This window comes from Somniosus microcephalus, chromosome 2 (genome assembly GCF_052327205.1).
Source record: "Somniosus microcephalus isolate GS21.2 chromosome 2, FLI_Smic_1.0, whole genome shotgun sequence".
Taxonomy (NCBI): Eukaryota; Metazoa; Chordata; class Chondrichthyes; order Squaliformes; family Somniosidae; genus Somniosus; species Somniosus microcephalus.
Genome location: NC_140988.1, coordinates 104,645,181 through 104,888,404, shown reverse-complemented (window position 1 = coordinate 104,888,404; position 243,224 = coordinate 104,645,181). Strand labels below are relative to the sequence as shown.

Genomic DNA, 243,224 nt, shown 5'->3' with positions numbered 1-243,224 from the left:
GTCCCAGTCCTGAGCTAAGGCTGGAGCTCTGGCTGCAGGAGGTGGCAGAGCTAAATCTTCTGAAATACTGCTCCTCAAACAAATGAATGTATGAGAATTGCTCCCGGAATACCTTGGGAGGGTAAGGTCTCCTGTGCAGAGGCCTGTTGGCCCTCCTCTCTCTGGCCACGTTTGCCACTCTCTCTCTGCGCCTCTGCTGCCTCCGAAGGTGAAGCTGGAGGACAACGCCCCGAGTTAGTGCAGCCCCCATTTAATCTTCTAAATGTGGTAAATATGAAGCTCAGGGAAATAGGAACCTGAAAAGTGTTGCTCAGGGCCAAAACTCCTTGTAGGACAACATTAAATCTCTCCAGATGTCTCTCTCCCTCTGAACCTGCGTATGCCAAAAATTTTACCGACTAGAAAAAGCAGGAAGCACATGCCTTTAAATAGCTGTCCCCCAGCTCCTTCCCGACTGCAAAACATCACCCTCTACCTGTCGTTGCTAGCAGCAGGCGCTAAGGCAGGGGGCAAGAATCAATTTCCGGTCCGGCACGCTTGGATGATGCCACGATCTTTTTTCCCCTTACTCTCTCCGCCCGTAGTTGTTCCCCTTTGTATGACCCCCGTCTTTGCTCCTTCAAGTCCAAGGGTGCAGACTTGAGCATATCCGGTGCACAACTTGTATAGCCATCCATCACCTGTAAAGACACTCACTACTCCAGGCTCATCCAGAAGAGTAAAGATGAGCCCAGCTTCTTTTCTCCACTACCAACCGTCTCCTTAAAGCCCTCTCCCTTGTTCTCCTACCCTCACCTCCAACAAGCTCATGGACTTCTTTGTCATTTAGATTGAGGCCTTCCATTCAGTTGCTTCTTCTCCCCTTTCCTTTGCTCAGCAAGCTAACCGTGCCCCAATCTCCCCACTGCGCTAGCTCTGATCCCGTGCCCTTCTCGAGTTTATTTCCTATCTCCCTTCAAGCTCTCTCCAAATTCATCTTGTCCATGAGACCCACCTCCTGCTCCCTTAACCCCATTCCCACTAAACTGTTTACCACTTCCAGTCTTGGCATCCATGCTAGCTAATATTGTAAATGATTCCCTCACCTCAGGTATTGTCCCCGCCTCTTTAAAAAAACAGCCATCATTAACTCTTCTTGATAAGTGGCACAGTGGTTATGTTACTGCACTAGCGATCCATGTAAGCATTGGACTAATGATCCATGAGACAAGAGTTCAAATCCCACCAAAGGGGAATTTAAATTCAGTTAAATTAAAAAATCTGGAATAAAAAGCTAGTATCAGTAAAGGTGACCATGAAACTGCCGGACTGTCGTAAAAACCCATCTGGTTCACTTAATGCCCTTTAGGGAAGGAAATCCGCCGTCCTTACCTGGCTCTGGCCTATATGTGACTCCAGACCCACAGCAATGTGGTTGACTCTTAACTGCCCCTTTGAAATGGCCTAGCAAGCTACTCAGTTGTCAAGAAGGTAGCGCACCACAACCTTCTCGATGGGCAATAAATGCCGGCTTTGCCAGAGATGCCTACATTCCGTTCTTTGATCCCTCTGTCATTGTAAATTACTGCCTCATCTCTGACCTCCCTTTCCTTTCCAAAGCTCTTTAATGTGTTGTTGCCTTTTCAATCCATGCCCATCCTTCTCTCTCCTCTCAGGTTTTTGCCCCTACCACAACACTGAAATCGCCCTAATCAAAGTCACTGATTGTGACCATGTGCATTTTCCCTCCTCATCCACCTCGATCTCTCTGCAGCTTTTGACAACGTTAACCGCACCATCCTTCTCTAACATCATTGTCCAGATCAATGGGACTGCCCTCGCTTGATTCCACCCTTGGATATCAAATTGTTGCCAGAATATCTTTAGCAATGACTTCTCTTCCTGTGATTATTACCTCTATAGAGTCCCTCGAGAATTTATCCTTGGTCCCTCCTCTTCCATATCTACATGCCCTTTGGTGGCATCATCCAAAGACTTGGGGGGATAATCTTAACATAGGGCGGATCGGTGCATGGTGGCGGGGGGCCAAAGCGGGCGGTGCACCCAGAAGTTATGATGGTAGCGTGGGCTGGCTGATTTTAACTGCTGGGCCTCATTTAAATTATTTTCATCTGTCTTCCACCCAAAGCCACTGGGAATGATGTCAGGGCTGGTGGGTGGGAGCGGAAATTGGAGTGGAAGCCAGATGCCACTGAGGACCCAAGAGAATGATCTGCAGCATAAGTTAAGCTGGGGAGGGGTGGGGGGGTTACAGAGCCAATGCCAGGCAGGGGAGAGGCAAGGCCGGGGCTGTGGGGCCCAAGCACTCCTTGTGAGGTTGGGGGAGCAGTCCTGCCCCTTCTGGCCCACAAGGATTCCACATGAAAGTATATTTTTTAACATACTATGGCCACTCTATGGACTCCCGCCATGGTAGCACTGTAGAGGCTGACTCCGTGGGGGCCTCCCGAATCTATGAGCTAGAATGGGGTTATGGTGCTAATGACATCCTCAGGCTGTGACTTTTAGATTTAAATTAGACCTCCACCTGCCTGCAGTGAGAGCCCTGGCCGACTTGAAAGTCAGTGAAGCTAAAATGTTGTGCAGGAATGGTGCAGTGCAGCCTCAGGCCCGTAAGTGGACTCGCTTTATTTTAACCCCTCCCACACACCATTCCTGTTGGGCAGGGAGTGGGGGTTAAAATCAACCAGACAGAGTCAGCTTCCACATGTATACTGATGACATCCAGCTCTACCTTTCTACCACCTCTCTCATCCACTGCCTCTGCTATCAGACTACTTGTCCAACATCCAGTCTTGGATTCTTTTTTATTTTTTTATTCATTGATGGGATGTGGGCGTCGCTGGCTAGGCCTGCATTTAGTGCCCATCCCTAATTGCCCTTGAGAAGATGGTGGTGAGCTGCCTTCTTGAGCTGCTGCAGTCCATATGGTGTAGGTACACCCACAATGCTGTTAGGGAGTTCCAGGATTTTGGCCCAGCGAGAGTGAAGGAATGGCGCTACAGGTCCAAGTCAAGATGGTGTGTGGCTTGGAGGGGAACTTGTAGGTGGTGATGTTCCCATGCGTCTGCTGCCCTTGTCCTTCTAAGTGGTAGAGGTCACGGGTTTGGAAGATGCTGTTGAAGGAGCTTTGGCGAGTTGCTGCAGTGCATCTTGTAGATGGTACACTCTGCAGCCACAGTGCGCCAGTGGTGGAGGGAGTGAATGTTGAAGGTGGTGGATGGAGTGCCAATCAAGCGGGCTGCTTTATCCTGAATGGTGTCGAGCTTCTTGAGTGTTGCTGGAGCTGCACTCATCCAGGAAAGTGGAGAGTATTCCATCACACTCCTGACTTGTGCCTTGTAGATGGTGGAAAGGCTTTGGGGAGTCAGGAGGTGAGACACTCGCCGCAGAATTCCCAGCCTCTGGCCTGCTCTTGTAGCCACAGTATTTATATGGCTGGTCCAGTTCAGTTTCTGATCAATGGTAACCCCCAGGATGTTGATAGTGGGGGATTCAGCGATGGTAATGCCATTGAATGTCAAGGGGAGATGGTTAGTCTCGCTTGTTGGAGATGGTCATTGCCTGGCACTTGTGTGGTGCGAATGTTACTTGCCACTTGTCAGCCCAAGTCTAAATGTTGTCCAGGTCTTGCTGCATATGGACACGGACTGCGTCAGTATCTGACGAGTCTCGAATGGTGCTGAACAGTGTGCAATCATCAGCGAACATCCCCACTTCTGACCTTATGATGGAGGGAAGGTCATTGATGAAACAGCTGAAGATGGTTGGGCCTAGGACACTGCCCTGAGGAACTCCTGCAGTGATGTCATGTGATTGAGATGAATGACCTCCAACAACCACAGCCAACTTCCTTTGTGCTAGGTATGATTCCAACCAATGGAGAGTTTTCCCTTGATTCCCATTGACTTCAGTTTTGCTAGGGCTCCTTGATGCCACACTCGATCAAATGCTGCCTTGATGTCAAGGGCAGTCACTCTCACCTCACCTCTTGAGTTCAGCTCTTTTGTCCATGTTTGGACCAAGGCTGTAATGAGGTCAGGAGCTGAGTGGCCCTGGCAGAACCCAAACTGGGCATCAGTTAGCAGGTTATTGCTGAGTAAGTGCCACTTGATAGCACTGTCGATGACACCTTCTATCACTTTGCTGGTGATTGAGAGTAGACTGATGGGACGGTAATTGGCCGGGTCGGATTTGTCCTGCTTTTTGTAGACAGGACATACTTGGGCAATTTTCCACATTGCCGGGTAGATGCTAGTGTTGTAGCTATACAGGAACAGCTTGGCTAGGGGCGCAGCTAGTTTTGGAGCACAAGTCTTCAGTACTATTGCCGGAATGTTGTCAGGGCCCATAGCCTTTGCAGTATCCAGTGTTTTCAGCCGTTTCTTGACATCACGTGGAGTGAATTGAATGGGCTGAAGACTGACATCTGTGATGCTGGGGACCTCAGGAGGAGGCCGAGATGGATGAGCCACAATTTCCTCCAGTTAAACATCGGGAAGACGAAAGTCATCTTCGACCCAAGCCATAAGCTCCATACCCATGTTTACAGATTCCATCCCACTCCCTGGCCACTGTCTGAGGATGAACCAGACTGTTTTGCAACCTTGGCGTCCTATTCAGTGTCAGCCATGGCTCAGTGATAGCAATCTCGCCCCTACATCAGACGGTTGTGGGTTCAAGCCCCACCTCAGAGACTCGAGCACAAAATCTAGGCTGACACTCCAATGCAGTACTGAAGGAGTGCTGCACTTTCAGAGGTTCTGTCGTTTGGAGGCGATATTAAACCAAGGTCACCATCTGCCCTCAGGTGGACATAAAATATCCCATGGCACTATTTGATAATGAGTAGGGGAGTTCTCCCCAGCATCCTGGCCAATATTTATCCCTCAACCAATGTCACTAAAACAGATTATCTGGTCATAATCACATTACTTTTTGTGGGATCTTGTGTGCTAATTAACTATCACGTTTTCTATATTGCAGCAGTGACTACACTTCAAAAGTACTTCATTGGCTGTAAAGCACTTTGGGATGTCCTGAGCAAGTCCTTTTTTCTTCTTTATTGGACCTCAAGCTGAGCTTCCGACTGTACCCTCTCCATCACAAAGATCCGTATACTTCCATCTGTAACACTCCTGCCTCAGCCTATCTGCTCGACTAATACAATGCTCTCCTGGCCAGCCTCCCATCCTCCACACTCTGTAAACTTCAGGTCACCCAAAACACTGCTGTTCATATCCTATCCTGCACCAAGTCCTGAATACCCTAAATAAAATTGTGCTCATCCAAAACACTGCTGTCCGTATCTTAACTCGTTCACCCATCACCGCTGTGCTTGCTGACCTACATTGGCTCCTGGTCTGACCGCCTTAATTTTAAAATCCTCATCCTTGTTTTCAAATCCCTCCATAACCTCGCCCCTCCCTATCTCTGTAACCTCCTCCAGCCCTACAACCCTTAGATATCTGCGCTCCTCCAATTCTGGTTTACTGCACATCCCCGATTTTAATCGCTCCACCATTGGTGGCCGTGCTTTCAGCTGCCTTAGCCCTAAGCTCTGGATTTCCCTCCCTAAACCTCTCCCTCCGCCTTTAAGATGCTCCTTAACACCTACCTCCATCTGTCCTGATATCACTTTATGTGGCTTGGTGTCAAAATTGTTTTTATTGATACTTCTGTTAAGCACCTTGGGACATTTTGCTACATTAAATGCGCTATCTAAATGTAAGTTGTTGTTGTTACCCATCATTTCTGTCCTTGATGACTTACATTGACATTCGATCCTCCAATTTAAAATGTTCATCCTCATGTTTAAAGCCCTTTATGGCCTCACTCCCTTGATCCTCTAGCCCAATTTTCCTAATATTTCCTTTGGCTTGGTGTTCATTTTTGTGTGATTATGCCGCTGTGAAGCACCTCAAGATATTTTTGGACATTGCATGCAAGCTGCTGTTATTCATGGAAGCTATATTCAAACAGGAAAGGATGTATTTATTTGATGCTGACTTATTCATTCAGATGATCATTGCCACATTCATGTAGGATCAAAGATGGTTGATAGCTTGGCCTGTTGGAGGATGTGTAGTGAATATGTCCATTTATTTGAAAGTGGGAGAGAAGGCAGTGCTGTCAGATAGGCTGTATTACAGATTTCAGTGAGGCGGCGTGCTAATACCCTTTGTAGCAATCACTGAGGAGTCCTCAGCGTACAGGCCATCATAATGCCCTCTCCATTTCCCTCCCCAAGAAAGAACCCCATAGTTTTGGCTCCAACAGAACCAGGCTCTCTTCACCAGCAATGGCAAAGTCCAGTCTTTCTTGAAGGGAACTGCAGGCTATAATTAATAGTGACATGCAATCTAGAGCATACTGCAGAGCTCCTCCTGACCTGTCCAGGTGTCAAGTATGCCTTTATAACCCTGATGGTCCGTGCTAATAGAGACATACGTCTTCTTCTCGTGCTCCTCTGCTACTGTACAGGGCACTCTTAGTGGAGTATTGATCCATAGGAGCAGGGGGTAGCCTGCTCCACCATTCAATTATATCATGGCTGATCTGTATCTCAATTCCATTTACCTACCTTTGTTTCACATCCCTAATACCCTTATCCAACAAAAATGTATCAATATCAGAAAGCGCCAGTTGTCCCAGCAGGCACAGCCCTTCGAGAGAGAATATCCCAGATTTCTACCACCCTTTGTGTGAAAATGTACTTGCTGATTTCACTCCTGAATGGCCAAGCTCTAATTTTATGATTATGGCCCCTTGTTCTGGATTCCCCACCAGAGGAAATAGTTTCTCTGGTATCTACCCTATCGAATCCTTTTAACATTTTAAACACCTCAATCAGATCACCACTCAATCTGCTATACTCAAGGGAATACAAGCCAAATTTATGTAACCTGCCCTCAACTTAACCCTTTAAGCCCCAGTATCATTCTAGTGAATCTGCACTGCACCCCCTTCAAGGCCAATATTCCTTCCTGAGGTGAGGTACCCAAAACTGAATGCAGTATTTCAGCTGGGGTCTGACTAAGGCTCTATACAACCACAGCATACTTTCCTCCCCCTTTGTATTCCAGTCCTTGAGATAAAGGCCAACATTCCATTAGCCTTGATTGCTTTTCGCACTGGTCCACTAGCTTTAAATAAATTGTGCACTTGGACTCGTAAATCTCTTTGCTCCACTAGTTTCTAGTATCTCACCATTTAGAAAAGTCAACAATTTATCTTTCTTGGGTCCAAAGTGGATGACTTCCTACATTGAACTTCATCTGCCATAGTTAATCTATCCATGTGCTTTTGTGACTTCCTGCTCCCATCTGCACTACTTGCTGTCCCCTCCTAACTTAGTGTCAACTAAGTCGTTAATAAATATGGTAAAAAGTTGAGGCCCCAGGACAGATGCCTGGGGACCACCATCTGCCATATTCCTCCACAGCAAACATCTCAACTGTGGCCAATATAGCAACAAACCTTGCTTCAGACTCCAGACTATCTTAAGTAACACCAATTAAGCAATGTAACTAGTGGGAATTTAGTACTAAAAAGTTGAATCATCAGGGAATTTTAATTAAACATTTAAATTAACAGTGCTTTAACAAATCTCTGACAATACCCTTTTAAGATGTGCAGTAGAAGCTGTCAGAGCAGTGTTGTCCAATAGAAATTGCTGACTAACCACAGGCTAAGGTGATACCGTTTTAGCAACATGCATTAATTTTAGTAGAAAACATCTTGCATATACAGGTAACTGTAATTCACATGTATATTGACTAAACATCTACCACCATTCAGTGCAAACTTTGCAGTCATCAAAGTTTGGAATCTTGGCATGAATTTATCAGACACAACACATCTTAGTGCTGCTTCTAAGTTCTTCTCTGGGAGTTACGAATGGCACTTCATCGGAGAGATTGCTGACTCGCATAAGGAGACGTGCCAGATCTGCCTCAGCTCTCCATCCAGAATGTGACTGGGTGCAGCTTTCCCCTTTGCCATGACGTGCTCTGTTGGAGCAGCTCGTTACTGGTTGGACTTGCTTTCTTCTGTTGGCCTGAAGCAGTTATTCCAATTGGTCGAGCTAATCATGAAGACAGCTCCCCTCTCCTGGTGTTTCCATGGTGCTGAAGTCCGGCTTTTTAGAATCATAGAATGGTTACAGCACGGAATGCGGTCATTCAGCCTGTCGAGCCCATGTCAGCTCTCTGCAAAAGCACTTCAGCTAATCCCATTCCGCCGTAGCCCTGCAAATTTTTTTCCTTCAGGTACTCACCCAACTCCCTTTTGAAAGCAGTAATTGAGTCTGCCTCCACCACCCTCAGGTATTGCATTCCAGATCCTAACCACTCGCTGAGTAAAAAAGTTTTTCCTCATGTCGCCTTTGGTTCTTTTGCCAATCACCTTAAATCTGTGACCTCTAGTTCTCAATCCTTCTGCCAATGGGAACAGTTTCTCTCTGTCCAGACCCCTCATGATTTTTCACCCGTGTTACACACCATTTTAGCAGATAACCAAGCAGTAACCAAGGAAGTAAAGCGCACACAGCGATCAAAAAACATTCGCATGCACTGCTTTGCATCTTACCATCAAACATACAAAGTGGCTAAAGAACGGTGGCATAGTGGTTAGCACTGTTGCCTCACAGCGCCAGGGACCCGGGTTCGAATCCGGCCTCGGGTGACTGTCTGTGTGGAGTTTGCACATTCTCCCCGTGTTTGCGTGGGTTTCCTCCGGGTGCTCCGGTTTCCTCCCACAGTCCAAAGATGTGCGGGTTAGGTTGATTGGCTATGATAAATTGACCCTTAGTGTTAGGGGGATTAAATACGTGGGGTTACGGGGATAGGGTGGGATATGTGTTGGTGTAGGGGTTACGGGGATCGGGTGGGATATGTGTCGGTGCAGGCTCGATGGGCCAAAATGGCCTCTATCTGCACTGTGGGGTTTCTGTGATTTCTGTGAACACATGCATACCCCATGCGAATACAAGTATTAAGATCACATGTCCATGGATGGTGTCTATTATTCACTTTTTATTTATGAAAACAAGCCATTCCAGACACTAATATGAAATAGTGTGTACAGTAATTTCTGAGAGACTGTAATGCAGAAAAAATACACTTACCACAAGCTGGTTTATTTTTTGTGATCCTTTATTTGGAAAAGTTTTATTAAAAAATCTTGTGGTATAAAATTTTTTCCATATTAAGTGCAATTTCCTCAGTATAAAACATTTAGTCGATCAGAAAAATAAAAAAATAAGATTTAAGTCACCTAAATACTCTTAAAAGGATCTTAACCATTTCTATGCACACCTTTATTAAAAAAAAACACTAAAAACCTAATTCAAATATCCCCATAATAACCAGAGTCACTCGAGAGCTGAGAATTACAAATGCGGTTAGAGGAAGAATTCCAAATGTGCAGGTTCATGTAAGTGCCAAAAGGATCAAAACTGGATGTCTGCTCTTGGGTGCATGTCGATTCCAGATCTTCATTAACTAATGCATGCGAGACCGAGTTATCAATTGTGAAGTAGCTTTGATAAGGGTCACATTGTGGAGTCCAAATGGATCCAAACAGTCCAGACATAGGGGACAGACTTCTGGTGCCCGAGAGGTAGGACTGGAAAAAAAAAGGAAAATGCATTAATGTTCTCAACTATTCACAATTTAACTCTAAGGACTAGAGTTGCTTTTCTTTAACAAAACAAAAATCAAAATCAACAATTCTTCAGATTTTGTCTGGAATAAATTACATTTTTCCAGGTTTGTAAAAATGTACTCATTTTGAAAGCTATTAGATGCTCAATATTTAAACACAATGGCCCGGAATTTGCGGTCCGGATGACAGCGAACTGGTAGCATTTGCCGTCTTTCCGCCTTTGAAACTGACCACAACTTCGGAATTTGGCGTATGCGCAGGCGGAAATCCTGAAGTTGCGGTCTGTCATTGACAGCTCCAAAACTGGCTGCACTGTGTGTGTCTCCCCCACCAACCACGGAGCCGGCAATCTGTGTAATCAGCCAATATAGGAAAAGTAACGAAAACTTCGGCTCTTCCGCAGTAAGCACGCAGTTTAATTCCCCACTAAAAGTTAGACACAAAGGGATTAGGTGTAACTGGGGTTATTGGGCCAGGAAAACTAATTTCAATTTTGTGCTGTGTGAAATTTTGTCCATTTTAATAAAAATAAAAATTTTAAAAAACTTTTCAAAAAATGTTTTACACTTTTTTTTAAAGTTTGTCCATCTTTATTTCAGGTTTGTCATTTCCCCATGGGAGAGCCCCAATCTTTGTTTTGCTCTCTCTCAACATATTTAAAAGTTAGAATTTTAAGAGCTTGCTCACTTCCTTGTTCGCGGTGAGAATTCTGCCTTAGACAGCCTGTTGACGTCACAGCAGCTCACACAAGGGAATCCCCATTAACTTCCTTTGATTTGAATTGAAGGTTCGAATACCTAAAGTTCTCGACACCGGGCTCGCGAGGTCCTTGTGCGAAGCATACTTCGGGGCGAGCAGCCTTTGCTTCGCTGCTGACCGCAAATTCCGGTCTGACTTTTTAAAATGAACTTTTACATTTTAATAGTTGCTTTATCCACACATTATAGATTAATAAAATTATGTCATTGATTACAGAACTTCTGCTCGAATACTTCCAATTTTATATATTTACACACATTTCTTTCACATTTTAGACAATCTTAGTTCCAATTTTAGTACATGCTTCAATACAACAGAGATCTTCAAATTATAAGCTTTTTAACAACTAGACAACTTACAGGAGGAGTGCTGACATAATTAGAAGGTTTCCAGCTAGAGGGAACCTCCAGAGTGGTCCAAGTGACAGCGCAGCCTGGATCAGCAAATGCTGCATTTTGGTCTTCAGTACAAGTGAAGGGATGATGCAAATTCAGGTTGCCTATAATGAGGAAATTTCAAAAAGACATTTTGGCTATTACTCTTTGAAGGGATACCTCACCCACAGTTAGTGGTTAGTTTTGATAATGATGTAGAGAAGTTAAGATTTTTCCATTAATTACTGATCACAATTGTTACAGAACCATCTCCCCATATATATGTAGTTCTAATGTATCGAAACAAGTAATTAAAAAAACAAATGGTTTACGGCTTGCTAAAGTAATAAAACAAATTAAGCTTATTTTAGTAGCTAATTAAGCTGATGCGAGGGGATTGGGAAGAGAGGAAAGGGGAAAGACATTAAAAGAACTGATACAATAGCAAAATACTGTGGATGCTGGAAATCTGAAAGAACAGAAAATGCTGGAAACACTCAGCAGGTCAGGCAGCTAAAAGAACTGATCCTCAAGATTCCAAGGACAGAGGTGTCCAAGCTTTTGCCTTTGTGCACTGCATTGGTGCACACCAATAAGCCTCAGGGCCACACATATAGGCCCCGATTTTCGGCTTGTGTGGGGAATGGTCAGATTTCCCCGAATGTGGGGTTTCTGACACACATAAAAAAGTGTCAGCCAGCTCCACGCAATTTTCCCTCAAGTGGCCAATTAATTCCCAGCATGTGGGAAGCCTTGCTAATTGTCCAATTCGAGTCAGAAATCCCCACAGTATGATGTCATCATTTGTGGTGCTTTCAAGGTCCATAGCAAGCACTGCATCCTCTGAAGGCTTCCAAACGAACCATACAGGATGGCAGAGGAGCCTGCAGCAGCTGTGGCCAGTGCCAGACCCCGAGCTGCCTCCAAATTCGACGAGGCTTCACTGCAGGCATTATTGGATGGGGGTAAGGGCCCACAGGGAGGTCCTCTTCCCTAGGTCAGGGAGGAAGAGGCCTCCCACTGAGACCAATGCTGCATGGATGCAGGTGTCAGAAGATGCCAACTCGCTGGGAGTCACCAGAAGAACCTGGGCATTACATCTCTAACTCCTTCCTTTACTCACCCACAGTACCATCCAGAGCCCCCGTCCTCACTGTGGAGGAACAGGCTGTGCAGCCAGACTCCTCAGAGGAAGCTCCAACCTCTGAGGGCGCAGTGTCAGCAGAAGTAAGCGCACCCAGCACCAGCGCAGACACTCACACCTCGGGGGGACCTTCGGGACATAGAGTAGTGTTGTCACCTGGTGTTTCACAGCTCACAAGTGAGCCTCAGCAGATTCTGGAGACAGGGACAGCAGTAGAGAGTCCTCGTCGGAGGGCGCAGGACTCTGCCAGCTCAGCTCAGCTGCGCTGCATGTCGACCCTCTGCCTCTGGGTCCATCCGCAAGAGAAGAGGTGATGGATCTCCATGCACAGATGCAGGAGTCTCTGGCAGGTTTTGTCTCCAGGGTCGCTGCGAGTGTGGAGCGAATGGAGGAGTCCATAGCGACCATGAGCAGAGCCTTTGTGGAGTCATTGGCACATGAATGCATTACCATGGAAAGGTTGGCAACCTCCATGCAGGAGATAACTCGCCAGGGTACGGAAAACATGGTGAGTGCTCATAAGAGAATTACATCTCTTGAGGAGCGATGGGCATCTGTTGAACAGAGAAACCAGATCTTCATGGAAGTCCTTCTGAGTAGGACTGCCAGTGCAGAAACGGGTCCCACTGGTCCCCTAAAGCGCAGCAAGGTGCTCTCAAGCCACTTCCAAGCGCTGGCCCCTTCTGGCCTGTGCAGCTTCAGGTGAGTGAGCAGCAGCCTGGTGCTTATCCTGCTGCTGCCGCCTCTGCTGTTGGAGATCTTCTAATGCCAGGAAGGGAAGGTACCAAAGGCCTCCCATGCTTCTGGCAGATGCCTCCGTTGAGGTGCTGAGTTAGAGTGGTGAAAGGGGCTTCCCAGGAGCTCACACTGGAGAAGTGTGTGAGGCTCCAACTTTCTACAGCTGCTCCTAAGGCTTCAAAAAGTTCCCCCAAGACTTGATCAACAAGGTCCTGCAGCCTGCAAATGCTGCCTATTTAAATCTCTTCAGCCCTCAGCGACCTGCTGCTGCAAGCAAGCAAGCCAGCTGTTTTCACGCCAGCTCTCAGCAGCGGGGTTCCCCGCAGGCGGGTTTCAGGTGGGGAAAGCCCCAAAGTCGCAACGGCATGGGAAAATCCACTTCAACAAGCAGATAATTGCTCGTTAGTGCTCCGACGACCAGTCCCGCCAGCGGCGGCCGGGACTGAAGCGGGGCACGCGGAAACGGCAGTCCGAAAGTCGGACGGTGCGGGGAATCAGGCGGGGGGGGGGTCCCAACCCGCCTTTTTCGCCGATTTTTGGCCCCCGGCCGCATGAAAAGCCGCCCGACGGCGGCCAGAAAATCGGGGCCATAACCTTTGAATTTATGTTTCCACAATTTGTATCCATCCTAAGTTGCTGATACAAACACATCACGTTCTGATTTTAGATTTACCCGCCAAATGGGGCAACCATACTAGAAACAGTTCTTTCCCAACAGTCACGCCTACAAAATTCAAACAAACCAGGGAATAAGAAATACAAGCAACAACTTGTATTTATATAGCGCCTTTAACGTAGCAAAACATCCCAAGGCGCTTAACAGGAGTATTATCAATAAAAAAATATTGACACCGAGCTACAGATGACAAAAAGCTTGGTCAAAGAGGAGCATCTTAAAAGGAGGAGAGAGAGGTAGAGAAGAGGAGAGGTTTAGGGAGGGAATTTGAGAGCTTAGGGGCCTAGCACAAATAGGTTATCAGCTGCCTGGGCTTTTAGGGCCACTTATCCAGAGTTTGGGATCACATGTGGCCCTAGGGCTGCAGGATGGACGCTCCTGCATTAGGACATTAATACCAAGATCAACTTTTACTCACAAACTATTGCATATCATACAAAGAAAATACAGAAGTGCAAGCAATGTCTTTGAATTCTTAAAATAAAATACAAATTGAAACATTGCAATTAGCATTTTAATGCCTGTAAATTCTCTACTCTAGGCAGTGCTTTACAGGTATTTTACCAATATATAAAATGGCACATTCACTGTTACTATTCTACAACAATGTGGGCAATTTTGTGCCATGTGACTGCCGTGACTCCATATTTATCTCCTTGCTCATACTTTAACGCTGCAGTTATACGGTCAGTACCATGAAACCTTCATTTCACAGAAGTGCAGACTGACAGCAAAGCACATACCTCTTACTCGAATAGCTTAGGTTGTTTGAATCTTATGGGCCTGTGCATATATGAAACCTCAACATCTGCAATGTACTGAGAGCCTATTTTCTACTGATGTTGAATCAGCTGTAGTGCTGGTGGTGCACTTCTGCCAGTAGTCTTGCTATGAGTATCAATTTTCACGTTATGAAATTAGCATTATACTGTACACCTGGCACCAATGCAAAGCACAAAACAGTGCAACACTTACAGATGTACAGTGCAGCACTGAATAGGTCATAATGAACAGATTCCTGAAGTACGATCCATGAAGCAATGGCTCGATTTGTTTTGAAATACCTGGAAAATCTTAAGAAAAAAAAACTCACTGGGTAGCATGGTTTAAAAACATGCTTCCCTTTGCCTCTAGAAACTGGATGTGAATCCAATCTAGAGTGATAGGGTGAAGTCTTGCAAAGGTCCCATGTGAAATGAGTCTGGGTAATATCGATCCAGTTCCTTGTGGGTATAGATTCACAGAATAGAACTGCCACTAAATTGGGAATCTTACTCAGAAACATAGAAACATAAAAGATAGGAGCAGGATTAGGCCATTGGGCCACTCGAGCCTGCTCCGCCATTTAATGAGATCATGGCTGATCATCCAAATTCAGTACCCTGTCTGCTTTCTCCCCATATCCCTTGATCCCTTTAGCCTCAAGAAATATATCCAACTTCTTCTTGAATATATTTAATGAATTGGCCTCAACTGCCCTTTGTGACAGAGAATTCCACAGGTTCACCACTCTCTGGGTGAAGAAATTCCTCCTCATCTCAGTCCTAAATGGCTTACCCCTTATCCTTAGACTGTGACCCCTGGTTCTGGACTCCCCGCCATCGGGAACATCCTTCCTGCATCTAGTCTGTCTAGTCCTGTTAGAATTTTATAAGTTTCAATGAGATAAACAAAATGGGAAAAAGGAAAAATTAATTTTGGTACAGTAGGAGTGCTCTCTGGAGGCAAGGCAGAGTAGACGGAGCTTTAATCTGCATCTGAACGTCCTGTACCTGACCGGGAGTGTTTGATGTGATCAGAGTTGGAATGTATTACATTCCAAAGTGCAGCTCCTCCCATTGAAGAACACAAGCATGTGCCAAAATGCATTTTTTTTAAATTTAAATAAAATAATAGAAGCTTACAGTCTACTGATGATACCAATACCAATATAATGATGATCTTCTTAAATGCCAACAGATTAAGAACTGGTCTACGAGGGGTGCTTATAATGGCAAAGTGCCATGGAGTGGTAGAATACAGGTTTCCACTACCAATACTCCACATTAATACCAATCTCAGCAAAAGCATTGTGGGAAAGTGACAAGTAGAGGCAAAGGAAAGAGAAAAAAGGATCTTCTCCCCAAGTCTCTTGCTAATTTCGAGTAACCAATTACATGAAAAGTATATACTGGGCAATACAAGATAAAATTGGGAAGTTGGAATAAGGAGGGAAGTCAGACAGAGCTTTTTCAGTCAAATGATGATCCAATTCTGGAATAGGTGATCAGGAAAAGCCATTGAGGCAATGGTATAAATGGTTTCAATAGAAAATTAGCTGCATTTCCAAAGAGAAAGGATTGAGCAGATGTGGCAAGAAAGCAGGGTTGATTACAAAGAAATAAGTTTGTTGGACCTAACTATTTGTTTCTAAAATTTATCTTTAAGTATCGATGTGCACAATACTCAGCAGAAATTAAGAATCTACTGTAATATGCTAGAAATTCATAATCAGAGCATCTAAAAGCCATGTGTTATAACTTGACTCCTTGCCCATTTTGGGCACAAGTCAAATTTCTCTCCCATTCAATGCAGAATAAGGTAGCATTTTATCAAATTGTTCCACAGATACCTTACCTTCAGAAACACTGGAGAAATCATTCTCATGGAACGTGGTGAAGAGATTGCTGCAATGATCACTGTTGAATGTGGCCCAGGAAAGATGGCTTAAAATATTTTTTAAAACAATATATTGTAAGTATCAATTTACAGATAAAGAATTAAAAATATAGAAAAGGTTTAATTTTAAGTAACAATGCAAAAGATACACGAGGCCTCACATTGCCATTTAAATTAAATTTAAGACTGCATAAGCTGGTGATGAAGGAACTACTCTACCAGACTCCTGCACCGGCTCCAAAGAGAAATTCAAATGTCTATTAAACATTTCTACATAAATATGTAAACAGAGCACCAGCTACAGTGAAAGAACAGACTACTATTTTCCACACATTAGAAAAAGATATAGAGTATACAAAAAAAAAAGTGGACCTTACTTCACTGGGGAGCCTTGCTTACCAGGAGCATACATGAGAAGCTCAGGCACACGCTACCCATTACCCGCTGGCCTGCCGAGCAGCGTGAAGGAAGAAGGCTTTAACGTGTTGAAGTTTGAGCCATCCTGGTTTATATCAGCATTAATAATAAGCCATACAGAATTAAATAATCCCCAAATTATCCATGAACATCTACTGCATCTTCTAAAATTACTTGTGGTGTTCAGGTAAAAGTAATCCCTAACTAGATAGTCATCTATTTTTAAATTATTGTAGATTTAGCACTCTAGATTATTTCAATCTATTTTAGACATAAAAACTAGACCTGTCGGTGTGCTAGGGCAGAAGTTGAAGGTGCCCTACCTCATGACACAGCACTTAAATCACATTTCCCGGATACTACGCACAGTGTCAAATATGATGGGCAGCAGTTCACAATGACACTACCTGGTTCTGGAGGAAGACAACCAGCCTTTAAATAGCAGAAATGGATTTGGGGGAGGGAGGGGCAGGCGGTCAGGAAGAGTGGGGTTTCATGCCTAATAGTTTAATTAAATTGCCAAAGAAACAAACATATTAAAAAGAACACCCTCAGTCCAAAGCTGGAGTATTCCCAAAAACAATTTTTTGTTAAGACTGAAGTCCAGAATCACTATCGAAAAGATGCTCAAAAGGTGCAGAAAATAATGAATGGTGCAACTCTTCAGTCATAGCTGTTTACAGAATTAACATACCTGTAATCAGCGGCAGCACTTGGCGGTGAGTTGACCTGCATACCATTACCTGAATGATATGCCAAACCATTTGAAGGAATGGATTTTAAACACTGCCCATTTACTGTTGTGTAAAGACCTGAAAAATGCAAGCAAAAAATGAAAGTAAGTGTCATAATCAAAACAACTTACATTGGTGTTCCTAGAAAAATACCATAAATTTGAAGAAATTCTGAAGCTCAGATTTTCTTCAGCACCAAGCAGTTCAACCCCTAGGAGCAGGAGTAGGCCATTCAACCCCTCGAGCCTGCTCCGCCATTCAATGAGATCATGGCTGATCTGTATCCTAACTCCATTTATCCTACCCTTGGGTGAAAATCGATCACAGATTTAAAATGATTAATTGAGCCAACATCTACTGTTTTTTTGTGGGAGTGTGTTCCATACTTCTACAACCCAGTGTGTTAAGAAGTGTTTCCTAATTTCTCTCCTGAATGGTCTGGCTCTGATTTTAAGGATATGACTTTGACTTAGGGGTACAGGGCACAATTACAAAATTCGCAGCTGACACAAAACTTGAAGTATAGTAAACAGTGAGGAAGATAGTAACAGATTTCAAGAGGAGTTAGACAGGCTGGTGGAATGGGCAGACACATAGCAAATTAAATTCAACACAGAAAAGTGTGGTGTGATACACTTTGGTAGGAATGAGGAGAGACAATACATGCAAAATGGTACAATTTTAAAAGGGGTGCAAGAGGAGAGACACCTTGGGGGGGGGGCGGGGGTGGGAGGGATTGTGCACAAATCTCTGAAGATGGCAAGACAGGTTAACAAAGCAGTTTATAAAGTATATGGGATCTTGGATTATAAATATAGAGGCATAGAGTACAAAAGCCAGGAAGTTATGCTAAACCTATAATCAACACTAGTTCAGCCCCAGCTGGAGTATTGTGTCCAATTCTGGGCACCACACTTTAGGAAGGATGTGAAGGCTTTGGAGAGGGTGCAGAAGAGATTTACTAGAATGGTCCCAGGGATGGGGAATTACAGTTACATGGAGAGACTAGAGAAGCTGGGGTTGTTCTCCTTGGAACAGAGAAGGCTAAGAGGAGATTTGATAGAGGTGTTTAAAATCATGAAGGATTTAGATATAGAGTAAATAAAGAATCTGCACTGCACTCCTTCCAAGGCCAATATATCCTTTCTAAGGTGCAGTGCCCAGATGTGGCCTAACCAGGGCTTTGTATAGCTATAGCAAAACTTCCTCTGCTTTATATTCTAGCCCTCTAGTAATAAAGGTTAACATTCCATTAGCCTTTTTAATGGTTTTTTTGTACCTGACCACTACAATTTAGTGATCTGTGTTATGTACATGGACTGCTAAATCTCTTTGGGCCTCCACTGTTCCTAGCTTTTTTTGGTCCAAACTGGATGACCTCACACTGCGTTGAAGTCCATCTGCCACAGTTTTGCCCACTCACTTAATCTATCAATGTCTTTGTAATTTTATGCACCCTCTACACTACTTACTATAGTACCTATCTTTGTGTCATCAACAAACTTGGATAGTATGGCTCTCTATTGTGTTATCCAAGTCATTAATAAATAGTGAGTATTTGAAGCCCCAGCACACACCACTCGTCACTTCCTTACAATTTGAGTACATACCATTATCCCTACTCTGTCTTAACCCGTCTAACCAATTTCCTAACCAGGACAATAATTTGCCTTCAATTCCATAAGCTTTAATTTTAGCTAACCGTCTTCTTAAGTGGAACCTTATCAAATGCCTTCTGGAAGTCCATATAAACTACATCCATAGACATCCTCCTGTCTACTACTTTGTTACTTCTTCAAAAATTCCAGTTAGGTTCATTAGCATGACCTTTACAAATCCACGCTGGCTGTCTCTAAACAGCTCAAATTTCTCCAAGTGCTCAGACAATGTCCAATAACTTCCCCACGACACATCTTTAACTAACAGGTCTATAATTTCCTGGTTTCTCTCACGCTTCTTAAAAAATGGCATTATATTTGCAATTTTCCAATCTAAAGGGACAGTTCCTGCATCGAGAGCGCTTGCTAATTATTACTCCATGGACAGGTTTTTCTGAAAGATCAGATAATGGACAACAAAAAACTAAAACAAACACTCAATTATATACTAACTCCCAGGATTACTTAGCTTATTCAAAATTTAAAAATACCGTAAAACAAAGTGAAAACACGAACAATGACTGAAAACGCAAGTGTTATCTGAAGTTTGGAAAGAGAAATCATTTGTAACTGAATAGCATCCCATGTGGAATGGTTATAGTCCTTGCAAGAAAAGCAAGAGAGATTTTAGAGAAGGAAGTTTCTTTAATAGTCTTGCGAGACAAATGTCCACTGCACCTCAAACCTTTCAATCATGGTATATCCCACATGCTCATCATGAAATCTTGTAGATTCAAGACAGACTATGATGACACTTCATAAAAGGCTGCATACCATTGCTGTGATGTAGCACGAGATTGGAGAGAGAGGGAAGGATCAGAGATGAAGGGCAGGATTTTCATTGGGCCGTGGAGTCGGAATTGGAGGCGTGCGGGGGGTTAAAATCCCGAAATCAGGAGTCCCGACCCCATCCCGCACCCATGCCAGTTTCAAAGGAGGCGGGTACCCGTCCCGTACTGGGGCCCACCTACCCGAGGTAGTTTTTAGCCTATTCCCTATTTTTAAGGTTGAAGTGTGGGATTCCCGACGGCTCCAAACTAAGCCAAGTTAGAGGAGGCGGGCTGTCGGGTTGAAGGGCTTGGAGGGGTCAAGATGTCGGTGTTCAGGTGAACGATGTGTGCATGAGTGCAAAGGTAGGTGTGTCTAAAGTGATTAAAGAAGTTTTACATACCTTTTCAGCCTTCCTTCCTTTAGGTCTCGGGAGTCCCTCATCTCACCAGCACAGAAAGCAGAATGGCTGCGAACTGTCAAAAGTGACAGCCTGCAGCTTTCTGTGCAGGAGAGATTTCTAACTGAGTCTGCGGAGAAGGACTCATGTTAGAAGTAAGACTGTCAGTGTTTGACAGCTTCAAACAGCTGTGAAATGCTGATATTTCATTTGTCAAAACCTCTTGACAGATGAAATTTCAGTCTATGACATCACCTGTTGCCGGGTGGCCCTTAATTGGCCTGCTGGGTGGGCTCAACAAGGTCAATCAAGTTAAAATCGCGTGGATTGGCCGCATCTCGATGGAGGTAGGACTACAACCCCGAAAGTTGTAGTCCCGCCTCCTACCCAACTCCTGAATGAAAATCCTGCCTGAAGACTAAGATAACAAGCAGTTGGTTTGGCCTGCAGGCCAAGATTTTAAATCCCATAATTTAGTTACTTACAAGTCCTGAGATACAAATGGATGTCTGATACGGCATTGGTTGGAACTGTAAGTATGTAGATTTATTGAGGTAGACTGACTTTTGGGTGGCCGACCAGTGGAGTGCACCGGCTGACTGCCCGTTTCGGCGGCGATGAAGCCCCCTGATTTTGAGGCCGGACTCATACGAACCCGATCGGCGAGCTGTGGACGCCAAACGGATGTTCTGCGGCAGCTCTCCTGTTTTTGGCCATAGGAATATCGGCTGGCTGGGATACCGACTGCACCTGCAGGTCTGTCCTGGGGAGAGCATGGGAGGAAATAATCGAGGGAGTCAAGCCCGGGACGGCAGCAACCCACAATATTTTTGCAGGGCTCGGAGGAGCACTCCTGGACCCACAAAAATAATGTGAAACAACTTTCCAGACTCTAACATCGGTGAAACCGGACGGAGCATGCTCGGTCCGACCAGTTCTCTCTTAAAATGGCAATCAGGATCCTATGCAAGTTATAGTATCCCAAATTGCATAGTAAAAGGAACCTACCTCCAGAGACAGATGAGCGCTTTGGTCGACCAGCGGTAGGCCCGTGAAAGTTGCAGCAGAGCGATCGGTGGGGTTAACAGAGCAGTAAGTCTGCCGACCCCATTTTGAGGCTGATGCTGCCTCGTTAACATCTATTTCCGCAGGTTAAAATCAACCCCATTATCTATTGGTAGACCTTGCGTAGGAATGTATGCATCTGATTAAAGAGACGGCATTTCCCTACAGAATCAAGTCTCTCACATACAATCTAATGACCAAAACTTTCGCAGCACTTGCTTAAACACTAATGATGGCTTGGGTACAACATAATGCAAGTGCAGCACAATAGTAGTAATTTTAAAATGTCACTAAAGGTAAATTTCCGTTTCCTCAAGGGTTAAATGCCATCAAATGCTGCTGTCTTTTTTTAAAAACCTCAACTTTTGAAATCACAAGACTAGAAGCATTTTACTAACAGAATGCCAGTCTAAAATATTGATTAGATCCCAACCTACAACTTGCTGCTTACCTGGACTTTTCTTTAAACCCGCAGCTACTGCAGCGAAGGTCGGGCAGAGGCTTTTATCTGGGAGAGACAAGGGCTGTGCATCTCCTCTTAAATGTACGTCATTACCGGATGATTGGTTGAAATGAACAAGTCTTTTACAAGATAGAAAGGAAATATAAAATTACAGCTGTATTTTGTATAATGTGGATTTTTTTTATACAAGTGATATTTATAGTTACCTTCTACTCCCTGAATTGGGATCTTCTCGATGTAAAGGCGGACCATAAATTGGAGAAGCCTGCTGGAAAATCCTCTCCCCTAAAATAAATATTTAAAAATGTTAAAAACACAGTATATGCAGGTACACTGTTCTTTGCTGGGACCAAAGAAACAATCGCTGGCACTCAGCAAAGTCATGGGGAGGGGGTTTCAGGAGGGGCTTGTGAACTTGAAAGGGGTGGGGGAAAAAAGTCCAAGACAGGGGAGACCAAAACTTTCCTTGTGGGAGCTGGAGAAGCACCCCTGCTCCGACTGGCCCCACAAGGCAAGTTAAAAAACATCTGATTGAGCCTCTTCCGGCCCTGGCTCCTCTTCCTATTAGCTTCACCAGCTTCTTGCTCAGGCTACCAATCAAATTGTAGTCAGGACCCGAAGAAGTCCCATTGGACCCCAAACTGCATATTTAAGGAAGATCCCACCAATGCTAGGCGGGTGTCCATGCTGCCTGTTCGGAAGAGCAATCTTTAACAGAAGAACGGCACAAACAGTGTATGTTATTGCCGGGTAGGTCACCCGGCTGATTTCACTGCCCGCCCATCCTGTTTCCACCAGGCAGGTCAAGCTAAAATCGCCACTATATGTGCCTTAGACCCAGTCTCAGAACAACAGCACCTACTGCAGCAGTGTATCCATTTCCCACAACGATCATCCTTCGAACTGCCTGGGTGACATGACTAGCGCCAAACTAGAGGCAGTTTTGTGCTGTAGGCCAATGGTGACTCGGAACAGGATTGAGACTGTCCAAACTCATTTCACAAATGGCCCCTACAGCTAATAGACAGAGGAGACCTTCCACCATTTAGCCTGGGATGCATTTGAACCAAGGTCCCATAGGTAAAAGCCCAGTCTACCTGCTTGGATTATAATTTATATACAGTACTGTACAAGTCTTTACTTACTCTGTCCAGCAGAGGATACAAAGTGCAATTTGGTACCCATGTTTTGATCCTTTTCTCCCTCAGAACTACTACTGCTCCAGCTTCCCCAGCTGCCACGGCTTGCTCTCACGTTGTCTGACGAACTGCCAGAATCAGAGCTGGACTCACCAGAACGCACTTTCCCAAGTAGCGCCTTCCAGTTTGAACAACAATGCCCTAACAAAGACCCAGCACAAGACTGTTAAGCATTATTCAGCGTAAGCACTTTAGTTTATTTTAAATAATGTAATTTGAAGATTTAACGCTGGCAGTGTTTCAATACTTTCACACGGAGCAAGCATGATTTAAAAATGATCAGCCTCATGAAACAATCTGTGCACATTAAGGGAAAAAGCAAGCTATCAACCAGTTGGAGTTATTGCAGTTAACATTTAAAGCTAAAGAGATTTGACCAATTGTGCTGTCACAATCTACAGAATATGAGCGTGATATAGCAATAGGAAATATCTCCAATCATAGTATTGACTTAACTGGATTTATCCCATTAAAATACGGTGAAGTGCATCAATTGAGAGCAGCTGAACACACATCAGGATGCAACCATTTCAAGAAAACACCAGTAAGAAAATCTCAATATAAACTGTATAGTTACCATTTTCCGCCTCTTTCAGAAAAATGTCTGGTTTTATATGCATGTTAGCAGTTTTCTTTTTTCCATACTGCCACCCCTTCCTAGATCGGTCCTGAATTCTATCCTCTTTTTGTCCACGATTGTAGTTCCTTTCGGTGGGCACGTCACCAGTCTGTACAGCTGACCTAGCAAAGCAGTCGGGCACTCAAGATTTAACCAGTTCTTAGCACAGCTTCTAACCTCAAGGCAATTCAAAGATCGCCATTCCTTTAAAGATTAGAAATTAAAGATCACTAATAGTCTATGGTCTCTTTAGTAATACAAAATTAACAAAAATACTCTGAGTTAATTAAAATCATTTTAGTAACTAGTAAGATAAATGAATATATATACAATACATTCAATGTTGTATTTCACAGCCAAATATGGCAAACTGATTAAAAGGAGTGAAGAGCTTACATCAATCTAGAGTGTTGTGAGCTCTTAGAAATATTTGTGGAGTATGTTGGGGTTTGGGGGGGGTCACGTGGGGAACGAGGGTAGGAAGGGAGAAGAGTTAAGAAAAATTCTGTCAGTGCAGAATCTGTAAGAGGCTTGGTAAACAGTGAGAAAGAACAAGCCATCAAGAAGAAAAACCCATCTGATTCACTAATGTCTTTAGGGAAGGAAATTTGTCGTCCTTACCTGGCCTGGCCTATATGCGATTCCAGACCCACAGCAATGTGGTTGACTCTTAACTGGCCTCTGAAATGGCCGAACAAGCCACTTAGTTGTAAAAAAACAAGAATAAAACCGGATGGACCACCCAGCATTGATCTCGGCACCGGCTACGGACACGACAACAGCACACCCAGCCCAGTCAACCCTGCAAAGTCCTCCTCACAAACATCTGGGGACCTGTGCCAAAATTGGGAGAGCTGACCCACAGATGAGTCAAGCAACAGCCTGACATAGTCATACTCTCAGAATCATACCTTTCAGCCAATGTCCCAAACTCCTCCATCACCATCCCTGGGTATGTCCTGACCCACCGGCAGGACAGACCCACCAGAGGTGGCGGCACAGTCGTATACAATCAGGAAGGAGTGGCCCTGGGTGTCTTCAACATTGACTCTGGATCCCAGGAAGTCTCATGGCTTCAGGTCAAGCATGGGCAAGGAAACCTCCTACTGATTACCACCTACCGTCCTCCCTCAGCTGATGAATCAGTACTCCTCCATGTTGAACACCACTTGGAAGAAGCAGCACTGAGAGTAGCAAGGGCACAGAGTACTCTGGGTGGGGGACTTCAATGTCCATCACCAAGAGTGGCTCGGTAGCGCCACTACTGACCAAGCTGGCCGAGTCCTGAAGGACATAGCTGCCAGTCTGGGCCTGCGACAGGTGGAGAGAGAACCAACACGAGGGAAAAACCTACCTGACCTCGTCCTCACCAATCTACCTGTCGCAGATGCATCTATCCATGACAGCATTGGCAGCAGTGACCACCACACATTCATTGTGGAGACAAAATCCTGTCTTCACACTGAGGACACCCTCCATCGTGTTGTGTGGCACTACCACCATGCTAAATGGGGTAGATTCAGAACAAATCTAGCAACTCAATACTGGGCATTTATGAGGCGCTGTGGGCCATCAGCAGCAGCAGAATTCCATTCCACCACAATCTGTCACCTCATGGCCCGACATATCCCTCACTCTACCATTATCTTCAAGCCAGGGGACCAACCCTGTTTCAACAAGGAGTGTAGAAGAGCATGCGAGGAGCAGCACCGGGTGTACCTAAAAATAAGGTGCCAACCTGGGAAAGCTGCAACACAGGACTACATGCATGCTAAAAAGCGGAAACAGCATGCTATAGACAGAGCTAAGCGATCCCACAATCAGATCAGATCAAAGCTCTGTAGTCTGCCACATCCAGTCGTGAATGGTGGTGGACCATTAAACAACTAACGGGAGGAGGCGGCTCCATGAATATCCCCATCCTCCATGATGGTGAAGCCTAGCACGTGAGTGCAAAAGTCAAAGCTGAAGCGTTTGCAACCATCTTCAGCCAGATGTGCCGAGTGGATGATCCATATCAGCCTCCGCCCGAGGCCCCCACCACCACAGAAGCCAGTCTTCAGACAATTTGATTCACTCCACGTGATATCAAGAAATGGCTGAGTGCACTGGATACAGCAAAGGCTATGGGCCCCGACAATATCCCGGCTGTCGTACTGAAGACTTGTGCTCCAGAACTAGTCGTGCCTCTAGCCAAGTTGTTCCAGTACAGCTACAACACTGGCATCTATCCGACAATGTGGAAAACTGCTCAGTTCACAAAAAGCAGGACAAATCCAATCCGGCCAATTACCGCCCCATCAGTCTACCCTCAATCATCAGAAAAGTGATGGAAGGTATCGTCGACAGTGCTATCAAGCAGCACTTACTCACCAATAACCTGCTCACTGCTGCCCAGTTTGGGTTCCGCCAGGACCACTCGGCTCCAGACCTCATTACAGCCTTGGTCCAAACATGGAACAAAAGAGCTGAATTCCAGAGGTGAGGTGAGTGACTGCCCTTGACATCAAGGAGCCCTAGTAAAACTGAAGTCAATGGGAATCGGGGGGAAAACTCTCCACTGGTTGAAGTCATACCCAGCACAAAGGAAGATGGTTGTGATGGTTGGAGGTCAATCATTACAGCCCCAGGACATCACTGCAGGAATTCCTCAGGGCAGTGTCCTAGGCCCAACCATCTTCAGCCGCTTCATCAATGACCATCATAAAGTCAGAAGCGAGGATGTTCGCTGATGACTGCATACTGCTCAGTTCCAGTCTCAGCTTCTCAGATAATGAAGCAGTCCATGCCCGCATGCAGCAAGGCCTGGACGACATTCAGGCTTGGGCTGATAAGTGGCAGGTGACATTTGCGCAACACAAATGCCAGGCAATGACTATCTTTATTTTTATTCGTTCATGGAATGTGGGCGTTGCTGGCAAGGCCAGCATTTATTGCCCATCCCTAATTGCCCTCGAGAAAGTGGTGGTGAGCCCCCATTTCAGAGGGCAGTTAAGAGTCAACCACATTGCTGTGGATCTGGAGTCATATATAGGCCAGACCGGGTAAGGACGGCAGATTTCCTTCCCTAAAGGACATTAGTGAACCAGATGGGTTTTTACGACAATCTGATAGTTTCATGATCACCATTACTGATACTAGCTTTTTATTCGAGTTATTTAATTGAATTTAAATTCCCCAGCTGTCGTGGTGGGTTTTGAACTCACGTCTCCAGATCATTAGTCCAGGCCTCTGGATTACTAGTCCAGTAACATTACTACTATGCTACCGTACCACTATCGCCAACGAGCGAGCGTCTAACCACCACGCCCTGACATTCAATGGCATTACCATTGCCAAATCTCCCACCATCAATATCCTGGGGGGTCACCATTGACCAGAAACTTAACTGGACGAGCCACATAAATACTGTGGCAACAAGAGCAGGTCAGAGGCTGGGTATTCTGCGGCGAGTGTCTCATCTCCTGACTCCCCAAAGCCTTTCTACCATCTACAAGGCACAAGTAAGGAGTGTGATGGAATACTCTCCACATGCCTGGATGAATGCAGCTCCAACAACACTCAAGATGCTCGACACCATCCAAGACAAAGCAGCCCATTTGATTGGCACCCCATCCACGACCTTAAACATTCACTCCCTCCACCATCGGGGTACCGTGGCTGCAGTGTGTACCATCTACAAGATGCACTGCAGCAACTCGCCAAGTCTTCTTCGGCAGCACCTCCCAAACCCGCGACCTCTACCACCTAGATGGACAAGGGCAGCAGGCACATGGGAACACCACCACCTTCAAGTTCCCCTCCATGTTACACACCACCCTGACTTGGAAATATATCGCCAATCCTTCATCGTCGTTGGGTCAAAATCCTGGAACTCCCTCCTGGACAGCACTGTGGGAGTACCTTCACCACACGGACTGCAGCAGTTCAAGAAGGCAACTAGGGATGGGCAATAAATGCTAGCCTTGCCAGCGACACCCACATCCCATGAACGAATAAAAAAAGACACAGAAAGGAAAGGGGAATGGGCAGATAGTTGGAGATGCAATTTAATGCTGATTAAGTGTGAGCTAATAGATTTAAAACTGACGGGTAAAGATTATTGAGGGTACAGATGGGCAGAGAGATCTAAAGGTTCAAATAGGTAATCCCCTGAGTGCGAGTGCAAATAGATAAAGCCACAAAAAAGGCTAATGCACTTTTGGGTTTTATAAATAGGGGCACAGACTACAAGGATAAAGAAGAATTAATTTATAAAAAACATTGGTTAGGCTAGTTAAGAGTACAGCGTGCAGTTTTGGGCACTCCATTACAGAAAGGACATTCAAGCAAAAGAGCACATACAGGATAGATTCATCAAGATCATGCCAGAAATGGGAAACTATAGTTAAGCACTGGAACAGAGAAGAGTGAGAAAATTCTAAGAGAGATTTTTTTTTTTTTTTTTTAATTATGAAGAGATTTGTTAGTGAATAGGGAAAGACTATTTCCTCTGGCTGGGGAGTCTATGATGAGGGGACATTAGATAGCGAGGAGAGGGATTAGGAGGAATTTCTTTAGATAGAAGGTTGCTGAGGTATGGAATATTTTGCCACAGGGAGTGGCTGAGGCAGAAACTATCGTAAATTTTTCCAGGAAAATTGGATAAATATTTGAAACAGAGGAAGATATAAGGCTACGGGGAGAAAGCAAGGCAATGGGACTAGGTTTGGATTGCTTAAGCCAGATACAACAGGCCAAATAGCCACCTTCTGTGCTGTAAACTTCTATGGCTCTAAACCTTGTTAAAAATTTGGGTCAGCTGTAGATATTTTCTCAAATTCAGTGGCATCAGTTACTCTCGTAAACAGCCCAAGCATCTTAGTTTTATGGGAGTTGACTCACACGGGCCTATTATCCAGAATCCAGAATTACCCAGAATGCAAAAATAGCTCCATTATGTTCTGGGCCAGATCTGCGTCTTTCACATGTAATTCTTCAATCTCTCTGAAGGTGGGCCGAACAAACACTTGGTCAGACAAGTCTTAATGTAAATCGTCAAGTTGTTTTATTTCACAGCAGTTGAACAGACGGCGAAAGTTATGTTCAGATTCACTGTCTTCACGAAATAATATAAAATAATGACCATGCTGAGTTTCCTCACGCAAGTCATCTTACTTAACTGAAATAGAATTAGTCCCCTGCATAAAACCTCATCAGCTCTCTGTTGCCAAAAACTTGACAGCCCTCAAAATCTTCCTCTTTAACTAAACCTGTGTGCCTTCTCAGCCTTCCTTGTAATCAAAACATGACTCTCCATATATGTGGATTTGTTCACCCCTTTCCTACCCCCACAGGAAATTAGAGCTCGATTCCGGATTCCTCCCCCTCTCTGGGAGTTCGTCAGAAGAGCTTGTACTGCACCTTTGAAACTAGCTTCATGCAAAGTTTACCAGGGACATTCCATCCTCCATGTATTGTGTGACTCATTGTTTGGTATCTCCGATAGCCCTGTGGCAGCTCCCCAAGTGTTTCTGATCTCCAGTGTCAATATCAACAGTGTTAATACACATTCTGGAATTATCTGCAGCCTGTGGAACTGCCTTTCTTAAACCGGTGCAAATACACAGTTTTAAAACATAGCTTCCACATCTTTTCTGCAGAAAAATAAGTTTAAAAAATTCCAAAAATTACAATCTATTCCTCGACAGCTGCTTGTTGTACTAACACGCAATTATTATGTGGTATTTAAGTCATAAACATTTAATTACTTTACATCTTAAAAAACATTATATTCAGAGATTTAACACTTACTGCACAGAAATCTTTCTGTTTTTCCCATAAGTCTTTCTTCCTTTCCATTTATTACTAGTTGTAACTCCGCTTCTCTCTTGTTGTCTTTTCTGCTTAACATTGTCCATTGGTGTCTTTTGCTGGAAGAATTATTCAAAATGAAATAGTGTTTTAACCAGACCATATTGTGACAGGTTTTTTGTGTTATTATAAAAATGGTGTTAGTATTATTTTATGATCTGATCAAAAACTGTCTTAAAATTGGATGATTCTAATTTTATTGGCACCATCAATGTCACAGCCCTCAAAGTAATTTCATTAAACAGCCCGCACTTGTGCACTCTGTGCCATTAGTTCGCACTTCATGAGGAACCAGAGAAAGGGTACCCTTGCACTGCGCTAAGCACAAGAAGTCCATTACATTTGTTTGTAACACTAAAAAGAACATTAGAGGTAATAACAAGGCCTACTCAGCACAGTGAGATGGGCTCAGTGTCATATTGTGTGGATCTGAAGCACGTTTGGTGCTCAGAGGCTGCGTACGTACCGTGCACAAGAAAGAACGAATGGTCTTGCATTTAGATAGAGCCTTTCATGACCATAAAAAGGATCACAAAGTGCTTCAAAGCAAATGAAGTACTTTTGAAGTTTAGTCACTGTTGGAATGTAGGAAGCGCAACAGCTAATTTGCGCACAGCAAGGTCCCACAAACAGCAATGAAATAAATGACCAGATCAGCCATTTTGAAGGTGTTGGTTAAGGGAGAAATGTTGGCCAGGACACCTGAAGAACTCCCCTGCTCTTCCTCGAATGCCATGGGTTCTTTTACGTCCACCTGAGTGGGAAGATAAGAGCTCAGTTTAACGTCTCATCTGAAATCTAGCACGCCCTCAGTACTGCACGAGTGTCAGCCTAGATTTTGTACACGGGTCTCTGGAGCGGGACTTGAACCCGTGACCTTCAAATTCAGAGGCATGAGTTATCACTGAGCCAAGGCCAAAAGGCTCAATAAGGCCTCAACATTTATTCAAATTAGGGGCAAGCCATATGGTGCAGCTGGAGCACCTTAGCAGTGCAATGCGGGCTTCTGGGTGACCCTCTCCTTCACACAGTACTATCCTTTAGTCAAAGAACTCCTGCTCCAGGGCTTCCAACACCCAATCAGTGCATCAGGGATTTCTGTGGGATCCAAAACTATACGTACATCTTTAAGGGCAGCAACAACCATATAAAAGTTGCTGGAACCAGAGAACACGCCCCTAAAAACATTTTTAGGATTCATAGGATGCTCCTGTTCTGTACACAATTAAAACTCCCTTACCTCAGCTGTAGATAGCTTCTGTATTACAAAGGAAGGCAGTACATTTTGTAGGATTGACATTTGAGCATTTGCCTGAGGTTCGTGGGGCGCCCGTTCTTCTGTCTTCAGATTTTCATTGACCTTCTCCATTGTCCCTTGCTGTGGCTTGTCTGAGGGACAAAATTGCAACTTGAACAAAAACATTGAAACATCTAATGAAATATCAAACTCTTAAATCTAAATTTTCCATTTAAAACTAATTTATCTCTTCCCCCCACACCAGGGTTTTCGCACCACTCCTGGAAGTGCCATCATCTCATCTGAGTAAGAATCTACAGGTGCTGGTTGTTCTCCATTATCTCGACTAAGTGAGCATTATTCGCGTGCAAGATTCAACATGGAATATCAGCAGTCTATTTGACGGAGGGGATGGGGAAAGAGGGCACAGTGAAGCACGGCTGAAACCAATCCTGTCCTCACCTGACGCTCCACAATCTTCCAGAGGGAGTCACTGAATAGCGAGCAGGAACCCTAGCTGATTTCCCTTCCCAAATTCTAGGTGCCAAGCCTAATTGCAGAATCGGCATCACTGCTGCAGCTGAAACCAGCCTCAGTTCAGGGATTGAACTGCAGGATTCCCTCCTCTCATACAGTGAGCTTAGCTGCTCACTGGATAAACGGAGTGGAGCCATTATCTTGTGTCTTTATTTAGACCCGATGCAGCAACATGTTCTCAACTCATTTTACAGACTTATGGATGCTGGTTGGCAGAACAGCGTGCATGCATTTAAGGTGTGCAGTGATCCAGTTTCCCCAACTCGAGTGCGATGAGGAGCAAACAGTGCGACCTCGTACTGCTGGCCTGCATCATTCTAATGTGGGCACTGGTGTCAAACCAGTCTCAAAGAGACATCAAACAAAATCTGCAAACACATGTATTGCAAAATATAGAGAACAAATGTCAGGCAACAAGTTTAGTCCAGTAATTCAATTAGTGGGCTTCTTGCAACATATCATAACTGGCTGACTACACTACTGCCGCAAAAACTATAAGCTATCTGTTGTCCTACATATACTGGAAAAGTATATGAATTAGCTTCAATTTAAATAAGATGGAATCAAAACACCACTGTTAGAATTAACATACATTTCCTGTTCTAAATAGTCCTTAAAATATTGTCATACCTTCAATAACATTGAATGAAGCAAGTTGAGTTTCATCAGTCCTGAAGCTTTCTTCTGACACAAGGAGCTCATGGCATTCACCTAGAGTGTGTACTTGGAAAGATCCGTAGTGATTCAATCCTTTAATGTCAGGGACAGGAAGTGTCACAGGAGGTTCAGAGCTCCTTTCCTCTGACAGTACACAGGTCACAAGTTCATGATCAGTAGAAGGTTCAGTTTCAAGAAAAAATGGTTTCCGCTCACACTCTTGTACTGTTTCCTCTACTCTTTCCAGACCCTTTTCTGCAAACGGTCTGCAGCTTTTATCATGTGGCTTGTCATACGGAGTAATATCAGTGCAAGATGGCTGCTCCTTTGGAGTATGAAAAGGCCCTCCGTTGGTCTGCTGATACTCTTCACCAGTCCCACAGCTAACATTTTCTGATATATTCAATTTATTTTTGCTATAGTACCGGAGCTTTCTTGGACAATGGCTTGAGGTAACTGGACTCCGTTTTGGGGTACTTTGGGTTCGGACAGAGGGTCCGCTCACTGCTAGAGCCCCTCTTCCTTTCCCTCTGTCTGGCAAATTACTGCCTTCGCTGTAAGTCTTACAGCTACCTCTACTTAACCTGACAATAAAAAAAGGAAACTATTAAAATTATACCATTGAGAATTAATCTCACATTTAAAAGGTTGCTTGTACAAGAAAAAAATAAGATTTTTTTTTAGTGAATAAGGCATTTGTAGTATAGTCAAGTATACACTTTCACCATGTTCACTGTGAATCAAATGGATGAATTATAATGAACTACTGCAAAGTCAGTTTTCTTTTTTAAAGCTGCTCCTTGTTGAAAAATATTTTGTTATTACAAAAAGCTTCTTACTTGTAAGTTGTGGAGCCAAGCGTGTTAATGGAGGTTCTATCCTGTTGGAGCAGTAGGGAGGTGTGACATGGCCTTGATCGAGATTGACTAAACTCTGTCAAAATGTAGTGAGCATGTTGATAGGCCATTAGAATGACACAAAGCAGCAGCAAACTACGAGAAAAAAAATTGCATTAAATATATTTCTCCAACTCTGACAAGAATAGGACAATAAATCAAAAATTAGCAATTTGCAGATAATGCATTAAAACTAACAAAAAATCACAAGTCCTGTTACTTTAGAGCATTTTTATGGGGAATTCCAAACTAAAACAGAGAGAGGGGTGAAATGCAACTTCAGGGGGCACGTTATACACATAGGAAATGCAGGCAAGGCGTATAATGAGCGGCCGATCCACTCCCATCTGTTTTGCGCCCCCAAAGTTGAATTTCACCCCCAGAATGCAAAAATGCTGCCGTTATTCCATTTTTAAAAAGAACAGTGCAAAGATTTAAATTTCATTAGAATTTCACTCCAATTTTTTTCTCCTTTTCAAGTTAGAACTTAACTAACATGACCCATTTCCTTTGCGATATTTAAAAAAGTTTGAATCATAAACATAAAAAGTAGGAGCAGGAGTAGGCCATACGGCCCCTCGGGCCTGCTCCGCCATTCAATAGGATCATGGCTGATCTGAACCTAGACTCACCTCCACTTCCCTGCCCGCTCCCCGTAACCCCTAATTCCCTTATCTCCATTTTAAATTTATTTAATGTCGCAGCTTCCACAGCTCTCTGAGGTAGCAAATTCCATAGATTTACTACCCTCTGAGTGAAGAAGTTTCTCCTCATCTCAGTTTTGAAAGGGCAGCCCCTTATTCTAAGATTATGCCCCCTAGTTCTAGTCTCACCCATCAGTGGAAACATCCTCACCGCATCCACCCGATCAAGCCCCCTCACAATCTTACATGTTTCGATAAGATCGCCTCTCATTCTTCTGAATTCCAATGAGTAGAGGCCCAACCTACTCAACCTTTCCTCATAAGTCAACCCCCTCATCTCCGGAATCAACCGAGTGAACCTTCTCTGAACTGCCTCGAGAGCAAGTATATCTTTTCTTAAATATGGAAGCCAAAACTGTACGCAGTATTCTAGGTGTGGCCTCACCAGTACCCTGTATAACTGAAGCAAGACTTCCCTGCTTTTATACTCCATCCCCCTTGCAATAAAAGCTAAGATTCCATTGGCCTTCCTGATCACCTGCTGTACCTGCATACTAACCTTCTGTGTTTCATGCACCAGGACCTCCAGATCCCTTTGTACTGTAGCACTTTGCAGTTTCTCTCCATTTAGATAATAACTTGCTCTTTGATTTCTGCCAAAGTGCATAACCTCACACTTTCCAACATTATATTCCATCTGCCAAATTTCTGCCCACTCACTTAGCCTGTCTATGTCCTTTTGCAGGTTTTTTATGTCCTCCTCACTCACTGCTGTCCCTCCCATCTTTGTATCGTCGGCAAACTTGGATACGTTGCACTCGGTCCCTTCCTCCAAATCATTAAATATAGATTGTAAAGAGTTGGGGTCCCAGCACTGACCCCTGCGGAACACCACTAGTTACTGATTGCCAACCCGAGAATGAACCATTTATCCCAACTCTTTGTTTTCTGTTAGATAGCCAATCTTCCACCCATGCCAGTATATTACCCCCAATCCTGTGATTTTTTATCTTGTGCAGTAATCTTTTGTGTGGCACCTTGTCAAATGCCTTTTGGAAGTCCAAATACACCACATCCACTGGTTCCCCTTTATCCACCCTGTTTGTTATGTCCTCAAAGAATTCGAGCAAATTTGTCAAACATGACTTCCCCTTCATAAAACCATGCTGACTCTGTCCGATTAAATTATGCTTATCCAAATGTCCTGTTACTGCTTCCTTAATAATGGACTCCAACATTTTACCAACCACAGATGTTAGGTTAACTGGTCTATAGTTTTCAGCCTTTTGTCTACTTCCCTTTTTAAATAAGGGCGTTACATTAGCAGTTTTCCAATCCGCTGGGACCTTTCCTGAATCCAGGGAGTTTTGGAAAATTACCACTAATGCATCCACAATCCCTACCGCTACTTCTCTCAAGACCCTAGGATGTAAGCCATCAGGTCCAGGGGATTTATCCACCTTTAGTCCCATTATCTTACCGAGTACCACCTCCTTAGTGATTTTAATCGTGTTTAGCTCTTCCCCCCCCCCCCCCTATAGCCCCCCTGTTTGTCCAGTGTTGGGATATTTTTAGTGTCCTCTACTGTAAAGACTGATATAAAATATTTGTTCAGCGTTTTTGCCATCTCCATGTTCCCCACCACTAATTTCCCGGTCTCGTCCTCTAAGGGACCAACATTCACTTTAGCCACCCTTTTTCTTTTTATATAACTGTATAAACTCTTGCTATCTGTTTTTATATTTTTTGCTAGTTTACTTTCATATCTTCCCTTTCTTAATTAATCTTTTAGTTATTCTTTGCTGGCTTTTAAATGCTTCCCAATCTTCTATCCTCCCACTAGATTTGGCAACTTTATATGCCCTTGTTTTCAGTCGGATACTATCCTTTATTACTTTACTTAGCCACGGATGGCTGTCTTTTCTTTTACACCCCTTTTTCTTCAGTGGAATATATTTTTCTTGAAAGTTGTGAAATAGCTCCTTGAATGTACACCGCTGCTCATGTACCGTCTTACACTTTAATCTATTTTCCCAGTCCATTTTAGTCAACTCTGCTCTCATACCTTCATAGTCTCCTTTATTTAAGCTTAGTACGCTGGTTTGAGATCCAACTCTCTTACCCGCCAACTGAATTTGGAATTCAACCATGTTATGGTCACTCATTCCAAGGGGATCCTTTACTAGGACATTTTTTATTAATCCTGTCTCATTACACAGGACCAGATCTAAGATTACCTGCCCCCTGGTTGGTTCAGTAACATACTGCTCAAGGAACCCGTCCCTAATGCACTCTATGAACTCATCCTTCAAGGCTGCCCTGCCCAATGTGATTTGTCCAGTCAATATGAAAGTTAAAATCCCCCATGATTATAGCTGTTCCCTTATTACAAGCCCCAACTATTTCCTGATTTATACTCCGACCAACAGAGTTGCAACTGTTAGCAGGCCTATAGACTACGCCCACTAGTGACTTTTTCCCCTTATTATTCCTTATCTCCACCCAAACTGTTTCACTATCCTGATCCTTTGACCCAATATCATTTCTCACTATTGCAGTGATTCCATCCTTTATTAACATTGCCACCCCACCTCGCTTTCCTTCCTGTCTGTCCTTCCTAATTGTCAAATACCCCTGGATGTTTAGTTCCCAGTCATGGTCACCTTGCAGCCATGTTTCTGTAATGGTCACCAGATCATACCCATGTGTAGTTATTTGTACCGTCAACTCGTCTATTTTGTTACGAATGCTGCGTGCATTCAGATAAAGAACTTTTAAATATGTTTTGTGACAATTTATTCCTGCTTTTACCCCCTTTACTACTTTACCTTTATACATTCTGTCCCTTCCGGACACGCTCTGGTTTTTAATTCCCCCACTGCTACCTTGCTCTATTGCCTTCTCCGCTGACATTTTTATTTTTTGCTCTCTTGAAACCTCCCCCCCACTAATTAGTTTAAAGCCCTCTCTACAGCCCTAGTTATTCGATTCGCCAGGACTCTAGTCCCAGCACTGGCCAAGTGAAGTCCGTCCCAACGGAACAGCTCTCTCCTGTCCCAGTACTGGTGCCAGTGTCCCAAGAAGCAAAACCCATTTCTCCCACACCAGTCCTTGAGCCACGCATTTAACTCTCTGATTTTATTTACCCTAGCCAAATTTACTCGTGGCTCAGGTAGTAATCCAGAGATTATTACCCTAGTAGTTCTGTTTTTTAATTTGGCCCCTAGCTGCTCATACTCCCTCAACAGAACCTCTTTCCTTGTCCTATCTATGTCGTTGGTACCAACATGGACCACGACAACTGGATCCTCCCCCTACAAGTTTCTCTCCAGCCCAGAGGAGATGTCCTTAACCCTGGCACCGGGCAGGCAACACAGCCTTCGGGACTCTCGCTCTCGGCTGCAAAGAACCTTATCTATCTGCCTAATGATACTATCCCCTACCACTACAACATTTCTTTTTACTCCCCCCACTTGAATGGCCCCTCGTTCCATGGTGCTGTGGCCAGGTTGCTTTGTGGTGACGTCACACCTCGATTACTTTTTACTTCTCTCCCTCGGAGATTGGTACGCCTACCCACGCCTCGGGCTTACCTTTTATAGGTCGCTGCCGCTCGAGTTCCCGCCGCTGCCGCACTGAGGCCTACCCACGCCTCGGGCTTACCTTTTATAGGTCGCTGCCGCTCGAGTTCCCGCCGCTGCCGCACTGAGGCCTACCCACGCCTCGGGCTTACCTTTTATAGGTCGCTGCCGCTCGAGTTCCCGCCGCTGCCGCACTGAGGCCTACCCGCGCCTCTGGCTTACCTTTTATAGGTCGCTGCCGTTTGAGTTCCCGCCGCTGCCGAATCATAATCTATGAGCCAGAAACTCTAGACACATTTAAAAAAAAAGTCCCCTTATTTAAAAAAAAAAATCTGTTTACATTGATCGAAGGAAAAGAAAAATTGCAGACTGCACAAAAATAAAACTCTCAAATACTTAGTTTATATCAAGGCGAGCAGGCCTTTAGCGGGTTGGGGCACCTCTTCAGCGTATCCCTCCTGCCCCCATTAAAATATTCAACCTGCCTCCGGAAGCTCCCTATGTCATGAGGCGGCTTTAAAAACGAAGAAAAACAATTTGTGTCCTGAACTTTATGCATCCAGGCCCTGATCCCAGTCTAGCACCCCAAGTGGACCACACCTTCGCCAGATGCCGATGAGATATACCTGGCGAAACCAGTCTAGCACCCCAAGTGGACCACACCTCCGCCAGGTGCCGGGGAGATATAACCGGTGAAACCTGTCATGCCTGTGCCAATGCTGCTCCACGTCCTGACAGAGTTCTAGGGTGTGGGAACTCCAGACTTGGACAGTCCTTGCCCCCAACACCCTTGGGGGCTGTTGAAAGCCTTGTAGGGGTGGGGAGAGCATCAATCAATAGAAATAATTTCTCTCAAATGAAAATCTGAATATTTTTCCTTAGCTGAAATGGGCAAATCCTTACCAGGTAGAAGTTTGAATGTTTAAATCTCTATCATAATTTTTCCATGATAAGAAAAAAAATAGGGTGGCAAGAATTAAGCAAACATACAACATGGATATTAAGACTCCAGTCAAAAACTTGATGGAACATCCATTTAAATTCAAATAGAGGGCAGACGAGAACTCATCAGATATTTTAAACAAATTAAGTTTGGTTTACAAGAGGTGACAAAATAAAGTGAAGCACAGGTAACATATCAAACATTTACTCAAAACAATTTAACACTGTCACTTAAAACTGTTGCTACATTAAAACTGTACTTCAAATATATTTGAGTTTGTTAAATTTCTGACCAGCTAAAAAGACAAATGATCATCCAGAATGGTTGCTCCCAACTAAGTGCTGGCACCAAGTCTGCACACAGAGGTAACAGGTGATGTGGTAGAGTCACATTCAGAGTAAACTGAAACTGCAAGCCTCTTGCAGTTAAAAGCTGTAATTCACGGATCACCCAGGAAGTGGTGAAATCTGGTGTAAACCTGGGTAGGGAAGAGAGAAATTTAGTTAAATCAAGTAGTGTGACCAAGTCTAGTGTTTGCACAGGTAGGCACTCGGCCTGCTCCCAGATTGCTACTAATGACTCCCGTCGGCAGCTGGCACAAAATTGGAGAAGCCACCATGGAGAAAGTCTTCCCTCTCAATTTGCCTTCTGCAGGTAGAAGATGCACCAGCCTCTCTTCAGCATCTCCCTGTTCTCTGCAGTTCAGATCATTACCTAAACACAGTTGCACTTGAAAACTATGCTACTGAGCAGCATGCACACTGAATAATAGCATGTCAACTATGAACACACAAATAAAAACAGAACATGCTGGAAATACTCAGCAGGTCAGGCAGCATCTGTGGAGAGAGAAACAAAGTCAAGGTTTCAGACTGCTGACTATTCATCAGAACTTTTCACCAGTTGAAACATCAACTCTGTTTCTCTCTCCACAGATGACTCAACTGCTGAGTGTTTCCAGCATTTTCTGTTTTAATTTCAGAATCCGCAGCATCTTGCTTTTGTTTATGAGCACAAATACCTTTTCAGCTATCTAATTTGCACATAAAATACAGCACACCAGAAATGGAAGGGCTGCACATAGCTACTTAATTTTGCACTTGTAGCAAGGGTTTAACATGTAGGAAATAGTTTAAAACAAAAGGAAGTAGCTGAAGATCCATATTCACCAGGACTGAGTTCAGAAGTGTCAGCCTTGGCTCAGTGGTAGCATTCTTGCTTGAGTCAGAAGGTTGAGGGTTCAAGCCCCATCCCAGAGACTTGAGCACATAATCTAGGCTGACACTTCAGTGTAGTACTGAGGGAGTGCTGTTCTTTGAAGGTGCCATCGTTTGGATGAGACATTTAACCAAGGTCCCATGTGCCCAGTCAGATGGACGTAAAAGATCCCATTGTACTATTTGAGCATGGGAGGTCTCTGTATCCTTGCCAACATTTCTCTCTCAATCAACAGCATTAAAACAGAATATCATTGTTGTTTGTGCACAAATTGACTGCAGAATTTCCCTACATTGTAATAGTGATTAAACTTCAAGAGTACTTCATAGGCTGTGATGCATTGGCCGAGGCCATAAAAGATACCACATAAATGCAAGTTCTTTTTTCTTTCTTGACCATATTTTAGACAGCACTCAGAGCCAGCAGAGATGGGAGACTTTTATGCCATGAGTCAGAGATGGATTCAGAATTTCATTCCCAGAGGTGAAAATGGCAATGTGGCTAACTGACAATCCAATCCAGTCTCCTGACATTCGAAGTGTTTTGGCATCAACAGCGATTGAATTATATTGCTGATCATTGATTGGGTACTCCAGTCACTTAAAACAGTGACAAAAAGTGGAACATTATTTAGATTAAATAGTGGCAGACACTTGCTAATTAACAGTTTGCCATCTACTACTTCTATTCAACCTAAAGCAGATACAAGTCTCAACTGTTCATTGTCCATTATCTTTACTTACACAATGCTGATCTCATGTGAAGAATTAGCATCCAGTACAAATGATTCACATTTTAGGATCTGAAACCCAAATCCTTGACATTTATATCCATTAATGCTCATCGTAATCACTGTGACAGTCAGTGGTCCAATGTTTTCAACCTTAAAATTCTTTCTGATGGTCAAACTGAGTTCACTTCCTTTTGACTCTGAAAACAAGAGAATCAAGAAACTACAGTTATCTCATATCTTTGTCAAACATCACCAAGTGACGCTCTGGAAGCCCATGCCAACATTGGTCACCCAACCCAAGATGGCAGCCGTTTGAGCTTCCACGGTATCAGTTAGAGCCGTCAGGAGAGGCTAAATGATGGTGGGCGTGTTGATAGTCCATGTTGGACAGAATGATCTCCACACTTTGCACAAAGCCTTGACACAAGTTGGAGCAGGACTCCTCCATGCTCTGCGACATTGTGAGCAAGCTTTCTGCAAGGCTGCCCAACGCACCAAGCATCTCCTGGTATATGCCCATCAGCCTTCTTCAGTTGCCTGGGCCTATGAAATTAGCACCCAAGTCTTCAGGGTGTTAGCCGTGACTCAGTGGTAGCACTCTCACCTGAATCAGAAGATTGTGGATTCAGGTCCCATTCCAGAGACTTTGAATCAGAATGATACAGCACAGGAGGCTGCCATTTGGCCCATCGTGCCTGTACTGGTTCTTTGGTAGAGCTATCCAATTAATCCCATTCCCCTGCTCTTTCCACACAGCCCTGTAATTTTTTTCTCCTTCAAGTATTTATCAAATTCTCTTTTGAAAGTTACTATTGGATTTGCTTCCACCACCCTTTCAGACAGTGCATTCCAGATCACAATAATGCACTGTTTCCTCTGGTTCTTTTGCCAATCACCTTAAATCTGTGTCCTCTGGTTACTGACCCATCTGCTATTGGAAACAGTTTCTCCTTATTTACTCTATCAAAACCATTCATGATTTTGAATACCTCCATCAAATCTGCTCTTAACCTTCTCTGCTCTAAAGAGAGCAACCCCAGCTTCTCCACATAACTGAAGTCTCTTATCCCTGGTACATTCCAATAAATCTCTTCTGCACCCTCTCCTAGGCCTTGACATCCTTCCTAAAATGTGGTGCCCAGAACTGAACACAATATTCCAGCTGAGGCCTAACCTGTGTTTCATAAAGGTTTAGCATAACTTCCTTGCTTATGCACTCTGTGCCTCTATTAATAAAGCCAAGGATCCCATATGCTTTTTAACAGCCTTCTCAACTTATCCTGCCACCTTCAAAGATTAGTGTACATACATCCCCAGCTCTCTTTTGAAAGTTCATATACACAACAACGGCACTACCCTCATTAACCCTCTCCATTACTTCAAAACACGATCAAGTTAGTCAAACACGATTTGCCTTTAACAAATCTGTGCTGACTTTCATTTGTTAGCCCATACTTTTCCAAATGCCAATTAATTGTGTCCTGGATTATGGTCTCAAAGTTTCCCCACCACCAACATTAGGCTGACTGACCTGTAGTTGCTGGGTTTATCCCTCTCCCCCTTTTTTTTTTTTAAGAACAAGAGTACATTTGCAATCCTCTAGTCCTCTGGCACCACCTCCACATCCAAAGGAGGATTGAAAGATTGTGGCCAGAGCCTCCGTAATTTCCACCTGAGTGCATAATCTAGGCTGACACTTCAGTGCAGTACTGTCAGATGAGATGTTAAACCATGGCCCACTGGTGTCAGACAACTTGCTTTGACACTTTTTGCCTGTTGGAACAGCACTTCCTTCCTCCTGATCACCTCTTCAGCCAGAACCTCCAGAGTAGTCAATTAGAATTGGGGCCATGGGGAGGGGGGGGGGCCTTCCTGCATTTCCTCTAATTGCTATTTGCACTGTACAACACTAATTCAGTTAAGTAAAGGCAAAGACCACCTCCCCTTTATGAAGTGCAGGCTGCTTTTAAATGACATCACCAATACACAATTTACCACCCCCAATCAGCAAACTACCAATAAACAGCACTGGCAACTCACCAATCTTAATCAGAAATCGTGGATTAGTAGGACAAGTAGCAGAATGGATAGCAAGCTGGCTACAAAACAGAAAATAGTAGGGGTTAAAGGGTAATTACTCAGACTGGTGGAAGGTGAAAAGTGGTGTTTCACAGGGATAGGTGCTGGGACCACTGCTGTTCAATTTACATAAATGATTTGAATTTGGGAATCAGAAGTAGAATTTCAAAATTTATGGATGATACCAAATTGGGGGCTACAGTTAATACGGAGGAAGACTGCGACAAAGTGCAAAACGAGGTTCGTAAACTTGAACAATGTGCGTGTAAATGGCAATGAATGTCAATATAGATAAGTGCGAGGTGGTGCATTTAGGTAGGAGGAATAAGGAGGCCACATACTTCTCGGAAAATAAGTCTGAACAGGGTAGAGGAGCAAAGGCATTTAGGGGTACACATTCACAAATTATTAAAAGTAGCAACACAAATTAACAAGGCATACAAATGCAAAGAAAAACACTGGTTCATTTCTAGAGGAATATAATTGAAAAGCAGGGAAGCTATGTTAAACTTGTATAGAACCTTGGTTAGATCACACTTGGGAGTACCGTGTTCGGTTCTGGTCTCCATATTACAAAAAAAGATAGAGAGGCAATGGAGAAGGTGCAAAAAGATTTACAAGGATGATGATACCAGGACTGAGAGTCTAAAACTATCAGAAAAGACTGAACAGGCTGGGGCTCTTTGTTCTAGAAAAGAGAAGGCTGAGGGATGACCTAATAGCGGTCTCTTGTGGGGGAGTCCAAAACTAGGGGCCATAACTATAAGATGGTCACTAATAAATTTAACAGGGAATTCAGAAGCAACTTCTTTACCCAGAGAGTGGTTAGAATGTGGAACTTGCTACCACAGGGGAGTAATTAAGGTGAAGCTAAATAAATACACGAGGGAGAAAGGAATAGAAGGATATGCAGATAGAGTTAGATGAAGCGGGCTGGGTGGAGGCTCAAGGGGAGCATAAACGGTATAGACCAGTTAGATGCCATGTTTCCTACCTTACAACAGTGATTACACTTCAAAAGTACTTAACTGACTGCAAAGTGTTCAGAGACATCTTGTTGTCATGAAAGACGCTATATAAATGCAAGTTCTTTCTTTCTATTTTCCATGCATTAAAATTAAAATCGATAGAAAATTATGCAGGGTCACGCTGAACTTCATGGAGAAGCATCAAGTCTTGCATTAACTGAGTTTTATCCCTTCTGAGGGGGTTTTCTGCTGTGGTCTCGGTAGCGGATTTCCCCCCACACTTATTGCCAATGTCAGATCACACTAGATGATGGGTGGTTCATTTATTAAGGAAGCTAGGTAACTCCCTACAACCTGTCATCCTGTATTTTGCATAAATTACTCAGACAGCTAGGAATCAATGAAACCAGCAATTAAAAGCAGCAGTTTTCAAGCTTTCCTGTGTGACCGACATTCAGCAATTACTGACACACACCGTATAAACACTGCCACTTCTAGGGACATCCTCTCTGTTCTACCTTCCAAAAGATAGCGTCAACTACCAGAAGATAAACAGAGCCATCACTACAGAAAACCCAAGACACCAGTTTGAAAATCTGAGACATGGATGTAACCAAGTTTGAATAAGGCATGACTGCAATTTGAAACGAGGCCACTTAATTGGGAACAAATGCTGCTTGGCTTTATGAAAAAAAATATTTCAGAGAACTTTGACTTAAACTGCATAAGTTTGACTGTTGCCTTACACTTGTAATGTAGCAAACCACAACTGCCTAACAGATTTAAAAAGGCAACTTTTATGACATCAGTGGTAGCAACTGAACAATAAATGACAATCAGTTTGGCTCTGCTTAATTAAAACTAGTTTTAACATTTTGTTTCAGATACCTACTGCCTCTACATTCCATGAGTGTGGATTCCGGCACCTTAAATCGAAGTGAGCCCGTTGCTCCTGGTAGCTTTCCTCCCACTTTCAGCACCTCATTAGCCCCAAAGCCTTCCACAGTCAGCAGATCGAGTATAGTAAGGTTGTTTCTTTTTTAAAAAAAAAGTAGCATAATCTTATACATGAAATAATTTTGGACTTTTAAAAATATAAGCAGACTTGCACTTAACCTTACAAACACTAAAAAAAAAAAAAAAATTGTATAATTCAGGAATTAGTGCCAGGTGTTATGTTAACTAATAAGAAATGGTAGGGCAAAAAGAAAACTCATATTTCCACTCAGTTAATCTACCAGCTACATCAGAACACTAGTCTTGCTGATCTAATGTAACAGACATTTCATGGGTCTCGAATTGAGGAATCACAAAGCAAACTTACACACGCTACAATGCGTTCCAAAATGATAGGTTTTACACTATGGTAGTAATGTGGTGTTAATTATATGGTTAGTAATGTGGTGTTGATTATATCACAATGGATACTTAAAGCATCTGCAGTAATTTACTCTCAAAATTAGGTACTCAGTTTTTTTTAATTAAAAGGATGAATTTTACCTTATCAGTATGAGCGATGTCACTAGACTGTGGCTTACTGGTGTGAACTCAACACCAATCTTCCTCATTTCATGAGGGTGTAAAGTCAATTGAAGAATCCCAACACCCGGCCTGCTGTCCAATTCCATCTGCTTGTAACTCTCTGTACTCTATTTCATTACAAACATCACATAAAATGATTTTTCCAAACCATGATGGAAGATTTTGCTTCACTTAAGTACATTAGTATGCTAGTCATTATAGTCAGACTAGTGGTCAGTCACCTATACCATGCAACTAAGGAAATGTCTAAATTATAGTCAAAAAGGAAAACTCGCTGTGGCATTTTAAAAGTATGGGTTCACATTAGTGATTCCCATGCACTCTAGGTCTGACATTAACCATCAATGGGGGAGGAAGAAAGAGGGAAACAGAAAATAAATGTCTCGCCACAGGGTGGAAATAAATTGGAGGATGATTCATTGACCCGGATTTTGATCTTAGCACAAAGGAATGGCGCTTGCCGCTCACCTCGCCGACAGCTGCCCACGGACTTTTCGCGGGCTAGTCAGCAGAAAGTTCCTCTAATCTGGCATCTTTCCAGTGTGCCGCCCTCTACAGGGGATCTGTGGTGTCTGAACAGGGAAAGCAACAGCGAGGCTCTTCAACCAGATTAAAGTATCCTCACTGTGCCAGAGAGTCCAAACCAGGAAAGCAGGAAATATAAATTAGATTTAAATGATTTACAGAAAGAGAAATAAAGATTGGAAAATACAGATAGGATTAAGGGAGAGAGAGAGATGAGAGAGACAGAAAGAAAAAGTTTTAAAAAAATTAAATAAAAAAATCTCCAACACTAAATTTTCTTCTGAGGGGGATGAGGCTCCACACTTGTAAAATTATTTTTTCAGGGTCAGAGAGGTTGTTCAGCAGTAATTATTACTTATCACGGGGTTAAAAACTCACTTACTCCCGAATGCACCAGCCCTAACCTTTTCACCTGTTTTTAGTGCGGTACTAGTGGGCAAGTACCTCAGGTTCACTCCGTTGCAGCCATTTCAATATCGAGTCTATTGGCAAGGAATGTAGCAGCACACACTGTGGAGGAGCAGGGTATCTAACATAAGAATGTAAGAAATAGGAGCAGGAGCAGGCCATTTGGTCCCTCGAGCCTGCTCCGCCATTCAATAAGATCATAGCTGATCTGATCTTGGCCTCAACTCCACTTTTCTGCCTGTTCCCCATAACACTTGACTCCCCTGTAGTTCAAAAATCTGTCTATCTCAGCCTTGAATATATTCAATGGCTCAGTCTCCACAGCTCTCTGGGGTAGAGAATGCCAAAGATTCACAACCCTCAGAAGAAATTCCTCCTCATCTCCGTCTAAAATGGGCGACCCCTTATTCTGAAACTATGACCCCTAGTTCTAGATTCCCCAACAAGGGGAAACATCCTCTCAGCATCTACCCGGTCAAGCTCCTTCAGAATCTTATATGTTTCAATAAGATCACCTCTCATTTTTCTAAACTCCAATGAGTATCGGCCTAACCTGCTCAACCTTTCCTCATAAGACAACCCCTTCATCCCAGCAATCAACTAGTGTACCTTCTCTGAACTGTCTCCAATGCAAGTATATCCCTCCTTAAATAAGGAGACCAAATCTGTACTCAGTACTCTAGGTGTGGTCTCAGCAATGCCCTGTATAGTTGTAGCAAGACTTCCCTACTTTTATACTCCATCCCCCTTGCAATAAAGGCCAACATTCCATTTGCCTTCCTAACTACTTGCTGTACCTGCATGCTAACTTTTTGTGTTTCATGTACGAGGACATCCAGATCCCTCTGTACCGCAGCATTCTGTAGCCTCTCCCAAATATTTTGCTTTTCTATTCTTCCTACCAAAATGGATAACCTCACATTTTCCCACATTATACTCCATCCGCCAAATTTTTGCCCACTCACTTAGCCTATGTATATTCCTTTGTAGACTCTGTGTCCTCCTCACAACTTGCTTTCCCACCTATCTTTGTATCGTCAGTAAATCTGGCTACTATACACTCGGACCCTTCATCCAAGTCATTAATATAGATTATAAATAGTTGAGGCCCCAGCACTGATCCCTGTGGCACCCCACTAGTTACAGTTTGCCAACCTGAAAATAACCCTTTTATTCCGACTCTCTGTTTTCTGTTAGTTAGCCAATCCTCTATCCATCCATGCTAATATATTACCCCCAACACCACGAGGTCTTATCTTATGCAGTAACCTTTTATGTGGCACCTTACCGAATGCCTTTTGGAAATCCAAATACACAACATCTACTGGCTCCCCTTTATCCACCCTGCTTGTTACGTCCTCAAAGAACTCTAATAAATTTGTCAAACACAATTTCCCTTTCATAAAACCATGTTGACTCTACTTGATTGTATTATGATTTTCTAAATGTCCTGCTACTACTTCCTTAATAATGGATTCCAGCATTTTTCCAATGACAGATGTTAGGCTAACTGGCCTATAGTTTCCTGCTTTCTGTCTCCCTCCTTTCTTGCGGTTTTCCAATCCACTGGGACCTTTCCAGAATCTAGGGAATTTTGGAAGATTACAACCAATGCATCCACTATCTCTGCAGCCACTTCTTTTAAGACCCTAGGATGCAGGCCATCAGGTCCAGGGGACTTGTCAGCCTTTAGTCCCATTAGTTTGCCTAGTGCTTTTTCTCTAGTGATGGTGATGTTTTAAGTTCCTCCCTCCCTTTTGCCCCTTGATTTTCCACTGTTATTGGGATGCTTTTAGTGTCTTCTACCGTGAAGACACATACAAAATATTTGTTCAAAGTCTCTGCCATTTCCTTGTTTCCCATTATTAATTCCCCAGTCTCATCCTCTAAGTGACCAACGTTTACTTTAGCTACTCTTTCTTTTTATATACTTGTAGAAGCTCTTACTGTCTGTTTTTATATTTCTTGCTAGCTTACTCTCAATCTATTTTCTCCCTCTATTATTTTTTTAGTCATCCTTTGCAAGTTTCTAAAAATTTCCCAATCTTCTGGCCCACCACTAATCTTTGCAACATTGTTTGCCTTTTCTTTTCAATTTGATACCTTCTTTAACTTCTTTAGTTAGTCACAGATGGTTCATCCTTCTCATAGAGTCTTTCTTTCTCACTGGAATATATCTTTGTTGAGAGTTATGAAATAGCTCCTTAAAAGTCTGCCACTGCTTATCTACCATCTTACCTTTTAATCTATTTACCCAGTCCACTTTAGCCAACTCTGTCTTCATAAACTTAAATAAAGGCAATTACAAGGGTAAGACATTAGTTTCAGACCCAAGTTTCTCACCCTCAAACTGAATGTGAAATTCTATCATGTTATGAGCACTCTTCCCAAGAGGATCCTTTACTGAGATCATTAATTAATCCTGTCTCATTACACATTACCAGATCTAAAATAGCCTGTTCCCTAGTTGGTTTCACAATGTATTGTTCTAAGGAACTGCCCTGAATACACTCTATGAACTCGTCCTCAAAGCTACTTTTGCCAATTTGATTTGTCCAATCTATGATTAAAATCGCCCACGATTATTGCAGTACCTTTCTTACAAACCCCCATTATTTCTTGATTTATACTCTGTCCTACAGTGTAACTACTGTTAGGGGGCCTATAGACTACTCCCACCAGTGACTTCTTTCCCATTTTATTTCTCATCTCCACCCAAACTGACTCTACATCTTGATCTTCCGAGCCAAGATCATTTCTCACTGCTGCACTGATCTGATAATTTATTAACAAAGCCACCCCACCTCCTTTTCCTTTCTGCCTATTCTTCCAAAATGTCAAATATCTCTTCAGTTCAGTTCCCAACCTTGGTCACCTTGCAGCCACATCTCTGTAATGGTTATCAGATCATACCCATTTATTTCTATTTAGTGCCGTGAATTCATCTATCTTGTTACAAATGCTACGTGTATTCAGGTAAAGAGCCTTTAATTTTGTCTTTTTACCATCTTTCCCTACTCTGACCCCATTTGCTGGTGCACGCTTATGCTTGTACGCTCTGTCCCTTCCCCTGTCACACTCTGGTTATCATTACCCCTATCGCTACCCTGCCTTGTCCTTTCTCTTTAACTTTCTAAGTTTCCCCTCACCTGAACCCTCCCCCCCACTATTTAGTTTAAAGTCCTAGTTATTCGATTTGCCAGGACACTGGTCTCAGCACGGTTCAAGTGAAGCCCGTCCCAACGGAACCACTCCCTCTTTCCCCAGTATTGGTGCCGCTGTCCCATGAATCGAAACCCATTTCTACCACACCAATCCTCAAGTCACACAGCAACTTCTGGATTTCCGCGTTTAACTGAGCATGTACGTACTCCAGAAGATGCAGTCAGATTTCCTCCACTATAAGAACATAAGAAATTGGAGGAGTAGGCCATTCGGCCCCTCAAGCCTGCTTCGCCATTCAATAAGATCATGGCTGATCTTCGACCTCAACTCCACTTTCCTGCACTATCCCCATATCCCTTGATTCCCTTAATATCCAAAAATCTAGCGATCTCTGTCTTGAATATACTCAACGGCTGAGCCTCCACAGCCCTCTGGGGTAGAGAATTCCAAAGATTCACCACCTTCTGAATGAAGAAACTTCTCATCTCAATCCTAAATGGCCTACCCCATATCTTGAGACTGTGACCCCTGATTCTAGACTGCCCAGTCAGGGGAAACATCCTCCCAGCATCTACCTGGTCAAGCCCTGAAAGAATTTTGTATGTTTCAATGAGATCACCTCTCATTCTTCTAAACTCCAGAGAATATAGGCCTAGTCACTCAATCTCTCCTCATAGGACAATCTCCCATCCCAGGAATCAGTCTGGTGAGCCTTCATTGCACTCCCTCTATGGCAAGTATATCATTCCTTCGGTAAAAAGAGACCAAAACTGTACACAATACTCCAGGTGTGGTCTCACCAGGTCCCTATATAATTGCAAGGCTCTTTACTCTTATACTCAAATCCTCTTGTAATAAAGGCCAACATACCATTTGCTTTCCTAATTGTTTGCTGTACCTGCATGTTAACTTTCAGTGATTCATGTTCAAGGACACCCAGGTCCCTCTGAACACCAACATTTCCCAATCTCTCTCCATTTAAAAAACTCTGCTTTTCTATTTTCCTACCAAAGTGGATAACGTCACGTTAAATTTCATTTGCCATGTTCTTGCCCACTCACTTAGCCTCCTGTCTATATCCCCTTGAAGCCTCTTTGCATCCTCCTCACAACTTACATTCCCACCTAGCGTTGTAATATATCCAAGTTTGCTGATGATACATTTGATCCCTTCATACAAATCATTAATATAGATTGTGAATAGCTGAGGCCCAAGCACGGATTCTTGCGGTACCCCACTATTTACAGCCTGCCAACCTGAAAATGACCCGTTTATTCCTACTGTTTTCTGTCCGTTAACCAATCCTCAATCCATGCTAGTATATTACCCCCAATCCCATGAGCCCTAATTTTGGTTAATAACCTCGTGTGGCACCTTATCGAATGCCTTCTGAAAATCCAAATATACCACAACCACATCCTTATCTATTCTGCAAGTTACAACCTCAAAAAACTCAGATTCGTCAAACATGATTTCCCTTTCATAAATCCGTGTTGACTCTGCCCAATCCTACTATAATTTTCCAAGTGCCCTGTTACCACGTTAATAACAGATTTTAGCATTTTCCCTACTACTGATGTCAGGCTAACTGGTTTGTAGTTCCCAGTTTTCTCTCTCCCTCCTTTCTTAAATAGTGGGGTTACATTTGCTACCTTCCAATCCGCGGGACCGTTCTAGAATCTATGGCATTTTGGAAAATGACAACCAATGCATTCACTACCTCTGTAACCACCTCTTTTAAAACCCTAGGGTGTCCAGGGAATTTATCAGCTTTCAGTCTCATTAATTTCTCCAGTTCTATTTTTTTTTAAACGAATACTAATTTCTTTCAGTTCCTCATTCTCGCTGGACCCTTGGTTCTCCACCGTTTCCGGGAAGTTTTTTGCGTCTTCCGTGAAGACAGACACAAAGTATTTGTTTAATTTCCCTGCCATTTCCTTATTCCCCAATATAATTTCTCCTGTCTCAGCCTGCAGGGGACCCACGTTTACTTTTGCTAATCTTTTCCTTTTTACATACTGATAGAACCTTTTAGAGTCTGCTTTTGTGTCTCTTGCTAGTTTACTCTCATTCTATTTTCCCTTTCTTTATCAATTTATTGGTCCTCCTTTGCTGAATTCTAAAATCTTCCCAATCCTCAGGCTTACTACTTTTTTTGGCAACATTATAAGCCTCTTCCTTTGATCTAATACTATCTTTAACTTCTCTTATTAGCAACGGTTGGACCACTTTTCGATGAGAAGGAGGAACTAAATGAAATCAGTATTTGTAGGGAAATGGTGTTAAGGAAATTGATGGGATTGAAGGCCAATAAAATCCCCAGGGCCTGATAATCTACATCCTAGGGTACTTAAGGAAGTGGCGCTAGAAATAGTAGATGCATTGCTGGTCATCTTCCAAAATTCTATAGATTCTGGAACTGTTCGCATGGATTGGAGGATAGCTAATGTTACCCCACTATTCAAAAAAGGTGGTAGAGAGAAAACGGGGAATTATAGACCGTAAGCCTGACATCGGTAGTGGGGAAAATGCTAGAGTCCATTGTCAAAGGTGTAATAGCAGAGCACTTGGAAAACAGTGACAGGATCGGACAAAGTCAACATGGATTTACAAAAGGTAAATCGTGCTTGACTAATCTACTGGAATTTTTTGAGGATGTAACTGGTAGAATAGATAAGTGAGAACCAGTGGATGTGGTGTATTTGGACTTTCAGAAGGCTTTCGATAAGGTCCCGCATAAGAGATTAGCGTGTAAAGTTAAAGCACATGGGATTGGGGGTAAGGTACTGACTTGGATAGAGAACTGGCTGGCTGGCAGACAGGAAGCAAAGAGTTGGAATAAACGGCTCTTTTACCGAGTGGCAGGCAGTGACTAGTGGGGTACTGCAGGGATCGGTGCTAGGACCCCAGCTATTCACAATATATATTAATGATCTAGACGAGGGAACTAGATGTAATATCTCCAAGTTTGCAGACGACACAAAGCTGGGTGGGCATGTGTGCTGTGAGGAGGATGCCGAGAAACTCCAGTATGATTTGGACAGGTTGGGAGGTTGGGTGATTGGGCAGATGTATGGCAGATGCAGTATAATGTGGATAAATGCGAGGTTATCCACTTTGGTGTCAAAAACAGGAAGGCAGATTATTATCTGAGCGGCAGTAGATTGGGAGAAGGGGAAGTGCAACGAGACCTGGGTGTCCTTGTGCACCAGTCGCTGAAGGTAAGCATGCAGGTGCAGCAGGCGGTTAAGAAGGCAAATGGTATGTTGGCCTTCGTAGCGAGAAGATTCGAGTACAGTAACAAGGATGTCTTGCTGCAGTTGTACAGGGCCTTGGTGAGACCACACCTTGAGTATTGCGTGCAGTTTTGGTTGCCTTATCTGAGGAAGGATGTTCTTGCCATGGAGGGAGTGCAGCGAAGATTCACCAGACTGATACCTGGGATGGCAGGAATGACGTATGAGGAGAGATTGGGTCAATTGGGCTTATACTTGCCGGAGTTTAGAAGAATGAGAGGGGATCTCATTGAAACTTATTGGGGGAACAATTCGGTATCACCCCATTTAGGGCACCATTATTGGCGATGCGCAAGGTTTAGCACCTGGCGCTAATTATCGCCTCCGACAGCAAACTTGGCTTTTATCGCCCCCTGGAGGTGATTGGAGCGCTAAATCAGGCGCTTCACACCTGTCTTAAGGCACAAAGGCCGAGGAGCGAGGCGCTACCTCAGAGTGCTGGCGAAGCAAGGAAGGGCAAATCAAAATAAACCTGCAAAGTGCTGCTCGGTACTCAAAACTCCTTCACACAGCGTTGGATCTCTCCAGAAGTCTCTCTCTCTCTCAGAATGCGTGGTGCAAAAATGTCACCGACAAAAAAGGCAGGATGCGGTCGCCTTTAGATAGCGCTCCCCTAGTCCCTTTCTGACAGCATAATGCCCATCCCCGATACTTAGTCCAATGCCCATCTCCGATCCTCACCGCTATTCTCATTGCAAATTCCTGGTTATTTAGTCATGTCCACTTGTAGGAACCAGCTTAAGAGCAGCTTTAGTATGGGCCATGGAACATTGGCCCACAACCTTTTTTGGCTGGGGGTTGGGGTGCTTAAATGGTATACGGAGATGATGAAAAATCGTTGCTAGCGGCAGTCGGTAAGGCAGGGGGCGCCACTCAATATCCGGTCCAGGGCGCTAACGGGGCGTTGCGCACTTGACTGATGTCATAATCTGCCGGCGCAGGAGACCATGGCAGGCGTGTTTAGCGCCGCCACAAAATGTCTAGTTAATTTCGCGAGCGGCACAAACATCGCCGCACCCGGCCTCGAGTTGCTTTGCGCCCCAATTGGCCCCCTCTTAAGGCGCTAACGGGAGGTGCAAACAACTGAATTTTTCCCCCATAAAATTCTAACAGGACTCGACAGACTAGATGCAGGAACGATGTTCCCGATGGCGGGGGAGTCCAGAACCAGGGGTCACAGTCTAAAGATAAGAGGTAAGCCATTTAGGACTGAGATGAGGAGGAATTTCTTCACCCAGAGAGTGGTGAACCTGTGGAATTCTCTACCACAGAAGGCAGTTGAGGCCAATTCATTAAATATATTCAAGAAGGAATTAGATATATTTAAGGCTAAAGGGATCAAGGGATATGGGGAGAAGGCAGGGACAGGGTACTGAGTTTGGATGATCAGCCATGATCTCATTGAATTGCGGGGCAGGCTCGAGGGGCCGAATGGCCTACTCCTGCTCCTATCTTCTATGTTTCCCTGTAGGGTTTTTGTGCCTTAAAGGAATGCAAATTCGTTGCCGATAGCCTCACCGCTATTCTCATCGCAAATTCCTGGTTATTTAGTCATGTCCACTTGTAGGAACCAGCTTAAGAGCAGCTTTAGTATGGGCCACGGAACATTGGCTCACAACCTTTTTTTTTTGGCAGGGGGGTGGGTGCTTAAATGGTATACGGAGATGATGAAAAATAAAAGCATAAAGTTTCATACGTTTAATTACCACACTGTGCATCACTATGCAGCATTTAACTGAGGATCTATTTAGAAAACCATATGGAATAGAACTTACCTTACTGTCAGGGGGCTTTACCAGCCTAAATTCGTTTGCTGTGACACTAATGCTTTCCCTCATTAGCTTGTACCTTTTAAAAAATTAATAGAATTACCAGTCCTGAATAAAACTACTGCAAACTTAACTTGCACTTGTGTAAAATAGATATGTGCACGTGAAATTCTGTTTCCCTTATAATCCATTTTCTCACAATATCATTGGTAATTCATAACTACAACAGTTGCCACTTGAGGATACCTGTAAAAAAAACTGACTAACCGTACTTTCTCTCCACAACAGGCATTTGTTTTGCCACATTATTAGAACTGGCTCAAAAAATGGGTCAAGACAGCCTCAAGTTTTAACATTAATGCCCGATAGCTCAGCTGGCAAAGGCAGCATGTAGTTGAACCGCAAAGAGCAGAAGGTCTCCGATTTGGTTACCAGTAAGTGCAGTGAGCTGATCTCAGCCAGGGAGCAACAGGGGTCCCACAAATTATCTTAACTGCATTGGGGTGGGATGAAATGGGTTAAGCACCGTGGTTTCTGCTCCTGATCATCATCCAGTCACCCCTGTTGCAAAGTAGGGAAGTAGATATCAGCTTGGCTATGATATTGGACAACACTCACTGTCCAGGCTTGCGGTACAGTAATGAAGAATAGCCTTTGTGAGAGGGGCTAGAAGACAAACAGCCCCATGGAACCAAACTTCCAGCAGGAGACAACACCTTAGAAAGATGAGAACTTTGACACTAAAACACTACAACTTAGTTTGTAGGTTGTAACATTTAAAACAAAGGTTATTTTTACATTTTTATAATTTATATTATTCAGTCTGTTAAATACACTTATACGGATGAGTAGCAGGGGACAGCATGGAATGGTGCAGTGGAAGACAGCACAATCTAGCCCAATTAAATCAGTTGCTTTTCTAGTTGAAGCATACTTAGAATGAAAAGATGCTGTTTACCATTTCTGCACTAGGCCTAAAGCAGCCTGGGGATTTGGATAGCGAGACACTGGCAGGAGCTGCACTGTGACTGGTATATCTGATGGGTTCTTCAAAACAAAGTGTTTCACCTGAAACATTAAAAAAAAACAATCTGCCTCATTACACTAGCAACTTAAAAGTGAAAAGTTCTTAAAATATTTTGCACTGGTTTGTTGAAAACACGGCACTCAATGTCCCAAGGGTTTGGCCATACACAAATAGGTAGTAAACCATTGCACTTATGTTTAGTACATATTAATCAATGTATGCAAATTGTTACCATAATATACTTATATAAATTATTGTATATATATATATTTATATATAAAAGTGTGTGTGTGTGTCTATATGCATATATCATATGTCTCTCTCTCCATTTCTATCACTAAAATATAATTCACAAATTGCTAGCTATGCCTTGCCAACGGACATTCAGGCTGGTCATTTTAAGAGTGAAGTTTTCTGGCAGCAAATATGGAAATTTAAATTAAAACATCAAGGCCTAGAAATTGGGTTGGGGTGCCAAAGTGGCGCAAAAGTCGCCTGAGCGCAGGATTTAGCGCGGCTTCAGCGATCGTCCGATATTCAGTTTCATTGCCCCTCGAGGGACACAGGGCGAGGCTCGAGGCGCTCAGCGACCCTCTTAGGGCGCTGAAACTGAATATCGCAGCGCAACGTGCCACAGTGCCACACGCTGCGGCACGGCACGCTGCGGTACTGCAGGCCTTCCTCCCACTGTTAAGGGGGAGGTGCCTGCAACAGCGCGAACCCCGATCGCAAGTGCCGGCAAACGAGCCCGGCACCAAGGAGAAGTGCCGGGCTCTCGGGAAACAGCCGGCAATGCCGCGGGGGGGGGGGGGGGGGGGGGGGGGGAGGCCAGGGACGGAGGTGCTGGCAGGCGGCCGCCGAAAAAGACAGTCGCCCCGCACCTCCACCTTAACTTGCGCCGCTGCCAGCACAGTAAGGCCCCATGAACCGGGCGCGGGTAGCGAACGGCACAACTGCACCGTTTGCTACCAAATATCGCGAACGGGGTGCTGCGCACACCGATGACGTCATCGGTGGCGGCGCAGCGCAAAAGACTAACGCCACCATTATCGCCCCAACTCAATATCGCGGGAGGCGCAGCCAGTGGCGCTACAGCCACTGCCTGCCTCTTTAGGCGCTAACAAGTGGCGTTACTTACCCAATTTCTCTCCCCAAGTCTGTTAGAATTTATGCTCTAAAACTTAACCAGCAACAATCATTCAAGTCAGCATCTGAGATTGTTCAATATATGTGCTTTTATACTACACTAGCTGGGGGGGGGGGGGGGCCCGGCGTTGCCAGGGCAGTTTAGAGGGCCGCGCGGTTGACAGCCGGCCGCTGCCGCTCCCCCGCTCTGTGTCTCGGGCCGAGCGGTTGTCAGGCCTGGCCCGAGTGACCCCAACTCACCTCCCACTCCGGCAGGCCGCCGCAGCTGGTAAAAGCAGGGGAAAAAATGGCGGCAACGTTTCGGGAGGCTGCAGGATTAGGTCCCGCCCGTGACGCACCGATTGGTCAACCAATAGGTCACTGAACTGTAGGATTGGTCAACCATCACGTCACTCAACGCTAATGAGCAGTAGGATTGGTCAAGCGCTAATGAGCGGATTTTTGAACGTTTTTTGTATACTGTCGGAACAATTTCGGATGGACGGACGACGACAGACAGACACTATCCTTTTATATATATAATATATATATGTATATAGATAAATAGATAAATGGCTAAAGAAATCCAGCATTGTGTGCTGCTTGTATATTATTTGCACAAATAAATATTACTGCTAACCAGAAGTAGCAAGTCCAGGACTTGGCATTTATGTTTTCAGCATATAACTTTCAGCTGGGTTAAATAATTAATTTGCCTCCTCTTAGCATGGACTCTATGAAACCCATGATACATATTTCACATTACTTGCAGCTAATTGCAGTGAGGACTACACATCGTTATACAGCACTATACATTAAAGCGACGAGTGCTTGGTGACAGAGCTGTGGTCATCCCTGGTCGAGGGTGCTGGAAGCTTGTAGGGAGAAGTAGGGCAATAGCTTACAACAGATTTGGCATTGTGCAGTCTGTCTCAGTAAGTAGCCCTAGAGTAGGTCTAGAGATGTGAGCTTGCGATGGGTAGGTCATTGGCTCACAGAAGAATCCCCATATCTACTGGTGTTTAACTGCGTTAAATATAACGACTTGTATTTATATTGCGCCTTTAGCATTGGAAAAAAAGTCCTGAAGCACTTCACAGATGGGTATCGAGTGAAAGGTGATATTAGGAGGGGTGACCACAGGTTTGGTCAAATAGGTGGATTTTAAGATGGGTGTTGGAGGAGGAGGAGAGGTTTGAGAAGGGATATCCAGAGTGTAGGATCTGGTGGCGGGGTGGGCAGGATTTGTAGAGCTGAAGGAATGAACAGATAGGGAGGGGTGAGGCCATGAAACGACTTAAATGGGAGGATGGGAATTTTAATTTGAAGGGAGGCATACTTAGAAATGAACAAATCTGAAAATTAGTAACAATTTCAGGGCCTGCCTGGGTCCAAGGGCTTGAAGCTAATTGACAGCCAGATCACGAGGCAGCAGATGCAGCAGCAGTGCTGTCATGGGTGTGGGGCTGGCCTTAAGAGTTGTGTGCCTTCAGCTTGCAAGTGCCTTCTACAGGAGGCATCCTTGGGTGGGATGGGCCGTGGGTATGGCACCGTTTGAGAAGAGTTGGTTGTACATGAGGTCAAGGCTGTTGGTCTTGGCATGGTGGGGGAGGAGGAAAGAAAGTTGTATGAGTATTTGTGTGTGAATTGTTGAATTTTTAAATATATTTCTGAAGTTTATTTTGAGGAATATATGGTGTGGCTTGTGAGGAACAATTGATATCAAAAAATGTTATGCTGCAAAATGATGGAAGTTTTTTTTGGCGTACAGAAGGTAGAAAAACAAAGGCAGCACACTTAACCAATGAGAGGAAAGGTAATTGATACTATGGTTACTGCAGACATATGGCGTGACTAGATGGATAGGCAGATAACGAGAAGGAGGAAGGAGTCACAACTGATTGAGAGTAACCCAGGACTACTTCAAAGGACTTTCTATTTCAGATGTTTGTTAATTCAGCTCCCTCATGTGATTTCAAACAAGCTATCCCAGAACAGTGTACAGTGTTGAACGATAAAAGCAATATTTACAAAAATATTAAAGATATGTTGAAGTTAATGACACACAACTGGTTTCATTTTAAATGGATATGGCTGGTGAGAGTCCATCTATAAAATGAGACAAAGGTGACCCATATGCTATTTGTCTGAACTGAATTTTAAACCAAGATCAAAGTGATAAAGTCAATTTAACCCACTGTAGCAATCAGTACGATAATCAAGTGTCTCCTTTAAGATCGTTTTAAGTTTCGAAGTGTTGATCAGAGCACCGTACCGTTGTGTTGTGCGAAGCAGTGGCACTGAAGCTCATTATGAAGTTTGACGTTAAACGGGGCCAAATGAAGTCAGATGGAAATGGTCGTTGGACTGTCTGCCGCATGTCAGGATCTTCATTAATCATTCTCTGCCTGTTCCAGGGGGAAATAAACAATCATCTAAAAGTTAGAGTCACAGAATGATACAGCACAGGTGACCATTCGGCCCCTCTCGTTTCTTTTGAAAGAGTTACCCAATTGTCCCACTCCATGCCTCTGTCCCCAAAGCCCTGTAAATTTTTTCCCTTCAAGTATTCATCCAGTTCCCTTTTGAAAGTTGAATCTGCTTCCACCACCCTTCCAGGCAGTGCATTCCAGGTCACAACTCACTGCGTAAAAAAACACATTCATGTCGCCGCTGGCTCACCCTGAATCAGTGTCCTCTGGTTACCAAACCTTCTGCCACTGGAAACTGTTTGTCCTTATTTACTCTTATCAAAACCATCCATGATTTTGAACACCTTCATCAAATCTCCTCTTCGCTTTCTCTGCTCTGAGAACAACTACTCCAAATTCTTCAGTCTCTCCACATAACTGAAGTTCCTCATCCCTGGTAACATTCTAGTAAATCGCCTCTGCACCCTCTCTAAGGCCTTGACATCCTTCCAAAAGTGTGATGCCCAGAATTAAACACAATACTCCAGCTAAGGCCCAACCAATGTTTTATAAAGTTTTAGCATAACTTCCTTGCTTTTGTACTCTTATGGTTGCGAAATTCAATCCCATAGTGCTGGTAGTTCTGGTGTTTTTTTTTTTTTTTTTTAAATGGCATCTGCCTCGTTTGCACCCACTTCTGGCATGGTCCACGCTGTGTTTCACCTTGGTGAAGGTGATAGCGTGGGCAGTACATGCATGCGTCGGCAGTATAAGGAACGGGCAGATCGTGACGTCAGTCAGCTGGTGGGGGGTCCCTCGTGAGTTCAGCTGCATAAGGGACCCCACCCCCACCAGCGCTACTTAAATGGATACATCCAACTTGCAGGCAAGTTGCTTCTTGCTTTTATACTGGCTCTTAGAGTTTGCAGGAGCACTGGGTTGCTGGAAGAGATTTCAAAAGTTGTTAAAGTGTGCAGGGATTGCTGCTGGGCGTTGGGAAGGCGTTGGCTGCTACTGGAAGGCCTCTGACTACACCACTTGCTCCCAGTCATGGGGGCTCTAGTTACAGCATGACAGGAAGATGGAGCAGGGGCAGCAAAGAAGACAAGCTGCTCGCTGAGGGAGGAGGGAGGCTCTCAGCAGGAGGCCTTACCCACCTTGGGTCTTCAGGGAGAACTTCGCCTACCTGCTCCTAAGCCAGGAGCAGTGTGTTCGGCGGCTCCACTTCAGCAAGAAGGTGGTCACAGAGCTCTGCCACCAGTCTTCAAGGTGACCGTGGCCCTGAATATTTGTACCAGCGGATCCTTGCAGGCTGGAACAGGTGACATAGCAAACATCATGCAGTTCGCCATCCATCGCTGCATCCGGGAAGACAAAGGCTCTGTGCGCTAGCAGAGGAGACTTCATTGCCTTCTCTCTAAACAGAGAGAAGCAGGAGGAGTGCGCACGTGGTTTTGCCAGCATATTGGGCTTCCTCATGGTGTCAGGTGCCATCGACTGAACTCATGGCTTTGCGGGCACCGCATCTCAATGGTGAGATGTTCCATAACCGCAAAGAGCTCCACTCACTTAATGTGCAGTCAGTGTGTGACCACGCCCAGCACAATGGTGAATGCCCGCTATCCTGGCAGCAATGATGCGTTCACCCTGCGCCAGAAATCTTCCAGCCACCACATCAAACCTGAGGAGGCTGCTCGGCGACAAAGGCTATCCGCTCTACACCTGGCTGGTGACTCCCCTCAGCAACCCCATCACTCGTGGCCAGCAGTCATAAAATGATAGCTATGCTGCCACGAGGAACGTCATCTAGCTGACCATCGGGGTGCTGAAACGGTTCCGCTGCCTTATCCGCTCAGGAGGAGCCCACCAGTACTCACTGGAGCAGGTGTCCCAATTACATTGGATATACAGCACAGAAACAGGCCATTCGGCCCAACCAGTCCATGCTGACGATTATGCTCCACTCGAGCCTCCTCCCATCTTTCCTCATCTAAATCGATCAGCATAACCCACCACTTCCTTGTCCCTCATACGCTTATCTGTATCTATACTATTCACTTCAACCCCTCCCTGTGGTAGCGAGTTCCACATTCTCCCCACTCTCTGGGTAAAGATGTTTCTTCTGAATTCCACAAGTCCACAACTTGACCATCATGAGGACACAGACCTTGCCTCCACGGGTTCCGTGACCACCTCAGGAGGAGGAGGTGGAGGAAAAGGGAGGAGGCAGCCTGCACAGACACCTTCCGGATGAGCTGTCCATGAGCGCATCATCAGACCCCAGATCCCTGTTGCTCAACACTTCCCCACTTTAACATCCCTCTGCCACAGAACATGAGCGTCCTCTTGGCCACAAAGCTGAAATGAGAGCCACCACAAAACAAACATTCCATACCACATTAATAAATCATTCAATCCAATACTACATAAAGTCAACCAATCACCCTTGTGCATTCCCTTAGTGCCTGCCATCGTGAGCCTTTGCCTGTCCTAGTGCTCCCATGAAGTGCTACCTCAGTGGCTGCAGCATGGCTGGTGGAAGGCCTTCATTTGTGTACATACACCCCCAGGTCACTGCTCCTGCATTCCCTTCAAAATTATGCTAGTTTATATTGCCTCTCATTCTGCCTATCAAAATGCATCGCTTCACACTTCTCCGTGTTAAATTTCATCTGCCTTATGTCTGACCATTTCACCAATCTGTCTATGTCCTCCTGAAGTCTTTTACTATCCTCCTCACTGTTTACTACATTTACAAGTTTTGTGCCACCTGCAAACTTTGAAATTATGCCGTTACTTAAAGTCCAGTTCATTAATATATATGAAAATGAGCAGTGGTTCCAGTACCAACCCCTGGTGAACACCACTGTATACATCCCTCCAGTCTGAAAAACAACTGTTCACCACTACTCTCTGCCCCGTAGCCAATTTTGTATCTACATTGCCACTGTCCCTTTTATCCCATGAACTTTAATTTTGCTAACAAGTCTATTATGCGGTCCTTTGTCAAATGTCTTTTGAAAGTCCACATCAACCTCATCGCTGAAGGTAAGCATGCAGGTGCAGCAGGCGGTTAAGAAGGCAAATGGTATGTTGGCCTTCGTAGCGAGAGGGTTCGAGTACAGTGTGGTAAACCACTGTTGTTCACTTCACTGTTGTTCACTTCACTGTTGTTCACTCTTGCCCATTGTTGTACCTGTCTGTGCATGCCTCAGCTGGCTCCGCCCCTGGCTCCACCCACATGCCCTGGTATAAAGGCGGCTGCTCTGCAGTTCCCCAGGCATTCAGGACCGGTCGACCACTAGAGGCATGCCTTCGTTCTTTAGCTAATAAAAGCCTGTTTGTTACTCTCTTAACTTCCAGTCTTTCTCAGTAATTGATAGCGCATCAATTTTATTAGCTAAACTTTTTTTTCGATGGAGCAAATCCTCAAACCAGCACGCCTGGAACTAGACCCTCAAGAGGCGGATTCATCTACCAAGTTCGCACACTGGCTGCGATGCTTCGAATTTTTCCTAGAAGCCTCCGTCGAAACTGTTCAAAACGATGGCGACAAACTAAGGGTTCTGACCTCCAAGGTGAACCACCAAGCTTATTCGCTCATCCAAGATGCGACTACCTACAAGGGTGCTCTCGACCTCCTTAAAGAACAGTACGCACGCCCGGTAAATGAGGTTTACGCCAGACACCTCCTGGGGTCCCGCAAACAGCAACCCGGGGAATTGATGGAGGTATACCTACGGGCGCTGAAGGTGCTCGGCCGGGCCTGCAAATGTAAAGAGGTGTCGGCCGCGGTGTACACGGAGGAACTTGTCCGGGACGCCTTCGTCGCGGGCCTCAGGTCCAACTACACCCGGCAGAGACTGTTGGAGCAGGGCGAACTCGACCTGAAGGCGGCCACGGCCCTCGCACTCTCGCTAGACGTGGCCCACCGGAATATGGACGCCTACTCCCCTGACCACGCGGCCGCATCGTGGATGGTGCGGGCGCCGCCACCCTGGGACACGGTAGGACCGCCACCCTGCGCCGCGCCGCGCCACAGGCCCAACTTCTGCAGCGATGTCCCGGGGCCCGAAGTGTTACTTCTGTGGCCAAGCCAAACACCCCAGAGCGCGCTGCCCGGCGAAAAACGCTACTTGCTCTGGTTGTGGGAAGAAAGGGCACTACGCCAGCGTCTGCAAGGCTAAACCTACCCCAAACTCCAGCAGTGCCGCATGTGGGCCGAGCGGGCCGCCATCTTGGACGCCGCCATCTTGGACGCCATCTTGTACGCCTCCAGCCGCGTGTGGATCATGGGCGCCGCCATCTTGGACGCCTTCGACCATGGGTGATCCGTTCCGGCCGCCATTTTTGCAACGGGCCCCCGACTCACCCACCGCCTCACCTGATGACTGCAGCGACACGCCTGACCCTACGCTGGCCTCCGTTACACTGGACCAATCTAGACCTCACCAACTAGCCAGGTCCATGATGGACATTAAGGTAAACGGCCGCGCCACGACCTGCCTTTTCGACTGCGGGAGCACGGAGAGCTTTATCCACCCTGACACGGTGTGGCGTTACTCTCTCCCGGTCCTGCCAGCGCGCCACCGGGTCTCTATGGCCTCCAAGTCCCATTCAGCGGACGTCGGCGGCTACTGCGTGGTGACCCTTTCGGTGAGGGGCACAGAGTACAGAAACTTTAAACTGCTTGTCCTGCCCCACCTCTGCACTGCCGTTCTACTGCGGTTGGATTTTCAGTGCCACCTTAAGAGTGTCACGATGGCGTACGGTGGACCCCTTCCCCCACTCACAGTCTGCAACCAGCAGTTTTCAAATTGCCCGCCGCGCACCTTTTGCAGCCTCTCCACGCTTAAAGTCACCCCCCCCCCCCCCCCCCCCGTTGTTCGCCAACCTCGCCCACGACTGTAAGCCCATCGCCACCAAAAGCAGGCGATACAGCGCTGGTGACAGAGTTTTTATTAAATCTGAGGTGGAGCGGCTCCTGAAGGAGGGGATTATTGAAGCTAGCACCAGCCCCTGGCGAGCCCAGGTTGTGGTCGTCAAGACCGGCGAGAAGCAGCGCCTGGTCATTGACTACAGCCAAACAATAAACCGATATACCCAACTGGACGCATACCCCCTCCCCCGCATATCTGATATGGTCAATCAGATCGCACAATACCGCGTATTCTCCACCATTGACCTTAAGTCAGCATATCACCAACTCCCTAGCCGCTATGAGGACCGCCAGTATACTGCCTTCGAGGCAAACGGCCGCCTCTACCACTTCCTTCGGGTTCCCTTCGGCGTCACCAACGGGGTCTCCGTTTTCCAAAGGGAGATGGACCGGATGGTCGACCAGAATGCGTTGCAGGCCACTTTTCCCTACCTGGACAATGTGACCATCTGCGGCCATGACCTGCAGGACCATGACGCCAACCTCGACAAATTCCTCCGCACTGCCCAACTCCTAAACCTTACGTATAACAAGGAGAAGTGCATATTCATCACAACCCGCCTCGCTATCCTTGGCTGTGTTGTGGAACACGGAGTCATCGGCCCCGACCGGATGCGTCCCCTTATGGACCTTCCCCTGCCCCACTGCCTCAAGGCCCTGAAGAGATGCCTGGGGTTTTTCTCCTACAACGCCCAGTGGATCCCTAATTATGCGGACAAAGCCCGTCCACTTATCAAGTCCACCTCTTTTCCCCTGGCGGCAGAGGCCGGCTTAGCCTTCCACTGTATCAAAGAGGACATTGCTAAAGCCACCATGCACGCGGTGGACGAGTCCATCCCTTTCCAGCTGGAGAGCGATGCGTCCGACTTTGCCCTGGCCGCTACCCTTAACCAGGCGGGAAGGCCCGTGGCCTTCTTTTCACGAACCCTCCAAGGCTCCGAAATCAGACACTCCTCTGTCGAAAAGGAGGCCCAGGCCATTGTGGAAGCTGTGCGACATTGGAGGCATTACCTGGCCGGAAAACGATTCACCCTACTCACTGACCAGCGTTCAGTTGCTTTTATGTTTAATAACAAGCAGAGGGGCAAAATCAAAAATGACAAGATTTTGAGGTGGAGAATTGAACTTTCCACCTACAATTACGAGATCTTGTACCGGCCCGGGAAACTCGATGAGCCCCCGGATGCTCTATTGCGTGGCACCTGCGCCAACGCACAGGTTGATAGACTGCGGGCCCTCCACAATGACCTCTGCCACCCGGGGGTCACCAGGTTCTTCCATTTCATCAAGGCCCGCAACCTGCCTTACTCCATTGAGGAGGTCAGGACCATGACCAGGAACTGCCAAGTCTGCGTTGAGTGCAAACCGCACTTTTATAGACCAGACAGGGCTCACCTGATAAAAGCCACTCGCCTCTTCGAGCGCCTGAGCGTTGATTTTAAAGGGCCTCTCCCCTCCTCCGACCGCAATGTGTACTTCCTCAACATTATTGATGAGTACTCCCGTTTCCCATTCGCCATCCCCTGCCCGGACATGACCAGTGCCACGGTCATTAAATGTCTGAACGACCTCTTCAACCTGTTCGGTTTCCCCAGCTATATCCATAGCGACTGGGGCTCATCGTTTTTGAGCGACGAACTCCGCCAGTACCTGCTCGCTAGGGGTATTGCCACAAGCAGGACCACCAGTTACAACCCCCGGGAGAACGGACAGGTGGAAAGAGAGAATGCGACAGTTTGGAAGGCCGCCCTGCTAGCCTTAAAGTCTGGGGGCCTTCCGACCTCCCGCTGGCAGGATGTGCTCCCCGATGCGCTCCACTCTATTCGGTCACTGCTCTGCACTGCCACTAACGCCACCCCTCATGAGAAAATGTTTGTCTTCCCAAGGAAGTCCACATCGGGGACATCGCTACCGCCATGGCTGACGTCCCCAGGGCCGGTCCTACTGAGAAGACACGCGAGGACCCATAAAACGGACCCCCTGGTCGAGAGGGTCGACCTCCTCCACGCCAACCCCCAGTATGCTTACATTGCGTACCCGGACGGGCGGGAGGACACAGTCTCCATACGAGACCTCGCACCCTCGGGGGCCCCTGAAACCAACATCACCGCTACCCACAATGTACCGGCGGCAACGGACCCATACCTAACCCCTGTAGACGGCACGCCGTGGCCCCGTGACCCGCCATTGATCACCAACCAACTCAACACCCAGGAGGACGACACGCCAGTGCTCCGGCCCACACGGGACTCGGCGTCGGAAGCTGCACCACCTCAGCCGTCGCCACGACGGCATACAAGACCCCCAGAAAGACTTAATTATACGAACTTTTAATACACTTCACCCCGTCGGACTCATTTTTAAGCAAGGGGTGAATGTGGTAAACCTCTGTTGTTCACTTCACTGTTGTTCACTCTTGCCCATTGTTGTACTTGTCTGTGCATGCCTCAGCTGGCTCCGCCCCTGGCTCCACCCACATGCCCTGGTATAAAGGCGGCTGCTCTGCAGTTCCCCAGGCATTCAAGACCGGTCGACCACTAGAGGCATGCCTTCGTTCTTTAGCTAATAAAAGCCTGTTTGTTACTCTCTTAACTTCCAGTCTTTCTCAGTAATTGATAGCGCATCATACAGGAACAAGGATGTCTTGCTGCAGTTGTTCAGGGCCTTGGTGAGACCACATCTTGAGTATTGTGTGCAGTTTTGGTCGCCTTATCTGAGGAAGGATGTTCTTGCCATGGAGGGAATGCAGCGAAGATTCACCAGGCTGATATCTGGGATGGCAGGAATGACGTATGAGGAGAGACTGGGTCAATTGGGCTTGTACTCGCTGGAGTTTAGAAGAATGAGAGGGGATCTCATTGAAACTTATAAAATTCTAACAGGACTAGACAAACTAGATGCAGGAAGGATGTTCCCGAAGGCCAGGGAGTACAGAACCATGGGTCACAGTCTAAGGATAAGGGGTAAGCCATTTAGGACAGAGATGAGGAGGAATTTCTTCACCCAGAGAGTGGTGAACCTGTGGAATTCTCTACCACAGAAGGCAGTAGAGGCCAATTCACTAAATATATTCAAGAAGGAGTTAGATATATTCCTTAAGGCTAAAGGGATCAAGGGATATGGAGAGAAGGCAGGGACAGGGTACTGAATTTGGATGATCAGCCATGATCTCATTGAATGGCGGAGCAGGCTCGAGGGGCCGAACGGCCTACTCCTGCTCCTATCTTCTATGTTTCTATGTAACCCTCTCCGTTACTTCGAAGAACCCAATCAAGTTAGTCAAACACGATTTGCCTTTAACAAATCCATGATGACCTTCATTGATTAGCCCATATTTTCCCAGTGTCAATTAATTTTCTCCCGGATTATTGTCTCAAAGTTCCCCCCACCACTGACATTAGACCGACTGGCCTATAGTTGCAGGGTTTATCCCTCTCCCCTTTTTTGAACAGGAGGATTGGAAGATTGTGGCCAGAGCCTCCACAATATACACCCTTAGTAACCTAGGATGCATCCCATCCGGACCAGGTGGCTTTTGAATACTGCCAACCATCCTCTATTTTTATCCTACCCAATATCGCTACTACCTCCTCCTTTACTGCTACAGAATTTTCTTTAGTGAAGACTGATGCAAAGTACTCATTTAGTACCTCAGCCAGGCCCTCTGCCTCCACAAGATGACCTCCTTTTTGATCCCTAATTGGCCCCACCCTTCCTCTGACTACCCTTTTACTATTTGTTTATAAAAAGACATTTGGGCTCTCTTTTATGTTAGCCGCTAATCTATTCTCATATACTCTCTCTTTTCCCCATTTATTCCCTTTTTTTAGATCGCCTCTGTACTTTCTATATTCATTTTGATTCTCTACTGTAATATCAATTGTATATTTGTAAATAAGCATTCTTTTCCCATTTCATTTTAATTTCTATATCTTTAGTCATCCAACTGCTTTGGATGTACTTCCTTTCTCTCTTCCCGCCCCCCCATGAGAATGTGTCTACTCTGTACCTGAAAACCATATCCACTTTGAAGGCCTCCCATTGTTCAATTACTGTTTCGCCTACCAATTTGTGATTCCAATCCACATGGGCCAGGTCCCTTTTTAACTCACTGAAATGAGCCCTCCTCCAGTTAAGTATTTTTACGCTTGATTGTTCCTTGTTCTTTTCCATAACTATTTTAAACATGATAAACACTGCTCCCCAAATGAAACATATTCCACTTGCCCCAGTTAATTCCCCAGAACTAGATCCAGTACTGCTTCCTTCCTCGTTGGGCTGGAAACACTGATCAAGAAAGTTCTCGTACACATTTCAAGAATTCCTCCTCCTTTTTGCCCTTTACACTGTTACTATCCCAGTATATATTAGGATAATTGAAGTCCATTATCACTACTCTATATTTCTTGCATATTTCTGTAATTTGCCTGCAAGTTTGCTCCTTCCCACTATTTGGTGGCCTATAGTATACACCCAGTAGCACAATAGTTCCTCTAATGTTCTTTAATTCTAACCAAATAGATGCTGTCTTTGACCAACCAACTACATCATCCCTTTCCAGTGATATAATAGTTTATTTGATCAAAACTACCACCGCCCCCCTCCTTTTTTTCCTTCCCTATCTTTCCGGAGTACCTTATAGCCAGGAATATTAAGTTCCCAATCCTCCCCTTCTTTGAGCCAGATATCTATTATTGCCACTATGTCATAGCCCCATGTGGCGACTTGTGCCTGCAGCTCAACAACCTTATTTACCACACTTGGTGCATTTACGCACATGCACGCCAAACCCATCTTAGACTACTTCGCATTAGCCCAGTCTGAGCCCTCCTATTTCTGAACTATTCTGTGCTCTAATGCTATTCGTGTCTCCCAGTCCCCTTTCTCCTCAAATGTTTCATCCCATCTCCCTGCCAAAATTAGTTTAAACCCTTCTCCATGGCACTAGTTAACTCCCTGCGAGGAGATTGGTCCCTGTTGAGGTGCAACCCATCCATCTTGAATAGGTCCCTCCTGCCCCAGAACTAGTCCCAATGCCCCAGGAAACTGAAGCCCTCCCTCCTGCACCATGTCTCCAGTCATGTGTTAACCTGTCTTATCCTACTATTCCTACACTCGCGCATAGCACTGGCAATAATCCAGAGATTACCACCTTTGAGGTTCTGCTTTTTAACTTGCTCCCTAGTTCCTGAAATTATGATTTCAGGACCTCAATCCTTTTGCTTCTGTCATTGGTTCCCATATGGACGACAACTTCTGGCTGTTCCCCTTCCCCCCTCAAAATGTTTTGCACCCTCAATGATACTTTACCCTGGCACCAGGAAGGCAACACACCATTCGGGTCTCACGTTGGGGGTTGCAGAAACTCCCGTTTGCCCCAGACTATTGAATCCCCTATAACCACTGCATTCCTACACTTCACTGTACCCCTCTGTGCAGTCCTTTGTCCATCGATGCCATGCTCCAAACAGCACTCCTTTGAGGTGTTGTCACCCTCACTGAATACTGAGCACCACACTCCTGGAGGATTCCTGCACTTGTATTCGTTCATGGGATCTGGGCGTCGCTGGCAAAGCCAGCATTTATTGCCTATCCCTAGTTGCCCTTGAGAAGGTGGTGATAAGCCGCCTTCTTGAACCGCTGCAGTCCATGTGGTGAAGGTACTCCCACAGTGCTGTTAGGGAGGGAGGGCCAGGATTTTGACACAGCGACGATGAAGGGACAGGGATATATTTTCAAGTCAGGATGGTGTGTGACTTGGAAGGGAACTTGGGAGATGGTGGTGTTCCCATGCGCCTGCTGTCCTTGTCCTTCGAGGTGGTGGAGGTCGCAGGTTTGGGAGGTGCTGCCGAAGAAGCCTTGGCGAGTTGCTGCAGTGCATCTTGTGGATGCTAGACACTGCAGCCACGGTATGCCGATGGTGGAGGTAGTGAATGTTTAAGGTGGTGGATGGGGTGCCAATCAAGCGGGCTGCTTTATCTTGGATGGTGTCGAGTTTCTTGAGTGTTGTTGGAGCTGCACTCATCCAGGCAATTGGAGAGTATTCCATCACACTCCTGACTTGTGCCTTGTAGATGATGGAAAGGCTTTGGGGAGTCAGAAGGTGAGACACTCACCGCAGAATACCCAGTCTCTGACCTGCTCTTGTTGCCACAATATTTATGTGGCTGGTCCAGTTAAGTTTCTGGTCAATGGTGACCCCCAGGATATTGATGGTGGGGGATTCGGCGATGATAATGCTGTTGAATGTCAAGAGGCGGTGGTTAGACGCACGCTTGTTGGAGATAGTCATTACCTGGCACTTGTGCGGTGCGAATGCTACCAACCACTTATCAGCCCAAGCCCGAATGACGTCCAGGTCTTGCTGCATGTGGACATGGACTGCTTCATTATCTGAGGAGTTGTGAATGGCACTGAACACTGTGCAGTCATCAGTGAACATCCCCACTTCTGAGGTCGTGTTGAAGGGAAGGTCATTGATGAAGCAGCTGAAGATGGTTGGGCCTAGGACACTGCCCTGAGGAACTCCTGCAGCGATGTCCTGGGGCTGTGATGATTGACCTCCAGCAGCGATGTCCTGGGGCTGTGATGATTGACCTCCAATCACCACAACCATCTTCCTTTGTGCTAGGTATGGCTCCAGCCAGTGGAGAGTTTTTCCCCCCCGATTCCCACTGACTTCAGTTTTACTGGGGCCCCGTAATGCCACACTTGGTCAAATGCTGCCTTGATTCACAGAAATCACAGAATCACAGAAACCCCACAGTGCAGATAGAGGCCATTTCGGCCCATCGAGCCTGCACCGACACATATCCCACCCGATCCCCATAACCCCTACACCAACACATATCCCACCCTATCCCCGTAACCCCATGTATTTAATCCCCCTAACACTAAGGGTCAATTTATCATAGCCAATCAACCTAACCCGCACATCTTTGGACATTCAAGGGCAGTCACTAGAAACCTCACCTCTGGAATTCAGCTCTTTTGTCTATGTTTCGACCAAGGCTGTAATGAGGTCTGGAGCAGAGTGGTGCTGGCGGAACCCAAACTGGGCATCAGTAAGCAGGTTATTGGTGAGTAAGTGCTGCTTGATAGCACTGTCGACGATGCCTTCCATCACTTTGCTGATGATTGAGAGTAGACTGATGAGGCGGTAATTGGCCGGATTGGATTGGTCCTGTTTCTTGTGGACAGGGCATACCTGGGTAGTTTTCCACTTTGTCGGATAGATGCCAGTGTTACAACTGTACTGGAACAGCATGGCTAGAGGCGCGGCTAGTTCTGGAGCACAAGTCTTCAGCACGATAGCCGGGATGTTGTCGGGCCCACAGCCTTTGCTGTATCCAGTGCACTCAGCCATTTCTTGATATCACATGGAGTGAATCGAATTGGCTGAAGACTGGCTTCTGTGATGGTGGGGACCTCGGGAGGAGGCCGAGATGGATCATCCATTTGGCACTTCTGGCTGAAGATGGTTGCAAACACTTCAGCTTTGTCTGTTGCACTCACGTGCTGGGCTCCACCATCATTGAGGATGGGGATATTCATGGAGCCTCCTCCTCCCCGTTAGTTGTTTAATAGTCCACCACCATTCACGACTGGATGTGGCAGGACTGCAGAACTTTGATCTGATCTGTTGATTGTGGGATTGCTTAGCTCTGTCTATAGCATGCTGCTTCTGCTTTTTAGCATGCATGTAGTCCTGTGTTGTAGCTTCCCCAGGTTGGCACCGCATTTAAACATTTTTTTTTAAACTTTTTTTTTTTTTTTTTTTTTGGTACACCTGGTGCTGCTCCTGGCATACTCTTCTACACTCCTTGTTGAACCAGGGTTGGTCCCCTGGCTTGAAGGTAATGGCAGTGAGGGATATGCCGGGCCATCAGGTTACAGATTGTGGTGGAATACAATTTTGCTGCTGCTGATGGCCCACAGAGCCTCATGGATGCCCAGTTTTGAGCTGCTAGATCTGTTCTGAATCTATCCCATTTAGCACGGTGGTAGTGCCACACAACATGATGGAGGGTGTCGTCAGTGTGAAGGCGGAACTTCGTCTCCACAATGACTGTGCGGTGGTCACTGTTTTCAATGCTGTCATGGACAGCTGCATCTGCGACAGGTAGATTGGCAGGGGATGAGGTCAATACTGTATGTTTTTCCCTCATGTTGGTTTTCTCACCACCTGTCGCTGGCCCAGACTGGCAGCTATGTCCTTCAGGGCTTGGCCAGTTGTGGTGCTACCGAGCCACAGAGAAGTCCCCCACCCAGAGTACATTTTGTGCCCTTGCTACTCTCCGTGCTTCTTCCAAGTGGTGTTCAACATGGAGGAGTACTGATTCATCAGCTGAGGGAGGGCGGTAGGTGGTAATCAGCAGGAGGTTTCCTTGCCCATGCTTGACCTGAAGCCACGAGACCTCATGGGGTCCAGAGTCAATGTTGAGGACTCCCAGGGCCATTCCTTCCCGACTGTATAGCACTGTGCCCCCAACCCTTGGTGGGTCTGTCCTGCCGGTGGGACAGGACATACCCAGAGGTGGTGATGGAGGAGTTTGGGACATTGGCTGAAAGGCATGATTCTGTGAGTATGACTATGTCAGGCTGTTGCTTGACTAGTCTATGGGACAGCTCTCCCAATTTTGGCACAAATCCCCAGATGTTTGTGAGGAGGTCTTTGCAGGAGCAACTGGGCTGGGTGTGCCATTGTCTTGTCCGTAGCCGGTGCCGAGGTTGATGCCGGGTGGTCTGTCTGGTTTCATTCTTATTATGTTTCGTAGCGGTTAGTTACAACTGAGTGGCTTGCTAGGCCATTTCAGAGGGCAGTTAAGAGTCAACCACCTTGCTGTGGATCTGGAGTCACAGATAGGCCAGACCGGGTAAGGACGGCAGATTTCCTTCCCTAAAGGACATTAGTGAACCTGATGGGTTTTTACGACAATCCGATAGTTTCATGGTCACCATTACTGATACTAGATTTTTTAATTCCAGATTTATTTAATTAACTGAATTTAAATTCCCCAGCTGCCATGGGGAGTAACATAACCACTATGCTACCGTTCCAGAGAACTGCCTGCCTCTTCCTGCCCTGCCAGTTGGCCACTCACTCACTGTCCTGAGCTTTCTGTGGCTGTGGGGTGACCAGCTCCTGGAATATACGATCCAGGACATTTTCAGCCTCCCGTATGCCCTATAGTGATTCCAGTGAAATCCTGAGCTGGAGCTCTAGCAGCTGGAGGCACTGCCTGCACACATGGTCATCTAGAACATCTGAAGTGTCCTGAAGTTCCCTCATTACGCAGGAATTGGAGGCACTTCTTTTATTTGTTTTTCCCCCTCCAATTAACAATAGAATTTAGGCATTAATAAGCTTTAGAAGTTTAATCTTTAGGCATTTGTTAAATATGCCTCATTGAATTACATAAGCAAAGAAATGGAAAGAATCAACGTCAAAAAGGTAAACTATATATTGAACTGATCTCCACATAGATACAAAATCCACTAAAATGCAGTATCACATATACAGCAACCTTTGTATAAACTGCTCTTCTATTTCAGGATTGTCATTTTAGTAAAAATCCTTTAAGACATACCAGTATGTTCAAGGGCATAAAAAGTAAATACACAAAGATGCAACTTGCACACCTGATTGTTACGCTGCTTAAATGAGTAAAAATGCTGAAATTTAAACAAAATAATACTAACATATCACCAACTGAAATGTACAATACTATTATCAGACCAGATGTAAAATATTATTTCATTACCAAAACACCAGTCATTCAAATGATTAAAACAATAGGGTAAGTGGCACATTGCTGTACACAATGCAAATTTACATAAATTGGAGCTTTCTGTTCAGTATGCATTTTCATTTTACTAATTCAAATCAATTTTTCAGAAAATGAGACATGGACCGTGACTAATCAGGTTGTATAAAGTCTGCCAGAATAAGCAAGTCAGATGGTGTTAATGGTCTTTTCTTGCTCCATACATTCCAACTTTATTAAAGAAGTATTTCAAGTGAGACACCAAAAACATAACCTTGGTATCTGCTAGTCCCCTAGGTTAAATGTTGAATTTAAATTTACCTACATTTTCCATGTGTTTAATCTACCCCTAGCTGCTCTGTGTATGGGACAACTGTAGCCAAACTGTGCAAGCTCACTTTCAATGATACAGGAAAGACACAAAAGGACTGCCCACAGAGAGGTCACTATATGGTGTTCCCCATATACTGGGGCCACAGTTTTTCACCATATACATCAATGACTTGGATGAAGGAATAGAGTTGCATATCCAAGTCTGCAGATGACACTAAGTTAGGAGACACAGCAAGTTGTATAGATGGAGCAGGAAGTTGCAAAAGGACATAGACAGATTACGTTAAGTGAGCAAAACTGTGGCAGATGCAGTTCAATGTGCTGAAGTGCGAGGTCAAAGGAAAACAAGCCAGAATATTTTCTTCATGGCGAGACAATAGGAACTGTGGAAGAGCAAAGGGATTTCGATGCCCAGGAACACAAATCAGTAAAAGCTAGAGCACAGGTACTAGAAGTAATCAAAAAAAATGAAATGTTGGCTTTTATCTAAGGGGGATGGAAATAATGCTGCAGTTGTACACAGCCTTGGTCAGACCCCAATGGGGCACTGCACAGATTCGCCAGAATGACTTAAAGGTTTAAATTATGAGGACAGGTTGCGTAAACATGATTTGCAATCCCTTGGGGGAAAAATTGGGTTGCTTTGCACCTCCCGTTCCTAGCGCAGCACCGCTAACACCTCCCGTGAAATTCAGTGGGAGGTTAACGGTGGTGGTAGCTGATAGCGCCCTGCGGTGCTGCGCCACTGGCGAGGAAGTCAACACCGGGTGCAGCGCCCCGGCCGCAAACTTGGGTTGCGCCCCCATACCTATCACCGGACTGTTGCCTCACAGCGCCAGGGACCCGGGTTCGAATCCGGCCTCGGGTGACTGTCTGTGTGGAGTTTGCACATTCTCCCCGTGTTTGCGTGGGTTTTCTCCGGGTGCTCCGGTTTCCTCCCACAGTCCAAAAATGTGCAGGTTAGGTTGATTGGCTATGATAAATTGACCCTTAGTGTTAGGGGGATTAAATACGTGGGGTTACGGGGATAGGGTGGGATATGTGTTGGTGCAGGGGTTACGGGGATCGGGTGGAATATGTGTCGGTGCAGGCTCGATGGGCCAAAATGGCCTCTATCTGCACTGTGGGGTTTCTGTGATTCTGTGATATGTCCGACAGGGTCATGGTGGCGTTATTGCAGCCATTTCGGCACTGCTTAAAGGGCAGGTGTCGGGCAGCCATTTTTTGGGGGGCCAACTGCCAGCACCTGCCCCCTTCCCCTTTTTCCCCCCAATCGGGGTGCCGGCCACCATCGCTCAGCCCGGCACTCCTCGAGTGCCAGGCTGTTTTCCCGGCACCCTGGTGGTCCAGCAGGGTCCCGGTGCGCGCAGCGCTAGACCCTCCTTCCGTTTAATCAGGGGATGGAGGCCTGCAATGCCTGACGCTGTTGCACATAGCGCCGCAAAATTCACTTCTAGCGCCCCAAGGAGGGGGAGTGCTTCCAGTAGCGTCCTGCCTCCTGCTTGGGGCACTGCTACTGAATTTACTGCACAGGGGCGCTAACTTTTTCAGGGCGCTAAAATTTCCCCCCCCCTTGAGTTTAGAAGATTGAGGGGTAATCTAATTGAGGTGTTTAAAATCATAGAAGGATTAGATACGGTAGATACAGAGGATAGATAGAGAGAAGCTATTTCCTTTGGTGGAGGAATCCAGAACAAGGGGGCACAATTGTAAAATTAGAGCTTGGTCATTCAGGAGTGTAATCAGGAAGCACCTTTTCACACAAAAGGGGCGTGGAAATCTGGAATTCTCTCTTCCCAGAAGGCTGTGAATGCTGAGTCAATTGAATTGTTCAAGACTGAGATCGACAGATTTTTATTAGGTAAGTTATCAAGTGATATGGATCAACAGATGGTTAATGGAAGTTGAGGTACAGATCAACAAGCATCTAATTGAATGGCCTGCTCCTGTTCCTATGCTATAATACAATTATATAGAGTATACTATATATTTCATTTTAACTCAATACAGAATATAAAGGGAATGCTGGTCTCAGCATGATCCTGTGAAGTTTTCTCGCACAAATGAATTAAGAAACAGCACAGCAGGCACAATCAATTATCCCAATATAAAGCTATGCATTAGTGGCCTAGAAAGCAAAACAGGAAATACTGTACAAGCAAACTTGACCTTAAAAAAAAACAAATATGAGGGCCGATTTTAACTCTAGTCCTTCCAATGGGAATAGAGGGGTAGCAGCCCTAAAATCAGTGCTGCACTTATCATCCAGTTCCTGCTCCGATCTCACCCTACCCTATTTTAAGAACATAAGAAATAGGAGCAGGAGTAGGCCATTCGGCCCTTCGAGCCTGCTCCGCCATTCAATGAGATCATGGCTGATCTTGCCTCAATTCCATTCACCGCCTTATCGCCATATCCCTTGATGCCCTTACTAGTCAGAAATCTAACGACTTCTGTTTTGAATATACCCAATGACTGAGCTGCCACAGCCCTCTGGGGTAGAAAATTCCAAAGATTCACCACCTCTGTGTGAAGAAATTTCTTCTCATCTCAATCCTAAATGGCCTATCCTTTATCCTGAGGCTGTGGCCCCTGGTTCTAGACTCCCCAGTCAAGGGAAGCATTTTCCCAGCATCCACCCCATCAAGCCCTGTAATAATTTTGTATGCTTTAATGAGATCCCCTCTCATTCTTCTGAATTCAAGAGAATACAGGCCTAGTTTATTCAATCTCTTCTCATACGACAGTCCTGCCATCCCAGGAATCAATCTCGTGAACCTTCGCTGCACTCCCTCTAGGGCAAGTATATCCTTCCTTAGGTAAGGAGACCAAAATTGCACAAAGTACTCCAGGTGTGGTCTCACCAAGGCCCGATATAATTGGAATAAGACATCTTTATTCCTGTACTCAAAACCTCTTGTAATGAAGGCCAGCATACCATTTAGCTTCCTAATGGCTTGCTGCACCTGCACATTCACTTTCAGTGACTTATGTACAAGGACACCCAGGTCCCTTTGGGCACCTGCATTCCCCAATCTTTCACCATTTAGGAAATACTCTGCCTTTTTGTTTTTTCTACCAAAGTGGATAACTTCACATTTATCCACATTATCATCCATCTGCCATGTTCTCGCCCACTCACTGAGCCTGTCGAGATCCCCTTGAAGCCTGTTCACATCCTCTTCGCAACTGACACTGCCACCTAGCTTTGTGTCATCAGCAAATTTGGAAATGTTACATTTAGTCCCCTCATCCAAATCATGGATATAGATTGTGAATAGCTGGGGCCCAAGCACCGATCCTTGCGGTACCCCACTAGTCACAGCCTGCCATCCTGAAAAAGACCCGTTTATCCCCACTCTTTATTTTCTGTCTGTTAACCAATTCTCAATCCATGCTGGTATATTACCCCCACTTCCATGAGCCCTAATTTTGTTCACCAACCTCTTGTGTGGGACCTTATCGAAGGCCTTCTGAAAATCTAAATATACCACATCTACCGGTTCCCCTTTGTCTACTCCACTAGTTACATCCTCAAAGAACTCCAATAGGTTTGTCAAACAGGACTTCCCTTTCATAAGTCCATGTTGACTCTGCCCAATCTTACTATTAGTTTCTAAGTGCCCAGTTATTGCATCCTTTATAATAGATTCCAGCATTTTCCCAACTACTGATATGAGGCTAACAGGTCTGCAGTTCCCCGTTTTCTCTCTCCCTCCTTTCTTAAATAGCGGGGTTACATTTGCTATCCTCCAATCTGCAGGAACTGTTGCAGAATCTATAGAATTTTGGAAGATGACAACCAATGCGTCCACTATCCCAATGGCCACCTCTTTCAAAACCCTAGGATGTAGGCCATCCGGTCCTTGAGATTTATCGACTTTTAGTCCCATTAATTTTGCCCAGAGGCTTCACACTCCTACACCTCCTTCAATCACAGCACTGCAAAGTCAACAAAAAGATTGCTTACACGCCCCTCCATCTGGGAAATGGCATGAGCTAAGATACTATATTAAGTTTATTACCTACAATGATAAAATAGGGCAGGGGTCGTAAAAAGTGGCATTGTGTGTAAACTGTCCTAGACAGGGAGTCAGTAAGGTATTCAAGCGTAGGAGACATCATCCGCAAATGGAATCCTGTCCTCACCTGACTTTCACTTTCCAGCAGGAATCGCTAAACAATAAGGAACAGGAATGTTGATCTTTTCTCTCCCTAGCTCAGAGGAGCCGAAACTAACTGTAGCACCCCAATCAGCTAGCTTAGCACAGACGGAGCTGAGAGACTGTGAGATGTATTTTAATAAAGATTAGATCATGCAGGCAAGAGGAATTGACCTAGCCATGCTGACGTTGTGAAGAAAAATGGTTAATTAAAAAAAGATATAGCAGAGTGAATTACTATGCTGAAGCAATAGCTAATTTAGATAAGATTACTAGAACGGCACTACTTGGGTTCAGGTAGTTGTTTAGGCTGTATACAAGTATATAGCACCAACCATCGTGGTGCAGCTACTGGAAGCCGTAACTGCATCAGCCTTAGTGATTTCAAAAATAAAGTAGTCTTGCTTACAACATATCCCAACTTCCCTATAATTTGAAGAACCAGAGATAAAATATTGAAGCTGGGATAATCTCCTCTACATGTTTCAGTGCCATACCACATGGTGCATCTGCTCACTAAGATATTGGGGTAGCCTAGATTCCATTCTTAACAGATGCAGGGATTGACTTGTGGACTTTACCAATACTTGCTCGTAGGAACACAGCCTCCCTTCAAGTCTGGACATATTCGGGGTGATTTGAACTCTATTCACCTGGCGGAAATGGTGTCAAAATCTTCGCGCCCCGCTTGCTTCCCACCCACCGCCATCTTAACCTGCTATGTAACCACACTGCAAACTATTTTTTTTTAATGTATCTTGCAATGGTTAACAACATTATAGCCTTAATATAACTAGTCACCCATGTGTCAACCCACACTGCTTTTCTTAAATGTTTTCCTTTTAATTTTCCTATCATTCCTGAGGTGCTCCCCCAACGGCTTGAGCACAGCCAGTAGAAGGCTCGTGGTCAGTGAACTCTGGGAGCTCGGGCCCGAGCTGCAGATTGCAGATACCCTGTGATAGAAGACCACACAAGCTGAAAGGGGACTCCTCCAAACTTTCAGACATGGGGTGGTAGCTCCTTGGCAGGCTTTCCAATACTTCATACAATTGCATGTGTGCAGAAAACAGCTTTATTTCGAAGCTGGAGACCTGAAGTCTGCATCACTGTCCTGCTCAGCAAAGGTTGGGGCATAGCTTGCACTCTGGTGAGCCTTCTTTTCCACTACTCTCTGCTCCTGCTCACCTATGCTATGTGAATCACAGAGTACAGACTCTTTTTACTTGCTATCTACCACACCCAGGATGCCAATTTCTGTGCTGGTGCTTGGGAGGGATGGAGCGAGTGTTTATGCTTCTTCTGGAAGATTCCAGAGTCGTCTTCCACCGGTTCCAATGTTGAGAAAGAGCTAGAACAAGGGGAAAAGGACAAGAGTTAGAATGGCACTGAAAGGTTAGACAGTAGCAGATGATTTGCATCATTCTACAGCATAAAGTTGACAAGCTGCTTGAATGAGTGATTACTGGAGGTCAATGAAAGGGTACAATAGGTAAACACCCCGCTTTGTGCCATCACCAACGTTCTTGACTCTGAATGGACCAGGTCCATCTGGATGCGCAGCTAAATGCTTGCTAGTTTGTGCAGAAGCATATGGTGTGGGGAAGAAGTGTAAAGTGCTGGGGGGCGGCGCAGTTGGGCGGAAGTGCTATGGACAGATGTTATGCAGAGAAGTGGAAATAGAAAAAATGTGTACTCACCCTTGCTGATCTAGACAGGTCACTGCTGCACTTCCAGCACTGAATCCAGTTCCTCAGGATGCTGCTGTGCCGTCGATACTGTCTGTAGCCTCTCTCCATGCCTGCTGTATATTTTGCTTGCGCGTCTTCCTGCCATCAGATGGAAAGAGTCCCTCCCTCTGGGATAGAAATTCAGTTGGTTGCGCCAGTCGTTAGCGCCTTAGGAGGAGTAGATGTCGAGCGCTAGGCGCCCGGGTGCAGCGTGATCTGCGCCTCGCCCCAACCTCAGTAGACATTTAGCGCCGGCGGAAAGTCTTTGCGCGCGCAGATCATGAGGAGGTGGAGGAGGAGATTGGTGTGCCGGTACCACATAACACACTGATGGAGAGAAGCCAGCTCGCCACACCTGCCGTGCGCCCAACTTCCGGTGTCAGCGCCCCGGGCCGCTGGCTTAGCGCCTAATGATAGTCGTGCATCGCCTGTTTTAGCGCAGCAGCAACCTCTTAGGGCGATGCAACTGAATATCGGCGAAGGGGGCTCGACTTTGCGCCGGGCGCAAACTTTAGCGGCCGCCCGACTACCGCCCCAAAAGTGGCTATACTGAATTTCTAGGCCTCTGTGCCTTTACTGCCTGAATCAATATCTCCACAGATTAGGTTGTGCCTCCCTAACTCATACTTCACTCCTCCCATCACTCGATTCAGACAGGGAAAAAAAACTTCACAATTGAACGCAGCCTCCCTTTAAGAGGCGCATTCATGCTAGAAGTACAGCAGACCGCCCACAGGAAATCCTGACCTCCAAGTGGGCGGGCTGCCCATCACCACTGCCATCGCGTGACCAGAATGTCAATCAAATTCAAACAAGATTTCACCTCACAGCAATGACTTCAGGTGGGTGGTCTGCCCAGCCCACTCACCCCAACCTGAAAACCACCAACTGATAACATCTCACCTATCACCTGCTTATTTCTTTTTAAAACAAAAAAAGTACAACGTACGCTGAACTTGCCCAACCGCTCTCACCCCTTATATTTTACAGTGGTGCAATGGCATTGCAGAGAGGCACAACCACTTAAACAGATGGATTTTACAGCACCTCCAGAGTGCCAACAACTTGTATTTATATAGCACCTTTAATGTAGCAAAACGTTCCAAGGCGCTTCACAAGCACGTAATCAGACAAAGGTTGACAACGAGCCACATAAGGAGATATCAGGAAATTTGGTCAAAGAGGTAGGTTTTAACGAGCGCCTCAAAGGAGAGAGGTGGAGAGGTTTAGGGAGGGAATTCCAGACCTTAGGGGCTAGGCAGCTGAAGGCATGGCCACCAATGGTGGAGTGATGGAAAATGGGCACGTGCAAGAGGCCAGAATCGGAGGAGCACAGAGATACTGGAGGGTTGTGGGTCTGGAGGAGGTTACAGAAATAGAGAGAGGCAAGGCCATGTTGGGATTTGTGAACAAGGATGAGAATTTTTAAATCGAGGCGTTGCAGGACCGGGAACACAGGGGTGATGGGTGAACGGGACTTGGTGCTAGTTAGCATACAGGCCGCAGAGTTTTGGATGAGCTCAAGTTTATGGAGGGTGCAAGGTGGGATGCAGGCCAGAAGAGCATTGGCATCTCCAGTAGCAATAAATATGGTCACTGAAAGTAATGGCTGTATTTTTCCAAATGAGGTGTTGGCCTGTATATCCCTTGGCTACTTGAAAATCTTGACTTCTGAAACTATTGGATACCCAAGTATGGTTGGTGTTGTTCAAGTGCTGTGGAAACCACCAAAAAATATAAGTAGGCTACATTTCACAGCATGGGACTAAAAAACACACAGACTGGAGAAATATTACAGAACCATTCCTTGGAACAGTCTAAAACTGTTTTCATATTGTTCTTTTAATTCAAATTCAGGAACCCGGCACCGATGTTATTGAATCTATTTTTTTTAGGCAGAGTCGACAAGTCTGTCACCAGGCTTTGAATGACCTGATTTATCAACATAATAAATTCCTGGAGTTGACTCAAGGACACCAGGCTCCCAGAATCTGAGTTACAATATAAAAGCAGCTTAATAAACCTGACTGCTAAATCCAGAGGCCGATTTCAGTCACAAACCCGGAAAGTTCTCGCTGTTGAGACATAAAATTATAGAATGTTGCAGTACAGAAACAAGCCAATCTAGTGGACATAGGTGGTTTACTTAACATGAGCTACCTAGTCGAATCGCATTTTCCTGCTTGCTCCCTGTACCCTTCAGCAGTATTCCTTTTTCAAAGAACTAATTATCTATTGAAAGAATTTATGAACTCTGCTTCAAAAGCACAAGAGCAGTAAATTTGAATCTCTAACCGCCCTCTCAATGAAAAATTGTTTTCTAGCCTCCCTTTTGTATCACATTTGCACTTGCTTTTTTTTATATGGTATAATGCTCCTCTCATTATAAAACAGTGCATCTTCCAACTCATTGTGATGCCACATCAAATTCACCAGTAATTAAGAGTTTTGTGTCTCGTGTCCATTGAACCTCTAAACCGAGTCGATCTCAAAAGCTGCCCTTGCATCCCAGGCTATCACACCCCAAAAGTTTCCATAGTGCAGGGGGGGAAAAATGGAGGTCGACTCATGATGATGCAATGGTTGGAACATATCGCAGACTGTTGTAAAATTATCTTTCAATTCATTACTGATAATTAAGTCTTACATTCAGTCAATGTCTGTAGTGTCATATCTCAAAATGTGTCATGTCCATGGTGTTTGGCGGTGGGCCGGGGGGGGGGGGGTGGAAGAAAGGGTGAAGTCAGGATTGGCTTAAATAACCATTAATGTACATTAGCAATCAATGAAATCTGGGCACTACCTCCAGTTTCCAGGAACTTATTGATATCTGATTAGAACAGAGATTGAAATGTGAGCATTATCCAGGTTCCACCTCTCATCAGGTGCCATTGTATACATTATTGACCAAAGTCACTGCTTTATAGCTTGCATGGGCAGAATACCACGGAACAATCCCCAAAACCCCATGTAGGAAAGTCACAAAATGCGATTCAGACATTGTAAATCAGTAAGCCCGATTATGAAGAACAAAAATAACATTTTCTCTATTAAATGCTGAGCTAGAGGCATTTTTTGCAGTCCCACATCTCAGCCAGTAGGTGGTGCCGCTTAAATGTAAATACTACAAAAATTTGATGTATCCAATAGTCTCTTTTTTAAACAGAGGGGTATACTTTCATTGGCCCAGTAATTCCTGTCACAACGCGTAAGGACGGGGTACTCACGCGTGTGCCAGGAGGAATTGTCGGTTTTCAGCATGCACAGCGCATGCGCTGAAAACCGGCATTTCCTGTCCTCTGACCCAAGGGGTTAAGAGGCTGAACGCATGCGCGGTATCGGGCAGCGCGTGCGACTTGGATTTCCTGTATTTTTACAGATTTGCGCATGTGTAAAGGCCTCCGGTTTTTACGCATTGAAAAACCACACGTAAGTACTTCGTTTTACAGGTAAGTGGTCTTTTAGTACAATTTAGAATTTTTTTTTCCCCCCACAGGTTTATTATTTTTAAAGAATCTACAGTAAGGTAAGTTTAGTTTTAGACCCTATTTTTTTTTAATTTATTTTTTTCAAAAATTTGATTAATTGTTTAAAATAGTTTTTTTTAAAGTTATTCATAGTTAATTTAATTATTGTGATACTTTTTAAAATTTTATTTAAAGTTCAAGTAGTGTTTTGGGGTGCAGTACTTTTCATGAGTTTGACAGTCTTTACTATCAAACTTATGAATGAAGTTTCCCCTCCCCTGATTGGCTGAACAGTGCTCACCTGATCCCAGCCGGCACATCGCACTAACTACGCCGCTGGGTCAGGTTAGCACAGCGCGCCGGGATCAGAACCTGGCCACTGACAGGAAATCCACTGCGGGCCAGATTTCAGATGTCGGCGCGCAGGGTGAGCGCACATCGGGGGCTTGCACGCGCGGCAAGCCCCCGACAGGAATTACTGGCCCATTATGTTTTTGGCTAGCCCTTGAATTAAAATCAGTGCACATGATCACCACAATCTGAACATAAAGTAAAACTGATTTCAGAATAAAACGCTAGGAAACTTCTTTTAAAAATAAAACATGGCTTTGATTTTTAACTAACTTCACAATGCTCATGATTTTGGGCATATATTTGTCCTTTATAGTGATCCACATTTGCCAAAAAAACTACAAATATCATACTCCAGTGTTATTTCACTAAAATATCAGCTTCTCATTTTTTTTTGCAGTTTGTGACTTTTGTTTAAAATACACGTTCTGTAATGGGATGATTAATATAGTCACTGCAGGTAAACTAAATTAAAAAGGCATAGAAAATGTTCTACTAGCGGCATGGACATTCAGCTACCCGTCAACATCCCATTAACCTTGGTCACTCTCACTTTACAGTAACACATATTCTTCATGCTATTTAGAGTCTTAAGAGTTATACAGCACAGAAAGAGGCCCTTCACCGCATCGTGTCTGTGCCGGCCATCAAGCCCTGTGTATTCTAATCCCATTTTCCAGCACTTGGTCCATAGCCTTGTATGCTATGGCGTTTCAAGTGCTCATCTAAATGCTTCTTGAATGTTGAGGGTTCCTGCCTCTACCACCCTTTCAGGCAGTGAGTTCCAGATTCCAAACACCCTCTGGGTGAAAAAGTTTTTCCTCAAAACCACTCACCTTGAAACTATGCCCCCTGGTTATTGACCCTTCTAAGGGGAAAAGTTCCTTTCTATCTACGCCCCCCATAATTTTGTACACCTCAATCAGGTCCCCCCTCAGCCTTCTCTGCTCTAAGTATATGGTATGTTGGCCTTCGTAGCAAGAGGGTTCGAGTACAGGAACAAGGATGTCTTGCTGCAGTTGTACAGGGCCTTGGTGAGACCGCACCTTGAGTATTGTGTGCAGTTTTGGTCGCCTTATCTGAGGAAGGATGTTCTTGCCATGGAGGGAGTGCAGCGAAGATTCACCAGGCTGATACCTGGGATGGCAGGAATGACGTATGAGGAGAGATTGTGTCGATTGGGCTTATACTCACTGGAGTTTAGAAGATTGAGAGGGGATCTCATCGAAACCTATAAAATTCTGTCAGGCCTGGACAGACTAATGCAGGAAGGATGTTCCCGATGGCCGGGGAGTCCAGAACTAGGGGTCATAGTCTAAGGATAAGGGTTAAGCCATTTAGGACTGAGATGAGGAGGAATTTCTTCACCCAGAGAGTGGTGAACCTGTGGAATTCTCTGCCACAAAAGGCAGCGGAGGCCAATTCATTAAATATATTCAAGAAGGAGTTGGATATATTTCTTAAGGCTAAAGGGATCAAGGGATATGGGGAGAAGGCAGGGACAGGGTACTGAATTTGGATGATCAGCCATGATCTCATTGAATGGCGGAGCAGGCTCGAGGGGCCGAATGGCCTACTCCTGCTCCTATCTTCTATGTTTCTAAGGAAAACAACCCCAGCCTGTCCAGTCTCTCTTCATAGCTGAAGTGCTCCAGTTCAGGTAACATCCTGATGAATCTCCTCTGCACCCTCTCCAATGCAATCACATCCTTCCTATAGTGTGGCGATCAGAACTGCACACAGTATTCCAGCTGTGGCCTAACTAGCATTTTGTACACCTCCATCATAACCTCCCTGCTCTTATATTCTATGCCTCAGCTAATGAAGGCAAGTATCCCATATGCCTTCTTAACCACCTTATCTACCTATCCTGCTGCATTCGGGGATCTATGTACATGCACACCTCTAACCCTCTGTCCTTCCTAGGGTCCTACCATTCATTGTGTATTCCCTTGCCTTGTTAGTCCTCCAAAAATGCATCACCTCACACTTTTCAGGGTTAAATTCCATTTGCCACTGTTCTGTCCATCTGACCAACCCGTCTATATCGTCCTGTAGCCTGAGGCTTCCCTCCTCGCTATTTATCACTCCACCAATTTTTGTGTCATCTGCGAACTTACTGATCATACTTCCTACATTCATATCTAAATCATTAATGTACACTACAAACAGCAAGGGACCCAGCACCGATCCCTGCGGTACACCACTGGACACAGGCTTCCAGTCACAAAAACAACCTTCGATCATCACTCTCTGCCTCCTGCCACTAAGCCAATTTTGGATCCAATGTGCCAAATTGCCCTGGATCCCATGGGCTCTTACCTTCTTGACCAGTCTCCCATGTGGGACATCGTCAAAAGCCTTACTGAAGTCCATGTAGACTACATCAACTGCACTACCCTCATCCACACGCCTAGTCGCCCCCTCAAAAAATTCAATCAAATTGGTTAGACATGATCTCCCCCTGACAAAGCTATGCTGACTATCCTTGCCTCTCCAAGTGGAGACTAATTCTGTCCCTTAGAATTTTTTCCAATAATTTTCCTACCACTGATGTTGGGCTCACTGGCCTGTAATTCCCTGTTTTATCCCTACTACCCTTCTTGAATAATGGTACTACATTAGCTGTCCTCCAGTCCTCTGGCACCTCTCCTGTATTCAGAGAGGTTCTGAAAATTTGTGTCAGAGCCCCTGCAATCTCCTCCCTTGCCTCACACAGCAGCCTGGGATACATCTCGTCTGAGCCTGGGGATTTATCCACTTTTAAGCCCGCTCGGACTACTAGTACCTCCTCCCTCGCAATACTAATTTGTTCAAGTATATCACAATCCCCCTGCCTGATTTCTATGCCTACATCGTCCTTCTCCATAGTGAACACAGATGCAAAATATTCATTTAAAACCTCACCTACATCTTCCGGCTCTACACACAGATTGCCACTTTGGTCCCTAATGGGCCCTACTCTTTCCCTGGTTATCCTCTTGCCTTTAACATACTTATAAAACACCATGGGATTTTCCTTTATTTTCCCCGCCAGTGTTTTTTCATGCCCCCTCTTCGCTCTCCTAATTTCTTTAAGTACCCCCCTGCACTTTCTATACTTCTCTAGGGGCTTCCACTGTTTTTATTACTTTGTAACTGCCAAAAACCTCCCTTTTTTTCCTAATCCATTCTTGTATATCCCTTGACATCCAGGGTTCCCTGGGCTTGTTGGTCCCACCCTTGACCTTTACGGGAACATGTTGGCGTTGTATTCTCTCCATTTCCTTTCTGAAAGACTCCCACTGCTCTGATGTGGATTTTCCTACAAGCAGCTTATCCCAGTCCACTTTTGGCCAGATCCTGCATTGTCATATTAAAATCGGCCTTCCCCCAATTTAGAACCTTTATTTCAGGTCCATCTTTGTCCTTTTCCATGACTACCTTAAATCTCACCGAATTATGGTCACCGTCACCAAAATGCTCTCCTACTGACACTTCTACCACTTGCCCGGCTACATTCCCTAGAATCAGGTCCAGTACCGCCCCCTCTCTTGTAGGACTTTCAAAAAGCTCTCCTGGATGCACTTTAAGAATTCCGCACCCTCTAAGCCTTTCACACTCAGACTATCCCAGTTAATATTGGGGAAGTTGAAATCCCCTACTACAGTATTATTACCCTATTATTTCTACACTTCTGAGATTTGCCTACATATCTGTTCCTCTATCTCCCCCTGACTGTTTGGGGGCCTATAGTACACTCCCGGCAAAGTGCTTGGCCACTTTTTGTTTTTAAGTTCTACCCATATGGCCTCATTAGAGGAACCTGCTAAGATATCATCCCTCCTTACAGCAGTAATTGACTCCTTGATTAATATTGCGACACCCCCTCCTCTTTTACACCCCCCTCTGTCTCGCCTGAAGATTCTATACCCCGGAATATTGAGCTGCCAGTCCTGCCCCTCGCTCAACCATGTCTCTGTGATAGCAACAATATCATACTCCCATGTGTTCAGCAACACCTTCAATTCATCTGCCTTACTCACAAGACTCCTTGCATTAAAATAAATGCCATCCAGCCTTGCCATACTACCTTGTGCCGTTACGTATTTGCTCTGCCTTCCAGACCGACTTGTTTTCTCCTCTATATTTGGCTGTGCATCACCCCTACTATAGCTCCACGTCGTATCCCATCCCACTGCCAAGTTAGTTTAAACACCCCCACCCCCTGCAACAGCACTAGCAATTAAAATTTAAAATGCAATTAAGTCTACACTAATGAATAAAAATCTGTTCATGATTGCAGTTCCCATTTCAAACTGGGCAAAGTATTTCTGAACTACTTTATCTCACTAGTGAGATCACAGAACACTTAAATCTCTGCAGTGAATTTTAATGTATATACCCTCAGCATGCTGTTTTCTAGTAACCAACAGAGATTGGTCTTTCAATGAAACGGTACTAATTATATTGCTTTTTACTATTATACAAAAGATTTGTTTTTGTGTAACAGAAGCTATGAAACAAATTCAAAACTAATTCTAATCTTGGGATTGGCATAGTGACCATAAACTAGAAGAGTAAGGCCATCCAAATCCAACAACTGAATTACTGTACGATAGCAAAATACTGCAGATGCTGAAAAAGGGTTCACCCGAAACGTCGACTCTATTTTCTCTCCACGGATGTTGCCTGGCCTGCTGAGTTTTTCCAGCACTTTCTGTTGTTATAACGGAATTACTGTACTGTAAATCACTCCCAGTTATGTTCCCCCTAAGTTGCGCGGCGCCGCACACTAAACATAGCAGGAGCGGGTTCCCTCCAAGTGACGAGTCCCAGTCCCACTTCCAATGTCTTCGGGCGGGCTTCAACACACAGGCTCCGGGACTAGGGCTTTTTTTGAGACGTGGATTCTGTGTTACTTATTAAAAGGACACCCAATTGAACTAACACTTTTTGCTTGATGAAATTTGGATCCCATCGCCGACCCTGTGTCTTTCTATTGTTCTATTGTCTAGTTCTTCAAAAATCTCGATGGTAAGGTTCTGGGTTTCAATTATTAGAATATCGCCCACCTTTTCAAGTAGCGACACACAAGGGAGTGTTTCTCAGGCCAATTTCCCTAAATCGGTTTTGAAATACCATGGACAAAAATGTGCTCTTGCGTTAACATGTTACAGGCACATTCTACGAGAGAACTGTCTGCACACGAAGTGGAAATTTCAAACAGCCCATCTGAAATTCTTGCCTTGTTGGCTCCCAAACAATCACAGACCCGTGTTATTTTGTTGCTAAAATTCATAAATTATAAATTAAAGCAAGGCCCTGCTGGGAGTTAAACCCAGGATCTCCTGTTTATAAGGTAGGCACGTTAACCAACTAAGCCACAGAGCCAAAGCACGCTGGTGCCTTTTCCCTGGGCTGCAAGTATTACAGGTTTCTCTGGTTGTGCTTATTTTTGATTCTCCTTCTATGGGTTGTTTCTGAATCCGTGAGTTTGTGCTGCTTTGTGGATGAGCGGCAGCCTTGAAGATATCTCTGAAGGTTTCCACACCTCTGTCTTTTCCCGAACTCTGTACAAACGCATAAATGACTGAATCACACTCTGCGCCTGCGCATTAAAGCCCGCTCCTGCGGGCCTGATAACATTGGGGCTGGGGGACTCCCTCAATAACCACTTGCACACTGGAAGTCTTGCACTCTTGCTTGTAGTAGTGGCCAATTGCACATCTAAGGCAGGGCTCATTAAACAGCAGCACTTCACCAAACTCATGATTGCCAGATAAAGAGGACCACAGAAGGAAGAATTGTCAATTAGAGCAGCACAGCCAACCTCCACCTCAAAGCTACCTGGAGGAGCTCATTCTGGATAGAGCAAGCCACCACTTTGTGGGGTCCATTGAAGAAGGGCACAAGGGTAGCCATCCTCTATCTGGAGGTTAGTACCCGTTCTTGCAGCGTTTGATTCCCATGTATTCTATCCGTATGCAACTCAACCAGGCACCACAGCACGACATGCGCTGGCTACCAAAATGTGTTTACAAGTAATGTTTCACAGATTGCAATAGATGCTTTCTTCCCCATTGTGTTTCCGTTGGCACAGCTAAGCAGCATCAGCTAGCAGGTCTTGAGGGTGGAAGCTCATTCATCTTGCATGATGCAACATCAATCGCTATATCTGCAGCAAGCAACAATCCAGGAATATTCACTCTGGGGTAAGGTGTAGAGTTAGATTTAGAGCAGGAAGCAGTGAAGTAAACACACAGCATGAATGAGAGGAGCAAGTGAAGGTGTCAGCAAACAAGCAGGAAGAAGTTGGCTAGAGGATCAGCTCGCGGTCACCCTGGGGTTTTGCCTCCAGTTAATACAGAAAGTCTCTCTCCCCACGCTGTCTGATCTGCTGTGCACATTTATTAAAAAGCAGTAGCTTCCAAATCTATCAGTACAGTTTAGTACTGCACAAACACACTGAGCAGCTAACATCTGAGTGGTGTTAAACAAATCCCAAACGAGTCAAAGATCAACAGTTCACAAAAGAGTTTGGCAGAATTTTAATATATATTATCGTCCGGGAAAATGAGGCAAAACAAACTTCAAGCTTCAGTCAGTGGATTGCAGGCCAGTAATGCTCAGATCATTCCGTAGTGCAAAAGGGGAAACCTTGCTCTGCTCTGCACAGTACACTTGTTTTATAACTACAGATACGGTTTAGTCAGCAGGGTAAGGGCTATTTACCGTAGAACTGTTCAGACTTGCTGTTTATTCAAAATAACTTGCATTTATATAGCACCATTAACGTGGAAAACACTCCAGGGTGCTTCACAGAGTCATGATCAGGTGCAAATGCACACAAAGCCAAAAGAAGGGGATATTAGGATTGGGTGACCAAAGGCTTGGTCAGAGGTGGGGTTTCAGGAGGTTAAAGGAGAAGAGGTAGTCCCAAGGCAATTGAGCTTGGCTTCCATAGGTGTTGGACTTTAAGGAGTCACATCACATGATGACCAGAATGTATATTGAAGCGAAGTACCTTCTCACCAAACCTTCAGACCTTTTATAATGGCCACTGATGGTTTAACTGCTAATGAATTTAAACTGATGTTTACAGCCTGAATTTAGAAAGGAACAGGAGATGACCTCGACAATCCCAGATAGTTAATGCGACCTTGCTAATAGTTGCTAATGTGTTAGCAGATTGGCCAGAACAATGCTATTAACATCTCACATGGGACCCTTCTGGTTCTTCTTACTTCACCAGTGTCTCAACTAATCTCCAATATTAGCATATCCTGATCGGACAATGGCCCCGAGGTGTTATGATTAACTTTGAAGGGACAGTTGACAGAGCAAATTCTAACACGAGACACATGTAATAGTTTTTGTAAGAGCGGTAAGCTGTTAAGGATTAAATAAAGTTACTAATGAGGTTTATAAACCAAAAAAGAGCAGCTGATTTCATGATTTCTTTTGAAGAGTTGGTCCGATTCTCTCATGATGAGACGGTGGGGTGGCAATATGGCATTGCTGTATATATGCTTTTAAGTGGTTGCTGTTGTTGCCAGTATTGTTGCAAAAGAAGCTGTAAAATTTGCCCATAGACAAAAAGGCCGCGCTCAAAGGAGTTCGTGGCCCGCTCAGTACAAAAAAAATTAGAGGGAACATTGCTCCCAGGTATACACTATTCTTTATATTTTTAGCACAGTGTCGACCTGTTGGTTTTACCTGTTCTCTCCCTTCTCTCTCATTTGCTGCCACTTATGTCGTAAATCCAAACCCAGTTCAGAATCAACTTTCCAGGAAGAGGATTCCAGAGAAAGACTATTATGCCAGTGCACAGCAGCTGAAAGACACAGGGATTAATTTAATAAACAGCATCATGCCTGTGAGCATCAGATAAAACTTGAATTCTGTTTGCATCCCTCACATTAGAGGTTTCTTGTTATCCTAGTCTATGGAGCAATTATGCTTCATCATTAGACAGTGAAATATTAGTGTGTCCTACTTCCAAGGGAGATAATTACAGATGCCCTACCCAATATACATCATGCAATGTTTTAACCAGCACAATTTTGCAGGATACGCTAACATAAACTTTCTTTTTAAAATGTCCTTTATTTGGAGTCATTATCTTGATTTAGAAGTATTATTTTCTAAATCAAAAGGGGATACAAATTTGACAAAGCTTACAAGAGGACTGCCTACAAGATTACTTTGTAAGCATGATGTGTTATTTTAAAATTTACTCAAATCGACTATTCATCACCCAATCAGAAAGTAAAAAGTATACAGAAGCAGTGCTGTTTGAACTTGTGGAGAAAGCGTGCTAGTTGACCCTCTTGGCTGCGGCTCAAACTCACTCATTGCCTGTGAGTAAGTTTTACTAGATTAATTTCACACGCAAACAACGCTTTTATGCATTTTGATATGTCAAAAGCTAACTCTGGGGACAAGCATACAGGCAGCTATTGCTGCTCTCAAATATCCAGATATGTTTTGACTCTCCAATGAGAGCTGCATAATGCCCATGTTATAAATCACAGCCCACTTAAGCAAATACATGATAAATAAATAAATCATTGCACAACCTCTATTCTTGCATCTGCAAAATGGCTTAAAGAAACAGAATAAGCCTAGGCAGTGAGATTCTGAATCTCCCAGATTCCAACACCTTTCCAGACTCTCCAATCACATTTCAGTCAGCTTTAGTCCGCTGGGTCTTGACTTGACGTTGCCTCCTGAATTAACAGATTCTCTGAATTCCGCTGTTAAGTTATTGCAGTATTTTACATCAACATGCCAGCAGAACATCACAACTGACTGAACGGCTGAAATTAAATTGGAGCAGCCAATTTGTTCTGGAGTTTGGAGGATCAACTGCCAGACGACAGCAGTCTGCATGATTTGATGCGTCAATAACTCTGCTGGTTTGAACACAAGGGCAAAATGAGGGAGGAATATTGTATAGGCGAACAGCCCAATAAAATGAAGTTGTGTTGGCAAGCAGGCCATTCATTTAAGCAGATTCCCCCTCACCCCCCCCCCCCACCCCAAGTCAATATAAATATACACTTGAAATATGAACATCGTTCTGTTCTTACCTTTTGCCCCCAGATAACAGTATACACCACACTGCAGGACTGAATCAGAATATACCTTCCCCTGTTCACAAAAAGCAAAACTATTTTAGCAGATTCAATACTTGGGGAAAAAAAAGTTGACGGCTATAATCTTAAAAAAAAGTTAAAAGCAGTGTTTCATGATTTCACTTGTGGTGTTCCTTCAGCAGTGTTAATTAGAGAATTGGTGAGGGTAGTTAAGGACTCACTTCTTAACGTATGGTAAGAGACTTCATGACCTGATGCATAACAATTTTATAGGTAAGAGTAATCTACAAAAGTAACAAGGCAACAAAAGCCAGGATTTCCAATTCACTACAGCGAGTCTCCAGAAACAGAGCATGGTGTATTGGGGGGGGGGGATTGACTTTCTGGTAACTTAGCTCAGTGTAGTACTCACACCTCTGAGTCAGAGGGTTGTTGATTCAAATCCAATTCCCAGACTTGAGCACATAATCCAGGTTTACACTTCATTGCAGTACTGAGTGAAGTGCTGCAAGCTTTTGGATGAGATGTTATTCCAAGATCCTTTCTGCCTGTTCAGGTGGGCCAAAAGGATCCATGGCACTATGAGGATAAGCAGGGAAGTTCTCCCAATGATCTGGTCAATACTTATCCCCCAACCAATGCCACCAAAACAGCAATGATATAAATGACAATTAAGCTGTTTGTAGGACCTTGCTGTGTGCAAATTAGCTGCTGTTTGTGTCTACATAACAGTGACTACACTTGCTCACTGGTTGTGAAGTGCTCTGGGACATCCTGAGGATGTGATAAGGCAATATGCAAGTTATTTCTTCCAAAAGGTAAATACAAGAAATGCAATGCAGTATTAGTCGGTGATGTCCAAATGATAGATCCAAGGTAAATAGACTTGGAACTTCAAATAACACTTGTAGAAAAGTGATGCAGGAAGACCAACACTGGATGAGCAGGAAAGTGACCAGCTGTAATAAAGGAGAGTCTTGGGGGCGAGAGATTAAACAAAACACACAGCTACAATGGTAAATTTAGATCAAGTGGAGTGCAGAACCAGAGTTGCATTCTCGTAGCTTTGTCTGATCTGGACTATTTAGAGTGCTCAATTCTGGGAGCATGGGATTGCTGAATTTAAATGTTTATATTATGTTTTGTTTCCTTCTAATTACTGTTAAATTAGCAGATTCTGATGTATTTGGTTCAATTTCCAAATGTTGAGAGTTTATCATAGCGGCCATCCAATGCTCTCCACTACTACAGTCTGAGCAATCAAGACTTTTTTTTTTTATTCGGTCATGGGATGTGGGCGTCGCTGGCAAAACCAGCATTTATTGCCCATCCCTAATTGCACTTGAGAAGGTGGTGGTGAGCCGCCTTCTTGAACCGCTGCAGTCCACGTGGTGAAGGTACTCCCACAGTGCTAATAGGGAGGGAGTTCCAGGATTTTGACCCAGCGATGATGAAGGCTCGGCGATATACTTCCAAGTCAGGATGGTGTGTGACTTGGAGGGGAACTTAGTGGTGGTGTATTAAAACTTCTTGGTGTGCAATCACGATGAAAACAGGAATGAAGATCTCTTGCCCATGCTGCTAAATTTCTATCCAGACAATTTTCTTCTGGTTTGGCAACACCTTATGTTCTACTGCTTTAGTCTTGTAAAATCCTGTAATAGCATTTCTTCTAGATATGCAAGTTTTGATAAATAAACCGATGCTCAAAATTAAAAAAAAATTTTTTAAAGGACATTGCTACAGTTGTTTATCATCAAGCCCTATTTTCTAACATTGTATGATTTTGTTCATTGTGTTGAGGGATATTGGCACTGGAGCGTAGCGCATATTCCAATTTAATCATCCAATGCCTCCATCAAGCTTCACTGGATACCTGAGCAGTTAGCTGCAGAGTAAAACTCCTTCTACTCTGCCCCAATAATGTGCCACAGTTCCAACCTCTGAAGAATACATCTTACTGCACTGCACCCAGCGATGATGAAGGATCGGCGATATACAGTACTTCCAAGTCAGGATGGTGTGTGACTTGGAGGGGAACTTGGAGGTGGTGGTGTATTAAAACTTCTTGGTGTGCAATCACAATGAAAACAGGAATGAAGATTCATTTTCCATTTTCTAAAATCAACCAGCCTGTGGCATCAGAATGAGCTGCCAATTTAGCAGTTTTGTGCTATTGGCTCATGCCCGAAGAACTGGATTGAGAGTGGCCAAACTCATTGATGTCGGTGTTAGAATTTAGGAATTTTTTTTATTCAAGTATAGCACAACAATAAAGAATGCACTTCTTTATTTTAACGGTGTGCTTTGAACAAAATGCAAAAACAAAGTATAGCTGCACTACTTTTCAGGATAAACTTCAAATGAAAAGCCATTCTGATTTAGACATGGATTAAAAAAATGTTTTTATACATGATAAAATCTGTAATATTGCATTAGATTAGTTATCATTCTGATTAAATGATTTACAGATGGTCAAACGTTGAATATGTACCTGCACGTGAATTGAGCAGAGCTGCAAAGGCAGCTCAAATGTTAATCCTGCCCCGGTTATTATTAGCAGGTGCGTGTTTAAGGTTACAGGTGTTCGCCCAGCTTTAAACTGTAGTGACAAGATGTGCCAGCAACCTGGAATGAGTGTCACTGGACCAGTAAAATTCAAAAGCTGAAAAATATTAAATACATGAGTTGACAGCAACACATTATATATTTCACACCACCAGCCTGATATTCTGTTAGCTTTAACATTGTTTTAGTGATTTTTTATTTTGCCGTAAAGCAACTCAATCTACCTACTTTAAAAAAAAAAAACTTTTCTTAAAACAGTGGCCTTGAAATTGTTCCATGCAGCACCTGTATTTTGGGCACTACTTCGACTATCAAGGTGCCAATATGGTGGGCGGGAAGTGTGCGCACATTTCTGGCCAGATGTGCGTCACCTGCTATTGTGTATGTCCCTTTAAGGGAATAACTGGTCTCAGACTGCAGTACCGGCAGTGACCACCCTTGTATAAAAGGCGCTAGCAGCCTTCTGTAGTTTCAGTTTCCAGAGTGTCTCCATTCAGTAAAGACTTGTTAAACCAACTCCTGCATTCCGTGTCTCCATTAACACACGGATTTAATACTGGCGACGAGTAAGAAACGAACTTACCTGCAACTCGGCAGCACCTCAGACAACGTTAGTGACGGTCGAAGCCAGAAGAGAGAGAAATAAAAAAATAATCCACAGAAACTCGAGAAACGGGCGTCAACCGTGGGCAACCGCCCTCCAAATCATCGGATTGAAAACTTGCAGGAGAGACTGTCAAGAGCCAGGCTTGGTTCTCCGGTCTGTGGTTTCCCAGCTAATCGCGGAGAGCGGCATTGACAGCAGCGGCAGCGGCGGGAAAGCGCGGGAGGCGCCATCTTAACTCGGCGTGGAAGAAGGAAAAGCGCGGGAGGCGCCATTTTGTTAAATCGGGGAAGAAGGCAAAGCGCGGGAGGCACCATCTTAGATTTTCAAGATGCCAAAGACTGGCGATATCACTGCCTTCGATAATGCTATAGAAGACTGGACCACGTATGTGGAAAGAGTCGAGGTATATTGCGAGGCAAACGAAATAGCCAAGGAGAAAAAGGCATCGGTATTGCTAAATTTAATGGGCGCAAGAACGTACGGCCTATTGCAGGACCTGATTACTCCAGCCAAACCGAAGGCGAAGAGTTTTAACGAAATTGTTGCTATCCTACAGGAACACCTAAATCCTACACCGCTGCTGATAGCAGAAAGATTTAAATTCCACAGGAGAAATCAGCATAAAAATGAGAGCAATGCTGATTACCTTACGGAACTACGCAAGCTATCAAAGCACTGCCAGTTCGGAGCAGGACTGGCAGATACCTTACGGGACAAATTTGTCTGTGGACTCCTGAGTGAAGGAACCCAGAAGAGGTTACTCTCAGAGAAAGAGCTGACGCTAGATAAGGCTTTCAGCGTGGCAGTATCGTACGAAGCAGCAGCAAGGGGAGCTGCGGAAATACAACAAAAGCCACAGGAATACGACACCCACGAAATGACACGGGGATTTGCAAAATGTTATCGCTGCGGCAGAACAAACCATGACCAGAAGGACTGCTGGTCCAAGGACAAAATATGCAGGCAATGCGGAAAGATGGGACACATTGCACGAGTTTGCAGGTCTGAAAAGAAGACCAACGACAACAAAAAGGCTACTAAGGAACCGTACAGGAAAGTACAAAAGATGATGGACAGTAGTTCCGAAGACCAGATGAGCGATAGTGAATCCGGGAACAAGAGACTAAGCTGTCTCAAACTTCACAACGTAATCGCAAAAGAGGATCACCAAACCATTTGGGTCACCCTCACGATAGCAGGGTCCCAAGTCAAAATGGAATTGAATACAGGATCAGCTCTAACCGTCATGAATCGACGAGACTACGAGCGGCTATTCTCACACATACCCTTGAGAGAGACATCCATTGTCTTGAGGACGTATACGGGGCAAAAAGTATACCCCAGAAGAAAAATAAGGGTGCCTGTCGAATACAACGGCAAGAAAATACGGAAATTGTATCTCTACATTCTGCAAGATGGTGGACCACCGTTATTGGGACGTGAATGGATCAGAAAGATAAATTTAGACTGGCACTCCATTCAGGCACGGACGGTGGCTGGTAAAAAGGATGACGACGTCACTCCTGGACGATTGTCAACAATCTTAGCTGACGCCAAAGAGGTATTTCAACAAGAACTGGGCACTCTTAAAGGCATAACCGCCTCGATAAAAATAGAAGAGAATGCAATTCCCAAGTTTTTCAAAGCAAGACCGGTACCATATGCAATTCGCCCAGCCGTCGAGGCAGAGCTGGAGAATCTGGAGAATGCAGGCATATTGTCTAAGGTAGACTGGAGCGAGTGGGCGACACCCATCGTTCCTGTCATGAAGAAAACGTTAAACAATAAGTCTGAGGAGCCAAGGAAGGTTCGCATCTGTGGGGACTTCAAGGTGACGGTGAACCCAGTCCTTCACACAGTACAATATCCTCTTCCAAGGATAGAAGACATCTTCGCCTCACTATCTGGAGGGAAGCGTTTTACAAAAATTGACCTAGCACAAGCATATTTACAGATGGAGGTTGAAGAATCCTCTAGGAAGTATCTCACGATAAACACTCACAAAGGTCTTTACCAGTATCATCGATTGGTATTCGGAGTAGCATCGGCTCCGGCGATATGGCAAAGAGCGATGGAACAAGTCCTGCAAGGGATTCCGGGGGCTGTGTGTTACTTGGACGACATCCTAGTGACAGGTGAAGATGACAGTGAACACCTTAACAACCTAGAACAGGTGCTCACTAGACTACGTGAACATGGGCTACGAGCCAACCGCCCCAAGTGCGAGTTTTTTAAGAAACAGATATTGTATTGTGGCCACGTGATTGATGAAGAGGGGTTACATAAGTCCCCTGACAAAATTGAAGCGGTTGTTAAGGCCCCAGCGCCTGAAAATGTGTCGCAACTGAGGTCATTCCTCGGATTGGTGAATTACTACCATAAGTTTTTACTGAATTTGTCCACAATTCTGCACCCACTGAACGCCCTACTACGAACGGGAGTAGCATGGAAATGGAGCAATGACTGTAAGCGGGCCTTTCAGAAGAGTAAGGACTTAATCACTTCAAGAGAAGTATTGGCTCACTACAACCCATCACTACCGATAAGACTGGCGTGTGATGCGTCTCCCTACGGCATTGGGGTGGTACTGTCACATAAATTCCTTGATGGTTCAGAGAGGCCGATAGCTTTTGCGTCACGCTCGTTAACTTCAGCCGAGCGTAACTACACCCAGATTGACAGAGAGGCCCTCAGCCTAGTGTGGGGGGTGACGAAGTTCAATCACTACCTGCACGGTCAAAAATTTACTCTACTAACTGATCATCAACCTCTTGTCTCCATTTTCAACCCTCAGAAGGGCGTACCGATAATGACAGCACAACGGCTACAGAGGTGGTCCCTTTTCCTCGGGGCACGCCAATATGACATCAAGTACAAAGGAACTAAACAGCATGGGAATGCTGATGGATTGTCGCGCCTACCGTTGCCGACGGTGGAAGAAGAACTTGCATTGGATCCAATGGAGATATTCCACTCGACCATAGTCGAATGTCTCCCTGTGACGAATGCAAACATAGAAAAGGAAATACGAAATGACCCGACACTCTCCCGGGTCTATGATTTAACGGTGAAGGGATGGCCAGCACATGGCGAACCACTGCTGCCAGCATTCTCGCCGAGAAGAGAACAGCTGTCAGTGTGCAGAGGAACCTTGATGTGTGGATCCAGAGTAGTGATTCCACCCAAATTGAAGGATAGAGTGCTCAATGAGCTTCATGAGGGTCATCTGGGAGGGGTAAAAATGAAGAACTTAGCTAGAGCGTTTGTGTGGTGGCCGGGAATCGATAGAGAAATCGAAGAGATGACCAAGAGCTGTACAGGATGCCAGAAGGTCCAAAACGCCCCACCACAAGCCCCTCTACATCCATGGGAGTGGCCCTCATCTCCATGGCAAAGGGTGCACATTGATTTTGCTGGTCCCTTCATGGACTCGATGTTTTTAATTGCGGTGGATGCACATTCAAAGTGGCCAGAGGTAATAAAAATGTCCTCAACCACCACAGAAAAAACTATCACAGTCTTACGAACCATATTCGCCAGGAATGGGCTGCCTGAACAGATTTGCTCCGACAATGGACCACAGCTTCTGCCTGAAGAGTTCCAGAGGTTCTTAAAGAACAATGGTGTTAAGCATTACACATCCGCCCCATATCATCCAGCCACTAATGGATTGGCCGAGAGGTTTGTTCAAACATTCAAGAAGGCTATCAAGGCAATGTGTAATGAAGATATACCCCTACAACACAAGGTGGACAACTTCTTGTTTGCCTACCGGAATGCGGCACATGCGGTTACCAACCAAACTCCTGCCATGATGTTCTTCAATCGAAGACTGCGATGCCACTTGGATTTGGTTAAGCCAAACATCAGAAGAGATGTGGAGAACAGGCAGTTTCAGAATATGAATGAAAGGCCGACCAGGAGTTTTAAGATAGGTCAACCAGTTTTGGCCCGGGACTACCGCACAGAGAAATGGCAGCCAGGAACGATCTGTACACGGCAAGGACCTCTCATGTATACCGTGGACGTTGGAGAGAGCATTGCAAGATGCCATGCTGACCAGATTCTAGAGTCACTGGAAAACGTCAACTCCACACCACGATCTGATACACCTGGCGATGAAACCGACGTACCAATTGCATCTGCCGCAGAATCGGGGATATTGGAAGCAGATGAACCAAACATCGATATTGATCCCGACTCAACTTTACCAGAAGAACCTGGTACCCCAAAGAGGCGTTACCCAGACAGAATCAGGAAGCCTCCTCAAAGACTGAACTTCTAATTGCTTAACCTCAACCAATGTATCTAGCAACCGTAATTGTAATTAGTTATCATTTAGTTGTTAAATGAATGTTATGTACTGTTTATCTAAAAGGGGAGGAATTGTTGTGTATGTCCCTTTAAGGGAATAACTGGTCTCAGACTGCAGTACCGGCAGTGACCACCCCTGTATAAAAGGCACTAGCAGCCTTCTGTAGTTTCAGTTTCCAGAGTGTCTCCATTCAGTAAAGACTTGTTAAACCAACTCCTGCATTCCGTGTCTCCATTAACACACGGATTTAATACCTGCCACATTGGGCAAGGACAAAAAATGTGTCCTTTACTCAAGCCTTAAACAAGCGTTAGGACCTTTGCATATATAAAAATATAAGGGGCCCAACGCTTATTTGAGGCCTGAGACAGCCAGTGCCACAGGGAACCAGGCCGAGGAATTGCCTCCGAGGCCCAAACAAAGTAAGTAACTTACTTGATTATGGAGCCAGGAGAATTGCTCCTCCCAACGCCACATTAAAAGGAACAGATTGCTGCCACCGACCCCCACCTCCATTGCTGCTGCTTCCGGCCCCACGCCACCTCGAACCCCCAACCCTGGGACCCACTTACCAGAGGGCTGCTGCAACATTAGCAGTGGACCAATCTTGCACTCCTCGTCGCCAGCGTGCTTTCATCGCCTCGCCGGCTACATTGAAATGAGGCCTAAGGCCCAATATTGAGGGAGCCTTGGGCCTCACCTTTCAGGTGCAGGGAATGTGCACAAGTAAAAACGCATGCACCCGAATGTCTGAATCCTTTCTCTCGAATCCCAGCTACATTCTAGAGAAGGTAGGTTGTAAATTCAATACTGAGTCACATGGACAACACATCTGTTCAGCGCCACTGTTTTTAGGTGGGCCTATTCTGTAGAACAATGCAACTACCTTCACATCAAATTAATTTTGGCACCTTCAGAAGTTTATTAAAAAAACAGAAAATTAAAGCAACTTTACCGTCAACAAGTGTGCTGCTTCTTTGGGTACATAAACATTGCTTATCAGGACTTTGAACGTGAAGTGATTTGTAAACCAGACTGTCCAGAATTCTGATCCGTGCCCAGGCTTGACTTGAAATATGCTTGAAACATCATGTCCAAGGTTTCTGTATGAAGGAGAAAGACAGCAAATAACAGGAGAGAACTTTACAGCACAGGAGCAGGCCATTTGACCCACCAGAGCTGTCCCACCTCTAAACTATCTCATTAATCCCATTCACTAACTCAAATATTTACCCACTTCCCTTTTGAAAGGGATGTATTCTGCTTCCGCCACGGTTTCTGGCAGGATATCCCATGTACTAACCACCCTCTGTCTTAAAACCTTTTTCCAAACCCCTTCCTTGTGACAATATTTAATTTTTTGCCCTCTAGTTAACAATTTGCCAACCGGTGGAAATAGTTTTTTTTCCCCTTATTTACCTCGTAGAACCCCTTCATGATATTGAACATATGTCAGATCTCCTTTTAACTTTTGCTGTTTTAATGATAATAGCTCTAATTTCTCTAAACTTTGCTCATAATACAAGCCTCTAATCCCTGGTATCACTTTAGTGAACCCCTCTAATCCCTGGTATCACTTCAGTGAACCCCTCTAATCCCTGGTAGCACTTTAGTGAACCCCTCTAATCCCTGGTATCACTTTAGTGAACCCCTCTAATCCCTGGTAGCACTTTAGTGAACCCCTCTAATCCCTGGTATCACTTCAGTGAACCCCTCTAATCCCTGGTATCACTTCAGTGAACCCCTCTAATCCCTGGTAGCACTTTAGTGAACCCCTCTAATCCCTGGTATCACTTTAGTGAACCCCTCTAATCCCTGGTATCACTTTAGTGAACCCCTCTAATCCCTGGTATCACTTCAGTGAACCCCTCTAATCCCTGGTATCACTTTAGTGAACCCCTCTAATCCCTGGTATCACTTCAGTGAACCCCTCTAATCCCTGGTAGCACTTTAGTGAACCCCTCTAATCCCTGGTATCACTTCAGTGAACCCCTCTAATCCCTGGTATCACTTCAGTGAACCCCTTCTGCAACCTCTCTAGGGTCTTGGCATCTGGACAAATTGAAGACAAAATCTGGAAAACCAGGATCTGGCTAGAAATTTTTATATCTCAATATTCAACACCAGTGGGATTACAAAGGGCTATTTTACATCAATATGGAAACAATCCCAATTTGCGAAATTTCATGACCCAGAACTGCCTGAAATTTCCAATTGGTGGATGGCACCTGCTCTGGAATTCCCTCCCTAAACTTCTTCACCGATCTCTCCTCCATTAAGATGCTCCTTAAAACCTACCTCTTTGACCAAGCTTTTGGTCACCTGTCCTAATGTCTCCTCCTTGGCTTGGTGTGAATTTTTTGTCCAATTACACTCCTGTGAAGTACCTTGGGATGTTTTACTACTTTAAAGGCGCTATATAAATGCAAGTTGTTATGGTTAAGCGTACTCTGAAGTAGCTTCAGACTTCTAGTTAACATGAAATCAGGAATTTGTGTGCAATAATAAACAAACCTAATTTCATAAAATTTAAGGAATACTCCCCTTTAATAGACTTATCGTCTGGCAGTTATCTGAAAAATGCACACCTGTGATTACGGTTTTAAGGGAAAAATAAGTGGCATTTATTTTTCAAATAAATTCTCCCTGTGATGGCTGGACTTCCAACTTTGACTGGACTGTGAAACATTACATCGATGAAGATTTGTCACTTTGTACCGGCACCAGCATTCCTGTCACTTCAAAGTAAATAAACAATGGGGTAGGGAAAGGAGGAGAAAATGGTATACAGGCAACACCGGCTAAGGGACAAACAACCTTTTCAGTACTTCGCTTCAGGAAAGGAGGTGAAGGCGAGAAGTTTGATTATTGGGCTTTACCCGAGAGTACTCCTTTCACAAAAAAGGAGCTGAGAAGAGCTTATGTACAGGAAATGTCATATCACACTGGGATATGGCTATGGAAAGCAGGATTTCCAAGTTTGCAGAGGATACTAAAATTGAAGGCAGAGTAAAGAATGAGAAATTATTCAATCAATGCAAAAGGATTTTGATTTTTTTTCAGAAAATATGGCAAAGAAAGAAAGACTTGCATTTATCTAGCACCTTTCACACCTCAGGACATCCCAAAGCACTTTACAGCCAATGAAGTACTTTTAAAGTGTAGTCACTCTTTTAAAGGAGGTTTAAGGGGATATAGGCAGGCTCTGCGAGTGGGCAAGAACATGGCAAATATAGGCAGGCTCTGCGAGTGGGCAAGAACATGGCAAATATAGGCAGGCTCTGCGAGTGGGCAAGAACATGGCAAATATAGGCAGGCTCTGCGAGTGGGCAAGAACATGGCAAATATAGGCAGGCTCTGCGAGTGGGCAAGAACATGGCAAATATAGGCAGGTTCTGCGAGTGGGCAAGAACATGGCAAATATAGGCTGGCTCTGCGAGTGGGCAAGAACATGGCAAATATAGGCTGGCTCTGCGAGTGGGCAAGAACATGGCAAATATAGGCAGGCTCTGCGAGTGGGCAAGAACATGGCAAATGTAGGCTGGCTCTGCGAGTGGGCAAGAACATGGCAAATGTAGGCAGGCTCTGCGAGTGGGCAAGAACATGGCAAATATAGGCAGGCTCTGCGAGTGGGCAAGAACATGGCAAATGTAGGCAGGCTCTGCGAGTGGGCAAGAACATGGCAAATATAGGCAGGCTCTGCGAGTGGGCAAGAACATGGCAAATATAGGCAGGCTCTGCGAGTGGGCAAGAACATGGCAAATGGAATATAATGTGCAGAAACGTGAAGTTATCCACTTTGGTAGGAAAAATAGAAAAGCAGAGTATTTTTTAAATGGTGAGAGATTGGGAAATGTTGGTGTTCAGAGGGGCCTGGGTGTCCTTGTACACTGAAAGTTAACATGCAGGTACAGCAAGCAATTAGAAAAACAAATGGTATGTTGGCCTTTATCACAAGAGGATTTGAGCATAAGAGCAAAGATGCCTTACTGCAATTATATAGGGCCCTGGTGAGACCACTCCTGCAGTATTGTGCACAGTTTTGGTCTCCTTACCTAATGAAGGATATACTTGCCATAGAGGGAGTGCAACAAAGGTTCACCAGACTGATTCCTGGGATGGGGGGATTGTCCCATGAGGAGAGATTGAGTAGACTAGGCCTATATTCTCTGGAGTTTAGAAGAATGAGAGGTGATCTCATTGAAACATACAAAATTCTTACAGGGATTGACAGGGTAGATGCAGGGAGGATGTTTCCCCTGGCTGGGGAGCCTAGAACCTGGGGTCACAGTCTCAGAATAAGGGGTCGGTCATTTAGGACTGAGATGAGGAGAAATTTCTTCACTCAGAGGATGGTGAATCTTTGGAATTCTCTACCCCAGAGGGCTGTGGAGGCTCAGTCGTTGAGTATATTCAAGACAGAGATCGATAGATTTTTGGATATTAAGGGAATCAAGGGATATGGGGATAGTGCAGGAAAGTGGAGGTGAGGTAGAAGATCAGCGACAATATTGAATGGCAGAGCAGGCTCAAAGGGGCGAATAGCCTACTCCTGCTCCTATTTCTTATGTTCTTAATGTAGGCCAATTTGCATACAGCAAACTCTCACAAACAGCAATGTGATAATGACCATATAGTCTGTTTTTGAGCTATTGATTGAGGGATAAATATTGACTAGGACACTGGGGATAACTCTCCTGCTCTTCTTCAAAATAGTGCCATGGGATCTTTTATGGCCACCTGAGAGGGCAGACGAGGCCTTGGTTTAACGTCTCATTTGAAAGATGGCAAATGCCAGTCAATGAGACTAACAGTTTTCAAACGTTTCTAAAAAGGAGGGGGGGGGGGGGGGGGGGGGGGTGGAAGAATGTCCTGCAAAATTCCTAAAATCCCGTGTTAACAGGGCTTTTCTGAGGGAAGCAGACAATTGACCATACCTGCAGCCCCTTTCACACTATCCCCGCCCCCCCGCACAAAAAAACTCTAGTTCAGTAAGATTACTCGTAGGTTAATCTTGCAACCTATGGAATACTTTAGAATATGACCCCGTGAACCTAGAGTAAATAATGCCACTTTAAAAGATTTACAAAACCAAGACACAAGCTTTGGATTAAAAATTGTATGCATTAAATTAGGTTTCAAATTCTAATCGTGTAATACAGTACGAAAATCAATAGACACAAGAGATTTGAACATTTCAAGCCTGCTCACAGTGAACTCACCTTTCTGTTAGCTGCAGTGTAGGAGACGCTTTCAGTGCTAAGCTGCCTTTTACTACATGCATCACCTCACCCGAACAATTTTCCACATCGTCAGGCATAGCAGTTGCTGGAAAATAAAGTGCGAGTATTCTTCTAGAGTACTCAATGCTTACATCGTACATGTATACAGAATCAACAGCTTATACTCAATAAAACATACCAAAAAGGTTTGAACCGACATATTATAAAATCTGTTGCCTTAAGTAGCACTTGAGAGTTTATGACAAACTTCAAACCACGAGTGAGAATTATGCTTTGTTGAGTGATCTTTTGACATTTTCTTTTTAAAAGACAAAAATAGCCACAATTTCCCCCCGCCTCCCCACCCCAGCCCATCTACCCCAGAAACACTAGAGATTACATAGCTTTGCCAGGCTAATAATCAAATTTACATTTAATAGCCATTTTGGTTAATGCTTAAGCATTAAAATACCTACCTTTACAAATAATAGAAGCAACCTTTGTCATATTGGTCACAGATGTCTCCAGCAGCATTGGCTCAAATTCAACAGTAACTGTGTCAGCTCTTGACAGAAGATGAACATTCTGTAAGGGATCAACAAAATCATATCCATTTATAAGTTTGTACTTGACGGGTATTGTCAGTATAGCCAGCAGGCAAGTATATATGATTTACCGAATTAACTAACTTCAGGAACTAACGAACAAAATTGTTATATGGGCACAGGTGCAATACTATATTACAGAGCTGAAATCCTTAGAAAGTAAATTTACCATGGTTAGGATATTCAGACAGTAACAAATATCTGATTTATAGTAGCAAATGTGAGTTGTAACAACATACAACTGGGCTTGTTTTCCACAGCACACACTTCCACAAAACTGGGCTCAAAATAAAGTCTACCTTTGCAACGCTAACTGTGTTTTCCTGTCACTATAGATTGGCAATATAAACTACAGCTTGCAAATGAAGTAAAACCAGATTACCACCATTACAAAAGTATTTAAAAAACATACCTTAATATACAAAGATTTGTTCCCTGAATGTAAGAAGTACACAGTATTTATTTGTTCACCTGTAAAAAAGGAAAATAAAATAAGTGACTACAATGGTAAGGGCCCAGTAATTCCTCTCCCAACTCGTGAGTACGGACGGGGTACTCACGCGTGAGCCCGGAGGAATTGCCGGTTTTCAGCATGCACAGCGCATGCGCTGAAAACCGGCATTTCCTGTCCTCTGACCCAAGGGGTTAAGAGGCAGAACGCGTGCGACTGCACAGGCAGCGCGTGCGCAGTGAAATTCCTTCCCCCCCCCCCTCCCCCCCCCGAGTTGCCCGAGTGTAAAGGCCTCCGGTTTTTACGCGTGGAAAAACCAGACGTAAGTACTTAGTTTTACAGGTAAGTGGGCTTTTAGTACAATTTAGAAAAAATGTTTCCACAGGTTTATTATTTTTAAAGAATTTACAGTAAGGTAAGTTTAGTTTTAGACCCTATTTCTTAAAAATTTATTTTTTTCAAAAATTTGATTAATTGTTTAAAACATTTTTTTAAACTTATTTATAGTTAATATAATCAGTGGGATGTTTTTTAACATTTTATTTAAAGTTTAAGTAGTGTTTTGGCAGCCCATACTTTTCATGAGTTTGACAGTTCTTACTCTCAAACTCATGAATGAGTTTCCCCTCCCCTGATTGGCTGCACAGTGCTCACCTGATCCCAGCCGGTACATCGCACTAACTACGCCGCTGGATCAGGTAAGCACAGCGCGCCGACATCTGAACCGGGCCAGTGACAGGAAATGCAAGCAGGCCCGGGCTTCAGATGTCGGCGCGCAGGGTGAGTGCACATCGGGGGCTTGCACGCACGGCAAGCTCCCGATCCTAATTTCAGGGCCAAGTACTTTAAAAGACTTACACTTAATGAAGTGTCTTATGTCTGAGAAATGCCTCAAAGTTCTTCATAGAAGTATCTTTGAGGATGCAGTTAGTTACATAAACACTGAAAATTATATATAAAGATGAAGCTTAATGTCAAAGGCCTGGGCTCATGAATGGCTAAAGCTTTCCTCACCCAGGCTAAATCTTGTAAAACCTGGTTGTAGAAGTAACTAGCTTTTATTTTAATATTCAACTTAGAATGGTCATGGCATATGTACTGTAACAAAATTTATATTACATGAAGAAAATCTTCAACTACTGCACATTAAATCGATTATATGTGGCCCGCAACTTTCTTGGGGGGGGGGGGGGGGGTGGAGATAAAGAGAGGGAGGGAGGGAAGACAGGCAAGATGATAAACAAACTCACCTGAGGTACTTTCTTTGATAACTGGCATATAAAGTACAAAAATATTTTCTAATAAATAGCTCTTTATTTTTTCAAATTCCTTAAAGCACTCTTCTGTGTTGAGTGAGAGCTGGACATATAATATAAGCTTTTTATTCCTCAACAAGCAATATTTCTGTAACAAACAAAAGGCTTAAAATCAGTGAAAAGTCGTCTACGATTTCAAAATATCAAACCGTAAACACTTACAAGATTTATTATTTGCCACAAGGTCAAACAAATGGAGAAGACTAGATAGGGAGTTAGCATCACGTTCAAAACATGCAACTTTAATTTTCAGCCGATTAGTATCAACTAAAAGCAACTTAACTCCTATAAATGCAAACCGTTCTTGGGGAAAACTTCAATTTGGGGTTTAATAGAATTCACACAATTTACAACAGCAATCTCGGACAGACATCAGGGTCAATTCTTGATGCAAATTGGGAACTGTCAAAACAGTACTAATACAACAGTAGTGCTCCATTATGGAAATTCTTACATGCTTCCATGTGCAAGTTACATTTGCTGACCTGCATAAGTGCCTGCAGTGCATGCTAAGGGGAGGATACATTCTCCACTCTCTCCCTTTCCTAGTTTTATATTTGCCTAGCTTTGTACCCTTCCTCCGTATCCAATCAAAATTCCTGCCCGTTTCCTCTGTGGTGAAATTTTGTGTGTCCCCTCTCCCGCTCATTCCGTGCCCATGTGTCAGCTCTGCCTTGGTGAACGGCAATGGCTGTCCTCCACAACACTAAGCAAAATATATTGCCATTTGGGGGGGGGGGGGGGGATTGTTTCCTAGCTTTTCACTAAGTCAGGAAATCCTAAACCATGACACTCGCTCAGTATCTTGTGGTAGAAGTAGTCACTGTAATCCACCTAGGTAGACACAGGTGGTCAGTGGACAGAAGGAATTTCCCAACACAAGGAATAGGTGGGAAGGGAAGGAATTTCTTACTTGTTATCAATTTGTAACACGAGTGAGGATTTTGAAGCAAAAATACGAGTCAGCATAACGTGTAAAAAAAAACATTCTAGAAAATCCTGAATGCATACTAGAAGTTATACAAATGTAAAATGGATTTTGGTAAAGCAATAGCATCTCAGGGCAAAATATAAATATCCTAAAATTAGATACATCACATTGGTTAACATATTAATGTTCCATTAAATCATTTCATTCTTGCTCTTTATTCTAAATGGATCAACACCTCCCCAAAAGAGCAGACAAAGTAATGTCAGAAACACATGAAGCATTTGTCTGCTAATAATGAAAATAATTTGTACACTTGGGTGATATCTCCCAGTAACGTATCCCATCACTTGGGTGAGTGTATTTTTCTAGATACATGAATACAATATTACATAAATAAAATCAAACAAATTGGATGCAGGGATGCTATGCAATCATAAATGCATATTAATGAAGTATTGCCATTTGTCCATCTTTTATTTTGCATACCAGAGAGGAATTGCTCCCCTCTCCTTTGTTTCAGTTCCTGAATAATGCCAGCATTAGATCACAGCAACTATAATGACCGTGTGAACAACTAATGAAGAACAATGAGCCTCACACAGTGCCCAATGCAAGAGCTGCATATTTAAATTTTACAGATGCAACTATACTGTGTGTTTGAGCTCCCACCCAAACTCCTCTCACCTCCAAGGGTATGATCTCAAGCTATGTTGCTGGGAAATCAGCTGAGGTTAGATTTCTCGAAGGGGAGGAGGGGGTAGGAGGAGAAGAGCAAAAGCAGATTGAATGGGGAGCCTCCAGTCAGCAGCTAATTTGCAAAGCAAGGTCCCACAAATAGCTATGAGATAAATGACCAGTTAATGCTTTTGGCAGTGTTGGTTGAGGGAGGAATGTTCGCCAGGACAAGAGCATTCCCTGTTCTTTTTTGAAAAAGCGCCATGGGATCTTTTACATCCACCCGAATTCTGCATCTCATCTAAAAGACAGCGGCCTAGAAATTCACTAGCCTTAGCGCCGCTTTTGAGGCGCTAGAGGGACTAGCGCCAGAGTTATGGCCAGTTGAAAAATTCCCTGGGGCCCTAAAGCGGCGTTGCACCGGTAGCGCTGCGCCGGCACCGATGACGTCATCGGTGTGCGCAGCGTCCCGGTTGCCATGCCGACGGGCCCCAGCGCCGACATTCAGTTGCGGCCGCCTCGCCCGTGGCAGCCGCAACTAAGACTCTGGCAACAGAGTCCAACATGTGTTTGCGCCGGCGCATTAAAGGCCCCGCGGCGGCCGGCCGCTTTCCCGCCGGCCGCCTGCCCGCAGCTCCCTCCCCGGACTTCTCCTCCCCCCCCCCCCCCCCCCGGAACAGATGCAAGCCCGGCACTTGTCCGAGGTGCCGGGCTCATTTTTAAACAGATTTGCGCGGGCCGCGGCCGGGTGCAGGCAGCTCCTCCTTAACGGAAGGAGGAGGCCTGCACTTCCCCAGCCTGCCGCAGCGCATCGGGTGCCGCAGCGCCGGAATTGCGGCGCTAAACGGCAGTTAGCGCCCTTTTCCAGGCGCTAAGACCCTTCAGTAGCGCCGGCAGCCGTTTGGGCGCGGCGCTATTGAATTTTTGGCGCGCGCAGGGGGACTTAGCGCCGGCACTAACTTCCGGCGCTAAAGCCCTGGCTAAGCCAAAACCCAATTTCTAGGCCAGCGCCTCCTGTATGTCCAGTGACGCACTGAAATGTCAGCCTAGATTATGTGCTCAGGTGCTAAACCCAAAATCTTTTGACTTTGAGGTGAGTGTTACTAACCGAGTCAAGTTAACACTCCACAGGGTGATGGATGGGGGAAGGAGAGAATAAAAAACACCAAATGGTTCAGGCAATTTATTATGTAATCTATTGCTACATGATCTACCACTTTGCGCATCCAGGGTTGAATTAAACCAGTTCAGTGATTGAGGTAATGAAAAATACAAAAAAAAATCTTGCAATTAAAATACATTAGTGAAATTAACTGTGCTGTTTCAACATTGAGATCAATTTTGTTTTATTGATTGACCTTCCCACCCAATCCAATATCCTACTGCACAATTTATATTAAACATACACCACTTAATGGCATTACTTGTAGTCAGATCTTTCTTACCTGGAAGTCTTTATAGCTCTGTAAAGGTAGAGCAAGTTCAAAACTCAGATCTGATAGAGTGCAATTTGAAGTTTTTTCCTAGACAAGACAGACAGACAAATGTGAAAACATGGTGAGAACACTTTCTTCTATAGCACACAATTTTTCGTACAGCCTTAAATGATGGCGATCTACAGTAAAAGGGTTTGGCAAAACTACTGTAATCAATTTTGTGATTTTCCTTCAAGTTAACATTATCCCATCTTCAGTCTGCCTGACCCTTAACACCTCTGCTATTGAGATGGGTGGATGGCTCTACTTTAGCTTTGATACACTAACCAATCTAGACAACTAACATTTGCAGAACTGCTATCACTCAGTCTTGAAGGAGAAAGAAAAGTAACTGAGCGGCTGCAGGACATTTGGAAGGGGGGGGGGGGGGGGGGGGGAGAAAAGAGAAGGGTGAACAGCCAGGGGTCGTGGTCTATATCGATATCAATGACATAGGTAGAAAGAGGGACAAAGTCCTGCAGACAGATTTTAGGGAGCTAGGAAAAAAATTAATAAGCAGGACTTCAAGAAAGTAGTAATCTCTGGATTACTCCTGGTGCCACACACAAGTGAGTACAGAAATAAGAGGATAGAGCAGATGAATATGTGGCAGGAGAGATGGTGCAGGAGGGAGGGCTTTAGATTCCTGAAGCATTGGGACCGGTTCTGGGGGAGGTGGGACATGTACAAGCTGGACGGGTTGCACCTCAACATAGCCGGGACCAATATCCTCGCGGGGAGGTTTGCTAGTGCTGTTGGGGAGGGTTTAAACTAGCTTGGCAGGGGGATGGGAACCTGAGCGTAGATTCAGAAGGGAGAGAAGCAAAGCTGGAAATGGAAGGCAGAAAATTAGTAAGTGAGTTTGGAAGGCAGAAGAAACAAAAGTTAGAAAATAGACAACAAAGGGGTTTGGCAGTGCTTAATAATAATGGTATATACTTCAGTGCAAGGAGTCTAGTGAATAAGGCAGATGAGCTGAGGGCACAGATAGACACATGGAAGTATAATATCATAGCTATTGCTGAAACATGGCTGAAAGGAGGGCAGGAATGGCAGCTCAACATTCCTGTTACAGGGTTTTCAGAAGAGATAAAGAGGGGGATAAAAAAGGAGGGTGGGGTCGCAATATTGGTTAAAGAAACAATTACAGCTGTGAGAAGGGATGATATGTTAGAAGGATTATCAAATGAGGCCTTATGGGTTGAACTGAAGAACAAAAAAGGGGTAATTACACTGCTGGGAGTGGACTATAGATCCCAAATACTCAGAGGGAGATAGAAGAGCAAATATGTAGGCAAATTTCCGAGAAGTGCAAAAACAATAGGGCAGTAATAGTAGGGGATTTCAACAACCCTAACATTAACTGGGATAGAATCAGAGTAAAAGGTATAGAGGATGCAGAATTCTTAAAATGCTTAAACTTTTTTAGCCAGTACATAGCAAGCCCAACAAGAAATGGGCGGTTCTGGACTTAGTTTTAGGGAATGAAGCTGGGCAGCTGGTAGGGGTATCAGTGGGAGAGCATTTTGGTGGTAGTGATCATAATTCAGTTAGATTTAGCGTAGTTATGGAAAAGGATAAAGATAGACCGGGTGTAAAAGCTCTCAATTGGGGAAAGGCCAATTTTACTAAACTGAGATGTGATTTAGCAAAAGTGGACTGGAAACAGCTACTTGAAGGTAAATCAGTGTCAGAGTAGTGGGAGGCATTCAAGGAGGCGACAGCAAGGGTTCAGAGCAAATATGTCCCCACAAAGAAAAAGAGTGGAACTCCCAAATCTAGAGCCCCCTAGATGTCAAGGGGCATACAGGGTAGGATAAGGCAAAAAAAAGTTATGTCAGGTACCGAGAGCTAAATACTGCAGAAAGCCTAGAGGAGTATAAAAAGCGTAGGGGTGAAGCAAAAAAGGAAATTAGGAAAGCAAAGAGAGGGCATGAAAAAATATAAAATCAAGGAAAACCCAATACATGAAGAGCAAGAGGTTAACTAAAAGAAAGAGTAGAGCCCATTAGTGACCAAAAAGGAAGCTTGTGCGTGGAGGCAGAAGACGTGCGTATGGTTCTTAATGAATACTTTGCGTCTGTCTTCACAAAAGAGAGGGACAATGCAGACATTGTAGTTGAGGAGGAGTGTGAAAATTTAGATGAGATAAACATAGTGAGGGAGGAAGTATTAAGGGGTTTAGCATCTTTGAAAGTAGATAAATCACCAGGCCCGGATGAAATGTATTCCAGGCTGTTAAGAGAAGCAAAGGAGAAAATAGCGGAGGCTCTGACCATCATTTTCCAATCCTCTCTGGCTACAGTGTGGTGCCAGCGGACTGGAGGACTGCTAACGTAGTACCGTTGTTTAAAAAGGGATAGACCAAATAATTACAGGCAGGTCAGCCTAACCTCGGTGGTGGGCAAATTGTTGGAAAAAAAATTCTGAGAGACAGTATTAATCGTCATTTAGAAAGGCTCGGATTAATCAAGGACGGTCAGCATGGATTGGTTAAGAGAATGTCATGTCTGACTAACTTGATTGAAATTTTTTAGGAGGTAACAAGGAGGCTTGATGAGGGTAGTGCATTTGATGTAGTCTACATGGATTTTAGCAAGGCTTTTGACAAGGTCCCACATGGCAGACTGGTCAGAAAAGTAAAAACCCATGGGATCCAAGGGAAGGTGGCAAGTTGGATCCAAAATTGGCTCAGTAGCAGGAAGCAAAGGGTAATGTTCGACGGGTGTTTTTGTGACCGGAAAGCTGTTTCCAGTGGGGTTCCACAGGGCTCAGTACTAGGTCCCTTGCTTTTTATGGTATATATCAATGATTGAGACTTCAATGTAGGGGGGCATGATTAAGTTTGCAGATGATACAAACATTGGCCATGTGGTTGATAGTGAGGAAGAAAGCTGTAGGCTGCAGGAAGATATCAAAGGACTGGTCAGGTGGGCAGAAAAGTGGCAAACGGAATTCAATCCGGAGAAGTGTGAGGTAATGCATTTGGGGAGGGCCAACAAAGCAAGGGAATACACAATAAATGGTAGGATACTGAAGTGTAGAGGAGCAGAGACACCTTGGAGTACATGTCCACAGATTCCTGAAGGTAGCAAGACAAGTAGATAAGGGATACTTTCCTGTATTAGTCGAGGCACAGAATATGAGCAGGAGGTTATGCTTGAAACAGAAACATAGAAGATAGGAGCCATTCGGCCCCTCGAGCCTGCTCCGCCATTTAATGAAATCATGGCTGATCATCCAAATTCAGTACCCTGTCCCTGCTTTCTCCCCATATCCCTTGATTCCCTTAGCCGTAAGAAATATATCTAACTCCTTCGTGAATATATTTAATGAATTGGCCTCAACTGCCTTGTGTGGTAGAGAATTCCACAGGTTCACCACTCTCTGGGTGAAGAAATTCCTCCTCATCTCAGTCCTAAATGGCTTACCCCTTATCCTTAGACTGTGACCCCTGGTTCTGGACTCCCCATCGGGAACATCCTTCCTGCATCTAGTCTGTCTAGTCCTGTTAGAATTTTATAAGTTTCAATGAGATCCCCTCTCATTCTTCTAAACTCCAGCGAGTATAAGCCCAATCGACCCAATCTCTCCTCATGCGTCATTCCTGCCATCCCAGTATCAGTCTGGTGAATCTTCGCTGCACTCCCTCCATGGCAAGAACATCCTTCCTCAGATAAGACGACCAAAACTGCACAATACTCAAGGTGTGGTCTCTCTGTATAAAACACTAGTTAGGCCACAGTTAGAGTACTGTGTACAGTTCTGGTCACCACATTACAGAAAAGATGTGATTGCTAGAGTGGGTACAGAGGAGATTTACGAGGATGTTGCCAGGACTGGATACTTTTAGCTTTGAGGAAAGATTGGATAGGCTGGGGCTGTTTTCTTTGGAACAGAGGAGGCCGAGGGGTGACTTGATTGAGATAAAATTATGAGGAGCCTAGATAGAGTGGAGAGGAAGGACCTATTTCCCCGAGCAGAGGGGTCAATAACCAGGGGGCAGAGATTTAAAGTAATTGGTAGAAGGATTAAAGGGGAGTTGAGGAGAACTTTTTTTACCCAGAGGGTGGTGGGGGTCTAGAACCATTGCCTGAAAGGGTGGTAGAGGCAGAAATCCTCATCACATTTAAAAAGTACTTGGAAAAGCACGTGAAGTGCCGTAACCTACAAGGCTACGGACCAAAAGATGGAAAGTGGGATTATGCTGGATAGCTCTTTTTCGGCCGACACAGACACGATGGGGCGATTGGCCTCCTTCTGTGCCGTAAATTTCTATGATTTTTATGGAAAAAGAGTGACAATGGTTTGCGCTTTCCAACTGAGACAGGGTGCTCCGCTAGTTCATCGAGCACCTTTCCGAAGAATCACTGGCAGGATGGATAAATTTTAAAATGAGTAAAGATGGGATCCTAAAGAGACATAACTGCATCACAAGTGGCATGATTTAAGTCTGATTTTGAAAGGTTCTCTGCTGAAGGCACATACAGGTCACAAAAATGAGCTCAGATCCACAGAGCTATGCATCTCCTCCAGGTTAACCTGCAGGTCACTTCTATCACAGAGACATCTCTTCTTGCAGCTTCTTTGCCATCAGACCTTTCAAAGCCACCGCAGGTAACATGTGTCAAATTATCCAGGCTGCTTTCTATAGATGCCTTAAGCAAGCAGCTGATGCACTATTTGCATAATTTCCCCTGTGGAAAGCAGGCAACAGCTGGACATGGCACAGAGTTCCTAACAAGTGGCAGGGTTTCCAAGAGCACCAGGTATGATAGATGGCACTCAATGGGGCATCAGGGTTCATACTATTAATTGTTTTTTTTAATTCATTCATGGGATCTGGGCATTGCTGGCAAGGCCAGCATTTATTGCCCATCCCTAATTGCCCTCGAGAAGGTGGTGGTGAGCCGCCTTCTTGAACCGCTGCAGTCCGTGTGGTGAAGGTGCTCCCACAGTGCTGTTAGGGAGCGAGTTCCAGGATTTTGACCAAGCGACAATGAAGGATCGGCGATATATTTCCAAGTCAGGATGGCGTGTGACTTGGAGGGGAACTTGCAGGTGGTGGCGTTCCCTTGCGCCTGCTGCCATTGTTCTTCTAGAAACATAGACGGTAGGAGCAGGAGTAGGCCATTCGGCCCCTTGAGCCTGCTCCGCCATTTAATGAGATCATGGCTGATCATCCAAATTCAGTACCCTGTCCCTGCTTTCTCCCCATATCATTTGATCCCTTTAGCCTTAAGAAATATATCTAACTCCTTCTTGAATATATTTAATGAATTGGCCTCAACTGCCTTCTGTGGTAGAGAATTCCACAGCTTCACCGCTCTCTGGGTGAAGAAATTCCTCATCTCTGTCCTAAATGGCTTACCCGTTACCCTTAGACTGTGACCCCTGGTTCTGGACTCTCCCGCCATCGGGAACATCCTTCCTGCATCTAGTCTGTCTAGTCCTGTTAGAATTTTATATGTTTTAATGAGATCCCCTCTCATTCTTCTAAACTCTAGAGAATACAAGCCCAATCGATCCAATCTCTCTTCATACGTCATTCCTGCCATCCCAGGTATCAGTCTGGTGAATCTTCGCTGCACTCCCTCCGTGGCAAGAACATCCTTCCTCAGATTAGGCGACCAAAACTGCACATAATACTCAGGTGTGGTCTCACCAAGGCCCTGTACAACTGCAGCAAGACATCCTTGCTCCTGTACTCGAATCCTCTCGCTATGATGGTCGCGGGTTTGGGAGGTACTGCCGAAGCAGCCTTGGTGAGTTGCTGCAGTGCATCTTGTAGATGGTACACACTGCAGCCACTGTACGCCGGTGGTGGAAGGAGTGAATGTTTAGGGTGGTGGATGGGGTGCCAACCAAGCGGGCTGCTTTGTCCTGGATGGTGTCGAGCTTCTCGAGTGTTGTTGGAGCTTCACTCACCCAGGCAAGTGGAGCGTATTCCATCACACTCCTGACTTGTGCCTTGCAGATGGTGGAAAGGCTTTGAGGAGTCGGGAGGTGAGACACTCGTCGCAGAATACCTAGCCTCTGACGTGCTCTTGCAGCCACAGTATTTATGTGGCTGGTCCAGTTAAGTTTCTGGTCAATGATGACCCCCAGGATGTTGGGGGAATCCGCAATGGTAATGCCGTTGAATGTCATGGGGCGGTGGTTAGACTCTCGCTTGTTGGAGGTAGTCAATGCCTGGCACTTGTGTGGTGCGAATGTTACCTGCCACTTATCAGCCCAAGCCTGAATATCGTCCCGGTCTTGTTCCATGCGGGTATGGACTGCTTCATTATCTGAGGAGTTGCGAATGGCGCTGAACACTGTGCAGTCATCAGCAAACATCCCCATTTCTGACCTTATGTTGGAGGGAAGGTCATTGATGAAGCAGCTGAAGATGGTTGGGCCTAGGACACTGCCCTGAGGAACTACTGCAGTGATGTCCTGGGGCTGTGATGATTGACCTCCAACAACCACAACCATCTTCCTTTGTGCGAGGTATGACGGGGGTTGCCTGACCACAGATACAGGGAGACTGGTTAGATGGCTGGTAGAGACCAGGTGCAATGTTCACAGATAGCCTCAATTCCCACCCTCCTCCCTTTCCTGAGAAATTTCTGAACAGCATCTTAACATAAATACGAGGCATACACCCCAACTGGAATTACTATGGAGCAAACCACCGATATGCTGAAGGATGGATTCTACTGTCTGGATTGCTCAGGTCAGCTCCCGCTATATACCTTAGTCAAGGCATCAAAAAATATCAATGGCCCAGAAATTCGGGTCCCTGTGGGTGAGTACGCGCAGGGTACTCACGCGTAGGCCCAACGAAAGTGCCGGTTTCGTGCATGCACCGCGCATGCGCGGGAAACCGGAACTTCCGTTCCCTTAAAGGAAGGGGTTCAGAGGTCGAACGCGTGCGCCGGAGAGGCAGCGCGTGCGCCTGGAACTTACGTTTTTTTTTTTGCAGGTTTCTCCGGGAGGGTAAGTCTCCAGGAGTTACACTTTTAAAAAGCAGTTGCAGGCCTGCTTTTATCAAGGTAAGGGGTGAATTAAGTAAAATTAAAACATTTTTTCCACAGGTTTATTATTTTTAAATACTTTAAAGAAAGGTAAGTTTATTTTTAGCCCCGTTAGAAACTGTAATTAATTTTTTCAAAAAATTTAATTATTGTTTAAAATACAGGAAACTTTTGTTTAAACGGAGTTTAAATCTCCGGAATGCTCTATCCACCGGCAAAATTCAGGAGTCGGTTCAGGTAACTTTTTTAACTTTTCGTTGCTTTTTTTCTCCATTCGTGGCTCTGCAAGCGTCTAGCTGAAGCTGTTGCTTAGCTACAGAGACGCTTGCAAGCTGCGCCGACTGTTTTGAGGCTCAACAGGGTTTGTTGCTTCAGATGGAGCTCTGAGCTCCGTATGTTTTAATATTAGCGCTGGTTTCTCCGGCAGTGTTGATCGACCGGCACCAGCTCGGTCCCGTCAGTGCCGGATACCAGAAAGTTTCCTGTACGTATTTTATGTAATTTATAGTTATTTTTAAAATGTGATTTTTTAAAAATGTATTTGAAGTTTTAGTTATGTTTTGGGGCTGATGTATATTTATAGTTTTGACAGCTCTTCCTGTCAAATTTATGAATGGGCATTCCCTGCTACCATTGGCTCTCCATGGCCCATGTGATCCCAGGGGATGCTTCGAACTAACTGCGCCCCTGGGATACGCAAGCACTGCGCACTGGCAGTTGGAGGAGGCCCAGGATCGGAATCCCACCCATAGCACAATGGCCGGCGCGCAAGGTAAGTGCAGGTCGGAGGCTTGCACCCGCGGAAAGCCTCCGACCCGAATTTATGGGCCAATGTCTACGCTATGTTGCACAACTTTACCAAAAGAAAAGTCAGCCTGTAGCAGCACTTCCACGGAATTTTCATTAAATGGGAAGTGTTCACCCTTTTCTCGAGATTTTTTTTTTAATTTGAAGTTACAGTTGTTCCAACAGGAAGCAAATTATCCTTTTGTCTTTAGCACTTGGACAAAGTACTCTCCCCCTTAAATGGCATACAGCAGCCCCTCAACAGCTGCTCAATGACCCGATTTCCTGCCCCAGCTAATGGTGCTGCCATGCTGGCTCCCTGTGCTTGGAGGGGTCATATTAAAATGAAAAAGGATCAGCCTCACCAAACTGAGCAAGGGCAGACCCATCCCCAATCACCAAAGAAAGTGTGGGGGGTGGGGGTGGGGGGGGAAAAAAACATAAGAACATAAGAAATAGGAGCAGGAGCAGGCCATTTGGCCCTTTGAACCTGCCCTGCCATTCAATAAGATCATGGCTGATAACACCACTTTCTCGCCCGCTCCCCATAACCATCGACTCCCCCGTAGCTCAAATTAATGTCTATCTCCGCCTTGAATATATTCAATGACTCCGCCTCCACACCTCTCTGGGGTAGAGAATTCCAAAGATTCACAACCCCCAGAAGAAATTCCTCCTCATCTCAGTTTTAAATGGGTGACCCCTTATCCTGAAACTATGCCCCCTAGTTCTCAATTCCCCCACGAGGAGGAAAGAGAGATCCGATTCCACCAGAGGGCATAATAGCAATTTCAATACATCAAATAAGAACTTCAATAAGGAGTGGGCAATGAAGAAATAATATACAGCCAAGATTTATCCTGATGCTGATCATTTAGCTTACACAAAATTATTCAAGCTTTCGACAGCCTTCAAATAGTACATGTGCACCAACCTGATATGTTAACTGAACATTTTGGATGCGTGGAAAAAATATGAGTTTGTCAGCTGAGTAATGTTGATCATTCATTACCACCTGGGTACTGGAACCTCCAACACCAAACATCTGTTTAGAAAAAAAAAGAAAAAAGGACAATTCAGCAATACACCAAATGCCGATACACAATTATACAAGTGCGATTTCCCTTCACTCAGCTTACTCTCTACTCCTTTATTTAGAAAAAAAGTAACTATTGGGTTTTGATTATTTAAAAAGATAGATAAACCTGCTTGCCAAGATATAGTAAATCTGAAGATGATACATTCACCAAATTTTAAACAAAACAAGGGATTTTCTGAGCAACCAAGTAGTTAAAGAAATTAAACTCACCGGTTAGCCAAGTCTGTGTATTCAATCATTTAAAATGAGAATATGGTGGGCAACATAAATAGAGCTTTTCTTTTTCCTTCATTTCTTATATATTGGCTATTTAAGTGAGCAGCAGTTTAAAGTGTTATTAAATGAACTAACCCCCTCCTCCCACCAAAGTGTCTTCCCTCCTCTCCCAATGGTACCAAAACTCATGCAGGGTACAATCCCTGTTAACAGCCATTCTCCAGAACCTCACGTAATGTGACCACTCTACACATCAATTTAAATGGCAAATAAATACTCCTTCAAGGAAATACTAGTTTTATCTGCAGGTCTCAACACCACTTAAACCCATTTAACTGAGTGCCCTGAATTGCCCAGTTGTGTGAATGAAAAATTACGAAATTAGGCTGCATTTAAAATAATTAGAATGTGCAGCAGTATCATTTCACATATATAATCTTTCATTTATCAATAGAATAACTCAACAAATACAAAAATCAGTACGGAACAAAACAAGTGGGGGAGGCGTGGGAAGAAAGAGGAGCGAGAATTAAAGGTCGTGAGCAACTGAATCTGAATGAGCAAACTTGACAAATAGCTGCAACAGGTACAAGTGATGAAGAGCAGAATTCCCACATGAAACCTAAACTACATTTACCAACAGACTTCTACGCGGACTCCATTAGGCTGAAGTTATTTGATTACCCAGGTCTTCATTTACCCACTATCTTGGCTTCCTAATTGCCTCCTCACTACAACAAAATAACTGCACTTTCAACTGCAGTACAAAATTGAGCACAAAGTATGCACAATTTTATTTGCTAAGTATTAAAACACTGTACAATACAGCAGATCCACCTGTACCTCGTGTGCACTTTGTAAGGGGATTTTCAGATAGGGTGCTCTGGAATTAAGCCCATATACCAACCTGATATGAAAGAGTCCCATGGGTAGAAGTATTTATAAATAAAGAATTCTGCACAGTGCCTTCTTCTGTGGGTAGGAAGACAATTCTAAATAGAACGCTTCCTCCTGCTGGAATTACCTGGAGGAGAGAAAACAAAAAATTTTAAAAGTTCTCAAGGATACTTAGTCTATACGTTGCTTATGTCTCCTTCGCATGATCAGTCACACTTAATGCAGTTTAAATGTTGCTAATGTGGTTTTGCCATACCTGCAACTGTTAATGTCATCAATGCAGCAGAATGAAAGACCATTATTTTACCAACACCTTACATCATTAGATTACTATTGGTGTTATGTTTTCTCCAAACAACCTGAGTTACTGTCAATAGTAGACACTTTGAGAAAGAGGTTTTTCCAAAGTTTTTAGAAGAACAATTCAATGTTTTTTCCAAACACAGGAGCTGCCCAATATCTGATATTTTCAAACGGTTCTTACAGTGCCAAAAAGGAAGTCGTTAAATATGAAGTGGTATGTAGCAGTTTATGCAGATCACACAATACATTTACTTTTTTTTGTGAAGTACCAACATGCAAAAATAAAAGTTATTACTTGTAGATATTTAATGGTTTGTCTTTTTCCCCACGGGGCAAGGAGACAGAGACCAAGACAGACAGAGATCAAAGGTTGCAAATTATAATCCACCTGTCTGATGCTTCACAGCTTTCACTGTGCACTGAACTTTATAGCCAAACTGCCAGATCAAAAGATCACACGGATTTGTAAACTTAAAACAATATCCTAGAACAGAGAGTAATTTGCAATGTGAATAATACTTAATTCTGTGATTGACCAAATTAAACCACATTAAAAGGTTACAATACTACTGTAATTTGGAACTTAGAGGCAACGTGGAGAAATTTTAGCTCGAAAAAATGACAAAGAAAATCAATTAGATTCTTTACAATTAAAATATCTTGGAGTGTGGTTGTGCGTGCAAGGGAAGGAACATGGAAACCCAGTATTGCAATTAATTGGGTCATGCATGTCCACAATTCTTCATATCGATATCAATTTTAGCCAGGCTATCAAGGGAAAAACTTCAACCATGATTTTGCTTGTATAGCTCCAAGCAGGTGGTTAAAAAAGCAGTGGAAGGAGACCAGGATCAGTTTCTACTTACGGTGAAAGTAACTAGCTTTCTTATTTGGGTATCCCAGGGCGAAGGGGGAGAAAAATTCCTGCTCCTGATTACTATTGATTGGCCATGAATGGAAAGTGCACCCACGTGAACCTCAAGTGAGGATACGATTGGATCCTTGGTCTCCCTTCATCACATATTTGCAAACTGAACAATGGAGAAGCTCCCAAGCCTCGTCAATAGTGCTTCGAACGAGCCACTAGAAAGCTTCCTGGCAATTGCTTTACGCAATTGATATCAAGAACTCAGTTGGGAGCGGGATGAACATCTGACCCATTTCCATGTTACTGGTCCATGAACAGCTTCACAACATGCATTAAATAGGACAACAGGCTTGTATCACAATTATGTATTACTGTAATGGGGCACATCTAGCACCATCTTCACTGAAAACTATTTGAAAGTACGCAAAAATGTTAGGTACTAATCAAAAGATTAATCCATTTTTGCAACTCTTAAAAGACTAAAACAAAATTGCAACCTACTTAGGATATAAAACAGTATTTTATACTTACCTGCTATGTATACTCTATGCATTTAAATTAGACACTGAAGACCCAAAGAATAGGAATAAGCTATACTACTGCTAACTTTTGGCCCACAAAAGCTGCAAAGCAGCAAACATGCTATGTGTTTAGTACTCATGGGAGAATGAAGAAACATAGCAGATAGAAGCAGGAGTAGGCCATTCGGGCCCTCGAGCCTGCTCCGCCATTTAATGAGATCATGGCTGATCATCCAAATTCAGTACCCTGTCCCTGCTTTCTCCACATATCCCTTGATCCCTTTAGCCTTAAGAAATATATCTTAATCCTTCCTGAATATATTTAATGAATTGGCCTCAACTGCCTTCTGTGGTAGAGAATTCCACAGCTTCACCACTCTCTGGGTGAAGAAATTCCTCCTCATCTCAGTCCTAAATGGCTTACCCCTTATCTTTAGACTGTGACCCCTGGTTCTGGACTCCCCGCCATCAGGAACATCCTTCCTGCATCTAGTCTGTCAAGTCCAGTTAGAATGTTATACGTTTCAATGAGATCCCCTCTCATTCTTCTAAACTCTAGCGAATATAAACCCAATCGACCCAATCTCTCCTCATACGTCATTCCTGCCATCCCAGGTATCAGTCTGGTGAATCTTCGCTGCACTCCCTCCATGGCAAGAACATCCTTCCTCAGATGAGGCAACCAAAACTGCACACAATACTCAAGATGTGGTCTCACCAAGGCCCTGTACAACTGCAGCGAGACATCCTTGCTCCTACACTCGAATCCTCTCGCAATGAAGGCCAACATACCATTTGCCTTCTTAACCTCCTGCTACACCTGCATGCTTACCTTCAGCGACTGGTGCACAAGGACACCCAGGTCTCGTTGCACTTCCCCTTCTCCCAATTTATTGCCGTTCAGATAATAATCTGCCTTTCTGTTTTTGTCACCAAAGTGGATAACCTCGCATTTATCCACATTACACTGCATCTGCCATGCATCTGACCAATCACCCAACCTGTCCAAATCATACTGGAGTTTCGCGACATCCTCCTCACAGCACACACGCCCACCCAGCTTTGTGACGTCTGTAAACTTGGAGATATTACATCTAGTTCCCTCGTCTATAACATTAATATATATTGTGAATAGCTGGGGTCCTAGCACCGATCCCTGCGGTACCCCACTAGGCACTGCCTGCCACTCGGAGAAAGACCCGTTCATTCCAACTCTTTACTTCCTCTCTGCCAACCAGTTCTCTATCCAAGTCAGTACCTTACCCCCAATCCCATGTGCTTTAACTTTACACGCTAATCTCTTATGCGGGACCTTATCGAAAGCCTTCCGAAAGTCCAAATACACCACATCCACAGGTTCTCCCTTATCTGTTCTACCAGTTACATCCTTAAAAAATTCCAGTAGATTAGTCAAGCACAATTTACCTTTTGTAAATCCATGGTGACTTTGTCCGATCCAGTCACTGTTTTCCAAGTGCTCTGCTATTACATCTTTTATAATGGAGTCTAGCATTTTCCCCACTACCAATGTCAGGCTTACCGGTCTATAATTCCCCGTTTTTTTCTACCACCTTTTTTGAATAGTGGGGTAACATTAGCTATCCTCCAATCCAAGGGAACTGTTCCAGAGTCTATAGAATTTTGGAAGATGACCAGCAATGCATCTACTATTTCTAGGACCACTTCCTTAAGTACCCTAGGATATAGATTATCAGGCCCTGGGGATTTATCGACATTCAATCCCATCAATTTCCCTAACACCATTTCCCTACAAATACTGATTTCATTCAGTTCCTCCCTCTCATTAGACCCTATGTTCCCCGACATCTCTGGGAGGTTATTTGTGTCCTCCTTTGTGAAGACAGAACCAAAGTATGTATTTAATTGGTCGGCCATTTCTTTGTTCCCCATTATAAATTCCCCTGATTCTGACTGCAAGGGACCCATGCTTGACTTCACCAATCTTTTTCTCTTCACATATCTACAGAAGCTTTTGCAGTCAGTTTTTATGTTCCCTGCAAGCTTACTCTCATACTCTTTTTTCCCCCTCTTAATTAATCCCGTTGTCCTCCTTTGCTGAATCCTAAACTGCTCCCAATCCTCAGGTTTGTTGCTTTTTCTGGCCAATTTATATGTCCTCTCCTTGGATCTTATGCTATCCCTAATTTCCCTCGTTAGCCACGGTTGAGTCACCTTTTTTGTTTTATTTACAGGGATCAACAAATTCTGTAATTCATCCATGCAATCTTTAAATGTCTGCCATTGCCTATCCACCGTCAGCCCTTTAAGTAACGTTTCCCAATCCATCCTAGCCAACTTGCGCCTCCTACCATCGTAGTTTCCTTCATTTAAATTCAGGACCGTAGTCTCCGAGTCAACTACTTCACTCTCCATCTTAATGAAGAATTCTATCATATTATGATCACTCTGCCCCAAGGGGCCTCGCACAACAAGATTGCTAATTAATCCTCTCTCATTACATAATACCCAGTCTAAGATGGCCTGATCTCTAGTTGGTTCCTCAACGTATTGGTCCAGGAAACCATTCCATATACACTCCAGGAATTCCTCCTCCACAGTATTGTTACTAATTTGGTTAGCCCAATCTATATGTAGATTAAAGTCACCCATGATAACTGCTGTGCCCTTATTGCACACGTCTCTAATTTCCCGTTTAATGCCATCCCAACCTCAGCATTACTGTTTGGGGGTCTGTATACAACTCCCACTAACGTTTTCTGCCCCATGGTATTTCTCAGCTCTACCCATACAGATTCCACATCATCAGAGCTAATATCCTTCCTTACTATTGTGTTAATCTCCTCTTTAACCAACAATGCTACTCCACCTCCTTTTACTTTTTGCCTGTCTTTCCTGAATATTGAATTCCCAGCCTTGGTCACCCTGGAGCCATGTCTCCGTAATCCCAATTATAACATATCCGTTTACATCTGTTTGTGCAGCTAATTCATCCACCTTATTATGAATGCTCCTCGCATTAAGACACAAAGCCTTCAGGCTTGTTTTTTGTTTTTGTTTTTTTTTAACACTCTTAGACCTTTTAGAATTATTATTTACTATGGTCATGTTTGATTTACACCCTTGATTTCTCTGACTGCCACTTTTTCTTTTCTCCTTCCTGTCTTTTGCTTCTATCTTTGCTTCCCTTTCCTCTGGCAATCTTTTTTCATCCCATTAACAATTCAATAATTATTGAATGACTCAAAATGCTGTTTTTAGTAACAGCAGCAGAGCAACTAAACTGATGCCATGCTGACCGACACACAGGTCTCTGTGCATGTTATTGTCCCACAAGAAAAAGAAATTAACTCATATATAGGCCACACTTTCACCGTAAACTGATATTTTGAAATTAAAAACTGCAGTCTGTAGTGAGTTAATTAAAAATTAGCAGCTCCTTTAAACCATTACATATAAATCTCATCAATAAGCCTTCACTATCACTTTGAAAATCTAGAAATAGTTTTAACTATTTAACATCACCAGACTTTTTTGGTTAACAAACAGTTCATGAATGAGTAAGCATTGTCAATATGGATGTTCATTTTCACATCAAAACACTGACAATCGAAAGCTACTGTCAGCAGGATTGTGAATACTTACCATGCTATCTACAGGAGGTACATGGAAATGTCTACTTAACGTAAACACTGAAACCAGTGTGACTGGCAACTCCCAGCTAGGGTTCTGGATGAAAAACTCTTCAACCCTTGGCTGCCCCAATGGCCTAGAGGCAAGAGAAGAAAAATTAAAATAAGAAACTGATAAAGTTAGGTATTTGGTCTAGTGTACAGCAACAAGGTGCAAGCATGGAAACCAAATACACATCAAAACATTACTCTATTGACTGCCACATTTCCCAACATTACAACAGTGACTACACAAGTATTTCACTGGCTGTAAAGCGCTTTGGGACATTTTTGGGGTCATGAAAGGCACCAAGTCAATGCAATGTTTTAGTCTCGATTTACCAGGGTCCACAGCACTAATAAAAATGAAAACCTGAAGCAGTTAAGGTATGAACATTATTTTTCCCCCCAATATAACATCCTGATTTGTTACATAAAGTAGGACATAAAATTGTTTTAAAAGTTGAACCAAGAAAAACAAGACTAGCTTTAATAGTCTTTTACTGAAGACTCACTAGATTAGGTGAAATTCCAAGAATCCACTGAGAGATTGCTTCAAAAACAAACTCCAGGAGGATGTGCTCCATAATGATGGGGAAAGCAGCCATCATATTTAGTAAACAACAAGACTGAAAGTTACAACACATGTTGACGAGCATGTAAAAAGGCCATCCATTTCAAAATTACAACAACACTAACTTCCTCCACCCTTTGTTCATAAACACTGGCTTGAAAATGGTTGCAGTTTTTGCCATCCACATTTCTATTTTGCCTCTTCAAAAGAAAAACTTACCTCAAATATAATGTCACTTCTTAACGTCTCTTTAAAATTGAGATCTTCCAGATAGTGCCATACAGAGATAAAATTGTCAAAGAGGAGCAGGCAGAGCACAGTGTACGCGGTTCACACCCATGGGTTGCCCATACAGTTGGAGCAGAGTGTGTGGGACATAATTCACAACCGTGCATAACCCAACACTTGAAGAGTGTGAGGCATAGGTCATAGAAACATAGGCGCAGGAGTAGGCCATTTGAGCCTGCTCTGCCATTCAATATGATCATGGCTGATCCTCTATCTCAATACCATATTCCCGCTCTCTCCCCATACGCCTTTTGTGTCTAGAAATCTATCTATCTCCTTCTTAAATATATTCAATGACTTGGCCTCCACAGCCTTCTGCGGTAGAGAATTCCACAGGTTCACCACCCTCCGAGTGAAGAAATTTCTCATCTCAGTCCTAAATGTCCTACCCTGTATCCTGAGACTGTGCCCCCTCGTTCTACACCCCCCAGCCAGGGGAAACATCTTCCCTGCAACCAGTCTGTCTAGCCCTGTCAGAATTTTATACGTTTCAATGAGATCCCCTCTCAGTCTTCTAAACTCTAGTGAATACAGGCCTAATCGACCCAATCTCCCCTCATACGACAGTCCTGCCATCCCAGAAATCAGTCTGGTGAACCTTTGCTGCACTCCCTCCATGGCAAGTATATCCTTTCTTAGGTAAGGAGACCAAAACTGCACACAGTACTCCAGGAGTGGTCTCACCAAGGCCCTGTACAACTGTAGTAAGACATCCTTGCTCCTGTACTCAAATCCTCTTGCAATGAAGGCCAACATACCATTTGCCCTCTTAACTGCTTGCTGCACCTGCATGTGTACAAGGACACCCAGGTCCTTTTGTACATCAACATTTCCCAATCTATCACCATTTAAATAATACTCTGCCTTTCTGTTGTACCTACCCAAGTGTAATCACTGCTGCAATATAGGCAAACACTGAACCCAATTTGTGCACATCAAAGTCCTATAAACAGCAATGAGATAAATGACCAGATAATTGGTTTTAGGTGCTGGTTGTGGGATAAATGTAGGTGAGGACATTCCATAAGTCACGGGATATTTTTACATCCACCTCAACAGGCAGATTGGGTTTTGGTTTAACATCTCATCCGAAAGACCACACCTCCAACAGTGCAGAATTCCCTTAGTACTGCAGTGTGCAAAAAAGTAAGCCCCCAACAGACTACATACTCAGATCTCCAACCGAAGAGCTTGAAAGCAGTAATTCATATTTTATGCGCGATAGATCAATGCATTTGTATAATCGACATTATTGCTTTGCAATTTGTGTCATCTAAACTTGGTACAGGAAACTTTGTTATATCCGGCACCGACGGGACCGAGCTGTTGCCGATCTATCAAAACTGCCAGACATACAAAGTTAATGTTGAAGCATACGGAGATTTGCAGCTCCGTATCTGGCAACAAACACTGTTGTTTAGCAACAGCTTCTAAACAGTCGGCCGTACCTTTGAAGCGTCTCTGTAGCTTAGCAACAGCTTCAGAGAGACTTTCCAGAGCCTGACTGTTGAAAAAAAGCCACGATAAGAAAAAAAACCTAATAAAACGGCTCCTGATTTCTGCCAGTAGATCGAGGTTTCCGGACATACAACCTCCGGATAAACCAAAGTCTCCTGTAGTATAATGCATTTTGTTTTTACTGGCTTTCTTTAGCATGAACCATTTTGATAAGCCGTAGAAATTTTCAACAATGACGATTTTAAAAAATAACTAGCAAACAGGGAGAGTATGATTTCATTTCATTCTTCAGTTCATGTAAGCCGCATATATGGTAATGCAGCAATGCAAACAAAATGAAAAGCTGTTCCAAAAGTTTCTGAAAATTGTCAAATATAATTTCATTATTTAATAATTTGCTTGTTCAATGGCAAATAAGCTTCAAACAAATGTATTGTTGCATGGACGGTTAGCTTGCAGAATTTCTACATGATTTCTCAAATAGTAAATCCTCAGAGACAGTGGCGACTTCCCGAGAGTAAGAGTGGAAATAAATGCAAGAATGAGCCAAAATGTGTAGATAGAGCATAGATCATCTTCCCTCACGTGCTCAATCATGTAGCGGTTTAAGATGCAGGGGAGGCACACAAATGGCTTGAGGAGAACACTTTACAAAATCTAAACTTAACATACAAGAAAAGTTTTGCACACAAGTACCCAAATTCTATTATGATAAAAATGTGGCAAAATTGATTTTTTACTTGGGTTGTCTGCGTTGGATTTTCCATCATTGTATTGCTAGATTCAATGGGCAAGGGGTTAATTCCATACAGTATCCCCCACCGCGCCACCCCGCCCCCCAAAAAAAACAGCAGTCCCAGAGCCCAAAAGTTCATTTAGGCTCACAATGGTGTTCTGAAGTGGTAAATGGTTAAACATGTTGCATCGATGCTGCTTATATGGAAGTTACTGAATCTGTCAACAATGGGTAACCCCCTAGGGGTTAGTCACTGGAATCCTCGCATTCACTGATAAGCATCTTGTGCCATCAATAAAATTGTCTTCATTCAATATTGGCAAACAGCCTTCTGGTTTGATTAAATCATGAAAGGTCTATTATCTACTCATTGTTCTACAAGCAGACCCCAGTCTGAAACCTCAGAGTCACAGATCAGTGGATGGGCATCCTAGCTGATTGGCTTAAGGAGTATCGCTCTCAGTCACAGAGGTCTGTGGCTCTGTGGCCAGCAGAAAAGGGAAGTCTGTATTTTTAAAAGTCTGAACCAGCTTAACTTTGAAGGGTTAAAGCTAGAGAAATCTTCTGCCATAAAGACAACTTTTAGAGCAAAAGCAAGTGGAGCTAATTGGTTTCATATCCCGAGGAGTGTAGGAGAATATGTGCTCTCATTGTATCAACTGTTCATTGGAGCACTTCAGGTCAATAAACGAGCTACTGGTCCAAAGCCCGTACCTTGTCTCTGGAGAGTGCTTATTCAGTCCACCTTTCACAAAAGAGAAACTAATTCACGTGCTAGCACTAGTTCTATTTCAGTAGCCGGTGTTGGAGTAAGGGTTCCCTCATGTTCCCACAGTCAGTATCGTTTAACTAGATATTGGGCAGAGAAGGGGCGCAGTCCAGGTCACAGGGGGACACGAGGTCCACTTACGGGAGTGACTGGTGATTTTGAACCCAAGAATATCAAAACTCCAAATTTGCGCAAGCTACTTTGTGAATCAAAAATACTTGCTTACATTGATTTGTGCAATTACTGTATATTACTGAAGTAAAACAAGGGCAGCCAAACAATTTTATCAATTAAAAACAATTGTTTTAAAAATTAGATATGTAAATCAAGCTATTTAAAAGGAACAATTTGATAAAGTAGCACTTCAGCTTCTACTGAAGTTTTAAGCACAAATTAAACTCAACTTAATTTCAAATAAAAAGCGGATTGTTTAGGTAAAGGATGAAACTGAATTATTAACATGGTACAATTAAATATCACAGGAGACATATCCCATTTTAATCATGTAATTGATTATGATTTGTACAATTAAATAAATGCATGAGTCAATTCATATAAATACTCTTGTTTCCCTGTTCTCTGCAACACTCCCCCCTCCATAAAGTTGTGCTGATACAGTTGGACTGGTTGGAGATTCCTTCCAAATTAGCATATGGAAAATAGGTTGGGTCTCCCTACAATGAAAAACATTTCTGCATATAAAGGAATCATAACTGTTTTAGACAAATCAAACATTTTCTATGAATTCCTTAGTGAATATTTTAGCAAAAAAAAATTCAGAAAGAGGTTTTAAATCTTGAGGAATTTATTCATCTTGAATTTATTTCCGTAACTCTAAGCCTTACAGAGTTAATGGTATTTAACACATTATAAAAATTATATAAAACCCAAGAATCAAAACTTGAACTGAGGCTGATTTTCTCATCACTACTAGATAGGTATTTCCCCCCCCCACCACCAAAAAAATCTCAATATGAAATGAATCCCCTTCACTACACTGCCACTAGCCCCTAGTAGTGTAAAGTAAATAAGGCAAAGAGGCTCCAAGACCCAACCTAAAGGGGCAAGTTTCCAGCGGCAGGAACACTTCCTGCAGCAACATAAATGCTAGAAAAAGAGACACACAAGCTTTTTTCCAGATTGTTGCAGGCCGACTTTTTACAGGCAATGTCAGCTATGGCTTAGTTGGTAGCACACTCGCCTCAGAGTCAGTAGGTTGTGGGTTCAAGTCCCACTCCGGAGACTAGAGCACAAAAATCTAGACTGACAGTCCAGTGCAGTACTGAGTGAGTGCGGTCTTTCGGATGAGACGTTAAACCGAGGCCCTGTCTTCTCTCTCAGGTTAACGTAAAAGATTCCATGGCACTATTTCGAAGAGCGGGGGAGTATCCCTGGTGTCCTTACCAATATTTATCCCTCAACATCAACAAAACAGATTATCTGATCATTATCACATTGTTGTGCGCAAATGCCACGTTTCCTACATTACAACAGTGACTACACTTCAGAAGTACTTCATTGGCTGTAAAGCACTTTGGGACGTCATGAGGTCATGAAAGGTGCTATATAAATCCAAGTCTTTCTCTCTGTTACGGAACCCCTTAAAAGGGTGCCAAAATATAAAAGGCAACAATGATTTAATTTGAAATCTGTGATTTTGCCAAGAAATACATGGATAAAGTAAACCATGATTGCAACCAATGTTGCCCCTAATTTTTTTTTGGGTGCGCGGCCCAGTCACAGTTTTGTGCATGCACAAAACTTAACATTGGAAGAGCCAATCCCGGGCTGTGCGGGACTGGCAGAGAGCTGTGCGGCCACATAGCTTAGAGGGAACGTTGATTGCAACATGCATCATTTAGAACTCCCATACTGCAGAATCCATCTAAAACCACTCCTTTTAGATCAGGTTTCTTACTCAAACTATATTTCACCTGAAGACACTGCAGACAGCATCAACTCTACTTCTCCTGGCCTATAGTATTGGAGGCAGTGATTATTAATAAAGGCACTTACTGTATACCAAAATCCAGCAGTTGAGGCTTAAAATGCAAGATGCCTGTACTAGGCCCATTTGTTGAGCTGAAAGAGAAGACAGTGACAATAAGTAAAACTGTAGACAATTTATAGTGTAACTGCTTTACCTTACATGTCTAGTCCAACTCGACAATGCCTTAGATGCTCAGTATATAAAGCAACATTTAGTCAGTGTAATCTAAGGGCAATGCTTTGCTGGAGCTGTCAGTGTCCTTGCACAATGCAAGAAAAACATGGTACTGCACAAGTATACATGCCCTTGTAATGCATTAAATATGCAGCACCTTTCAATGACAAAATAGCATACTGTTAAAATCGGAAAGATTAAAATTGGCTCTCACATTTCCCCTTAGAGAAAACTGGCAAGAAATAAGCAAAAATCAGCCAGTTTAATTAAGACTTTGGGGAAAAAGGCTTTAGATGATACAACTTTCAGAATTGGTGACTGTGACTGCACAACAGATAAAATAATGAGGCAGTCACCTCCGTAACGCTATGCTTTGTTTTAAAATTCATACCAATCATGAGCTACATCAGCACTTTCAGTACAAGTATAGTTGCTTCCAAAATGTAATTTACTAAGCAGTCAATTCTACAGGGTACAGCAATAACTGATAATCACACAGAACCAGATTGTCATTGCTGCTAAGTTTCAAAGTGGCCGAATATTTTACACGCTTCAGAAATACAAAAGCAAAAAGATTTACAAACACCTAGGGCAGGATTTTCATTGGGCCGTGGAGGCAGGATTGGAGGCGTGTGGGGGGTTAAAAATCGCGAAATCGGGGGGCACGAACCCATCCCGTCCCCAACCCGCCTCCGTGCCAGTTTCAAAGGAGGCGGATACCCGACCTGTGCTGGGAGCCGCCTCCCCGAGGAGGGAAGGGGATTAGTGCCAATTAACTGCATGTTAACAGGCAGTTTTTAGCCTAATCCCTATTTTTATTCCTGAAGTGTGGGATTCCCGACGACTCCAAACCACGCCAAGTTAGCGAGGCAGACCGTCGGGCTGAAGGGCTTGGAGGGTTTGAGATGTCCAGTGTTCAGGTGAGTGATGAGTGCATGAGTGCAGAGGTAAGTGTGTTTGGTGTGTGTAAAGTGTTTAAAGAAGTTTACAGCCTTCCTTCCTTCAGGTCTCGGGAGTCCCTCATCTCACCGGCACAGAAAGCAGAATGGCCGCAAGCTGTCAAAATCTGCAGCATTCAGCTTTCTTTTCTGGAGAGATCTCTAAATCATCCTGAGAGGAAGGAATTAACTTAGTGTACAGATCGTCAGTGTTTGACAGCTTCAAAGAGCTGTCAAACGCTGATATTTCATCTGTCAAAATCTCTTGACAGATGAAATGTCAATCTGTGACGTCACCTGTTGCTGGGTGGCCCTTAATTGGCCTGCTGAGCCCGAACAAGTCAATCAAGTGAAAGTCGCGTGGGTTGGCCACAACTCGATGGAGGCGGGACTACAACCCCAAAAGTTGTATCAAAGTATCAAAATCCAGCCCCTAATCTCTGCCAATGATCAGTATTCAATTAAACTTTTCAGTGCACAGAGGAAAGGTGTTGATCTGTGAAAAACATTCTGCAAGTGATTAACCTGGCTAGTTTTCATACTGCTGTGGATGGATGCACGGTATTTGATTTAAGGTATGAAAACACTAGCTTAGCAACATGTATTTGCTTCATAATCAACTCTGCAAGCCCTAATGCACCCATGCATCTGAGCTGCAGAATGCAATCACTACACACTTAGAAAGATATTTAACAAAGTATGTTCATATTTAATTCCCACCATTTTAATATAAGAATTATTAATTTTACATAAGGCTTCATGTGAAGTGAATACTTTTCAGGTAGTAAAACACATAATTGGGTAAAGCAATACAAGAAATATAATTTCCAGAAAGACAAATGCTGTACCACCAGCAGTACCACTAATAAGTTTTCTACCGGTCACAAAAATGTTATGCATCAAATTTGTGACTGCATTGCCCTGCATCTTACCACCAAAGCTCAGCAAAGGTAGTGTGGGCAAGCCATGAAGTACTTTCAACATTAATTTAGCAATCCTAAAATTTAGTAGCCTCAATACACCAGCACTTTTGCACTAATCCAAGTAGTCAGAGCCATCTAAACATTTAGCACACTTTCACTGCAAAAAACCACACCACACTAAGTGATATTTTTAATGATACTGTAAACACAAACCAACAAATTTTATAAACTTGAGTTTATGCATTAACACTATTATTATTTAGCAGAACCATGCACAATTCTCAGGCAAATTATTCTGAAAATGGGAATCAAGTAAGCCCATTACAGCCACATCATCATAGCTGTATGCTCAAATCCAGATGACAACATGCCAAGTATTCAACACTTTATAGTTCACTAGTACATCACCAAAATTGTATATTCACAAATACAAATATTTAACAATGGGTCTTTGTGTCCCTGGGTTAGAGAGAAGTCACCCATAATTCGTAGTAGATCGACTGGCTCCTGCTGGAAAATGCAGAGCCAAGAGCCATGGGCACCACCTGGAGATAGAACAAGGCTTGGCTGTGATGCCCTTCATGGTCAAACAGCTCACTATCCAAGTGAAACTGTGATGAGATGCATGACTAGACAATCTGTTTTCAGGAGGGAGGAATGTTGGCCGGGACACTGGGATCTCCCTGCTCCTATTCGGCTTCCAAAAAAACCTATCTTTTACATCCACCTGAACAGGTAAATAAATGGGACCTTGGTTTTAAAGTCTCATCTGAAAGATGCTCCAATAATGCAGCTCTCCCTCATACTCAAATGAAGTGAACTGCTGCCATTGTGCAATAATTTGGCAGTACCAGACACAATGCAACTGTAAAATTATATTTGATAATTTAATAAATACTAGTTAACAAATTCATAGAAACTTACAGCACAGGAGGCCATTCGGCTCGTCACACCTGTGCTGGCTCTTTGAAAGGAGTCGTGTTTAGTCCCACATCTGCACTTTTTGTCCGTAACCCTGTAAGTTCCTCATCCTCAAGTACCTGTCCAACTCCCTTTTAAAATTATTTATGGAATCAGCTTCCACCACCTTTTCAGGCAGAGCATTCCAGATCCCGACAACTCTGGGGGGGAAAAATTCTCCTCATCTCCCGTCTAGATCTTTTGCCAGTGATTTTAAATCTGTGACCTCTGGTTATTGACCAACTCGCCAGAGGGAAGTTTTTCTCTATCTACTCTATCAAAACCTCTCATCGTCTTGAAAACCTCTATGAGGTCACCTCTTAACCATCTCTGTTCCAAGGAGAACAGTCCTAACTTTTCCAACCTCTCCTCATAACTGAAGTCCCTCATCCCTGGTAACCCTCCTCTGTACCCTTTCTAAGGTCTGTACATCTTTCCTGAAGTGTGGTGCCCAGAACTGTCAACAATACTCCAACTGAGGTCTAACCAGTGATTTATAAAGTTCTAGCATGATCTCTTTGCTATTATATTATATTCCTCTGTTTATAAGCCCAAGTAACCCATATGCTTTTTAACCACCTTATCAACTTGCCCTGCCACCTTTAATGATTTGTGTATATGGACACCAAGGTCTCTCTGCTCATCTACACTTTTCAAAATCATGCCATTTATAGTATACGGTCTTTCCATCTTAGTCCTCCCAAAGTGCATCACTTCACACATCCCAACATGGAATCCCATCTGCCATACTTCTGCCCAATTCACCATCCTGTCCAGGTTATCCTGAAGTCTACAACTATCCTCATCACTATCTCCAATGTTGCCAAGTTTCATAACATCTGCAAAATTCATAATGCTGCTCCCTACACCCGAGTCTAGGCCGTTTATAAAAATTGCAAAGAGTAATGGAGCCAAAACTGACCCTTAAGGAACATCCCTGCAAACCAGTCTGAAAAACATCCATTCACCACCACCCTCTGCTTCCTGTCACTGAGCTAATTCCGTATCCATAACGCCACTTTCCCCTCAATTCCATGGGCTTCTATCTGCTGAACAAGCCTCCTGTGTGGCACTTTGTCAAATGCCTTCTGAAAGTCCATATACTATACCATACAATTATAAAGCATTATGATTCTGTATTTACAGCATAATTATGGAATGATAAAGTATAGAGTAAACTAAATTTATATTTGAAACATTACCACTTTGTTACCCATAGTTTACAAGGCAGTTGAAGAATTACTCCAAAAATCTAGACAATATACCTGTATTACACAATATTAATAATGGATTGAAGTCCCTACTTAACTTAGAGACTTCAATGCCAAACAGTGAGAACAAAACTCAAATGGTACTGCAGTCATCAAAATTCCAATAGAATTGCCTTGTGACCACTCCAGCGTATCAGCTATAAATATAATGTATTCATTTTACAGGAATGCCCAATTCACTCGGCCCAGTTTTGAGCCAGCAGAGGCATAGCACCAATCCTTGTGGAACACCACTTCCTACCTTTGTTCCTTCTTCAAAGAATTCAATAAGGTTGGTCAAGCATGGCCTTACCTTTTGCAATCTGTGCTGACCATTATATTTTCAGTTCTAAGATATTTTTTCTATTATCTGTAAGGATTTGGTTATCTTTAAATGTCTTTATATCTTTTTGATCTCTTATTGATCAATGGAAAACTTTCAAATAGGAGATGAATAATCTACAAATTCACACAAGAAGCAAAAAAGGGGGAGAAGTGGTACAGCAAAAGCTAAATTTCCTTATTTGAGTACAGAAAATAAAATAAATTTTAGATCAGCAAAGAAGGGAGAGATCGTGGATGGTTGTTAGGATATGGAATGCAGTACCAAAAATAGTGGAGGAAGCAGATACTACAACAGCTTTTAACGGGGAAGTGAATTCATATTTTGGAAAAAGGTAAACTTAAAAGAAATAAGGAAAAGGGCAGGGAACAGATCTAATTGGATAGCTTTCTCCAGAGAGTTGGTGCAGGCATGATGTTCTGAATGGCCTTCTTTTCTGCTGTAATATTCTGTGTTACTAAATTTTATGGCCAGTAAGAAACCATCCATCTCCCAGCAATCTACTGCCCTAAATCCTCTAATACACCTTCAGGTCACAGCTGTATTACCCTTTCACATAAGTCATACTGTGCTAAAAATGGCTACCAAACAAAATTAAAATTCCAACACAATAGGGTAATTATTTTAATCTCAGGAGTTCTGCTGACGTGCACAAACCAGTTATGCACGACTCTGGTGTACAAGTTCAGTCCATCAGTTTGAAATTCTATGCCTGCCATTTATCATCCTGATCATAACCACCAGATAATGCATCTTCTCAAAGGACTCTGCTAAATCATATTGCAAGATCAACAAGATAGTTTTCATTAATCATCAAATTTGACAGAACGCTGCAACTGCAAAACTCCCTAGGTTTACTGTTACAATAAACGGAGCAAGACTCTCCAGCGAACAAGTGTGGACCGAATCTAGACAGGCCCATTTGTGAACTAAGCTGCAGGGCTTCAATCAGGATAGGTGTCTTAATAGCTACAATGACCGATACAATTTGTATTAACAATGGGGTATAAACCATGCATTCATTAAGCAAATTCTCCAGTTTAAAAAAAAGATTTCACATCTCACTCACCTGATTTTAATTAATGTGGTTTGATAGCAACATGAAATATTTAGAAATGTGCTTAATTAGATCTTCAGCAAATTTATATTCAGATTCTCTTCTCACCACCCTCTGCTTCACCTTATGTTCACAGAAAAATACAATGTCATAAGTGCACATAAAATGTGAACAAGTAAATATGGTTAGGAAAGTAACCAAATCAGTACATTGCTCAAGCGTTATTTATCCAAAACAAACCAATCTAAACACCTCCTTATACGTGCAATTGTTGTGCGACAGCAAACAATCCTATCAGCATTTTTCTTCCTTTAAAAAAAAGTTAAATTTCTTTTGTAACAGGACTGCATAAGTGGATTTGATAATCTTGTGTGCTCTACACTTATAAGAAACCTTGCTGCTTTTCTGTACGTGAAAGAAAGGTAATAGGATAAGATTTTTGGATGGATGTCAAAACATCTGATGTAAAGTTACTTTCATGGGAAGCAGATGACTTTGAGACTGAACCAGAAAACACCACCTGCAGTTTAACATTCACACAATGTTGCGTGCAACTAATTTTATTTCCAAGAACATTAGCTTACCAAAATGTTTCATTGGCAGCTAAAAACTACAAAACATGGGGGGCGGGGGGGGGGCGAAGAGACACCATGTGCCATATTGGAAAAACCACACAACATTGAAAAATAATGTAGTATCAGAAATTGACATTTCAGTTGTTGCTGACAGGGCAACGTAGTATATTGCTCACAAGTGACTACACTTCAGAATTAATTCAGTGTCTGTAAAAGCACTTTGGGACGTCCCGAGCTGGTGAAAGGTGCTATATTCTCTCTCTATTTTGTTGCGCCAAGGACACAAGATCTTGATTGTGCAATCAAGGGAGGTGCGGAGTTGAAATCTGCACATTTCTCCAGTGGGAAGGGGGATAAGAGAAATTCCATGAAGTGCTAACCACTATGCACGGTGGCATGGGGCAGCACGGTGGCATAGTGGTTAGCACTGTTGCCTCACAGCGCCAGGGACCCGGGTTCGAATCTGGCCTCGGGTGACTGTCTGTGTGGAGTTTGCACATTCTCCCCGTGTTTGCGTGGGTTTTCTCCGGGTGCTCCGGTTTCCTCCCACAGTCCAAAGATGTGCGGGTTAGGTTGATTGGCTATGATAAATTGACCCTTAGTGTTAGGGGGATTAAATACGTGGGGTTACGGGGATAGAGTGGGATATGTGTTGGTGTAGGGGTTACGGGGATCGGGTGGGATATGCTCGATGGGCCGAAATGGCCTCTATCTGCACTGTGGGGTTTCTGTGATTCTGTGATAGCTGGCTGGATTGAAAACTGGCTTGACACAGAAAGCAGACAACAGAAAGCAGACAACAGAAAGCAGACAATGAGAAACAGAAAAAAAAGGTGTGTCTAGGAGGCAATTAAGCGCTATAGGAACTTGTTTGGCAGCCAGACACAGCATTTGTGAACATTACAAGTATCCTCCTACATATTGTATTTACTTATGACACCAAGTTCTGTTGCCAGTTGAACAATATAAACAAACAGTCAAGACAAATTAAGCTGATGGGTTAAGACAGACAGATAAATCTTAAATGTGTAAAAATATTGGGTACTACACATTGGAAGAGAAAATATGAAATATGTACAGAGTAGGGGTCCATTAGAGAAAAAAAGTAAAAAAATTACTGAAAGTACTTAGTCAACATGAATTAGTTAGCAGTTATTAACAAGAGACTAACCAAGTACTTGGATGTATTTCACTGACAATTGATTAGAAGCTGAAACAGGTTATTGTAATTCAGTATATTCTAAATATGGCCTTATGAATGGTGAACAATTTTTGGCAATCTACCTTCAAATGAACATTGATGCAATGGACAAATCGAAGAACAAGAATTATTCCCACTACCTTCGAGAAGGTAATTATTCCCACTACCTTCGAGAAGGGCAAGAGCAGCAATGTCATGGGAACACCATCACCTCAAGTTCCCGAGTTGGGCATATGTTGCTGTTCCATCAGTCACTGGCTTAATATCCTGGAATTGCCTACCAAACACCATCGTGGCAACACTATCAGCTGCAGTGGTTCAAGGAGATGGACCACCATTACTTTCTAAAAAATAAATGCAGCCTTGCCAGTGTTGCCCACATCCTGATGAAAATTCTGGATAAATGAACTAAGATGGGCTGAGTGACCTGTGATATCCTCAACTATCTTGTGATCTTATAAATGTCCAAAACTGATAATATTCAAAGTTTGACTAGCACTCCATACAATTGTATTATTGCCTTGCTTTGATATTCTAAACCTCTTATGATGAAGCCCACCATCACATCAGACTTTTTGATCACATTTTGCATCTGCAAGGTAGCTTTTAATGACTACATACTTGGACCCCAAATCCTTTTCATGCTTTGCCCCAGCACTTCTCTACTTAGATTATGCATCTAATAGAACATCCCTTTACTCTCAATTCACTATTGCCTATATCCCAGTTTCCAGACCATGCCACAAGCCTACCTCCAATTTCATGTGATATAAAAACAGAAAATGCTGGAAATACTCAGGTCAGGCAGCATCTGTGGAAAGAGAAACAGAGTTAACGTTTCAGGTCGATGACCCTGTTCTGACGAAGGGTCATCGACCTGAAACGTTAACTCTGTTTCTTTCTCCACAGATGCTGCCTGACCTGCTGAGTATTTCCAGCATTTTCTGTTTTTATTTCAGATTTCCAGTAGCCGCAGTATTTTGCTTTCCAATTTCATGTGCTTTGATTTTAGCTAGCAATCTCTCAAGTGATTATTTATCAAATGGTTTCTGAAAATCTGTGTACAGTATATGAAATCCATCGATTCTCCACCCCTGAAAATATGCCACCATCATTGGACTAAAGTTTGCATGTCATTTAAGAAACTTGTAAAAAGATGGCACGAAGATATTATAACGTGGAAAGAACAGTGGACATACACATTCTTTCAACTTTGTAACCACATGTAGTAGATGGGTGTATCAGAGTACTTAAATCAAAAACAATCTTCCTATTTGATGGGTTCTATCATCTGATTAGACTCTGTCCAGTGTCTCATTTTCTTACAGCGAGACAATTTTGGTCTTGTGTCAAACACATTCACACCACCACTGCTTCATTCTTCACCCACTGAACTAGATGGCCAACATCTTCACATTCAGATTCTGGCTTTCTGGTTACTATCAGCCATGGCAACACTGGCTATTTAAGTGAATGATTAAGGCATATTGTAGCATCTGAATAGTGGAAGAGTGTTTATTATCCAGAAAAGATAAGTTGTCCTGGGTTGGGAAATGCTGTTTGCTACTAGTGTGAAGTGCAAGTAGTGTGAACTTTCTTTATTCAGCAGGATATGGGTAACTAGAATTCTAACTGCTAAGTAACAAGGTGGATCCAGCTCAGTATCTTTTCCTTTGTGCGTAGCAAGACCAACATGTTAATTAAGTACCTTATGCAGGTTGATGCAATATCAGCCAGGTCTCAGATACACATTGATCACATGATATAGGTGATTGGTGTTTAAACAAAGCAGCCTAGCGTTTCCTGTAAATACATACTTTGGTCCTGTCTTCACAAAGGAGAACACAAATAAACTCCTAGAGATGTCGGGGAACATAGGGTCCAATGAGAGGGAGGAACTGAAAGAAATCAGTATTTGTAGGGAAATGGTGTTAGGGAAATTGACGGGATTGAAGGCTGATAAATCCCCAGGGCCTGATAATCTACATCCTAGGGTACTCAAGGAAGTGGCCCTAGAAATAGTAGAAGCATTGCTGGTCATCTTCCAAAATTCTATAGACTCCGGAACAGTTCCCATGGATTGGAGGGTAGCCAATGTAACCCCACTATTTAAAAAAGGTGGTAGAGAAAAAACAGGGAATTATAAACCGGTAAGCCTGACATCGGTAGTGGGGAAAATGCTAGAGTCCATTAGAAAAGATGTAATACAGAGCACTTGGAAAACAGTGACAGGATCGGACAAAGTCAACATGGATTTACAAAAGGAAAATCAAGTTTGACTAATCTACTGAAATTTTTTTGAGGATGTAACTGGTAGAATAGATAAGGGAGAACCAGTGGATGTGGTGTATTTGGACTTTCAGAAGGCTTTCGATAAGGTCCCGCATAAGAGATTAAAGTGCAAAGTTAAAGCACATGGGATTGGGGGTAAGGTACTGTCTTGGATAGAGAACTGGTTGGCAGACAGGAAGCAAAGAGTTGGAATAAACGGGTCTTTCTCCGAGTGGCAGGCAGTGACTTGTGGGGTACCGCAGGGATCGGTGCTAGGACCCCAGCTATTCACAATATATATATATAAGATCTAGACGAGGGAACTAGATGTAATATCTCCAAGTTTGCAGACGACACAATGCTGGGTGGGCGTGTGTGCTGTGAGGAGGATGCAGAGAAACTCCAGTACGATTTGGACAGTTTGGACAGGTTGGGCGATTGGGCAGATACACTATGATGTGGATAAATGCGAGGTTAGCCACTTTGGTAGCAAAAACAGGAAGGCAGATTATCTGAACGGCAATAGATTGGGAAAAGGGGAAGTGCAACGAGACCTGGGTGGCCTTGTGCACCAGTCGCTGAAGGTAAGCATGCAGGTGCAGCAGGCGGTTAAGGCGGCAAATGGTATGCTGGCCTTCATAGCAAGAGGATTCGAGTACAGGAGCAAGGATGTCTTGCTGCAGTTGTACAGGACCTTGGTGAGACCACACCTTGAGTATTGTGTGCAATTTTGGTCGCTTTATCTGAGGAAGGATGTTCTTGCCATGGAGGGAGTGCAGCAAAGATTCACCAGACTGATACCTGGGATGGTGGGAATGACGTATGAGGAGAGATTGGGTCGATTAGGCTTATATTCGCTAGAGTTTAGAAGAATGAGAGGGGATCTCATTGAAACTTATAAAATTCTAACAGGACTACAGAGACTAGATGCAGGAAGGCTGTTCCCGATGGCGGGGGAGTCCAGAACCAGGGGTCACAGTCTAAGGATAAAGGGTAAGCCATTTAGGACAAAGATGAAGAGGAATTTCTTCACCCAGAGAGTGGTGAACCTGTGGAATTCTCTGACACAGAAGACAGTTGAGGCCAATTCATTAAATATATTCAAGAAGGAGTTAGATATATTTCTTAAGGCTTAGGGGATCAAGGGATATGGGGAGAAAGCAGGGACAGGGTACTGAATTTGGATGATCAGCCATGATCGCATTGAATGGCAGAGCAGGCTCAAGGGGCCGAATGGCCTACTCCTGCTCCTATCTTCTATGTTTCTATCCCTACTTCATGAAGGTGCAGCTATCGTTGGAGTATAGAAGGCATAACTGGTAATATTTCCAAGAGTGGCCAGGACAGAAGTAATGCTAGGACAGAGGGAGTAGTGTCTGTGCTCCTTCATCACAAGCTCTTATGGGAGTGAAAAATGGATTCCACCACAATTTGCTTTCCCTCTGCTTCCAGAATGTCAGATTTATGCCCCATAAACAGCAAAATTTCTCAGCTCGTGTCAGCTTGGCTCAATTGTGCATCACTCTCACCTCCGAGTCAGGAGATTGAGTCCAAGCCCAGCTTCATGATTTAGCACATAATTTAGGCTGACACTTCAGTGCAGTACTGAGGGAGTGCTACACTGTGGGAGATGCCATCTTTTGGATGAAATGCTAACCCGAAGTCCTGTCTCCCTGTTCGGGTGGATGTAAAAGATCCCACAGCACTACCCAAAGAGGAGCATGGAGATTTTCCTGTGTCCCAGCCAACATTTCTCCCTCAGCCAACACAAGTAAAAACAGATTACCTGGTCATTCATTCATAGGCTACCACATTTACCTACATAACAGTTAATACACCTCAAAAGTTATCCATTGGTTGTAAACTACTTTGAGACCGCCAAAGGATGCCGTGAGGCACCAGGTCACGGGGCACCTTTGTCTCATTACTCTCCTAAATCCCAAACATTAATCATCAAGTGTCATTCTGTCCAAAAAAAGCCGAGGGGGAGGTTTAAATAAAAAAGAGTAACTTCCAAGTCCATTTTCTGCATAAACCAATGAATACAAAGTTTGTTTGTATCATCACCGATCAGGTATGAAGTGTAGAACTTTACACAAGTGATCCGTACTCTCATCATCTGATCTAAACAAACATAACATCATAGAACGGTTAGAGCACAGAAGGAGGCCACTCAGCCTGTGCTGGCTCTCTGCAAGAGCACTTCAGCTAGTCCCACTCCCCCGCCCTCGCCGCATAGCCCTGCAAATTGTTTTCCTTCAGGTACTTATCCAATTCCTTTTTGAAAGCCATGATTGAATCTGCCTCCACCACCCTTTCAGGCAGTGCATTCCAGAACCTAACCACTCGCTGCGTAAAAAAAAGTTTTTCATGTCGCCTTTGGTTCTTCTGCCAGTCACCTTAAATCTTCCGCCAATGGGAACAATTTCTCTCTATCTACTGTCTAGGCCATTTCATGATTTTGAACACCTCTATCAAATCTCCTCTCAACCTTCTCTGCTCTAAGGAGAACAACCCCAGCTTCTTCAGTCTATCCATGTAACTGAAGTCCCTCATGTCTGGAATCATTCTCTAATATCTTTTCTGCACCCTCTCCAAGGCCTTCACATCCTTCCTAAAGTGCGGTGCCCAGAATTGGACACAATACTCCAGTTGAGGCCGAACCAGTGTTTTATAAAAGGTGGCATGGAGTACGAACACAATTTTATAAACACAACTGATTATTTTACAGATGGTAATGCATCTTAAATATACATACCATTTTGGATTATTTTACAAATGAAGCTTGTAAATTCTCTTCCTGTGAACAAATGCAGGAATTTCTAGCAGGAGGGAGGGAGGGAGGGAGCAAAGACACCTACATCAATATTGGTATACAGTGACATCCATTGCATCAAGGAAAAAAAACCATTCCAAAGATTTCCTGGTCACCACTGCCTGAGAATGAAAACAGTCTCCTAAAATTTTGGAACCATTTGCTTCTGTGAAGCATATGGCATGGTGCACTAATAGAATTTTCCTGGGTGTCGAAGAACTAGTTTTGCAGTCTCAAGATAAAGACACTGGATCAGTGATGCTTCTGAAGTATTTTGCTTTCCTGAGTGTCAGGCTTTGCCAGAGAAGTGGATTTTGGGGCTTGGGGACATTGTTGAAAAAGGCAGCCAGCACCATTCTTTGGAAAACTAGCTCCAGCACGAATTTTAATTGAACAGAAAAAGGATCTGGACAGCGATCCTCTTCAGTCAGCTATCACTAGAATGAGCACTTAAGGCAGTTTGCCTCAGGTTCTTTGATAATGTCTGACTAACCTATTAGGTGGGAGATATACATACCAATTACACCATGGGCAAAATTTACAATTAAACCATAGTTTCAGCAATGTTCTACATCACTAATAATGTAATTTAGAAAACACCAGAAACTTGCTCTCCAAATTGGCCAATGCTAGACAGCCACACTGGAAATGTGGTGTTGGTGCCAATGACAGACCTACAAAACAGTGCCCAACTGAACTCTCCCAATGGCCTTGTAAAGCATCTCCAGTGCAGTAGTAAGTCATACAAACCTGAATGTCCCTGATTGCACACAACCTCTGGAATGCTCGGTGATCCAAAGTGCAGTTTTAAATGTAAACCATTCAGGAGGAAAAATAATAAAAATTACCCATTATTTCTAAGGATACTGTAGAAGTTGAGGTGGAGAAGAGAAAGGAGGTCATACCTTTCTACATGGGGTTCAGTACAAAAATATCAACATTCAATCTGCAGTGCCAAACATTACTCATTTAAAAATAATGAATTGGGATAAATTATTTCCAGTCTATAAGGAGGCAGAATCTGCTTATACATGGAATTTGACAGTATGTGTTTAATTTATTGTTCGAGTCACAATTTCCTCCAGTTAAATATTGGGAAGACTAAAGTCACTGCCTTTGACCCCCGCCACAAATTCCATCCACTTCCTAGTAACTGTCTCAGTCTGAGCAAGACTGTTTGCAATCTTCCCGTCCTTTCCGAGCCTAAGCTGAGCTTCCAACCCTACATCAACTCCATCACAAAGGCCACCTACTTCCCGCTCCAGTGGCCTGCCTCCATCCTTACCTCAACCCTTCTGCCGCTGAAACCCTCATCCATGCCTTTTGTCACCTGCACTCAACTATTCCAATGCTTTCCTTCCCAGCTTCACATTCTCCACCCTCAAATTCAGTTCTTCCAAAACGTTGCTGTCAATAGCTTATTAATGGCTTAGATGAAGGGAGTGAATGTAATGTATCCAAGTTTGCTGATGATACAAATCTAGATGGGAAAGCAACCTGTGAGGAGGACACAAACCGTCTGCAAAGGGATATAGACAGGTTAAGTGAGTGGGCAAGCAGGTGGCAGATGGAATAGAAGGTGGGAAATTAGGTTATTCACTTTGGTTTAGAAGAATAGAAAAAACAGTTTCTCACCATTTAGAAAACAATTAAATGTTGGTGTTGAGGGATTTGGGTGTCCTTGTACATGAATCATAGAAAGTTAACATGCAGGTACAGCAAGCAATTAGGAAGGTAAATGGTAGGTTGCACCCCAACCCCTTTGCAACAAAGGCCAAGAGTAAGTAAGTATAGCTGCAATTGTACAGAGCTTTGGCGAGACCACACCTGGAGTGCCATGTACAGTTTTGGTCGCCGTACCCAAGGAAGGATATTCTTGCCTTAGAGGGGGTGCAACAAAGGTTCAACAGATTGATTTCTAGGATGAGAGGGTTGTCCTAGGAGGAGAGATTGAGTAGGTTGGGCCTATACGCTCTAGAGTTTAGAAGAATGAGAGGTGCTCTCATTGAAACATACAAGATTCTGAGGGGAATTGACAGGGTAGATGCCGAGAGTCTGTTTCCCCTAGCTGGAGAGTCTAGGTAGGGGGCATAGTCTCAGGATAAGAGGTCGGCCATTTAGGACTGAGGTGAGGAAACATTTCTTCACTCAGAGGGTTGATTTTCTTTGGAATTCTCGACCCCAGAGAGCTGTGCAAGTTCAGTCATTGAGTATATTCAAGGCGGAGATCGAGAGAGTTTTAGACTCTAAGGGAATCAAGGGATATGGGGTTCAGGCGGAAAAGTGGATTTGAGGTCAAAAATCAGCCATGATCTTATTGAATGGCAGAGCAGGCTCGAGGGGCCTCCTTTATGTTCTGATCCTGCACCAAGTCCCGCTCACGCATCACCCCTGTGCTCGCTGACCTACATTGGCTCCCGATCCACTAACACCTCAAATTTTAAATTCTCATCCTTGCGTTCACACCACTTCATGGACTTGCCCTACCTTTTCTCTAGCCTCCTCCAGCCCTACAACTCCCCTCCCCTGGACTGTTGTGTATGAATCCCTCCCCACCTTTTCGGCCCAGCATTAGCAGCTGTGCCTACATACACAAATACAAACCAACAAATCGGCCGGCATTGGGAGGGGGGGGGGGGGGGGGAGAAAAGAGAGAGTAGGAGGAGAAGGAGAACGAAGAGCGCGCAATTTACCTTTATAACATACATACTAAGGTGGAAGACATTCAACTTCCAGCACAGATGTCACTACACTTCCATTCCCAACCATAGATTTGGCTCCTAGTTGTTGGTACTTTTGAGATTATTAAAAGGAACCAGCATTATTACCGTCAGCAAATCAAAACTTCAAACCCAACACTTATCAAATCAGACTTAATCTACTGAAAGGGACAGCGTAGATTCGCAAATTCACAAAGCAGTAACCAGTGTGAACAGTGTTAAAGCAGAGTTAAGCCCCAGTAATGAAAGGATGTCTGGACTGGAATGATTTTTAATAGAGGTCAGAGACCTCCCCTTTGGACTTGGGTGGGAGAGAGTGGAAGAGTATAGGGAATGTGCACATTTTTGAGAACTGTTAATTGTATGTGGTATTTTTTGTTAGTTTGTATTGTGTGTACTTTATTATTCCAGTGTATACAACAGCAAATGGTCACACATAAGTCACAAAGACTTCATCACAAAACGGGACTTTTCAATGTGTAATAATAACGACTTGAAATACGAGGTTCAAAGGCTTCGCTACAACTTGCCAATTTCAGCGATCTAGCCTTTGATTTTTTTTGTTAAACTTGCTCCAGGGTTGAACACTGAGGTACTTGCAGTAAACATGTCAAAATGCAGCCTTCAACTTTCACCGTCAGCTGAGTAATGTATCCAGAAGCAACACATGCAAATCCTAGATCGCGGCTTCTCCTCACCAAGCGCAACTTAAATTTATGCTCATTAAAAAGGGAAATAAATCATTACACTGCTACAGTATATCCATTCACAAGTTCCAACAGTTCCTGTGTAAACAATGAATGCAAGGATTTTGATGACAATTAAAATAATCCCCCAATACTGAAAAGTACAATAGATGGCTGTAGAGAACGCCAAAACCATAATGACATCGGTGTTCCGATGCAAATATGGTATGAAAGGTGTCCTATTAGTACTTCCATCGAAAAACAGCAGGGCCTGGAACTTCCTGCGTATTTGCAGCCAGAGACATTGAATCTGGGCGCAAATCAAACACACGGCCTAAAGGATCACGGTATTTACATTCAAATCTCCTCCATCTTCGACGATCATCCATTAATCCCTTCACCCTAACACATCTCTGCCCATAATAATGGGTCCGCCCCCAGGTTAGAGCCTTGTATGCGAGTTTTTGGCAACTGCGCTTTCTCAAAGGCTCTCCAAATTCCAACCACATTTTCATGGGCAGCAGGCATTTTTTGTGTTTAATTGCAATTTTGGTTGTTTTTTTAAAATTTTATCCTCACCAAGACCTGCACTTTGTTTTCTTTTCCTTTGAATGCATTTTATGGCACATTAAAAATGGAAAACCTTTCCAGATTGCAGGTTCTTAAACATGCTGTGCCTGATGTGCATGAATGATGGTTAAATGAGTTGAAACTTTAATTTACATACTTCAAGAAACATATAGTGCAAGTTCAATGATTTCCTTGGACCCAGATTGTTTATTCTGATTAACAGCTATTTCCATTTTACATTTGAGCGTATTCTAATACGATTCGGTGGAAATCTCAGCGTAACTTGACATCGGCGAAATGGGTGCATTTTTGGGATTATTATTTTGGATATGAACAGCACCATTTATATTAAGAGTTATCAATGGATGCTAAGTCAATAGCTTATATGTAATTCCCTTCTCCCCCACCATCACAGTCTTGCTATCACATTTTGCACTTGGCCCATGTCAGAGAAGCTCTACATACTTTCTCTCCAATAGCTAACTTTGTACAAGTTCTTGTTTTGGAAGTCAAAAAGAGACGTTGCCTATTTGAAACTAACTACAAAACTACATTTGAACCATTTTAGGTCGATTCCCCATTTTTCTTTCACGTGTACTTTTTTACCCTAGAACTGAAATTCTTCTCCCCCATTGACCGAAGGAGTTGCTTCAGGATTTTCCTTCCCCTGTACTCAAACATATTGGGGCTGAAATCCGTCTTGGGCAGTAGCACAAAACGGGCGATAACGCATCAGCCACCCATTTTACACTCCTGACAATTTTCTTTCTCAAATGGTGGAAAAGAACATAGTCTGTTTTGGGCCCAAGATGAATTTCACCCAAATTATGTTTAAAAATTAAACAATCGTTCCTCATGGTAAATAAATCAATAAAAAAAATGTTTGCAAAAACCCGTAAGGAAGATAGGTGGTTGAAAAAAGGGAAAATCTTGCTCATTTCCTATGTACTTTTAAACAAACAACTGATAGAGAGGAAGTCAAATCTCATTGTTAAGATCAGGCCACAGGCAGACAGGGTGTTAGAGAGTGCAACAAGTCTAAAGAAGTAAAAACAAATCTCAGGATACATTAAAAACCATAATTTTGCCCCCATTTCAGTCAGTCATTCAGTATCCTATTTTACCCCAATGCCACCAGTTTCAGCTACCATAACTTTATGGACAGCAAGTGGGTAAGTCATACTAGAAATCCTACACAGCTCCCACACCAATATTATTCTGTGCATTTGTAGCACAGTAAAGAGGCAAAATTGCCCAAATAAAGACATGTTTAACCCTGTGTAATTTCCACACCAGCCCCCCTTCAAATAAAACTGGGTGGAAAGCCATCTAACAGTAGTTTGAACATACAACTCAAATACGGAGTAATAACACTATTGACAGCACAAAAAAAATCCAGTTTTGCCTTAAGTCTTCAACTTTACAAAGTGGACATGGTAAAAATTATTTTCTTGCACGTACGGCCAAAATAAGAATACAAGATTGTGCAACTTTATAATTCACAACAGGAAATTGCACAGAAGCCTGGAAAGGTAACGAGGTGAAGGGAAACAAGAAGGAAACTCATCACTGCCAGTCGAGAATTGACGGCTTCTTGCACTGAAATGGAGTCTGCCACAGAAAGCTTAGACGTCAGCTGCAAAAGAGAAAGGCCCAATTTACATTATCATAGGCTGAAAATCAGCTGCTCTTTCCAAGTGTTGAATTGACTAGTGGGATTTATTTTTTGCTTCTTGTTTGTCGCACTCAATTGGGGCTGACGTTACAAAGTAGTATGTACATGACTGAATGAAGAAATTCTGCGTGGATTCAAATTATAAATTCACACCAATGAATTCTCTTCAAATACAAATTCATGTTGGAGTTAATAGTGAACAGATAAATAGAAACATAGAAGATAGGAGCAGGAGTAGGCCATTCGGCCCCTCGAGCCTGTTACGCCATTTAATGAGATCACGGCTGATCATCCAAATTCAGTATCCTTTCCCTGCCTTCTCCCCATATCCCTTGATCCCTTTAGCCTTAAGAAATATATCTAACTCCTTGAATATATTTAATGCATTGGCCTCCACTGCCTTGTGTGGTAGAGAATTCCACAGCTTCACCATTCTCTGGGTGAAGAAATTCCTCCTCATCTCAGTCCTAAATGGCTTACCCCTTATCCTTAGACTGGGACCCCTGGTTCTGGACTCCCCCCGCCATCGGGAACATCCTTCCTGCATCCAGTCTGTCTAGTCGTTAGAATTTTATACGTTTCAATGAGATCCCCTCTCATTCTTCTAAACTCTAGTGAATATAAGCCTAATCGACCCAATCTCTCCTCATACGTCATTCCTGCCATCCCAGGTATCAGTCTGGTGAATCTTCGCTGCACTCCCTCCATGGCAAGAACATCCTTCCTCAGATAAGGTGACCAAAACTGCACACAGTACTCAAGGTGTGGTCTCACCAAGGCCCTGTACAACTGCAGCAAGACATCCTTGATCCTGTACTCGAATCCTCTTGCTATGAAGGCCAACATACCATTTGCCTTCTTAACCGCCTGCTGCACCTGCATGCTTACCTTCAGCGACTGGTGCACAAGGACACCCAGGTCTCGTTGCACGTCCCCTTTTCCCAATCTATTGCCGTTCAGATAATAATCTGTCTTCCTGTTTTTGCTACCAAAGTGGATTACCTCGCATTTATCCACATTATACTGCATTTGCCATGCATCTGACCAATCACCCAACCTGTCCAAATTATACTGGAGATTCTCTGCATCCTCCTCACAGCATACACGCCCACCCAGCTTTGTGTCATCTGCAAACTTGGAGATATTACATCTAGTTCCCTCGTCTAGATCATTTATATATATTGTGAATAGCTGGGGTCCTAGCACCAATCCCTGCGGTACCCCACAAGTCACTGCCTGCCATTCGGAAAAAGACCCGTTTATTCCAACTCTTTGCTTCCTGTCTGCCAACCAGTTCTCTATCCAAGACAGTACCTTATCCCAATCCCGTGTGCTTTAACTTTGCACGCTAACCTCTTATGCGGGACCTTATCGAAAGCCTTCTGAAAGTCCAAATACACCACATCCACTGGTTCTCCCTTATCTATTCTACCAGTTACATCCTCAAAAAACTCCAGTAGATTAGTCAAGCAGGATTTACCTTTTGTAAATCCATGTTGACTTTGTCCGATCCTGTCACTGTTTTCCAAGTGCTCTGCTGTTACATCTTTTATAATGGACTCTAGCATTTTCCCCACTACCGATGTCAGACTTACCAGTCTATAATTCCCCATTTTCTCTCTACCACCTTTTTTAAATAGTGGGGTGACATTAGCTATCCTCCAATCCATGGGAACTGTTCCAGAGTCTATAGAATTTTGGAAGATGACCAGTAATGCATCTACAATTTCTAGGGCCACTTCCTTAAGTACTCTAGGATGTAGATTATCAGGCCCTGGGGATTCATCGGCCTTCAATCCCGTCAATTTCCCTAACACCATTTCCCTACAAATACTGATTTCATTCAATTCCTCCCTCTCATTAGACCCTATGTTCCCCGACATCTCTGGGAGGTTATTTGTGTCCTCCTTTGTGAAGACAGAACCAAAGTATGTATTTAATTAGTCTGCCATTTCTTTGTTCCCCATTATAAAACTCTTGATTCTGACTGCAAGGGACTTACGCTTGACTTTACCAATCTTTTTCTCTTCACATATCTATAGAAGCTTTTACAGTCAGTTTTGATGTTCCCTGCAAGCTTACTCTCAATCTATTTTCCCCCTCTTAATTAATCCCTTTGTCCTCCTTTGCTGAATCCTAAACTGCTCCCAATCCTCAGGTTTGCTGCTTTTTCTGGCCAAATTATATGTCCTCTCCTTTGATCTTATGCTATCCCTAATTTCCCTTGTTAGCCATGGTTGAGTCACCTTTTTTGTTTTATTTTTATGCCAAACAGGGATGAACAAATTCTGTAGTTCATCTATGCGATCTTTAAATGTTTGACATTGCCTATCCATCGTCAACCCTTTAAGTAACGTTCCCCAATCCATCCTAGCCAACTCGTGCCTCATACCATCGTAGTTTCCTTTATTTAAATTCAGGACCCTAGTCTGAGTCAACTACTTCACTCTCCATTTTAATGAAGAATTCTACCATATTATGATCGCTCCTCCCAAGGGGCCTTGCACAACAAGATTGCTAATTAATCCTTTCTCATTACATAATACCCAGTCTAAGATGGCCTGATCTCTAGTTGGTTCCTCGACATATTGGTCCAGGAAACCATCCCGTATACACTCTAGGAATTCCTCCTCCACAGTATTGTTACTAATTTGGTTAGACCAATCTATATGTAGATTAAAGTCACCCATGATAATTGCTGTGCCCTTATTGCACGCGTCTCTAATTTCCCGTTTAATGCCATCCCCAACCTCAGCATTACTATTTGGGGGTCTGTATACAACTCCCACTAACGTTTTCTGCCCCTTGGGATTTCTCAGCTCTGCCCATACAGATTCCACATCATCAGAGCTAATATCCTTCCTTACTATTGTGTTAATCTCCTCTTTAACCAGCAATGCTACCCCACCCCCTTTTCCTTTTTTCCTGTCCTTCCTGAATATTGAATACCCCTGGATGTTGAATTCCCAACCTTGGTCATCCTGGAGCCATGTCTCCGTAATCCCAATTATATCATATCCGTTTACATCTATTTGCGCAGTAATTCATCCACCTTATTACAAATGCTCCTCGCATTAAGACACAAAGGGGGAGAAATTCAGTATCGCCCCGTTTGGGGCGCCGTTATCGGCCGTGCGCAAAGTTTAGCGCCTGGCGCTAATTATCGCCTCCGACTGCAAACTTGGCTTTTATCACCCCTGGAGGTGATTGGAGCGCTAAATCAAGTGCTACACACCTGTCTTAAGGCACAAAGGCCGAGGAGTGAGGCGCTAACTCAGCACCTGCGTTGTGCCCGCGCTCTGAGTTAGCCATGGAACACAGACATACTGGCGCCTACCAGTTCTTAAAGGGGAGGGTCGATCTTGCTCTCCAGCCACACCCTGCTCATTGGAGCCTTGAATCGCGGCCTGGACAGGCCTGTGGCTAAATCTTACAGGCAAGGACTATGGAGGGCCAGGGAGCGAGCACAGCGCTTCAGCGAGCGGGCCTTGGAGGCTCTGCTGGGCGCGGTGGAGCGCTGAAGGTTTATACTGTATCCAAAGAGTGGCAGGAAGCCTTTGCCGCGCAAGTACAGAAGAGTGTGAAGGGAGGTGGCTCAGAGCGTCTCAAGGAACATGGTGCCCAGGACCCATATCCAATGTAGAAAAAAAAGTTCAACAACCTCACTTGGGTCATCAGGGCGAGTGACTTTTTTCAATACCTCTCCATCCCTCCATCTCAACCTCACTCTATGGCCAGAGGGTCTTAAAACCCCAATGCCCAACACTCATCCAACACACACGCACATTCCACACTTTGCATACAGTAAGGGCTATTCAACTATGGGAGGCACATCAGGCAAGACCATGGCTGTATGCTTACTCATAGACGCCGTCCTTTTTCTGGCAGGACAAGCTATCTCATAATAGGAGACAGCAGCAACGGACGGGTGGAGGGCGGCCTCAGCTGCAACCCCTCAGCGATCTTGAGGTGCGCGTCCACAGGATTGTGGCAAGCCGGGTGATCGGTCCCGTCGCCACTGCAGACGCCGACCCCGTTTTGGACAGCAATGGTAAGGTCATCACCTTTTTGTCCTCTCTCCTTCCACTTGTCCCTCACAACACCAGCCTTTGACACTTTCAATCCAACTTACGAAATCGCTGCACTAATTCCTCCCTAACTGCCACCCTGTCCTCACGCTAAAGCCCACTCTTGTACCTCCCTGCTTTCAGATGGTGATGCACCAGCTGAGGAGACGGGCCCTCAAGCTGCCAGTGGGAGTGAAGCTGCAGGCAAGGAGGAAGAGGAAGCCGGAGCATCAGCGCCACCCTCTCCCGAGGAAGCCCATGCCCACACTGGGAACACGCCTTCCCTGGAGGGGAGCAGGGGGGAAGGGTCTGATGAGGGTGAAGCTCCAGGACCCAGCGGGCTGCAGCAATGCGATGGGGGTAGGGAAGCTCGGGGGCCTTCTCCCCAGAGGGAGAGTATGCCAGTGAGTCCTACTGCACTGGATGCAGAGGAGGAGCAGCTCATCGCTGAAATGAACACCCAGGCGGTGGACATGCACATTGAGCTCATGGCTGCAATGGGAAGGGTGCCCGTATCCACTGAATCACTGGCAAGGCGTGTGGAGCACTTTGCTGTCGCACAGGCGGATGCCATGCAAATGCTTAGTGCTGCAATTCAGTCAGTGGCTGCCATGACCCCATCTCAGACTGCTCTCATGCAGACTCAGATTGAGGCCACGCGAGCACTGACTGCTGCCATCCTCGCTGCTTCGGACACATTTCCCCGGGGCTCTCACCGCGCCACAGCAGGCCAGCAATCTGTGCTCCAGCAGATTGCTCCGGATGCTGAAGTGCTGCCCCGTGGGAATGCCAGTGTGTCGGTCAAGCAGGGAGTTGCTGTCCTCTCTCAAGATGACAGCATTCCTGCTGCCACCACTGTCACTTCTCCACTGCACTTGCCACCGCCTGTAGGGCAGACTGCTGCCACCCATGCAGAGTTGGTGCAGTCTACAGCCGGGTCCTCCAGGCCCAGAGCTGGTCGAGGCCGTCCTTCAAGGGCATCTGCAGTCTCAGGTTCTGACAATCAGCAGCCTTCCACCAGCCTTGCTGCAGCCACTGGGGTCCCATTACGGAGGAGCAGTAGGGTTTGGGGGGGGGGGGGGGGGCGTGCGCAAGGGAAAGAGATCACCCTCAACGGGCAAAAAGTAGGAGGTATGACAAAATGTTTTTTTTTTTTTAATTAAAGGCCGAGGTTCGTGGTCAAATTTTTTTTTTTTTAGTGTTTTGGACATTATCTCCAGGATGTGAGAACCAGTTATGTTAATGACTTTTTTGTGTTTCTTTCTATTAGTTTGTCATGCGGAAATGACACACACAGTTTGTAAAATAAATAAGTTTTTGTATTCAAAATGTACATGTTTCGTATTTGCAATCATTGTTGCCTTGGGCGGCTTAGGGGTTGCGGGTTGGTTTCATTCATGTTGTTCTCAATGGCAGAAGCCATTTCCTCAGCAGATGCCTAGAAGCGGCTTGCTATCAGCCATTGACGGACGGCCCTTCTAGTTTCTACATTGTGTGCCTCCCTTCCGCCTTGGTGGTGCTGCTGATGATCATCCTCCTCCTCCTCTGGTGGTGCTCCAAGGCCTGGTGGCATTGGCTGGGTCCTGAGGATTGCCAGGTTATGCAGCACACAACAACGAAGTGGGTGACTCGCTCAGGCGAGTACTGCAGCGCTCCTCCAGAATGGTCCAGACAGGCGAACCGTTACTTGAGCACGCCAATCGTCTACTCAACGATGTTCCTGGTGGCGAGATGGCTCTCGTTGTATCGCAGCTCAGCAGGGGTGTTGGACGTACGGAGCGGAGTCATCAGCCAAGTGCACAGAGGATAGCCCTTGACTCCGAGAAGCCAACCACCTGGGTGATGCGGTGCCTGGAAAAGTTCTGGCAGAGCAGTCTGGCGCAGGATGAATGCATCGTGGCTGCTGCCAGGATAGTGGGCATCGACAGAGAGTATCAGCTGTCTGTGGTCACAGACCAACTGCATGTTTAAGGATTGGAACCCCTTTCGATTGTGGAAATCCTCTGCATTCTCCTGCGGAGCACGCAAAGCCACATGCATGCAGTCAATGGCGCCCTGCACCATGGGGAAGGCCGCTATCATTGCAAAGCCCATAGCGCATTCAGGCTGCTTGGCCGGGGTCATGAGAAAAGAGATGTACTCTCGTCTCATTTTATAGAGGGTACTTGTGACCTGACGAATGCAGTAATGCACCACAAACTGGGAGATATTGGCGATGTCCCCTGTTGCTGATTGAAATGAGCCGGTGGCATAAAAGTTGAGAGCCACTGTTATCTTCGCTGCCACTGACAGACATCCTGCTCCTCAGTTGAGGCTGCAGATCTGGCTGCAGCAGGTGGCAGTACTCAGTGACCGCCTCCTTGCTGAAGCGCAGCCTTCGCAAACACTGCTCCTCAGACATATTAATGTAGGAGAATTGTTGGCGAAATAGCCTGGGAGGGTAAGGTCTCCTGTACAGAGGCCTGTTGGCCCTCCTCCATCTGGCCATGATTGCCACTCTCTCTGCGCCCTCCGAATCTGCTGGCACAGGACGACGTCCCCATTCAGTGCAGCCCCCATAGTCTCTTGGCAATCAAAGTAATGAAGGTCAAAAACCAAAGTACCTGCAAAGTTATGGACAGAAGCCAAAACTACTTCACACAGCGTTGACTCAATGCGGAAGTCTCTCTTTCTCTCAAAATCTCTCACTCTCTCAGAACAAGTGGTGCAACAATGTCTACCACACAAAATGCCAGGAAGAGGCCCCCTTTAAATAGCACCCCCCAGCCCCACAGCGAGTGGGAAGCGTTCCAGTCTACCTGTCGTTGGTTGCACCAGGCGGAAAGGAGGCGGGCGCCACTTAATTTCCGTTCTGGGGCGCCACAAGGGCGTTGCACGCTCGAATGAGATCGGGCAGGAGATCGGGCGTTATTGTTTGGCGCCGCCGCAAAATGTCTGGTCAATTCTGCAAGAGGCGCAGATATCACCTCGCCCTGGCGCTAGTTGCTTTGCACGCCATTAGCGCCCTCTTAAGGCGCTAATGGGAGGCGCAAACCAACTGAATTTTTCCCCCAAAGCCTTCAGGCTTGATTTTTTAACACTTAGTCCTTTTAGAATTATTATTTACTGTGGCCCTGTTTGATTTACACCCTTGATTTCTCTGCCTTCCATTTTTGCTTTTCTCCTTCCTGTCTTTTGTTTCTATCCTTGCTTCCCTTTCCCCTGTCTCCCTGCACAGGTTCCCAACCCCCTGCCATTTTTAGTTTAAACCCTCCCCAACAGCACTAGCAAACACTCCCCCTAGGACATCGGTTCCGGTACTGCCCAGGTGCAAACCGTCCAGTTTGTACTGGTCCCACCTCCCCCAGAACCAGTTCCAATGTCCCAGGAATTTGAATCCCTCCCCCTTGCACCATTCCTCTCACCACGTATTCATCTGAAATATCCTTTCATTTCTACACTGACTAGCACGTGGCACTGGTAGCAATCCTGAGATTACTACCTTTGAGGTCCTATTTTTTTAATTTACCTCCTAACTCCCTATATTCAGCTTTTAGGACCTCATCCTGTTTTTTACCTATATCGTTGGTACCTATATAAGGGAGAACCAGTGGATGTGGTGTATCTGGACTTTCAGAAGGCTTTCGTTAAGGTCCCACATAAGAGATTAGCGTGTAAAGTTAAGGCACATGGGATTGGGGGCAAGGTATTGACTTGGATAGAGAACTGGTTGGCAGATAGAAAGCAAAGAGTTGGAATAAACGGGTCTTTTTCCAAGTGGCAGGCAGTGACTAGTGGGGTACCGCAGGGATCGGTCCTTGGACCCCAGCTATTCACGATATATATTAATGATCTAGACAAGGGAACTAGATGTAATATCTCCAAATTTGCAGAGGACACAAAGCTGGGTGGGCGTGTGTGCTATGAGGAGGATGCAGAGAAACTACAGGATGATTTGGACAGCTTGGGTGCAATATAACGTGGATAAATGTGAGGTTATCCACTTTGGTGTCAAAAACAGGAAGGCAGATTATTATCTGAATGGCAATAGATTGGGAGAAGGGGAAGTGCAACGAGACCTGGGTGTCCTTGTGCACCAGTCGCTGAAGGTAAGCATGCAGGTGCAGCAGGCGGTTAAGGCGGCAAATGGTATGTTGGCATTCATAGCGAGAGGGTTTGAGTACAGGAACAAGGATGTCTTGCTGCAGTTGTACAGGGCCTTGGTGAGACTACATCTTGAGTATTGTGTGCAGTTTTGGTCGCCTTATCTGAGGAAGGATGTTCTTGCCATGGAAGGAGTTCAGCGAAGATTCACCAGGCTGATACCTGGGATGGCAGGAATGACGTACGAGGAGAGATTGGGTCGATTGGGCTTGTACTCGCTGGAGTTTAGAAGAATGAGAGGGGATCTCATTGAAACTTATAAAATACTGGCAGGACTGGACAGACTAGATGCAGGAAGAATGTTCCCGATGGTCGGGGAATCCAGAACCAGGGGCCACAGACTAAGGATAAGGGGTAGGCATTTTAGGACAGAAATGCGGAGGAATTTCTTCACCCAGAGAGTGGTGAACCTGTGGAATTCTCTACCACAGAAGGCAGTAGAGGCCAATTCATTAAATATATTCACGAAGGAGTTGGATATATTTCTTACGGCTAATGGGATCAAGGGGTATGGGGAGAAAGCAGGGACCGGGTACTGAACTTGGATGATCTGCCATGATCGCATTGAATGGCGAAGCAGGCTAGAGGGGCCGAATGGCCTACTCCCTCTCCAGAATGCCCTGTAGCTGCTCCGAGACATCCTTGACCCTTACACCAGGGAGGCAACATAGCACCTTGGAGTCTGGGTTGCGGCCGCAGAAACGCCTATCTATTCCCCTTACAATAGGATCCCCTTTACAATAAATGTTCTTTTCAGGTCTGATGGAGGAAAGCAAATTGGAAGCAGAAAATGAAAATCATTGGAGATTCTGAAAATGGGATCGAAGTCTTATGATAAAGGATTCTGTGCTTCCAAACTCGAGTTGTATTAAGCAGGAACTCAATCATACAGCACAGGGAGGTGGCCATTCGGTCCATCGTGCCTATGCTGGATGTTATATACACAATTCCCTTTTGAAAGTTACTCTTGAATCTGCTTCTACCACCTTTTTAAGCAGTGCATTCCAGATCATAATTCGGCAAGTAAAAAGAAATCTCTTCCTCTCCCCTCTGGTTCTTTTTAAGATTTAACACAAGGGTGAAGTGTTGATTACAGGTCTGTCACTGGTGATAGCAGTGGGAGTAATTTGGGTTGATAAATTGTGTTCATACAAGAGGCAGAATGAGTGAGGAGGGATTTTTTTTTTTTACGAAGCCCAAGGACAACACTGCCATTAAAGATAAAATAGCTTGTGTGTCAAGAGAATTATGTGATATAAGATTTGAATATTCTAAGTGTATTCTGAGGTACAGGGAACTGCAAGCATAACATATATAAATTGAGAGCAGTAAAACAGGCTAGTTTGGTTAGCGTTTAGTTTGTTGTTAGTATACAGCCAAACGCGAGGAGGAATCATCCACATCGTACTAATTCAGACCTTGGGCAGGGCGTTGCATTTGCATTTTTAAAAAAAATTCTTAAATAAATAGTCCACACAAGTGAACAAACCAGTTTATTTGAATTAGCAAATTGCAAAATTACAAATTTCCAATTTTAGTTTGTCCACAAAGGGAGATGAAGGGGAAAAAGTGATACTTTTACAGGAAAAAAGGAAACTTGGTACCCAGAGGTTACAAATTCATGGTCTGCCTTGGACACCTTCTCTAGTTCAGTAGTGTCAGTCACTCGGAAATGTTTCCCATATCCTTTGTGTTCCACAGTGTGTTCACATTGCCCAATATCTACTTATTACAACAGCATAAGGGATGTAATAATGTGTCCCCTTTGACATACAAACTAGATAAGGAAACTCTCGTTTAAACAGCACCTAAATATCCGGAATTCTCTATTAACCGGCAAAATTCATACTCCGAAAACAACACCTCAATAATCGGAAATGTTGCCGAGTCCGAGTCTCCCGCGGTGGCCGAGTTAGTCAGTGGGGGTAGTTCTCCAAACTGCCACTACTCGGCTTCTTGGCGCTGTCGGAAGTCCGAACACCTCAATAACAGGAGTCTGACTCTCCCGCGCTGCCGGTAGTCTCTTCCGATCCGCCATTTTTCTGTTTACTGTATAAGTTTTGTTTTACTGTTAAGTAATTAAAGTTATGGATTACCCTCAACTGGCAGTACTGTACTTAATCAAGCATCTTCCACCATCCATTTAACACAACATTCTGTAGGTGAGTACCCAATTACTGCATACTGCACATTTCTTGATTTTTTTTATTTTTGTTTGTTAAAAATAGCCTCGGTAGATAACCCTCTCCGTCATCCGGAATTTTTAATCAACCAGCACCATCCCGGTCCCGTCAGTGCCGGATACCAAAGATTTTCCTGTACTGTAAACTCAGACGTGCCCCAATATGCTTCTCTAATCTTTTGATGGATAAAACTGATGAACACTCTGATAAGACAACGTCAATGACAAATCAGAAGCTGGTTTATTTAGGGGAATACATTTGTCTGAACATAGTAATTGCGGAGTTCTTTTTTTTTTTTTAAAAACCATCTCTTACAATACTTCCCATAAACAGCAAAAACACACTACACTATCTCAAAGAGCAGAAAAAATATTCACTTTTTGTTTTACTTCTTTTGGGTCAGCTTCCAGTTGGGAATACCCGACTCAATTTCCAGCTCAGGTCAAGTCCTGCCTTCAGTAGACCTGACTGACCCTGAACGTGGGTTTTTCTCCTTTTTGTTTATTCTGGGACCAGAAAGCAGAATCTCACCAGACTATTCTGGCAACATCCCCTATTCAGCTTGAATAAATCAAGTCATCTCAACCAGAATAATTGTGAACGATCACTGAATTGCCCAAACTAATTTTAATTGTTTGAAGCACACTGGTTCAGACATCCTGTCTGAACTTTAATCTATACCTACAGTCCTGTCAATTTAACACTCAACTTTATCGCCATTGTAGCATCTTAATAGATTACTGGAGAAGTACATTAGGGCACGTCCGAGTTTACAATATCTAGTTTGTAGGTCAATGGGGACACATTATTACATCCTTTTGGTTACGCTATTACATAAGTAATATTACAATGTCCCTCCTAAGGCAGCTTGTTCAGACATCCCAAAACATGACATCAGTTTATTTCATAAAATAGTGAATAAAGTACATGTACTTAAACCAGAGTACTCTTCTTTTGCAAGTGTTGTTCCATCACAAAGCATTTTCCAGCCAAGAATATATGCCACATACACCCTGAAATGTTCAAGCATACTTTTTGTCACTCTCCCATCCATTTATGCCTTGTGATGATTGTTTTCTAATTGAAGCTCATAATTGTACTAATCTATGGATATGAATTTGAACTCTGGAAACTCTGCCTAATCTCAGAATATTTGATTGTAAGTAGAAGAAATTCTAATTTAATTCCTATTGGAGGCTTATAAATTGGATCATGAATTCAAGCTAGTTACAAAAAATAAAAGCATTTAAGATGAGGAGACGTAGTGAATTAGAATACTCTGTTCACTTCAAGATGTGGGTTAATAACCAGTCCAGATTGATGGACAGCCAAGTCCCGTTCACCCATCACCCCTGTGCTCGCTGACCTACATTGGCTCCCGGTTAAGCAAAGCCTCGATTTTAAAATTCTCATCCTTGTTTTCAAATCCCTCCATGGCCTCACCCCCTCCCCATCTCTAATCTCCTCCAGCCCCACAACCCTCCGAGATATCTGAGCTCCTCTAATTCTGGCCTCTTGAGCATCCCGGATTATAAATCGCTCAACCATTGGTGGCTGTGCCTTCTGTTGCCAAGGCCCTAAGCTCTGGAATTCCCTCCCTAAATCTCTCCGCCTGTCTACCTCCCTTTCCTCTTTAAGTCGCTCCTTAAAACCTACCTCTTTGACCAAGATTTTGGTCACCTGCCATAATTTCTCCTTATGTGGCTCTGTCTCTAATTTTGTTTTATGCACCTTGGGACGTTTTACTACGTTAAAGATGCTATATAAATACAAGTTGTTATTGTCCTAGACTCCCCACAACAGAAAAAGTTTCTCTATCTACCCTATCAAAATCCTAAACACTTCAATCAGCTCAACCCTTAACCTTCTGTATTCCAGGGAATATAAGCCTAGTTTATGTAATCTCGCCTCATAATTTAACCCTTGGAACCCTGGTAACATTCTGGTGAATCTGCACTGCACTCATTCCACGGTCAATATATCCTTTCTACGGTGCGGTGCCCAGAACTGTACACAGTGCTCCAGATGTGGTCTAACCAGGGTTTTATATAGCTGTAGCAAAACTTCTTCCTCTTTATATTCTAGCCCTCTAGTCATGAAGGCTAACACTCCATTAGCCTTTTTGATTATTTTTTGTACTCGACTACTACATTTTAGTACAAAAGCAAAATACTGCAGATGCTGGAAATCTCAAATAAAAACAGAAAATGCTGGAAATATTCAGCAGGTCAGGCAGCATCTGTAGAGAGAGGAAGAGTTAATGTTTCAGGTCTATGACGAAGGGTCATAACTCTGTTTCTCTCTCTACAGATGCTGCCTGACCTGCAGAGTATTTCCAGCATTTTCTGTTTTTATACTACATTTTAGTGATCTGTGTACATGGACCCCTAAAAATCTTTGGACCTCCATTGTTCTTAGCTTTTCACCATTAAAAAAAACTTAGATCTATCCTTTTTTGGTCCAAAATGGATGATCTCACACTTGCCTGCATTGAAATCCATCAGCTATAGTTTCGCCCACTCACTTAATCTATCAATGTCTCATCGTAATTTTATGCTCCTGTCTACACTACTTACTGTGCCATCAATCTCTGTCATTGGCAAACTTGGATATATGGTTCTCTATTGTGTTATCCAAGTTATTAATAAATATAGTGAATAGTTGAGGCCACAGTTGAGATCCTTGTGGGACACCACTAGTCAACTTTCTTCCAATTCAAGTACATACACATTATTTTTATACTCTGTCTTCTACCGCCTAAACAATCTCCTAACCAGGACAATAATTATCTTTAATTGCATGAGTTTAATTTTAGTCAAGTCTCTTATGTACAACCTTATCAAATGCCTCTGGAAGTCCATATAAACTACATCCATAGACATTCCCCTGTCTACTACTTTAGTTCCTTCCTCAAAAAATTCAATTAGGTTTGTTAAACATGACCTACCCTTTACAAATCCATGTTGGCTCTCTAATCAGTTCAAATTTTGCAGTTACTCTATCCTTAATTATAGATTCCTATATTTCCCCACAACAGATGTTATATTAATAGGTCTATAATGTCCTGGTTTCTCTCACCTTTCTTAAATAATGGAGTTCCAGTTACAATTTTCCAATCTAAAAAAGGGACAATTCTTGAATCAAGAGCGCTTTGGAAGATTATGGTTAAAGTATATGCAATTTCCTCATCTGCTTCGTTTAAAACCCATTTGGAAACCATCAGGTCCTGGAGATTCGTCAGTCTTGAGACAATTTTTCTAATACTGTTTTCTTGCTTACTTTAACCTTAGTGAGTTCCAGTCCTCGATTCATTAGTTTCCCTGAAATGTCAGGTATATTATCCTCTTCCTCTACTTTGAAGACTGATAAAGTCATTATTCAACAAGTCTGCCATTTCCTTATTTTCATTTGCAATATTACCCCCGTCTGTTTTTATAGGGCCCACATTACCCTTAACTACCCTTTTTCTTCTAATATAATTATACAAACTTATGTTGATCTTGATAACCCTCAAGTTTCTTTTTGTATTCCTTTTTGCAACTCTTACTATATTTGTCTTCCTTTGTTGTTTTATATCTCTCCCAGTCCCCTGGATCTACACTCTTCTTTGCACTTTTGTATGCTTTTCCTTTAGTTTTGTGTCATCTCTCATCACTTTTGTCGACCTTAGCTTTATTTGGCAAGTACAGGAAACTTTCGATTAACCGGCCCCTAAATAACCGGAACGCTCTATCCACCGGCAAAATTCAGGAGTCGGTTCAGGTAACTTTTTTACTTTTATTACTCCATTTGTTGCTGTGCAGGGGTGTAGCTAAAGCTGTTGCTAAGCTACAGAGACGCTTGCAACTTGTGCCGATTGTTTTGAAGCTGTACAGGGTTTGTTGCTTTATACGGAGCTCTGAGCTCCGTATCTGTTACTATAGCGTTCGGTTATCCGGAATTGTTGATGAACTGGCACCACGTCGGTCCCGTCCGTGCCGGATACTAGAAAGTTTCCTGTAGTGCTCTTTCCCCTTCGGGGTATATACTGGTCCTGCATCAAGCTTAAATTCTCTTTTGAACACCTCCCACTGTTCTCACGACCACCACTGCAGAGCTTCTGTGCATTTTATAAAGTTGAGATTTTGGGACCGCATGCACTTAATAGCCATTTATTTCAAGAAAAATCTTCAATTCATCTGCTGGCATCAACAGCCGGCTGGCTTTGACCAGGTTGATGACATTTCTTAAGTAAAACCTGCATTCATTACTCGTCAAAAACTGCAAGAAAAACTAAATGAAACTCAAAAAATGATAAAAACAGCTCGAGAACAAGCTACAGAAAGCCAAACCGTTAAACCATGGAAGGAACCAAGATTGAAAACAATATTCAACAAGTTTTGAAGAATCTTTTCCCTTGTGCAGTGGAAAATTATGGGTTGCTTCATGCAAAGGAGATGTAAACTCCAGAATAAACCCTGCCTTACATAAATTCTAAAAAGGAACAGTGTTGAATGGTTTATCCATTGGGATAATGGATTATTCATTTGTACATAGTGTCTGAGCAGCAGTGGATGAGAACACAGGACTCTATCCAAAGATTACAGACCAGAAACCACAGATTGATCCTCAATTCAGAAACATTTATTATGTGGACATAGTTGGTAATTTCTCTGCCCACAGGAATGACAATTGAGTCATGTGAAACCAGGAATGATATTTCATGGCCACAAACCAAGATTTAATGATCACGATTTAAAGAACGAACGACTCAATATTCTATTTGCAGTTCCCTTCTTGACAAGTCCCCATCTCTGACTGACAAGCAATCTGGAAGATGCCAGGACAATTTTCCCCACCCAGACACCCTGCCCAAGAAAATAAATCAAGTCTGTGGCCAATTCAAAATCGCCCCTCTATCCTGCCTTACAAATCTACCCTAACCACACTAGCCCATCCTAAAGCAATAACATACAAGGGGGAAGGGGAAAAAAGGCAAGGTGAGCAGTGACCCTTATAAAATCGGAGGTAGGATATGCGTTTGAAATCTCACATGATTCAAGTTCCAGAGACTTGTTTTTTTGTGAAAATGTAACTTCTGAGCAGCAACACTTTAGGAGATTTATAATCAGTTGAAAAAAAGCAAATTAACTGTAGGAATCATGTAAAAAAATACTATCAATACTGTAGTGTCCGTGTGTAGATAAAGACACTGAAGACAGGAGTTGGTTCATAGGTATTTACTAAGCAAGTCTTGGGGGGGGGGGGGGGGGGGGGGGTTTCTAAAGGATATACACAATACACAGGCTTATATAGCCCAAGTGGCAATTACCGGCATTACGCACACCTGAGGCTCTTAAAGGCACATACACCACAATTCCTCCCCTTCTAGCTAACTAGTACATCATATTTTAAGTAATTATTAATTACATGTTATATGCAAAATAATATACATTGCTGTATTAATTAATTATAAGTTAGTCTCTCAGGAGGCTTCCTGACTCGGTCCGGATAACGCCTCGGGGGTGTAGTAGTTTCTGGTGGTGTAGTAGGTTCTTCTGGCAAGGCTGATTCGGCTTGAAGGCCAGTGTCGGGTTCATCGGGCTCCAGTATCACCGGATCGGAGGTAGATATGGGTATCTCTACTTCATCGTTAGATGTATAGAGTGGTGGTGTAGGTTGTCCCTTTTCGGATGACTTGATGATTTGGTCAGCATGGCGCCTTATTATGCTGTCTCCGATGTCCACGGTATACATCAGTGGTCCTAATCGTGTGCAGATAGTTCCAGGCTGCCATTTCTCGGTACGGTAGTCCCGGGCCAAAACCGGTTGGCCTGTCTGGAAGGCCCTAGTTGGCCTTTCATTCATGCCCTGAAACTGCCAGTTCTCCACGTCCCTTCGGATGTTGGGCTTGACCAAATCCAGCCGGCATCTTAGGTTTCTATTGTAGAACATCATGGCGGGAGTTTGGTTAGTAACCATATGCGTTGCATTCCTATATGCAAATAAGAAGTTATCCACCTTGTGCTGAAGTTTTATGTCTTCATTACCCATGGCCTTGATGGCCTTCTTGAAGGTCTGGACAAACCTTTCAGCCAACCCATTGGTGGCGGGATGGTATGGGGCGGACGTGTAGTGCTTTACCCCATTGTTCTTTAAGAACTTTCTGAATTCTTCGGACATAAATTGCGGTCCATTATCAGAACATATCTGCTCCGGCAGCCCATTCCTGGCAAATATGGTCCTTAATACTGTGATGGTTTTTTCCGTGGTGGTGGAGGACATCTTTATTACCTCCGGCCACTTGGAGTGTGCATCAACTGCGATTAAGAACATTGAGTCCATAAATGGACCAGCAAAGTCGATGTGCACCCTTTGCCAGGGAGATGAGGGCCACTCCCATGGATGTAGAGGGGCCTGTGGCAGAGCATTTTGGACCTTCTGGCATCCTAGGCAGCTCTTGGTCATGTCTTCGATGTCTCCATCGATACCTGGCCACCATACAAACGCCCTAGCTAGGTTCTTCATTTTTACTCCACCCAGATGCCCCTCGTGAAGCTCCTTTAGCACTTTATCCTGGAGTTTGGGTGGAATCACCACTCTGGATCCACACATCAAGGTTCCTCGGCACACTGACAGCTGTTCTCTTCTTTGCGAGAATGCTGGCAACAGTGGTTCGCCATGTGCTGGCCATCCCTTCACTGTTAGATCGTAGACCCGTGAGAGAGTAGGGTCATTTCTTGTCTCCCTTTCAATGGCAGAATTTGTCACCGGTAGACATTCCACTATGGTAGAGTGGAATATCTCTACTGGGTCTACTGTAGGTGCCTCTTCTATCGTTGGCAACGGTAGGCGTGATAAACCGTCAGCATTCCTATGCTGTTTTGACCCTTTGTATTCAATGTTGTATTGGTGTGCCCCGAGAAAAAGGGACCACCTCTGTAGTCTTTGTGCCGTCATAATGTGGACACCTTTTTTAGGGTTGAATATGGAGATGAGGGGTTGATGGTCAGTCAGCAAGGTAAATTTTTGTCCATGTAGGTAATGGTTGAATTTCTTCACTCCCCATACCAGGCTGAGTGCTTCCCTGTCTATCTGGGCATAGTTACGCTCAGCTGAGTTCAATGAGCGTGACGCAAAAGCTATCGGCCGTTCCGAGCCATCAGGGAATCTATGGGACAATACCGCTCCTATGCCGTAAGGGGATGCATCGCACGCCAGTCTGATTGGTAGTGATGGGTTGTAATGAGCCAAAATTTTCTCGGATGTGATTAAGTCTTTACATTTATGGAAGGCACGTTTACAGTCTTCGTTCCATTTCCAAATCACTCCTGTCTGTAGAAGATCATTAAGAGGGTGTAGAATAGTTGATAAGTTCGGTAAAAATTTATGATAGTAATTTATTAATCCCAGGAATGACCTTAATTGTGAAACATTTTCAGGTGCTGGGGCTTTTATAACTGCTTCAATTTTTTCAGGTGACTTATGCAACCCTTCCTTATTAATTATGTGGCCACAATATGATATCTGATTTTGGAAAAATTCGCACTTGGGGCGATTTGCTCGTAGGCCTCGTTCTTTCAGCCTAGTGAGCACCTGCTCCAAATTGGCAAGGTGCTCGTTGTCGTTTTCTCCTGTTATAAGGATGTCGTCTAGGTAGCATTGAGTCCCCGGAATCCCTTGCAGGACTTGCTCCATAGCTCTTTGCCAGATAGCTGGAGCTGATGCTATTCCAAAATAGGAGCAGCACGGTGGCATAGTGGTTAGCACTGTTGCCTCACAGCGCCAGAGACCCGGGTTCGAATCCGGCCTCGGGCGACTGTCTGTGTGGAGTTTGCACATTCTCCCCGTGTTTGCGTGGGTTTGCTCCGGTTTCCTCCCACAGTCCAAAGATGTGCGGGTTAGGTTGATTGGCGATGATAAATTGACCCTTAGTGTTAGGGGGATTAAATACGTGGGGTTACAGGGATAGGGTGGGATATGTGTTGGTGTAGGGGTTACGGGGATCGGGTGGGATATGTGTCGGTGCAGGCTCGATGGGCCGAAATGGCCTCTATCTGCACTGTGGGGTTTCTGTGATTTCTGTGAAAAACCAGTCGATTGTACTGGTACAGGCCTTTGTGTGTGTTTATTGTGAGATACTTTTTAGAGGTCTCCTCAACCTCCATCTGTAGATATGCCTGTGCCAAGTCAATTTTTGTGAAACGTTTCCCTCCGGATAGTGAGGCGAAAATATCTTCTATCCTCGGAAGAGGATACTGTACCGTGTGAAGGACCGGGTTTACAGTCACCTTAAAGTCCCCACAGATGCGAATTTTTCTCTGTTCCTCAGAGTTATTTTTCAATGTTTTTTTCATGACTGGAACGATGGTGTTGCCCATTCGCTCCAATCTATTTTGGATAATACGCCTGCCTTTTCCAAATTCTTCAGCTCTGCCTCGACTGCCGGGCGTATTGCGTATGGCACCGGTCTTGCCTTAAAAAATTTTGGAATTGCTGTATCTTCCACTTTTATTGAGGCAGTGATGCCTTTCAAGGTTCCTAGTTTCTCTTGAAACACTTCTTTGGCGTTGGCCAAGATGTCTTTTAATCGTTCAGGTATGATGTCATCATTGTTTTTTTCCTTACTGGTCACCATCAGTGCCTGAATGGAGTGCCAGTCTAAACGTATCTTCCTTATCCATTCACGTCCCAACAACGGTGGACCACCATCTTGTAGAATGTATAAATACAACTTTTGTATTTCTTTGCCGTTGTATACCACAGGCACCCTTATTTTTCCTTTGGGGTAGACTTTCTGCCCCGTGTATGTTTTTAAGATAATGGATGTGTCTTTTAGAGGTATATGCGAAAATAGCCTCTCGTAATCTCGTCGATTTATTACGGTTAGAGCTGATCTTGTATCTAGCTCCATTTTAACTGGGGACCCTGCTATTGTGAGGGTAACCCAAATGGTTTGGTAATCCTCTTTGGCAAGTACATTATGTAATTTGAGACAGCTTAGTCTCTTGTTTCCGGAGTCGCTATCGCTATTCTGGTCTTCGGAGCTATTGTCCGTCATCATTTGTACCTTCCTGTACTTTTCTTTATTGATTTTTTGTTTTCTGTCAGTGCATTTATTTTGTCCAGATTGGCATACCCGTGCAATGTGTCCAATCTTACCACATTGCCTGCATGCTTTGCCCTTGAACCAGCAGTCCCTCTGGTTATGGGTGGATCTGCCGCAGCGATAACATCTTCCGAACTCCTGTGTCATTTTATGGGTGCCGAAGTCCTGTGTCTCTTGTATCTCTGCAGCTCCTTTTGCTGCTGCTTCGTATGATACAGCCATACTGAAAGCTTTTTCAGAAAGCAGTCTTTTTTGTGTTCCTTCACTTGAGACCGCAAACAAATTTGTCTCGAAGATAATCCGATAGTCCTGCTCCGAATTGGCAGTACTTTGATAGCTTTCTTAATTCGGTTAGGTAATCAGCGTTACTTTCATTCTTGTGTTGATTTCTCTTGAAGAACTTGAATCGTTCCGCTATCAGCAGCGGTGTTGGGTTTAAATGCTCCTGCAGGGTATCACCAATTTCTTTAAAAGTCTTGTCCTTTGGTTTGGCTGGAGTGATTAAATTTCGTAACAGCCCGTATGTCTTCGCGCCCATTAAGTTCAGAAGTACTGAAGCTTTTTTTTCCATCTGTTATTCCATTTGCAGTGCAATAAACCTCTACTCTTTCCACGTATGTGGTCCAATCTTCTATTTCGCCATCAAAAGCCTCAATATTACCAGATTTAGGCATTTCAGAAAAGATATGGCGCTTCCTGCGCCTTTTCTTTTTCTCTCTGTAGCAACGATATGGCGCTTCCCGCGCTTTCCCACCGCTGCTGCCGATAACAACGCTGTTTTACTGTGGTTTCCGTTTATTCACTGTTGGAGACTCGTTCCCGACGGAGGTCTAAACGTTGACCTGCTTGCCGCGCCGGCCGTCTCTCGAGTGCACCCTCCCAGTCCGTTATTGCTTGCCTCCAATTTCGCTGACTGTCTCAGCTGTAGAGCCCGCCGCTGGAGCTCCAGCCTGACGCCCAGGAAGGATTAGCGCAGTACCTGTCACCAGCTTGGCCAGCTGGTGAAACCACAGTTTCTCTTACTTCCTTGAGTCTTCTGGACGCTGGAGGAATCGATGTCCTTGAGGTGCTGCCGAATTGCAGTAAGTCCGTTTCCACTTCGTCGCCACTGTAGTGTCCGTGTGTAGATAAAGACACTGAAGACAGGAGTTGGTTCATAGGTATTTACTAAGCAAGTCTGGGGGGGGGTTTCTAAAGGATATACACAATACACAGGCTTATATAGCCCAAGTGGCAATTACCGGCATTACGCACACCTGGGGCTCTTAAAAGGCACATACACCATAATTGCTCTTAAAGGCACATACACCACAAATACATTACACCGATGTCACCAAAGAGCACTGTTTCATGAAGAGGCTAAAGGAAAATACTTAAGCAACATATCCCACTCATTTTGTTTGAAAGGAAACTGTAATGGTCAGGGGACAACAGTAAAGGAAAGGAAAACATTTACAGACCTCTGCACATGTATAAAACAGGAAGTTATTAATTGTTAAATGTCATTTGTACCACGCCATTTCCTTTGTCTACAGCAAAATGTTAAGTCAATATACTCATTATGCAAAGACTGTTTTTGTGGTAATCTGCAGGCTCCATTTTAAGCAAAGTTATCTCAGAATTCTTCTGTCCCTAATTATTGCAGAAAGATCTAACCCCCTTTTTAAGAAAAAACATACAATACATTAAACCACCACGTTAAAACATAGAAAACCATAAACCTCTTCCTGCTGGCCATCACACTTTTGACAATGTACAAAGCAAAGCCCCATTTAAGGCAATGCAGCACATTAGGACTGTGCTGCAGGGCGATGAGACTCAGATTTAACTTCCTACTCTACCGAGATCCTCATCTAAATAGCATCACTGTGCAAAGCTAGCCAATGTGCAAACATTGAAGGCAATGTAATGCGGCCCAAATGACCAGAAAGAGGAAAAACACCAAAGTTACCGTAAAAAGATGGCTTAGCTTACCCACCACAAGAATTTCATCATCAGCAGTGCAATGTTTGTACAAACACATGGGAAGAGTAAAACTTCGCTTTATTTCTCCTCCCCACACAAAAAGACAGCATCAACTATATGGCAGATTTTAATTTTAAAATGCAAGAATTTAGCATTTATCCTCAAAGAAGCAAAAACATTCACTAAATGTGGTAAACCACGTTCACTATCGTATCACTGTTAGTAGTTAGCACTGTTCACCACTGTTCGTTATAACTGTATCACTGACCACTATTGTATCACGGTACGAGGTCGCCTCTTGCCACACTGCTATACCTGGGATGACCACCGCCGACTCCGCCTTGGCTCCACCCACCAGGCCAGGTATAAAGGTGAGCGACTGACTGGTATTCCTCCTGCTTGGATCGGATCACCCACGAGAGTGGGCTCTGTTATTTAGTCAATAAAAACCTTTAGTCACCTTCGTAACTCTTCGCCTTTTATTGGAGGAATTGATAGGTATATCAATTTTATTGACTAAATTTAATGATGTCCGACAACGAGTCACAACCGGCGGAGGAGCCACCAGCGCAGCTCCCAGGAGCACAGCCACACCAGCCAGCTTGGCTGCGAGCCCTCAGACCGCCGTACCTGGACCTGAACCCACGAGCAGCAAACTCAGCCGCAGACTTTAAACACTGGCTGGTCTGCTTCGAATCATACCTGAGAGAATCCAGCGTCCCTCAGGCATCCAAACTAAGTGTCCTGCAGGCGCAACTGAGCCCGAGAGTATACACTCTCATCGAGGACATGACTACCTACGAGACCGCCATCAACCTGCTGAAACAGAAGTACCGGACCCCGGTAAACTACATGTACGCTAGGCACCTCCTAAGATCACGGCCGCAACAGCCAGGAGAATCAGTAGCCGAATTCTCACAGGCGCTATATGCACTCGCCAGGAACTGTGACTTTAAATCGGTGTCGGCAGCCGAAAATACTGAAGATAATATCCGCGACGCATTCCTGAAAGGCCTACGGTCCGAGTACTCACGGCAAAGACTGCTGGAAGCTAAAGACCTCAGCATGGAAAAAGCTGAAGCCCTCGCTATCTCCCTGGAAGTGGCCCACCAAGATCAGGAAGCATTCACCAGGTACTGCTCGCGACCCTGGGACTCGGGCCCGACCCCTACCACAGCACCCTTCCCAGCGCCGCCCCCGGGACCTACCTCTGCGTCGGCGTCCCGGACCCGACCGGCCCCGCCACCCCCGGCACCGGCCCCGACATCGGGCATCCGCGATCGGGCCGCCGGCTGTTTTTTTTGTGGCCAGGAGAAGCACCCGAGGTCGCGCTGCCCAGCCAAGAACTCCACATGCAGAACCTGCCTGAAGAAAGGCCACTTCTCCAAGGCCTGCAGGAGCGGATCCTCAGAGGCCAGCAGTGCCGCATGCGAACTATGGGGGCGGCCATCTTCGTTTAGGGCAACTGAGGCCAGCATCCCCACACATGAGTCATGGGGGTGGCCATCTTTGTTTAGGGCAACTGAGGCCAGCATCCCCACACATGAGTCATGGGGGCGGCCATCTTTGATTAAGGCAACCGACCCCAATAGTGCCTCATGTGAGCTACGGGGGCAGCCATCTTCTCCGTCATTTTGCCCTACCTCGTGGGAGACGCCATTTTACTCACCACGCCCGACCGCCTCGCCCGCAGATGACAACGACTCGCTCAGCTACACACTAGCTTCCGTCACCCTGGACCAAGCCCGCCCGCACCATCTGTCCAAGTCAATGATGGACATCAAAGTGAACGGCCACGCCACGACCTGCCTGTTCGACAGCGGAAGCACGGAGAGCTTCATCCACCCAGACACGGTGAGCCACTACTCCCTCTCTGTCCTACCAACGCGCAGCAGAATCTCGATGGCATCGAGGTCCCACGCCACGGACATCAGCGGCTACTGTGTCGTGACCCTGTCGGTTAAGGGCACGGAGTATAAAAACTTTAAACTCCTCGTCCTCCCCCATCTCTGCGCTGCCGTCCTACTAGGGCTGGACTTCCAATCCCACCTCCAAAGCGTAACCCTAGCATACGGTGGACCCCTCCCCCCACTCACAGTCAACAACCAGCAAACGTTAAACCGCCCACCGCGTAACACCTGCAGCCTCTCCACCCTCAAGGTCCCGCCACCCTCTCTGTTTGCTAACCTTACCCCTGACTGCAAACCCGTCGCTACCAAGAGCAGGCGGTATAGCGCCGGGGACAGAGCCTTCATTAGCTCTGAGGTGCGGCGCCTCCTGAAAGAGGGCATTATCGAGGGGAGCAGCAGCCCCTGGCGTGCCCAGGTCGTAGTCGTAAAGACCGGCGATAAAAACCGCCTGGTCATCGACTACAGCCAGACCATAAACAGATATACCCAGCTGGACGCATACCCCCTCCCCCGCATATCTGACATGGTCAATCAGATTGCACAGTATAAAGTATTCTCGACCATCGACCTGAAGTCGGCCTACCACCAACTCCCTATCCACCCTGAGGACCGCCAGTATACCGCCTTCGAGGCGAATGGGCGCCTATACCACTTCCTTAGGGTCCCCTTCGGTGTCACTAATGGGGTCTCGGTCTTCCAAAGGGAGATGGACCAGATGGTTGACCAGAACGAACTGCAGGCTACATTCCCCTACCTAGATAACGTCACTATCTGCGGCCGCGACCGGCAGGAACATGACGCGAATCTGGAGAAATTCCTCCGTACGGCCCAACGGCTGAACCTCACCTACAATAAGGAGAAATGCGTGTTTAACACCACACGCCTTGCCATCCTCGGCTGCGTAGTGGAGAACGGAATCATCGGCCCCGACCCAGAAAGAATGCGCCCCCTCATGGAGCTACCCCTCCCCCACTGCCCTAAAGCACTTAGGAGAACCCTGGGGCTTTTCGCCTACTATGCCCAATGGGTACCCAATTACGCGGACAAAGCCAGACCCCTCCTGAAAGCCACTTCCTTCCCCCTCACGGAGGAGGCGTGCGCGGCCTTCTCCCTCATTAAGGGAGACATAGCCAAGGCCACGATGCACGCAGTGGACGAGTCCATCCCCTTCCAGGTGGAGAGCGACGCATCCGACTTCGCCTTAGCCGCCACCCTAAACCAGGAGGGGAGGCCAGTGGCCTTCTTCTCAAGGACCCTACAGGGCCCCGAGATCCGACATTCGTCGGTCGAGAAAGAGGCCCAGGCGATCGTGGAGGCAGTACGGCGCTGGAGGCACTACCTGGCAGGCAAACGATTTACCCTCCTCACCGACCAGCGTTCGGTGGCTTTCATGTTTAATAACAAGCTGAAGGGCAAAATCAAGAATGACAAGATTTTGAGATGGAGAATCGAGCTCTCCACCTACGATTATGAGATCTTGTACCGGCCAGGCAAGCTGAACGAATCCCCTGATGCCCTTTCACGAATGACATGCGCCAGCGCGCATATCGATAGGCTTCAGACCCTCCACGACCAGCTCTGCCACCCCGGAGTCACCAGACTCTACCATTTCATTAAGGCCCGCAACCTGACCTACTCCATCGAGGAGGTCAGGACCATGACCAGGAACTGCCAGACCTGTGCGGAGTGCAAACCGCACTTCTATAGGCCGGACCGAGCAAGCCTGATCAAGGCCACCCGCCCCTTCGAGCGCCTGAGCATCGACTTTAAGGGGCCCCTCCCGTCCTCTGACCGTAATGTGTACTTCCTCAACATCGTTGATGAGTACTCCCGTTTCCCCTTTGCCTTCCCCTGCCCCGACATGACCAGTAGCACGGTCATCAAGTGCCTGAATGCCCTCTTCGCCTTGTTCGGGTTCCCGAACTATATACACAGTGACCGGGGTTCCTCCTTCATGAGCGAGGAACTCCGGCAATTCCTCCTAGAGAGAGGTATTGCAGCAAGCAGGACCACCAGCTACAACCCCAGAGGTAACGGTCAGGTGGAAAGAGAGAACGCGACGGTATGGAAGGCCGTCCTCTTAGCCTTAAAGTCTAAGGGCCTCCCAACCTCCCGCTGGCAAGAAGTCCTCCCGACAGCGCTGCACTCCATCCGGTCATTACTTTGCACGGCCACTAACACCACCCCCCATGAACGAATGTTCGTTTTCCCCAGGAAGTCGACTACGGGAACCACTCTACCAACCTGGCTGACCGCCCCGGGGCCGGTCTGGCTGCGGAAACACGTGAGGGCCCATAAAACGGACCCCCTGGTCGAGAGGGTGAACCTCCTGCACGCCAACCCCCAGTACGCCTACGTGGCGTACCCAGACGGGCGGGAGGACACTGTCTCCCTACGAGACCTCGCACCCTCAGCCGATCCGGAAACACCGCCACCACCCCCCCCAACCCCAGCCCAGGTAGACGGCATGCCGGAACCCCACGAGCCCTCGCCGACCACGCAAACACCAGCATCAACACCGGATAAGGCACCAGCACCGGATAAGGCAACACCACCGCTGCGGCGATCGGAGAGGCTTACGAAGCCTCCGGACAGACTGACCTACCAGAATTGGTAGTACACTTCACCCCGCCGGACTTAATTCTAAACAAGGGGTGAATGTGGTAAACCACGTTCACTATCGTATCACTGTTAGTAGTTAGCACTGTTCACCACTGTTCGTTATAACTGTATCACTGACCACTATTGTATCACGGTACGAGGTCGCCTCTTGCCACACTGCTATACCTGGGATGACCACCGCCGACTCCGCCTTGGCTCCACCCACCAGGCCAGGTATAAAGGTGAGCGACTGACTGGTATTCCTCCTGCTTGGATCGGATCACCCACGAGAGTGGGCTCTGTTATTTAGTCAATAAAAACCTTTAGTCACCTTCGTAACTCTTCGCCTTTTATTGGAGGAATTGATAGGTATATCACTAAATACCTAAAAACATTAGCTTCACATCAGTCGCACAAAATTCTCTCCCTAATTTTATCGCATTAAAATTAAATAAAAAATTGTTTTTTCATATATAAAAATTAAACGTCTGTATCCAACAGTGTCAGAAACTGCCGAGTAGAAATATATAAAATATATATTATTTTTTTTAAAGCTGCAACTAGCACTTCAGAGAAAACTTAGATAAATTTGATGTGGACAAGGTGCTAGTCGAGCCAATGGGGGCAATGAGCTGCAACAGATCACAAAAGATCAAATGCAACCATTAAAAATCATTCAGTCTTTTTTTTTTTCTTTCAGCTAAAAGTATAAATATAATTCAGGAATAGCTAATCAAATGCAATTTCCATTGAGGAAATTTAAGCAATTTGGACTTCAAAATCCATATGGGAGAGGGGGTGCATTGCAGCCCAAGTGCCAAGAAATGGCTAATGAGGTCCCCCCCCCCCCCAACCACACCCCTCCCCGGAAGCTGCTTCCAGCAGCCCACTTTGTATGGGGGGGGGGGGCTTTAAGAAAAAAATGTTTAAGAAAAAATTAAGTCCTTTCACAGGCCCATGCCTCAATTCCAGCCAGCCTGGTCCCCCCCCAGCTGGGTAAATTGATTGATTGATTGTTCAGTGATCTGCTACAGGCGTACCAACCACCAATTCTGTCTCTTCCAACTGAGAGGTCAGCTATACAGCAACTCCAACATTCATCCCTTTTACTTTACTGACCTTGTAAGGGACTGGCAGAGGTTCCACTCCCAAGCAACAATATCTGTTCAAGACTGGGACCCAGCATAGATGGGTGGCAACCTAGATTCCAGCTGACTCCTGCCAAAGTTATGTCTAGACTATGCCAGAAGAGTCACAGATTTTCAGGGCCATTATATAGAATTTAAGCAAACACAAAGGTATATGGCGAAAACTAATGCAAGAATGACAATAGCAGATTATCTGCTTTCTCAAATGGAAAAATAATGGCACATAGTGGGGTGGGGTAAGAACTATTAACAGAAATATGTCCTTGCCTCAACAAATTTGAAAATAGTTCCACATAAGGTTGAAATTTATATACAGTGACTAATCCATTTTTTTTTTAAAGCGGAACTTGGAGTTATAAACAATGTCCAACATTTTGATTAAATCTTCAAGTGTTATATAAAAAATGCCTCATTTAGGTATTCGTGCAATTTCAACATTGTGTAGCGACAGAAGCAAACCCTTTATTTTATAATCGTGTTTCATACTTTTCTCTGACTCTGCTAATTGTGCAATATAGTGTGAAAGAATTTTAAGAAAAGGAACAATGGGGGGGAAATCTCAGTCCTTATTTAACATTGATACAAAGCTTCATTAGTGTCATCGTTTCAGTATTATACATGCGCAAAGGCTCAAGTAGCCATAACTCAAATTCTATTGTACCTAAAACATTTGACAAAATGCTCACTGTAAGATCAGTGTACAAAGCAGATATAAAATGTACAAATACTGAAAGGTCGAACATTCGCAACACAAGACTAAAAAAAGTAGAAGTTAGATATGTAGTTACATACAACTGTACCAGACAGTTTTGATGAACCTGCATTTCTACACTTCAAACAAACTTTACTAAAGGTGTTTCTTGCTCCTCCCAACCCCAAAGCTATATGGTACTGGGTGACAACTTACAGAGCAGGTCTGGTAATTTACAACCCGAGTACCACATTCTGTTCTTGCAAGTTCATGTAAATACTCCTTTGAACATGGTAGATCAGAAAGGTTTTTGCCATGACTTGGAATACATTAAGCGTACAGCAGTCATTCCGCCTAAGTTATATTCCATGTACGTGAGAGTGCTCGATTTCTTCCATAATTATTAGAATGCGTTGCACAACAATGGAATAAGCATGATCCTTTAAATATGGGTTTTGGATTCTATATTCCAGATTGCATCATCTCATGGGTACACTGGACCTGGATCACAGCAAGCCAGCAGGTTTCATTTATTCTGGCGACAAACAGCTTGGAATATCCAAAGCTGGATATCGGCCCCTCCACTGAACATCTATTTATTTTTTGGTCATCCACCACTGTCCCCCGCTCATCAAATCAGATTTAGCCGTGAGCAGTTTCCTTGGGGAGGTTCGCCAAATCGGCACCCATTTCAGCCATGAAGTTACACCAGCTAATCATGAGAACACCCAAAAGAAGCTCTCAGTGAATATGATTAGCACAAGACAATGGTGATTACAGGAAACTTTGTGCTATCCAGCACCGACGGGACCGAGCTGTTGCCGTCCCATCAAAACTGCCGGACAAACCAGCGCTAATGTTGAAACATACGGAGATTTTGAGCTCCGTATCTGGCAACAAACCCTGTTAGCAACAGCTTCTAAACAGTCGGCCGTACCTTGCAAGCGTCTCTGTAGCTTAGCAACAGCTTCAGCGAGACCTTGCAGAGACTGACTGGTGAAAAAAAAACAAAAAGAAAAAAAACCTAAACGAAACGGCTCCTGATTTTTGCCGGTGGCTCGAGCATTCCGGACAGTTAACCTCCGGATAAACCAAAGTTTCCTGTAGTAGTTTATGATTAAGCTTAACTGGGAATCTGACATGTCTGATATATATCAGCTGGGATTCATTCTGTGCAGCATTAACATACTGTCGAGCTAAACAACAACCGACTAAACCAAGAGTTAACATTTTTGTATGGGTAACTGTATCGAATAACAAATACATTTGTCAGTATAGTTCTATGGTGTTCACCCAATACCCAAGTGTTTATTTGCAGCATTTTTGGTGGGTGGGAGGTACACAAATATGCTATTAGATCATTATTCAGCAAAATGTTGAGTGTTTTTTTAAAAACTAGTTAGGAATGTACTTCTAGACTGGCAGCATGGTAGTGTAGCAGCAACACCATCAGCAACTTGTGTTTATAGCCTCCTTCTTCTTAGGCAGTCCCTCGGAACGGAGGAAAACTTGCTTCCACGTTAAAAATGAATTCTCAGGTGACTGATGAGTCCAATGCGGGACTTACAGTCTCTGTCACAGGTGGGGCAGACGGTGGGTGGGATGATTGGGTTGACGTGCACCCCTTGCGCTTGGCTTCCGCTTGCTCCCAGCAAAGAGACTAGAGATGTTTGGCGCCTTCCCGGATGCTTCTCTTCCACTTTGTGCGGTCTTGGGCCAGGGACTCCCAGGTGTCGGTGGGGATGTTTAATTTTTTCAAGGAGGCTTTGAAGGTGTCCTTGAAGCGTTTCCTCTGCCCACCTGGGGCTCTCTTGCCGTGCCGGAGCTCCAAGTAGAGCGCTTGTTTTGGGAGTCTCATATCGGGCATGCGGATGATATGACCCAGCCATCGGAGCTGATCGAAGCTTTGACCACGCTCAATGCTGGGGATGTTGGCCTGAGCAAGAACACTGACGTTGGTGCGTCTATCCTGCCAATGGATTTGCAGGATCTTGCGGAGGCAGCGTTGGTGGAGTGCTTTGAGGTGCCTGCTGTACATGGGCCATGTCTCTGAGGCAGGTATCACTGCTGCTCTGTAGATCATGAGCTTAGTGCCTGGTTTGAGTTCCTGGTCTTCAAACACTCTCTTCCTCAGGCGACTGAAGGCTGCACTGGCACTCTGAAGGCGGTGTTGGACTTTGTCGTCTGCCCTTGTTGACAGTAGGCTCCCGAGGTATGGAAAGTGGTCCACGTTGTCCAAGGCCTTGTCGTGGATTTTGATAATCGGGGGGGGGGGGGGCGGCAGTAGTGTGTGGCGGGGGCAGATTGGTAGAGGACCTTTGTCTTATGGATGTTTAGTGTAAGGCCCATGCTCTCATAGGCTTCGGTGAAGGTGCTGACAATGGTTTGGAGTTCGACCTCCGAGTGAGCGCAGGCGCAAGCGTTTATATATAGTATATATGTGTTTATATAATGCCTTGAACACTGCAAAACATCCCAAGGCACTTTAATCAAACAAAAAAAAGCAAAATGAGCAAAAATGGGAATTTAAGAGGGGTGACCAAACACTTGGTCAAAAAGGCAGATTATAGAAAAAAAATTGAAATTTAGGGAGTAAAATCCTGAGAAGACCTAGGCAGCTGAAAGCATGGCCACTGATGGTGGGGCAAAAAGAGGAGGGAATGCACAAGAGTTCGAGGAATGGAGTTTGGGAGTGGAGGAGGTTAGAGTAAAGGAGGGGTAAAGCCATAAAGGAATTTAATCATGAAGGTGAGATTTTAAATTGAGGCATTGAGAGACCTGGAGCCTACGTAGGTCAGCAGCACTATAGTATTCCAAAATTCCACTATTCCAAAAGTGGTACACCAGTTGCCCAGAGTGTCATCAACATATGGAGTTCCAATTGTAGACATATGACTAAGAAAGGTGGCAAGCAGTGGTTGTGCGGTTTCCCCATCGTTTTAGGCATTCGAAGAGTGAAAGAATACGAGGACAGATCATCACAGTCTGTTCTCCCAACCCATCCCAGGATCTACCAGGAACAATCATTGACAGAGCACTGGGATTGAGTCTTCTATACATCTTCTCAGTTGAAAGTGTAGAGTGGAGTTGAAAAAGAAACTTGGCACATCTTAAAATAAGGACAAAGAAAAATAATATGTAACGCTCAGAATTAGAACATTAGTGTTCTTAGTATCAGAACTAGCATTCTGCAGTTTGAATTTAAAAATAAAAGTTTTAATGGCTTTACTTGCAATAATGAAGAAAGAACAGCAAATTTAGGATTGTTTCGTTTAAAAAAAAATAAGATTTACTTTCACAGAAAAACAGGAACCAATGGGATGAGCCTGCTCTGGGACAAAAGCTTTATATAAAACATCAAGTAATGTTTCAAAAAAATCTTTCCAGTGGTTGGTAAGAAATCAGGAGCTCACCAAACTATAAATCATTTAAATAGGCTATCGTTGGAGCAGTCAAAAAGAGAAGGGTTTCCACCATGACTGAACTGGTGTTGTCTCTTCATTGGGGTCAATCTCAATCTTCTGCTGCACTGAATTCTGTATTTGTACTCTCATCCAAGAAATTGAACTTTAACAAGTTCACAATGTAGCCTAAACAAGCTCAATATTTAATATCGTCTTTGAATGGCACAATAATATCTAAAGAGAGCATGCTAGTCCTAACAATGCTCAATTCTGAGGTCATATACATTAAAAAAAATCACTGTTTGGCAAGGTTGATTAACATTTTCGCTCATCAACCACTGAAAAGAGACAATTGTGATAAACTGAAGCAATTTGGCCAGTTTTAGCATTTCTCTTCAATGTAACATCAATGAGCAACAACCATCAATAAATGAAATTAGGAAATGAAAAAAAAACTATTGTCCACTGATGCCACAAACAAAGTCACATGGCTTGTGTGAAACCTTTCCATAAGTATTCCATTGCGTCACCACATCCCCATTATTAATTGCCAGGAAGCCACAAATGTACACAACCTGTATCCTTGAAAAGCTGACAGGAAGAGAAAACCTAAGACCATAGCTAATAAAATCCACGGCATTTCTTCCTCTTGAGCATTTTCCATCTATTTTTAAAGAAATATCATCTTCACGAAAGAGCGTTCGGTGTAACTTTTATTGACCATTTCATAGGACATGCATGCACAATGTCATGACAAAAATGACCACGACTTCTCCCTCCCCAAACCAAAAATAAATGGCCGGCAATTACAAACCAACATACATTGCAATCTCCTCAGATTTATAAAAACTAGTAACTTTGTTAGAACACATTGGATAGATGCAGCTCAACTCGGGCAGTAAATGACCGCCAAAGTCTCCAATATGGCGGGCAGGAAGCACACACTTATTACAAGGTGGAAGTGCGCCTCTCGCCATATTGGTACAGGCCATAAGATTGGCATGCCATATCCATGCCTGAAATCAGACATTAGGCACTATGCATGTGCAAATAAGGGACCTCAGCGCCTATTTGAGGCCCCCACTGGAAGATTGGATTGCTAAGTCAGCCAGCACGGGCTGCACGAAGGAAAACCAGACCTACATGCGGAGTAACAGGCGGTCCTTAGGCCACAACCAATAAGTTAAGTTTTTAAAATATACTTACACGAATGTGGAGCTGGGAGGAGGAGTGCTCCTTCCAAGTCCACACTCAAAGAACGCGGGTCACTACTGAAAATAGATCCCCCGCCCCCGATCGTCACTGCTCCTCCCTTGATGGGCACCGATTTCCCCACCCCGATCATCATCACTCCCCTCCCGACCTCTACCATTACCTCTTCCCCAGCCACTGCTACCTTCTGACCCAATCACCTCCATTCCTCACTTACCTGATTGCCGCTGCAACACCAGCAGCGGCCAGATCTTCCATCGCGCTTAGTCAGCGAGCTGCCCGTTTCTCGCCACAGCTCGCCAGCTCAATGGAAATGAGGCCCACGGCACAATTATCAGGGGCACTTCGGGCATCACTATTCAGGCGCAGGGATGATCCCTACGCAATTCCCCTTCCCTTCACTTCCTCCCTGACCCACCCCACCCCCCCAAACCCCGGCAGAATTTCTAGGCCATGAACTGCAATGCGAATGGCTCTTAAAATAGGCTTGTCCCTAAAGTAGTTGTTAGAAGGTACAGCAGAACTTCATTTATCCCCTGGATTGACTATGGAAATAGCAGATAAGTTAAACCTCAAATTTTATGTTTTAAGCGAACTTTATGAAATTCTGCATTTCACGTTAAACTGAGAAACTCAATGGCCCGGAACTTGTGGTCCCGATGTCAGCGAACTGGCAGCGTTCAACGTCATTTCACCTTTGAAAATGACCACAACTTCAGGATTTAGCGCATGCGCAGCCCAACGCGGAAATCCTGAAGTTGCGGTCTGTCATTCACTGCTCCTCCACAGGCTATGCTGTGGACCTCTCCCCCCAGCAAGATCTGACAATAACTTCCCTTTTACAGAACAAATATCGCCGTTAGAAACCCCATAAAAAGTTAGACCCATTCAAATGATATTTAGCTGGGTTTTTAAAAATGGCGATCCGAGTAATAATAATAATAATAATCAACTTTATTGTCATTGTTAGTGCACAAGTGCAGTACAACGAAATGTAAGCTTGCGGCTCCCGAGAGTGTACATTTTGAGTAAGACATTCAACATTCATTTGACTTGTAACATAAACATAAACATAATAAAGTGCATTGGCAGATGTGCAGGCTTTAGAGTTTATTTGCAGAGTTCAATAGGATGACAGCCCTGGGAAAGAAGCTGTTCCTAAATCTGGTCGTTCGGGTGCGAATGCATCTGTAGCGTCTCCCAGATGGCAGGGGGGCGAACAAACTGTGGCTGGGGTGGTAGGGTCTTTGATGATGGTCAGTGACCTCCATAAACAGCGTTTCTGGTAGATGTTCTCAATGGTCGGTAGCCGGGTGCCGGTAATGCGTTGGGCAGTTTTGACTACCCGCTGCAGGGCTTTCCGGTCATAGTAGCTACAGCTGCCATACCACACTGTGATACAGTTCGTCAGGATGCTCTCTATTGTAATAACTACTGATAAACAACTGTTCTGGCCCCTGAAAAAAGAATTTTATATCAGTGGAATGTCAAATTTCTCCATTAAGTTAAAAATTATTAGATATTATGGGCCAGAACTTCGGGTCCCCACGGGTGAGTACGCGCTGGGTACTCACGCATAGGCCCAACGAAAGTGCCGGTTTTGTGCATGCACAGCGCATGCGCAGGAAACCGGAACTTCCGTTCCCTTAAAGGAAGGGGTTCACAGGTCGAATGCGTGCGCCGGAGAGGCAGCGTGTACGCCTGGAGCTTCCATTTTTTTCCAGGTTTTTCCGGGAGGGTAAGTCTCCAACAGCTACGTTTATATAAAGCAGTCGCAAGGCCTGCTTTTAACAAGGTAAGTGGTGAATTAAGTAAAATTAAAACATTTTTTCCACAGGTTTATTATTTTTAAATACTTTAAAGAAAGGTAAGTTTATTTTTAGCCCCGTTAGAAACTGTAATTAATTTTTTCAAAAATTTAAATTGTTTAAAATAGTTATTTTAAGTAATTTATAGTTATTTTAATTAATAAAAATGTGATTTAAAAAAAAATTTATTTGAAGTTTTAGTTATGTTTTTGGGCTGAATTGTATTCATAGATTTGACAGGTCTTCCTGTCAAATCTATGAATACAGATTCCCTGCTACCATTAGCTCTCCATGGCCCACATGATCCCAGGGGACGCTTCAAATTAACTGCGCCCCTGGGATACGCAAGCACTGCGCGCCGGCAATTGGAGCAGGCCCAGGATCGGAATCCCATGCAGGTCCACAGCACAACGGCAGGCGCGCAAGGTAAGTGCAGGTCGGAGACTTGCACCCGCGGGAAGCCTCCGACCCGAATTTCTGGGCCATTAAAATTTTTTAAAATGTAAAGTTTGTTCATGATATTTCAGCTTCTACCTTAATCCAGTGTATGGAAAAAAACAACTTTATTTCGCTCTCTAAATTTTTCAACAAGTGATTGTTAGTACTTTCTATTTCCTGGTTCTCGGTCTGAGAATTCTGCATTGTGATTGGCTGCTTAGACAGCTTGTTGATGCCACGGCAGCTCGCACTATGGGATTCCCACTGTACTACGTTGATTTCAGCTGCATGTCAGAAACGCCAAACTTTGCTACAGAGATCGCGAGTTAGGATTAGATATTTCTAGCTTCTCAAGAGGTCTAGTGAGTAAAGAATCTCCAAGACTGAGCAATATGGAACTTCTGAGTTTCAACTCTGTCTGTTGAGTTAGCTGATCTCATCTGGAGTAGTAGTTGGAATGCTAATATGGGCATCAGGCCTTTGGGCTGACTAGGGGGAAATTCAGCCATGTTTCCCTGCCACCCTGGTTTCCATCCAGAAATTGCTGCTGGAAAATGTATAATGTCTAAGCCCACATATGAATAATGGTCACTTGAATGAGATGCCAGGATGCAAGAGTCAATGTCTTCAGAAAATGTTACATCAGGTTTACTTTTTGGAACAATGGGGCAGAGAACAGCAAGGGTCAGAAATGTAAAAACAAACTAGCTTATTACACCAACAGTTCTAAACCTTCTTTTAAATTATGTTCAATACTAAAATATCAGCAGCTGGTTCCTCACCCCACCAGCAATAAATTACCTATTCTAAGCACAGACTCAGGACCACCTGTCTGAGGAAGCCCTGGAAATCCTAAGTCAACGTAGAGTGTACAGACCCTCAAAATAATGGTTTCCTGTCCCCTTTTCCTCTCCGTAATGCCTGGGAAAAGAGCATTCCCTAGGCGCTAAGGAGAGCAGCTTCGGGGCGGATATCGGCAAGAGAGGAGTTGCAAGCACGTAACAAAATAGTTTCTAATACACTAGCAACTTTATGAGGCAGAACAGTTATGAAGCAATGTTTTTCAAGACAAAAATTAAAATCATCGAGGAAAAAAATGATTTTACTGTTAAAACAAATGCATTACTTTGGGGCTTAACTTTAGAAACTGCATTGGTGGTGGATCGTAAATGTCCTTTTTTGTTGGTCATAAGGGTCATGAGTTGGAACCGTTTGATGTGCCAAGGAAAATAGTAGCCACAATTTGGCACAGATTAGCAATCTGACTCAGAGAAGTTTCAACTCGTGTGAAAAATAAAGTAGTGAGGTGTGCTTTTCTGAAGTTAATGTTAAAGTAGATCCTTGGGGCAGAGCAGAGGAACTTAATTCTACATCCGACCCAGACTACACTTGGACCTGACTGTGCTTAATGTGGACATTAGTTGCTCAGCGGATCCCATTCCCCAGCAGCAACATCCTTTACCTTGATGAGCGAGCACAAACACACGAGAGAAATCATTCTAATTTTTCCCTCTACGTCAAATTTTAGTTTGGTCCATGGAGACTTACAATGTGCGTACATTATAGAAGTCACCAAATTTTAATCATCTTCATGGACAGAAATTCAAAGAGCTCAGTCTATAAAAAAGTTTTTCTGCTGGTTCGATGTTATCAAATATTTCCGTCATCGGGATAAGAAATGTAAAATTCAAGAAAGATCATGATGTCATTAGGCTTAGGTATGGCATATTATCAGACTGTGGCGGAGCCACTGAATGACTCTGGGCAACTGGATAGAATTCCCTTTAACGATGTTCTAACACCAGCCTAAGCCTGTACCATTGTGTTAGACATTACTGTGTTTTGTATATAGTGTTTGTATGTACGGGGCATGGCCCCTTTAAGACCGTGGGAAAACGCGGGCAAACGCGATGACGTCACGTCGCAAACCACGTGACTGCCCGGGCAGTCCTCGTGGAATCTCCATCTTGTTAAGACCCGTTTTCGTGGTTCTCCTGTATCGATCTCAACAAACTGTTTGAACTCGTTTAGTCTTACATTAAAGACCTGTTTGATTGATCTCCTGAGTCGACCTCAGTTATTGGTTAGGAATTAGTCAATTCCTACATTGGTGACCCCGTTTTTTGTGAACATTTTTCGCAAAAAGAACACAACATGAAGGCCAACGCCGTTTCGCTGAAGCTACCGCAGTTCTGGGAGCAGCAAGCGACCTCGTGGTTCATTCAGGTCGAGGCCCAGTTCGCCCCGAGGGACATCGTTGCAGGTCAGACCAAATATATCTCTGTGATCTCCGCACTCCACAGCTCTACCGCCTCGCGGATCGTCAGCCTCCTCGAGAACCCTCCGACGGAACGCAAGTATGAAACCCTGAAGGCGCGGTTGCTGCAAGTTTTCGGGCTCACTAAATCGGAACGCGCCCGTCGATTGCTCGCTATGCCCGGGCTCGGGGACTCCAAGCCTTCGGAGTTGATGAGCCAAATGCTCACACTCCTGGGCTCAGAACCGGAATGCTTCCTATTCCGTGAACTATTCCTCAGCCAGCTGCCTGAGCAGGTGCAAGCTGCCCTGGCCAGATCCGAGGTGGAAGACTGCGCGGCACAAGCGGACAAAATTTTCACGGTAACGCAGCAGTACTGCATCGCCACGAGGTGCCCATCCCCCACAGACGCCGCCCCAGCTCGTCAGCCTGCTGGGCTGAGTTTCTACCACACGCAGTTTGGCGCAAAGGCGAGACGTTGCCGCCCTCCCTGCAGCTTTCCCCCCAAAATAACTGTGACTACTGAGGAACGGGTCTAACGGGCGCCCCGCGGCCGCCATGGCGATCGGCAACGCGGGCAAGTTGCTTTTCATCACCGATATGCTCTCCAGTCGTCGTTTTCTGTGCGACACCGGAGCGCAGTGCAACATTTTGCCCGCGTCCGCCCTCGATGTGCAGGCAGGGAATCACAACCTCGCCCTTGAAGCGGCCAATGGCGGAGCAATTCAGAACTTCGGCAGACGGTGAGTGGAGGTGTGCTTCGGGGGGGGCAACGTTTTCACTGGGAGTTTGTGACGGCCAAGGTTTCTCAACCCATTCTCGGCGCAGATTTCCTGTGCGCCAACAGCCTCCTGGTCGACTAAGAACCGGCGGTTGATCAACGCGGCAACTTTTAATTCTATCCCTTGTTACCGCAGTAACACTACATCGCGCACCGTCGCCTGTGCTTTCCCAACGCCTGACGAGTTTGCTCGTCTGCTTGCCGAATTTCCCAACCCGACAAGACCCACGTTCTCCTCCACAGTCACGAAACATGGTGTTGAGCACCACATCACCACCAACGGCCCCCCGGTCTACGTGCGGGCCCGGTGCCTGGAACCTGGCGGTCGCAAAGGTGGAGTTCGCGACCATGGAATGGTTAGGGATTATTTGCCTGTCGAATAGTCCCTGGTCTTCACCCCTCCATATCATCCCGAAGCCTGGCGGCGGATGGCGACCATTGACGCCTAAACAACACCACCACTCCTGATCGGTACCCGATCCCCCACATCCAGGATTTCTCTGCCCATTTGGCAGGGAGCACCGTCTTCTCGAAAGTCGACCTCGTACGGGGCTACCACCAGGTCCCAGTGCACCCACAGGACGTCCAGAAGACCGCAGTCATCACCCCATTCGGCCTCTTCGAGTTTCTGCGAATGCCGTTTGGGTTAAAGAACGCCGCCCAGGCTTTCCAACACCTGATGGACTCCGTGCTGCGGGACCTCAAGTTCCTCTTCGTCTACCTGGACGATATCCTAATTGCCAGTCCTACTAAAGACGAACATATCTGTCACCTACGCACCCTTTTTCGACGCCTCAGCCAACACAGCCTGATTATCAACCCAGCCAAGTGTCAGTTTGGCCTGCGCCAAATTGATTTCCTGGGACATCGCATCACTGCAGAGGGAGCAGTTCCTTTACAAGCGAAGGTAGAGGCGGTGATATCCTTCCCACGCCCACAAAACATTAAGGCCCTGCAGGAATTCCTAGGCATGGTAAACTTTTACCACCGTTTCGTGCCTAAGGCAGCACTACTCATGCAGCCCCTGTACGAGGCCCTCAAGGGCAAGACTGGGAAGAACCCGGTAGACTGGACGGATGACATTGCCCGAGCGTTCGCCGACACCAAAAGCGCCTTAGCCAACGCAACCATGCTGGCGCACCCGCTGCCAGAAGCCACCATCGCCCTTCACCACCGACGCGTCAGACTACGCAATCGGCGCTGTTCAAGAGCAGTGAGTGAACGGGACGTGGCAGCCGTTGGCATTCTTCAGCCGTCAACTACGGCGGAACGAGAGAGCATATAGCACGTTCGACCGGGAGTTGCTCACCCTTTTTCTGGCCATCCGCCATTTTCGCTTCCTCCTGGAGGGACATCCTTTCACCGCCTTTGTGGACCATAAGCCACTAACTTTTGCCATGGCCAAGACCGCCGAACCGTGGTCATCCCGACAGCAACGTCAACTGACCTACATATCCGAATTCACCACAGATATACAGCACATGGCTAGTAAGGACAACCTGGTGGCAGACTGTCTCTCCCGCGCGACCGTCAATACGGTTCATTTGGGCATCGATTACGCCCTCATGGCAGCGGACCAAGCCTCAGACCCAGAAGTCCAAGCCTGCAGAACGACCATCACGGGCCTCCGGTTGGCCGACGTCAAGTTCCATTCGGCAGGTACCACGCTGTTGTGCGACGTCTCCGCACCGGACCCTCGCCCGGTCGTGCCGGTCGTCTGGCGCCGTAACGTGTTCGACGCCATACATGGGTTGTCACACCCAGGAATGAAGGCCTCTCAGAAGCTGATGTCAGCGAAATTCGTATGGCATGGCATGCACAAGGATGTCCGCAACTGGGCCAACACCTGCGTGGTCTGCCAAAAGGCCAAAGTACAGTGCCACGTCAAAGCTCCGTTGGCCACCTTCACAGTTCCGGAGCGACGTTTTGACCATGTCAATGTGGACCTGGTAGGACCACTCCCGCCCTCCCATAGTTTTTCACACATCCTGACTATGGTTGACCGCACCACCAGATGGCCGGAGGCGGTTCCCCTGTCATCCACTACTTCGGCGGACGTGGCCAGGGCGTTCATTTCCACCTGGGTCGCCCGCTTCGGAGTGCCCGCAGATATTTCTTCCGACAGAGGACCGCAATTTTCCTCCGAACTCTGGAATGCAGTGGCCCAAGGACTCGGTGTCAAATTACACCACACCACAGCCTACCACCCACAGGCGAATGGCCTCTGTGAACGCTTCCACCGATCACTGAAAGCCGCCCTGAGGGCCAGCCTCCAGGACGCTGGATGGGCAGACAAGCTACCGTGGGTCCTGTCGGGCCTTCGCACAGCCCCCAAAGACCTTCGCTCTTCATCAGCCTGGCACTTGTGTGGCGCGAATGCTACTTGACACTTATCAGCCAAAGCCAGGTCTGTCTGAGGAATTACAAATGGAGTTGAACACCGCAATCATCAGCCAACAGCCCCGCTTCGGACATTTTGACAGAAGGAAGGTCATTAGTGAAGCAACTGAAGATAGTTGGGCCTAGGACACTGGCCTGAGGAACTCCAGCAGCGATGTCCTGGGGCTGAGAGGAATGGCCTCCAACAACCGCACCCATCTTCCTTTGCGACAGGTATGACTCTAGCCACTGGAGTGTTTTCCCCTGATCCTTATTGACTTCAATTTTAATAGGGCTTCTTGGTGCCAGTCAGTTGAATGCTGCCTTGATGTCAAGTGCAATCACTCTCTCCACACCTCTGGAATTCAGCTTGTGTCCATGTTTGGACCAAAGCTGTGAGCAGAGTGTGAAAAGGTGCTTCCCAATTTCACTCCTAAATCGCCCAACTCTAATTTTAAGATTCTGCCCTCATGTTCTGGATTCCCGTGTCAGAGGAAATACATTCTCTATTGATAATCACGATTGGTAAAGAGGTATTGAAGAAAGAGAAAAACTATAATGATGGAAATGTGTAGATGGAAATGGCAAATATTGGAAAGGAAACAGCATTTGACAAAAGACCTTCCCATTTCCAGTTCTAACAAAGGGTCTACATCCAAAGCTTTACTCCAACAGATCTGTTTGTATTTTCAATGTTTCCTATATTTATTAATGCAATATTGAGGTACAACTGAAAAAAATGTTAAACTAAATTTTTCTTCTTATAAATAGCCCTCCTCTCCCTCCAACTACCCTCAACATTTCTGCTGCTGAGATTGTTGATGGGCCAGCCAATACCTCTATAGCTAGCCATTAGCAGGCACTGCACAGACATGGCTCTCTCAAGTCAGATGTCAAAGCCTCCACTAACCACTCAGATCAGGAACTGAGGGACTGAACAACACTTGTTCCTCATTCTGTGACTTCAATCGAGCACTCAATGTATCCCATTGCTATCCAACAACAACTTGTATTTATATAGCGCCTTCAACTTAGTAAAACACCCGAAGGCGCTTCGCAGGAGCGGAATCAGACATAAATTGACACCAAGCCAAAGAAAGAGACATTAGGGCAGGTGATCAAATGTTTGGTCAAGGAGGTAGGTTTTAAGCAGCATATTAAAAAGGAGGGAATGAAGAGGTTTAGGGAGGAAATTCTAACTAGATTTAATCTTTACCAGCAATGCAAGCAATGTATTTGGTTTTACATTTTTGCTGGAGATAACACACTGTTTCCTCCCTGCATGTGCCATGTTACAGAACTAAATGAGCCTATAATTTTCATACAAGAAGGAAAGCGAAGGGCTGCAATACACAAGTAAGTTAACAAGTTTCCCCATCAGAGAGTCTCTGTTGGCAAAAAGATGAACTATTTGAGACCATGAACAAGCAAAACGATTTATGCACTTTTGTACACCAGGTTATAACCAACAATTTCCCTCTTTGATTTCATTAAAATCCAGTATCGAAGTCACATCACTACATCAACTAGAAGAGAACACCGGGCCAATAACCATGGAACTGAGACAAGTTTACACTCACTGTTTCCCAATAGCACTGAACTTCCAATCTCAGTAGGGAGGCTGTGCAAAAGTTAGCCCAGCCTGCTTTCACACAGCTGACACCACTTAGACCAGGTCAGGATTGGTATAGACCCAGGGTCAATTCACTGCAGCCACAGCAGGTGTGTAGCTTAGGAAATCAGTAAATGCTGAGGAAAAATTAAGTAGCCTTATACTTTAAAGGAAAAAAAAGTGGGGCTCCAAGTGGCACAATGGATCAGCATACCATCACTTCACCTCTAGGACTGGCTTGAAGTCAGACTAGTTCAACTGAGATCCTAGCAGGTCTGAATATAAAACTACTCACAAGTTTGGTAATCTCACTGAGAAAGCCATGAAGATATCTGGTTGGAAATATTCACATGCCTCTTCTAAAGCTGGGGGTAAGACATGTTGTTGAGGTACATTAGAAAGAACTTTAATTCCATGACTGGCTATGCTTTACCTGATTTTGGCATGCTTGATGCAGACAATGGATGACAAAAGTATTCCACTACCAGCACTAATGTGACTCACTTTGAGAAGCATAAAAATGCACCAATTTTTAAAAAAAAATTAAGGCTCTCCAGATTGATTTTTTTTTGATGCGTCTTCAATGCAAAAGGATCCTCGCAAAAGATCCTCACATACTTCCTATGAACTGAAAGTTAGACTTCTGTGCAAAGCATCTAGGATAGTGGGCTTCTGGGGAAACAAGAATTCCTTTTAGCACAGAGGTATACATTGGAAGTAGTACAGGAGATGACTATATACTCCTGATCTCTCCAACTCACTGAAAACATCACAATAACAGACCCTAAACTCAAACTAAAAATGACTAATTCATATTTAAGATGGTTCTGGTGGTTGAAGGTCAATCATCACAGTCCCAGGACATCGCTGCAGAAGTTCCTCAGGGCAGTGTCCTAAACCCAACCATATTCAGCTGCTTCATTAATGACCTTCCCTCCAACATAAGGTCAGAAATGGGGATGTTCGCTGATGATTGCAGTGTTCAGCGCCATTCACAACTCCTCAGGTAATCAAGCAGTCCATGCCCGCATGCAACAAGACCTGGACATCGTTCAGGCCTGGGCTGATAAGTGGCAGGTAACATTCACGCCACAGAAGTGCCAGGCAATGACTATCTCCAACAAGCGAGCGTCTAACCACCTCCCCCACCTTTACATTCAATGGTATTACCATCACCAAATCCCCCACCATCAACATCCTGGGGATCACCATTGACCAGAAACTTAACTGGACCAGCCACATAAATACTGGCAACAAGAGCAGGTCAGAGGCTAGGTATTCTGTGGCGAGTTTCTCACCTCCTGACTCCCCAAAGCCTTTCCACCATCTACAAGGCTCAAGTAAGGAGTGTGATGGAATACTCTCCACTTGCCTGGATGAGTGCAGCCCCAACAACACTCAAGAAGCCCGACACCATCCAGGACAAAGCAGCCCACTTGATTGGCACTCCATCCACCACCTTAAACATTCACTCCCTCCACCACCAGCATACCATGGCTGCAGTGTGTACCATCTACAAGATGCACTGCAGCAACTCACCAAGGCTTCTTCTGCAGCACCTCCCAAACCCACAACATCTTCCACCTAGAAGGACAAGGGCAGCAGGCACATGGGAACACCACCACCTCCAAGTTCCCCTCCAAGTCACACACCATCCTGACTTAGAAGTATATCGCCGATCCTTCATCGTTGCTGGGTCAAAATCCTGGAACTCCCTACCCAATAGCACTGTGGGTGTTCCAGGACCACGCGGACTGCAGCGGTTCAAGGCGGCGGCTCACCACCACCTTCTCAAGGGCAATTAAGGATGGGCAATAAATGCTGGCCTTGCCAGCGACACCCACATCTCGGAACAAATAAAAAAAAATGTAAGATTACACGTACGAGCAAATCAGCAGATTAAATAGCTAACAGGGAATCATTAACTTTATACCACTGTTCCAAAACAATAATACCTCTACTCTCTTAGTTTCTTTGGTAACTTCAGACCGAGCTTTCCCAATAAAAAGCTTTAACACCCGACTTTTATGGATATTGGGATAGAAATTTCTGTGGGGGAACTTCAGCAGAGGATTGGCAGAAACCGCAGAGAAAAGGCAAAATGTCTGTACTGCAGGGTTTGCACCGATCTCTTACCGAAATTACATTGCGAGATCAGGGCAACTCTCCATTTACAGAAATTACTCCCGATTCTTTTCAACACCTCAGAGAGGTTAGGGCCAACCGCTCAAACCAATCAGAGCAAACAGGAAGTGCTATTATGAATTAAAATTTACATTCAAAAAATACCTAGTGAGGCTTAGATCTAGTTAGAAATTAATGAAACTTTTCATTTCCACCTCCATTCAATTTTGAATTAAGTCTGTTGATCACCAAATGGTTTAACTCTATGAAGTCAAAATTAAAAAAATTAAAAGGATACAAATTCGATAACATTGTTGGTTTAGTTTCAGTGACAAGTTTTAACTTTATTCCTTTCCCTACAAGCCAAGATAGAAACAGCCAGTTAATTTCTATTGTAAGAAATACATATTTTTGGCACTCTATAAATTAAATCATTTGTCCTAAGAATTTTTTGCTGTACATGATAATACACAAAAGGAAATTCAAATCTAAATGATACACACATTATACAAGTGTATCTTTCCCATGTACTCTCAGCAAATATATCCCAATAAAATACATAGGTACATAAAATGTGCAATTCCCCATCCCCAATGATGACAGACATCAGTTCTTTTCAGTGACTGCTACATCTCACTTGCACACACCTTTTTAATTAGCGACTGCCTCTTCACATATATAGTCACCTTGCCTAACATGCAACTGACATTTTCAAAGAAAAAAACGCATAAGGGAATTAAAAATGAATACGGATAAAGTTACAGAAATGGGGAGGCAGGGGACAAGGGCAGTATTAGTTTTGTCTACTTTTAACTGCACAACTCAGCTTGAGATGACAATTAAAATTAGCAATCCTCCTCAAAACTCTCACATATTAACTGTCAAAATGCCTCATCTTTTTGCATGTCCAGTAATTGCAACTGAAGTAAATGCTTATGTGGGCTTCACATTATTAGACTTTTAAAAAGGGAACTGTCTGTGGAACATAATCATTCAGGTAGGTGACGGTTATTACAATTGACATTCAAGGCATTGTGGTAGAGTGGGATGGGAATTAAATAATCTGTTATTATATCAGTTTAGCATTCACACCTACTGCTTTATTGCTTGGGATAAAACAAAAACTTTTCTATTCGTCACTATTTTCAGGGTTCTTTTGACTGGAACCAATCTCTTATCCAATGTCAAATCTTGAATTCTCTGATATTTGCACTTCAAAAAATCATCTATGGATCGTTAATAACCATATGGCAGGTCAGCTAGTGTTTCAGATAAAGAAACAATAATTTACTAAATTCCATTAAGAAAATCATAAAAATCTTTTTGAACTGTATAGAAACCCATATTAAGATCAGACCTTTTACTGTGCACTACACGTTTGTCCCCTACATCTTTAATATGCTTATGTCCCTACCACCCAGAAACATTTTTCATAGAAATAACATGAAAACTGAGTATAGATAGCACCAGAACAAAAATGTCATGCTAACTTCAACAAAGCCAGCCAGAATCCATGGATCATCTGAGGACTACTCATTTGAAAGTTAACAGGCGAGTCAAGTTCTGGGCCACAAGTCACATCCCACACCTCACCATACAAAACATGGACAAACACACTCAGACAATAAAACTTTTTCTCTTGTATTTTCACTTATACAGGGAAAATAATTGATGAGTTTGTGCTGCAATATTAAACTAGCATTTTTTTTATTCATACATGGAACGTGGGTGTCGCTGGCAAGGCCAGCATTTATTACCCATCCCTAATTACCCTTGAGAAGGTAGTGAGCCGCCTTCTTGAACCGCTGCAGTCCGTGTGGTGAAGGTACTCCCACAGTGCTGTTAGGAAGGAGTTCCAGGATTTTGACCCAGCAACGTCGAAAGAACGGCAATATATTTCCAAGTCAGGATGATGTGTGACTTGGAGGGTGTGGTAAACCACTGTTTGTATTCCACTGTGTACATGCCTCAGCTGACTCCTCCCACAAGTCCTAGTATAAAGGTGACTGCTCCCCAGCCCTTTGTATTTCTGGACCGGTCGACCACTCGAGGCAGACCTTCATTCTTTTGTTAATAAAAGCCTTTAGTTACTCTCTTAACTCTCAGTCTTTTATGAGTAATTGATAGCGCATCAATTTTATTAACAAAATTTTTATAATGGAGAAGATCCTCACACCAGCATGCCTGGACTTAGATCATCGGGAGGCGGACTCATCCACCAAGTTTACTCACTGGCTTAAGTGTTTCGAAAAATTCCTGACCGCCTCCGCAGCAATCAAATCGGACGAGGACAAACTGGATGTCCTGACCTCCAAAGGGAACCACCGAGTGTACTCGGTCATCCAAGACGCGACCTCGTACGCGGACGCTATCAAGCTCCTCAAGGACCAGTACACGCGTCCAGTGAACGAAGTGTACGCCAGGCACCTTCTGGGGAGTCGTAAACAACAACCTGGGGAATCGACCGTGGAATACCTTCAGGCACTGTCTGTGCTTGGCCGGGCCTGTGGTTGTAAGGATGTAAAGGCCGCCGTGTACACAGAGGAACTTATCCGGGACGCTTTTGTAGCGGGCCACAGATCCAATTACACCCGACAGCGACTGTTGGAGCAGAGTGACCTCGACCTCAACAAGGCCTCTGAACTCGCACTATCATTGGATGCAGCCTACCGGGGCATGGATGCCTACTCCTCTGCACCGTGGACGCCGCGGGGAATGACAGCCTGGGACACGGTAGGACCGCCTCATAGCGCCGTGCCACCCCAGCCACACCCCAGCAACGGCCCAACTACCGCAGCAGTGTCCCAAGGCCAGACAGCAGTGCCCCAAGGCCAGAAATGCTACTTCTGTGGCCAGGCAAAACACCCCAGAGCGCGCTGCCCGGCGAAAAACGCAATCTGCTCGGGCTGCGGGAAGAAGGGACACTACGCAAACGTCTGCAGGGCCAAAGCCACCCCGAACCCCAGCAGCACCGCATGTGGGCCATGCGGGCCGCCATCTTGGGCCTCCCCGGCCATGTGCGAACCACCGGTACAGCAGCCATTTTGGACGCCTCCAGCCACATGGGGATCATGGACGCCGCCATCTTGGACGACAGCCGGAACGCAGCAGGCCCCCAACACCGCCTCATCTGATACCCGCAGCGACACACCGACCCCTACGCTGGCATCCGTTACACTGGACCAAGCGAGACCGCACCAGCTGGCCAGTTCCACAAGGGACATTAAGGTAAATGGCCACGATACAATCTGCCTTTTTGACTCTGGGAGCATGGAGAGCTTCATCCACCCCGACACGGTGCGGCGTTGCTCTCTCCCAGTCCTGCCTGCGCACCAGCGGATTTCTATGGCCTCCGAGTCCCAGTCGGCGGACATCGGCGGCTAATGCGTAGTGACACTCATAGTAGACGGGACCGTGTACGATCATTTTAAACTTCTGGTCCTGCCCGACCTCTGCGCTGCCGTCCTGCTGGGGTTAGATTTTCAGTGCCACCTTAAAAGTGTTACGATGGCGTACGGTGGACCCCTACCCCCACTCACAGTCCGCAGCCAGCAGCTCCCAAATTGCCCGCCGCGCACCAGGTGCAACCTCTCCACACTCATAGTCACGCCCCCCCCCCCACTGTTTGCTAACCTCACCCCCGACTGTAAGCCCATCGCCACAAAGAGCAGGCGATACAGTGCCGGGGACAGGGTTTTCATTAAAACCGAAGTGGAGCGGCTCCTGAAGGAAGGGATTATTGAGGGCAGCACCAGCCCCTGGCGAGCCCAGGTTGTGGTTGTTAAGACCGGCAAGAAGCAGCGCCTGGTCATCGACTACAGCCAGACAATAAATCGCTACACCCTGCTGGACGCCTACCCACACCCCCGCATAGCTGATATGGTCAACCAGATCGCGCAGTACCGCGTCTTCTCGACCATTGACCTGAAATCAGCGTACCACCAGCTCCCTATCCGCCCTAAGGACCGCCAGTATACTGCTTTTGAGGCAAACGGCCGCCTCTACCACTTCCTTAGGGTTCCCTTTGGCGTCACCAACGGGGTCTCCGTCTTCCAAAGGGAGATGGACCGGATGGTAGATCAAAATGCGTTGCAGGCCACTTTCCCATATCTGGACAATGTGACCATCTGCGGCCGTGACTTGCAGGACCATGACGCAAACCTCGAAAAATTCCTCCGCACCGCCCAACTCCTGAACCTGACATATAACAAGGAGAAGTGCATATTCCGCACAAACCGCCTCGCCATCCTTGGCTGTGTTGTGGAACACGGAGTCATCGGCCCCGACCCCGACCGGATGCGTCCCCTTATGGAACTCCCACTGCCCCACTGCCTCAAGGCCCTGAAGAGGTGCCTAGGGTTTTTCTCCTATTATGCCCAGTGGGTCCCCTACTATGCGGACAAGGCCCGTCCGCTGATCAAGTCCACCTCTTTTCCCTTGACGGCAGAGGCCCGCTTAGCCTTCCACCATATCAAGGAAGACATTGCCAAAGCCACCATGCACGCAGTGGACGAATCCATCCCCTTCCAGGTGGAAAGCGACGCGTCCGACTTTGCCCTGGCCGCTACCCTCAATCAAGCGGGGAGACCCGTGGCCTTCTTTTCACGAACCCTCCAAGGCCCGGAGACCAGACACTCCGCTGTTGAGAAGGAGGCCCAGGCGATTGTGGAGGCTGTGCGTCATTGGAGGCACTACCTGGCCGGAAAACGATTTACCCTGCTCACTGACCAACGTTCAGTTGCTTTCATGTTTAACAACAAGCAGAGGGGCAAAATCAAAAATGACAAGATCTTGAGGTGGAGAATCGAACTTTCCACCTACAATTACGAGATCTTGTACCGGCCCGGGAAGCTCAATGAACCCCCGGATGCGCTATCGCGTGGCACCTGCGCCAGCGCGCAGATCGATAGACTGCGGGCCCTCCACAATGACCTCTGCCACCCGGGGGTCACCAGGTTCTTCCACTTCATCAAGGCCCGCAACCTGCCTTACTCTATTGAGGAGGTCAGGACCATGACCAGGAACTGCCAAGTCTGCGCTGAGTGCAAACCGCACTTCTATAGACCAGACAGGGCCCACCTGATAAAAGCCACTCGCCCCTTCGAGCGCCTGAGCGTTGATTTTAAAGGGCCTCTCCCCTCCTCCGACCGCAATGTGTACTTCCTCAATATTATTGATGAGTACTCCCGTTTCCCGTTCGCCATCCCCTGCCCGGACATGACCAGTGCCACGGTCATTAAATGTCTGAACGACCTCTTCACCCTGTTCGGTTTCCCCAGCTATATCCATAGCGACCGGGGCTCATCGTTTATGAGCGACGAACTCCGTCAGTACCTGCTAACTAGGGGTATTGCCACAAGCAGGACCACCAGTTACAACCCCCGGGGGAACGGACAGGTGGAAAGAGAAAATGCGACAGTTTGGAAGGCCGCCCTGCTAGCCTTAAAGTCTAGGGGCCTTCCAACCTCCCGCTGGCAGGATGTGCTCCCCGATGCGCTCCACTCTATTCGGTCACTGCTCTGCACTGCCACTAACGCCACCCCTCATGAGAAAATGTTTGTCTCCCCAAGGAAGTCCACATCGGGGACATCGCTACCGCCATGGCTGACGTCCCCAGGGCCGGTCCTACTGAGAAGGCACGTGAGGACCCATAAAACGGACCCCCTGGTCGAGAGGGTCGACCTCCTCCACGCCAACCCCCAGTATGCTTACATTGCATACCCGGACGGGCGGGAGGACACAGTCTCCAGAAGAGACCTTGCACCCTCAGGGGCCGCAGTAACCCACTACTCACTACCACCACCCCCCCCACGATCCGATATCCAGCCCCAGCAGACGGCAGGCCTGGGCCCCGCGACCCGCTCGACATCTACGAGGACGACACGCCTGTGCCACAGCCCACGCAGGACTCGACGCCGGAAGCTCCACTACCCCTGCCGTCGCCACGCCGATCACAGCGGCAGACAAGGCCTCCGGAGAGACTCCAATACACTAACTTTTAATACACTTCACCCCGCCGGACTCAATTTTAAACAAGGGGTGAATGTGGTAAACCACTGTTTGTATTCCACTGTGTACATGCCTGGACATGCCTCGGCTGACTCCTCCCACAAGTCCTAGTATAAAGGTGACTGCTCCCCAGCCCTTTGTATTTCTGGACCAGTCGACCACTCGAGGCAGACCTTCATTCTTTTGTTAATAAAAGCCTTTAGTTACTCTCTTAACTCTCAGTCTTTTATGAGTAATTGATAGCGCATCAGAGGGGAACTTGGAGGTGCTGGTCTTCCCATGCACCTGCTACCCTTCTAAGTGGTAGAGGTTGAAGGTTTGGAAGGTGCGGTCGAAGAAGCCTTGGCGAGTTGCTGCAGTGCATGTAGATGGGGCACACTGCAGGCACGGTTAGCCAGTGGTGGACAGAGTGAATGTTTAAGGTGGTGGATAGGGTGCTAATCAAGCAGGCTGCTTCATCCTAGATGTTGTCAATCTTCGTCCTAGGTGTTGTCAAGCTTCTTGAGTGCTGTTGGAGCTGCACTCATCCAGGTAAGTGGACAGTATTCCATCACACTCCTGACTTGTGCCTTGTAGATGGTGGAAAGGCTTTGGGGGAAGTCAGGTGGGGAAGTCACCCGCCGCAGAATACCCAGCCTCTGACCTGCTCTTGTAGCCAGCGTATTTATGTTTCTGGTCCAGTTAAGTTTCTGGTCAATAGTGATCCCCAGGGTGTTGATGGTGGGGGATGGAGAACAGAACAGAAGTGTGGTAGTGATAGGGAATTCTATAATTAGGAGGATAGCGTCCTCTGCAGCCACGAATGAGAATCCCGAAGGTTGTGTTGCCTACCCGGTGCCAGGGTAAGGGATACCGCGAGACAGCTGGAGAGGAATTTGGAAAGGGAGGGGGTAAATCCAGTTGGCGTGGTCCATGTTGGAACAAACGACATAGGTAGGAACAGGGAGGAGGTTCTGCTGAGGGAGTATCAGGAGTTAGGAGTGAAATTAAAAAGCAGGACCAAGGATTATTGCCTGCGCCATGTGCAAATTGGCACAGATACAGTCAGATCAGGAGAATTAACACATGGCTAAAGGGCTGGTGTGGGAAAGAAGGGTTCCTTTTCATGGGACACTGGCACAAGTACTGGGAAAGGAAGGAGCTGTACCGGTAGGATGGGCTCTACCTGAATTGGGATGGGACCAGTGTCCAAGCAGAAGAGGGGAAATAGGGAACGGCTTTAAACTAGTAAGATGGGGGGAGGGATCTACAAGAAATGAAACCAGCCTAAATATAAACAAAACAGGAAAGGAGAGCATAGGAAAGAATAAAGTAAGAGAGGACATTGATGGCCAGGGAATAAATAGTTATAGAACAGGAATATAAAAAGATGGTTAACAATAAAGAGAGAGGAACTGCTATTAAAAAGGAGTTAAACTGTCTGTACAGCAATGCACAGAGTATCCGTAATAAAACAGGGGAACTGGAGCCAATAATACATTGCGAGGAACCAGACATAGTAGGGATTACTGAGACATGGCTACAGAAAAATCAGAACTGGGAATTAAACATTGCAGGGTATAACATATTTAAAAAAGATAGAAGGGGAAAAAAGGGGGAGGTGGAGTAGCTGTACTTATTAGGGATAACAATGGCGGTAGAAAAAAGTGACGCGGCTAGTTGCAAGACAAAAATAGAATCCATGTGGACAGAGATAAAAGATAATAAAGGATCAATCACACTAATAGGGGTAGTCTACAGACCACTTAATAGTGGAAGGGAGGTGGAGGAAGAAATATGTGCAAACAAATTAGGGAAATGAATACAAAATATTAATTGGCCAGAAGAGATAGGTAAAGGGAATAACGGAGTTCCTACAATGTGTACAGGACTCCTTTCTAACTCAATATGCAAGAAGCCCAACAAGGGAGGATTTGCTCTTGGATCTAATAATGGGGATTGAACCAGAGCATATAAAAGAAGTAAAAGTAGGGGAACATCTAGGCAACAGTGACCATCATATAATACGCTTTAAGATAATAATTGAGAAGGACATAGGAGAAAAGCCGATTTTGCGGGGCTGAGAATAGAACTTGGGAAAATAAAATGGACAACAATTTTGGCAAACAATGATGTAGAACAGCAGTGGGAAATACAAAAGTGTGTTCAACAGAGTCCGGGAAAAAAATATTCTGCTAAAAAAACAAGCTAAACACTAATGAGACACCATGGATGAATAAAGACAAGGGAAAAACTGAGACTAAAGAAAGAGGCATACACTAAGTACATGGACAGCAGGGAGAGCATGACAAGAGAATACGACGAGATTAGGAAAGAAGTCAAAAAAAGTTTAAAAGGCTTTTTAAAAGGAAATATGAAATTAAAATATCAAGGAACATAAAACAAAATACAGGTACACTGGCCTAGAAATTCAGTTTGGGCCCGCCAGCTGGCGTGCCCAAAAGTTAGCGCTGCGCGCGGTGCCAGTTGCGCCCGTGAGATATTCAGTTTCTGCGCCCCAAGTCGGAACCGGGCGCTGTTCCAGGGTGTGCCCGCCTCCGCTTGGGGCGCTGAAACTGAATATCAGCGCACTAGGTGCCGCTACGCCACCCGATGCGGTGCGGCAGGCTGCGGTACTGCAGGCCTCCTCCTTCTCTTAAGGTGGAGGTGCCTGCAACGGGGAGATCGCCGCTGGATTGTGCCGGCAAATGAGCCCGGCACCACGGAGAAGTGCCGGGCTCGCGGAAAGCAGCCGACAATGCCGCGGGGGGGGGGTAGTGGAGGGGGCCGGGGAAGGAGGTGCGGGCAGGCGGCCGCCGAAAAAGCGGCCGGCCGCACCTCCACCTTTATGCTCCCCACTAAGGCTGCAGTAAGGCCCTGGTCTCCGGATGTTAGTAGCGGCCGCCACGGAGGCGGCGGTGGCTACTGAAGATGGGGGTCGGGGCGGTAGCGGGGCGGAACCGGGGCACTGCGCACACTGATGACGTCATCGGTGCCGGCGCAACGCTACCGGCTACCACCGCCATTACCACGGCACTCAATATCAGCGCTACCACCCCTACTGGCGCAAAAGCCCTCTTTGGCCGAAAAGTGGGCGCAAAGCCAACTGAATTTCTAGGCCACTATCCCTTATCCGAAAGCCTTGGGACCAGCTGAGTTTCGGTTTTCGGAATTCAGAAGGTATTGGGAAATTTGTCGGGGATCGGGGGAGAAAAGAATATCGGACGGGTCGGGTCGGGTGGAGGGTGGAGAAAAGAATATCGGACGGGCCGCTGTATTGTTGGGTTCACTCTCCCGGTATCTCCTTCACACTGCCCGGCTCGGCCTGCAATCTCCTACCCAGGAGGGAACTCTGTGACCCTCTGCCCTGCTCAGCGTAAGTCGTGCGCCACTCTGGTCATGTCGTGCGCACGACTTACGCTGAACGAAAAAAAAATCGGTTTTTAGAGGTTTTCGGTTGTTCGGATAAAGGATAGTCTACCTGTAGTAAAATATTTTACAGGCACATAAATAAAAAAAGGAAAGTCGGGATGGGAATAAGACCACTAAGGGATGGACAGGCAGCGATAGAGAGATGGCAGAAATATGAAATTACTTTGCTTCAGTATTTACCAGGGAGATAGAACAGGTGGACATGACATCGGATGATGAGATTAGAAATGAGATAACTGCATTTAAAACAAAAAGGAAAAATATTGCAAAAACTATTCAAACTCAGGATAAAACCCCTGGTCTGGACGGATTACATCCGCGCATTTTAAAAGAATCTAGGGAAGAGATAGCAGAGGCATTACTACACATCTATCTATCTATCTATATATATATATATTGGCCCAGAAATTCAAGTCGGGGGCTTGCCGCGCGTGCAAGCCCCAGATATGCACTTACCCGACGCGTCGGCCGTTGAGCTTCAGGGACGCCTGGAATTGCGGTTTTAAAATGTTGACTCCCGGGCAGCGTCTGACGTCACGCCGCCCAGGAGTGCAGCCAGCGCGAAGCCTGTAGCGCGCTGTGCAACTGAGACACGCCCCTTGAGGTCTCAGTTTAATAGGACATGCCCCCAATGTTTCTCACAAGCTGCTAAGCATTTTTACATGCAAAGCAGCATTTTAAATAGGTTTTTGGTATTTTTATGAAGCTTTTGGTAACTTTTATAAACTTTTAAAAACGTTTACATTATTTTGAAGAATCTGAAGTAGTTTTAAACAGAATTAAAGCAATTTAAAGACTTTTAAAAGCCCTAAAAGAATTTTTTTTATTCCATTTATTTATTTAGCAATGTCGTCATCATACGTGTCTTCACACTGTTCCCTTTGGGGAACTGTATGAAGTGGTGGAAGGATTTATGGCCGTGATTAACGCTCATTCCGTGACCGTAACCATCTTTGAACCAGCCATTAGGGTGGTTAGTCCTATGGCGGGAGGGTTTTACGGGCTCCCACAAGCTATACAAGGAGGGGGGGCCACCCACACCCACGGACGCAAATATCCCACTGGATGTCAACCCAGAATTTAGAGCCGGAGCTCCGACTCCACTTGCCGGGACTGTCTGGAGCGGGGTTCGAAACCCTACCTTGATCTGGCCCAGCGGCGGGGATCCTACCGCTATGCCAAAGGCCCAATCCAATTAGCAACGTGAAATGGCTGGAATGAGCACAATTCACGGCATTAAAAGAACTCACAATTGAACTGATGATGACCTCAGCAATCTCCTCAACGAGGTGGAGGCGCAGCGCCTGCTCATCATTGGTAATGAAAAGTCAAAGGCGCCGCAAAAAGGACAGATGATAGCTTGGTCTTTCAAGTGGCAGCATAGGGCTCCAGTCACGGGGAGGGAAAAGGCGCAGGAAACGTATGGGTGTCACCTTTTGCGCGGAGTGGGCCTTTTGCGTAGCGGTAAGCATCCCCGCCGCTGGGCCAGAAGGAGTAGGGTTTCGAACCCCGCTCCAGACAGTCCCGGCAAGTGGAGTCGGAGCTCCAACTATAAATTCTGGGTGGACATCCAGCGGGATACTTGTGGTTGTGGGAGCCCGTAAAACCCTCACGCCATAGGACTAACCACCCTAATGGCTGGTATGAAGATGGTTATGGTCACGGAAGGAGTGTTAACGTGGCCAGAAATCCTTCCACCACTTCATACAGTTCCCGAAAGGGAACAGTGTGAGGATACGTACGACGATGACCTCTTGCGCAATGCACCTCCTTGGACCCTCAGTCGCAGATGCGAGGGGGCAAATCGTGCAATTGTTAAATTTTTCATTTTATTGACATGTAAAATGTTGGCCCAGTAATTCCCTTCCAAACGCGCGAGTACGGTCGGGGTACTTACGCGTCTGGCCGGAGGAAATGCCGGTTTTCAGCATGCACAGTGCATGCAGGGAAAACCGGCATTTCCTGTCCTCTGAACGAAGGGGTTCAGAGGCAGAACGCGTGCGACTGTACAGGCAGCGCGTGCGCAGTAAAATTCGCCGCTTTCATTCATGCTTTCAGTGAGGTCAAGTCCTTACAACTTACACATGAAAAAAGCATGAGTACAGTTGCTCCAGAGGCTGCGGAGGAAGATATTTCTTATCGTGTTTTTGTTTGGGAAAGGGAGGAAAGTTATTTTAAGAAATGCTGAGGTAAGTTTTAAAGTTTATTTTTGTTTTTTAAAACGGGTTTTCAGTACTGTAGGTAGAAGGATCAATTGTGGCTATGTGAATTGAATTTGCTGTGTTTATTAAATGTGAAAATGACTCCAACATTTTTAAGAAAGAAACTTTTCATCAGTAACATATTCTTTTAAGTAATTATGTATGTATGTCTGTATATATTCCTTTGCGTGTATGTATATATTCCTTTACTTATGTGTATGAATGTATGTATTTAATTATGACTTTGAGAGAAAGTAACTTATTGGAAAATCATAATTAAAAACATATATTCATACACATAAGTAAAGGAATATAAAACATACATACATATACGTAAAGGAATATATGCGGACATACATACATAATTACTTATTACTGATGAAAAGTTTCTTTCTTAAAAGTGTTGGAAATGTTACATTACTCATTTTAGAACACTCATTCTCACATTCAATTCACACAGCCACAATTGCTCCTTCTACCTACCGTACTGAAAACCCGTTTAAAAAAAAAAAATTTAAACTTTAAAACTTACCTCAGCATTTCTTAAAATAACTTTCCTCCCTTTCCCAAACAAAAATATTGCCTTTCAGAAGCTACACGATAAAATATATCTTCCTCCGCAGCCTTGGAGCAACTTTACACATGCTTTTTCAAGTGTAACTTGTAAGGACTTACCCTCACTGAATCCATGAATGAAATCGACGAAGTTCACTGCGCAAGCGCTGCCTGTGCAGTCGCACGCGCTGTGCCTCTGAACCCCTTCGTTCAGAGGACTGGAAATGCCGGTTTTCCCCGCATGCGCTGTGCGTGCTGAACACGGGCATTTCCTCCGGCCAGACGCGTGAGTACCCCGACCGTACTCACGCGTTCAGAGAGGAATTACTGGGCCAATATAAAAGTGTGGCGGTACCACTGGTTGTCCCTTACATTGAGACACATAATTCCCTTTAACTTACCTTTTGGGGCCGTTGCCCTTTTAACTTACCTGTTGGGGCCATTGCCCCTTTAAGGCGCGCCCTAGCGCGCTGACGTCACGTCACGTACGACGTGATGTGCGTGCGCCGGCACAGCCCGGCCTAGCGTCTTCGGCCTCAACGGCCGGCCGACAGGAGCGACGCAATCTTCCGCTCCCGCGGCAAGCACCGGCACAGCCCGGCCTCCCGACTTCGGCCTCAACGGCCAGCGACGCAACGACGCGCATCACGTGACGCCCTAAGCGCGGGAAACGCGAGCAACGTGATGACGTCACAACACAAACGCGATGACGTCATCATGCTCCCCACAGGACTGCGAACTCAGTCCTCGTGGAGTCCCCGCTGGGACAAGACCTACACCACGGTGCTCCTACAGTCAGCCATCTTACCTGATGTAATTAGCCTGTTCCTGTAAATAAACTTATTTATAGTTCGGCGAAGTCAAACTCTCTTATTTAGTGGCGATCTACACGAACCGCTACATTGGTGACCCCACGACGTGAGTACGGGAGCTCATCAATTCCAACGCTACAATTGGTGAACCCGTATCCGTGAACGATTTTCACGGTAGCAACGCGCGCCTGAACCTCGTCTTCACTCAAGACAACCAACGCACAACCGACGAACAACCACGGAACAGCAACCGCCTAACACCGATTCCACTAAAAGCGACCCCGTCTTTGCGTACGTATTCGCAATGGAAGCGCAGCTTGGAGGCGAGCCCGTTTTTTACGAACGATGTCACAGAGGTAGAGCACGACCAACGGCAGCCGTCATCCACCAGCGCTACAATTGGTGGGTTTGTGAACGTCTTTCACAAACGAAGCACGCTATGGAAGCATCAGCCGTTCTGCTGTCGCTACCGTAATCCAGGGAGCCACGGTCTCCCTCGTGCTTTATGCAGGTAGAAGCCCTGTTCGCCGAGAACATCGATGCGGCACAGACCATGCACGTGCTCACGGTCTCCGTATTCGACTCTTCTACCGCCACACGGATCGTCCGCCTCTACATCTAAAGCAACAGCAAGTATACATCTCTCCAAGCGCGGGGTACAGCATGTTCGGGCCCACAAGATCGGAGCGCACCCCGCGGGGATACCACGAGGACTCGCCCCCGCAAAACACGAGGACGCACTCCTCGCGCACGAGGACCCATCCCTCGTGAACCACGAGAACCAATCCCTCGTGAACACCGACGACGACTCCTCCGCCGATGACGCACCAGCCCTTCAGCTTGCTGGTTGTGTTACCTACTACACGATTCGGCGTGAACAAAAGCGTGCCGCCCTCCCGGCTGTTTTCTCCTAAATCTACAACTGTTACAAATGTTGCCGCCCTCCAGGCAGAGTTAACCCCTCCTGAAAGCAACAACAACCTGGACCGTTGCCAGCCTTTCTCCAGTTTTCCCTTTAACAAACGCAAACGTCGACTGAAGCTGCACACAGAGGACGGGTCCAACGGGCATCCTGCAGCCGCGATCAGCCACGTGAAAGTTGCTAGCCTCACCGATCACTGATCAACGCAGCAACTCTTCACCCTCCGTTGTGTTCACGTCGTAGCACTATGGCACGCACCGTTCCGTGCGTTCCAGCCTCCCGAAGATTTCGCTCACCAGCCAACAGAAACATCGCCCGCGTCCGCCCAACCTGCCCGTCACTCTGACAAGGCCTGCTGTTTCGCACGTCTCCACGGTCCTTCGCCTGACGGATACGTTTTATTCACCACGACGCGCGTAAGGATCCGCTCACGAGCAGCATCTTCATACCTCGCCTGCCAAGCCGAGACAGCACGACCGCCGAGACCACCAGCTCGTCAGACCATCTCATCCTTGGACTTTCGTTAAAGCGAATTCTGGGGGGGCCTATGTGGCGGTACCACTGGTTGTCCCTTACATTGAGACACATAATTCCCTTTAACTTACCTTTTGGGGCCGTTGCCCCTTTAAGGCGCGCCCTAGCGCGCTGACGTCACGTCACGTACGACGTGATGTGCGTGCGCCGGCACAGCCCGGCCTAGCGTCTTCGGCCTCAATGGCCGGCCGACAGGAGCGACGCAATCTTCCGCTCCAAGCACCAGCACAGCCCGGCCTCCCGACTTCGGCCTCAATGGCCAGCGACGCAACGACGCGCATCACGTGACACCCTAAGCGCGGGAAACGCGAGCAACGTGATGACGTCACAACACAAACGCGATGACGTCATCACGCTCCCCACAGGACTGCGAACTCAGTCCTCGTGGAGTCCCCGCTGGGACAAGACCTACACCACGGTGCTCCTACAGTCAGCCATCTTACCTGATGTAATTAGCCTATTCCTGTAAATAAACAACTTATTTATAGTTCGTCGAAGTCAAACTCTCTTATTTAGTGGCGATCTACACGAACCGCTACAAAAGGATACTTCTGTCTGTCATTCCGTCTGTCTGTCTGTCTTGAATTAACTCGAAAGTTATAGAGCGTACCTACACGTGCGTTACGTCGAAAGAAAGCTGACGATTCCAGAACCGTCCTAAGCGTATTTACGTTTCGGCCGGACAAAAATTGTTTGCGCGTTATGCAAAAAACCTTCAAAATTAAACTCATTATCTGCTAAGTTGCATTGATTGACTGACGTCAAGGTCGACCAATCCTGTGCCGGCACGATTGACCAATCCTACAGTTCAGTCACCTGATGGTTGGCCAATCGCTGCGTCTGTGGGCGGGACTAATCGTTTTCATCTCAGGGATCTGGCAGCCATTGCCTCAAGCTAAAAACCCCATTTACTTCCAGTTCAAAATCTGCTAATCCAGCTTCGAAAAAGTTAGTATCTCTTTTAAAAATAACATAAGATTTACCAAAAACGTTTTATAAGTACTTTCACTTTCATCTTTCAAGGTATTAAAAGGTAGAAATGTTGCCCGGCAGCAGATTGAGAGAGGGACACAGAGACAGGGCCCAAAAGCCTGGGACTCGATTTAAAATGTTGCCCGGCAGCAGATTCACAGAGGGACACAGAGAGGCCCCAAAGCCTGGGACTTGATTTAAACCGCCCAGCCCAAAACAGCCCTGGCAAAGCCGGGCTCCCCCAGCTAGTATATAAATAAAAAAGGATACATCTGTCTGTCTGTCTGTCTGGCTATACACTCTAAAGTTATAGAGCGTACCTACACGTGCGTTACATCAAAAGAAAGCTTACGATTCCGGAACGGTCGTAAGCGTATTTACGTTTCGGCGAGACTTACGATTCCGGAACGGTCGTAAGCGTATTTACGTTTCGGCGAGACAAAAATTGCGCCCGCGGTATCCAAAAAAAGTTCAAAATTCTGCTCATTAGCATCTCATTATCCGCTCATTAGCAATAGAGTGACGTCGAGGTCGACCAATCGCTGCGTGGTGGGGGTGGGCCCTAGAGTCGAGTGACGGGACGATTGACCAATCCTACGCTCCGGTGACCTGACGGTCGACTAATCAGTGCGTGTGTGGGCGGGCCTTATCATTCTGAACCGAGGCGAGTCGCCGCCATCTTGATTCCAAACTTTTCGGGCTAGATTTTCAGTTGCGCCAGCAGTTAGCGCCTTAAGAGAAGTGATTTTCGGGCGCTATGTGTGTAGCGCCTGGGCGCAGCGCAGTTTGCGCCCCGCCCCAAATTAAGTTGCCCGTTAGCACTGGCGCAAAGTTTAGCGGCCGCCCAGATGCGCGCGCAGAAAATGACGTCACATCCTCGTGCAACGTCCTTTGGCCGCCCCATTGTGCGCCTGCCGTTTGTAAAATGGAACGCAAATCTCCTCCTCCTCCTCCTCCTCCTCCTCCTCCTCCTCCTCCTCCTCCTCCTCCTCCTCCTCCTCCTCCTCCTCGACTTTGCATTTGAAAAAAATACATGCACCCTTCCCCTTTAAGAGCTCACTGGCACCAGAGTGTCTGCCGTGTGTTGCGCTCTCCACCGCCGGCTTAGCGCCTAAAGATACTAGTGGAACGCCTCTTTTAGCGCTCCACCAACCTCTTAGGGCAAAGCCACTGAATTTCCGGCAACGGGGCAGGCACTAAGCTTAGCACCCCAAAACTGTCTATACTGAAAATCTAGCCCCTCATTTCTTTTTCCCACTTTCTGTGTCTTTAAAAAAAAAAAAAAAAAAGTTGCTTTTAAAACACATAGGGCTGAAAATTCAGTAGGGTTAGCACCCCATTTGAGGCGCTAGAGGGCCTAGCACCAGAGTTATGGCCGGTTTGTAAATTCAGTGGGACCCTGCCATCAGCGTTAGACCAGTTGCGCTGCGCCAGCACCGATGACGTCATCAGTGTGCACAGCGTCCCGGTTGCCGTGGTGACAGGCCCCAACGCCGAAATTGAGTTGCGGCCGCCTCACCCGTGGCAGCCGCAACTAACGATGTTTCAGCAGAGGCCGGCGCATTAAGGTCACGCGGCGGCCGGCCGCTTTCCCGCCAGCCGCCTGCCCACACCTCCCTCCCCAGACTCCTCCACTCCTCCACCCCCCCCCCCCCCCCGCGGAACAGATGCGTCTGGCCTGCGAGCCTGGCACTTCTCCGAGGTGCCGGGCTCATTTTTTTCAACATTTCAACAGCCAGCGGGCGGGTGCAGGCAGCTCCTCCTTAACTGAAGGAGGAGGCCTGCACTTCCCCAGCCTGCCGCAGCGCCGGAATTGCACCGCAATGCGGCAGTCAGCGCCCATTTCGAGGCGCTGACACCCTCCTGTAGCGCCGGCAGCCGTTTGGGCGCGGCGCTACTGAATTTTTGGCGCGCGCAGGGGGACTTAGCTCCGGCGCTAAAGCCCTGGCGCGGCACCAACTGAATTTCTAGGCCATTAACTTTTTTTTTTTAAAAACAATTACTTTCTAAATCTTTTATCTAATCTCATTAATTTTCCTACCTTTCCCCGTTTTTGCAGGTAGGCCTCGAAGCCTGGGCATCTGTTGCCAGCCATGCTGGACCCTAGGCAATTGTTTTGTGGCAAGCTCCTCCCACCCCTCATCCCCTCCCCCCCCCCCGGATTCCGAACCAGCGGCCAGCCATCTTGGTAAAGGCTGGCTGGGCTCACTGCAAGCTCCTCGTGCTTCATTCGGGGCGGGGCTCAGGAGGGGAGGGGGAGCGGAGAGGGTTACCCCGGCAACCGGGCTTGCCAGCCGCAATCGGCCGCTCAGGCCCAGAGATCGGGAGGTGGAGAGGGGAGGAGGGTTACCAAGGCAACCGGGCCCGGCCAGCCGCAATCGGCCATCTCAGGCCTGGCCTCGGGAGGGCAGGGCTCGGGCTCACCGGGGCGCTGCGCTCGGCATGTCAGTGCGTGGGGCGGCACAGAGCTCAGCGGAGCCATCGCCGGCAGAGGGGAGGGGGTCTGCTGGCTCCCCCACTCCCTTTCTCCCCCCCACCCCTTCCCCCCCCCCCCAGTCGCTCTCTCTTCCCCCCCCAGTCGCTCTCTCTCTTCCCCCCCCAGTCGCTCTCTCTCTTCCCCCCCCAGTCGCTCTCTCTCTTCCCCCCCCAGTCGCTCTCTCTCTTCCCCCCCCAGTCGCTCTCTCTCTTCCCCCCCCAGTCGCTCTCTCTCTTCCCCCCCGTCGCTCTCTCTCTTCCCCCCCCAGTCGCTCTCTCTCTTCCCCCCCCAGTCGCTCTCTCTCTTCCCCCCCAGTCGCTCTCTCTCTTCCCCCCCCAGTCGCTCTCTCTCTTCCCCCCCGTCGCTCTCTCTCTTCCCCCCCAGTCGCTCTCTCTCTTCCCCCCCCAGTCGCTCTCTCTCTTCCCCCCCCAGTCGCTCTCTCTCTTCCCCCCCCAGTCGCTCTCTCTCTTCCCCCCCAGTCGCTCTCTCTCTTCCCCCCCCCCAGTCGCTCTCTCTCTTCCCCCCCCAGTCGCTCTCTCTCTTCCCCCCCAGTCGCTCTCTCTCTTCCCCCCCAGTCGCTCTCTCTCTTCCCCCCCCAGTCGCTCTCTCTCTTCCCCCCCAGTCGCTCTCTCTCTTCCCCCCAGTCGCTCTCTCTCTTCCCCCCCCAGTCGCTCTCTCTCTTCCCCCCAGTCGCTCTCTCTCTTCCCCCCCCCAGTCGCTCTCTCTCTTCCCCCCCCAGTCGCTCTCTCTCTTCCCCCCCCCAGTCGCTCTCTCTCTCCCCCCCCCAGTCGCTCTCTCTCTTCCCCCCCCAGTCGCTCTCTCTCTTCCCCCCCAGTCGCTCTCTCTCTTCCCCCCCCAGTCGCTCTCTCTCTTCCCCCCCCAGTCGCTCTCTCTCTTCCCCCCCCAGTCGCTCTCTCTCTTCCCCCCCAGTCGCTCTCCCTCTTCCCCCCCCAGTCGCTCTCTCTTCCCCCCCCAGTCGCTCTCTCTCTTCCCCCCCCAGTCGCTCTCTCTCTTCCCCCCCCAGTCGCTCTCTCTCTTCCCCCCCCAGTCGCTCTCTCTCTTCCCCCCCCAGTCGCTCTCTCTCTTCCCCCCCCAGTCGCTCTCTCTCTTCCCCCCCCAGTCGCTCTCTCTCTTCCCCCCCCAGTCGCTCTCTCTTCCCCCCCCAGTCGCTCTCTCTCTTCCCCCCCAGTCGCTCTCTCTCTTCCCCCCCCAGTCGCTCTCTCTCTTCCCCCCCCAGTCGCTCTCTCTCTTCCCCCCCCAGTCGCTCTCTCTCTTCCCCCCCAGTCGCTCTCTCTCTTCCCCCCCCAGTCGCTCTCTCTCTTCCCCCCCCAGTCGCTCTCTCTCTTCCCCCCCCAGTCGCTCTCTCTCTTCCCCCCCCAGTCGCTCTCTCTCTTCCCCCCCCAGTCGCTCTCTCTCTTCCCCCCCCCAGTCGCGCTCTCTCTTCCCCCCCCCAGTCGCTCTCTCTTCCAACAACATGCCCTCGAAAAAGCCTCGGCACCGCCAGGCACTCCAGCTAGTATTTAAGAAAGGAGATAGAACATGTCCAGGGAACTATAGGCCTGTCAGCTTATCAGTGGTAGGAAAAATAATGAAATCCCTACTAAAGGAGAAAATAGATCAAGAAACCAAAAATATAATAATGAATAGTCAGCATGGATTTCAAAAGGAAATGTCTTGCTTGACCAACCTCATTGAATTTTTTGAAGAGTTAACAGACAGTAGACTCACCCTTCCTCTCCTCTGCTTACCTCTTCCCTCAATCCTCCCTCTGCCTTTCCCCCCGCCCCCCAATCGCTCTTTTTGCTCGTATCCCCTCTTTTCCCCCGCTGCCTCAAACCCTTCTCTCGCAACCCTACCTTCCCCTAGTCTTAGTACCCTCATCCTCTGCCCTCCCCATAACCACACCCGCCACCCAATCTTGCCCTTCACTATTCTCCCACCCCAAACCTCCTCCCCCTTACCAACCTGCCTCCACTACTCACCACCCTCCAAACCACCCTCCCCCACAACCCCTCCAAACACCGACCTCCCCCCCTCCCTCACAAAAACAAGAGGCAACATATTCATTTCACAAGTTTTAAAACAGATGTCAAACCTCTGTCGCAATAAGAATGACAACCTTCAACCACATTGCATTATTTAAATCTTAATGGATCCATATGCTTCAATATAGATTATCCTATTTCTTCTGCTCAACCCCCTACTTCAGAGACTAACCATCAATTGGTACGCGGTACATATTTGCGTTCTGGTAAGCCATATGCTCAGTATTACATATCTGAATGGAGACAAATGCTCAACCTCCTAGAGGCTGCAATTCCCAAGGAAGTTCCCAATCTGAAGTGTTATGCATGAAAGTGCAGGACAGAAGCTAGGTGCTTCCCCAGAAGGGAGAAGAAAGAGTGTCAACTCACCCTAAACCCCTCTCTCAAAGCTCTTCACAAATGGTTTGGGATAGCACTGATGAATGCCTAAGAAAAGGTTTCCACCTGTCCTCAGGGAAGAAAGGTGAATTGTTTTTGGTGGGGTGGGGGGGGGGGGGGGGGGCGGAGGAAGGTAGTGAAGAAAATTTGGGAATAAAGATATATCACTCTGTACATTTGTGCTCGTTACTAGATGGCTTTGGGAGATGAGATTTTCCACACCACAAATTGTGTATCTGTGGCACTATATGAAATGCACGATTCAATATTAATAGACTACAAGTTTATGCATCAACACACACAAAGCTGCAGTTAATTTACTTAAAAGACTTGTTTATGAGCACAGCATGAATTCCCATCATGAAGACCATGAATACACCAAATTGTTTCATGAAACTGCAAGTTCCCAATGAACTGGGCTCATAGAAGAGAGTGGTGCAATAAGAACATATATATAGCTGGATTTGATTTAACCAAGTCACATTACTAAACAACATCAGAAAATGTTAACTCGATTAAACCTCAGCCAATTATTTAGCACGATAGTGCAACACTTTCTAGCTAAATTGTGTTATGTTCAAAAGTATGCAATCCTGATTTAAAACCAGCATAACTCTGCTGTTAGACAAAAATAACCACGTCATACTGCGACTCCATATATACTAAGTAACAGTACATCTCAACAATTCTGCTTTATTTGGAATCTTTTACTCTGAGCCAATCTACAGGAAACTTTGAGATATCCGGCACCGATGGGACCGAGCTGTTGCCGTCCCATCAAAACTGCCGGACAAACCAGCGCTAATGTTGAAACATACGGAGCAACAAACCCTGTGCTTCTAAACAGTCGGCTGTACCTTGCAAGCGTCTCTGTAGCTTAGCAACAGCTTCAGAGAGACCTTGCAGAGCCTGACTGGTGAAAAAAAAAGCAACGAGAAGAAAAAAAACCTAACAAAACGGCTCCTGATTTTTGCCGGTGGATCGAGCATTCCGGACAGTTAACCTCCGGATAAACCAAAGTTTCCTGTACCACATACAACAAGCTATCTCTGTATACCTTCCTACATAAAAGCAATTACTAAGTGGCCAAAGGAAATAGAAACACAAAAGTTATGAAATGGAAACAGGCCATTCGGCTCCATCAGTTCATGTTGGCATTTACCACCGCCCCTCCCCCAAATTGTCTCCACATCAATGTAAGGGAAGTTGCAGCTTTTCGCAGGCAATAGTTGTGATTTTAGTCCAAGGAGCATATTGTACCCAACTCACCTCAATTAATATTTAAAGCAACATTATCAAATGCTTCTCTCTAACCTGGCCTGGGGGGGGCGGTGTGGAGAAGCATCATGGCAGCTGTTGGGGCAATTTTAACTTAATCCGCCTGTTGGGAAACTGACAGGATCGGGTGAAACGCTGGTTTTACATACTGCCTGATTTTAGTCTCCATTGAAGCCGGGGTGCAATCCCACGAGTTTTCCACCCGGCTAATTAGGTTACAATTACCCCGTGTCTCAATTATTTTCATTATATTGGAGGTTACTTGCTGGTGGGGAAAATTCAATTGGTTTGCGCCTTAAGAGGGCGCTAATGGGGCGCAAAGCAACTAGCGCCCGGGCGCGGTGATTTTTGCGCCGCTCACGAAATTAACTAGACATCTTGCGGCGGCGCTAAACGCTACCGCCACGATCTCCTGCGCCGGCAGATCGTGACGTCAGTCGAGTGTGCAACGCCCCGGACCGGATATTGAGTGGCACCCCGTCTTACCGCCTGCCACTAGCATCGACAGGTTGAGGGGAGCGTTTTGCAGTCGGGAAAGGACTAGGGGAGCGCTATTTATAGGCGACTGCTTCCTGCCCTTTTCTGTCGGCGAAATTTTTGCACCACGCATTCCGAATGAGAGACTGCAGGAGATATTCAAAGCTGTGTTGAGGAGTTTTGGGTACTGAGCAGCACTTTGCAGGTTCTTTCTGATTTGATCTTCCTTGCATCGATTTACAAAAGAATATGGGGGCTGCACTCTGAGCTCTTTCCCTGGGCCTCTCCATTGTTCTTTCCAACAGATTTGATGTACCGGTCTCTCCAGGCCGAGATTCAAAGCTGCAATGAGCAGGTTGTGGATGGAGAGCAAGATCCACCCTCCCCTTTAAGAACTGGCCGGCACCAGTGTGTCTGTGTTCCATTGCTGACTGACATCACATGAGCTTCGCCAGCGCTCTAAGGTAGCGCCTCACTCCTCGGCCTTTGTGCCTTAAGACAGGTGTGTAGCACCTGATTTAGTGCTCCAATCACCTCCAGGGGCGATAAAAGCTAAGTTTACAGACAGAGGCGATAATTAGCGTCAGGCGCTAATCTTTGCGCCCGGCCGATAATTGCGCCCCAAATGGGGCGATACTGAATTTCTCCCCCATGATGATTGGAGTCTCCAATTTTGTACTCCGATTGATCAAAAGGAATCTACAAGCTTGCAGCGCAACACACAAACAAAGACACAAGCACCTGAAAGTTCTCCTGATCCTTCATCGCAGGTTTGGCAAAAACCCTGGAGAAACCGCATTATGAGAGCTTACAATGTTTATCCAGGGTTTATGGAGATTGGGAGAACTCTGCACAAATTCTACCAAGATTTTGATAGATAGCTCAATTTATCTCACTTTAGCATCCAGAAAACAAAAATGATTAAAACCACATCTTTTGGATCTGCATCTATAACTGGTCTTAATACAAGTAATTGAAGCTGAAAGCACCATTATCTTAATTGAATACTCTGATAAACAGAATAAGTGGAGATTTGTCATTAAACTAGTTAATACAAACAGGTGTAATTTGATTCTGGTGACCAGGCTGGTTTACTGGAATTCTACGATCTTTACATCTATGGCACAAAGCTATGCAGTTTAAGAATAAAATAAAATCAGACAAGTTCCCACTCCTGAATGAGGTTATCCAACGACCTCTAGTATGACAATACCAGGTGAAGACTTGATCAGGTATGATATGTTGCCCCATAGCCAAACAGCTTCCAGATGCTCATGATCTAGGTTGACTCTCTAAAAATTGCACTCAAGCTCAAGTCAACATCTTCAGAAACAGAAGGGAGAAAATTGGAAAAAGAAACAAATAGAAAAAGAAAGTTCAATTCTCCACTCCACTGGATTTTGAGATCACAGCTGCAAAGGGGAGGGAGGGGGGGGGGGGGAAATCAGAGGGAATCCAGTTACCAGGTTGTTCTCACATTTCCTGGCACCCTACTTGCAGCAGGATTGGAAGAAAGCTGGAGGCAGGTTACCTGTTCACTGGGCTATTAGACAGCCTTGGTCTAGGAAGATACCTGGTCTGGTCTATACGTGACTCCAGACCCACAGCAATGTGGTTGACTCTTAACTGCCCTCTGAAATGGCCTAGCGAACCACTCAGTTGTACCAAACCACTACAAAAAGAACAGCGGTTCTTCAAGGACAATTAAGGGTGGGCAATAAATGCTGGCCTTGCCGGTGACGTCCACATCCCATGAACGAATAAATATAAATGGTGGAAATTATACTCAACATCAAATAAGTGAATTACAAGATAGAGCAAGAAATATTCACTGGTTCAGAATTCATTTAGATTCATCAAGATGTCACTATGGAAGCTATGGCCCATTCTCTGCTGGGGCCACTGGCTTTGCGACTGCTATTCATGTTTTAGTTTTAGAACAAGATGATATGATGGTGGAAGAATACAAAAAGGAGAGAAGTTATTCAAATATGCTTTGGCCTTCATTACTGTCCAGATGATTTTGTTTGGTCAGGCAAAAGTCTGTAAAAGTTTAGAAAGATTTCATTCCTGCCTACATCACTGGACTATACTATAGACATTTTTGTCATAGGATGGTTGGTTTAAAGCTTTCAAGAAATTTAAACTAGTAAGCACAAAAAACCCAGACTGCCGACATGCAAGTGATTATGTAGCCAGAGCACTGATGTAGGCCTGGCAACAAACTACCAACCCGTTTACTTTTTGGACAGGTAACCATATACAGCACAGAAAAAAAAAATAAACTCATTACACTTGTTACATGGCTGAAAATATGTATTTCTTTGTCACATTAAATACCACTAAAAAGAAATACTCTTGAAAGCTCCCCAGTGGTTCAGTCAATCTACCCATGAATTAGCCTGGACTGTGATTGCAAGCAGGTTATCTGGGGAGTCAGGACCATCATTGCCAACGCAATCTCGTACTCAACATCCGCACACAAGCACTTCCAGAATGGCTCACTGGACAGTGATTAGGAGGGCGCACCCGGTTTGATTTTTCCCACTCATCCCTAGTTCAGAATGCTAAGGGCAAAGGGTGCAGTTTCACAAGCACGTGGCTAACATATCACAGATCAGGGATGGAACTTAGCAGTTCGCCAACTCTACAGCTCACTGCCACACTACAAACCCACATGTTCTACATTTTTAAAAACAGCTTTTGGACTTTTTTTTTTTTAAATACCTAAAGTAATTATTTTGAAAGGTTTTAATATGGCTTAGTATAGCAAATTCTACTTTCATTCTGATTTTATAGTGGTTAGAGTTACAACACTGAAATAGAATAAAGCCATTTGACCAAATTTACCTTTGTTCCAGAGGCAGGTCATCTGCACTCTGTTCAGGAGTAGTCTGCAACACAAGAGAAAAAATTGAAGTTATTTGAATGACAGTACAAAATCACCATCTCCTTGTGTATAATGATCCTAAAGTGCCCTTTAAGAACACAGTAATTATTTTAAAAGCGAGACCAGCAGTGAGAAGTATGATGCTCAATTTTGCAATTCTGTACAAGAATATAACAGAAAATGTCCTGATGTCTATTACAATACAAGGGAGTTTAGCATTTGGGCGAAGGATTCGTTTATAAAGACCACTATTTTTCTAACCCTTTTAAATACAAGGAAAGTTGAGCTATATGTAAACAGTTTAAGATGTTCACAGTGATCAGGCAGTTGGTGAATTGCTTTCGCAGAGAACTCAAACACACTAAAGCTGCTTTTGTGCTAATGCTGTCTCCCAAAGTGTGGGTCTCGCAAAGCTTGTGGCGACTCCAAAATAAGTTTGATGGAAATAAGTTTGATGGATTCACTAAGGCAAGCCACTGAGAACAAACAAATATAGCTAAAATTTATGCATTAACATACAGTTGTTTAATATAAGAACATAAGAAATAGGAGCAGGGGTGGGCCATTCAATAAGATCATGGCTGATCTTCTACCTCATCTCCACTTTTCTGCACTATCCCCATATCCCTTGATTCCCTTAATATCCAAAAATCTATCGATCTCTGTCTTGAATATACCCAATGACTGAGCCTCCACAGCCCTCTGGGGTAGAGAATTCCAAAGATTCACCACCCTCAATGAAGAAATTTCTCCTCATCAGTCCTGAATGGCCGACCACTAATTCTGAGACTATGACCCCTGGTTCTAGACTCCCCAGCCAGGGGAAACATCCTCCCTGCATCTACCCTGTCAAGCCCTGTAAGAATTTTGTATGTTTCAATGAGATCACCTCTCATTCTTCTAAACTCCAGAGAATATAGGCCTAGTCTACTCAATCTCTCCTCATGGGACAATCCCCCCATCCCAGGAATCAGTCTGGTGAACCTTTGTTGCACTCCCTCTATGGCAAGTATATCCTTCCTTAGGTAAGGGGAGACCAAAACTGTCCACAATACTCCAGGTGTGGTCTCACCAGGGCCCTATAATTGCAGTAAGATGTCTTTACTCTTATACTCAAATCCTCTTGTAATAAAGGCCAACATACCATTTGCTTTCCTAATTGCTTGCTGTACCTGCATGTTAACCTTCAGTGATTCGTGTACAAGGACACCCAGGTCCCTCTGAACCCAACATTTCCCAATCTCTCTCCATTTAAAAAATGCTCTGCTTTTCTATTTTTCCTACCAAAGTGGATAACTTTGCATTTCTCCACATTATATTCCATTTGCCATTAATAAACCACCCTAGGAGTGACTGTTTACTCCCTCTTGGATAAGCCTACAGATTCCTCTGTGCCTCCCTTGGAATCCTCCAAAGGACCCAATCAAGGCACTCATTGCTCTTTACGAGCAGCAACCCCAACTGGCCCATCCTACTCTCGCTGATGTTCCAGACAAGTGAGCGCACTGGAGGCTAACCTTGCCAACCTCCGCCCCAACGTGGACGCTGGCAGCCAATCAGCTATCGCCACCCCTCTCCGCATCTCCCTCCAGAATGTCCATTCACTTGTGAATGAGGCCCTTGCCATTTATGAACTTATTGTGCATGATTGCACCGACATCATGGCCCCGGATGGAAATTTGGCTCACAGCCTTCCAGCCTGGCTATACCTTCCACTACTTTCCAAGCCCAGACAGCCAGCCAGCCAGTGGCAGTCATCACCAAATCACACCTTGGTCTGTCTCCCTATTCCTCTAGCACCTTCTCCTCCTTCGAGCAGCTCACCTTTTTCCATCCCTCCTTCAAAATCTACTCTCTCCACCACCCACCCAAGTTTCTCACATCTTCATTGCTTTCCTCCCTCAGCAACGAGTGACTGCTCATCCTCGGTGATTTCAAGCTCCATCTGAACTCATCATGCTCTCTCTCCCGAGTTCACTGCCCTCCAATCCTCCTTCAATCTCTCCCTCCATATAAACTCCCCTACCCTTATTCATGGTCCTCTTCATCTTGCCATCTCACATGGCCTCTACTCCCATTGTGTCAAAGATGGTCATCTCTGATCACTTCCTTGTATCGCTCTACACCCACATCCTGCTACCCCCCCAACCCCACTTCCTTCTGTGTCCACCCCTGGAAAAAACACTCCCAAGTCACTTACAACTGAACTTTCAAATTTCCAACTGTCTAGCATATGGCCCTCCATTCACCATAACATTTCCGCAGCTATCAATCTGCTCAATCACACCCTTGCCTCCACTTCTGGTGTTCCATTATCTGAGGAGTGAGAATGGAACTGAACACTGTGCAGTCATCAGCAAACATCCCCACTTCTGACCTTATGTTGGAGGGAAGGTCATTGATGAAGCAGCTGAAGATGGTTGGGCCTAGGACACTGCCCTGAGGAACTCCTGCTGCGATGTCCTGGGGCGGAGTTGATTGGCCTCCAAAAACCACAACCACCTTCCTTTGTGCTAGGTATAACTCCAGCCAGTGGAGAGTTTTCCCCCCAATTCCCATTGACTTCAATTTTACTGGGACTCCTTGATGCCACACTCGGTCAAATGCTGCCTTGATGTCGAGGGCAGTCACTCTCACCTCACCTCTGGAATTCAGCTCTTTTATCCTAGCTTGGACCAAGGCTGTAATGAGGTCTGGAGCAGAGTGGTCCTGGTGGAACCTAAACTGAGCATCGGTGAGCAGGTTATTGGTAAGTGTCGCTTGATAGCACTGCCAACAATGCCTTCCATCACTTTGCTGATGATTGAGAGTAGACTGATGGGGCGGTAATTGGCCGGGTTGGATTTGTCCTGCTTTTTGTGGACAGGACATACATGGGCAATTTTCCACATTGTTGGGTAGGTGTCAGTGTTGTAGCTGTACTGGAACAGCTTGGCTAGAGGCGCATCTAGTTCTGGAGCACAAGTCTTCAGCACTACAGCCAGGCTATTGTCGGCGCCCACAGCCTTTACTGTATCCAGTGCGCCCAGCTGTTTCTTGCTATCATGTGGAGTGATTCAAATTAGCGTGAAGACTGGCTTCTGTGATGGTGGGGACCTCAGGAGGAGGCAGAAAGGGATCATCCACTCTACTTCTAGCTGAAGACGGCTGCAAATGCTTCAACCTTGTCTTTTGCACCCACGTGCTGGGTTCCGCCATCATTGAAGATGGTGATCATGGAACCGCCCCCTCCCTCTGTTAGCTGTTTAATGGTCCACCACCATTCATGACTGGATGTGGCAGGACTGCAGAACTTTGACCTGATCCGTTGGTTGTGGGATCACTTAGCTTTGTCTATAGCCTGCTGCTTTCGCTGTTTAGCATGCATGTAGTCCTGTGTTGCAACTTCCCCAGGTTGGCACCTCATTTTTAGGTATGCCTGGTGCTGCTCCTGACATGCTCTTCTACACTCCTTATTGAATCAGGGTTGGTCCCCTGATGGTAGTAGAGTGAGGAATATGCTGGGCCATCAGGTTACAGATTGTGGTGGAATACAATTCTGCTGCTGCTGGCCCATAGTGCCTCATGGATGCCCAGTTTTGAGCTGCTAGATCTGTTCTGAATCTATCCCATTTAGCATAGATTCTGCAACGGTTCCTGCAGATTGGAGGATAGCCAATGTAACCCCGCTATTTAAGAAAAGGAGGGGGAGAGAAAACAGGGATCTACAGACCTGTTAGCCTCACATCAGTAGTTGGGAAAATGCTGGAATCTATTATAAAGGATACAATAACTGGGCACTTAGAAACTAATAGTAAGATTGGGCAGATTCAACATGGATTTATGAAAGGGAAATCCTTTTTGACAAACCTACTGGAGTTCTTTGAGGATGTAACTAGTGGAGTAGACAAAGGGGAACTGGTAGATGTGGTGTATCTGGATTTTCAGAAGGCCTTCGATAAGGTCCCACATAAGAGGTCGGTGAACAAAATTAGGGCACATGGAATTGGGGGTAATATACCAGCATGGATTGTGAGTTGGTTAACAGACAGAAAACAAAGGGTAGGGATAAACGGGTCTTTTTCAGGATGGCAGGCTGTGGCTAGTGGGGTACCGCAAGGATCGGTGCTTGGGCCCCAGCTATTCACAATCTATATCCATGATTTGGATGAGGGGACTAAATGTAACATTTCCAAATTTGCTGGTGACACAAAGCTAGGTGGCAGTGTCAGTTGTGAAGAGGCTTCAAGGGGATCTCGACAGGCTCAGTGAGTGGGCAAGAGCATGGCAGATGGAACATAATGTGGATAAATGTGAAGTTATCCACTTTGGTAGAAAAAACAAAGGCAGAGTATTTCCTAAATGGTGAAAGATTGGGGAATGTAGCTGCTCAAAGGGACCTGGGTGTCCTTGTACATGAGTCACTGAAAGTGAATGTGCAGGTGCAGCAAGCCATTAGGAAGGCAAATTGTATGCTGGCCTTCATTACAAGAGGATCTGAGTACAGGAGTAAAGAAGTCTTACTCCTATAGGGCCTTGGTGAGACCACACCTGGAGTACTGTGAACAATTTTGGTCTCCTTACCTAAGGAAGGATATGCTTGCCATAGCGGGAGTGCAACGAAGGTTCACGAGATTGATTCCTTGGATAGCAGGACTGTCGTATGAGAAGAGATTGAGTAAACTAGGCCTGTATTCTCTTGAATTCAGAAGAATGAGAGGGGATCTCATTGAAGCATACAAAATTATTACAGGGCTTGATAGGGTGGATGCTGGGAGAACGTTTCCCTTGGCTGGGAAGTCTAGAACCAGGGGCCACAGCCTCAGGATAAAGGGTAGGCCATTCAGGACTGAGATGAGAAGAAATTTCTTCACAGAGGGTGGTGAATCTTTGGAATTCTCTACCCCAGAGGGCTGTGGAGGCTCAGTCATTGGGTATATTCAAAACAAAAGTCAATAGATTTCTGACTAGTAAAGGCATCAAGGGATATGGCGATAGGGCCGGTGAATGGAGTTGAGGCAGATCAGCCATGATCTCATTGAATGGCGAAGCAGGCTCGAAGGGCCGAATGGCCTACTCCTGCTCCTATTTCTTAGGTTCTTATGTTAATACCCAACACAACACTTGTGAATGACATCATCGTAACAGTTTTGCTGGCTTTTCATTCTTTCTAAAAGGCTTGCTGGTCAGTTTTCCACAAATGGTCCAGGATTTGCTAGCAAAATAACAGCGAGTTTAATGTACACGCCGTTATTGATGTGTAAATAACCTAGCAATTTGTGGTAAGAGATACACCATGAGTTGCGAATCGTTACAAATTGCTTGATGATTTGCGCCACTTCGCCTTTAGCCTCGCAAAAACGGGAGCTCACCCTCAACCTTCCCACATTTTAAGATATTGCTGTATCTGCGCTGTTTAAAAACAAATTAAACTCAGAGAAAGTTAGGGTACATAACAACTCAAGGACTCTTAATGATGAGATTTAGGTTCCTGCAATGCCACTCAACCTCTGCAGCCCAGAAAGGGAACAATTGAAACAGTGGAGTATCATTCGTGCAGGTAGTAGATTGTTCCTTAGAAGCTTTTTTAAAAATTTCTTACATTTTTTCCTCTCTTAATCCAATCTTTCTTTCCCTCTCCATTTCTCGTACTGTACCTAATTTGACTAATTCACACTATTTCCTGCTCCGTCATTCCTGTTTCATTCTCTATCCTTACATTTCATTGGTTAAGGAAATAAACTATTAATCACATCGTTCACCCGTAGATCCCAGGTGCTCCGTTGACCCCACTATCCGCTCACTTCCAGTAATTTGGAAGAAAATCTAACTAACAGGACACCAGCAAATTCTGGGTCATTATACTGTTAAGAGAAGTAGTTAGAGGACTTTACAAAAGGGAGAAGTTATCAATGCTCCAGTTTGGGAAAGGGGTGACAAGTAAGGCAGCTCACAAAAAGTATTCAGTGGGCCTTAGGCCACAATGACATATGACTGCCTATACACACAGGAAAAGGTTAAAAAGCACTGCTACAGAATTGCGTGTTCTTTGCCAAGTAGGCAGGACCTTTATAGCTAATTTAGTTTGTGATCTCAAGACGTAGTTGCAAGTTTTGTTACTGGGTTAACCTCTTTGCAAGTCCACCTCTTTCGATAAACCTACTGCAATAAGTCAGGAGCTATGAAATCTACGTGATTAAAGTTTACTTCGGTTATCCTTGTTAAACAAGTAATTAAATAGAACCTTTAAAGTGTAACTGATTCACAAAACCACAGCACTTATTGACTGCACAAACAAAAACTGGAGCACAAACATCTAGATTTACACCAGAAATTAGATTAACCTACAGTTCAAGTAGTGACTGACAAGTCGCTGGAGTTTGCAATCATCTTCCCTGCATTCTCCTGTTTACACGGTGTGAGCCAAGGCATCAATATGATGAACTTTCACAAGTGAAAAAAATGCCAATCAGTAAGTGCTGTAATGCTAATGTTCTGTGTCCCTTCATTTAAAAAAACCTTCCTGTTAACAAGACAGAAAGAAAAAACGCGAAGTGATGCTAACGCAGAACAATGAATGTTGACAGGTTTTATGGATGGGAGACCGTTTATTAGTTGCTTGATAGTTTACTGAACTGGAGAAATGCTGAAGTGGAAACAAGTTAATGTGCATGTTCGATTACATCTCAATATTTAATTAGCTCTTACTGTTAGTAAGACACAAATACATAATTGAAGAGTTTTGTGAATGCGGTAAAATACTTGGAGGTCATCTTGATTATATGTTAACTAATTTCATCAACAGCGAACCATGATGTACGATTACATAAACTAGGCACATTTTTGACACCCAGCTGCAGGAATTCCCGTTCCCCAGAAATGTTTATGAATATAATTCCAGACTTTATTTCAAATTTCTCACCTGAGTGGGAAGTAATACGTCTCCTTCCTCTGCCTGCCAAAGCTCCACTACGCTGGGAATTTCAGCAAGTGCTATTCGAAGAAAAGAAAAATATACCTTTTTTTTAGTGAAAGCGAAACCGCTTTGAGACACGAAGGAAACGAAAAAGTACTTCGGAATATTGAAGATTTACATTGCAGGGTTTAAACGACAACTAAATAACTGCTGTAGCATAGACCACGCTATCTCATTAAAACATTAAAATATTAAATTTTAAACCACGAGTCGGGACTTACAGCACGTTGCTCCCTGGATCACTAATGCCTCACCAGAGGAGAACATGTACATGGTCATGCTACATCCTGGCAAGTTACAACAAAAAACAATCGCTTTGCAAACATTTAAAATTGGGTCCACTTAACATATAAAAAAATACAAACAAATGTTACACACACAAAGGATTCCCAAACCTTGTGCGGCAGACGTCCCTTGTCGAAAGCAAGGTAAAATGAGCTGCAGGATGCCCAACAATAACTTTATCCATTGAGCCCGGTGGCAGCAGCTCCGATCCGGTTGTACGCACAGCCCCGCCATGCTGCACAGTGTCCCTCAGAGCGACTGTCTGCCCCGCGCGCTCCGGCCCGCTGCTCCTCCCGCCCCGCGCGCTCCCGCTCTCGCTCCTTCCTCGCTACCGCCGCACTACAAGCTCGCGCTCACTCACACACACGTAACGTAACGTCAGCCACACCAAGCAGCACAAAACCTGCCGCAGACAGGATTAGTCCCGCACTCAGCAGCGTGGGCCGCGCTCAATGTTGTGTGCGTATGTGCCCTGAAACCTGGAACGCCCCAAACCTGTGGGTTTTTTTTAATTATGACTGCAGTTTTTCAGAATACATGCTTTAGTTAACGGAGGGTGTTAGAAGGCCGGGATATTTTGTTAGTTGCTTGGACTTGCATGATTAGGATGGCGCAGGGGGGCGGGGACGTGTTTTACCCACAACACTGAGCATGTGAACAGGCTGCGAGAGGACAGTTGATCCCGGGTCGGTTGATATCTTTGAAAAGGAGTTGGATCCAGATTTGTTGGGAAGAGAAAATTAAGGTTGTGGTGATATTAATACACTGATTTTTTTCAGAGAACGAACTTAGCGTTGATTAAAAGGGGTGAGGCAGCGAGTCCCTGATAGAATAATCATGCATAGCTTGATAGCTCGATAGGCCTTTCTTGCACCCGACTTTATTGTTTTACTAGCTGGGGGTGCCCGGCGGTGCCGAGGCTTTTTTGAGGGCATGTTGTTGTTGTTGGAAGAGAGAGAGCGAGCGACTGGGGGGAAGAGAGAGAGCGAGAGACTGGGGGGAAGAGAGAGAGCGAGAGACTGGGGGGAAGAGAGAGAGCGAGAGACTGGGGGGAAGAGAGAGAGCGAGAGACTGGGGGGAAGAGAGAGAGCGAGAGACTGGGGGGAAGAGAGAGAGCGAGAGACTGGGGGGAAGAGAGAGAGCGAGAGACTGGGGGGAAGAGAGCGAGAGACTGGGGGGAAGAGAGAGCGAGAGACTGGGGGGGAAGAGAGAGAGCGACTGGGGAGGAGGGGGGGGTAGCGAAGGGGGGGGGTTCCCGGTGTTGCCAAGGCTTTTTTGTAAAACGGCAGTTTACAGGGCCGTGCGGTTGCCGGCTGCTGCCGCTCCCCCGCTCTGTGTCTCGGACCGAGCGGTTGTGAGGCCTGGCCCGAGTGACCCCAACTCACCTCCCGCTCCGGCGGGCCGGGATCGGGATACTGTGCCGGAGCCGCACTGTGGGGGTTTGTTGTGCTGGTGCTGTCGGTATTAAAAAAATGGCGGCAACATTTCGGGAGGCTGCAGCATTAGGCCCGCCCACACATGGAATGAAACGCCCCCCGTGATGCAAGAGAGAGAGAGAGACTGGGGGGAGACGAGAGAGAGAGAGAGGGAAGGAGAGAGAGAGAGGGAAGGAGAGAGAGACAGAGAGAGGGAAGGAGAGAGAGACAGAGAGAGGGAAGGAGAGAGAGAGAGGGAAGGAGAGAGAGACAGAGAGAGGGAAGGAGAGAGAGACAGAGAGAGGGAAGGAGAGAGAGAGAGAGGGAAAGAGAGAGAGGGGGAAGGAAAGAGGCAGACAGACGGAGAGGGAAGGAGAGAGAGAGACTGGGGGGAGAGAGAGAGAGTAGAGAGACGGGGGGAGAGAGCGAGACGGGGAGATAGAGAGAGAGACTGGGGAGATAGAGAGAGAGACTGGGGAGATAGAGAGAGAGACTGAGGGGGGAGAGAGAGAGTAGAGAGACTGGGGGCAGAGAGAAGAGAGAGACTGGAGAGAGAGAGAGACGGGAGAGAGAGCGACTCGGGGAGAGAGACGGGAGAGAGAGACTGGGGGAGAGAGGAGAGAAAGACTGGGGGGGAGAGAGAGAGAGACGGGGGGAGAGAGAGAGAGACTGGGGGAGAGAGACTGGGGAGAGAGAGAGACGGGGAAGGGAGAGAGACTGGGGAGAGAGAGAGATAGACTGGGAGACAGAGAGACTGGGAGACAGAGAGAGGAGAGAGAGACTGGGGGAGAGAGGAGAGAGAGACTGGGGGAGAGAGGAGAGAGACTGGAGGAGAGAGACTGGGGAGAGAGAGAGACTGGGGGGGAGAGACGGGGGAGAGAGAGAGAGACGGGGGAAGGGAGAGAGACTGGAGGAGGGAGAGTCTGGAGGAGAGTGGGAGACTGGGGGAGGGAGAGACTGGGAGATAGAGAGAGAGACTTAGGGGGGAGAGAGAGAAACTGGGAGACAGAGAGAGAGAGACTGGGAGACCGAGAGATAGAGACTGGGAGACAGAGAGAGAGATTGGGGGGAGAGGGCTAGAAATTTGGTATCGCCCCGTTTGGAGAGGGAGGAGAGAGAGACAGAGAGAGGGAAGGAGAGAGAGGGAGGGAAGGAGCGAGAGAGGGAAGGAGAGAGAGAGGGAAGGAGAGAGAGACAGACAGGGAAGGAGAGAGAGAGATGGGGAGAGAGAAAGAGTAGAGAGACTAGAGGGAGAGAGAGAGAGACTGGGGAGATAGAGAGAGACTGAGGGGAGAGAGAGCGACTGAGGGGGAGAGAGAAACTGGGGTAGAGTGAGAGAGACGGGAGAGAGAGAGAGTAGAGAGACTGGGGGTAGAGAGAGGAGAGAGACTTGGGAGGGAGAGACTGGGGGAGAGAGAGAGAGAGACCGGGGGGAGAGAGAGAGACTGGGGGAGAGAGAGAGCGACTGGGGGGGAAGAGAGAGAGAGAGCGACTGGGGGGGAAGAGAGGGAGAGAGCGACTGGGGGAAGAGAGAGGGAGCGACTGGGGGGAAGAGAGAGCAAGTGGAGGGAAGAGAGAGAGGGAGCGACTGGGGGGAAGAGAGCGAGTGGAGGGAAGAGAGAGAGCGACTGGGGGGAAGAGAGAGAGAGCAACTGGGGGGAAGAGAGAGAGAGCGACTGGGGGGAAAAGAGAGAGAGCGAGGGGGGAAGAGAGAGAGCGACTGGGGGGGAAGAGAGAGAGAGCGCGACTGGGGGGAAGAGAGAGAGAGCGACGGGGAAGAGAGAGAGAGAGCGACTGGGGGGAAGAGAGAATGAGCGACGGGGGGGAAGAGAGAGAGAGGGAAGGAGAGAGAGAGGGAAGGAGGGAGGAGAGAGAGGGAAGGAGAGAGGAGAGAGGGAAGGAGAGAGGAGGAGAGAGAGAGGGAAGGAGAGAGCGACGGGGGGAGAGAGAGAGAGACTGGGGGAGAGAGACTGGGAGTGTGAGAGAGGGAAGGAGAGAGAGAGGGAAGGAGAGAGGGAGGGAAGGAGAGAGAGAGAAGGAGAGAGGGAAGGAGAGAGAGAGGGAAGGAAGGAGAGAGAGAGGGAAGGAGAGAGAGAGAGAGGGAAGGATAGAGGGAGACGGGGAAGGGGAGAGAGAGGGGGAAGGAGAGAGAGAGGGAAGGAGAGAGAGGGAAGGAGAGAGAGGGAAGGAGAGAGAGGGAAGGAGAGAGAGAGAGAGGGGGAAGGAGAGAGAGAGAGGGGGAAGGAGAGAGAGGGAAGGAGAGAGAGAGGGAAGGAGAGAGAGGGAAGGAGAGAGGGAAGGAGAGAGAGGGGGAAGGAGAGAGAGAGGGAAAGAGGGGGAAGGAGAGAGGGGGGAAGGGAAGGAGAGAGAGGGAAGGAGCGAGAGACTGGGAAGGAGAGAGAGACTGGGAAGGAGAGAGAGACTGGGGGGAGAGAGAGACTGGGGGGAGAGAGAGATGGGGGGAGAAGAGAGAGAGAGAGACGGGGGAGAAGAGAGAGATTGGGGGGAAGAGAGAGAGACTGGGAGTGTGAGAGAGAGAGAGACTGGAAGTGTGAGAGAGATTGGGAATGTGTGAGAGAGAGAGAGACTGGGAATGTGAGAGAGAGAGACGGAGTGTGAGAGAGAGAGACTGGGAGTGAGAGAGAGAGAGAGAGAGACTGGGAGTGAGAGAGAGAGAGACTGGGAGTGAGAGAGAGACTGGGAGTGAGAGAGAGAGATAGACTGGGAGTGTGTGAGAGAGAGACACTGGGAGTGTGTGAGAGAGAGACTGGGAGTGAGAGAGTGGGAGTGTGTGAGAGAGAGAAAGTGGGAGTGTGAGAGAGTGGGAGTGTGTGAGAGAGAGACTGGGAGTGTGAGAGAGAGAGAGACTGGGAGTGTGAGAGAGAGTTTGGGAGTGTGAGAGAGAGAGAGACTGGGCTGCCGCGGCCGCTCACCTGGTGGCTTTGGGTCGGGCTCTGGGGCGGGGCTGTTGACGCCGCGGGGAAGTTTTGTGCGCGGAGGCTCCCGGCACGGACCGCCGCAGCCGGTCACCTGGTGGCTTTGGGTCCGGCTCTCGGGCGGCGCGGTTGACGCCGCGGGGAGCCCCGGACCGGGCCAAAGGGGTGAAAGCCCGAGTGAGTCCCCGGGCCGCAGCCGCAAACTGAGCCGAGCCTTGATGCCGTTGGCCGAGGCGAAGACGGTGACCTGGTCACGGAAATGAACGGCCTTCAGCAGGTTCCGGGCATTGCCTAAAACTGGCTACTTAAACAAATCGATCGGCGTCCGCCTCGGGCCCAGGGGGCAGCGGCATCGCGCCGGGAATCCGCTCAACTCAAGGCCCAGGCTTCCCGGGCTGCTAGGCTGCGCCCGGCGCCGGCACAGCCGCTCGAAATGGCCGACAATGTAGGCGAGCCTCCGGGCGAAGGGCAGGGGATCACTTCATTTCTAACTGTTCCTAAATACAATTTAAAACTCAAATAAATTGTTCTTTTCCTTAGTCCCCTAACACACAGAAAGTGGCAAGAATAAATAAAGTTAGGAATCAAGATGGCGGCCACTCACCTCCAGTCAGAAGGATTAGGCCTGCCCACACACGCAATGTGACGCACCGATTGGTCAACCATCAGGTCACTGAACTGTAGGGTTGGTCAATCATCACGTCACTCAACACTCAACTGTAGGATGGCCCGCCGGCACGCACAATGAACCCGCCCCCGTGATGCAGCGATTGGTCAACCGTTGGGCAACTGTCAGGTCGCTTGACTGTACAATTGGTCAACCTTCACGTCACTCAATGCTAATGAGCAAATGAGCAGAACTTTTCCCATTTAATGAGCGGAATTTTGAACGTTTTTTGGATACCGTGGGCACAATTTTTGTCTGACGGAATAGTAAATACGCTTATGACCGTTCCGGAATCGTAAGCTTTCTTTTGATGCAACACGCGTGTAGGTACGCTCTATAACTTTTGAATGTATAGAAGACAGACAGACAGAAGAGCAATTATTATTTATATATTATATACTAGCTGAAGTGCCCGGCGGTGCCGAGGCTTTTTCGAGGGCATGTTGTTGTTGGAAGAGAGAGAGAGCGACTGGGGGGGGGGGGGGGCGGGGGGAGAGGGGGGGAAGGGAAGGGGGGAGAGGGCGCGGGGGGGCCCCCCCGAGGGTCGCGGCCCCCGCAGAGGGTCGCGCGCCCCCCCCCCGAGGTGAAGACCGCCGATTGCGGCTGTGCGAGACGGCCGGCGGGCCCGGTTGCCAGGGTAACGCTTGACGCTCAGCAAGCCCCGACCCCCGGCCGAGCCAGAGAGAGATGCCGCGTCTCAGCTCCTGCTGCGCGCGCACCCTAGCGGCGCTGGGCTGAGGCTCGGCCCTCCAGCCTTCGAGTGGGGCCGGGAGGTGCCTAGCTCGGGCGTGGGTGCGAAGGAGAAGCCGAGGCTTCGAGGCCGACCTGGAAAAACGGGGAAAGGTAGGAAAATTAATGAGATTAGATAAGTTAATTCGTTTCTAAATCATTTTTTTTAAAAACAATATGTGTTTTAAAAGCAACGTTTTTTTTAAAGACGCAGAAAGCGGGAAAAAGAAAGGAAAAGTTTGGAATCAAGATGGCGGCGACTCACCTCAGTTCAGAACGATAAGGCCCGGCCACACACGCACCGATTGGCCCGGCGGCACACGCCAGCAACCCGGCGTACGATTGGTCGAGCTCGAGGTCACTGTCGCTAATGAGCGGATAATGAGATGCTAATGAGCGGAACGTTGAAGGTTCTTGGGATACCGCGGGCGCGATTTTAGCCCGGCCGAAACGTAAATACGCTTAAAACCGTCTCGGAAGCGTAAGCTTTCTTTGGAGGTAACGCGCGCGTAGGTACGCCCTGTAACTTTCGAGCGCATAGCCCCCAGACGCACACGCGATGACAGACAGACAGAATGACAGACAGATGTACCGATTTATATATATAGATAGATGTCTTCCTCACTTGAGGAATCACATGCATCTCTACTGCTAAAGGATTTACACAACTCCTTCAAGCTACTTTAAAAATACAGATTTTTAGTTACTTTCTCACCAATATGATCTATCCCACTGCTTCGCCTTCCTCTCGCTAGAAGAGACAGTTCAGGAATTCGGGTGGGATTTGGTTATAGAAAGAACGACCTACATTTATATAGCACCTTTCACGATCTCAGGACATCCCAAAGTGCTTTACAATGAAGTACTTTTGAAGTGTAGTCACTGTTGTAATGTAGGAAACAGAGCAAACAATAGCACACAGCAAGGTCCCACAGACAGCAATGGGATAATGACCAGATAGTCTGTTTTTAGTGATGTTGGTTGAGGGATAAATATTGGCCAGGAAAAAGTCCCCAGCTCTTCTTTGAAATAGTGCCGTGGGATCTTTTACATTCACCTGAGAGGACAGATGGGGCGTCAGTCTCATCCAAAAGACAGCAGCCCAAGTGTCAGCCTGGATTATGTGCTCAAGTCTCTGGTGTGGGACTTGAACCCACAAGCTTCTGACTCAGAGGCGAGAGTGCTACCACTGAGCAACAGCTGTCACATCCGATCTCATAGTTTCTTTAGTGTTACTGAAACTTTCTATTACAAAAATGGGTCTAGAATTCTTACCAATACTAGACAAGATTCAATAGTGTAAGGAATACTAAGATAGCCCCACCTTATAAAAGTAACTCGGAAAACAAGAGAGAGCAGTGTAAAGTCCGCGCCTCAATAATACACGGACTTCAGGAGAACAGTTTAACAGGTACTTTACTGAACAAGAGGCAGCTTGAAACTGAAACTACAGAAGCTTGCGAAGGCCTTTTATACAGGGGTGGTCACTGCCGGTACTGCAGTCTAAGACCAGTTATTCTCTTAAAGGTACATACACAACAATTCCTCCCCTTTTTAGATAAACAGTACATAACATTCATTTAACAACTAAATAATAACTAATTACAATTACAATTTTCTCAGTAATATATACATCAACTGAAATAGTCATTTATAAGTTCAGTCTTTGAGGAGGCTTCCTGATCCGGACTGGATAGCGCCTTTCTCGAGTATCCTGTTCTGGCGGTGGAGTCAATTCTGGCTCATTGTCATTGGTTGGTTCGTCAGCTTCCAATACCCCTGCTTCTGAGGTAGACGCAATCTGTACTTCGGGCTCATTACCAGGTGCACATGCTTGCGGTACAGGTTTGGCTTGTTCCTGTGACTCTAGAATCTGGTCAGCATGGCGTCTCACGATGCTCTCTCCAACGTCCACTGTGTACATTAGTGGTCCCTGCTGTGTGCATATCGTGCCTGGCTGCCATTTTTCTGTTCAGTAATCGCGGGCCAAGACTGGTTGCCCTATCTTGAAGCTCCTGGTTGGCTTCTCATTTATGTCCTGGAACTGCTTATCCTCAACATCTCGTCTTATGTTTGGTTTGAGCAAATCCAAGCGACATCTTAGTCTCCGGTTGAAAAACAGTACGGCTGGAGTTTGGTTGGTTACTGCATGTGTCGCATTCCGGTAAGCAAACAGGAAGTTATCCACCGTGTGTTGCAGTGGTATGTCGTCATTATACATTGCCTTTATGGCCTTTTTAAAGGTCTGAACAAACCTCTCAGCCAATCCATTTGTGGCTGGATGATATGGGGCAGATGTGTAATGTTTCACCCCATTATTCTTCAGGAACCTCCGGAAATCCTCAGACACAAACTGTGGGCCATTGTCGGAACAGATCTGTTCTGGCAACCCATTCCTGGCGAAGATGGTCCTTAGGACTGCAATAGTTTTCTCCGTGGTGGTGGAGGACATTTTAATGACCTCTGGCCATTTCGAATGGGCATCCACAGCGATTAGAAACATTGAGTCCATAAATGGACCAACGAAATCAATGTGTACCCATTGCCATGGAAATCAGGGCCACTCCCATGGATGTAGCGGGGCCTGTGGTGGAGCGTTTTGGACCTTCTGGCATCCTGTGCATCTCTTGGTCATATCCTCGATTTCTTTATCGATTCCCGGCCTCCACACAACGCCCTGGCTAGGCTCTTCATTTTTACCCCTCCCAGATGACCCTCGTGAAGCTCATTGAGTACTCTATCTCTCAACTTGGGTGGAATTACCACTTGGGATCCACACATCAAGGTTCCCCGGCACACTGACAGCTGTTCCCTCCTTGGCGAGAATGCTGGCAACAGTGAGTCGCCATATGCTGGCCATCCCTTCACCGTCAAATCATAGACCCGAGAGAGTGTCGGGTCATTTCGGGTTTCCTTCTCAATACTTGCATTTGTAACAGGCAAACATTCGACTATGGTCGCATGGAATATCTCCACCGGGTCCACTGCAGGTGCTTCTTCCGCCGTAGGCAACGGTAGGCGCGACAGCCCATCAGCATTTCCATGTTGTTTTGTACCTTTGTACTCTATGTCATACTGATGTGCCCCTAGAAAAAGTGACCATCTTTGCAGCCTTTGCGCCGTCATCACCAGAACGCCCTTCTTTGGGTTAAAAATTGAGACCAGGGGTTGATGATCAGTTGGGTGAATTTCTGCCCATGCAGATAGTGATTGAACTTCTTCACCCCCCACACCAGGCTGAGGGCCTCCCTGACAATCTGGGCATAGTTACGCTCGGCTGAGGTTAGCAAGTGTGATGCAAAGGGCCTCTCTGAACCGTCACGGAATTTGTGTGACAGCACCGCTCCAATGCCGTAAGGTGATGCATCACATGCCAACCGAATCGGTAGTGTTGGGTTGTAGTGGGCCAATACTTCTTTTGAAGTGATTTAGCATTTACATTCCTGAAAGGCACGCTTACACTCATCACTCCATTTCCATGTTACACCAGTTTGAAGGAGGGCGTTCAGTGGGTGCAGAATTGTAGATAAATTCGGCAAGAACTTATGGTAGTAGTTCACCAACCCGAGGAACGACCTCAGTTGCGACACATTTTCTGGTGCTGGAGCCTTGACTACAGCCTCAATCTTGTCCAGCGACTTATGCAACCCTTCCTCATCAATCATGTGGCCACAATACGAGATTTGTCTCCTGAAGAACTCGCATTTGGGACGGTTGGCTCGTAGCCCATATTCCTGCAATCTCGTGAGCACCTGTTCCAGGTTGGCAAGGTGTTCATTGTCATTTTCGCCCGTAACCAGGATGTCGTCCAAATAACACTGGGTCCCCGGAATCCCTTGCAGGACTTGTTCCATTGCCCTCTGCCACATAGCCGGGGCCGATGCTACCCCAAATACCAGTCGATTGTACTGGTAAAGGCCTTTGTGAGTGTTTATCGTGAGGTATTTCCTAGATGCTTCTTCCACCTCCATTTGTAGATACGCTTGAGCCAGGTCAATCTTTGTAAAACGTTTCCCTCCAGATAGTGAGGCGAAAATATCTTCTATAAGCGGATACTGTACTGTGTGCAGGACTGGGTTCACAGTCACCTTGAAGTCCCCACAGATGCGAACCTTCCTTGGCTCCCCAGGCGTGCTGCTCAATGCTTTCTTCATTACAGGAACGATGGGTGTGGCCCACTCGCTCCAGTCCACCTTAGATAGCACCCCCGAATGCTCCAGACTCTCCAGTTCAGCTTCCACAGCTGGGCGTATCGCGTATGGCACTGGTCTGGCCTCGAAAAATTTTGGGGTTGCGTTATCCTCAATCTTTATGGTTGCCTTTACTCCTTTTAGAGTCCCAAGTCCTTGTTGGAACACCTCTTCCGCGTCAGATAGAATTTGTGACCGACGTCCAGGTGCAACGTCATCATCTTTTTTGTCAGTCACAGTTAGTGCCAGAATGGAATGCCAATCCAATTGTAATCTTCGGATCCATTCACATCCCAATAATGGTGGTCCTCCATCTCGTAGTATATACATCTATAGTTTCTGTGTTTCCTTTCTGTTATATTCAACTGGCACCCTTATTTTTCCTCTGGGGTAGACCTTTTGCCCCGTGTATGTCTTCAATACAATGGACGTGTCCTTTAACGGTATGTGTGAGAATAGCCGCTCATAGTCTCGTCGATTCATGACAGTTAGGGCTGATCCTGTGTCCAATTCCATCTTTACTGGGGACCCTGCTATCATGAGGGTGACCCAAATGGTTCGGTGATCTTCTTTTGCGATCACGTTGTGTAACTTTAAACAACTTAGTCGCCTGCTCCCGGAGTCCTTATCACTCTCCTGATCTTCTGAACTACTATCTGTCAGTTTCTTTACTTTCCTGTACTGTTCCTTAGTAGTTCTTGTCGTGTTGGTCTTCTTTCCCGACCTGCAGACTCTTGCTATATGTCCCATTTTCCCGCATTGCCTGCATATTTTGTCTTTAAACCAGCAGTCCTTCTGCTCATGGGTTGTTCTGCCGCAGCAATAGCACTTTTCGGCTCCATACGCCATTTCGTTAGCGCTGTATTCTTGTGGTTTCTGTTGTATTTCCGCAGCTCCCCATGCTGCTGCTTCATAGGATACTGCCACGCTGAAAGCCTGTTCTAGCGTCAGGTCCTTTTTTGAAAGTAGTCGTTTCTGGGTTCCTTCACTCTGGAGCCCGCAGACAAACTTATCCCGTAAGGTGTCTGCCAGTCCTGCTCCGAACTGGCAGTGCTTCGATAACTTGCGTAGTTCCGTAAGATAGTCAGCATTGCTCTCATCTTTGTGCTGGTTTCTTTTATGGAACTTGAATCTTTCTGCTATCAGCAGTGGTGTAGGGCTTAGATGTTCCTGTAAGATATGAACAATCTCCTCAAAACTTTTCTCCATTGGTTTAGCTGGTGTAATTAAATTCCGCAATAGGCCGTACGTACTCGCACCCATCAGATTTAATAATACCGACGCCCTCTTTCCATCAGCCACCTCATTTGCCTTGCAGTACACTTCAATTCTTTCCACATACGTGGTCCAGTCTTCTACCTCGTTGTCGAAAGCAGTGATACTGCCACTTTTCGGCATCTTGGGCGATTTAAAATAGCGCCTCCCACGCTTTTGCTTCTTCCCCAATGGAATAAAATGGCGCCTCCCGCGCTTTTGGCTTCTTCCCCAACGGGATAAAATGGCGCCTCCCGCTCTTTTGCTTCTTCCCCTTACCGCCACGCTGCTCCTAGCGTTCTACGGGGTAATGGCGGTGACCCGCAGCTTCGGCGCGTCTCGCTTTCCTTCCCCCCCGTTTAGTTTCTCTCCGCTGTCCTGTTGTCGAGCACCGACCGCGCCCTGTGCGCTCCACCCTCTCTCTCTTGTTTTCTTTTCCCGGCGACGCTGCGCGGCCCAATTTGCAGAGCCGCTCGATCGAGCTTGAGCCCGCCGCAGTCCGGAAGGGTCAGCGCGCTACCTGCTACCAGCACGATTCGCTGGAACCACAATCTCTCCCGCAATTCTCCAAACACCGATGGATTCTTTGGGCGGTTGCCCTCGGTCGATGCCCGTTGCTCAGACTACGACCTTCCAGGACCTTCCTTTCAGGCGAGATCCCCGTGAGATGATGCCACACTGCAGGTGAGTTCGAACTTACTCGTCGCCACTGTAAAGTCCGCGCCTCAATAATACACGGACTTCGGGAGAACAGTTTAACAGGTACTTTACTGAACAAGAGGCAGCTTGAAACTGAAACTACAGAAGCCTGCTAGGGCCTTTTATACAAGGGTGGTCACTGCCGGTACTGCAGTCTAAGACCAGTTATTCTCTTAAAGGTACATACACAACAAGCAGGAGCAGCACTGAATCAAAACTGAGATATCAGGAGGCGAATTTGGAGACTGAAACATGGAAGACAGGAAATTGTGGGGAATTAAAAGTTGACATGGGCAGTGAGAAGCAGAACACCACGGTGTACATGAGGAGAAGAGATGAGGAATTAAACTAACAAGAAAAATTGCACCTTTAACATAATGAAACATCCTAAGGTACTTCACAAATAGGTTCAAGGAAATAAACACTCTGCCAGGAAGGAAGAGATTAGGAGAGTTCACCAAATGCTTGGTCAAAAAGATGGGATTTGAGAAAGCTGTTAAAGGTGGAGAGAGACGTGAAGACTTGAGTAGGTTGAGTGGGGTGGGGGAGTTCCAGAGAGTAGAACTGAAACATCTGAAGGGTTTTCCCCAGTGGTGTGGCAAAGGGAGGGGAGGGTTACATAATAGGCTGGACTCCGAGTGTTCAGGAGTGATACAGAGCTGGAGAAGATTGAAGTGATGGAGTGGGGTTTGGTCATGGAGAGATTTATAGATGAGGGTGAGGACTTTAAATATAATGGCCCAGAATTTGCGATCAGCAGCGAAGCGACTGCTGACTTTGAAGAAAGCTGTCTACAAAGATCTAGCAATCTCTGTGGCATGAATTTCAGCTCTCAACCTTTATTTGAATCTGGTGCCAAATCAAGCGAATCTCCAGCATCCAACAACAGTGATGTCATCGAGCAGACTGAGCAGCCAGTCACATTGAAACCAGCGTATAAAATGCACAGATTCTAATTTACTTTTCATAAATTTTACAGAGAGTGAAATAAAGATTGGGACATACACATAGGATTAAGGTAGAAGCTGAAATATCATAAACATTAAAAAAAAAAAAATTTTTATACCATGTAATTCTAAATCATATTAATGAAAAAACTTGACATTTGTCCCATTTTCCCGCATTGCCTGCATATTTTGTCTTTAAACCAGCAGTCCTTCTGCTCATGGGTTGTTCTGCCGCAGCAATAGCACTTTTCGGCTCCATACGCCATTTCGTTAGCGCTGTATTCTTGTGGTTTCTGTTGTATTTCCGCAGCTCCCCATGCTGCTGCTTCATAGGATACTGCCACGCTGAAAGCCTGTTCTAGCGTCAGGTCCTTTTTTGAAAGTAGTCGTTTCTGGGTTCCTTCACTCTGGAGCCCGCAGACAAACTTATCCCGTAAGGTGTCTGCCAGTCCTGCTCCGAACTGGCAGTGCTTCGATAACTTGCGTAGTTCCGTAAGATAGTCAGCATTGCTCTCATCTTTGTGCTGGTTTCTTTTATGGAACTTGAATCTTTCTGCTATCAGCAGTGGTGTAGGGCTTAGATGTTCCTGTAAGATATGAACAATCTCCTCAAAACTTTTCTCCATTGGTTTAGCTGGTGTAATTAAATTCCGCAATAGGCCGTACGTACTCGCACCCATCAGATTTAATAATACCGACGCCCTCTTTCCATCAGCCACCTCATTTGCCTTGCAGTACACTTCAATTCTTTCCACATACGTGGTCCAGTCTTCTACCTCGTTGTCGAAAGCAGTGATACTGCCACTTTTCGGCATCTTGGGCGATTTAAAATAGCGCCTCCCACGCTTTTGCTTCTTCCCCAATGGAATAAAATGGCGCCTCCCGCGCTTTTGGCTTCTTCCCCAACGGGATAAAATGGCGCCTCCCGCTCTTTTGCTTCTTCCCCTTACCGCCACGCTGCTCCTAGCGTTCTACGGGGTAATGGCGGTGACCCGCAGCTTCGGCGCGTCTCGCTTTCCTTCCCCCCCGTTTAGTTTCTCTCCGCTGTCCTGTTGTCGAGCACCGACCGCGCCCTGTGCGCTCCACCCTCTCTCTCTTGTTTTCTTTTCCCGGCGACGCTGCGCGGCCCAATTTGCAGAGCCGCTCGATCGAGCTTGAGCCCGCCGCAGTCCGGAAGGGTCAGCGCGCTACCTGCTACCAGCACGATTCGCTGGAACCACAGTCTCTCCCGCAATTCTCCAAACACCGATGGATTCTTTGGGCGGTTGCCCTCGGTCGATGCCCGTTGCTCAGACTACGACCTTCCAGGACCTTCCTTTCAGGCGAGATCCCCGTGAGATGATGCCACACTGCAGGTGAGTTCGAACTTACTCGTCGCCACTGTAAAGTCCGCGCCTCAATAATACACGGACTTCGGGAGAACAGTTTAACAGGTACTTTACTGAACAAGAGGCAGCTTGAAACTGAAACTACAGAAGCCTGCTAGGGCCTTTTATACAAGGGTGGTCACTGCCGGTACTGCAGTCTAAGACCAGTTATTCTCTTAAAGGTACATACACAACAAGCAGGAGCAGCACTGAATCAAAACTGAGATATCAGGAGGCGAATTTGGAGACTGAAACATGGAAGACAGGAAATTGTGGGGAATTAAAAGTTGACATGGGCAGTGAGAAGCAGAACACCACGGTGTACATGAGGAGAAGAGATGAGGAATTAAACTAACAAGAAAAATTGCACCTTTAACATAATGAAACATCCTAAGGTACTTCACAAATAGGTTCAAGGAAATAAACACTCTGCCAGGAAGGAAGAGATTAGGAGAGTTCACCAAATGCTTGGTCAAAAAGATGGGATTTGAGAAAGCTGTTAAAGGTGGAGAGAGACGTGAAGACTTGAGTAGGTTGAGTGGGGTGGGGGAGTTCCAGAGAGTAGAACTGAAACATCTGAAGGGTTTTCCCCAGTGGTGTGGCAAAGGGAGGGGAGGGTTACATAATAGGCTGGACTCCGAGTGTTCAGGAGTGATACAGAGCTGGAGAAGATTGAAGTGATGGAGTGGGGTTTGGTCATGGAGAGATTTATAGATGAGGGTGAGGACTTTAAATATAATGGCCCAGAATTTGCGATCAGCAGCGAAGCGACTGCTGACTTTGAAGAAAGCTGTCTACAAAGATCTAGCAATCTCTGTGGCATGAATTTCAGCTCTCAACCTTTATTTGAATCTGGTGCCAAATCAAGCGAATCTCCAGCATCCAACAACAGTGATGTCATCGAGCAGACTGAGCAGCCAGTCACATTGAAACCAGCGTATAAAATGCACAGATTCTAATTTACTTTTCATAAATTTTACAGAGAGTGAAATAAAGATTGGGACATACACATAGGATTAAGGTAGAAGCTGAAATATCATAAACATTAAAAAAAAAAAAAAATTTATACCATGTAATTCTAAATCATATTAATGAAAAAACTTGACATTCCATAAATATAAAATTGTTTTTTTCAGGGCCAGAACAATTGTTCAGTAGTCAATACACATTGAAAACCCAGTTACACCTCTTTCAACAAGGCTTATCTTTTTCGGGAGGGTAGTTAACACTGATATTCCAGCGTAATAGGGGAAGTTTTCGCCCTTCAGTGTGATTTGAATTGATTGCCGGCTCTGGTGAGTTCCATAGTGCAACTGTGGCGGCACAGGGAATGACTGAACGCAACTTCTGGATTTCGTGTTTATCTGTGCATGCGCTAAATCCTGAAGTTGCTGTCAGTTTCAGGGGTAATGACGGCGAACACTGATAGTTTGATAAATAACTAGCAAAAAGAGACATAAAGGAAGAGTAGATGTATATATGGACTTTCAAAAGGCATTTGATAAAGTACCTCATAATGGACTTACTCGGGAAATAGAAACACATGGGATTAAAGTGATGGTGGTAACCTGGGTACAAAATTGGCTAAGGGAAAGGAGGCAGAAAGTAGTACCGAACAGCTGTTTTTCTGATTGGAGAGAAGTATGCAGTCGGGTCACCCAGGGTTCGGTATTAGGACCATTGCTTTTCTTGTTATATATAAATGACCTGGACTTGGGTATAGGGAGTACAGTTTCAAAGCATGCAGACAATACAAAACTTGGCAACATAGTAAATAGTGAGCATGATAGTAGCAGACTTCAGGAGGACATAGACAGGTGAAATGGGCAGACACATGGCAAATGCAATTTAATGCAGATAAGTGTGAAGTGATGCACTTTTGGAGAAACAACATGGAGAGGCAGTATAATCTAAATGGTATTATTTTGAGGGGGGGTGCATATTCACAAATCCTTGAAGGTGGCAGGGCAAGTTGAGAAGGCAGTTAAGAAAGCGTATGGGAAATTTGGCTTTGTAAATAGGGGTATTGAATGCAAATACAACAAAGCCGTGCTAAACCTTTACAAATCTCTGGTTAGGCATCAGCGGGAGTATTGTGTACAATTATGGGCACCACACTTTAGGAATGATGCCAACGCCCTGGAGAGGGTACAATGGCGATTTAGCAGGATGATACCAGGAATGAGGGAGTTCAGTTAAGTGGAGAGATTGGAGAAGTAGGGATTGTTCTCCTTAAAGCAGTGAAGGTTAAGGGGAGACCTAATAGAGGTATTCAAAATTATAAAGGGTTTTGAAAGAGTAAGTAGGGAGAAACTATTTCCTTTGACAAGTGGGTCGGTAACCAGAGGTCATAAAATTATTGGCAAAAGAACTGGAGGGGAAATGAGGAGACATTTCTTCACACAGAGGGTTGTTATGATCTGGAGCGCACTACCTGAAAAGGTGGTAGAATCAGATTCCACAGGAACTTCTAAAAGGCAATTGGACATGTACTTGAAGAGGACTAATTGGCAAGGTTAAGGGGTAAATGCTGGGGTGCAAGACTAAATTGGACAGCTCTTTCAAAGAGCCGGCACAGGTGTGACGGGCCAAATGGCCTCCTTCTGCGCTGTAAGATTCTATGTTCTATGTAGAGCTGCAGATATTTGTGAAAAGAGGGATACAGAAAGACACAAATAATGTCCATGTTTAAAAAAAAATTAACTGAATCTCAACACCAATGGCAATTCAAGTGCTTCTTAACATTCCTCCCCTCTGCACATTTATCAAACTGCCAGGTCCTAGTCTTACAAGCTTGATGTATGGTCAGTTTACACTAAGGAAAACTTATAGGGAGGGAGAAAGATTTGGAGACTATGTCAATCTGAGGCATCTTTGTGCACCTCTGGGAAACGAAGGCAGTTATTGGCAGGTGGCCTCAGAGTACATCACCTGCTGGAGTAGGGAATAGTGATAATAAACAGTACTGCTCCCCGATTATCAAAATCCACGACGAGGCTTTGGACAACATGGACCACTTTCCATACCTCTGGAGCCTACTGTCAACAAGGGCAGACGTCGATGATGAAGTCCAATACCGCCTTCAGTGTGCCAGTGCAGCCTTTGGTCGCCTGAGGAAGAGAGTGTTTGAAGACCAGGAACTCAAAACCGGCACCAAGCTCATGGTCTACAGAGCAGTAGTGATTCCCGCCCTCCTGTATGCTTCAGAGACATGGTCCATCTACAGCAGGCACCTCAAAGCACTGGAGAGGTACCACCAATGCTGCCTCCGCAAGATCCTGTAAATCCATTGGCAGGATAGGCACACCAATGTCAGTGTTCTCGCTCAGGCCAACATCCCCAGCATCGAAGCTTTGACCACACTCGATCAGCTCCGATGGATGGGCCACATCGTCCACATGCCCGATACGAGACTCCCAAAACAAGCGCTCTACTCGGAGCTCCGACACGGCAGAAGAGCCCCAGGTGGGCAGAGGAAATGCTTCAAGGACACCTTCAAAGCCTCCTTGAAAAAGTGCAACATCCCTTCCGACACCTGGGAATCCCTGGCCCAAGACCGCTCAAAGTGGAGGAGAAGCATCCGGGAAGGCGCCGAACACCTCGAGTCTCTTCGCCGGGAACAAGCGGAAGCCAAGCGCAAACAGCGGACGGAGAGCACATCAACCCAAGCACCCCACCCACCCGCCCCTTCAACCACCATCTGCTCCACTTGTGACAGAGACTGTAGGTC

General features: G+C 45.5%; 1 protein-coding gene across 1 annotated transcript; it reads right to left on the bottom strand.

Moving 5' to 3' along the window:
• Positions 1–9,013: 9,013 nt before the first annotated feature.
• tmem131l (transmembrane 131 like) lies at positions 9,014–225,637 on the bottom strand. Its single transcript, XM_086012018.1, has 35 exons — positions 225,401–225,637; positions 224,952–225,022; positions 218,011–218,054; positions 131,148–131,213; positions 125,281–125,404; positions 119,975–120,091; positions 118,687–118,797; positions 109,918–109,995; positions 106,801–106,954; positions 105,512–105,570; positions 104,971–105,079; positions 104,495–104,600; positions 100,228–100,375; positions 94,277–94,447; positions 91,777–91,837; positions 90,401–90,518; positions 57,817–57,949; positions 54,348–54,457; positions 53,396–53,468; positions 44,185–44,333; positions 43,577–43,719; positions 39,648–39,834; positions 37,979–38,164; positions 32,462–32,614; positions 31,596–32,206; positions 30,432–30,580; positions 29,132–29,250; positions 23,297–23,460; positions 22,666–22,860; positions 21,727–21,805; positions 21,509–21,639; positions 17,127–17,244; positions 15,974–16,062; positions 10,785–10,924; positions 9,014–9,627 (listed from the first exon to the last, which is right to left on the bottom strand). The coding sequence occupies exons 1-35, from the start codon at positions 225,522–225,524 to the stop codon at positions 9,349–9,351; spliced, it is 4,869 nt and encodes a 1,622-aa protein (XP_085868144.1). The 5' UTR covers positions 225,525–225,637; the 3' UTR covers positions 9,014–9,348.
• Positions 225,638–243,224: the final 17,587 nt, after the last annotated feature.

Bases quoted from the DNA above. Each gene is read 5' to 3' on its own strand.
- tmem131l (XM_086012018.1), bottom strand. From the start codon at position 225,524: ATGGCGGGGCTGTGCGTACAACCGGATCGGAGCTGCTGCCACCGGGCT. The intron at 57,950-90,400 runs GTAAAACCAACA...CCCCTGGAACAG, and splicing joins AGAGAGAAGGGAGAGAACAG to GCAGAGAATGATTAATGAAG. The intron at 53,469-54,347 runs GTAAACAGCATC...ATTTTTTAAAAG, and splicing joins TTAGGCCTAGTGCAGAAATG to GTACAAGCTAATGAGGGAAA.